Source organism: Rana temporaria, chromosome 4 (genome assembly GCF_905171775.1).
Source record: "Rana temporaria chromosome 4, aRanTem1.1, whole genome shotgun sequence".
Lineage (NCBI taxonomy): Eukaryota > Metazoa > Chordata > Amphibia > Anura > Ranidae > Rana > Rana temporaria.
Window position 1 is genome coordinate 65,125,112 of NC_053492.1, and position 217,832 is coordinate 65,342,943.

A 217,832-nucleotide genomic window follows, 5' to 3' on the forward strand; every position below is an offset into this window, starting at 1 on the left:
CCCGGTCCTTCAGTACCTGGCTCTCAACAGCCATGCCGTTAAAGCCAGTCACTGTAAAGCAGGATGGAAGATCGGACCCTGAGACAGGAGATCTTCTCTCAGGGGTAGACGCCAGGGGGCGTCTGCCACCAGACGTACCAGGTCCGCATACCAAGAGCGACGTGGCCAGTCCGGGGCGATCAGCATTGTCGGAATCCCTTCGGCTTCCACCCTGCGCAGCAGGCGAGGGAGGGGCTTTAGAGGAGGGAAGGCGTAAACCAGGCGATAGTGACCCCAGGGAGCCACCAACGTGTCCGCCCACGGGTCCTTTGACCTGGCCACGAACCGTGGCACCTTCTGATTGAGACAGGACGCCAGAAGGTCCACGTCTGGAGTGCCCCATTTTTGGCACAGACCCTGAAACACCTCCGGGTGGAGAGACCACTCCCCTTGATCCAGAGTTGTGCGACTTAGGAAGTCGGCTTGCCAATTCTGAACTTCCGGAATGTACACGGCCAACAGAGCCGGAACAGACCTTTCGGCCCACCGAAGGATGTGTGCGACCTCTGTCGCTGCAGCTGAGCTCCTTGTGCCGCCCTGATGATTGACGTACGCCACGGCCGTGGCATTGGACTGGATCCTGACCGGTCGGTCTTGCAGCTCCAGGGACCACCTGGCAAAGCACAGCTTGATTGCTCGGAGCTCCAGAACATTGATCGGCAGGCGGGACTCCTCTCGAGTCCAGCGCCCCTGGGCTGACTGGGTGCCCCAAACGCCCCCCCAGCCAAAGAGGCTGGCATCCGTCGTGACCACTGTCCAGCGGCACGGTAGAAAAGATTTTCCGGACCGAGGGAACCGGAGACGTCAGCCACCACATCAGGGAAGACTTGGCCAGATGGCTCAACTGAATCTGGTAATCCAGAGAAGATGGGAGGCTCAACTGAATCTGGTAATCCAGAGAAGATGGGACCTTGTCCCAACATGACAGAATCTCTTTCTGTAGATCCCTGGTGTGGAATTGGGCATACGGAACCGCCTCGAAGGAGGCCATCATCAGACCCAGAACTCTCATGCAGAAGCGAAGGGATGACCACTTTTGGGTCGACAACTGCCTTACCGCAGATTGCAGGGTCTTTAGTCTTTCCGATGGGAGGAACACTCTCGCCTCCACCGAATCCAAGACTAGACCCAGGTGTTCCAGTCGCTGGGACGGAACCAACACTGACTTCTGGGTATTCAGACCGAACGGGAGGGCCACAAATTGAAAGTGGTCCCCTCCGATCGCAAAGCGCAGATACCTTTGGTGTCTTGTGCAAATGGGAACATGCAGGTATGCGTCCATGATGTCCTAGGACGCCATGAAGTCCCCCTGGTGGAGGGCCGCTATGATTGATCCGACTCCATCCTGAAGTTTTGCACCTTGACAAAGCAATTGAGGGCCTTGAGGTCCAGGATAGGGCAAACCCCTTCCTTCTTGGGGTCCACGAACAGATTGGAGTAAAACCCCTGAAACCGTTCCTGCGAGGGAACCGGCACAATCACCCCCCTGTCCAGAAGATCCTGGACAGCCCCGAACAGGGTCAGCCGACGAGCCAGAGGTTGGAGGGAAAAAAATCTGTTTGGGGGACAAGAGAGAAGCTTGTGGAACCAGGTGCGCTTCTGCCCTGCAGCGGGGGCTTTAGCACCTTGCGGATCCTTTCCCGCTGTGCTGGGCGCACGAAAAAACGCTTAGGGGTAGTAAAGGTAGGGCCTTGCTTGCGGCGATGTTCCTTACCCTTCCCAGACTGTGGGAGCAACGTGCTCTTACCACCCGTGGCATCCTTAATGATGTCATCCAGGGATGCCCCAAAAATCCGTTCGCCCTTAAAGGGCATATCCACCAAAGCCTTTTTAGAGGACTGGTCAGCCGACCAGCATTTCAGCCACACAAGGCGGCGCAGAACCACTGCGTAGACGGAAGCCCTGGAAAGCAAAAGGTATCGTATCCATGGCCACCTCGCAGAGAAATTTTAGACCCTGAACCAATTGTTCAGCCAGGTCCGTAGAGGACTCGGGAGCGCCCCGTTCTTCCAGCTCCTGCAGCAGGAGCTTCGCCCTTTCAGTCAGGGTCTGTGCCACCAGGGCCCCGGCCAGAGCCGGCCTCACCGTCGAACCCACCACCGTTAATAGGGAGCGGGCCACGGCCTCCACTCTCCTATCAGCTGGATCCTTAAATGCAGGAGCCCCCTCCACAGGCAACGTGGTGGCCTTACTCAGTCTGGACACGGGAGGGTCCACTGACGGAGGAGAGACCCACTTTTTTAAGAAGTCCTCCTCAAGGGGGTAGCGGGTTGCAAAGTTTTTTGGAACAGTAAAAACTTTTTGCGGTGTATCCCATTCCTTGTACAACATATTGTCCAAATAAGGAACACAAGGAAACACTTTAGCGGTGCGTGGCGGTTTGCGGAACCCAAAAGGGACTGACACAGCTGGTGTCTCCGCCACATCCTCAATTTTTAGAGTCTCACGCACCGCAGAAATAAGAGCTCCAACGAATTCCTTGTCAGCAGCTGACTCTGCAGCAGAGTCATCCTCACTGTCCATGTGGGCAAAGCCCGCATCCTCTGACATTACAGAACCAGAAATAGCATGGTCAGATTCTGTGTCAGAGATCTCCCCAGAAGCAGGCTCAGGGAGGGGGCGCTTTTTACCCCCCATCCGGGGCACTAGCTGCTTTAAACCTGGCAAGAAAGGACTCCAGGACAGCCGACATTGCCTCAACAGATGTGGCAGGGGAAGGGGCGTCAAGGGTTAACTCAGGCATTGCTGGGAAGGGAGTACCTGGTTCAGGCTCCATAGTGCCAGCGCTGTGTAACCCCTACTGCCAAAGCAGGAAAAAACCCCCACTGGTCACCTCCCAGCCGCTAGAACAGAGTATGGGGGCCTCTGGGACTCACCACCCCTCCCGGTGCAGCGCGGTCTGTGAAGGCCAAGGTGTGCTGAGAGCCGTGCAGTGCTGTGTCCGTCTCCTCAGACCGATTTGCGGTCTTTTTTCGCAGCGCCAAAGCCGTTACACGAGGCCAAACGAAAAAGCAAGATGGCCGCCGAATGCTGAGCAGCATAGGACCACAAGAAAATGGCCGCCAAGCGATATAAATCTCCTCACACACAGAGATGTAGGCCTTCCACGTATGATGGTAAATCCTACGCGAGGTAGACTTCCGTGCAGGCAGCACGGTAGAGACCACAGAATCCAATAGGCCTCGGTCCTTCAGCCCCTGGCTCTCAACAGCCACGCCGCTAAAGCCAGCGGCTGTAAAACAGGGTGGAAGATCGGACCCTGTAACAGAAGATCATCTCTCAGGGGAAGACGCTAGGGGGCGTCTGCCACCAGACGCACCAGGTCCGCGTACCAGGAGCGACGCGGCCAATCAGGATCGATAGAATCCCATCGGCTTCCACTCTGCGCAGCAGGCGAGGAAGAAGCTTCCGAGGAGGGAAAGTGTAAATTAGGCGATAGTGACCCCAAGGAGTCACCAACGCGCCTGACGCGTCCGCCCACGGGTCCTTAAACCTGGCCATGAACCGTGGCACCTACCGATAGAGACGGGACGCTAGAAGGTCCACGTCCGGAGTGCCCCACTTTCTGGCACAGACCCTGAAACACCTGCGGGTGGAGAGACCACTCTCCTTGACCTAGTGTAGAGCGACTTAGGAAGTCGGCTTGCCATACTGTACCCCCGGAATGTACACGGCTGATAGAGCCGGAACGGACCTTTCGGCCCACTGAAGGATGTGCACGACCTTCGTCGTTGCAGCTGAACTCCGTGTGCCTCCCTGTTGATCGACGTACGCCACGGCCGCGGCGTTGTCGGGCTGGATCCTGACCGGTCGGCCCTGCAGATCCAGGGACCACCTGGCAAGGCACAGCTTAATTGCTTGGAGCTCCAGAATATTGATCGATAGGCGGGACTCCTCCGGAGTCCAGAGCCCCTGGGCTGACTAGGTGCCACAAACGTCGTCGTCCCCCCCCCCAACCGGAGAGGCTGGCACCCGTTGTGACCACTGTCCAGTGGCACGGCAGAAAACGACTTCCTGGCCCGAAGCACCGGAGACGCCAGCCACCACACCAGGGGAAACATGACCAGTTGAATCAATGAACCTGGAAATCCAGAGATGACGGAAGCTTGTCCCAACGTGACAGCAGTTCCCTCTGTAGCACCCTGGCGTGAAATTGGGCATACGGAACCGCCTCGAAAGAGGCCACCGTCAGACCCAGAACCCTCATGCAGAATCGCAGAGATGACCACTTCTAGGTCAACAACTGCTGCCCAGCAGATAGCAGAGCCTGTATTTTTTCCGTTAGGAGAATAAAAAACTCCCGCCCCGGCGGAATCCAGGACTAGTCCCAGGAATTCCAGTCCCTGAGACGGAATCAACACTGACTTCTGGACAATACAGAAGCCAGCCAAACTCTTGGAGAGTCTGACACGTGATAGACACGGCTCCACTAATTCAACTAATTCAGAGCTCGAAGAAGCTTGTAGGAGAATGTCGTCCAGACATCCACCGATAACAAACCCCCGCTGTCACAGCCGGGCCAGTATTGGGACGAGCACCTCGGTGAAAACCGGTGGTGTCGACACTAAGCCGAGCGGGAGGGCCACAAAATGAAAATGGTCCTCCCTGACCGCACAGCCCAGAAATCTCTGGTGCCTTAAGCATATGGGAACATGCAGGTACGCGTTCATGACATCCAAGGACGCCAGAAAATCCCCATCCTGAAATTTTGCACTTTGACAAAAAACAAAACGAGGGCCTTGAGGCCCAGGATTGGACGGACCCTGTCCTCCTTGGGGACTACAAACAGATTGGAGTAATACCCCTTCCCATCGAGGGAACTGGCACAATCACTCCCCCGACCAGAAGATCCTGGACAGCCCCTGACAGAGTCAACCGGAGGAAGCCAGAGGCTGGAGGGAAAAAAATCCTGTTTGGTAGACAAGAGAGAAACTCTAACTCGTACACCGAGGAAACCACTTCGCAAACCCCACGGTCGGGGAGGAGAGACCTCCACTGAGCCGCGATTTCTCAAAGCCTTGCACATGGCGAGGTCCCTAGCCCTTCCCAAACTGTGGGAACAGCATGCTCTTACCACCCCTGGCATCCTCAATGATGCCATTCAGGGAAGTCCCAAAAGGACCGTTCACCCTTAGAGGCCATCCACCAAGGCCTACTTTGAGGACTAGTCTGCAGACCAGCACATCAGCCACACAAGGCGGCGCAGTACCACCGTATAGGCGGAAGCCCTGGAAAGCAAGAGCGTAACCAGGACCGACTCACAGACAAATTCTAAGACCCCAAACTAATTGTTCAGCCAGGTCCTTGCAGGTCCCGGAAGCATCCTGCTCCTGCAGCAAAAAAACATTGCCTGTGCAGTCAGAGTCCGTGACACCAGAGCTCCGGCAAAAAACATGTCTCACAGCCGAACCCCCTACCGCGAAGATTGAGCGGGGCACAGCCTCCATTCTCCCATCCACGGGGTCCTCAAATGCAGGAGCCCCATTCACATGGTGGCTATCTCACCTGGACACGGGAGGGTCCACGGACGGAGGAGAGACCCACTTTACTAAAAAGGTCCTCCACAAAGGGAAAGAAAAAGAACAGCGTGTCCCATGCAGAAAGAACTGCTAATGTGTAGTGGCGGCTAACCTGAGTAGACACTCCCCCAAATAAGGGGTCTTTACCGTAGCCAAAAATAAGCACAAGAAACAAAAAGTACCTAATGGGAAACCTCAAGATATGGGTATCTTATAGGTAAGGAAGGACTGTACTCATGAATTTAGAAATTTTACAGAATTATTTAATGTTGAAAAAAGTCGCTACAAAACATAAATTACATAGCAGTAAAAATTGCATACGCAAAAGTGTATGCAAGTATATTTGCAGGTGATAGAGCTAAACGAATGAGCAATTATGCACTAGTACGGATACTATGTGCAAATATTAGACATACATGAAAGACAGTGACGAACATACAACATATATAGACAAACAGTCCGACGTGAAAATAATCACAGCTGCTGTAATTTCCAGTCGGAAAAACAGAATAAATAATAGGGATTACAGAAAAATTAAACACCAATAATTACTCCGGAACAAAACAGCAGATGTGATCCCGCGGGGAAGGAAGCAGAGGGCTGAAATCATGGGGAGCAGAGAAAGAACAAAATTGCCGCAATGTGTAAAAAAAAAAAAAAAAAATGTAAAAAAACGGACAAACTAGAAGAGCCCGCCCAACGGGGTGAATTATGCTCTATGATTGTGTTCCGTTGTCCTGTTTAGTGGCATGTGAATGTTCCCCAATGAAGACTTGAAGTGAAACCGCTATAAAAAAGAACATTTTCCAAAACAAAAATCGATGAAAAAATAAATTGATCAATAAGTATCTCTGAGTCTATGTTGTTTCACAAAGCGACCATGGCCATGAATAGTTGCATTTGAACAGTTCTAATGGAGATGGTTTTCTCCACAATTGAATGTAAGTATGGAGCCAAATAAAGGGTTAAACATCAAAGATGTAATTTTAGAACAGTTTTACCATATCCATGGTTAAGGTCTTGGCAACATTAGCATCCAGCAGATATAAGGTAAATTGCACCTGATGTTAAGAAGGTGGTGTCAGCCTTATCCTATTAGGAGATCAGGACCGGACGTATACAAGATTCGAGTGTGTGTAGTCACATACACTCAATGCAGGGATCACTCATGTGTCCTTCCTTTAGATTCCACTAAGACTGGCGTGCTGACATGCTGGCGTGTTGTGCCGTATCGTCGTACCATTCGACGTACTTCCGACCCCAGCTGACAGGGGGTGTGTCAAACGTCCGGATGCTGTGACGTCAACGCGTTTCGCAACAAGGTCATGTAGCTTCGTCTGGACGTTGGAGACGGGGCTGTGCATCACTCCTTTTATACCATTCAGTGCACGCCCACATCTCCGGACTATACAGTCTCCAGTGTGAGTGTTGTTGATTCGATCGTATACTCACAATGTTGTCTAATCAGTCACCTCAAGGCACTTTAGCAAAAAGCCGTGTTTACAGCCCTTGGATTAAAAGCCTATTTGTAACACAGATTTGGAAACTAATTTGATATAAGAAATAAAAAATATGTTAGCATTTTTTTGACTTGATTTCTTGTTTGTGTATCAATTAACCTTCAAAATACACGTAACATAAAGCTGACAAATAAAACTAGACAGACATGGAACAGAGTCAAATGATTTTAGTTGTTGTCCCCAACGAACAAGGGAAGGGGAAATTTGGTGCAATGGCAATGTTATAGGTATTAGAAACATACAGTTGTGTTCAAAATTATTCAACCACCCAATGCTGTAAAGGGTTTTAGGGAATTTAGTGTACATTTGTAATTGTATTCAGAATGAAATCCTACAAGGACTTCTTGAAGAACCATATGCAACTAAAATGACATCAATTGGTTTTGTAATACAGTAGTAAATGTTTATTTTGTGAATTCTTCATTTACACAATTATTCAACCCCTTAAAGACTACCACTCTAAAGAACAGAGGTTCATTGAAGTGTTTTCAATCAGGTATTGAAAACACCTGTGGATGTCAGGGAGCAGCAATAAAGCCCAATAAGCACCAATTAGGCAGCTTTAAAATGACTGTGATACTCAGCTCCTTCTAGACATTTACTGGTGTGGTTACAAACATGATGAAGTCAAGAGAATGGTCCAGGAAGACAAGAGAAGAGGTGATTACTCTTCACAGGAAGGGCAATGGCTATAAGAAGATTGCAAAGATGTTAAACATACCAAGAGACACCATAGGAAGCATCATTCGCAAATTCAAGGCAAAGGGCACTGTTGAAACGCTACCTGGTCGTGGCAGAAAGAAGATGCTGACTTCGACTGCTGTGCGCTACCTGAAGCGTAGAGTGGAGAAAAGTCCCCGTGTGACTGCTGAGGAACTGAGAAAAGATTTGTCAGATGTGGGTACTGAAGTTTCTGCTCAGACAATACGGCGCACACTGCGTAATGAAGGCCTCCATGCCAGAACTCCCAGGCGCACCCCCTTGCTGTCTCCAAAGAATAAGAAGAGTCGACTGCAGTATGCCAAAAGTCATGTGGACAAACCACAGAAGTTTTGGGATTGTGTTCTGTGGACTGATGAAACAAAATTAGAACCCATGGATCAACGCTATGTTTGGAGGAGGAAGAACAAGGCCTATGATGAAAAGAACACCTTGCCTACTGTGAAGCATGGCGGGGGGTCAATCATGCTTTGGGGCTGTTTTGCTTCTGCAGGTACAGGGAAGCTTCAGCGTGTGCAAGGTACCATGAATTCTCTTCAGTACCAGGAGATATTGGATGACAATGTGATGCAGTCCGGTTGCAGATTAAAGGCTGGAACATTTTGGAGTGGCCATCGCAGTCACCAGACTTAAATCCGATTGAGAACCTCTGGTGGGACTTAAAGAAAGCAGTTTCAGTGCGCAAGCCTAAGAATGTGACTGAACTGGAGGCTTTTGCCCATGACGAATGGGCGAAGATACCCGTAGATCGCTGCAAGACACTTGTGTCAAGCTATGCTTCAAGTTTAAAAGCTGTTATAACTGTAAAAGGATGTTGTACTAAGTACTAAGATTGAATGTCACTTGGGGGTTGAATAAAACTGATAATGATGTGAGCACAGAAAAGAAATTTGTGGTTATTTTATTATAAATGTTATGTTATATTTGTCTGACCTACACGTGCCTCTTTGATTTAATTGTAAGCAGGATGACTGAATGATCAAAATCAATGTCAAACTGGCCAAAACAATCAATTTCAGTGGGGGTTGAATAATTTTGAATACAACTGTAAATACCGGTATAGAAGGTAAAAATGACATTGAGCTGAAACTTAAAGGGATATTTACATTTAGGTTATGATAGACTTTATGTTCTTAAGTTTTTTAAAATTATATGGTTGTATCTACATAGATTGTACATATGTTTATTCAAACCGTGTGAATTGGAAAGATGACAGTAAAAGTCATTTTTAAGGAGCAAATGGTGGAGGAGAAGGAAAAAGGTAAAGAGTATGGTAAGCTATGAGCATAAAGAGTTGAAATGATGATAGCGGTAGGATAATGAATGGAAGGACAGGGGCATTTATGGTTAAATCTTTTTATAGAAAAGGTTGCATACTTCCCTTTTTAACCCACCAAAATTTGGATGAGAATGTGGTCAAAAAGGACCATTGAAAATCTGAATTCTTCTCATCCAATTTTTTGGCCTTAGGGACCAATAGATTGATCTCTCCATCGCTGCCACATTTTCTATGTTCGCATCCAAAGCATCCGGTTGGTAACCCTTCTCCATAAACCGTTTCTTCAAAGTTGCAGCCTGCAACTTGAAGTCCTCTGCTTTGGAGCAGTTGCGTCTTAGACGCTGAAATTGGCTCTTGGGGATGGCTTGTAACCAATTGGGATGATGGCCACTATCTATTGGGATAAACCCATTCCTATCAGTGCTCTTAAAGAACATTTTGGTCATCAGAGTACCATTTTCCTTAAAAATCACCAAGTCCAGAAAGTTAACTGACGTAGCACTATATTCATAGGAGAATCTGATGCCCCATTCGTTAAGATTTAGGGTATTCATGAAGTGTGCTAAGGATTTTTCATTGCCTTTCCACAGGAAGAAGGCATCATCAATATACCTTCTCCACATTAGGAGGTGCGGGTCTTTGGCAAACTGGCTTGGAGATTTGGCACAATTGGGGTGTTCAACACTGTGGCTTCATTAACTGCTCGGAGGTCTTGGATCATTCTGTATTTTCTGGTTCTCCTCTTGGGGTCCGTTTCTTCACTGGGAACAAGGGTGTATTGCATTCAGAAGTACAGGGTATCAGAGCTCTATTGGACACAAGAGTCTCAACCTGTTTTGAGATGGCTGTGGATTGAGCTGGCTTCAAGGGGTATTGTGGTTTCCGGGGCATGGAGCTTGACTAAAACTGGTGGCATTTTTAAATGACCAATGTCTTTCGGTCCCGTGGACCATAGGCACGTAGGGATTCTGTCAAGTACGTCTTGTGGCATTGTACTTGGAGGTATTGCTTCATGAAGTATCATCATGTGAGGCAGAGAACACAAAGCAGATGAGTCTTCTGGGGATAAGGGAGTATGTAGCTGCACTCCTCCTTCAGGCGTGAAAATGATTGAGGCCTGTAGTCTGGACAGCACATCAGCTCCGAGCAAATTCATGGGACAGGTAGAAGATACTGTCATAAGGGGTGACAGGTTTGCCCAGTCCCTAGTGAGAGTTGGGGCGTGGTGGTTGCTGATGTCCGCGTTGTCCTTCACGGGGGTCTGTCTTGTCTGGGACATCTTGGGGCTCTACATTCTCTTCATCATGGGCCACCATGAGGGGCGTTGATTTTCTATACCTCTGGCCACCAACAGTAGTTTGGACATCTACATAGAGCGGTATTCGGGGCGAGTCGCCATCAGGCCTTTTCTGGTATCCTCTCTGAACCCTGAGACAAAAACAGTTGATGACGCGCGTGTGTGCGCCCTTTCATGGTGAGAGAAGCCCACATCAACAAAGGCTTGTACGAGTCTGGCATCATACTTCTCCACAGACTTCGTCTTCATCTTGGGTAATATCTTGGATGGTGGTGGTCTGATCCGTCAATTTCTCCTTTTCCCATTCGTGGAGTTGGGCACAGAACTCCACACCTGAGGAACAGGAAGTGGCACTTTTCAGGCAGGCATCATTGAAGGCCGCTTGCATGACCGGCCACAAAAACGTGTCCTGCTTTAATTTGGCATAAACTGATCAAATCTCTCCAAGCAGCTGAATATGTTTCTTGTATTTGCACCATCCTGCAGTAGAAGGGCATGTTTCTCCGGGTCAGGTGGACTTGTCACTAGGGCCGCTGCCTGTGTTGGGGTAAAAGCGACATATCACAGGTGCCCCTTCTGGCAACCGAGACTGGTGTTGGGGCGGGGGCTGACAAGGGGGCATTGTTCTTTACGGTTGGTAGCATACGTTTGATATTCTCTCCGAATTGTGAGTCTGGAGCTGGATTGGGGGTTAAATCAGCCGATGGCCTCGCTGCCTGTTGTTGATCTTCCCACTCTATGCTTCTCCATCATTTAATATATCCAGCTTGTGAAGGTGACACTTCTGTATTGGAGAAGACAGGAGTGTGGTAGGAGCCATACTGGTTTAAAACAGGGAGAACTGGGTATATGCATTGGTTAGGCCTTCTGGGTGTACCAAGATGGCCACCTGCAGGAAGTGCACTGGGCAGGAAATTATGATGTGGGTGCACTAAGATGGCTGCCAGGAGGAAGTGCACTGGGCTGGGCTTGGGTAGTGGGAAGAAACTGGGCGTTAGGTGGAGGGCTGGATTTTCCCTGTCCTTCCCTCCACATTCCAAAAGGGGGGGGGGGGTGGTCAGGTTTGTGATAAGCATATACAAAAAACAATCGCCATCTTTCTTCGCCATATTCTTGCTGTACAAAGCAAACATTCAGAAACTTGCAGTAAACTTTTATCACATAGAATTCCTTTATCTTCAGTCTGGCAGTCTTCCAATTCACAAACTTTCATTGCAACGATCTGTTCTCTTTACAATCTACTTTCTCTAACCTTCTGTCCACTTGCAATCCACTTCCAAATTATTTAACCCTTTCCTTGCTGATTCCTTACATCTCATGCTACACTAGTGATTTCCTATCTCGTCAAGAATGAACATTTATTATACACAGGAATCTATTTACGAGACATTCTAACCGATCCTCCCCGAGACATTCTAACATACTCCCCCCCTCTTTCTGCCGGGAGGAAATGTACGTTTAATCTCAGAACACACAAACACAATGAGAACAAAACATGACTCCTGCTGTCTGTCAAGTCGCAAAAGCATCAACAGCTGAGATTCACCCTCATGGGTTAACCATTAACCCTGAGACACCCGTCTAAAAAAGACATTTGTTGCAAAGCTTACCTGCCCTGTAAAGCGTTAAACGCCTTCTGGGCAACCTACACATCTTCCCGGGGCAAACGACCTTTTACCTCCTGGGTCAGCGTACTTTTTGCAACAACTTTCAACTTGCTGACTTTGCAAATTTAAAGGACAGCAGACACCGAACAATACAAACATTAAACAAATACACAGTCAGTAGAAATCCGATAGCAGGTTCGTTAAAACAGCCCCAGGCGAGATATAAAAATTACCTGCCTCTATGTTGACTTTAGGAAGCCGACACAGGACTAATTGCCAATCTAGACAGAACGAATTTCTGTATAGTGGTAAATACATAATATGTAGATACTCACGACAGAAGGGGGGTGATCAATCCCTGTATTCGTCTGTCACGATCGGCAGCTTAGCCCTTAAATTGCGGTCTTCATTTAGTCAAAAGAACCTGGGGCCCCACGATGGGCGACATCTATGATGGATCTCTTGACCTCAAAGGGGTCGATGTGATTTCTACTGCTGCTCCAGATTACATATTTCAGATCACCATGCATGGCTAGGAATGAGTCACTGACACTCTGTCTCAGTTGAAGCATACCGTTATCTGTGGTTTATTACAGACAAGACAAACCTCTATTACAGTATGATACGTCACTATTATGTTAATGTGAACTAGAAAGCGCATCCAATTGGTCAAGGTACAAGATGGGGTGTCGATCTTAGCCAGGCCTCTGACGTGTCTTCACCTCTGCATTCCTAAAACTATGTGGGAGTGGGGGGGTATCCGCCATGTTTGGTCTTCTCATTTGTTTCTCGATGGAGGGGGTGTTATTAGGAGCTGATTTGACTGAGGAGGATTATAGCAGTGGTATACATGAAAAAGCAATATAGTCTTTATATTAAAGATGCATAGAGAATAGACATTTTCTAATTTATCATTATGCTCATTGCATTCCTTCACAGTAGTACATCCTAAAATGTACAATTTTTTTAATACTGTACGAGTGGAAGGGACTCAGGGAGCGCTTAATATCCGGGGGTTAGGGGTGCAAATAAGTTGGCTTTCCTTGGGTGCTGACAGCCCTCCCTACAATTTTTTTTTACTGTTAGGGGTCCCCACAACTTGGGAAATTTTATCAAGGGGTCACTGCATTAGAAAGGTTGAGAACCACTGGTTTAGCAGAATCTTATCCTGTAGGCGTCAGTAGAACAGAAGATTTAAAAAATGTTCGTGTCCTTCAATAGACGAGAAAGAAGGGAAGAAATCTCTCCACCCATATAGGTCATTCCAACCAACAGAAAAATCTAATTTAGAAAGCTTTTTTATTCTCTTAAAGCAGGGGTCTCCAAACTATGGTCCGCAGGCCACATTTGACCAAGATTTGGTCTGGCCCTCAGTGGCGTATCCTCAATGAGCAACGATTAAGGATTCAGGTCAGCAGAGGCAGTCTATGGTCTCCTCTCTCCCATCTGGGTCCTAAAAGCTGATGTGCTTGCCCAAGCAAGGGATGCACTCTGATGTAAGGGGGGGGACGGGGGACTCCGGAGGTAAGGGGAGGGGGTCTTCAATGGGGACCCAGAGGTAAGGAGGAGCTGTGACAAAAGAGGGGGCTCTGATGATGTAAGGTAAACTCATTTATAAAATAGTTTTTTTTTTGGGCCACAAAGATTGCACTACAAAAAGGTTCCATCAAACATCTTTCCATGGTGTCAAACCTGCGGCAGTGACTACACTGCAGGAATAAAAAAGGGTCACAAACTCAGAGACTAATGTAGAGTTAAGTACATTTAAGCATCTATCATCGTTTCGATTTGAAAGATCACTAGCAAAAAGTGTGCCAATTCATTGCCTAGAACAGTGGTCTCCAAACTGCGGCCCGGGGGCCAGATGTGGCCCTTTGCTTGCTTTTACCTGGCCCTTGGGGCATTATTCCCCCCACAGTCAGCAACCAACAATGGGGTACTATTAATCCTATTGATAGCAATGATGGGGCACTATTACTAGCACTGACACCAATCATAGGGCCCTATTCCTCCCTTTGATACCACGGTTGGGGTACCATTAATACCAATGATGGGAGAGGGAGAGGGAGAGAGAATACACCATGTGTCATTTTGGAGTAAGGTGCATCATTTCCCACATATGGTACAAAGTGGAGCAGTCAGGCAAATTACACTTTAATCGGGTAAAGACGGGCTCACGCCGATATACGTCGGCAGAATGGCAAGGCTGGGCAAAGTGATGTATATTTACGACACTTTGAGTTTCCTGCTGTGCGGTCGCGCGCCCCTGCCGCAAGCTCCGTGACTGTGCCCGCGGACTCGATGTCCGCCGGAGTCCCGCGATCGTGTCACGGAGCTGCAGAACGGGGGGGGGGGGGTGCCATTGTAAACAAGGCATTTCCCTGTTCTGCCTAGTGACATGACAGATCTACTGCTCCCTGTGATCGGGAGCAGTGATCTGTCATGCTGTAGTGAGCCCATCCCCCACAGTTAGAATCACTCCCTAGGACACACTCAACCCCTTGATCGCCCCCTATTGTTTAACCCCCTTCCCTGCCATTTATACAGTAATCAGTGCATTTTTATAGCACTGATAGCTTTATAAATGACAATGGTTGCAAAATAGCATCAAAAGTGTCCGATATAATGCCGCAATAAAAAAAAAAAAAAAAAAAAAAAAAAAAAAGATCGCCGCCATTACCAATAAATTTTTTTTTTTAAAGCCATAAAACTATCACCTATTTTGAAGACACTATAACTTTTGCGCAAACCAATCAAACGCTTATTGTGTTTATCAAAAATATGAAGAATACATACCGGCCTAAACTGATTTGTTTTTTTTATATATACTGACTACAGTATGTGTACAAAAAAAAAAAAAAAAAGAACCTACTTTGGGAAATCAGGATTTTTTTTTTCTTACACCATTATTGCTTACAACGCTGATGATCACTGTTATAAGCAATAGTTTTAGCCGTCGTGAATTGGCTACAGCTAAAAATCACACTGTACAAAGTGCAGGGATTTGCCCAGATGCCATGTGATAGCCGTGGGTCAATCACAGCATTTCAATAGTAAGCAAAACAGTCAATGGAAGCCATTAATAATGTTTTGTTTACATTGTAATCATGTGATTGCTATGACCAATCATAGCGATCACATGATACACCGGCTGGGTACCAAGAACCATGTTTGGTTGACACGGCGGTCACGAGCCCTAAAGGGGGGCACGCCAGTGAGCATCTTCTCAGCGACATACCAGTACGTTGCTGAGCTTGCAGTTGCCGCCTGCCAGCAATAGGCAACGTTAGTGGGCGGTAGGTGGTTAAGCAGAAGTTACTTTATGTAGACCTGTTAGCTCACACAAATGTAGGTATGTAGAAGAAGACGTTAAGTCTAAAACTGAGAGAGATTGGACTTTGTAGGCACCGAAATTTAAGAATATAAATATTTTAATTTAGACAATACAAAACATGGGTATACAAGACAATTGCTCAAAATAATAAGAAAAAAAGAACAAAATAAACAATAAAGTACACAAAAGAGCTCAAATCCTATCACTTTCTAAAGACACCGCTATTAGCCACAGGGCTAGATGTATAGAATACACTATAGGCGCTGGGTGGCGTTGTAACTTCAAAAAGATGGTACAGGATGAGTTCTGGTTAAAAATGGGGTTCAGCTCGACATGTTTCGCGACGTCGTCGCTTCTTCGGGAGCTTCTGGATGTTAAAAAGACAATACAGTGTTGTCATTACATATACAAAAATACAAAAGTGCAATACAGTACTATTACATATGAGGCGTTTATAAAGTACATAAAGGCCTCTGAGTAATTAGAAGTGCATGTATCCATGACTATAATACTCACCGATAAACGGTGCTTTTGTAGATTTGAAGAGTGCTCAACAGTGTCCAAGATGCAAATTATGATCAGACCATTTACCTTATAAGGTGGAGTCTGGCACTATAGGTCATACCCACATTCACCATACAGTACATCATTGGGCAAGTTAGAACTATGCATAATCCTCATCACTGCCGCAGTGCCATCTAGTGGCAGTATTTGAGTTGACCCTTATCCTAGTCTCCAATTCTCTGTTCCAATTCAGGTAATAGACTTTAGCATATTAATATCTCCTCTCTTTTTTTGATCCAACAAAGTCTTGGTGTGTAATTTTAATGTTCATTATTGTGAAGCCTCTTTATATGGCAAACGTTATGCATATACTTTATTTCTCTTTTTCTCTTTTTTCTTCTTTTTTCATTAACCTTTTTTGGACAGAGAGCATATTATATATTACATATTTTTTTGGCTCTTTGCAGTTAGGAGAGGACCTCTGCGGACATTTTGCCATCTGTTGTCCTTACATAGCCTCTACCATTGGGCGTTTTTTGGTCCCCTGAACTGTTCCATTCACGTTTAGGTCTTCATACCTTTTACAAGGTATGTAATACCAGCACAATGCTGATTTTTTTCTTTTCCTTTTTTCTTTTTTACTTTCATTTATTAATCCACATACTACCTGATATGTTTTATTATTAAATACATATAATGTATATGTCAGTCATACCAAATTTACTGGGAAACTAAAGCTATCCACATATAGCGGTCCCTGTTATGCATATTTATTCACAGTATTCTTTTCTTTCTTATATCATATGGTCCCATTTAGTTATGGACTCATTACCTATGTTTACCATTCACTTATAGATACCCCGACTAGTTCTAACTTGCCCAATGATGTATGGTGAATGTGAGTATGACCTATAGTGCCAGACTCCACCTTATAAGGTAAATGGTCTGATCATAATTTGCATCTTGGACACTGTTGAGCACTCTTCAAATCTACAAAAGCACCGTTTATCGGTGAGTATTATAGTCATGGATACATGCACTTCTAATTGCTCAGAGGCCTTTATGTACTTTATAAACGCCTCATATGTAATAGTACTGTATTGCACTTTTGTATTTTTGTATATGTAATGACAACACTGTATTGTCTTTTTAACATCCAGAAGCTCCCGAAGAAGCGACGACGTCGCGAAACATGTCGAGCTGAACCCCATTTTTAACCAGAACTCATCCTGTACCATCTTTTTGAAGTTACAACGCCACCCAGCGCCTATAGTGTATTCTATACATCTAGCCCTGTGGCTAATAGCGGTGTCTTTAGAAAGTGATAGGATTTGAGCTCTTTTGTGTACTTTATTGTTTATTTTGTTCTTTTTTTCTTATTATTTTGAGCAATTGTCTTGTATACCCATGTTTTGTATTGTCTAAATTAAAATATTTATATTCTTAAATTTCGGTGCCTACAATCTCTCTCAGTTTTAGACTTAACGTCTTCTTCTACATACCTATATATTTTAGGATGTGGCACCTTTATACTAATGGGTGTTTGATTACCACCCCAGGGCAATCGTAATTCTAAATACAATTAGCTCACACAAATGACCTCCAACCATCCCCCCCCCCCCCATTGCTACCTCTCACTTGCTACAAAAGACATTTACAGTCATTACTGGGGAAGAGGAGACTAAGGGAATGCTTTTTCCCAACCTGCGGTAGACTGTCTAATTTTTCCCGATTGTACCTCCCAGACCTGGAGACTTTCCTGAAGCTCAAGCACTGAGTTTTTTTTGGGGGGAATGAAAGAAAGTTAGAAAGCAAAATGCAGTCTTCCCAGGGATGGAAAGGGAGCGTACCTGGTAAGGTCCCAGATACAAGAGTTTACGATGATGACATCGGGCTTGGGTCCTGCTTTGAAGTCAGCCAACACTCTATGTATTCCGAATATGCTCGGGTCAAGAAGTAGAACCGCACAAGGTGGTGGCCAGTATAGGACTGACGCACTTCCCGGAAGGTTACTCCATTGTGCATTTCTGAGAGAGACCCTCCTTCCACCAGAGTGTCATTGGCAAAGGTCATCTCCCCCTGAAAAGAAATATAAATTTTTTTTTTTTTTTTTAGCAAACTGGAAACAGATTGTGTCCTGACCAATTACAGCACACAACCCCCGACCCTACACAACTGTTCAATAAAGGGGATTGGACAGACATTACACATGAGGAACTTAAGGGGGCTATGTATAATAAAAAAAGGCCTAGGGGTCACCAGCACCAGGGCTGTGGAGTCGGTAGATAAATGATCCGACACCTCAGTTTTATGTACTTCCGACTCCCCAACTCCTCTGTATTAATATGCGAATGTATTTTATACATTCCTTGAGGGAAAGAAACGCAACCTACCACAGGACTACTGGCTGGGAAGCCAACAGTCTACTGTATTGCACAGTTTAAGCAAAAGACAAACACAATGAAAACAAAGTTTTATTATTTTTTTTTAATCAATCAATCAATCAATCAAGTGGCTTTATAGTAGCAGCAGGCATAAACATCAGGAACAGGATCTTTTTTTTTTAAATCAGAAAAGTTTTTATTTTGAAAAAGAAAAGCAGTAGCAGTACAGAATACCAGGCATGTACAGTACATACAAGTGACCAAAAGGAAACAAGGCCATACAGAGTGCATATTTAGTTGAACACCAAGCCAAGGAGCAAAACATAGTCTTAGTAACAGTACTAAAGCGATTTTTCCATACTACTGGTAAGGAACAGGATCTTTACCAGTTCAAAAATACAAACCACATTATTTGGTTGTTTTAGAACAAAAACAAAGCTCATCTATAATGAACCAAAAACAAAATCTGTAAAACCTAGAAATGGTTTATATTAATCTTGAAATGTAGTTATAGGCTCAGCAAATGCAAATCAATTCAATGTAGAGTTCTAAGGAAGAGAATTGCCTCTGCCAGATCCTCTTTCATAGAGGCTCTTAAGTCAGACTTTATTATTTTTAGGACTCTCTAGTCCTGCAAAAAACATATTTATTTAATCCCTTATCAGTGAGAGGCTAGGTTACACATGGACGCTGCGTTCCCTGTAAAAGCAGAACACAACACTATGGAAAGTATAAGTATTGCAGCTCCTAATTGTGCGTTGCGTGCCATATAGTGAAGCACATGAAAAGCATGCTTCTTCACGGTCACTTAACGTTTCGTTTTGCGGTTACGTGAGGCACTGCATGCATTGGTCTTTATTCTTACAGTAGAGAAGTCATTAATTATAACTGAATTGGGACATTTAAACTTGCTTTTTTTTTTAATTCCAATCTAAATTTAGTAGGAGTCGGAGTCGGTGCATTGTTTGCCGACTCCAGGTACCCAAAATTTCCCCCGACTCCGACTCCTCGACTCCACAGCCCTGACCAGCACACAAATCTTTTATGGACCCTCACCTTACTTCCAACTGCTAGATCAGCACCTCTCAACCTTTTTCCCCCCCCACAGAGGATCCCTTGAAATATCTTTACAGTCTCAGGGAACCCCTGCTAATAATTTACAACTCATGTTACATTAGTGTGATGGTCAGTGGGAAGAACGCTCCTTACACTTGTGGTCATCGGGAAGAATTACCCCCTTACAGCTAGCTAAAAAGATCAATGGTGTCAGTGGGAATTTATCGGAGAGGCAGAAATTGCTCAAGGAACCCCTAGCAAACTCTGGAGGGACCCTGAGGTTCCATGTGCTAGAATAAGCCCTTGTTGCAACTAGATCCAACCTCAGATGCAGGAACCTTAATCTTCAAGTCCTGTGGTCCCAGGTACTCAAACCACAAGTAAATCACACTACAATCTAGCTAATGGTCACTCAGGATAGGCTTCTCCGAAATCCGATGATCCCCAAAATGAAGGGGTCACCTTTTGAAGATTATCCTTTGAAAGTACCTGGTAGCAGGATCACTGGATGGCTTCTTCAGGAGACTTTGATATCAGGCACAATGTATATGATCACGGTTTATTCAGTAAATAGATAAACACGATAGGAACGGATAAAATTGGATCAACTGGCAATTCCACAGAGAGGGATAATGCATGATATAAGGGTGTAGCACCATCTGTCCATCTTAATTAGCCAACAGTGAATATTCAGGGTCAGGGTTTTCCCTTGAAGAATAAGGCTAGGACTCAGGAATTGGAACCTCCCCCAGAGGTCAGTAGGCGGGTTCCCAGAGGTCAAAGGTCACGAGGCATGGCTGACCCACCTCCAAAGTTTACCACCTAACAAGAACAAGGTCGGGGAGAGAACAGGTCGGGGAGAGAACAGGTCCTGACCCTAACCCCTAGTTTCAGGCTACAGCAGATTAAAAAACAGCTGGAAAAAAATAAATAAATTAATAATCCCAGAGGAACCTCACAATTCTATTTGTGTCCAGGATTTTTCCCTGTAAACAACGAGATACACCTCATATGCTCCCTCTCCCCGACGGACCGCCTTAAACGTCCCATTAATCTTGTTCTCGCATATTGAAATATTTTGAATAGAGTGGAGAACCATCAATGGCAGCCCATGTTGAAGTAATTGGGGAAAAGCACCTACAATGTAGGGATGACTGACCACTGAAAGATACAAAAAAAGAAAAAAAAGAAAAAAGAAGGATCTAAAAGCAATAAAGTCTCATAAAGGAGTACTCGTAAGGCCTCGTTCACATGGGGCATGCATAGCCGTATGCCAATGGTGGGTCGTCTTTACTGGAATGGTGCTCCTTTCATCTCCAAGCACGCAGTCTCATTGTTATCGATTGGGACACAGCAACTGTTCTCGATGCAAAACAGCACGGGTGCACAGCATCCTAGATGTGTTCAGGGGGCCAAGCACCCACCCAACGTCACTTTGGGAGCAGCGGCTGGGACCGTGCAGCCGCTACACCCCAACTGACAGCAACGGGACATGTATGGAACACTTGTGCATCCCCATGCAGATAAGACACGGCCCCTCAGGGGCGTACAAGTTATGTACACCCCATGTGAACGAGGCCTTCGAGAAAAAAAAAAAAAAAATGTGATCTCACCTTCTTTCGGAGATCGTCATCTGTTAGCAACGTGTCGTTCTGCAGCAGTCTCACAAGATCTTTGTAGACAGATCTTTGAACTGAAAAAAAAAAACCTTAAAAATAGGACTTTTGTACTCACCGTAAAATCCATTTCTCTGAGTTCATAGACGGACACAGCATCCTTTGACAGTAGGGTTATATCCGCTTCCTTCAGGAGAGTTTAGGCAGAAACAAAGCACTTTAAGTGTTAACACTTTCCTCAGTGCAGCTCCTCCCAGGGGGCGTGGTTCCCCGGGTATAACCCACACCCTGCTCTCGCAGCCTCAGTTTGTAACAAGCAGTACAAACAAAGGAGGGGTGGGTGCTGTGTCCGTCTATGAACTCAGAGAAATGGATTTTACGGTGAGTACAAAAATCCTATTTTCTCTTCCGTTCATAGACTGACACAGCATCCTTTGACAGTAGGGACGTCCCTAAGCAGTGTCAAAAAATTTCGAGGGGTGGGAAAACACAGCAAACCAGGTTACAACCCCAAACAAAACTGGAGTTGCTCAACGGAGAAACTCCAACCATAAACTGCCGCCTGTAACACCTGCGGCCGAAGAAGGCATCAGAAGATGCACTCACATCCACCTTGTAAAACTTCGAAAAAGTGTGGATCGACGACCAGGTCGCTGCCTTACACCCCTGTAACACAGAGGCATGATGCCGGAAGCCCAGGAGGCCCCGATCGCCCTGGTCGAATGCGCCGTAACCCGAAAGGGGGGCGCACGCCCCTTCAGGGCATAGGCCTGAAGCACAATCTGTCGGATCCACCTAGAAATGGTGGCCGACGAGACTGCCAGGCCCTCTTGTAGGACCAGCCACCGACATGAACAGTGAGTCCGACTTCCTGAACGGAATCGTAGCAGATAAGTACACTCGTAGGGCCCAAACACCATCCAGAGGAAGTAAAGTGGCCTCCTCCTGGTATTTCGGCCGAGGACATAAGGATGGAAGAACAATGTCCACATCAATGTGAAAAGCCCAAAACGACCTTAGGGAGAAAAGACGGCTGCGGCCGCAGCACCACCTCATCCTTATGGATGACCAAGTAGGGAGCCTTGCAAGACAAGGCCGCCAGTTCAGACAAACACTCGTCTGATCGAGGTAATTGCTACCAGAGAAAAAAAAAATCACCTTTTGTGACAGTCAACAAAAAAACCTCCCGAATGTCCTCAAAGGGAGCATCCAGAAGAACCGAAAGGACTAAATTCAAGTCCCATGGGGGTAGTGGAGGGCGCACCGGAGGGGCCACATGCCAGACCCCCTGAACAAACGTACGCACCAAGGAGTGCGACGCCAAGGGTCGCTGAAAGTAAACAGCCAGAGCAGAAATCTGACTCCCAACCGTACTTAGGCGAGAGCCTGATCCACTCTCTTCTGTAAAAAACAGCAGAATCCGGGACACCACGTATGTACGAGGGTGCCATTTCATTTCCTCACACACAGAGATGTAGGCCTTCCACGTATGATGCAAATCCTACGCAAGGTAGACTTTCGTGCACGCAGCACGGTAGAGACCACCGAGCCCAACAGGCCTCGGTCCTTCAGCCCCTGGCTCTCAACAGCCACGCCGCTAAAGCTAGTAAAACAGGGTGGAAGATCGGACCCTGTAACAGAAGATCAACTTCCAAGGTGAAAACGCTATGGGGCGTCTGTCGCCAGACGCACCAGGTCTGCGTACCAGGAGCGATGCGGCCAATCTGGAATGATAGAATCCCTTTGGCTTCCACTCTGCGCAGCAGGCGAGTAAGAAGCTTCCGGGGAGGGAAGGTGTAAAATTAGACGATAGTGACCCCAAGGAGCCACCACGCGCCTGACGCGTCCGCCCACGGGTCCCTAGGCCTGGCCACGATCGTGGCACGACGCTAGAAGGTCCACGCCTGGAGTGCCCCACTTTCGGCACAGACACTGAAACCCCTGCGGGTGGAGAGACCACTCTCCTTGGTCTAGCGCAGTCCGACTTAGGAAGCCGGCTGCCAATTACGTACTCCCGGAAAGTACACGGCCGATAGAGCCGGAACGGACCTTTCGGCCCACCGAAGGATGTGCGCGACCCTCGTCGCTGCAACAGAACTCCGTGTGCCTCCCTGGTGATCGACCTACGCCACGGCGTTGTCGGACAGGATCCTGACCGGTCGGCCCTGTAGATCCAGGGACCACCTGGCAAAGCTTGAATGCTCGGAGCTCCAGAACATTGATCGGTAGGCAGGACTCCACCCGAGTCCAGCGCCCCTGGGCTGACTAGGTGCCCCAAATGCCCCTCCCCAACCGGAGAGGCTGGCATCTGTCGTGACCACTATCCAGTGGCACGGCAGAAAACGACTTCTCGGCCCGAAGCACCGGAGACGCCAGCCACCGCACCAGGGGAGATATGACCAGTTGACTCACTTGAATCTGGTAAACCAGAGATGACGGAAGCTTGTCCCAACGTGACAGCAGTTCCCTCTGTAGTACCCTGGTGTGGAATTGGGCATACGGAAACACCTTGAAAGAGGCCACCATCAGACCCAGAATCCTCATGCCGAATCGCAGAGATGACCAACTCTGGGTCGACAACTGCTGCCCTGCAGAAAAACAGAGCGCAATCCAGTACTAATCCCAGGTATTCCATCCCTGAGACTGAACCAACACTGACTTCTGGACAATACAGAAGCCAGCCGCACTCTTGGAGAGTCTGACACGTGATACATGTCCTCTATTTTGAGTCCGAAGAAACTCGAAGAAGCTCGTCCAGATATCCCAAGATAACAAACCCCCGCTGCCCCGGCAGGGTCAGTATCGGGGCGAGCACCTTGGTGAAAAACCAGCGGTGCCGACACTAAGGCCGGGTACTCACGACCAAACATGTATGGTGAAAGCGGTCCGTCGGACCGTTTTCACCATACATGTCTGCCAGAGGGCTTCTGTACGATGGTTGTACACACCATCGTACAGAAGTCCGCGCGTAAACAATACGCGGGGCGTGTCCGCGGTGTCGCCGCGTCGATGACGCGGTGTCGCCGCGACAATGACGCGGCGACGTGGGCGGCCCGCCTTTAAAATGCTTCCACGCATGCGTCGAAGTCATTCGACGCATGCGAGGGACGGCGGGCGCCTGGACATGTACGGTAGGTCTGTACTGACGACCGTACATGTCCGAGCGGGCAGAATTCCAGCGGACTGTTTTAAAACAAGTCCAGGAATATTTGTCTGCTGGGAAAAGGCCCGGCGGGCAAATGTTTGCTGGAATTCGGCCCGCTCGCGCCCACACACGACCAAACATGTCTGCTGAAACTGGCCTGCGGGCCAGTTTCAGCAGACATGTTTGCTCGTGAGTATGGGGCCTGAGCCGAACGAGAGGGCCACAAATTGAAAAAAAAAAAAAAAGGACCTCCCCGACCGCAAAGCACAGAAATCTATGGTGCTATGAGCATGTGGGAACATGTAGGTACGTGTTCATGAAATTAAAGGACGCCAGAAGATCCCCCTGATGGAGTGCCGCCATTACCGAGCGAATCGACACCATCCTAAATTTTTTGCGCTATGACAAAAGAGGGCCCCGAGGTCCAGGATTGGATGGACCCCATCCTTCATGGGGACTACGAACAAATTGGAGTAAAACCCCTGAAAACCGTTCCATCGAGGGAACTGGCACAATCACTCCCCCGACCAGAAGAACCTGGACAGCCCTTAACAGAGCCAACCGGCGAAAGCCAGAGGTTGGAGGGAAAAAAATTCTGTTTGGTAGCCAAGAGAGAAAAATCTATCTATCTTGCACCGCGAGAAAACAACTTCGCAAATCCAACGGTCGGAAAGAAGAGCCCTCCACCAAGCCGGCCCCCCACCCGACACGGGCGGGGGCAGACCTACATGCGGAAGCAGTACTGTCCGCAGGCCCGTCAGGTATGTGGTACCAGGCGTGCCTCAGCCCCGCAGCGGGGGCCTTAGCACCATGCAGATTTTTCCCCCGCCATGCTGGGCGCACAAACCGCACGGGAAAAGGAGGGCCCTCGCTGACGGCGAGGCTCCTTGCCCTCCCCAGACAGTGGAAGCAGCGTGCTCTTACCACCTGTGGCATCCTTAAGGATGTCATCCCGGGAGGCCCAAAAAGCCGCCCACCCTCAAAGGGTAAATCCACCAAGGACCCTTTTGAGGATTGGTCAGTAGACCAGCATGTTAGCCACACGAGGCGGCGCAAACACCACCACACAGGCGGAGGCCCTGGAAAGCAAGGGGAGCATATCCAGGGCAGACTCACAGACGAACTACAGACCCTGAACCAATTGTTCAGCTAGGTCCTTACAGGTCTCGGCAGCATCTTGTGCCCCCAGCTCCTGCAGCAGGAGCTTCGCCCTTTCAGTCAGAGTCTGTGACACTAGAGACCCAGCCAAGACCGGTCTCAGCGGGGTCCCTAAAGGCAGGAGCCCCTTCCACGGACAATGTGGCGGCTTTGCTCCATCTGGACACTGGAGGGTCCAAAGGAGGAGAGACCCATCTTCTTACAAAGGGGTCGCAAAGCATTCAGGGACTGCAAAAAAACATTCTGCGGTGTAACAATAAAATGTCCAAATAAGGAACACATTTGTAGTGCGCTGCGGTTTGCGGAACCCAAAAGGGACCGGTACATCTGGTACCTCCGCCAAAACCTCAAACCGTTTAGTTTCATGAAATGTTGGTATGCAAGGCAGGCACACTACCACTGAGCTATAAGCTCTAACCGCAGAAAATAAGAGCTCCAATAAATTCCTTGTCAGTAGGTGACCCTGAACAGAGTCATCCTCACCGTCCGCATGGGTCAAGCCTGCATCCTCCGACACTACAGAGGCAGGGGCAACAGCCGGGCATCGTTCTGTGTCAGAGGCATCCCCAGAAGCAAGCTCAGGGAGGGGGTGCTTTTCACCCCCCGTCCGGGCACCAGCTGCTTCAACCTGGGTTGAAAAAAACAAAAACAAAACAAAAACCAGGGTAGCCTAACAGATGTGGCAGGGGGAGGGGCATCAAGGGTTAACTCGGACATGTGTGGGGAAGAAGAACCTGCCCAGGCTCCATAGTGCCCCACCGCTGTGTCACCCCACTGCAAAGCAGAAACCACCCACGGTCACCTCCCAGCCGATATACAGAGAATGGGGGCCCCCAGGGAACTCACCACCCGCCCGGTGCTGCGCGACCTGAGAGGAGTCTGAAGCGTGTTGAGAGCCGGTCATGCTGCCGGTCCCCAGAGAGATTCGTGGTCTCCGAGCGCTAAAAACAGTCACACGAAATTTCAAGATGGCCGCCGTATTGCAAAAAAAACACCATAGGACCACAGGAAAATGGCCGCCGAGCCATAGAAAAGCGCGACTAAAGCAAAATGGCGGCCGTTGCGCATTTAAAAAGACAGTGACATAGCAATAACAGCGCAGCACACACACAAAAAGACCCTGTAGTGAACACACACACAGCCCCTGCTACACACAGGTCCAGGTGATAGGAGACCCCAGAGAGGAAAAAAAAAACACCCCTCACAGTGGTCACCCAAAAGGGAAAGGAGGGAGAGGAATAAGGGAGAGAGGAAAGCAGGGCGAACCCTCAGTCGACCTCCCAGGGGAAAATTCCAGCCAGACCACTTACCTGAGCAAGGGGTCACTACTTACCCGTCCTGCGACCACCGGCTGGAGGTATCACAGACAGAACCAACGTCCGCTAAACGGCATGGCTGTCGGCCAGACACACTGTGACAAAGCCATAAAAGACCGGTCATATGTGTGCCCTAGAACCGAAGTTCCCCGGCCGCACCTGGAGCAACGTGGGATTGTCGTGGACGTCCCAAAGCTGAGCTAAGGGCCGGCACACGCTTGATGGCCGAACATAGGGGGAATACAAGAGTCGAGGACCCAGCCTGTCACCCAGTCGGCTGTTGATAGAAGAATCACAGGATTCAAAAATGCAGGAACAAAATTAAAAAAAGTGAAAAAAACTGGACTCTAGAAGTGCCTGACCTCTCCTGTCGTTAGGCAGGAAAAAAACTGAGGCTGAGCAAGCAGGGTGTGGTTTATACCCGGGGGGCCACGCCCCCTGGGAGGAGCTGCACTGAGGAATGTGTTAACACTTAAAGTGCTTTTTTTCTGCCTAAACTCTCCTAAAAGGAAGCGGATATAACCCTACTGTCAAAGGATGCTGTGTCAGTCTATGAACGGAAGAGAAATGGAGGTCGACGACCGCCAGACCTTTTTTAGGACCAGTCACTGGCGGAGCCATAGCAGACAAGTACGCCCGTGGCGCTCGCACCACATCCAAGGAAAGCAACGTGGCCTCCTTCGAGTTCTCCGGCTGAGGACATAAGGATAGTAAAACCAATGTCCTCATTAATGTGAAAAGCTGAAAACAACCTTCGAAAGGAACGATGGCTGCGGCCGCAGCACCACATTATCCTTGTGGGTGACCAAGTAAAAGAGCCTTGCAAGACAAGGCCGTCAGATCCCAAACTCGTCTGACCGAAGGAATGGCTGCAAGGAAGACCACCTTCTGGGACAGATTCAACAGAGGAATCTCCCGAATATCCTCAATCGGAGCCCTTGAAGCACCGAGAGGGCCGAATTCAAGTCCCACGGAGGCAGTGGAGGACGCACAGGAGGGGCCACATGCCTGACCCCCTGTACATACCAGGGAGTGTGTCGCCAACGGCCTCTGAAAATAAACAGCCAAGGCTGAAATCTGACCCATAACCGTACTAAGGCGAGAGCCTGATCCACTCCACGCTGTAAGAACAGCAGAATCCGGGACAGCACGTATGTGCGGGGTGCCATTTCATCTCTGCACACGTAGAGATGTAGGCCTTCCGCGTACGATGGCAAACCCTACATGCAGTAGACTTCCGTGCAAGTAGCATGGTAGAGACCTCCGAGTCCAACGGACCTCGGTCCTTCAGCACCTGGCTCCCAACAGCCATGCCGTTAAAGCCAGCGACTGTAAAGCAGGGTGAGAAAAATTGGACCCTGCGACAGAAGATCTATTCTCAGGGGTAGAAGCCAAGGGACGTCTGCCACCCGCATACCAGGAACGGCGCAGCCAATCTGGAGCGACCAGGATTGTTGGTAACCACTCCGCTTCCACTCTGCGCAACAGGCAAGGGAGAAGCTCCAGAGGAGGGAAGGCGTAGACTAGGCGATAGTGACCCCACGGTGCCACCAATGCGTCCGCCGAAGGGGTCTCTTGACCTGGCCACAAAACGTGACATCTTCCGATTGAGATGGGAAGCCAGAAGGTCCACGCCTGGATTGCCCCATTTTTGGCACAACTCTGAAACTTTTCCGGGTGCAACGACCATTCTCCCTGGTCCAGTGTTTGGCAAATTAGGTAGTCGGCTTGTCAACTCTGCACCCCCAGAATGCACACGGCCGACAGAGCCGGAACGTACCTTATGGCTCACCAGAGAATGTGAGCAAGCTCCGCGTGCCCCCTTGATGGCAGACATATGCCACAGCCGAGGCGTTGTCAGACTGGATCCTGACCGAATGGTCCTGCAGACCCAGAGACCACTTGGAGAGCCGCAGCCTGATAGCCCGGAGCTCCAGGACATTGATTGGCAGACGGGACTCCACCGCCCCTGGACTGACTGGACACTCCAGAACGCCCCCAGCCGGAGAGGCTGGCATCCGTCGTGACCACTGTCCGATAGCACAGCAGGAATAATTTCCTGGTCCGAAGTACCGGAGATGTCAGCCACCACACTAGGGAGAACCTGACCAGGCGACTCACCCAAATCTGGTAATCCAGAGACGATGGGAGCTTGTCCCAACGTGACAGAATCTCTTTGTAACACTCGGGTGTGGAATTGGGCATACGGAAACGCCTCGAAAGAGGCTACCATGGGACCCAGAATTCTCTTGCAAAAGCGAAGCGAGGACCACATCTGGGTCGCTAACCGCTGCACCGCAGATTGCAGTGTCTGGAGATCTTCCGTCGGGAGAAAAACTTGCTTCTGAGGAATCGAGGACCAACCCCAGGTATTCCAGTCGCTGATACGGTACCAACATTGACTTCTGGACATTCAGTAGCCACCTGAATCTTTTGGAGGGGCTGGCAGGTGATGGACCATCCTCTAAGACTGAGCTTAAAGAAGCTCTCAGGAGAAGGTCGTCCAGGTATCCCACAAAAGCGATTCGGCGCTGCCTTAGCAGGGCCAGAATCGGAGCGATCACCATTGTGAAAACTCATGGTGCCGAAGCCAGGCCAAAGGGGAGGGCCACAAACTGAAAATGGTCCTCTTCGACCGCAAAACGCAGAAACCTCTGGTGTTTTGAGCGTATGGGAATATGCAGGTACGCGTCCTGAGTACCCAAGGAGGCCCAAAGTCCCCCTGATGGAGAGCTGCCACTACAGAACGAACAATTCCATCCTGAACCTTTGCACTTTGACAAAGGAGTTAAGGGCCTTAAGGTCCAGGATTGGACGGATCCCTTCCTTTTTTGGGGACTACAAACAGATTGGAGTAAAAACCCCTGAAACCGTTCCCTTAAAGTAACCGGTATAATCACTCCCCTGACCAGCAGATCCTGACCAGCCCCTGACAGGGCCACCCAGCGTACCGGAGGAAGCTGGAAGGAAAAATCTGTTGGTGGACAAGAGAGAAACTATATCTTGTACCCCGAGGAAATTACCTCGCAAACCCAGCGGTCGGAAAGAGGGATCTCCACCGAGCCGTGCATCCGCAAAGTTGGCCCCCCACCCGAGTGTCTGGCGTGGGCAGACCTACATGCAGAAGCAGGCTTGTTGGGCTTGCGGTACCAGGTGCGCTTTTGATCTACAGCAGGCGCCTTAGCACCCTGGAAAACGTTTTCCTGCCGCACCTGGGGGGGGGGGAACGCTTGGGGGGAGGTAAAGGAGGGACCCTGCTTATGACGAGGCTCCTTACCCTTCCCAGATTGTGGGAGCAGAAAATATATTTTTGGGAGTGTGTTTTCACCTTGGGTGGCTAAAGTGTTGGTCTGCGGACCAAACCTCTAAAAGGTCCTTAGGGGACTTACCCTTGAAGGGTGCACGGCTTTTTGGGGGGTCCCTGGATGACATTATAGATGCTACAGGGGGGTAGCATCTATAATGTCATCCAGGGACCCCCCAAAAAGCCGTGCACCCTTCAAGGGTAAGTCCCCTAAGGACCTTTTAGAGGTTTGGTCCGCAGACCAACACTTTAGCCACCCAAGGTGAAAACACACTCCCAAAAATATATTTTCTGAAGTCTGAGGCCCTGGAGAATAAAACAGGGCTTTTGTAATTTATGTCACATTGGCACAGTCGATCAAACGCAATATCATGCACAATTCTTTCATTAAAATATAAGTCTGTGGGTGACGTCACCACCCAGGCTCTGCAGCCATTGTTGTCGATCTCTCCTCCACACAGAAGCCGGCTTCTGGGGAGATCCTGTGACCACACTGGAGCACCTCCTTCCCCCACCAAACTTTGGCCTGCCATTCAGTTTGTTAATAACAGGGTCTCTTTAAATCTAATCTGGTTAATGGACAAAGCACAGGTTTGCTTTAAAGTGATTGTTATTTAAAAATCAAAAACAGATCCTTTTACAAACATGTTATACTTGCCTGCTCTGTGCAACGGTTTTGCACAGAGCAGCCCAAATCCTCCTCTTCTTTAAGCCCACCATTTCATTTAAAGTCCCAACTCCTGTGTCTTTCTTCTGGGGTGCCCCACCCGCTGCTCCTGGCTCTTCTCCCTTCATTGGGTGCCCCCCTTGGAGAGCTGCTCTTCCTGGGAGGGGGGCACCCATGCGAGCGCGCTTCCGAGACCCATTGCTGCGTCCATTGACACAGACAACGGGACTCGGCCCCACTCCCCAGCTATCATGTCATCGGATTTGATTGACAGCAGCGGGAGCCAAAGGCTCCAGCTGCTATCAATCTATCTGGACGACAGAGACGGCAGCTGAAGCCGCTGGGCTCTTGCTCAGCGCTGCAACAGATCGGGCTCATGTAAGTAAAAGAGTGCCTCGGGGGTTGGGGGTTGCTGCAGCAAAAAAAGTTTCACCTTAATGCATAGTAAAGCCTCGTACCCACGAGCGGATTTCCTGAGGGACAAAGCGTAGGACTTTTGTCTGAAGGGCATTGGCCAGGAACTTGTCTTGCATACAAAAACAGCAAGGAATTTTCGGCCAACAAACATAAAACTACGTAGATTTTCAGCTCTTTAGCGCCTCCATTTGGGCAACCTCTGCTAATGTTGTGTTATGGTGAGAATTGCTTCTGAGCATGCGTGTTTGTAAATTGGAGTATTTTCCGACAGACTTGTGTACGATCGATTGGATAATCCGAAAACACATTTGTTGGCAGACAGTTTTAAAGCATGCCATTACACATTTGTCAGCGGAAAATCTGACAATTGTCCTCACACAATTCCCGTTGGATAATCCAATCGCCTGTACAAGGCTTTAGATTTTACAAGGACCTCCCTGCAAGGAAACCTATGAGCAGGTAAGGGGAGAAAGAGCGAGCGAGAGCCGAGAGGGAGAGCGAAAAAAAGAAAGAAAAAAAAAGAGACAAAGAAAGAACACACAGGTGCTTTTGAGTATGGACTTCAATATTTAATATAAAAAAGTGGATAAAAAAAAAACGTATTACTGTATATCGGCACATAGGGGGTCCACTGGATCAATCGTTCATGCCATATTTGTGTTCCGCACCCTCCATGTCTAGATCGAATAGATGTCCTGGCCTGCAGGATACTGTGGGATCCAAACTGAACGTTGGAGCGCAGAGGAGGTTCTATGGAGAGGGCTGGAAAGAAGAAGTGCACAGAGTGGGCTCCTTCCTTAAGCTTGAGAAATGTGCACAATGCACATGCTCCAAAACGCGTCGCGAGCACGCCAGTGACACCATCTCGCCAGGCGCTGCGTTCCTCCAGCCCTCTCAATCGGACCTCTTCTGTGCTCCATCCTTCGATTTGGATCCCCCGCTTGAGCACCACAGCTGTCCAGGACGCCTATTCGATCTGGACATGGAGGGTGCGGAACAAACGCAGCATGAACGATTGACGGCGTGGCTCACTGGACCCCCAATGTGCCGATATATGCACCTTTTATATTAAAATATTGCAGTCCATACTCAGACGTGCCTGCGTTTCTCTCTCTGCATCACGCAAAGCTTGTCGCCCAAAAGAAGCTCCTGCTCCTTTCTGCAGGACAAGCTTTGTGCGATGTGGATTGCAGAGCGATTTATCATGCAACAATCGCAGCAGAACTGCAATGCATTTTTAGGGGCCATTGAAAGAATTGGGATTTTGCTTGTTGAGCTACAAAAAAAACACCCAGGTGTGAACGGGGCCCAAGGCTGGGAGGTCTCTAACTTGTCCCTTATCTGCTCCGTCGCCTGTCACTGCTACCAGTGACAAGTTGTGCAGATAAAAAAGATTCCCCACCGCAGTTGTCAGCTCTGAAGTGATAACCATATCAGTATTCAGTGTGATTGCCGCCTATACCATCATAACACAATCACCCCCCAGTGTTGTGATAAAGATCACTGCATAGCAGCATCCCTTTAAATATGCAAGGCCTGTGTACGTGTCTCAAAGATGAAGCTCTCTGTAATGAATTGCAGGGGCTGGCAAAGGACTGCAGGAGCGGGCAAGTAAAGCATCTGAGAAACCTTTCCTATAAGCTAGGAGAAGTTTGCCGTGGCTGCCTGCCCTCCCCCAACCTGTCACTGGTTGTTAAAGACGCAGACGGCTTCACAGCAACTAGGGTTGTCCCGATACCGATACTAGTATCGGTATCGATTCCGAGTATTTGCGGGAGTACTCGTACTCCCGCAAATACCCCCGATACCGAAATAGAATACTCCCCCCCCCCCGCATCCCCGCTGCCGCCGACTGGTTAATACGCGCGGGGAACATTACAGCTTTCATTTGAATAGCTGTAATGATTCGCGCATAGACACTCCCCCTTGCTCAGGTGAACTGTCCAATCCCGAGCAAGGGGGGAGTGTCTATACGCAGCGGATAGGGATATGGGGGGGAGATATGGCTGCATATGGGGGGGGGACATGGCTGCATATGGGGGGGGGACATGGCTGCATATGTGGGGGGGGACATGGCTGCATTTGTGGGGGGGGACATTTAAAAAAAAAAGTATCGGTATTCGGTATCGGTGAGTACTTGTACTCAGTCCTAAAAAAGTGGTATCGGGACAACCCTAACAGCAACCAGGGACAATGACAGCGAGGATTGGGGGCTGTTTATTTACAAAAAAGTGATTTTAACCACTTCCTTACTGGGCAGTTAAACCCCCTTCCTGCCCAGAGGACTTTTTGCGATTCGGCACTGCGTCGCTTTAACTGACAATTGCGCGGTCGTGCGACGTGGCTCCCAAACAAAATTGACGTCCTTTTTTTCCCACAAATAGAGCTTTCTTTTGGTGGTATTTGATCACCTCTGCGGTTTTTATTTTTTGCACTATAAACAAAAATAGAGCGACAATTTTGAAAAAAAAACTTTTTACTTGTTGCTATAATAAATAGCTCAATTTTTTTTTTTTTTTATCCTCAGTCTAGGCCGATACGTATTCTACATATTTTTAGTAAAAAAATAAAAAAAAAATAAAAAAAAAAATCGCAATAAGCGACTGGTTTACGCAAAAGTTATAGCGCCTACAAAATAAGGGACAGAATTATTTTTTTTATACTAGTAATGGCGGCGATCTGCGATTTTTATTGCGACTGCGACATTATGGCGGACACATCGGACACTTTTGACACTTTTTTGGCACCATTCACATTTATTCTGCAATCAGTGCTATAAATCTGCACTAATTACTGTATAAATGTGACTGGCAGGGAAGGGGTTAACACTAGGGGGTGAGGAAGGGGTTAAATGTATTCCCTATATAGTGTTCTAACTGTGGGGGAAGGGGGGTGACTGGGGGAGGTGACCGATCTGTGTCTCTATGTACAAGAGACACAGATCCGTCTCCTCTCTCCCTGACAGCACCGCTGTCTGCGAGAGCCGGCAATGAGAAATGATCTCATATGTAAACATATGAGATCATCTCTCATTGGCCGCACAGATCGCCTAGGAAACGGCCGCTCCGATTGGCCGTTCACGGCGATCTGTGATTGGCTGTGTCCAAGGGACACGGCCAGCACAGCAGTTCCCCGCTGCGCGCTCGGGAGCGCGCGCGGGGAACGAGCAAAGAGGCGGATGTCAATTGACGTCCCCTCAGAGAAGTAGAACCACCCCGCGGCCGTCAATAGTCGTACGGCCGTCCGGAAGTGGTTAAATGCCCAGTCATATGCAAGGGAAAGAAAAAACGCCCAAAAAAAAAAAAAAAAAAAAAAAAAAGAGAAGACGAGAGAAAGAACAAGGTGTTGCAGAGTATGGGGGGTGTTGCAGAGTATTGCGCAGGGAGGGATGGCTGGATCTGTGACTGCAATTGTCACAGATCCCACAGTGCTGCTGCTGCCACCCGCTCTCCTCTCACACTGTACCGAACGGTACAGAGAGGAGAGGGAGGAACCGGGGTCATCACATGACGCCGGTTTGTTTACAAGTGATCACTCCCGTCATATGACGGAGCGATCACGTGGTAAACGGACCCTATTAGCGGGAATTTACCGCGATCCGCCGGGTCTTCTAGACCCGGCGCTCACGGATGATTCCGGAAGCGTGCCCCAGGGGGTGCGCAAGAGCAGGATTCTGGGAGGACATCCTCTCAAAGTAACTCCACCGCGCTGTAGACGTATTTTTTCTATAGCGCGGTGGGAAAGAGGTTAATCCGAGTGTAAGAAAAAAAAAAAAAACACCACACAAGTCCAGGACAATATACCCTACATAAAACAGGGAGGAAACAGCCAAGTGATTAACCACTTGCCGACCGCGCACCGCCGTTCTACGTCGGCAAGTTGGCTCTGCTGGGCGAGAGCACGTAGTATAACGTCCTCTCTCTCAGCCGCCACTAGGGGCGCGCCGTCGGAGGCGTGCGCGCACCCCCCGCTCGCCCCCGACTCCCGTGCGTGTGCCCGGCGGGCACACGCGATCGCTCGTTACAGAGCGGGGACCGGGAGCTGTGTGTGTAAACACACAGCTCCTGGTCCTGTCAGGGGGGGAAACGCTGATCCTCTGTTCATACAATGTATGAACCGAGGATCAGTGTTTCCCCTAGTGAGGCCACCCCCCCTCCACAGTAAGAACACACAAGGAACATACTTAACCCCTTCCCCGCCCCCTAGTGTTAACCCCTTCACTGCCAGTGGCATTTTTATAGTAATCCAATGCATTTTTATAGCACTGATCGCTATAAAAATGCCAATGGTCCCAAAAATGTGTCAAAAGTGTCTGCCATAATGTCGCAATACCGGAAAAAAAAAAATCGCTGATCGCCGCCATTACTAGTAAAAAAAATATATTAATAAAAATGACATAGAAATACCCCCTATTTTGTAAACGCTATAACTTTTGCGCAAACCAATCAATAAACGCTTATTGCGATTTTTTTTTACGAAAACCAGGTAGAAGAATACCTATCGGCCGATAGAGAGGAGGGGGGCGCGGGTGGCTGATAGAGAGGAGGGGGGGCCGCGGGTGGCTGATAGAGAGGAGGGGGGGCCGCGGGTGGCTGATAGAGAGGAGGGGGGGGGCGCGGGTGGCCGATAGAGAGGAGGGGGGGAGTGGCCGATAGAGGAGGGGGGGGCGCGGGTGGCCGATAGAGAGGGGGGGCGCGGGTGGCCGATAGAGAGGAGGGGGGGCGCGGATGGCCGATAGAGAGGAGGGGGGGGCGCGGGTGGCCGATAGAGAGGAGGGGGGGCGCAGGTGGCCGATAGAGAGGAGGGGGGGAGTGGCCGATAGAGGAGGGGGGGCGCGGGTGGCCGATAGAGAGGGGGGGGGGCGCGGGTGGCCGATAGAGAGGAGGGGGGGAGTGGCCTATAGAGGAGGGGGGCGCGGGTGGCCGATAGAGAGGGGGGGGGGCCGATAGAGAAGAGGGGGGGCGCGGGTGGCCGATAGATAGGAGGGGGGGCGCGGGTGGCCGATAGAGAGGAGGGGGGGCGTGGGTGGCCGATAGAGAGGAGGGGGGGGGCGTGGGTGGCCGATAGAGAGGAGGGGGGGGCGAGTGACCGATAGAGGAGGGGGGGCGCGGGTGGCCGATAGAGAGGAGGGGGGGTAGAGCAGATGAGAGAGACGGTCGTGTACCTCAGGAGACAGTGACACACACAGACAGCGGGAGCATGCAGTGCTGGCGCGATTACCCACAGTCCAGCTCCAGGCGAATCACAAGCCTCATGTATGCCCCGCACATGACCGAGTCCACTCCCCACACAGACACTTAACCTTCCACAGGGCTGCCTGGGCTAGTGGGCTCCTCTCAGTTTCCCGCCCCCGCGCTTTACATTTTATAGGCAGGTAGGCAAGCTGTTGGTGTTGCTTTGCTCATTGGCTGAGCGGAGGGTGATGGCGGTGGTGGGCTGGGCGAGTGGGCGGGCAGAGAGGGGGCGAGGCTCAGATTCGGTTATTCTCGGCGATTTCCGAGTTTTCCAGGCACTCAATTCACTCAGAAACCTACATTTAGACTCCTTTCACACTCGAGGCGTTTTTCAGGTGCTTTAGTGCTAAAATAGCGTCTGTAAAGCGTCTGAAAAACGCCTCATCTGCAGTCCCAGTGTGAAAGCCATATTGGTTTCACACTGGGGCGCTACGCTGGCAAAAAAGTCCTGCAAGCAGCATCTTTGGGGCACTTTAGGAGCGGTGTATACATCGCCCCTAAAGTGCTCCCTGCCCATTGAAATCAATGGGCAGCGGTGCTTTGCGGGCGCTATTGACCCCTTCTTTGGCTGCTAGCGGGGGGTTAAATGTGGCCCACTAGCGGCCGAAAAGCAACGGTAAAGTGCCGCTAAAAATAGCAGCGCTTTACCACTAACGTGGCCGTGCTCTCGGTGTGAATGGGCTCTTAGGGTATCTGCCTACTTTTTATCATCAGTTTTTTAAGTCCTCAACATAAGTTCCTTTAGGCCCCTTTCACATTGAGGCGTTTTTCACGCGGTACAGCGATAAAAATAGCGCTGCTATATCGCATGAAAAAACCTGCCCTGTAGTCTTCAATGTGAAAGCCAGAAGGCTTTCACACTGAAGCAGTGCGCTAGCAGGAGCGCTCCAAAAGTCCTGCTAGCCGCATCTTTACTGCGGTATAGGAGTGGTGTGTTTACCGCTCCTATACCGCGCCTTCCCATTTAAATCAATAGGAAACCGCAGTAATACCGCTCCACGCATTGCGGGCGGTATTAACCCTTTTTCGGCCGCTAGCGGGGGTTAAAACCGCACCGCTAGCGACTGAATACCGCGGGAAAATACGATGGTATAGCAGCGCTAAAAATCGCGCTGCTATACCGTCACCGCGGATCACGCTGCAATGTGAAAGCAGCCTTACACAGAGGCCTTAGGCTACTTTCACACTGGTGATTAGCGCTGGTGCGAATTGTAACCGTTCCTGATGTCACTCTCATCGGCTAGGTGTGGCTCCTGGCCCCCCCATTGACATTTTGCCAGTCCGGCGTCCAGCAGTGATCAGCACAGGTAATCATTGGTCATTCAGAGAGGCACGAATAGCTGTGGCCCCTGGTGAAATGTCATTATAGTGAAGCAGGCCTGCGGCCGCACCTACCCGCTAACAGCGGGAACAGGAATCGCTCCCTGCCGCTTCTATTCACACCGGCCCTAATCGCCAAGGTGAATGTAGCCATCGGCTGTTAGTGCTTTGCCTTCCTTGAACAGTTTACCGTATTTATCGGCGTATACCGCGCACTATTTTGCCCTGAAAATCAGGGCAAAATCGTGGGTGCGCGATATACGCTGATACCCACTTTCCCGCGCCAAGTTTGAATACTGCGCCGACATATACTGAGCGCAGTACACTCGTGTATAGTCGGGCAGTCTCGGCTACACTCGCGCTCACGTCCTGTACGTCCAGGACGTCAGCGCGAGCATTACCGACTATACGCGAGTGTACTGCGCTCGGTATATGCCGGCGCAGTATTCAAACTTGGCGCGGGAAAGCGGGAAACGAGCGAGGAGGACGCCGCAGAAGGACGCCGGACCCGACGAAGAGGACACCCGAAGCCGCAGACGGACGCCGGACCCGACGAGGCCGCCGATGGACGCCGTGCAAGACACCAAACTGTAAGTACAAAAATCTTTTTTTCACAGGAATTTCAGGGCAACTTTAGGGGTGCGCGCTATACGCGGGAGCGCGCTATACCCCAATAAATACGGTAATTGCTAATTTACAGCACATTACTGGAGGTGGACTTAAGAAAAATAGGACAGGGAGGAAAAGAAGCTGGAGTTGGGCTTCAGGCTCGGTTCACGCTGGAGCCGGCTGCGGATCGCACAGGAATACTGTGCTCCCTGTTCTCTGGTTCAGCGACGAATCAGGGATGAATCTTTGCCTGAATTTAGCCCCGAAACAGAGCCAAAGACGCACAGCGTTTCTGTGCCGTGCGCTCCGCACCTGCACTAGAGATATGTGAATCGACTCCATAGAGAGCCAGTCACATTCTCCTGCGGTGCATACTAGTTCATTATGGCTTTTTACTTTACAGGTGTAAATAAAAAAAAAACAGGGGGCCAGATTCATCAAGAGATACGACGGCGGATCTCCTGATCCGCCGTCGTATCTCTGAGATCCGACGGTCGGATCTATGCGACTGATTCATAAGAATCAGTTCCGCATAGATCTCCCTTAGATCCAACTGGTGTAAGTGACTTACACCGTCGGATCTTAGGCTGCAATCTTCCGCCGGCCGCTAGGTGTCGGCTCGGTCTTTTACGCTCCAGATATGCAAATGAGGAGAACCGCCGATTCAGAAACGAACGCCCGCCCGTCGCTTTTTTTTTTACGTCGTTTGCGTTCGGCTTTTTCCGGCGGATAGTTACCCCTGCTATATGAGGGGTAGCTAATGTTAAGTATGGCCGTTGTTCCCGCGCCGAGTTTCAAATTTTTACATCGTTTGCGTAAGTCGTTCGCGAATACGGCTGGAAGTAATTTACGTTCACGTCGAAAGCAATGACGTTTTGCGGCGGATTTTCGAGCATGCGCACTGGGATGTTTTTTACGAACGGCGCATGCGCTGTTCAAAAAGGTAAAAAACGCGGGGTCAAGGCAAATTTTAATACAACACGCCCCCAACATCCCCATTTGAATTACGCGGCCTTACGCCGCAACACATGCGTTACGCCGCCGTAAATAAGGGTGCAAGTTCTTTCTGAATACAGAACTTGCGCCCAAAGTTACAGCGGCGTAACGTATCGGAGATACGTTACGCCAGCAGAAAGATGCGCGCATCTTTCTGAATCTGGCCCGGCGTGTTTACACTGTAAGGAAGAATGTCCCCATGTGCATGAGCCCTGGTATATACTGGGATACAGGCAATGCATTGCTTTTTCAGTATTCTTAGATCTACAGTATATATAAAAGAGATCAGTTTGATGTAACTTCTTGTGTATGTAGCTGGGCACCTGGCAAGACTGGGAGGTGCGGTTGTGGCTACACTTGCTTCCTCCACCCTGCCACTGTCTGGGCTGCTACAAAGCAGGCTGTGTGTTCCCCTCCACTGCTGCTGCACTAAGGACTGAGTGGCTGTGTGTCTAATCCTTCGCCCATTACCCCCCTCCCAGCAGCAGTGGTCGGTGAGCCAGTCAGTGGCAAGGAGAAGATGATGCAGCTGGTACACTGAACATGTAGGTTTGTAGAGGTGCTGCACTGAGGAAGTGGATGGGGCTGAAAACTATAAGAAACAGCACACCCTGCAGCAGGAGGAGAAGAGAGCAGAGTTTTCTCAGGCTTTGAGCTGTGTGGAAGCCAGAGCGGTAACATCTGCCTTTGGTGTGTAAGGACTGGAATGCTGTGGCTGAGCCTGTACAGAGATTGGAGTACTAGGACTGAGCCTGTGAGGACTGGGGCACTGAAACTGTGCTTTGAACATTGAGTTGCAAAGACTGAGCCACCAAGTATTGGGTTCCATAGATCAGAGACAAATGCATATCCAGGACAAAGCTCACTGGTTACCAGGACTCATAAGCAGCTGTGGCTGTACTTACTACACCACTGTTAGCATTTCAGTACAACAGGAGACTGCCCATTTGCCTAACAAATCCCAATGCAGATTTAAAGGGAAAATAAAGTGCACCACTATACAGTTTGGGCCCCACTGTTAGCCAGCTGATGTCTGCAAATGAGGCGCGAAACACTATACAATAGTACAATTGGTACCCCTTTTTGGAGCTATACGTACACCTACACTTACATTCAGGGGGATATAAACACAGGGGTTATTAACAAAAGGCAAATCCACTTTGCACTACAAGTGCAAACTACAAGTGCAAAGTGCACTTGAAATTGCACCGAAAGTGCACTTGGAAGTGAAGTCGCTGTAGATCTGAAATGAGGGAAGCTCTGCTGATTTTATTATCCAATCATGTGCAAGCTAAAATGCTGTTTTTTATTTTCCTTGCATGTCCCCCCTCGGATCTACAGCGACTGAACTTGTAGTTTGCACTTGCAGTGCAAAGTGGATTTGCCTTTCATAAATAACCCCCAATATCTGAATTCAAAAAGACCAAAACCCCACATGGGCATTACATTATCTTCCTAAAGACTTGAATGATCCTTTATGGACTATACAGTATAACACTTGTGTGAATCTCTGAGAGGCTGTCATGGTAGAAGATCCAGAAGTTCGGCCATCAGTGGCAATGTCAGGGGAATCCAGTCCCGACGCGTGCGCATTGGCGCGACGCGCGCGGCGGGAGCGCGTGCGCTGACGGCATTTTGGCGCCAAGAAACACTATTTAAACTGTCCGGCCCCTCATCATCTTGCTGACCAGTCTACAGTGTTTCCTGAAGAACCTGCACCTGCTATCTGTTTGATCCCTGTTCATCTGACCCGGCTTCCTGTGACCTACCTTTGCCTGCAGCCTGCCCTTGACCCCGGCTTGATCTGACCACCGACTTTGCTTAACCCCTGGCTCTGTTGTCTGCCCGCCCGATACACCGACCCGGCTTGGACTTGATTAACCCTTTCGGATCTGTTCCGATTTCCTGATCTGCTGCCTGATCCGGTGTGTGCCAATCACTTGGCTCTTATCCAGCAAGCGCTACATATACTGTTCCTGTGTGCTGTGGTATCCTGCCAGGACCCTGCCAACACCTGTCTACCACCACTTCCGGTCCGCTAACCAGCTTACCACCAGGCGCTTGTGCCCCTCTACACTCTTGACCCTCTGTCTGCTCTACCAGGGGCTCCTGAGTCGGAGGCTTACGAGAGGCCACTCCCTGCACGTTGGGCTCCACAACCAGGTACGTGACAGAGGCCTAGCTCCATAACCCTTCCTTTCCTTCCCCTCCTATTTCTCTTTTCTGCATTCTCCATCTATTTTCCCCCAAAATTCCAGTCATTCTTCTCTCGATTTCTTTCCCCCTTCTGTTTGATCAGTTGGCAGACCTGGAGGAGGTAATAATCCAATAGGATACCCTTGTGCCTGTACCAAACAACACTAGGGGGAGTCTTCACTTTCACTTCTATCTCCTATATCCCCTTTGTTGTTAATATGCGCATTGCCCTCTGAAGCATTCCACAATAGATATTTATTCAGAGGGCATTTGACAGGTGGTAAGGAGAAATTACTGTATGTTGCCTTCTAATTGCCTGTTTTAACTCTTAAAACCACACACATTGTGCTTCAACCACATGCAATATGTTGTGAATGTGGTGAGGGGATTATTTTTTTTGCACTATGACACCTGTCCTCCCGCTTCCGCTGCCTTAACAGATTAAAAAGGGGGGGGGGGACTTTTGGGGTTGTGAAAACTCAGCTTTACATATTTTTACTGCCCTCTAATTGCAGGTGTAAAATCAGCCTAAATGACTCTCACTATCATCAATCCTATTTAATATATTTTATTTCCATTATTACAGCGTATGGATAAGCCCCACGGGAGCTTCCAATTACTGGGATTAAATTGAAACAAACTTTACTTTTTATACATCTTTATTTCAATAAGCAAGTAAATAATTTGTACTAAATATATGTCAATGGCTTATATATTGCAACGTGAGAAGGCTCCTTTCCTTTGTTTTTTCCCTGCTTATATTTGACTTGCTACTTTTAAAATTACTTTCAATAAAGATGGTTGAAACAAGAAAACAGAGCTCCCTCTAGTGGCTATTTTACATATCTCTCTACAATGACAAAACCAGACCAAACCGAGTTTGTAAAATTGTGAGCTCACATCAAAGTCACATTTCAGCTTCAAGACCCACAAAAGCAGCACTCATGTTTCTCTCATGACAAGTTTACTTCAAAGTAAAATTATATATATTTTTTTTCATTGAGTACATATTTTGAAGTATAGAAAAGGGGAGAATTTTTCTATATTACAAATATTGGAAATATTTGCCATTCGCCCCTTTTCTCTGTTACATATTTTGAAGTATACATGAAATGTTTACTTCAGACACACTTAAATATTTGGACATAATTTTTACAGCGACTGAAATTTCACTTTCAGTGCAATTTCAAGTGCACTTTGCACTTGCAGTGCAAAGTGGATACACATTTAGGCCCGGATTCAGATAGATTCGACTATCTATCTGCGGGCGTAACGTATTTCAGATACGTTACGCTGCTGTAACTTTGGGCGCAAGTTCCGTATGCAGAAAGAATTTGCGCTCTTAGTTACGGCGGTGTAACGTATGTGTGGCGGCGTAAGCCCGCCTAATTCAAATGGGGATGTTGTGGGCCTGTTTTATGTAAATGTAAGATAACCCCGCGTTTTTTACGTTTTTTTGTGAACGGCGCATGCGCCGTCCGTGAAATATCCCAGTGTGCATTGCTCCAAAGTATGCCGCAAGGACGTATTGGATTTGACGTGAACGTAAATGACGTCCAGCCCTATTCGCGAACGACTTACGCAAACTACGTAAATTTTTTAAAAACTCAGCGCGGGAACGACGTCCATACTTAACATTAGCTATGCCTCAAATAGCAGGGGTAACTATACACCGAAAAAAGCCTAACGTAAACAACGTAAAAAAATGCGCCGGCGGGACGTACGTTTCTGAATCGGCGTATTTACCTAATTAGCATATTCATAGCGGAACTATACGGAAGCGCCACCTAGCGGCCAGCGTAAATATGCAGCCTAAGATACGACGGTGTAAGACACTTACGCCGGTCGGATCTTAGGGAAATCTATGCGTAACTGATTCTCTGAATCTGGCGCATAGATACGACGGCCCGCACTCAGAGATACGACGGCGTATCTGGAGATACGCCGTCGTATCTCGTTTCTGAATCCGGCCCTTAGTAAATAACCCCCATTGTGCAGTGCAATTTTTGAAAAGGTGCAGGTGTCTCTTTTGGTGCAGCATAGTGTGTTTTTGGCCCCATATACTTCAATGGGTGCCTAGGAAAAATGCATGTACCTACATGTATAATGATATAAAGTGTCCTTCGCGCTACTATGAGCTAATAATGATATAATAGGCGTGGGTGATGAGCGCAATTCAGTGCACTATAAATGAAAAGCTAATATGTGCAAACAAGCCAAAAGAGCAACAATGTAAACAAGTAATACATAAGCAAATAAATATTGAAAGTGAACTGGTTAACCATAAACAGAAGATTGACACCGTAGTGTCAAAACCAAACAAATAATAAACTTGGTGAAAATATTCTCAAATAGAGTCCAAATATAAAAACAGCTAGCAAATGCTGGTGATCTGATGTTGATTTCAGATGTGTCTTCCTAAGCATTGAGCTCACAGAGCGCTTACCTCCCCCCTCTGGAACAATCGCCTGAAAACACCTCCAAACGGCTTGATGGAGACTGCAGCGTCCTATTCAGTGTATTATAGATCCTGGTCTTCAACAAGATGGAGGCTCGCCCACCATACGGTTCAAGTATTAATAGGAAATAAACAAAGAAAAGGAGGCTTCCATCGTGAAGTAAATAAGAACAGAGGGGAATTTAATAAGACTAAAAATGCTTACAAGCATAAGCAATCAAACGCGGGGATAACAATAAAAGTCCGGTCGGACGGGGTTGCAAGTCACTTCCGGTCGCGTCTAGCTACGTTCCTTACGTGTTACGTCACGTCATGTGACTTCTTCAGACGTGACACTACGGTGTCAATCTTCTGTTTATGGTTAACCAGTTCACTTTCAATATTTATTTGCTTATTTATTACTTGTTTACATTGTTGCTCTTTTGGCTTGTTTGCACATATTAGCTTTTATTCATTTATAGTGCACTGAATTGCGCTCATCACCCACACCTATTCAATCCACTACCTTGTTGTTAGCACATACAGATTTGAGCAGCAGTTGGCCCTATTGCACTTTATTTTATTATAGTTTGTTATTCACTATTGGCCAGCGCTTGAGATATTATTTTTATTAATAATGATATAAACCAAACAAAGGTGTAAGTGCAGCAAAACCTAGTAGTGTTTACAATACACAAGTGAAATAATGTTAAAAGAGGGGTTTTGCGCAAAAACTGAACACTAGCAGAAAAAAAGTGACGGTGATAAGTGATGATCAATCAAAAAAATGTATGATCATTGAAGTGAAAAAACGTTATATAAAATGAATTAAATAGTGGTAAGTGTCCCATGCAGCAAATTGCAATAAGCTGCCAAACAAGAACAGAAATAGGGCTGAATGTCCACTGTGAAAGATGTATCTAGATGACAATGAGAAGATGAAGACACGTGACTGTGTCGTAACGCGTAGGGATTGGCCGTGGACAGACATACACCTGGAGTGGCGTAATCAGGCGCCGAGGACGCCGCTGGTTGTTTCTATCATTGCACTTTTATTTATATGTTGATGTAAGCGCAGGTTTTTCTTAAATAAACGTCCCCCTGCTTTTACATATCACACTATTGGAGGCTCTTTGTTCTCTCTCTCTCCCCACTCCCCTGGAACGGAGTTTCTATTAGGGACTGATCGAGGAGGTGCATGTCAGCACCATAGAGGGAAGGCTGTGGACAGCTGGAGAGGCTTGAGAAGCACCAGTGAAGTGTGACAGGTGGGAAGGCTCTTTCGCTGTGAGGAGGTGGATAATGCAAGGAGACCTTTGATGCTTTAGACCCTTGTTTTTGAGGTGAGAGTTCTGGGAGTCCTTTTATGGATGTGATCAAATCTCTCATTGTCATCTAGATACATCTTGCACGGTGGACATTCAGCCCTATTTCTGTTCTTGTTTGGCAGCTTATTGCAATTTGCTACATGGGACACTTACCACTATTTAACCACTTGCTGACCGCCTTACGTATTTTAACGGCGGCACTTTAAAGATGGATATCTCGGTAACGGCAGCAGCTGCTGCCACAACTGAGGTATCCATCTTTAGTGCCGACGGTCCTGTAAACGATAACGGCGGTCTCCGCAGTGTATTCGCCGCGAGATCGCCGTTATCGGTGGCGGGAGAGGGGCCCCCCCCTCCCGCCGCTCTCTCGCGCCCTCCGCCGCTTACTGGAGCCGTCGGTAGCGGCGGAGGCGATCGGGACCGTTCGGCACCTGTGCGGGGATGCGACTGAGGGAAAAATCGCCCCCACCCGTCCCCATATCTCTGCTGGGCGGAAGTGACGTCAAAACGTCAGTCCCGCCCAGCGTCTTAAAGCAACATTTTTTTTTTCTGTCATTTGAAAAAATGACAGTTTAATTTTTTTTTTCTTTTTTTTGCATTTAAGCCTAAATATGAGATCTGAGGTCTTTTTGACCCCAGATCTCATATTTAAGAGGACCTGTCATGCTTTTTTCTATTACAAGGGATGTTTACATTCCTTGTAATAGGAATAAAAGTGATATATTTTTTTTTCTTATTTCAGTGTAAAAAATTATACAAATAAATAAAAATAAATAAGAAAACAAAATTTTTTTTTTTAAAAACGCCCCGTCCCGACGAGCTCGCGCACAGAAGCGAACGCATACGCGAGTAGCGCCCGCATATGAAAACGGTGTTCAAACCACACAAGTGAGGTATCGCCGCGATCGTTGGAGCGAGAGCAATAATTCTAGCCCTAGACCTACTCTGTAGCTCAAAAAATGCAACCTGTAGAATTTTTTAAACGTCGCCTATCGAGATTTTTAAGGGTAAAAGTTTGACGCCATGCCACGAGCGGGCGCAATTTTTAAGCGTGTCATGTTGGGTATCATTTTACTCGGCGTAACATTATCTTTCACAATATATAAAAAAATTGGGCAAAAATTATTGTTGTCTTATTTTTTAATTAAAAAAAATGAATTTTTCACAAAAAAAGTGCGCTTGTAAGACCGCTGCGCAAATACGGTGTGACAAAAAGTATTGCAATGACTGCCATTTTATTCCCTAGGATGTCTGCTAAAAAAAAAAATATAATGTTTGTGGGTTCTGATTAATTTTCTAGCAAAAAAAATGTGATTTTTACATGAAGGAGAGAAGTGCCAAAATAGGCCTGGTGATTAAGTGGTTAATTCATTTTATATAACGTTTTTTCACTTCAATGATCATATATTTTTTTGATTGATCATCACTTATCACCGTCACTTTTTTTCTGCTAGTGTTCAGTTTTTGCGCAAAACCCCTCTTTTAACATTACCTACATGTATAATTCTCCTTTAATGGGGCATGGCAGGGGGTGTCCTATGCCTACAAACCTTTACTAACAGGTGTCCCTGATGACAATCTCAAAACATTGGGAGGTATGCATACAGTATACAGTGTGTCTTCTGGCAGCAGTATGGCTGACCTTCCATCCACTGCTGGAGTGAAATAGTCTCTGGCTGTATACTTCCCTGCCATTCAGGAGAAGCAATGTATTTTTATCAATGAATACAAGGCTTCCATGGAAGCCCTGTGGAAATTGTGACATCATCTGACTGTCTCTCCACCTCAGCCAGAGGAAGCCTTGTATTGATTTATTAATATACAAGGCTTCTCCTGAATGGCTGAGAAGTTTTTACTTTAAAATTAACTAAAAAAGTGAAGATTTACAATGTTTTAGAAATGTTAATTGAGCCCAAGCATTACCCTGAAAAATATTCCATTTGCCTCCCATTTCTCCTGAAGAATAGCAGTTGACTTCCTGACATAAGACTGTACCTAGGCACACATGTTCTGTATCCTGGATAGCTGGTTACCTGCAGTGTAAGGACATCTATAGAACTGCTGCCTCTGACTGGCAGTCTCACCAGATACAGAGTGAGATCTACAAATGCCATTACTGTGTTGCTCGCTGTTATGGAGTGGAAGCTGTATCTTAGGACCTGCATTGCAATGATCTCCCTGCTTCTGGTTCTTTCATTAAAACAGCCTATAAACAAAAAACTATTGTTTTTTCACCACCACTTTTCCTTTATACTGGGCTTTTAAAATGCAGTTATTCAGAGGTTGCTTTAATTATTTTTTAGTCATTTAGTGTAGTTTAACACTTTTAATAATTAAATAATATAATATTTTTTAATATTGGTTGATACATCAGACCAAAGCAATTGAGGAAAGAGTGATAGAGTGATTTGGTTGCAAAATGAAGACAATTTCTTCAAATGGGGGACAGTTAAAGCTATGGCCACAGTCTGTAGCAAGACAAGGCAAGTCAGTAATGGGGAAATGATAAGCCACAGAAGGTACAAAGGTAATATTGGCCATAGCTCCCAACTGTCCCTGATTTCGAGGGACTGTCCCTGATTAGGAACAATGTCCCTTTGTCCCTCTTTCCTCCTCATTTGTCCCTCATTTCGGTCCAATCTATATAGTTGTATATAAAATGCACTATTTATCTTTCAAAAAGTGTTTCCCAGAATCCCAGTGCTAAACCTTTCATCCAATTTCTAAATTGCTGCATTTGAAAATTTCAAAAGCCAATATAAAGGAATTGTAGCAGTAAAAAAAAAGCACTTGTGGGTTAAACTAATCTTCTTTTTTTGTATAATTCTCCTTTAAGGGTGTGTGTCAAGGGTGTGTCCTATGCCTACCTGTACATACTTTTGCTAATGGGTGTCCCTCGTTCCCATGTCAAAAAGTTGGGTCGTATGATATTGGTAGCTAGTCCTTTGTCAATTTTTAGCTCACATTTTTTTTTTTTACAGTACAGGTGTCTTTAAAAGTTATTCTTTGTTGATATATATCACATAGTTTAATAGAAAATGAGATTTAGGGTACATGGCTGATAATTGTATAAAAAGTGTTTAATGGGTCCTTATTGTACTGTAATTTGTAAAATATCAACAGGCCTCATTTACATTTTTATGTCTTGTCCTATTATGGGCTTTCATAAACCAACTCATATGTCTTTCCTCGTTTTCATGTTTACATGAACCCATTTCCTTCTCCATACCATCAACTATATGAAAGTAGTTATTGGCAGAAAATAATAATAATATTATTAAAGGAGTTGTAAAGGAATTTTTTTTTTTTTTGCTGAAATTACTGTTTACAGGGTATAGAGACATAATAGTTAACTGATTCCTTTTAAAAATGATTTAAAATAGATAAAAATCAATCATATAATGTACCTGCAGTTTCAGTTTTGTTTTTGCATGCTGTTTCATGCTTCTGTGATGTACAGAGACACAGAGCCAATACAGGGCAGTGATGGTTTGGAAAACGAAAGTGATTGGTGCTGAGGGGTTTAGACACACAGTAATCACACCTCCTTGATTAGTGACCACAGAGAGAAAGCTCCCAGTACTGTGGTTATCAGGAAACAGACAACCAGGAAGTGTGGAGATCAGAGAAGGATTACAGCAACTTAAGAGCAAAAACGAACAATGAGGACATAAAAACAGCACTGCATTAAGGTAAAGGAAGCTATTAAGATAAAAAAAATATTCCTTTACAAACCCTTTAATGTAAATTATGCATGATTAATTGTTAACATGCAGGCGTAAACAACCATTCCACAAACATAGGGCCTGCACTTTCTGCTTTGCTGGAAGAATTCTAGTTTAGATTGTCCTCTTTGCATGAGAATTATAATAATTTGCCTTCATGTTGATGGTAGTATGTGGCCCTTTTCTTAGTTACCTAGATATCTCCATAATGAATTTATCATTCATGTTGACAGGCACTATTTAACCACTTAAGCCCCGGACCAATATGCTGCCTAAAGACCCAAGGGGTTTTTACAGTTCGGGACTGCGTCGCTTTAACAAACAATTGCGCGGTCGTGCGACGTGGCTCCCAAACAAAATTGGCGTCCTTTTTTCCCCACAAATAGAGCTTTCTTTTGGTGGTATTTGATCACCTCTGCGGTTTTTATTTTTTGCGCTATAAACAAAATTAGAGCGTCAATTTTGAAAAAAATGCAATATTGTTTACTTTTTGCTATAATAAATATCCCCCAAAAACATATATAACATTTTTTTTTCCTCAGTTTAGGCCGATACGTATTCTTCTACCTATTTTTGGTAAAAAAAATCGCAATAATCGTTTATCGTTTGGTTTGCGCAAAATTTATAGCGTTTACAAAATAGGGGATAGTTTTATTGCATTTTTATTTTTTTTACTACTAATGGCGGCGATCAGCGATTTTTTTCGTGACTGCGACATTATGGCGGACACTTCGGACAAATTTGACACATTTTTGGGACCATTGTCATTTTCATAGCAAAAAATGCATTTAAATTGCATTCTTTATTGTGAAAATTACAGTTGCAGTTTGGGAGTTAAACACAGGGGGCGCTGTAACATTTAGGGTTCACTTTGTGTGTGTTTACAACTGTAGGGGGGTGTGGCTGTAGGACTGACATCATCGATCGAGTCTCCCTAATAAAAGGGATCACTCGATCGATGCGCCGCCATAGTGAAGCACGGGGAAGCCGTGTTTACATACGGCTCTCCCCGTTCTTCAGCTCCGGGGAGCGATCGCGACGGGGCGGCTATAAACGAATAGCCGCGCCGTCGTCCCGGATCGCTCCCCGAGGCTTACCGACCGCCGCATGTACGGGGGGGGGTCCCGATCGGACCCCCGACCCACGTCAAGCAGAGGAGGTACGGGTACGTGCATGTGCCTGTCCGTGCCATTCTGCTGACGTATATTTACATGAGGCGGTCCTTAAGTGGTTAACTAGGACAATGCAATATAACTTAGTGAAGGGACACTATGTGCACCTGCATGAGAATAACATATAATCTGGTATCGCTGTGATCATCAGGAGAATTTATTTTGGGTTGTTCTTTGGTGGTAGGTTATGATAATAGCAAAAACATTTTTTTTTACTGTTTTGGGTCAGTTTTTCTTTTGATGATAAAAAAAACAAAAAAACAGGAGCGATCTGATACCATTTACCACCAAATGAAAATATACTTTGTCCTAAAAAAAAAAAAACAAGGTATAATTCCCCTGGATGCACAAAGTAGTTACAATAATATGCACAGTTGTACTGATGCCGCGTACACGATCAGGCTTTTGCCCCGGCCAAATCACATCGGAATTCCGACGGGAATTCCATCGGAGAAATTGAGAACATGTTCTATATCTAAAGTCAGAATTTCCGATGAATATACTCTGATGAGACTACACACGTCCGGAAAATCCGATGGAAAAAGTCCATCAGACTTTTTCCATCGGAATTTAAGATCGTGTGTACGGGGCATTACACATGTCAAAGTTGTGTAAAGGCGTTCGGATTTGTTTTATCCTCCGTCATGAAGGGGTTAAGATGTGTTTGTATGTTTGAGTCCTTTGACGAATCTGTTCTATTTCAAACAAGGACAGTGTGAAATTATGGCTCTGCAATTAGCAGCTCAGCACCGACCTTGCAGGCACACGCAAGCTCTTGGGACTTTTCCACCTCCGGGCAATCTTCTTTACTTGCTGTCAAAGTCACATGAAATGTCTTTAGAAGTCATCCTGCTGAGCCATTTATCTACTTCTCATTACTTTCATCTGAGAGCTCCCTACATCAAGAGCCCATCTTATTGACTGTTCATGGTACATTATATATTAGGGATCTAAAACCTTTGCCATGGGGGCCCATATGAACAGTTTCAGGATTGTGTGGGCCAAATGAGAAACAAAAACACAATTACCCGTGTACATCTGTTATGTATTTATTTAAATGCAAGCAGTGTAAGTACCTAAATGTGACTTGGTATTAGCCTGTTAAAATACAATAGCACTTAGAAAGGGTAAGGCTGGGACAGGACTGGAAGCCAATCAGGTATACTGCATTGATGTGAACAGGTACCATTGAAAACAATGTGATTTCCACTGTCGTGGGATCCTGTGCAACTTAAGTTGCATCTGAAATCGCAATAGTGTGAACCAGACCCTAACATCTGGTTTTCAAGCTCAAAGCTAGGTTTTGGAAATTTGGATAGGAAAGGGCGGTGCAAGAAGAGTGTACGTGGTGTTTTTTTAGGCATGCCTCCTACACAAAAGTCTTTAATGGTGTAGCGCTACCCCCGGTGGAGCCGCTGAGAAATGAAGGGATGGCATGTTACCTCATGGCTCTGGTGAAGTGTCTAGGGTATAACAGCAGTAAAGGAATGTCCGCAAGGAGAATATCTATTTTATATGTGCTCTATATTACCCAACCGGGTAAAAACGGTTAACAGGTGATGGAAAAGGATAGACGAAGGTTGGAAGGAAAACAGCAGATTCAGGCCTTCAGTATGGAAACAGTCCTGCTGAACCTTCTTCTCAACGTCGCCCAGGTATTACCTTGATCCCCGATGGTTCATCTCAATACTGTTGGACCGCCAGCCTCTCATTGGCGCTCCTCAACTGGACTCCCCACTGAACAGCTAAATTCGCTTGTGATCTTCTGGGTTCCCGTCCTGCTTGGATGTCCCAGGCCCACATGGCCCATAAACCAGGAACACTGCGTAGCACCCACGCCCCGGCCAGGTAGGCCATAACGCTAGGGGCGCGGTGATGCGGTCGCCCTAAAGGTGGGCGCCACACTCCAGGAAGAACCACCTAAAATGGCGTCTGTCCCATAAGTACCCTTTCCCAGCATGCCCAGCGAGGCCCAAGCCTCCTGATTGGCCGCTGGGAAAAGCACCCAAGTCCCGACTCCACTGCCGCCACCCGTCGCCCCGGGGTGGAACAACACCCCAGGTTTGACAGAACGAGCCCACAGCACAGCCAGGCTGAAACAGAGACCCTATAAAACAATAGCATTGAGATCAGAGTCACTTACACTCTGATCATCCCTTAAATTTTGAATAGCACCTGTACCTAAAAGTACACAGGCGCTACAATGGGATATAGAATAACTGTCCTAATGAACATCCTCCCTAGATTATAATTTCTCTTCCAAACAATAATCTGGTTACCTCTGTCCTATTTACGCAAGATTAGACGATTATGCAGCTCGTTTTTATGGATTGACCGAACCCCAAGAATTGGATAACTATCCCTATCCTTAGCAAAACACAAAGTGGGAATAGGCCTACCCAATTTTCAAAAATATTATTGGGCATATCATCTTACTCGAATAGTTGATTGGATCTTGCATGGTAGGTCCAAAGCCTGGGCCTTGTTAGAGCAGCACTGTGTGATGTGACTGATAGTGTTCCTACTTTGGATCCAGGCTTGCTTCGTTCCCACAGTATTGAATGCTCACCAATTTATTAGGGCAACGATCCACTGTTTCAGTATGGCATGTAAGGATCTCTCACTTTTTTCTACCCCCCTGACACTAACAACAACTGTTTGGCGGAAGTTTGGCCTAACACGCATTTGTTAGCTTAGGATCTCTTTGCTTAAACTGGATGTAAACCCTCACATATACCAAGTGAAGTGAACAGCCTCAGACGATACACGGGGATGAAACAAATCTCCCTACATAAGTTTTACATATATATCTGCTCTCTTCAGCTTTGTATACTGTTTAGAAAGTGCACAACGTGTTAGGAGGTTTTCTCTTCCCGTTCCACACGCAGTGAAGCCTGGGCATGTTGTTTCCACTCTCTATTTAAGTATGTTTGCTTCTCACAAAGCCTATGAGGGGGTGGCATGTGCAGCTTGGGATGCTTGGGTTGCAGTTTTTTGGGAGTGGAATGGGAACATATAAATGTATTGGTTGTCAAAGGTACCTTGTCTGTCAGAGAGTGCATTTAAACTGAGATCCTGGTGATTTATATAGGACTTTTTCCTATATAAAGTATCTCAATTGACATCCAAAGCCTGCTGGCGATGTCAGCAAGCCAAGGGCTGATCACTGCATATAGAGTGGGTATAGAAAATAATTGCTCTCCTTTAAAATGATTAAATGTTGTTGCTTTGCAGCCTGAAATGAAGACAGACATAGTTTTTGTTTTATCCAGCTATATTTACTCAGTGCAACTTATAACACCCACGTGAAAGAAATAACACCAACATGTCAGGAAAAAAAACCCACAATCACTGAGTTGGAAAAAAGATCACCCCTCCCTATACATTTTCTTGTAATCTCCATCAGGTGTAGCTAATCACCTTCTCAATGGCACACAAAACCATTTGACTTTCAGCCTAGATCAGCTGTGGTCATTTTGATTAGCTCAGCATGAAAAGAGCTTTTCTGGAACATCTGCAACTGAAGCAAACAATCAACTATGGGTGGAAAAGCACTGTCAAAATATCTCCGGGATAAAGTTGTGGACCGGTACATGTCAGGAGATGAATATAAAAAAAAGTCAAAGATTTTTTCAATGCCTAGAAGCACAGTGAAGTATATTATTAAGAGGTGGAACGTATTTAGTACAACACAGACCCTACCTGGTTCAGGATGTCGCTCCAAACTGTATGAAAGAGCCAGGAGGAAACTGGTCAGAGAGGCTACCAAGAAGCCAACAGCAACTCTGAAGCAGTTGCAGGAATTTATGACAAAGTGGTCATTGTGTGCATGTGACAACAATATCACAAATTCTCCACAAATGTGGCTTGTATGAGAGGGTTGCAAGAAAAAAGCCACTCAAGAAAGGCCACATGCAATCATGACGGAGCTTTGCCAAAACACACCTTGATTCTGAGGCCACATGGAAAAAGGTGTTATGGTCAGATGAGTCTAAAATTGAATTATTTGGCCTCAACACCAAACAAGATGTCTGACAAAAATACAATAGAGATCACCATCCAAATAATACCATTCCTACTGTAAAGCATGAATGTGGTAATATCCTGGTATTGGGATGTTTCGCTTCAGCAGGGACTGGGGCACTTGTCAGGATATAAGGAAAAATGTATGGAGCAAAATACCATCACATTCTTAGGCTTCTTTCACACTATGGATTGTATGTCCGTTTTATAATATCCGTATTACACCTATTAACGGACGTTTATTAACGGATTTAATAACGGATACATACGGATAAATATTTTACCATTCTTCCTTTATTGAAAACGGATAATGTTTATCCGTATATATCCGTATACATCCGTTATATCATTCCTTTCTAACGTCCGTTAATAAAAAACATTTCACCCTTTCTTGAAGTCCAGCTCCAGAAGTCGCATGGATATTCAGGGGAACCCCGCCGTCAATTTAAAACAAAAATGACGTGCGGTTCCCGGTAAATATCCATAACCAGACCCTTCAGGTCTGGTATGGATATTCAGGGGAACCCCGCCGTCAATTTAAAACAAAAATGACGTGCGGTTCCCCCTAAATATCCATAACCAGACCCATTATCCGAGCACGTTGACCTGGCCGGCCGCAGAAAAGAGGGGGGGACAGAGTGCGGCCCCCCCTCTCTCCTGAACCGCACCAGGCCACATGCCCTCAACATGGGGAGGATGTCCCCATGTTGATGGGGACAAGGGTCTCATCCCCACAACCCTTGCCCGGTGGTTGTGGGGGTATGCGGGTGGGAGGTTTATCAGAATCTGGAAGACCCCTTTAACAAAGGGGACCCCCAGATCCTGACCCCCCCCCCTGTGTGAAATGGTAATGGGGTACACTGTACTTCTACCATTTCACGAAGGAAGTAAAAAGTATTGTAAAAAAAACACACTGACACAAAAGAATAAAGTCCTTTATTAAAAAAAAAAAAAAAAACTCCAGCGCTGAAAAATCCACTCGTTCCCGGCTTCCTGCGTTGTCCTGATCCTGCGACGGGTGCGGGTGATCTCCCGCGATGAGAAGATCCAGCGTCGGGTGATCTCCGCTCCGGCGATGTGAAGATCCATCCATCCGGCGCGGCAGCATCCCGAACCTCCTCTCACCGCTGGGCACAGCCCAGCGAATGAGCGGCTGAAGCAGTGACATTTCTTATATAGAGGAGGCAGAGCCACCCGTCACGTGACCCTGCCCCCTCTGACGTACCTCTGCTACGTCACTGGGGAAGACCAAGAAGAGGGAAGACCTTCCCTCTTCTTGGTCTTCCCCAGTGACGTAGCAGAGGTACGTCAGAGGGGGCAGGGTCACGTGACGGGTGGCTCTGCCTCCTCTATATAAGAAATGTCACTGCTTCAGCCGCTCATTCGCTGGGCTGTGCCCAGCGGTGAGAGGAGGTCCGGGATGCTGCCGCGCCGGATGGATGGATCTTCACATCGCCGGAGCGGAGATCACCCGACGCTGGATCTTCTCATCGCGGGAGATCACCCGCACCCGTCGCAGGATCAGGACAACGCAGGAAGCCGGGAACGAGTGGATTTTTCAGCGCTGGAGTTTTTTTTTTTTTTTTTAATAAAGGACTTTATTCTTTTGTGTCAGTGTGTTTTTTTTACAATACTTTTTACTTCCTTCGTGAAATGGTAGAGGTACAGTGTACCCCATTACCATTTCACACAGGGGGGGGGGTCAGGATCTGGGGGTCCCCTTTGTTAAAGGGGTCTTCCAGATTCTGATAAACCTCCCACCCGCATACCCCCACAACCACCGGGCAAGGGTTGTGGGGATGAGACCCTTGTCCCCATCAACATGGGGACATCCTCCCCATGTTGAGGGCATGTGGCCTGGTGCGGTTCAGGAGAGAGGGGGGGCCGCACTCTGTCCCCCCCTCTTTTCTGCGGCCGGCCAGGTCAACGTGCTCGGATAATGGGTCTGGTTATGGATATTTAGGGGGAACCGCACGTCATTTTTGTTTTAAATTGACGGCGGGGTTCCCCTGAATATCCATACCAGACCTGAAGGGTCTGGTTATGGATATTTACCGGGAACCGCACGTCATTTTTGTTTTAAATTGACAGCGGGGTTCCCCTGAATATCCATGCTCAGTAAAATTAACGTCCGTTAACATAACGGACATTTACGGAGACATTTACTAACGTCCATGTGCCATAGACTTCAATGTTAAAATATAACGGACGTTAAAGCGGGAGTTCACCCATTTCTAAAATTTTTTTTTTTCTTCCCCTAGATTCCTGCTCGTTCGGTCTAGGGGAATCGGCTATTTGTATTAAAATAGGTGCAGTACTTACCTGTTTTCGAGCTGCATCTTCTTCCGTCGCTTCCGGGTATGGTCTTCGGGAGCGGGCGTTCCTTCTTGATTGACAGTCTTCCGAGAGGCTTCCGACGGTCGCATCCATCGCGTCACTCGTAGCCGAAAGAAGCCGAACGTCGGTGCGGCTCTATACTGCGCCTGCGCACCGACGTTCGGCTTCTTTCAGAAAATCGTGACGCGATGGATGCGACCGTCGGAAGCCTCTCGGAAACCTGTCAATCAAGAAGGAACGCCCATTCCCGAAGCCCATACCCGGAAGCGACGGAGAGGATGCGTCTCGTAAACGGGTAAGTACTGCACATATTTTAAAATAAATTGCCGATTCCCCTAGTAATAACGAGCAGGAATCTAAGGGGGAAAAGTGCCCTCTAAGGGTGAACCCCCGCTTTAATATATCCGTTACTTGCAACGGACAAATAATTTACAAAAAATAGTGCAAGACCCGTCACATATTCCGTTATAACTAACGTCCGTATGTTATAACGGACTATTACGGATCTTTACGGAACATAAAAAAATCCCATAGACTTTAATGATATTTTATAAAGGACGTATAACTTCCGTTTTTTAACATTATCTGACGGATTTTAAAACGGATTATTAAAACGGATTTATTTTGTAGTGTGAAAAGGGCCTTAATAAAATTCTGCTGCCCTCTGCCAGAAAGTTGTCAAAGGGAAGAAGGTTTACCTTCCAACATGGCAATGACCCAAAGAACACAGCAAAAAAGACCATATAGTGGTTCAGGGAGAAAAGGGTGAATGTCCTAGTCAGAGTCCAGACTTAAAGAGGAAGTAAACCCTCCTCTAGAAAAAAAAGAGCCTGCAAGACAAAGGCATAATGAGCTAGTATGCCTAGCATACTAGCTCATTATGTAGTACTTACCTGAGATTGAAGCCCCCACAGCCGCCCTCGTTCGCCTCCTCCGACGCCGCCATCTCTCCCGGTGACTTCCGGGCATCGCTGCTCCGACGCTGTGACTGGCCGGAGCATGATCACCTTCACTAACGGCACGCTCAGTACGCCTGCGTGGCGTGCATGCGCTATAGACTTCGGTGCCCGTTTTTGGGAAAATATCTCCTTAACTGTGTAAGTTAAGGAGATATTTAGGCTTACCTGTAGGTCTAAGATGTCTGTAAGGGTTTACAACCACTTTAAACCCCATTGAAAATCTGTGAAATTACTTGAAGACTGCAGTCCACAAACAGTCACTATCAAATTTAACTGAACTTGAGCAGTTATGCAAAGGGTGGGCAAATATTGCAAAGTCTAGGGCCCGGATTCACAAAGCACTTACGTTGACGTATCTCGAGATACGCCACGTAAGTGTAAATATGCGCCGGACTCTGAAACCAAGATACGCCTGAAAATAGGCTTCATCCGACCGACGTAACTTTCCTACGCCGGCGTATCGTGGGCGCATATTTACGCTGGACGTAGGTGGCGCTCCCATTGATTTCCTATTCAAATATGGAAATGAGGGAGATACGTCGATTCACGAACGTACTTGCGCTCGGCGCATAATATACGCGGTTTGCGTAAGTCGTACGTCCGGCGTAAAGTTATTCCCCATAGATGAGGCGCAACCCATGCAAAGGTATGGACCAGGGAACACAAGCCGTCGTATCTTATGTCGTTTACGTTGTACGTGAATATGACTAGGCGTAGGTTACGTTAACGTCGTAGGCAGTGATCCGTCGTATCTTAGGGAGTAATTCCGACGTGATTCTGAGCATGCGCACTGGGATGCATCCACGGGAAGGCGCATGCACCGTTCGTTATTCGTATCTTTATGGCGCTCGGCCCATCATTTGCATGGGGTCACGCCTCATTTGCATGACTCACACCCACTTCCACTCATGAGGACTTACGCCTAAGAAACCCAGCACAGATTTGGTGGCAAGTGCTTTGTGAATTCGGGGCTTGCCTCTCTGCGCTGCGTAAAGAAGATACGCTACGGCGGCATAAATATGCGCCGATGTATGTGAATCCGGGCCATGATGTGCAAAGTTAGTAGAAACATATTCCAACAGACTAAAGGCTGTAATTAAAGCAAAAGGTGGTTCAACAAAATACTGACACAAGGGGGTGATCCTTTTCCCAACTGAGTGATTGTGTTTTTTTTTTCTGACAAGTTGGTGTTATGTCTTTCACTTGGATGTTACAAGTTGCACTGAGTAAATACAGCTGGATAAAACAAAAACTTTGTCTGACTTTATTTATTTTAATCTTTTTTACTTCAAAAAGTATTCATAACCCTTGAAATTTTTCACATTTTGTCATGTAACAACCAAAAGTGTAAATGTATTTTATTGAGATTTTATGTGATGGACAAACACTAAGTGGCATATCATTTTGAAGTGGAAGTAAAATGATAAATGTTTTTCAATTTTTTTAACAAATAAATATCTGAAAAGTATGGCGTGCATAAAATCTAGTGCAACCAATTGTCTTCAGAAGTCACCTAATTAGTAAATAGAGTCCACCTGTGTGTAATTTAATCTCAGTATAAATACAGCGATTCTGTGAACCCCTTAGAGCAGCGGTGTCCAACCTTTTTAAGCGTGAGGGCCACTTAACCGACTAGGTAACTGGTCGCGGGCCACAATCAGCGGAGCGGGCGGATGGCAGGTCCAGCTGGATCAGATTGGAGGTAGGACACAAGTCGGTTTGCATCTGCCACTCCTTAGGCCTCGTACAGACGGACGGACTGTCTGCTGAAAACGGTCCGCCGGACCGTTTTCAGCAGACATGTCCGCCCGGAGTTTTCTGTCTGATGGTTGTACACACCATCAGACAGAAATCCGCGCGTGCACGATACGCGGGGACGTGGCCGCGCCGTCGCCTGCGACGATGACGCGACGACGTGCGCGGCCCTGGAAGTTCAAAGCTTCCACGCATGCGTCGAATCACTTCGACGCATGCGAGGGATGGCGGCCGATCGGACATGTCCGGTGAGTCTGTACAGACGACCGAACATGTCCGATGGACAGGCTTCCAGCGGACATGTTTCTTAGCATGCTAAGAAACATTTGTCCGCTGGAAAACGATCGGCTGGACAAATGTCCGCTGGAAACCTGTCCGGTCGGTCGTACACACGACCGAACATGTCTGCTGAAACTGGTCTGCGGACCAGTTTCAGCAGACATGTTCGGTCGTGTGTACGGGGCCTCAGAGGTGAATGGAGGGTCCAAATGGGTTGGACTGACCGTTTAAAAGGGGCCCATGGCTGCTTTCACACCAATGAGCTGCGGTTTACCCGCACCGAGGGTGCAATGCAGTGTACCTTCGGATTTTTTGCACTTTGCAATAGACTTCTATTATATTCTGCAGGTTTGGTGCACTTTCAGAAAGCTTACCAAACTCGCAAGTAATAACAGAAGTCTATGGCACAGTGCAGGTAACTCGCAGGTGCACTGCTCTGCATCTGCAGATTAGTTTGGAAGCAGTCCAGTAACCACTGCAGAACAGATATGCCCATATATACTGTGATTTTTAGTAATAAACTGACCTTTAATAACAGTATTCTATTCCATCTCAGAGCAGGAGGTCGCGGGCCACATCAGAGGGCTCCGTGGGCCACTGGTTGGGCACCCCTGCCTTAGAGGTTTGCTAGAGAACCTCTGTAAAAAACAGCATCACAAAGGCCAAAAAAAACACCAAACAGGTCAGGGATAAAGTTGTGGAGAAGTTTAAAGCAGGGTTAGGTTACAAAAAAAATATCCCAAGCTTTGAACATCTCACAGAGCACTAATTATTCCATCATCCAAAAATGGAAAGAGTATGGCACAACTGCAAACGTACCAAGACATGGCCGTCCACCTAAACTGGTAACAATGGTAACTCTTGTGTGGCTGCAGAGATCCACAGCTCAGGTGGGAGAATCTGTCCACAGATTAGTTGTGCACTCCACAAATCTGGCCTTTATGGAAGAGTGAAAAGAAGAAAGCCATTGTTAAAGGAGAAAGTCATAAGAAGTCCTGTTTGCAGTTTACGAGAAGCCATGTGGGGGACACAGCAAATATGTGGAAGAAATTGATGAGGCCAAAATTGAACTTTTTGGCCTAAAAGCAAAATACTATGGGCCAGATTCACAAAAGAGATACGACGGCGTATCTCTGAGATACGATTGTCGTATCTATGCGCCTGATTCATAGAATCAGGTTACGCATAGATAGCCCTAAGATCCGACAGGTGTAAGTGACTTACACCGTCGGATCTTAGTCTGCAATTCTAGGCCGGCCTCTAGGTGGCGAGTCCATTGCGGTCGGCGTAGAATATGCAAATGACTAGTTACGCTGATTCACGAACATCCGCTTTGCCCGTCGCTGTAATTTTACGTTGTTTCCGTAGAGATACGCGGCGTAAAACTAAGCATGCCCTCTAGGTGGTCTAACCAATGTTAAGTATGGCCGTCGTTCCCGCGTCAAATTTTTAAATTTCACGTCGTTTGCGTAAGTCGTCCGTGAATGGCGCTGGACGCCATTTACGTTAACGTCAAAACCAATGATGTCCTTGCGACGTCATTTAGCGCAATGCATGTCGGGAAATTTTAGGGACGGAGCATGCGCAGTACGTTCGGCGCGGGAACGCGCCTAATTTAAATGGTCCCCGCCCCATTTGAATTAGGCGGGCTTGCGCCGGGCGGATTTACGCTACGCCGCCGCAAGTTTACAGGTAAGTGCTTTGTGAATCAAGCACTTACGCTGTAAACTTGCGGCGGTGTAACGTAAATGGGATACGTTACGCAGCCGCAGCGTAATGCATTTGTATGTGAATCTGGCCCTATGTGTGGTGGAAAACTAACACTGCACATCACCCTGAAAACGTAATTCCCACCGTGAAACATGGTGGTGGCAGCATCATGCTATGGTGATGCTTTTCTTCACCATTGACAGGGAAGCTGGTCAGAGTTGATGGGAAGATGGATGGAGCCCATACAAATGCAAGCCACACTTTTCACATATTTATTTGTAAAGATTTTTGAAAACCATTTATCATTCTCCTTCCACTTTACAATTATGTGCCACTTTGTGTTGGTCTATCGCAAAAAAAACAAGACACTGTATAAAGTTAAAGCTAAACGTTATAAAAACGAGGCTCATTGGAGATAACAGAGTAGGTAAGAACCAAGAAATGTCCAAAGAATAAAATATCAGCAGTTACCCACACAATAAGAAATAGGAACAACAATCCTAAAGAAAAGAGCATTTGTATTATATCTATTGCATATTCAAATGAGAGTTCACAGTGGTTGAAATTCAGTACTCCATGTTCCCGCAAAGCATAAATTGCGAAAAAAAAATTAACTGTTGGAGAAAACATAAAACCATGCATTCAAGAGAACAAGTAAAGGGAAGAAGACAAAAGGAAAAAGAAAGAAGGGGAAAGGGAAACCTGGAGGAAAAAAGAACAACTTATGGCAAGCAGGTACACAGTCACTAGATGCTTCATAGATTTCTAAAGGTCAATGTGAACATAGCTGGCCCATGGATTCCAGACCTTTTCAAATCGTTTTGAAGTATTTTTAAGTTTGCTGGTGAGATGTTCATTGAGCATAACACATTCGCTTCCACCTATGCCGGAACATAAAGATTGAGACAGAAGGTTGTTTCCATGAGCAAACTATAGTGAGCTTAGCAGCCAAGAACATAAAAGAGATCAGTTTATGTGATGAATGGTTCATTTAAAAAGGCCAACTGGGGGAGTTGAGGTATCGGGTCCCTGAGACCTTCCTAATTAAGGCAAAAACCCTATTCCAGAAGCCCCGCAATTTAGAGCATTCCCACCAAATTTGATACATGGTGCCATGAGAGTGTCAGCCGTGGAAGCACAATGGACTTGGTGTTGAGTTATTCACTTTACGGTCAACACTAAGGACAAAAGGGCACTCTACGTCTAGAGGAAAAGAGATTTCATCTCCAAATACGGAAAGGTTTCTTCACAGTAAGAGCTGTGAAAATGTGGAATAGACTCGCTCCAGAGGTGGTTCTGGCCAGCTCAGTAGATTGCTTTAAGAAAGGCCTGGATACTTTCCTAAATGTACATAATATAACTGGGTACTAACATTTATAGGTAAAGTTGATCTGGGGAATATCCGATTGCCTCTCAGGGGATCAGGAAGGAATTTTTTCCCCTGCTGCAGCAAATTGGATCATGCTTTGCTGTTTTTTTTTTGCCTTCCTCTGGATCAACTGTGGGTATAGAATTGGGTATATGTGATTGTATGATATTATTATTATTTTATTTTTTATGGTTGAACTGGATGGACTTGTGTCTTTTTTTAACCTGACTATGTAACTATGTAACTCAGAAAGAGCCTTCAAAGACGAGAAGGTCATCTCGTCATATCATTTGGTCATTCCTTTCACATTCGCTTCCACCAAGGAAATATTCAAAACTGAACTAAGTCCCTCCCCGAAGCCAAATCCAAGTCCCAGGCCTGCATATAAGGCAATTTGTCAGCGGTGTCCAGTAAAAGGCGGTAAATGGCCAAAATCCCCCCTTTCTGACCCGCATTCCTGTGTGCACCATTTTTCATAAAAAGTCACCTTGAGATCCGAGAGATCCTCTGGTCCTAAAGACTGTAGGAAATGGGAAATTTGGTAGAAGCGGAAGGTCTTTGAGGGAGACATTTTCAATTTAGATTGACAATGTTGCAAAGTAAAGGGGCCTCTAGGTCGAAAAATGACCAATCCTATAGAGACCTTTATTGAGCCACCATCAGAACACCTCCGTAGCCAAGCCTGCGAAAGGCAGGATTATTGAAAAGGTTGGATAACGGGTAAAAAGGAGATATAAGGTTACGATTGTTCTGCATCTTGTCTTAGCATAGGGGCTAAGATTGCAGGCCTGCGCTTCAAGATTTAGGGCCAAATCCTCAAAAGAGATACGACGGAGTAATTGCTGTTACTCCGTCGTATCCCTGGTCCTAACTATGGAACTGATCCACAGAATCAGTTTCCCATAGTTAGGACGAAGATCCGACATGTGTAATTGAATTACACTGTCGGATCTTAGGATGCAGTACCGCATCCGCCGCTGGGGGCATTTTGCGTCGAAATGCCGCCTCGGGTATGCAAATTAGGACTTACGGAGATCCACAAAGCTTTTCAGCTTCGTTTTTTCTCCGTAAGTTATATTTTGCAAACGCAAAATTAGGGCTGCTTTTACAAGGTGTAAACTGTTTACATCTTGTAAAAACAGACCTTTCTTGCTCGCGACGCGATTTTTTTTAAATTTCAATTTTTTTTTTTGGCGCCGTATCTTTTTTTTTACCCGACGCAACTTTATTGTCCCGTCGCAATCCACAAAGCCCGACGTAACGTAATTTCGCGCTATGCACGTCGGGAAAATGACGTCACGAGCATGCGCAGTACGGCCGGCGCGGGAGCGCGCCTCATTTAAATGGTAATCGCCCCCTGGAGAAGAGGAATGCCTTGCGCAGGCGGAATTTAAGTTACACCACTGCAAATTCCCAGGTAAGTGCTTTGTGGATCGGGCACTAACTTGGGAAATTTGCGGCGGTGTAACTTAAATGGAAAAAGTTAAGTTACGCCGCCTGGCTGAGGATTTGGCCCTTAATATTTAAAGGGGAGTTCCAGCCATTTGTATGTTTATTAAAAGTCAGCAGCAACAAAAAGTGTAGCTGCTGGCTTTTAATAAACAGGCACTTACCTGCTCCAGCGCTCCAGCGACGCGCCGGCCGGGGCTCCGCTCCTCTCCCCCCCTCCCCGCCCGGCGTCTTCATTTTCAGTGTGGGCACCCGGACAGCTTTCGGCTTCACGGCCGGGCACCCACTGCGCATGCGCGAGCGGCACTGCGCATGCACGAGCGGCGCGGCCCGGCGCCGCGTCGTGTAATTGCCCAGGAGATCACCTAGGACCTGTGACGTGTCCTAGGCGATCGCCTACAGCAGCCACTTCCTGAAGGCGATTAAGCTTAGTCGCCTACAGGAAGGAGGAAGTGGGACAGGAAGTCCCACTCGTGCTGAAGCCCCCACTCCCCCCCAAAAAAAATTACATGCCAAATGTGGCATGTAAGGGGGAGAGGAGTGGGTTAAGAGGAAGTTCCAAATTTGGGTGGAACTCCTCTTTAACAAAATCTAAAAGGACCTAGCACACTGCCACTTTCTCCATGGATATATCCATATTGAGCTGCCCGATAGTATATTGCTAAATTTAAATCCCAACCACAACACCATCTGCCTGGAGTTTGCATGTTCTCCCTGTGCCTGCGTGGGTTTCCTCTGGGTTCTCCATTTTCCTCCAACACTCTAAAGACATGCTGGTAGGTTAATCAGATCCTGTCTAAATTGGCCCTAGTATATGTATGAATGTGTGTTAGGGACCTTAGGTTGTAATCTCCTTGAGGGAAGGGACTGATGTGAATGTACAATGTATATTTAAAGCTCTGCGTAAATTGACGGTGCTACATAAGTACCTGAAATAAATAAATAAATGTGGAAAGCCAAGGCCTCCCCCTTCATCTTATGAGTGAAAATAATTGGTTTCGAGGGGCGTGGCTTAGCGATGGCCGGGTGAAGACGTCTTTCTGGTGAGCTCCTGGCTTCCCCCGGCTTGTCCCGGCATACAGCGGACTATCCTGCTCACTAACAACGGCATACTAAATAGCAAGAGACCCAGACCTGGACCACTACCCCGCAGGAATCGACCGATCACCCTGAGGAGCGGCTTTCGGAGATTCCTCTGTGATACTCAGCGATCACCAGCCGGCGCCATTACGGAGGTCCACGTGTGTCTCCACCAGCGCTGCACACTGCTCCCGCACTGACCCCCCTTCCCTCACCTGCGATGGATACTGTCTTGTCCCGGGGGACTCCGGCGGTCCTCCGGTCATCCACACAGGGCTCCTCCCAGCAACCCGGCAGTCTGCCCGACGATCTCCGCTCCATCCTTCAGGCTCTCCCCACTAAGGCCGACATTGAGGAGCTTGTTCGCCGCATAGAGGAGGCTCATGGTCGGGACATGCAGGAGGTAAGAGAGGAGCTGCAAACTATATCCGAGCGGGTGGGGACCGGAGAAACCTCGGTCTCCTCTCTTGAGTGGAGGGTGTCGGCACTGGAGAGCACCCAGGCAGCTCAGGCAACTACAGCCATAGAGAAAAAAAAGAAAAAAGGTAAGTTGCGCTCAGAGTCACAACCTGAAGTGGTGATTTGGTAAATATCAAGTGCAAGTGCATTAAGGTTATAAAAGATACCCAAGTAATATGTGAAACCCTTACGGGGTAATCAAAATAACATTCCAGCATGGATCAAGCACTAGAATAAGAACAAAGCTCTGTTAGTCCATTGGGGATGCCCAATATAAGGAAAAACCAGGAACTCAAGGCCATAAATAGTCCAATGATTGAACAGAGGCAAATGCAGAATATACATATAAGAAAGTATCCAGGGACTGTTCTGCCACCGATTTCTGGTTAAAAGGATCACACCATCCCACCGAGAGGTAAGTAAAGATGTACTCTTACCAGATCCAGGGTTAAAACAGGCATGTCAATCCACTCGGATCATGGAGATGTAAGGCAACCTCGACCACTGCTGACAGGTACGGGTCTCCGCTCGAAATTTCTCCATTACGTTTGTAACTCCACGTCCCGATCAAAGAACCAAGGAAGGAACAAGGCTCAGATAGTGAAGTTCCGTCAAACGTTTATTAAAATAAATAATGTGCAACATATACACATACAAGGTAAAAAACTTTAAAATTGCCGGCATGTAACAATAGCAACGTGCACCATGCTTCCTGGGTCACGTGAACGTAATGACGTTTAGTGCGTGGCTCCGCCCTGACCGGTTTCGTCACATATGACGTTGTCAAAGGGCATATGACGTGCCCTTTGACAACGTCATATGTGACGAAACCGGTCAGGGCGGAGCCACGCACTAAACGTCATTACGTTCACGTGACCCCGGAAGCACAGGTGCACGTTGCTATTGTTACATGCCGGCAATTTTAAAGTTTTTTACCTTGTATGTGTATATGTTGCACATTATTTATTTTAATAAACGTTTGACTGAACTTCACTATTTGAGCCTTGTTCCTTCCTTGGTTCTTTGATCGGGACGTGGAGTTACAAACGTAACAGAGAAATTTCGAGCGGAGACCCGTACCTGTCAGCAGTGGTCGAGGTTGCCTTACATCTCCATGATCCGAGTGGATTGACATGTCTGTTTTAACCCTGGATCTGGTAAGAGTACATCTTTACTTACCTCTCTGTGGGATGGTGTGATCCTTTTAACCAGAAATCGGTGGCAGAACAGTCCCTGGATACTTTCTTATATGTATATTCTGCATTTGCCTCTGTTCAATCATTGGACTATTTATGGCCTTGAGTTCCTGGTTTTTCCTTATATTGGGACTATATTTATGTTTATGACATGAGTGCATCCCCAATGGACTAACAGAGCTTTGTTTTTATTCTAGTGCTTGATCCATGCTGGAATGTTATTTTGATTACCCCGTAAGGGTTTCACATATTACTTGGGTATCTTTTATAACCTTAATGCACTTGCACTTGATATTTACCAAATCACCACTTCAGGTTGTGACTCTGAGTGCAACTTACCTTTTTTCTTTATTTGTATCACGTGTATATCACATGTTTAGTGTTGCTGCTAGATTTATTCATTTACCTATTATTTTTTGTTCACTTATGTATTAATTTATTCACTTGATCATGTTTATTTAATTTCCTTAGCGCAAGGAATTCCCCCCCCCCCCTTGTTAAAACTACAGCCATAGACCTGCAGCTCCACTTAGAGGATATGGAGGACCGCAGCCGCCGCAACAACCTGAAGATCTGGCGGTATCAGCGATTGCCATCTTCGAGGTATTGTTGGGAGAATCGCCCCCTGCCCTGGAGCTTGATTGGGTCCACAGGACTCTTGGCCCCAGACCCTCAGACCAAGACCGCCCCCGAGATGTCCTTTGCCGGCTACACCGGTATACCCATAAGGAGATAATCCTGCGTAAGGCTTGGGAACATTGGGATGTTAACTTTGATGGAGCTACAATAAAGATCTTGCCAGATTTATCCAGAGCTATATTGCAGCGGAGGGCCATGCTGAGACCAGTACTTGATCTGGCCAGGAGGGAGGGTTGCACCTATCACTGGGGCTACCCCCTGGCGGTCACATTCCACAAGACGTCGTCGTCCTTCACTGTACGCACTCCAGCAGACCTACCGACCCTTTTTCGCCTTTCTGGAAACGGACCCGGTGGATGTGCCGAACTGGCTGATCATTCTCCCCCGCCAGCCGAATCGCCCGAGCACCGGGTCACACCGGAGAGGTCAGGTCCCTCGTCGGCAGAGGTCCACCAGGAGAGCGCGAGCGTCATCTTCCATTGAGGGGTCACGTGAGTCTTAAAATACCAGGCGCTGCCCTGCCATACTGTACTGCACTGCACTGCACAGATTTCTGCACTGAGTCCCCTCACTCACTACCTGTTTTGACATTTACTGGAGGTGTTACCCCTCACCGCACCTATTGTTGGTTGCGCCCTTCCCTGCATGAACCACCTCACTCTCCCACCCATCGCCCCCCGTCTCTGTTATGCTCACACGCAAGACATTTGGAGCGTTGCCTGAGTCCTGCAGTGCTCATTACGCAGGACCATAGTGCCCACAGCCATCAGACAGGAGCCCTAATCCCAAGACCACATCTGAACTCTCATCTCTGGGGCCGGGTGGCCTGCGGACTCATTGCTCCCTGAGGCCAATGTCCACTTGCGATATTTGTTTGTTTAACGTGGCCCCTCCCTCCCGTGTCTTTCCCTGGAGGAAGGTTTGATAATGGATGCTCCCTGGCCCCTTGTTCCTGGACTTTTGCCGCTGTGGGGCTGCCTGATGTTTGGGCCTTTGGGGGGCGGGAGGGATACTGTGTTGTTCCTTGATGGGAGGACCTCGCTGGCCCGATGCCGGCCTTTTAGCCCAGGGGGGGGGGGGGGGTGGTACCGTATGCATTAGCCCCAAGGTATATTTAACACGTAGCCCCATGTGGGGGGAGATGAGGGTGTGTCGACCTAGTTTAGAGGTTCAAAGTTTGTTTATTTCATTTTACTCTGTGCAACGTAACTGTTTAAGTGTTTATGGTAGTGCTTGTCTGATTTCAAAATAATATATGCATGCATGCTAATATTTCAGTTTGTTATGTGTTATCCTATTATGTGCTAGAGCCGGGATGGCTGGGGGTGGCCGGTGAGACTCTCGCTGGCTGTTTCTTTCCACTCCCCCACATAGGCCGACACTCGAATACCAGCTTCTGTTCTGGTGAGTGTCCTGGCATGTTGGTGCCCATTCTTTTAGTTAACTACACCTGCGCATTTTTGTAGGTCACTCGACTTTACTGTTTCCCCTTGAGGGGAGTGCCTTAGTGTACAGGCACCTCCTCTTTTTTACCCCTGCCCCACCTCTCACCTGACTTCCCACCTCTCTCTCCCCCCCCCCTCTCTCTCTTGTTCTCCTTCTTCTTTCCCTCCTTCTCCTCCCCCTTTCCCTCTCTTCCCCACAGACAGGGCGATGGAATCCATACAGGTTGTGAACACCCCTGAAAAGAGGCGCATGCTATTGAACGATTTGAAGAAGTCTCACGCGGATGTGGCCTTCATTCAGGAGACTCATTTTAAACATGACAAACTACCTATTTTTAAAGGAAGGCTTTACCCTCTTACTTAGCACTCCACCAACCCCACAGCTAAATCCAAGGGTGTCACTATTTTACTACCCAATAAACTGCCGTGGAAATGTCAGGTGGAACTGATAGATCCCGCGGGACGGTTCGTATACCTGAAGGGCCTTGTGGATACCACATTAATTACTCTAGCGACAATGTATGCCCCGAACGACCAACAGGCCAAATTCATCTCTCACACCTTAGACAAACTGGCAGACTTCACAGAGGACCAGTTGATCCTTGGAGGAGACTTTAACGTCCCCTTGCTCCCACCCTCTGATACCTCATCAGGGAGTTCGGTGATACCCCCGACTCAGAGAAAAAGAATAGCCAACTCTCTGCACAAGGCACAACTGATAGCTGTATGGCGATTGCAACACCCTGGAGAGCGAGACAATACGTTCTACTCCGCGCCTCACAAATTATACTCCAGGATAGATTTATTTTTGATCCCCCATAACCAGCTGCCTGCTGTGTCTGACTCTTCGATTGGCCACATTACCTGGTTGGACCACGCCCCCATTTTCCTGACGTACACTTTAGATGGAGGCATCTCAACTAGACCTAGATTCTGGCGTCTTAACGAGAGCCTTCTTCAGACTCCGGAGGTCCTGACGGACGCCTTGAAAGAGCTGCCCCTGTACTTCTGGGAAAATTACACCCAGGACTGTGACCCTGGATCCCTTTGGGAGGCTCACAAGACTGTAATTAGAGGTGTTCTCATCAAACATTGAGTATGCATCAAGAGGGAACGCAATGCTCAACTCTCCACACTACTGTCCACACTTCACTTAGCGTAATCCCGGCATAAGCACAGCCCCACACCGGACTTGGAGACCGAGTTAGGGACCCTACGCAAACAAATAACTGACCTACTTCACTATAGGGCAAAAGCGGCGGTGCAAATTTGTCGGAAAATAGGTTATGAATCGGGAAAAAAATGTGGCAGGTTATTGGCTAGATCAGTTAGGGAACAAAAATCAGCGGCCTACATTCCCCACATTACCGGCCCAGGCGGGAGAAAGGCCACACTACCGCAACATATATCACGGGAATTCAAAGACTTCTATCACTCACTTTACAACCTACCAAACAGAGACCCGCCACAATCGGAAAATTGACAACTACATATCAACCTCACAAATGCCCTCCCTTCCCATAGAGGCCCTAGAAGCCCTGATCACCCTGGAGGAACTCCAACTCGCCATTGGATCCATGAAACCAAACAAGGCCCCGGGCCCAGACGGTTTTATCGTCCAGTACTACAGATCTCTCCTCCCGATCCTAGGCCCGCAAATGGTGTCATTCTTTAATGCAATAGGTACAGGGACACAATTCCCCAGAGACACCCTAAAGGCTCATATCACACTGATCCATAAGGAGGGCAAAGATGCAGGGTTGTGCGGGAGTTACAGGCCAATCTGTCTTCTAAATACTGATCTAAAGTTATTTATCAAAATTTTAGCCACCCGTTTAGCGCAACATCTCCAATCCCTGTCACATTTGGATCAGGTGGGATTCATCCCTACAAGGGAGGCCAGAGACAACACCATTAAGGTTCTGAACCTCGTCCATCTAGCAAACGCAAGCCGTACCCCATGTGTCTTTGTTAGTACAGATGCCGAAAAGGCGTTTGACAGAGTTAACTGGAACTTTATGTTCTCTGTCCTCCGACACATTGGAGTGGGGGAGCGGATGTTGACCTGGATAGGAGGGATTTACTCCAATTCAACAGCCCAGGTAAAGGTGAACGGACTCTTATCCGACTCTTTTCCTATAATAAATGGCACGAGACAGGGATGCCCGCTCTCCTTTTCACCCTCTCCTTAGAACCATTTCTATGTAAAATCAGACTGAACCCCAACATACAAGGACTCCCGGCTGGTAACTTACAATGTAAAGTCTTTGCATATGCAGATGATCTCCTTTTCTCTCTGACAAACCCAACGATATCTCTACCTAACTTAATGAAAGAATTTAACATATATGGCGCCATCTCGAATCTTAAAATAAACGTTTCTAAGTCGGAGGCTATGGGTGTGGCTGTCCCTCCCCAATGTATTTCAACCATCCAGGCGAGTTTCCCCTTTCAGTGGACAAATACAGCCCTCAAATACTTAGGAACATTAATTCCATCGGACATAGCACGCACGTTTGCTCTTAACTTCCCACCACTGTTGACAAAGACCCGCTCCCTGCTCGACACTTGGCACAAAGGACTAAACTCCTGATTCGTCAGATGCAATCTGATAAAGATGTGCATCCTCCCCAAATTCCTATACCTGTTCCAAGCCCTCCCGATTCAGATCCCTGCTTCTTTCCTTAAACAAGTACAGGGCCTCTTCACACGCTTTATCTGGGCTAAAAAAAAAACTAGATTGAACAGACTCCAAATGTCTCTCCCTAAGCAGAACAGAGGCCTCGCCGTCCCTGACATCAGACGATATTATCAGGCCGCCCATTTGAGCAGAATACTAGACTGGAGACGTAAAAGCACACATAAGCTCTGGACTCAAATAGAACAGTCCCAGACCGCAGTCCCTCTAAAAAGTGCACTGTGGTGTTTCGGCGCTCTACCCCTGAGGCTGAAATCTCACCCATTGATTGGGACTACGTTAAGACATAGCTCCCACGTAGCCATAAAGGCGCTTTTGACGTCAGAGTCTTCACCAGTTTTTCCAATCCTTGGACATCCGGACTTCTCGCCGGGCCTCCACCAGATGGAATATTCAGGTCTTATAGGGACCTGGGCTTGGATCAGGCCTCCAAGTTTGTGATGTCAGGTCGCTAGACGTCCCTAGCTGAATTGACAGACACTTCAGGTGACTACAACCTCCCCTTTTGGAAGGCGGTGCAATTGCACCATTTCCTCCATTCTATCCCTGACCCGCAGGCGTTCTCACGCCCGCTGACGACTTTTGAGGAGTGCTGCTCGGGTATCGGGCCGACATCTCAGACTCTATCACAAATGTACTCTCTCCTAAATTCGCCCCCCACGCAGCCCAGTTACAGTGCTTGGAGCGGTGGGAGTCTGACCTGAACCGGACATTTTCAGTAGCACAGAAACAGCGTATCGTCACCTTGGCTATAAAATCCTCCTCTTGCACCAAAATACAGGAAACCAATTTTAAAATTTTCTCCAGATGGTACCTCACACCCACCAGGTTACACAAATGCTTCCCGACTTCCTAGGACTGCTGTTGGCGGTGAGGGGTGGACGCGGGCTCATTACGACATATTTTTTGGTCCTGCCCAAAGCTGACGAATTTCTGGACAGAAGTTCGCCGTATCACACAAACGTTCACGGAGTATGAGATTCCGGAAGACGCTTCTTTCTTTCTACTCCACCTGTCAACGATACCAATTAAATCCTACAAAAAAATCATTGATGCGCCATCTTTTCAATGCGGCCAAGGCGTGCATACCCCTCCGCTGGAAGCAGCGGTGGCCACCATCTGTTGGGTGCTGGCTGCAGAAAGTAGAGGAAACAAAAAAGATGGAGGACTTGATCCTTACCGCGCAGCACAAACATGAGACCTTCACTGAGATCTGGGGTATTTGGATATCTTTATTTTCTCAGATGAGGGGACATCCCTATTTGGGTCTTAGCATTGATTTGGCCAGGAGTGGTGTTGTCCACTCCCCGCCCTGTCTTCGCCCCCCCCCCCCCTCCCTTCTTGTCTCTTCCTTACTCCTCCCCCCACCCCTTCTTTTTCCTTTCTACTACACTTGTTATTACTTTAATTCTAAAATAAAATTAAACACGGAGAGGTTCTTGCTCATTGATGGTATCCTTACTTGTACATGTTCATGACGTATTGACTTTCTTCCACGTATGACTTTGTACAGAGGTATGTTATGGTGATGGCTGCAATGTCTACAAACACTTCTGTACTTGCTTATCGATGACATGTACATCTATGTTGTAATGCTGGAATTTCTCCACATGTGTTTTCTCAATAAAAAGAAGATGTAGAAATAGAGTCATCTTAATAGAGTGGATTTTACTTAACCAGGATAGACCATGATCTGCCAAAGATCCTCCTTCAGTTTTTTATATAAAGGTGGATAATTCGCTTTATACAGTGTCGTTAACAAGGGTGAGAGGGACTCTAAAATATGGGACATAATCGGTTCCCCAGATAAATGGAAATGCAGCCTGCAGTCGGGATACCAGGAACATGGAGGTTGAGATTCATAGCTACAGATTTGTGAACATTATTTTAAGACCTGAGACACTACCAAACCCATTGAGGAGCTGATGTATGTTAGGTAGGGAGATCAGGGGCAAGGTTATAAATAAGAGTAGATTGTCAGCAAAAAAAGCACATTTGTGAGTCTGAATGCCACAAGTCACCCCCTGGATATCCGGATCAGACCTGATAGCAATGGCCAGAGATTCCATCGCTATAGCAAAAATTAAGGGAAGTGGAAACCATAAAGCTGTGCCCTCGCTACCGGATTGGCATATAACACCCTCAAGGTGGTAAGGAAATGAGATCTGAAAACCGAGGCCCACAGGAGTTAGAAAAGGTATGGCCAAGAAACAGAGTCAAATGCCTTTTGAAGATATATGGATAATAGCATTCCCTCCTGAGGGCATCGTGATTGCAACAAGGAGATAATGTTGATAGCTCATCTAATTTTGTCCAATCCTTACCCTACTTGATCTTTATGCCCATCTGTGGCAATAAAAGAAGCAAGTCTATTGGCCAAAATCTTTTAAGCAATTTAAGATCATTATTGATCAGTAAGAATGGCCTATAATTCTCCACTTCTCCTGGGTCTTTGCCCAGCTTGGGGATTACAGAAATCAAGGTAGTATTCATATCATAGTCTAACTTCTGTCTGACAATCGGAGCATTGAAGAACTGTTCAAGGTGGGGCATAGGAATGCTTTGCCTGTTTCCTCTTTCCTTAATAGTGATGGGAGAATCCGTCAGCTCCTTATGTGAGGTGGTTAGTTTGGGAGGTTTGAGATTGGAGGAAGGATAATAAATGGTCCAAATCCGTATAGGAGATGGCTGGATACACTTTACTACAGAAGCTTTGAAATGCCTTAAAGGCTTTTTGCAGGTCCTTAGAATATATGTCAGAAGAGCATCTTTGGGAAGTGCCATTTGCTGTATCTTTGGGGTGAGTTTGTTAGCAAGCATTGAGCCTATTCTATCCTTATTTCTGATTTTCTCTACACGCATGGTCAAAAGCAAATTAAGAGATAGTCTACTAGCCTCTATGCAAGACCGAACTGGTCTTTATCCAGGCTTTGCTTATAGGCTGCACACAAGGAGTGGAGTTCTTCCTCTAGATGCTTTATGTCAATTCAGTGTTCCCATCTATGAGGACATCTGGATCAGTTTTTCAGGGTGAAACACCGCTTTAAGGACCGCCTCCTGCACATATACGTCGGCAGAATGGCACGGCTGGGCACATGTACGTACAGGTACGTCCTGTACTAGTACCCAGTCGTGGGTGCGCGCCCACGGCGCACTCCCGCGACCCGGTCCGAAGCTCCGTGACCACGGGACCCGTGGACCCGATCGCCGCTGGAGTCCCGCGATCGGTCTCCGGAGCTGAAGAACGGGGAGAGCCGTGTGTAAACTTCACTGTGGTGGCTGCATCGATAGTGTCATCTCTTTTATAGGGGGACACAATCGATGATGTCACTCCTACAGCCATACCCCCCCTACAGTTGTAAACACACTTCAGGAAACACAACTCCCAAACTGCAACTGTCATTTTCACAATAAACAATGCATTTTAAATGCATTTTTTTCTGTGAAAATGACAATGGTCCCAAAAATTTGTTAAAATTCTCCGAAGTGTCCGCCATAATGTCGCAGTCACGAAAAAAATCGCTGATCGCCGCCATTAGTAGTAAAAAAAATAAATAAATTAAAATGCAATAAAACTATCCCCTATTTTGTAAACACTATAAATTTTGCGCAAACCAACCGATAAACGCTTATTGCGATTTTTTTTTACCAAAAATAGGTAGAAGAATACGTATCGGCCTAAACTGAGGAAAACATTTTTTTTTATATATATTTTTGGGGGACATTTATTATAGCAAAAAGTAAAAAATATTGATTTTTTTCTTTTTAAAGTGTATTTTGTGCGTGTACTCGAGAGGAGCCGGACTGCAGGAGTTGGGAGTAGGCAGGCCTCCCCCAGAGGCAATCTGCCACCTTTCTCCATGCCCCGGGTGGCAATGGCGGGTGTGTGAGGGGATCCTCACACACAGCCCGCCCTACCTGCTCCGCTTTGAAGCCCAACGGGGCAGAGGGACTCCCTATAAGGGAGTGAGAGGATCTAGCCCGCTCAACCAGCTACGTTAGTCCTTCGCCTCTCTTTTTTAGAGACCGCGTGGTCAAAGTGCGTGCATGTTAACCCAATTTCGAGTGCTGGTTTTTGTGGGAGGGGGGTGGGCGTACTAAGCGCAGGCTTACCTCGCATAGCACACCCACCGGGAGCCGGGCTGAGACCACCAAACTCAATTTACATGTAGCCGAGACCGGGATCCGAACCCCTAGCTGCAGAGGTGAATGGCTTGCCACCGCAGCTCCACAAAAACAAAAAAAACAAAAAATATTGATTTTTTTTCAAAATTGTCGCTCTATTTTTGTTTATAGCGCAAAAAATAAAAACCGCAGAGGTGATCAAATACCACCAAAAGAAAGCTCTATTTGTGGGAAAAAAGGACGCCAATTTTGTTTGGGAGCCACGTCGCACGACCGCGCAATTGTCAGTTAAAGCGACGCAGTGCCGAATCGCAAAAAGGGGCAAAGTCCTTTAGCTGCATTATGGTCCAGGTCTTAAGTGGTTAAAAGGCACTTGTTCAGTTGCCAATAAAAGGGGTGATCTGCACATGAGGCTTGCCAGAGGGCGACAGATACTATGGCATGATCAAACCAAACCATATCCCGAATGCAGGTTTTACAGATTAAAGAGACAATGGAAGAGCAAGTGAATATATGATCTATCCTGGAGTAAAACCCATTGGGATGTGAATAATGAGTATAATCCCTAATAGTAGGATTTTTCTCCCGCTATACATCGATGAGCCCTAAGGAATGAAAGAGTTTCACAACCCTAAAGCTCGCCCTGGGGGGACTCCGTAATTGATTACCGACCGGTTTGGATTTATCGAGGCTCAGGTCTAATGCTAAATTTGAGCCATTTTGCCGAAGCCCAGGCATGTGCCTTGTCTGTCCTTCATTTCAGGCTGCAAAGCAACAAAATGTGATTATTTTCTATACCCACTGTATAGCCTTGGGAGGAAGTGTATAAGATTATAGCCCAAGTGACTACATTTGACTCAGACTTCACACCTGCCCATTATCACACTTCCTTACCCAATAGACAAAATTCTCATCTATACAAATGGTTATACTGTTACATTGGAAATCTACTCGGGTCCCAACGGTTGCTCAATGGTTCTCCCGCCTAGACAGGTCCTCAACAATAGAGGAATTGGTACATACCTCTGAGGATAGATTGAACAAATACACACCTGCTGGCTTCATTTTAAGATCATTCTATCAGTAACATCTGATAGCGTTAGGAATCCCAAAACTGTTCAAACCCCAGCCCCCCCTTTAAGGGCTTAGTAATCAACCAAGAAACTGTGGACCTGTGGGGGTTTGGAATTTTTGGACATGAGCAAAGACCTGATGGAGAAGACCTTAAAGTGGTTTTAAAGGCTCAAGGTTTGTTACCTTCATGCAGTCTATGCATTAAGCGTGATTTTTTATTTATTTTTTGCCCAGTTTAAAACAAATAATTTTATTTGAAAGCAAAGGCTTTTTTATTATACTACTTTCCTTTTAAAACTGACAACACATTTGTAATGTTTGCCAACTTTTTTCCTATGCATTTGGTTGGAGATCTTTGCACCTAAAATTTTAGCCTCTTTCATCTGCCAATGTAAGGGAGTCTTAACTTTCTTTTCCAATCTCTTCTACTAATAATAAAAAAGTGGAAGTATGGCCTCAATTATGAAATTATAATAAAGATAGTATCGTACCATCATCCGGGTATTGATGAACAAGAAAAAGGGGGAGGGTGGGAATGGGGGAATAGTTGCTGAGGCTAAACCCAGAACAAACCCGCCCAATCTCTTCTACTGAAAAGATCTCAACATTCAAAGCCCCAAGAAATCAAAAAGTTAAGTAGCCAAGTCAATTATCCACCCTTTAGTAAAAACATCAATTTTAGGGTGAGTCTTCTGGTAAGAAACAAATCACACATAGTAGAACAGGTTGTCATTAAATTTTCTGAGAAAAAAAAACACACCACACAAGTTATAAAACACAAGGTTATTCATAAAATTTATTGTTTTGTTTCTTATATATATAGATCTGTATATAGGTACTTAAAGGAGAGGCTTTGTTTTGATCAGCAGCAAGCAATACGTACAGGTTTGAGTTGGTGTGGTACGGCAGGTAACCCTTAGATAATGCCCATTTGCGCATTGGGTCGCGCACAGATTTTTCCAAGCACCTCCTTTCTTATGTGTACTGTAAGGCAGTGGGTTTATTTATATTTTTTCTATTTTTTTTAATACAAGATTATTTGATTTAGTCATATTGTGAGTTATGTCACATCTAAATTAAAATTAAAAAACAAATCTTGCCTCCAGACAGCACAGCAAAGCTTCAGCAAAACATCATTGAAGTGTGTCAGTCTCAAACAATGCATGAGGGCAGCCATTTTGTGAGTGGAACCAAGTCGTCCTGAGAAAGCAGCTTATCAATTCGCTAGGAATTTGTGACATCAAGAAGGCAGGAAGTAATAGCTCAAACCTGATACTACAAAGCAATGGTACTATTAAAATAAGTGGTCTTTAAAATTGAATGTGCCCGAAGAACTGTTAAAATTTCCCCTGAATGATTCTGATTGGTAATTGTATGTAACAATTCTACCTCCAAAATCTTACAAAATGGCTGCTTTCACAGTGTTTAATCAACATGAACACTTTTATCCATCTGGAAGTAAATCTTAAAACATAAAATGTACAACTTATAGAGTGTGTTATAGCCAGAGTAGCAGACTATTTTTTGTGTTGAGTGTTTTTTTTTTATTTGCTTATCTTCCTGAAAAGCAATAAAGATTATTTAAGCTTAAAGACAAAAAACACAGACACAACGTTAGAAAGTGAAATGCCAGTAACAGCAATGAGTACTCCCTAAATAAGGAGCAGATTCATACAATTTTTTTTCCCTTATAGGCTGAAACCAAGATCTGGGAAGATACTTTGATGATTTATAAAAAGGTGGTAGTGATCCTAAGGGCTCTTTAAAGATGCAGTCCATTGAACACCAAAAATAAGTGGTAAAAAAAAAAACTTTGCTAAGCCTTCATGTCCTAAAAATATACCTCAGATATTTCTCCAGAGGGCAGGGAACCAGCAGGAATCTGCCACACCCCACAGAAAACAGATTTCTGCCCAACAGGGCCAAATGGAGAATTTGTGTTTATGTGTAGCTTTAAACCAAATGGTAGCAACAATCTATAAATAGTTTCAAGTGTCCCACCAAAAAACTCATACGTTTTTTGGTGGAACACCCGAAACGCCTCATATGTCATTGCTTCAATTTATTGTCTTAGAGTTAAGGTGGTTCCCCTTTTTCCATCCCACATTTTCATGTTTTTGTCTATGGGATTTTATATTGGGGATTTTTTGTGATAGGGACTGATTTTGCTTGTTGAACAGTTTACCTCGTGAGTTATAGCTTTACACCAAATCTAGTTTTAAAAGTGTCTGTCATTTTGCTCATTATCCAACCCACTGGCAATGCTCGCCAGCTGCTCCTTCCTCTATTGCTGCCAGGTATGGGAATGTGACCTCCACTCACATTGTAGTACTATGGCCTAGTGACCAATCACCAGGCCTTATCATGTGATAAAGGGAGGTGAAATCAACAATTGCTATAATTTGTGGTGAATGTGATTATTAATTGGTTTAGAAGCTGGCATAGAGTGACTCTACCACAGTCTTTTTAAACAAGTTCCTACTTTAAGGTCTAGGCAATGTACAAAAAAGTTGTAACCTTAAATACCAACCAGCAATAGGTTAAATCTGATTGATTGCTGTGGTTTTGCTCCCTACCTTTCCTGATAAACATGTATGTCACTCTTGTACAGTATTGTGCAGTGCACTTTTATTCCAAAAAGGTTACAAAATGTAGGCGACACGGTGCACAGTTCTACATTTCCCTTCCTCAGTTGCTTTAATTCAAAAATAGAGGTGTTGTTTAAACTAAATCCACGTGACTGCAATATCAATATCTAATAATTTAAATTTCATATGGAGGAGGGGCTTTATAAAATAAAATTGCCTTAAAAAGAAAATTGGCAAATGCAGAGTCCCATAACACTAACATCTTTGAATTTAAAAAGCAAAACAAAAAATGTTCCTCTCTCTGACGTGTTTCGCCTCCTATTGGGGTTTCATTGTAGAGTTGTCTCTGCTGTTGCTTGTTTTATAGAGTTGAACCCACAGCTTTGCCCACACCCACTACAGAAGAAGGGTGTTGGGTACTTGAGCAATAATTTGGACATGTGAGTAAACTAAAAAACATAGAAAAAAAATTACCACCTAAATGAGCAACGTGTCATCCTGGTGTTCTAAGACTGCCTCTGTAAGTTGCCAGAAACAGGACTACTTATAAGGCCCAATACACACTGCTTGACAGCGTTGCCTATTTGGCATGCCATTTATAGCATCCTGACCATACGGTGCATCCTCATTCATAGACTTTTTGTTAATGCACTCTCACAGCTTAAGTTGGTGGAAATCATCTCTCCACTTAACTATTTGTGGATGGTGGTGGACACCATTTTCATGCATCTCTCTGGGATTCCAGATTTGTTGAGAGGTTCCTGTGGCAGTATGTTTAATGTAAAATAAACCTACCATGCAATGGGAAGAGTACAGCCCTTCTCATAATGATGGCAGCAGATAGGTTATGTCCCCCAAACATCAACATTTCCTCTAAACAGAGGCATCATTTTTGGATGACTGACCCTTTAAAACTCATATCTAGTGCATTTTATGGTCAGCACACTTTAAAGAGCTGAAGTAAATGAAGGTAACTCCATTTGCCGCAAGCAGTATGTACAAAGTCTAAGTATAAAGCGTTCAGTTCTTATGGCCAGGAACAGGCCAGATTTTGGATACATTCATTGGTGATCACAAGCCCTGTGATTTTGTGCAGAAATGTTAGGCAATTTGACATCTGGTCTGTAAATGGCCAGCAAGGAAAGCCAATGGTCTATCAGAAACCTAGGGTCCTCATGTCTCTTTCAAGTCTTTCAGCTCATTTTTATACTGTTAATGTGTGGAATGTATGTTGGCTGGCAGGAACTACATGATTTTAAGTCTGGGATCTACGAAAATCAATCCCCTAAATGTAGTATTTGGTGCTTTCAGTCTACCAGGCTTATTTATTAAGGCAGTGTAAACCACAACTACTGCATGGCACTGCATTACAACAAATCATACCAATTGCCATTAACTGATATTCAGTTTTGCATTTTGGTACTGTCTTATTGAAACAAGTTTGCTGAGCTTATGTTGTATAAATAATTTGGACCTTCTGTATTTAAGTGCAGCTATCGTCTTTGCCCTACAAAATCAGCTACTTTATGACTTGAATGGAAATTCAAGCTTAGCAGTTCACTGGTGACATTACTAAGCCACAAAATGGCTAATTCCTCTATGAAGGCATGACAGGTACACTTAAACTGCTCAGTATTATTAAGAAAAGAGACGTGACCTACATAGGTTGACTGAGGATCACTTTGAAGCAGTCCTGTTATGATGTCCCTATTGTTGTCAGAGAAGACTGGGTTTTAAGCCACTGCAGTCTTCTCTGGCAGTGCTGAAGGGTTAATGAGAAAACTGGTAACCCCACTGCTGAAGCGGTCCTTCTCAATCATACTGGCTTCTGCAGCAGTGAGGGTAGTGTCAGTTGAAAGGAAGAGGATGATGGGTTTGGAGATCTTTTGTCAGCCTGGCCCGCTACATGTTCATTCAATCTTCAGCAGCTCCACATCGAATATCAGAGTAGCGTTGGCGGGTATGACTCCTGGATGCCCCGTGGCTCCATATGCAACATCAGGTGTGCAGGTCAGTTTTGCTCGCTGGCCCAAGCTCATCTGGAGGCACAAAGGAAATAAAGGTTGTGAACACTGCAATGTTAATGGACTGTATTGTTAATGCTTACACCTAAAGTTTTATCATTACATATGTACAATAGAGACAGCCAAATGTGATCATTCCATATGAGAGTCATGCTTAGTGATTAGCAGTGCTGTACTTTGATTTTGCTTAACTAGATTTGCTATCCCTTTATCAGCTGAAAACATATGCTTTTTGGGGTCAACTCACAAAGAAAATCACAACAGCTACTTTTCCATAAAGGATATATTTTTTTAAAATGTATCCATCCTTCTTAGCACTTTGACACAAACGACCCACACCAGAAATGTTTACAGTCTGCAGCTGTAGTCGTCTCTTTGCTGGCCACATCTTTACAGTCAAACCCCATAGACATCTATGAGAGAGTCAACTGCAGGTCAAAAGAACCTTTTAGTGAACTCTTTTTTTTAAATCTGAATAATCTCAGATATGCCTTAGGCCCCTTTCACATGTTCGGACCTGTTCAGACTCTCCATTGTCCTCTATGGAGCGGGGAATGTAAAAGAAAATTCAGTCCAATCTGATCTACTAAAACTAGACGCATGGGGATCCCTTCCCATCACATTCCCCATCTGTCTAGCGGATCGGATGGTAGTCGGGCGTAAATGGACAGGAGATGTTTACATCCGACTGCCCATAGAGAAGAGCGGGCTGTTTCTGTGTCCGCTCTGCATAAGCAGAGCGGACACAGACCTGTCATCTGCTTGCTCAGTGGGTGTCAGCGGACAGATTCCCTGCTAAGATGAAATGAAAACATTAATATTAGCCAGAAAACAAAACAGACTGTGAAAAATGATTGTGGTCCTTTGCATTGATGGTCAGTATAGAGGTTTTCTTTTACATCGGTGGTCAGTTTAGAGGTTCTCATTTTCACTGGTGGTCAGCGTAGAAGCTCTACCTTACACTGGTGGTCAGCGTAGAGGTATTCCCTTATACTGCTGGTCAACGTAGAAGTTCTCGCTTACAATGCTGGTAAGCATAAAACCTCTACCTCACACTGGTGGTTGACGTAGAGGTTTTCCCTTAAACTGATGGTCAGTGTAGAAGTTCTCCCTTACACTGGTGGCCAGTGACACTTACATTTGTGGTCAAAGTAATGCCTCCTTACTTTTATGGTGGGAAAAATATATTTCTTTACAGACAGCTAAAAAGATCACTGGCATCAGAGGTTACCTACCTGTGAGAACAGAGTCCTCTGGTGCCCCCAATCCCTGCCTCTGCCAAATTAAGTCAGTGTTGAGGCCGGATGCTAATCACTTCTACTTCTCCAGGAACACTCTAGCAACCCCAGGGGGTAGCCTAGGGTCCTGAGAAACTCAACCATTTTGGCTGTTCTAAAATATCTTAATGGCAGGAAGCAAAAACTAACCACTTCCAACAGAGAATAATGGTCAGCCCAAAGACAAGCATTAGAGAACAAGATGGACAACGCACATTTACTAAATTAATTAATTTGTAGCCCCACTTCCCAAAAAGCTTGTCAGAAAAGTGGAAAGTCCTAACTATGCAATGCCACAGTGTCCACAAACACATACAGCTTCTATCAGAGGCATTCCAGGAATGACATACAGTAGAGTCTGTGTCAGCAGCAGCGAGAGACTGGATTATGGGAAAACTGGGATGAAAATAAACACAGAGATGGAGGGGGTTGTAAAATTGTCTGTATTAACATTTAAAAATAGCCCCCTTATTTATAAAGCTGCCACTTTTGGTAGCAGCAAGTGAGTACATGTCTGTAAATATAGATGATAAATTACTTTTATGCTGTACAAGTATGAAAAAATTATCTTAGAGAGATAAAGCGGGCAAGAGATGTGCATTACAACGATCTGATTTACATGACATAGTTGATGTTTTATTTAAGGTATAAGCTGCATACAAATGTTTTTTTTTCCACTTGTTTGGGGACAAGGACACTCACTCTTCATTAATTAGGAGAGGTCCAAAATTTCAAATAATTTTATGAAATTAATTCTTGTAGATTTTACATCTATATAAGTCACCAAAAATGCATCATACTCTTATTTAAAATGTATTTGCAGGAAAAAAGTTTTTTCAGCTTTAGAAAAAATGGGGAAGGGCGAGAAACCTTGTTTCTTGATGAATAAATGATGATGTGTTGGTAAAAAAAGTGGGTGAGATGAATAATGAGAACTTCTCTCGGGTTTCATAGGCTTCTTTTGTTATAGATTTTCCCATACTCCCTGTTCAGGTGATACCATTGCCACCCAGACTGAAATAATGGGAATCTTTTTTAAAATCTATCATCTATAGTGATTTTGTCTCTTGTTGTCGAAACAACAGAGACATCTTATACTTACTTCCCTTGTTGCCTGCACGGCTGATCTCTGCTATAGTCAAGAGAAAGTGCCGGCAACCTGATCCCCCCCCCCCCCCCGCTAGTCTGAGAAGTTTGATCCACTGGCCCAGGTTCATTAGTGTCATGAGGACTGGTGGAAGGAACCACAGAGCACAATAGGGAACCAAGAAATCAACAGTCCTAGAAGCATTGGATTCTTTTCTTGGCACACACACACACCAGGAGAGGTAGGTTGTGAATATCTACTTTGCAGGGGGCTTTTGTTTCCACATAGTTTACCAGCATTTTTTTTTTTAAATGTTATATCACATTTTCAAACCCCTTCAAAGAGCCATTTTGTGTCTTAATTTTTGGGGGCTTGCTCTTATGCATGGTTTAAGAAACAAACCTTGCGCCTTGCAAGAATGAACTTCTGCTTTGACAAATGTCCACATTCAAATACGTTCCTGAAGATGTTTATTAGGATCATCTTCAACCTTGAGCTAATCTGCAACCTAGATGGACTTCTTGTGTATTACAGGTGGTCATGGAGCGTTATGTCAGTGGGGCTTTTGTCTATTGATATATGGAGACTTGAATGTCTATGTATAAACAAATTTGCTATGCGGACGTCTCAATCGTTTAAATAGCTCTAGTAATAAATCGCCGTAATTTGCCTTATACATTTATTTCATATGATCCTTCTAGTGGCCTTAAAGTGGCTCCTCACCCTGTTTTCTATTCTAACGCTCATTTGAATGCTCAAGCACTCCTATTTCATGTTTGGATAGGTAGAGTGAGTGAGTAACTTGTATAGCGCTACAAATGCAAACTAAATCGCCTCAAGGCGCTTTTTGCATCCAGGGTCGTCATGTTTCTTTAGAAGAGGTGGGTCTTAAGTTTCTTCCTGAAGGCCCGATGGTTTTCTTCCATACGGATGTCCGCAGGTAGAGCGTTCCAAAGTCGTGGTCCTTGCACTGTGAATCTTCGTTCTCCTTTAGATTTGTAGCGGGTCTTGGGGATGTGGGGGAGGTTTTAATTAGTTGACCGGAGGGCGCGACTAGGGGTGTAGTGTTTTATTTTCTCGCATGATTGATTCCCAGGGTTTCTTTCCCGTTACCAGTCTGGCTGCTGTGTTCTGGACGAATATGTAGATGCGAAATTTGGTATTTGGGAAGTCCGCGGTAGAGGGAGTTTTTTTTTTGTAGTCGAGTCGGGAATTGATGACTGGTCTCCTTCCTGGATGAGTCTATGCAGCAGGTGGAGAAGGTAGTGTGATCCGCTGACTACTGATCCTATTTGTGCATCCATAGTCATGTCTGAGTCAAAGACATTTATTTTTCTAAGTACCTTTTTTTTAATAGTTCCCCTTTGCTTCCACTTGGGCGAAAGGGGTCATAAGCTTCTCCCATTGACTCCTGAGATAATAGCATCAGCAATCTCAAGAGTCTTTGGCCATCTTTTTTTGTGATATTAAATGATTTTGTAGCAGAAAATGACAAAATGGGTCTTCCTCGCTGTGTGAGTACTATGTAGGTGCAACATTTTGATGTGCATACTGGGTAAGCAGCAGCAAAATATCCAGGAAGTAGTCGGGTGCTGGCTTCAGATGCCCTTATTGTGAATGGCTGACTGCACACTGCAATGATAGGCTGTTTTAGAGAGATCTTAGGCCTTGTACACACGGTCGGACAAAACCGATGAGAATGGTCCGACGGACCGTTTTCATCGGTTCACCGCTGAAGTGGCCTGATGGTCTGATGTGTGTACACACGCCTGCTAAGTTACGGCTGCGTAGCCTAAAGCGGGCGGGCGTAAGGGCGCCTAATTCAAATGTGTGTAAGGGGGCGTGTTTTATGTTAATATGCTTTGACCTTACGTTTTTGACGTATTTTTGCAACTGCGTATGCGCCGGGCGCCTACATTTCCCAGTGTGCATTGCGGCTAAGTACGCCGCACGGGCCTATTGATTTCGACGTGGACGTAAACTACGTAAATCCCTATTCACGGACGACTTACGCAAACAAAGTAAAAATTTCGAATTTCGACGCGGGAACGGCGGCCATACTTAACATTGGCTACGCCACCTAGGGCCTAGTTCTAACTTTAGGCGGCCTATCTCTTACGTAAACGGCGTAAACGTACTGCGTCGGCCGGGCGTACGTTCGTGAATCGGCGTATCTACTAATTTACATATTCTACGCTGACCGCAATGGAAGCGCCACCTAGCGGCCAGCCTCAATATTGCAACCTAAGATAGGACGGCGCAAGCTGTCGTATCTTAGATATGTTTAAGCACATCTCTGTTTGAGAATACACTTAAACATAAGTCGGCGTAGATTCTGAGTTAGGTCGGCTTATCTACTGATAAGCCGGCCTAACTCTTTCTGAATCTACCTACAACTCTCCACTCTCCAACTACAACTCTCAACTCCAATATATGCAACTAATGATTATTTTCATAATCGATTAGTTGGCCGAATATTGTTTCGATTAATTGAATAATAACCTTAAAAAAAGTGTGCTGTTTAAATTAGTTCATATGTAAAGTTTAAAAAAAAGGCAATTTATCTCTTGTTAATAAAAAAAGGGGCAATTTGTTCTTAAATATCTATATGCAGTTGTAAATATAAATAACCAACTATATGGTTAGGGAGCAAAGTGACCCTAATAATTGTCAATAATTGTCAAAGCGTGCACCAAACACCCAGATCTTCACTACGTGAGGCACACTCCCCTATGGGGTTACACTCACCAGAGATTAGTATATTACAAGCCTTAAGGATAACAATGTATAGGCACTCAGAACCATAACATGTTTAATATATATATTTATTTATTAAATAAAAATAAAATCCAGCACTTTCAAATAAAAAGTTACAATCAATACATCAAAGGCACATCTCTTATCTTGATTCCATCATGTAAAGTTGTATTCAATGATAATTTGTCAATGGTATCGAACCTCAGCACGTTTCAACTCATAAAGAGTCCACATCAGGAGGTGGACAATACATCTGGAATATAGATATTAGGGCCGAAACAACTAATCGATTAATCGACAACTAATCGATTATGAAATTAATCGATTACAATTTTCATAATCGATTAATCGGCCAGTATCATAATGGGGTTAAAAAAACTAAAATTAGCCCTTTATAGTACAAAAAAGCAAATTGCTACTGTAAATATTACTTTCACTGTCCCACAGTAAAAAAATGAACCCCTTACAGTAGCGATTATTTGCTCTTTTTGTACTTATTTTTGTTTTTTTAACCCCATTATGTTACTAAACATCTCAGGTTGGGTTCACACCTCTGTTTTTTGGTGCTTTTTGCAGAAACACACTACAGTTTATTTACATGTTTTCCTATGAGACACATTCACATCCATGATTTTTTTTCAGCTGCTGCGTATTTGGGAAGGGCAAGGACTTTCTAACGCAAATGGTGCTATTTTGTTTTTGTTTTTTTGGTTCAATATACTTCAATGGAGAAGCTGCAAAAAAGCATGTAATGTGTTTTTGCGGCAATTTGTGTTTTGTAATCTGCCCAACAACAAATTGGCCCAAAAAAAAAAGTAAAAATGCAATTTTTTTTTAAAGGCTATTATCCGATTAATCGAAACAATAATCGGTCAACTAATCGATTATGAAAATAATCGTTAGTTGCAGCCCTAATAGATATACATAAATTCCAGTAATATACACAAAGACGAAGGCACAGGCCAATGAGAATTCACTTACAAAAACCAATGATGCATGAAAAGAAGCCCCAGATGTATTTTGATATGATGCAAGAGATGCTAAACCCAGCCACAACACCACACAAGAAAGTATAACATTAATCAAAAAGTCAAATTTGGGGGTTGGATAGTAACTCCCAATTTTGATTATATATTACTGTATGTATATTTATATCCCAGATTTATTATTCATCTCCTGATGAAGACTCTTTATGATTTGAAACGTGTTGAGGTTTAATACCATTGACAAATTATCATTGAAGACAATTTTACATGATGGAATCAAGATATGAGATGTGCCTTTGCTGGTTTTAATTTGTATTTAATAAATAAATATATTTTTATATGGTTCTGGGTGCCCATACAAAGTCCAATTCCATATTCTTGTACTCAAGACTTCTCCTATTAACTTAGCGTTCACCTAAATTGAGGTCTATAGTTCTGTGGCTGAATCCATTTGCTAGGCTATACAATATCTTTTTATTTCTATCTACTGTATTGCATGTTCTCGTTTCTAGGGCTGCAACTAACGATTATTCTCATAATCGATTAGTTGGCCGATTATTGTTTAGATTAATCGATTAATAGCCTTAAAAAAAAAAATTTGCATTTTTTATTTTTTTTGGCCCAATTTGTTGTTGGGCAGATTACAAAACGCAAATTGCGGCAAAAACACATTGCATGCTTTTCTGCAGCTTCTCCATTGAAGTATATTGAACCAAAAAAAACGTAATAGCCCCGTTTTGCGTTAAAAAGTCCTTGCCCTTTCCAAATACGCAGCAGCTGAAAAAAAATCATGGATGTGATCGTGTCCCATAGGAAAACATGTAAATGAACTGTAGTGTGTTTCTGCAAAAAGCACCAAAAAACAGAGGTGTGACCCCAGGCCTGAGATGTTTAGTAACATAATGGGGTTAAAAAAACAAAAATAAGTACAAGAAGAGCAAATAATCGCTACTGTAAGGGGTTTATTTTTTTACTGTGGGACAGTGAGGCCCCGTACACACCATAGAATCCATCCGCTGAAAAATCTCAGCGGATCGGTTTCAGCGGATAGATTCTATGGTGTGTACATTCCTGCGGATATTTATCCGCGGGAATTTCACGATTCCAGCAGATAAAAATTTGTAGACATGTCTACAAATCTATCTGCTTGAATCGATCCCAACGGATTGATCCGCTGGTCTGTACAGACTCACCGGATCAATCCGTCCGAAGGGATCCCCCGCATGCGTCGTAATGATTCGACGCATGCGTGGAATTCCTTATATAACAGCGTCGCGCTCGTTGCCGCGTCATCATCGCGGCGACGGCGCGACACGTCATCGCGAGGGGATTTCGGCGCGGATTTCGATCCTATGGTAAGTACACTCCATCGGATCCAAATCCGCTGAAATCCTCGAGAGGATTTATCCGCGGAAACGGTCCGCTGGACCGTATCCGCGGATAAATCCTCTCGTGTGTACTAGGCCTGAAAGTAATATTTACAGTAGCGATTTGCTTTTTTGTATTATAAAGGGCTAATTTTAGTTATTTGAACCCCATTATGTTACTGGCCGATTAATGGATTATGAAAATTGTAATCGATTCATTTGATAATCGATTAGTTGTCGATAATTCGATTAGTTGTTTCGGCCCTACTCGTTTCCCACCTAGTTGCCTATCTGTAAATTATTATTATTTTTTTAATATCTGCCACAGTCTATATTAGGGGTCTCCAAACTGTGGCCCACGAAACACAACCGGCCCCCAGCTAGAGTCAGTGGCATATCCTCAATGTGTATTGACTGAACGTTTAGGTCAGCAGAGGCTGCCTATGGTCTCTGCTTCTGATGTAAGGGGGGGATTGTGATGAGGACCCTCAAGTAAGGCAGTAAAATTTTGCAAAATATTTAATGTGTCCCACATACGGATAAGGATGCAACCTTACAATCAAGCCAATTCTAGTGAAATGCATTAAGGAGGTGTGGTCACAGGATGGGGACACTATGGGGCAGATCCTCAAAGAAATTACGCCGGCGTATCTCTTGATACGCTGCGTAATTTCAAATTTTGCGCGTCGTATCTTTGTTTTGGTATCCACAAAACAAGATACGACGGCATCTGTGTTAGATCCGACAGGCGTACGTCTTCGTACGCTGTCGGGTCTTAGATGCAATTTTCCGGCTTCCGCTAGGTGGCGTTCCCGTCGAAATCCGCGTTGAGTATGCAAATTAGCTATTTCCGACGATCCACGTATGTACGACCGGCCGTCGCATTTTTTTTACGTCGTTTCCGTTCGGCTTTTTCCGGCGTATAGTTAAAGCTGCTATATGGTGGCGTACTCAATGTTAAGTATGGCCGTCGTTCCCGCGTCTAATTTTGAAAGTTTTACGTCGTTTGCGTAAGTCGTCCGTGAATGGGGTCCTTGCGACGTCATTTAGAGCAATGCACGCCGGGAAATTTTAGGGACGGCGCATGCGCAGTTTGTTCGGCGCGGGGATGCGCTTCCTTTAAATGAAACACGCCCCCTACCCGCCGAATTTGAATTACGCCGCGAGAGATACACTACGCCGCCGTAACTTACGGTGCAAATTCGTTGAGGATTTAAACCAACTCAAAGTAAGTTACAGCGGCGTAGTGTATTTGACATCTGCGCCGGGCGCAGCGTATGTATGTGGATCTGCCCCTATGGGTGCAATAAATAAAGCACCTGGAAGAATAGATATTGGTGTACGGCTCTTATTCCTTAATAAAATATAGAAGTTGCTAATGCTCTCCAATATGTTACGCCCCATCAGTGACTCTCTCAGGGTAAGGCGCAGTGCATGCTAACCTGCTGGGAAAGATGTGATCTGCGCTGCTTTTTCATTTATATGTATTTATTTGCATGGCTCTGTATGAGAATGTAAGTAGCACTCCCGCCTAGCAGTAAAAAGGGTCGCTGGTTCGAATCCTGACCACAACACTACCTGCCTGGAGTTTGCATGTTCTCCCTGTACCTTCATGGGTTTTCTTCGGGTACTCCGGTTTCCTCCCACACTCCAAAGACATGCTGATAGGTTAATTGTCTTCTGCCTAAAATTGGCCCTAGTATATGAATGTCAGTTAGGGACCTTAGATTGTAAGCTCCTTGAGGGTAGGGACCGATGTGAATTTACAATGTATATGTAAAGCGCTGCGTAAATTGACAGTGCTATATAAGGGCCAGATTCACATAGAATTACGTTACGCTGCGGCGGCGTAACGTATCCCATTTACGTTACACCGCCGCAGGTTTACAGCGTAAGTGCCTGATTCACAAAGCACTTACCTGTAAACTTGCGGTGGCGTAGCGTAAATCCGCTCGGCGCAAGCCCACCTAATTTAAATGGGGCAGGCACCATTTAAATTAGGCACGTTCCCGCGCTGAGCGTACTGCGCATGCTCCATCCGTAAAATTACCCGATGTGCATTGCGCTAAATGATGTCGCAAGGACGTCATTGGTTTCTACGTTAACGTAAATGGCGTCCAGCGCCATTCACGGACGACTTACGCAAAAGACGTGAAATTTAAAATTTTGACGCGGGAACGTCGGCCATACTTAACATTGGTTACACCACCTAGAGGGCAGCCTTAGTTTTACGCGACGCATCTCTACGGAAACGATGTAAATTTAGAGCGACGGGTAAAGCGGACGTTCGTGAATCGGCGTAACTAGTCATTTGCATATTCTACGCCGACCGCAATGGAATCGCCACCTAGCGGCCGGCCTAGAATTGCAGCCTAAGATCCGACGGTGTAACACAGTTACACCTGTCGGATCTTAGGCCCCATACACACGATAGAATTTATCCGCGAATACGGTCCATCGGACCGTTTCCGCGGATAAATCCTCTCGTGGATTTCGGCGGATTTTCATGCGATGGTGTGTACACACCATCGCATTGAAATCCACGCCGAAATCCTCTTGCGGCGACGTGCGCGCCGCTGTCATATAAGGAATTCCACGCATGCGTCAAATCATTACGACGCATGCGGGGGATCCCTTCGGACGGATGGATTCGGTGAGTCTGTACAGACCAGCGGATCCATCCGTTGGGATGGATTCCAGCAGATGGATATGTTCTGCATGTCAGCAAATATCCGATCTGCTGGAATCCATCCCAGGGGAGATATATCCGCGGAAAAAGATCCGCTGGCGTGTACACACCATAGGATCTATCCGCTGAAACCCATTTGCTGGGATTTATCTGCGGATGGATTCTATGGTGTGTACGGGGCCTTAGGGCTATCTATGCAGGGCCGGCCTTTGCGGTGTGCGGGTTGTGCGGTCGCTCAGGGCGCCATAGCAATATGGGCGCCTGACGACCTGCACAGATTCCGATGGTCACAGTCAGCTTCGGCGGCGCGGTGCGGCGCGGCGCCCCCCCCCCCGCGTGACTGAATACGACCTGGCCCCCTTGTGGCATGCTTGGTGACAGCCGGGAGGCAGCGGCAGACACACAGCAGGCATGGAGGGTGCAAGTCACACCCGAGCGAGCCGTCAGCACACCCGGGACCCGGCAGCAATAATTCCCTTTGCAGCGCCGCGGGTCTGATGAGTCTCAGCTGCCTGTGACTGTCTGTCTCAGTCACAGGCAGCCCAGCACAGTGCAGCCGCCTCCCCCTTTTCCTGTGCTGTGTGTGTGCAGCACATGGCTCAGATGATCTATAGTGTGTGTGTGTGGGGGGTGGGTTCTGCATTGTGGGGGGTCTGTATTGTGTGGGGGAGGAGGGGTTCTGCATTGTGGGGGGGTCTGTATTGTGTGGGGGAGGAGGGGTTCTGCATTGTGGGGGGTCTGTATTGTGTGGGGGAGGAGGGGTTCTGCATTGTGGGGGGTCTGTATTGTGTGGGGGGGGGGGTTTCTGCATTGTGGGGGGTCTGTATTGTGTGTGGTTCTGCATTGTGGGGGGGGGGTCTGTATTGTGTGGGGATCTGTATAGTGTGTGGTTCTGCATTGTGGGGGGGGGGTCTGTATTGTGTGTGGGCGGGGTTTCGGCATTGTGGGGGGGTCTGTATTGTGTGTGGTTCTGCATTGTGGGGGGGGGGTCTGTATTGTGTGGGGGGGGTTTCGGCATTGTGGGGGGGTCTGTATTGTGTGTAGTTCTGCATTGTGGGGGGGTCTGTATTGTGTGTGGTTCTGCATTGTGGGGGGGTCTGTATTGTGTGGGGGGGGTTTCGGCATTGTGGGGGGGTCTGTATTGTGTGTGGTTCTGCATTGTGGTGGGGTCTGTATTGTGGGGGGGGGGGGGGGTTCTGCATTGGGGGGGGGTCTGTATTGTGTGGGGGGGTTCTGCATTGTGGGGGGTCTGTATTGTGTGTGTGGGGGGGGTTTCTGCATTGTGGGGGGGTCTGTATTGTGTGGGGAAGGAGGGGTTCTGCATTGTGGGGGGTCTGTATTGTGTGGGGGGGGTTTCTGCATTGTGGGGGGGTCTGTATTGTGTGGGGGAGGAGGGGTTCTGCATTGTGGGGGGTCTGTATTGTGTGTGGTTCTGCATTGTGGGGGGGTCTGTATTGTGTGTGGGGGGGGGTTCTGCATTGTGGGAGGTCTGTATTGTGTGGGGGGGGTTCTGCATTGTGGGGGGGGTCTGTATTGTGTGTGGTTCTGCATTGTGGGGGGGGGGTCTGTATTGTGTGTGGGGGGGGTTTCGGCATTGTGGGGGGTCTGTATTGTGTGTGGTTCTGCATTGTGGGGGGGGGTCTGTATTGTGTGTGGTTCTGCATTGTGGGGGGGTCTGTATTGTGTGGGGGGGGTTTCGGCATTGTGGGGGGGTCTGTACTGTGTGTGGTTCTGCATTGTGGGGGGGTCTGTATTGTGTGTGGTTCTGCATTGTGGGGGGGTCTGTATTGTGTGGGGGGGGGGGGGGTTCTGCATTGTGGGGGGGGGTCTGTATTGTGTGTGGTTTTGCATTGTGGCGGGGGTCTGTATTGTGTGTGTGTGTGTGGGGGTTCTGCATTGTGGGGGGGTCTGTATTGTGGGGGGGAGGGGTTCTGCATTGTGGGGAGGTCTGTATTGTGTGTGGGGGGGGGGGTTCTGCATTGTGGGGATCTGTATTGTGTGTGGGGGGGTTCTGCATTGTGGGGGGGATCTGTATTGTGTGTGGGGGGGTTCTGCATTGTGGGGGGGTCTGTATTGTGGGGGGGAGGGGTTCTGCATTGTGGGGAGGTCTGTATTGTGTGTGGGGGGTTCTGCATTGTGGGGGGGGTCTGTATTGTGTGTGTGGGGGGGTTCTGCATTGTGGGGGGGGTCTGTATTGTGTGTGGGGGGGGTTCTGCATTGTGGGGGCATCTGTATTGTGTGTGGGGGGGGTTCTGCATTGTTGGGGGGGTCTGTATTGTGGGGGGGTCTGTATTGTGTGTGTGTGGGGGGGGTTCTGCATTGTGGGGGATCTGTATTGTGTGTGGGTGGGTCTGTATTGTAAGGGGGGTTTGCACTGTAGGGGGGGACTGTAGGGAGGCCTGCGTGACATGCAGGGGGTCCAGAACGGTTAGGGGGGTGTCTGTGTAACATATACTGTAGGTGTCTAGAGCTGTGAATTGTAAAGTGATGCAGGGTGTTGTATAATGTAAAGGGGGCCAGAGGTGCAGTTGTGGAGAGGGGTACACAGTAGTGACAGAGATATTGAAGGATGCAGGGGGCACAGTGGGATTTTAAATTTTACCGGGGGGGGGGGGGGGCAGATATAGGATCCGTCCCGGGTGCCAAATGCTCTAGGTACAGCCAGGCCACAGGCGGATTCTGCAGGAATGACAGCGTGGGCAGCTGTCCCTGACTTGTTAGGAGTCGGAGACCACTGTCACTGGCAGTCTGTGGGTTACTCATTAAGATTGCCGTCGCTCGGCAACAGTGCGGCGGCCATCTTTAAAACTGGACAAAGTACTCGCAGGCCACAGGCGTATTCTGCCGGAAAGACGGCGTGGGCGGCTGTCCTTGCCTTGCTATGAGGAGCAGGAATGAGGAGCTCATATGCCATGCGCACTGAAAAGACAAAGGAGCGCAAGAATCCACAGAAGCAGGCAGCGGATGTAAAAACTTTTTTCTGTAAGTAAATTATTTTTTTATAAATGCAGTGTACTGCTTATTGTCTGTTTTTGTATTTTCTTATTTAAATAGGGTGTTTCTTAAAGGAACAGTAAATACAAAAGTTAAAAAATACTTTATTGTAATTATGTTTGATATTTGATAGTAAATTTACAGGTAGTGGTATTATACCATGTGATTTATTTTATATGTGGCGTTATTATACCGTGTGATTTATTTTATATGTGCCGTTATTATAGCATGTGATTTATAGTATAGGCGGTGTTATTATAGCGTGTGATATACAGTATAGATGGCGTTATTATGTGAATAAAAGTTGTATTTTTATCATAGCTTGTAATCAGTTTTTTGGGAATGGAAGGCTTTAAATGGAGCCGGTATTGGAAAAAGGTGTGTACACTGAAAGGGCGTGGTTATGGAGGGGTGTGGTTATGGAGGGGTGTGGTTACTGAGGGGGCGTGGTCACTAGGGGGCGCTGTAAATCTTTCTCGCACAGGGCGCCTAAAGGCCTAAGGCCGGCCCTGTATCTATGCGTAACCTGATTCTATGAATCAGCCGCATAGATACAAAAAACGTATCTCAGAGATACAAAGGCGTATCAGGAGATACGCCGTTGTATCTCTTTTGTGAATCTGGCCCTTAGTACCTAAAAAAATAATAATCTAAAGTAGCTCTGCAGATGGTCATAAACTGCAGGAACCCGATTAGAACACGAGATGGAGCACCAGGGAAGAGACATGCAGACCACGCGTCTCTTATGATTTACCAGCTATGCAGCTGTCACTGCCTGAAAGACACGCATTATAATGTGGAACTGAATAAGCAATGATCGCTGACCCTGTCTAAATGGGCGAATGGCTTTTACACATTTTGCTCCTTGCTAAAAATAACTTTAATTTCTGTTTTCAAAGAGCGGTGAGGGAATTTTTAAATGTCACTGTGAACCAGCTCTGTGCCTCACTGGGGAACCTGATTTAATATTGTGCAAAGAGAACTAGGACATGATTTGATGACTGTATAGCAGTCTGAACACACATATTATGTATACAATAATAAAAACCCTAACAAGTCTGTAAACCTAAAAGATTAAAAATAGATCAGTCAATTATATTGCATTCAATTGCTCACCTTCTTTTTTTTTTTTTAACTCTTTTTATTACAAATAAAATACCTGGCAATGCTGCCAGTTCAATCCTCTTTCTCGCTGCACATGGCATTGCTCTGGCTTCACAGCTCTCCCTTCCAGCAATGTCAGCCTGGCACCTCATATTTCTTCAATTCACATCATTAGGGTTGTCCCGATACCAATACTAGTATCGGTTTTGGGACCGATACCAAGCATTTCCCCAGTACTTGTACTCGGGGAAAATGCTCCGATACTTTACCGATACCTGACTTTCCCTGTATTCTCCTATCTGTTCTGCTCTCTCCCTCCATGCTCCTGTGTCCCCCCTCCGTGCCGCTGCCGTTCTGCTCTCCCCCCTCCATGCCCTGTGTCAATTCTCCATGCCGCTGCACTCCCCCCTCCGTGCCCTGTGTCCTCTATATGGAGATATCAGGGTTATGTTAGAGTCCTAGGCCGCGATTCAGATACATTGGAGTATCTTTAGTGCGGCGTAGCGCATTTGATATGCGCTACGCCGCCGTAAGATAGTGAGGGGAGATCAATATTCACAAAGCTCTTGCCGACAACGTTGCGCCGGCATACCGTAAATAGGCCGGCGTAAGCACGCGTAATTCAAAGTAGGTGGAAGGTGGGCATGATGTATTTAAATGAATCGTGACCCCATGTTAATGAAGCGCTGAACGAACGGCGCATGCTCAGTATCTCGTCAAATTTACTCCCTAACATACGCTGGCTCAATGCCTGTGACGTAAACGTAACCTACCCCCAGCCCCATTTACGTACGACTTACGTAAACGACGTAAAATTTGACGGCTGTTCGGACGTCCATACTTTGCATTGGCTGCGCCTCATATAGCAGGGGTAACGTTACGCCGGACGTAAGCCTTACATAAACGGCGTAGCTAAATCCGACAGGCGCAAGTACGTTTCTGAATCAGCGTATGTAGCTCATTTGCATATTCTACACGTAAATCTACGGAAGCGCCCCTAGCGGCCAGCGTAAATATGCACCCAAGATACGACAGCGTAAGAGACTTACGTCAGTCGTATCTTGGACAAATTCTGGCGTATCTGATTCTTTGAATCAGGCGCATAGATACGACGCCTCACATTCGTACTTACGACGGCATCGTAAGTACTTTCTGAATCTGGCCCCTAATGTCTCCTCTATATTTTGCTTTAAGATATAGAAAGAACAGAAAGCACTTGATCTGTTGCTTATCCAGGCACAACCTGCAGTAATCTCACAGCTGTGAACTAGAAGGTGCTCAGGACAGAGTGCTTCCAGGTTCACTGCACAGAGGAGAGATAGGGGATCAGATCTCTCCTCTGTGCTCCCCACATAGTGGGACTATGGGTTTCATCTATGAGCTTGTTTGAATCCTTTTAATACCTTGACATGTGGTACACCAAAGAATTAAAGTCTATGCAAATCCAAACAATGAACTTATCTTATCTGCTACCTTGTTTGGTCTGCTTAATATACTTAATGTTTTTTTTTTTTTTAATCTGTGCAAAAATTTTTGTTATATCTGTGCAATAAGTGAAAAAATATGTGTTATACGTATTATGCCTCGTACACATAACCATTTTTCTCGGCAGGAAAAAAAAACGATTTTTTCCCGACGGGATTCCTCTCAAGCCTGCCTTGCATACACGCGTTTAGGCCAAATACTGCCCGTCCAAAGCGCAGTGACAAACAACACGTACGACGGGACTATAAAACGGAAGTTCCATTCGAACTAAGCCACCCTTTGGGCTGCTTTTGCTGATCCTCATGTTAGTAAAAGTTTGGTGAGCGACGATTCGCGCATTTCAGTCTTCGTGCTTTTCAGTCCATTACAGGGTGACGAATGTGCTATCTCCATTACGAACGCTAGTTTTTCCAGAACCAGTGCTCCCGTATCATACTTGATTCTGAACATGCACGTTTTTTTCCCCCTCGGAAAAGCATACACACGACCGGTTTTTCCGACGGGAAAAAGTCAGACGGGAATTTCCGAAAAAAGAAAGCTGGTTCTCTTTTTTTCCCCTGCAGTTTTCTCGTCTGGAAAACTGCGATGCAGCATACACACAGCTGGTTTTCCCGGCCAAAAGCTCTCATGGCAGTTTTCCCGACAGGAAAACTGGTCGTGTGTACGAGGCATCAGAAATCTTGTGAGCTGATAATCCCTCCTTGTATACAGGCAGAGAAATTATGAAGATGACGAGGTGAGAGGAGATACGGAGGAGTTATAGAGATGAGGAGCGAGGAAGAGATAAGGAGGGTTATGAAGATGATGAGGGGGGAAGAGATAAGGGGGTTCTGAAGATGAGTAGAGGGGGAAGGGGGAGGAGATAATCCATCAGAAAGGTATTAGGGCAGGGCTGACACCACATGCTTAGAAAGTCATACTTGTGGTGTAATGTCAAGGAGGAAGATAAGAGTATTCCATATTCTGACACATCAGTAGTCATTTCTCTGCACTTCCAGCTTGTTTTTAATGGATAAAACATGGGAAAATGTGTATGTATTCCGGAGATGTATGCAATATGTCTTATTTTAAAATTTTGCCTTGGCATACACTTTTTATTGTGGTTATTCTGTGAATCTGGCAAGTACAAAATCAATAATAAAACTCTTAATACAGTGCAGCCAATTAGAGAAGTCTTATGTCTGAGAGGCCATGGAATCAAATGTGACCACAATTGCTATGCAAATGTTTCCAGTGGTCTTGACTCACTTCCCCTTGGCGGAATGTACTTGCATGCAAATACACATACAGAAGCTTCTATGTGTACACTGTGGTTGGTTGGCTAACTGGTGAACACAAAGGCACAGAAGAGTGCAAGTGTTTTTTCTGACAAACAGGCTTCAGATATGATTTTAGGGCAGTAGAGACAGTGTGGTGTTTCTAAGACTTCATTCACACGAGGCGGATGCCACCACTACGGTGTCCGCCTGCTCCCCCTAGCTCAGCGGGAGATCAGTTTGCAGATCTACGCTGAGCTGGCGGATGACAAGCTCCTCTCTGCTCACTGAGCGGGGAGGGGCTTGTGCAGCGCCGCTTATTCCTATGGAGCGATCTGATGAAAACGGACAGCATGCCTGTTTTCGTCAGATCTCACCCGATCTGATCCACCATGGACGGATATGGATGTATCGCCATACGTCTGATTTTGGCGGATCGGATGTCAGCGGACATGTCTCTGCTGACATGCAACGCTCCATAGGACTGCATGGCAGAAACATGAAAAGCAGGACTAAGAGCAACAAGAAAAACATCTGATCCACATTCCTGTTTGAACCCATGCCTTCAGAATCATGAGCCATAATGATGACTTCTATATAACCTGGCTGTCACAGACCTGGACAATTTAAAATAACAACTTAGTCAAAATAATTCAGTAGTGTCTGTTGCATTTATTAGAAGCCCAAAGTCAAAAGAATCAGTGGACCCATAGATACTTCTGAACTTACATGGAAATCTTGACTTTGTAACCCTAAAAAAAAAAAAAAAAAACTGTTCCTTTAAAGCATGTTATACAGCACAGTGCTTTTGCTGAGTAATTTGCCCCCCTGTAACACCTAAAATAACTGGCTGATCCTGCCCTTCTCTCTGTAAACTGACCACGGTTTATCATGGCTGCTGAGCCCTGACACCGTGGTCAGTTTACGTGCTTCCGTCATCCGCAGCTCTCCTCTCTCCTTTCCCCCTCCCTGCCTGTCAGCCACCCGATCCTCCCCTACTGATGATAAAATGACAGTGTAAAGTCTCTCCAATCCCCTGTTAGATAATGCTATGATCCCCAGTGTGTGTGATTTAAAAAAAAAATCGGCGCTCACGTGACTCCCCAACTCTCTCCTCCTCTCCTGCTCCCGGCTGATATCAGCAGGAGTTCTCGGCCCCTCCCACTGTAGCTGTCAGCCTGGGAGAGGAGAGAGCCGGGTGGTCATGTGAGTGCCAATTGACGCTATGGAAAAAGGTACAAAGCGGCTTTTTTTAAAAAAAAATCACACACACTGGGGAACATAGCATTATCTAACAGAGGTGATTGGAGAGACTTTACAAGTGGCTTTACAACCACTATAAGCGTTATTGTTGCTGCCACATTGGGATAAAATGGTGGGCAGGTGGACTTTAATTCAGGAGTACAGTATAAAAATGTCTCTCTGTTTAATTCTTGTGCATGTACCAGGCATGAGCACAATGCCTATGATTGCAATGTCAGCACAAATTACAGGAAAAATGTACAGAGCCAGAGTGGCTCTGTGTCTTGTGATTGCTGTGATGGCCAATCACAGTGATCACAGATGTGAACAAAAAAAACCTTAAACTCTCCCCTTCTGCCTCTACTGCTGATCCTATGCAACTACTATTGCTCTCAATGACCAATAAGAAAGGGGGACACAGTGGGGGCATATTGATCACCACTGAGCAGCAGAATGTACACAAGGGGCATATTGACAATAAGAGGGGCAAAGTAACTATTTATGATTACCACTATGCAGCAGGGGGATACACAGGGGGCATCCTGACCATAAAGGGGACACACTAGCAACCAATGACCACCACTGAGCAGCAGGGAGATACATAGGGGACATACTGACCATAAGGGGGACATACTAACAACAAATGACCACCACTGAGCAGCAAGGGGGTACACAGCAAAGATATTGACGATAAAGAGGGCACAATGACCACTAATGTTGTAGGGGGGGGGGGGGACACCTCTGACTATCAACAGTAATAGGGCACTTATCACCAACATTTAAGGGGGCATATACCATTAACCACCAGCATTTAACTACTTAACCCCCGGACCATATTGCTGCCCAAAGACCAGAGTACTTTTTGCAATTCGGGACTGCGTCGCTTTAACAGACAATTGCGCGGTCGTGCGACGTGGCTCCCAAACAAAATTGGCGTCCTTTTTTTCCCACAAATAGAGCTTTCTTTTGGTGGTATTTGATCACCTCTGCGTTTTTTATTTTTTGCGCTATAAACAAAAATAGAGCGACAATTTTGAAAAAAATGAATATTTTTTACTTTTTGCTGTAATAAATATCCCCCAAAAATATATAAAAAAACATTTTTTTTCCTCAGTTTAGGCCGATACGTATTCTTCTACATATTTTTCGTAAAAAAAAATCGCAATAAGCGTTTATTGATTGGTTTGCGCAAAAGTTATAGCGTTTACAAAATAGGGGGTATTTTTAATTAATATATTTTTTTACTAGTAATGGCGGCGATCAGCGTTTTTTTTTCCGGTACTGCAACACTATGGCGGACACTTCTGACACATTTTTGGGACCATTCACATTTTTATAGCGATCAGTGCTATAAAAATGCATTGGATTACTATAAAAATGCCACTGGCAGTGAAGGGGTTAACACTAGGGGGCGGGGAAGGGGTTAAGTATGTCCCTTGTGTGTTCTTACTGTGGGGGGGGGGGTGGCCTCACTAGGGGAAACACTGATCCTCTGTTCATACATTGTATGAACAGAAGATCAGCATTTCCCCCCCTGACAGGACCGGGAGCTGTGTGTTTACACACACAGCTCCCGGTCCCCGCTCTGTACCGAGCGATCGCGTGTGCCCGGCGGCGATCGCGCCCGCCAGGCACACGCACGGGAGTCGGGGGCGAGCGGGGGGCGCGCACGCCCCTAGTGGCGGCTGAGAGAGAGGACGTTATACTACGTGCTCTCGCCCAGCCGAGCCGACCTGCCGACGTAGAACGGCGGTGCGCGGTCGGCTAGTGGTTAAAGGGACACTAACCACTGACCACCACCATGAGGCGGCAACTCTGCTTGAGCATTTGTTTTCTTGTGCTCGATAGGCCTAGTATATGGTGGGTTCATTTTACCAAGGGTCACATCTTAGCTTAAAGGAGAAAGAATATATTTATACCTGTGCAATGCCATCATCCCATCCTTTGATCACTTCCTGCCGTCCTAACCTGAACTTGAAAGGCTTGTTCCTATCCCTGGATGAATCAAACTTCTTTCCATTCTGCAGCATGCCTAAAGAATAAAAAAAACACATAAAAATATCATCAATATTGCAGAAAAACCAGGGCACAGAAATAATCCACATACACACATAGATCATCTGCAGAGAAAGGTCATGTTAGATTAGCCTTTCCTAACCTCTTCACCATGGAGGAGATTTGAAATAATTTTCAGTTCCTGGGGAATCTCTGCTAAAAATAATTATACAACCAAATCAAGGTATATACAGTATATTAGTAAGTTTTAGCAAGTATTAAATATGAAATAAAGAAATGCAATGTACTGTACCTAGAGTATTTCACACCCAGGGCAGGTCTTTGCCGAAATTATCCCTTACACTCATATTCAATGGAAAACTGCTGCCCTTACATTGGTGGTCTGTGTAGGGGAGGGAACAATTCAGCATTGCACACAGCTCAAGGAGCATCCTTATGAGGAGCCCTGGTTGAGAAAGGCTCTGTGGAAATATGCATATATTCGAAAGATGTACTAAAAAACATTTTTTTTTTTTTTTTCATTTTGCCTTGATATACTTTTTAGGTGCAGTATTTCTGTAAATGTGGCATTTATATAAAAAGCAAGTACATAATTAATAATAAAATTAAATGAATACAGTACAGCTTATTGATACATCCTTATGTTTGACCATCATTTAATCAAATGTGACTGCTAGTGCTATGTTAAATCATTCTTTGTTCTTTACTCACTTCCCGTTGGCATTATGCACATGCTTTGCCAACAATACATGCAAATGAGGAGCCTTAAGGGTCCACGAAAACCTGGTTGAAAAAAGCTTTGTTGGATCATCTCCAATAAGTGTGAAAAAACTTCGCCATTTGGTAAGATAAGGATCCAGATGGTCCATCTGCAGTATGTCTCCATTGATCTCCAGTTGTGAGAGAAAGATGGAAATATGTTATCCTATGTATTGCTCTAATTAATGCTAATGAAGGGAAATATGCAGAGCAAGAAGCATCAGTCAATATGAAACAATTACAGTAAAGCCTTGGATTGCGAGAATATGTCCGCTGCCGGATTTTGGTCTGATGGTTGTACACACCATCAAACCAAAATCCCCGCGGACAGGATAAGCGGTGATGTGGCCGCGACGATGACGTGGTGACGTGCGCGACCCTGGAAGGTCAATGCTTCCACGCATGCGTCGAATCACTTCGACGCATGCGAAGGCTTTCGGCCGAGCGGACATGTCCGGTGAGTCTGTACAGACGACCGAACATGTCCGACGGACAGGCTTCCAGCGGACATGTTTCTTAGCATGCTAAGAAACATTTGTCCGCTGGAAACCTGTCCGATCCGCCGGAAAATTGTCCGGTCGCACGTACAGACGACCGAACATGTCCGCTGAAACGGGTCTGCGGACCAGTTTCAGCAGACATGTTCGGTCGTGTGTACGGGGGCCTTATACTCAGTTGTGACATGATGCTACTTGTATATCAAGACATTGCTTGTATATCAAGTCAAATTTTATTGAAACATTTAGCTTGTCTTGCAAAACACTCTCAAACCAAGTTACTCTCAATCCAAGGTTTTACTGTAATAATTTGCTAATAATTTGTCTTCTAGGGTTCTTGTTTTCTAGAGAAGGCCTCCTGAAGTTCAGTCAGAGAGGATGCTGGTGGTGGGGGCATGTGTGGATACATTATATTGATGGTCACATCCCATATGGTCAAATTTAAAATGCAGGTATGGGTAAGTAGGATGCCCAGTAGATGAACTTGTGAACACACTGCTCAACAGGTCCTGTTAAGAATATTCTTCTGGAAACAATAAGTAGTGGTGATCCAAAAGCACACGACCACACAGTCAACAGCCAGTCCACTGCAGCGGTGCTGATAGATGTCAGTGAACAGCCAGCAGTGAGCCTTGGACAAAGTACAGAAAGAAGCCTAGGGCCAGATGGAGACGTCTTTCTGAATTGGAACGTGTGAGTGCATATGGATCAACAGTGGTATCAGCCAAACTCCATAGGTGGCCGTAGCCAATAGTACTGGAGACCTACCACAGTTAGAAAACAGCAGTAATAACCATCAAAAGTTTCTACATTTTTAATAACATAGTTCTAAAGGATTAGAAACTATCCAATTTTAGATGATGTGTGTTCCTTTTGAAGGACATCTCCCCACCCTTCTTGCCTTGGTGAAAGACGGTCACTGGGACAGAAGGTTATGGAAAAACCTCTTCAATAAAGACGGCAAGTAAAACATTTTTAGTATATAAGGGTTAAACATTCTGCTGAGTTGACATGTCTTCATCCCAGCTAGGGGACATAGCTTATGTGCAAAGCACCGCTATCACCATGACAATAAGGCAATTCTCTTAGAAAAGAAGTCAGTTGATACCTCATAAGGAAGATGAAGGCTTGCTATTAAAACAACTAGACAGTATACAAAGTGGTCCTATTATTAGCCTACTCACACTAGAATTGCAGGGTTGCTATAGTTCTTAACATCAGCAGGCCACAAGCTACACAATTAACACTTGAGGGATTCTTTTTCTAATTGGCTTATCCCAGCATGGTCCGATCAGAAGAAAAATAATGTTTCTATAACTATTATTCCTATCATTATAAAGCCCTGTACACACGATCGGATATCTGATGGAATCTAGTCCGATGGATTTTTTCGTCGGATATCCGATGAAGCGGACTTTCATTAGTCTTGCCTACACACCATCAGTCAAAAATCCGACCGTGCCAAAGACACTACGACGTGCTGAAAAAAATGAAGTCCGAGCATGCGTCGACTTGATTCAGAGCATGCATGGATATTTGAACGATGGACTTCCACACAGACGATTGTTTTTTTCTATCGGTTTTTAATCCATAGCAAAAATTTAAAACATGTTCTATTTTTTTTTCACCGATGGAAAACAAACCGATGGGGCCCACACACGTTCGGTTTGTCTGATGAAAACAGTCCCAACAAACATGGAGTTGTGCACTAAACCAATATCTGGCGCCACATACTGTAATTGTGTAAATGTTCATGTAAACATAGAAGGGTACCAAAGATGTACACCTTCCTTGCTCCTGTTGTAATTTACATTGAAGTACATCAGCTGAACTTCTAGGCTCAGAGAACCTCTAAGCCACTTGTGAGGGCCCAGGTAGTTCAATGCTGCCATTATTATAAAATAATGTCTAGGGACATTTTGAGGCTAATATTGTGAAGCTCAGTCAGGCACTGAAAAGTGATTAAGACCATTTTCCCATTTCCACCATACTGTATAAACCACGGTTTGACAGATCTTAAATTTGCCGACAAGATCCCTGGGAATTCTGAGTGGCCTGAAAGGAGGATGACGTCATGCTCACCTAGGTAATGCAGAAGGAAGCCAAGAAAGTATATTATCTTCTCCCACAGGTTTTTTATTTATGCTTTCATCTAGTATTTACAGTAATTATGGGGGAGACTGGAAACGTAGAGGAACGGCTTGAAGAACGGTGTAGACAGCAGAGTCATGGCCGTGAGGGGGAGAGAAGGAAAGGAAAAACCAGCAGGGCTGACTTCAACGCCATTTTTCATTTGTTTCCAATGGATGGATCTTCAATGATATGTGTGAATACATGCTTTACTAGGCTCCTATAACGTTGCGTCTAGCTATCCGGTAAGGGTACATCTTTTATATTTCACGGTGCACTTTGGGTGTTTTTTGTCATCCATCACCCTAAGAATCCCAAGGAGTGTTTGAACACTTTATGGACACTTTTTGGACTAATTATCATTATTCAGTTTTTATATTGTTCATCAGACACTAGCGTGGCAATCGTTTGTCTTTTATGTTTTTACACAAATGTTCTGATTGGCAGTTGATATTTTTGATCATTCATCACCATTTTTCACCTGCGCAATTACTTCTATCTCTTTTTTAATAAAAAAGTACACTAATTTATACATTAACTTACAACAACTTTTTTCTGTGTATAGTATTTAAATATTTAGGCCCAGATTCTCAAAGGACTTACGACGGCGTAGCGCCATGTACACCGACGTAAGTCCGAATAAGAGCCGTCATATCTATGCGGCTGATTTTTAGAATCAGTTAGGCATAAATTTGGCTAAGATACGAGCGGCTTAAGTCTCTTACACAGTCGTATCTTAGGTTGCATATTTACGCTGGCCGCTAGGTGGCACTTCCGTAGATTTCCGCATCGAATATGCTAATGAGCTAGATACGCCGATTCACGAACGTATGTGCGCCCGGCGTATCAAGATACGTCGTTTACGTAAGACATACGCCGGTGTAAAGTTACCCCTCATAAAGCAGGGGTAAGTCATGTTAGGTATGGATGTCGGAAACGTCGTAGCAGCGTCGTGTTTTACGTTGTTTGCGTAAGTCGTCCGTGAATGGGGCTGGACGTAAGTTACGTTCACGTCGACTAGGCATTGAGCGGGCGTAATTTAATTTGAAAATTCGACGTGATACTGAGCATGCGCACGCATGCACCGTTCGATAAAAGCCTCATTTACGTGGGGTCACAAAACATTTACATACAACACGCCCCCTACCAGCCTAGTTTTAATTAGGCGGGCTTACACCGTATCAGATACACTACGCCACCGTAACTTAGAGCGGAAGATGTTTCTGAATACGGGACCTGACTGTTGTTAGGGCTGACGCGTTTCGGGGGCGTACCCCTTTCCTCAGAGCTTGGTGGTCTGCAGTGTTCCCTCTCCGTGGGGCTTGTGGCAATTTATATACCCCTACAGTCAATTGAGCATGTGCTAAAGAGCCGGGGCTACCACTCCCACAACGTTGTGGAAGTGGTAGCCCCGGCTCTTTAGCACATGCTCAATTGACTGTAGGGGTATATAAATTGCCACAAGCCCCACGGAGAGGGAACACTGCAGACCACCAAGCTCTGAGGAAAGGGGTACGCCCCCGAAACGCGTCAGCCCTAACAACGGTCATTGATTGAAGTAAATATCGTGTTTTGCCGATGGTGTTGGACTTTTGCTGCATTGTCTTTTAAGGCCTGATTTTACACTCCCTTTGTGAGTACGATGATTTATTTTAATTTTTTTTATTAAAATCTTATCAGTATCACACTAGGTCGGTGCACCCTCCGTTCTCTCTTTTTTCTCTTTCAGTTTTATGAATTCCCACGGTTCTGAGGAGGGCTGCAAGACTATAGAAGATACCTTCTAAATTTTAATTCAAAAGTTTCAATTGAACTTTACCATCCCATATTATCTTCCAAAAATACCGGAGCGCAGGAGAGTTCTTGTTTTTATTGGATATGGGGGGACATGGCTGGATATGGGGGGGGGACATGGCTGGATATGGGGGGACATGGCTGCATATATGGGGGGGACACGGCTGCATCTGTGGGGGGACACGGCTGCATCTGTGGGGGGACACGGCTGCATCTGTGGGGGGACACGGCTGCATCTGTGGGGGGACATGGCTGCATCTGTGGGGTGACATGGCTGCATATGTGGGGGGACATGGCTGCATTTGTGGGGGGACATGGCTGCATTTGGGGACACATTTAAAAAAAAGTATCGGTATTCGGTATCGGCGAGTACTTGAAAAAAAGTTTCGGTACTTGTACTCCTAAAAAAGTGGTATCGGGACAACCCTAGTTCTTATCAATCAAACTTTCCTGTTCATGGCAATGAAAGGGCAGGAGGAGATGAGCGGTACCAACAAGCAACACTGTTCCCAGGGGAACAAAAAAGGATTTGGGCATGTTTTTTTTATTATTTTTTTTATTTGTTTGATTAGCAGTTTTACCCAGAAAGCCAAAAGAGCTTCCCATAGACTTGAGATCACCCAGCTGAAAACATAGCGACGGTCGTTTCATGTCAAGAACGTAAACTACAGCGACTATGATGGAGTGCCTCCAGCTCCAAATTAACTAACATGTTCAGTACACGGTTCTGTTTTTAGAAAAGGTGGATGAATCACGTTTCAGCCGCCGTTAAGGTTTACACTGGAAGACGTTACAATATCCATCACTGCAGCTATGTCAGATTTTCCATCTTCTCTGGCTCCTGTCACCCGCTCACAGCATCTGCTCTTCTTGCTACAAACCTGCAGGTCTGGCAGCCGCTGCTGGGAGGCGAGCCAGACATCTTCCTGAACGGCAGACTCTGAACTTTCCATCAGGAAGTTCATGAACAAGCCAGCTACAGTAAGTGGGGTCCCCACACTCCACAGTAAGGGGTTCTCAACCAGGTCTAAGGGAGTTATTTCTGTATAAGCTACATATTGTATTCAGAAACAAGTTGTGCACATGAACTTTGTTACTATTATTAGCATACAGGATTTACCGTATTTATCGGCGTATACCGCGCACTATTTTGCCCTGAAAATCAGGGCAAAATCGTGGGTGCGCGATATACGCCGATACCCGCTTTTCCGCCACGAGTTTGAATACTGCGCCGGCATATACCGAGCGCAGTACACTCGTGTATCTTCGGGCAGTCTCGGCGCCTCTCGCACTGACGTCCTGAGCGTACAGGACGTCAGCGCGACAGTTGCCGAGCCTGCCCGACGAAACACGATTGTACTGCGCTCGGTATATGTCGGCGCAGTATTCAAACTCGGCGCGGGAAACGAGCGGGAAGGACGCGAGGACGCCGCAGAAGGACGCCGGACCCGCCGAAGAGGACACCCGACCCGCCGAAGAGGACACCCGACCCGCCGAGGACGGACGCCGGACCCGCCGAAGAGGACACCCGAAGCCGCAGAAGGACGCCGGACCCGACAAGGCCGCGGATGGACGCCGCGCAAAACACCAAAACTGTAAGTACAAAAAACAAAAAAACTTTTTTTCCACAGGATTGGGGGCCACTTTAGGGGTGCGTGGTATACGCGGGAGCGCGTTATTCTGCGATAAATACGGTATATACTGTAGAGGCAACAGTTTGCGCAGCGCTTTACAACATGAGAGCAGCCAGTACAGTTAGAATACAATTCAATACAGGAGGAATCTGAGGGCCCTGCTCATTAGAGCTTACGATCTAGAAGGGAGGGTCAAGTGATACAAAAGGTAATAACTTTGGGGAGGATCTGACGAAGAAAATAATAGTACAGTTGTTAGGTGGAGGCAGGATAGGCTTCTCTGAGAAGAAAAGTTTTCAAGTTTCGCCTTAAAGTGAATAAAGTTGGAGATTGTCATACAGATTGGGGTAGGAGATTCCAAAGGATGGAAGAGGCTCAAGAGGAGTCCTGAAAGTGAGCATGGGAGGTGGTGACGAGGAAACTAGAGAGCAGATCTTGAGAGCAACAAAGAGGATGATTTTGTTGGTATTTTGAGACTAAGTTAGTGATGTAGCGGGGGGGGGGGTTGTGGATGGTTTTGTAAGTTATTGTTAGTATTTTGAATTTAATTTGTTGGGTAAGTGGCAGCCAAAGAGGGACTGGCAGAGAGGAGTAGAAGGTGTGTGCGGTTTGTAAGGTGGATGCGTCTGGCAGCAGCATTCATGATGGACGGAAGGGGGGATAATGGGCCATATTCTCGTAGATTTCCGGTGGGCGGCGCGTAAGCCATTTACACTCCGCCGCCCCAACCTACAGGAGCAAGTGCTGTATTCCCCAAACACTTGCTCCGTAGTTTGGGGCGGCGGAGTGTATTTGGCCCGGCATATCGCCGCGTATCTCCAAGGGGGCGGCTTCTATTTAAATTAAGCGCGCCCCCGATTCTAACGAACTGCGCATGCGCCGGGCTTAAAATAGCCAAGTGCGCATGCTACAGTTCTCGGCGTAAAACGTCAATGACGCCGACGTGTGCGTCATTGACGTAAAGTCGTATTCAAGAACGACTTAGTAAAACGACGTACCCGACGGGAAAACACGACGCGGACCCGACGCCATACTTAACATGGCCTACGTGGGACTGGCGTAAGGTTACCCCTCATATAGCAGGGGTAACCTTACGCCTACGCAAACGACGTAAGCGACGGTTACGCGACGCAAATTTGTCCGGGAATCGGCGTATCAGGCTCATTTGCATAAACAAATGAGACCTGAACGTAAACGCCACCTAGCGGTCGGCGGAGTAATTACATTTAAGATCCGACAGTGTAAGTGACTTACACATGTCGGATCTTCAGTGTATCTGTGCGAAAATGAATCACTCGCATAGATACACGGGCCAAAAAAGAGAGATACGATGGAGTATCCTGAGATACTCCATCGTAACTTTACTCAGAATATGGCCCAATGTATTTAAAGGTAAGCCAATGAGAAGGAAGTTGCTGTAGTAGAGGCGAGAGATAACCAGGGAGTGAATCAGGAGCTTTGTGGTTTCATTGGTTAGGAAGGGAGATGTTGTGGGGGTTGTAGCGAAAAGCTTTGAAAGGTGATTGGATGTGGGCCAGAAAAGAGAGTTCAGAGTCCAGGATTACACTTAGCACCCTGGCATGCAGGGATGGGTTGATTGTTGTGCCTTGCTCTCGACAGAGAAGTCAGGGGAAGAGGCACGTCAGGGAACAAATATTATGAGTATTAATTACTACATTCTCAGTGAGGTTTCCATTGCACTCTATGAAATTCTGTTGGAATTTTATAGTGAGCTATGTACTTTACCGGGAAAAGCATTAATTTCACTTAATTCCACCTTTTCATCAGAAAATGTAAAATGAATTCCCAGCTCTTCTTACCCTTCACACGCACATATATCTGTTGTGCTGAGAATCACCAGCTGCCCATGTATGCCAGTGTACCCATCCAGCCCTAGAGGCTGTGTAGCAGCATAAAGGCAGAAATGGTTACCAGTCATTGGTCAGTGCGGTTATGTAATGATTGTCTCTTCTTACTTCTGGGACAGAAGAAAAGACTCTAATTGGTCAGCACTGACCAATAACCACTGGCCACTGTCGGCATTATGCTGCTACACAGACTCCAGGGCTGCTGTGTGCGGAGTTTAACCACTTCCATACAGAGCATTTTCACCCCCTTCCTGCCCAGACCAATTTTTGGTTTTTAGCGCTGTTGCACTTTGAATGACACTTGTGCGGTCATGCAACACTGTACCCAAATGAAATCTTTATGTTTCCCCCCCCCCCACAAATAGAGCTTTCGTTTGGTGGTATTTGATCATCTCTGCGTTTTTTTTTGCGCTATAAACAAAAGAAGAGCGTCAATTTTGAAAAAACACTATTTTTAGGCGTATCTTGGTTTGTGACTCTGGCGCACACATACGCCGGGCGCATATTTGCGCTACGACGGGAAAAGGTGAGTTACGTCGGCGTAAGTGCTTTGTGAATCTGGGTCACTCAGTTTTTCTTTCGTTCAACCAGCAGGCTGAACTAAAAAAACTGACTGATCCATGCATGAACACAACAATGTGTGATGTAGGGATCTCTCCCATTGTGTTATTGTATTCTGACTGTCATTGACAGAGTCATTGACAGTCACTGGCTCTCTGCTCTACTCCTCCAGCATTCACTGGCGTGATGGGCTGGGATCAGCAGGCTCAGGCTCTCAGCAGCTCGCTTAGAGGCTGAGCTAGCCGCCAGTTCAGACATCTAAGTGATTCCCAACATTAACCACTTCCCGCCCGGCCTATGGCCGATTTACGTCCGGGAAGTGGTTCAGAAATCCTGACAGGATGTCCATGGACGTCCTGCAGGATTTCATGCCGCGCGCGCCCGGCGGCGATCGGTGATGCGGGGTGTCAGTTTGACACCCTGCATCTCCGATCTCGGTAAAGAGCCTCAGGCGGAGACTCTTTACCACGTGATCAGCCGTGTCCAATCACGGCTGATCACGATGTAAACAGGAAGAGCCGTTGATGGCTCTTCCTCACTCGTGTCTGCCGATCGGCGGCTCTCCTGACAGGGGGGTTTGTGCTGATTGTTTATCAGTGCAGCCCCCCCTCGGATCGCCACACTGGACCACCAGGGAAGCCCACCCTGGTACAACCAAGGTGGGCCAAACAAAAAAAAAAGCAGTGAAAAAAAAAGTCTTAAAAAAATAAAAAAAGCTTTTTAGAAAAAAAAGATGCCAATCAGTGCCCACAAATGGCCAATGACTGGCAAAATGGGTAGATCAGTGCTGCCCCACAATGTCCATCAGTGCCACCCCAAGTGTCCATCAGTGCCACCCCACAGTGTCCATCAGTGCCACCCCACAGTGCCCATCCATGCCCAGTGCCCACCTATCAGTGCCCATCTGTGCCACCCATAAGTATCCATCAGTGCCACCCATAAGTGCCGCCCATGAGTGCCCATCTGTGCCGCCTATGAGTGCCCAGTGCCGCCCATGAGTGCCCATGAGTGCCGCCTATGTGTGCCCATCAGTGCCGCCTATGTGTGCCCATCAGTGCCACCTATGTGTGCCCATCAGTGCCCCCTATGTGTGCCCATCAGTGCCGCATACCAGTGCCGACAATCAGTGCCACCTCATCTGTGCCCGTCAGTACTACCTCATCAATGTCCATCAGTGCCATCTCATCGGTGCCCATCAGTGCCGCCATATCAGTGCCCGTAATTGAAAGAGAAAACGTACTTATTTATTAACAGAAAAAAATAAAAACTAACATTTTTTTCAAAATTTTCAGTCTTTTGTTAGTTGTTGCGCAAAAAAAAAAAATCGCAGAGGTGATCAAATACCACCAAAAGAAAGCTCTATTTGTGGGGAAAAAAGGACGCCAATTTTGTTTGGGAGCCACGTCGCACGATCGCGCAATTGCCATTCAAAGTGCGACAGTGCTGAAAGCTGAAAATTGGCTTGGGCGGGAAGGTGCGTAAGTGCCTGGTATGGAAGTGGTTAAAGTCTGGATCTTTCCTGAGCCTGGACTGAACGAGTGATGTCAGCCTGTTGCCAAGTCACACTGTTTTATCTCTGGTAGTACTAACACGGACATGTCTATAACCTTAAAATGGGCAGACTCTGCAACCTACTTTCATTCTAACACAACGTACATGATTCAGTGAGTACCAGTTTGCTCCAAATCTTCCAGTTCAGTTAAATCAATTCCTTAGAGAGCTGGGGAGCACAAACATGATACCCGAGACTACAAATGCTGACAGTCATATATAATCTACTTTATCTTTCACCACCACTCTGCATAGCCTCCCTCTGGGATAGGGAAGTACATTAACAACAAATAAGAAGCCTTGTCTATAAAAACACTACAATGATGGATGAGCCAGGCCAATTGTTCTGCCATGTGCAACCGAGTCATCACATCACAGCTACATGACTGATGTGCAACTTGCTGCAAGCTGCCACCAAGCAGCCGACTCCCATCCACAACCTAGTGTCACGTGCTTGCTCCTTCTCCTGTCCTTTGCTGGAAGGGACAAGTGCAATCGAGATCTGGATTACATCCTCTGCTACTATTTACTCAAAGTAAAAGCTTAGTAGATATACAGGGAGGCCCGGAGCAAAAGACAGCAAAGACTAGCAGAGGGCCGGGCATGACAGAGTGTCTAGTGACACAGGAAGGGTTAAGCTTAAGGGGGTTGGAGGTAGGAAGAGCAGGATTGGTGTAGAGAGGGGCGGGGGAGTTAGTATTAGCAAGTTCAGAGGAGGAGCAGGATTGGCTGCTGGTGTCAGGGGAGTTACCCTATAAAAGGGTGGGGCGGGGCCAGGCGGGCACTTGCAGTCAGGAGAGCAACGAGGAAGCAGCTTTTCCTCCTGCTCTCACACAGACAAGATGGCGTCCATCGACCTCGTGCTCGCACGCTTGCGGGCCGAGGCAGCTCATCGGGGCACGGATTGGCTGGAGAGGCGCGCTGCAGAATGGGTCGCGGAGCAGGCGGGCGGATCGGGAGGATCGGGCGGCGGTGAGTTGACCCCACGCGGGCGGAGGTCGCGGCCTCCGGCCCGCTATTCCCCGGGGCCCTCATCCAGGACTGCAAGGGGGGCCCGGAGCCCCCCGGGGGGGCGGTCGGCCCCCCCGCCGAAGCGGGTTACCAGAAGCGGAACGGGGGGGACAGAGCAGGACTCACGCCGCCGACCTCCGTCGGTGGGCGGGGCCACGGGCCGTACTGGCGCCGCTTCCCCAAATGCGGGCGGCGGGGGGGGGGCACCTTCTCCACCTGCGGCAGGAACGGGAGCGGCAAAGGGGAAAAAGAAGGCCTCAGACCCACCTGGCACGGCCGCGGGGCCCTCTACACGTGGGGCCGGCGGTTCCGCGGGTGGGCGGGGCTCGGAGCGGGGGGCATCGGTCAACGCGGAGTCATCGTCGGGTGGTCTGCCTGCTGCAGCAACGCGGGGCAGAGGATCAGAAAAAGGCCGGCCGGAACGGAGGGGGGACTCCGGGGCCTCCAGGTCATCTTCTCCTGGGGGACTGTCGGCCGCACCGATCCCAGTCGGGGAGGACAGGTCAGAAGGTGTGCCATCGGAAGAAGAAGATGGGGAACCAGAGAGGGAGGCAGCGGTGGAAATCCAATCTACGGCAGCGGGGGCGTCTCCCGGCAGGCCTGGTAAGTCCACTACTTTACATGTATCCTCTTTAGCTGACGCATTGTGTGAATTGTTGGGAGTGGGGAGGGGGGGGGGTTCCAGCACCTCCGCCGCCAGTGGTGGTGGCTGCACCGGTGGTGGCGGGCGTTGCGCCTGCCGCCTCTGGGGCTGACGCCCTGTTGACGGAATTGGTGGGAGGCCTCAAGGAGCTTTTGGGCCGGGTGGCTGCTGTACAGGGCCCTTCGCCACAGGTGGCTCCGTGGGCACCTGCGGCTGTGGGCGCGACTGGGGGTGATGCTACGGCCGGAGGGGGGGTTGCGGTTTCGCAGCTTCCCCCGGTGGCCCCAGTGGCAGGACAGGTGGGGACGGGAAAAGACAAGTCAGGGGGGGCCCCGGAGGTGGTGACTCGTTCCGATCTGGTACGTATTGCGGATGCGGCAAGGGGCGAGGTTTATATATGCTACGAGTGTCCTCTGGGGGGTCATTTAAAGCAGGAGGTGAAGGAAAAAATTTATAAGAGCGAATATGTAGAGATATTCTCCCTGTTGCCGTTGGAGAAATTCAACCTCGACAGGGTGAAGCCGGATGATTCTAAAAAGGAGGATGAGGAGAAGAGGCGGTATAGGTTGATTCCGCGCACTTTCGTGAACTGGCTCCAGGCGTTCGCCATTATGGCTAGCGTCGTTGGGGAAAAGAACCCAGAACATTGCTCGGCGTTGTTCGGGTACATGGATTCAATTGGGGAGGCGCATCGGGTGTACGGGGGGTCGGCTTGGCTCAGGTACGATGAGCAGTTTCGGCAACGGCGGGCAGTTAGGCCCTCTCTGCGCTGGGATCAGAAAGATATCAGCCTCTGGATGCGGCTCATGTCGGCGGCTAAGGCCCCGGCGCAGTCTTTTCACGGGGGGGCCGGGGGTACATCCTCCTCAGGACCGTCGGCCGGTAAGAAGTGGGGAGTTTGCTGGCAGTTCAATGAGAACGCCTGCAAATTCGGAGGATCATGTAAATTCAAGCACGAGTGCTCAGGGTGTGGGGGCTCCCACCCCGCGGCCAAGTGTTTCAAAAAAGGAAAGCGTGCCGGTGACGCTGCTCAAAAAAGGGACGACTCCGGTGAAGGGGGAAAGGATGCTACCTTTCCTAAGTAGGTACCCGGACAAGGCAGCGGCAGAACTATTGTCCTCGGGGTTCAGGGACGGTTTCAAGATACCGTGTTCGCTGGTGGTGGTGCCGCCGGTGGCACGAAATTTGAAATCGGCTCTCCTTAATCCGGGGGTGGTGGGGGAAAAGTTGGGCAAGGAAGTGGCACTAGGACGGATGGGCGGGCCGTTTTCGGCCCCGCCCTTGCCGGAGCTGGTGGTGTCTCCGTTGGGGGTGGTGCCTAAGAAGGAACCGAACAAATTCCGTCTTATTCACCACCTGTCATTCCCAAAAGGGGGTTCGGTCAACGACTTTATCGATCCGGAGGCTTGCACGGTGTCCTACACGTCGTTTGACGCGGCGGTACGGTGGGTACGGCGGTACGGACGTGGGGCCTTAATGGCAAAGGCGGACATCGAATCCGCCTTCCGGTTGTTGCCGGTGCATCCTGACTGTTTTAGGCTGCTGGGATGTTGCTGGCAGGGCCAATACTATGTTGACCAGTGCCTACCCATGGGCTGCTCTATTTCCTGCGCACTGTTTGAGACATTCAGTTCCTTTTTGGAATGGGTGGTCAGGGATGTGTCGGGCCTGGACTCGATCATTCACTATCTGGATGACTACCTCTGCGTGGGGCCGCCTTCCTCTGGTGTGTGTGCGACTCTACTGTCAACGTTGCAGCACATTGCGGGACGTTTTGGCGTGCCCTTGGCGGCTGACAAGACGGAAGGCCCCACGACGGAGATTAGTTTTCTGGGTATAGTGATCGATTCGGAAGTAATGGAGTGCCGGCTTCCCAGGGATAAGCTCGAGGCCTTGAAAGCGGAAGTTAGAGAGTTTCAGGGCTTGCGGAAGGTGCAGCTGAGGACTTTACAGTCACTGCTGGGAAAACTTAATTTTGCCTGTAGGATCATTCCCATGGGCAGAATATTTTGCCGGCGGCTGTCGGCGGCTACGGCGGGGGCAAAGGCCCCCAATCATTTCATTCGTCTGTCTAAGGAGCATCGGGAGGACTTGAAGGTATGGTATGAGTTCCTGTCATCCTACAATGGCAGGTCGATGTGGCAGTCCAGTCCGGTGAGTAACTTCGACGTGGAACTGGTAACGGACGCAGCGGGGTCCACGGGCTATGGGGCTTTCTTCAAGGGGCGGTGGAGCGCAGAGCCTTGGCCGAAGTCTTGGGTGGAGGCAGGCTTTCTCCGGAACCTGGTGCTGCTGGAGCTTTTTCCGGTGGTGTTAGCCATTGAGCTTTGGGGGGAGGCCTGCAGCAACCTAAAACTCCGGCTGAACTGTGACAACATGGGAGTGGTTCAGGTAGTGAACCGCATGTCCGCGTCGTCACAACCGGTCATTCGGCTCATGCGGCATTTAGTGTTGAGGTGTTTGCAACTGAACATTTTCATTTATGCCGTGCATATCCCGGGCGTCGAGAACACGCTGGCTGATTCATTGTCTCGTTTTCAGTGGGACAAGTTCAGAGAGCTGGCCCCGGCCGCGGAGGCGGTCGGGGTCCCGTGCCCAGGCTGGATTTGGGAGCTGGCGCTGGATTAGCCGCCTCGTGGATTAAGCGGTCCGTTTGCACGGCCACATGGTCGGCCTACGCCAAGGTATGGAAGGAATGGTTGGAGTTGGGTGCCGAAGCTGGGGTCGTGAGCGGGGGGCCAGAGGAGCGGTTGCAGGTGATTTATTTTGTATCTAGGAACATGGAGCTAGGTGTGTCTGTGTCCTCCATTGAGAAAAAGTTGGCGGGTTTAGCGTTCTTTTTTAAACTTATGGGTGGGGTGGATTGGACCAAGGACTTCTGGGTCAGACAGGCAGTGAAGGGCTACAGGAAAGGTCGTAAGGTGCAGGATGCCAGGAGGCCTGTCTCTTTTGCCAATTTGGTAAGTATCAGGGAGGCCTTGGACGGGGTGTGCACGGGGCAGTATGAATGCCTGTTATTCGCGGCGGCTTTCTCGCTGGCATTTTACGGCGCGTTCCGCATCAGTGAATTGGTTAGCCCTTCTCGCATGAGGGCTGGGGGGCTGATGAGGGAGGATGTGTGGATATCGGAGGATAAGGTGGGTATTCGATTGCGCAGATCAAAAACCGACCAGAGTGGCAGGGGGGTGGACGTGGTTCTTTTTTCCCTGCCGGGGGCCAGAGTATGTCCGGTGGCATCGCTCAAGGCATTTTTGGGGGTCAGGCCGGAAGGGGGCGGGCCGTTGCTTAGGCACGAAGATGGGTCTTTCTTGTCAAAGTTCCAATTTGTGGCGGTTTTTCGTAGTTGCTTACAAGAAATGGGCTTGGACAAGTCCGAGTTTTCGTCTCACTCCTTCCGTATCGGGGCGGCTACCGAAGCTGCCAGGTGCGGGATGAACGAGGCGGCAGTACGGAAGATCGGGAGGTGGGAATCACGGAGGTTCCGGTCATACGTGCGGCCTCAGTTGGTGGTTGGTTGATGGGGAAGGGAGTGATGAAATGGGGGGGGTTTTTTGCTAGGGTTGGTGTCTGTTTGGTGAGCATTGTGGATTGTTATTTCATTTCAGATGGAGGGACTACACGCCTCGTCTGGATTTTCGGACATTCGTACGTTTGCTGGGGGGCAAGAAGGGCTGATGAGAAGCCGGAAGGCAGGCAGCTGGGTATTTCCAGGAAGGAAGCGGTTTTGAGGTGGTTGGGGATACCTGGGATGATGTGGGGTAGGGTGCTACCAGAGGTCGAGAGGTACGCCCGACTGGACAGGCCCCCCGATGTTCTGGTTATACACGCGGGGGGGAATGATTTTGGTGTGCGGAAAATCAGGGCTCTGATTACGGACATCAAAGCGGACTTTGAGCGGCTGCGAGCGGCTTTTCCGGGGACGGTGCTGGTGTGGTCGGAAATTGTCGCCCGCACACAGTGGCGCAAGGCTCGGTCAGTTACAAAGCTCAACAGAGCCAGGACTCGGGTTAACCGGGTGGTGGGTAAATTTTTGGCACGCCTTGGGGGGCTAGTGGTACGCCACCAGGAATTGGAGACTAATGTAGGTATGTATCTGAGGAGGGACGGGGTCCACCTGACTGATGTGGGGATTGCGCTGTGGTCGATGGGGATTCAAGAAGGGATCCAGAGAGCGTTGAGGTTGGGTGGGGGCCCTTAAAGGTGGAGGTGTCATCCTTTCGGGCTGTGGCGGTTAGTTCTGTTGGTCCTTTATGGTGGCAGTAGAAAACGTGTGAAAACGGGGGTGGGGGGCTCATCAATATATGGGCCCCTTAAAGTGTATCCCAGCGAAAGGTTAGTTGGGATACTGTAACGTTTGCACTGCGGGCGGGGGTTGTCTCCGAGCGTACTACACGGACTGGAGGCCTAAAAAGTTTAATGTTTGCTCGCAGTGCATTGTTCATCTGGTATATGGTAAAATGGTGGAGAATGGGTGTGCTGCCAGAAAGGACCAACAGAGTGGGGGTTTACTGTATGTCATTTGACGTTGGATATTTACTGTTTCATTTAAGTTGGAGTTTTATTGCAATTTATGTTTAATAAAATAGGCTGTTGTGGCCAGTTTACTCCAAAGCAAAGGTGTGGTCTCTTTACTATATAGTAAGTGGGGGACAATTAAGGGGTGGAGTACATGGGGTCTCAATGGTCGAAGGTTATTGTGTCATATCTGGACTACACTAGTCAAGGGAGGCCCGGAGCAAAAGACAGCAAAGACTAGCAGAGGGCCGGGCATGACAGAGTGTCTAGTGACACAGGAAGGGTTAAGCTTAAGGGGGTTGGAGGTAGGAAGAGCAGGATTGGTGTAGAGAGGGGCGGGGGAGTTAGTATTAGCAAGTTCAGAGGAGGAGCAGGATTGGCTGCTGGTGTCAGGGGAGTTACCCTATAAAAGGGTGGGGCGGGGCCAGGCGGGCACTTGCAGTCAGGAGAGCAACGAGGAAGCAGCTTTTCCCACCCTCCCTCCCTTATTGCATTACCAGTTGTTGCCGGTGTTTTTTCTTTTACAGGTACGGTGTTGGACGGTCGTCACGACAGCTGGGTTGGCGGTTAGTTCTGTTGGTCCTTTATGGTGGCAGTAGAAAACGTGTGAAAACGGGGGTGGGGGGCTCATCAATATATGGGCCCCTTAAAGTGTATCCCAGCGAAAGGTTAGTTGGGATACTGTAACGTTTGCACTGCGGGCGGGGGTTGTCTCCGAGCGTACTACACGGACTGGAGGCCTAAAAAGTTTAATGTTTGCTCGCAGTGCATTGTTCATCTGGTATATGGTAAAATGGTGGAGAATGGGTGTGCTGCCAGAAAGGACCAACAGAGTGGGGGTTTACTGTATGTCATTTGACGTTGGATATTTACTGTTTCATTTAAGTTGGAGTTTTATTGCAATTTATGTTTAATAAAATAGGCTGTTGTGGCCAGTTTACTCCAAAGCAAAGGTGTGGTCTCTTTACTATATAGTAAGTGGGGGACAATTAAGGGGTGGAGTACATGGGGTCTCAATGGTCGAAGGTTATTGTGTCATATCTGGACTACACTAGTCAAGTAGGGGCCAGATTCTCAAAAGAATTACGCCAGTGTATCTACAGATACACCGGCATAATTCGAAAATCCCGCCGGCGTATCATTGTTTTGTATTCTCAAAACAAGATACGCCGGAATTAGGCTAGGATCCGACTGGTGTAAGTCACTTACACTGTCGGATCCTAAATGCAATACTACGCTGGCCGCTAGGTGGCTTTTATGTAGATTTCAGCGTTGCATATGCAAATGAGCCGAATACGCCGATTCTCGAACATTTTTGCGCCGATTCGCTGTAGTTTACGTTGTTTCCGTAAGCGTAAGGTTACCCCTGCTATATGAGGGGTAACCTTACGTCGGTCTGCCGTATGCCATGTTAAGTATGGCCGTCGGGACAGCGTCGGGTTTTTCCGTCGTTTACGTAACTCGTGGCGAATAAGGCTGTGCGTTAATTACGTTCACGTTGCAACCAATGTATTTGCGGCGTACTACGGAGCATGCGCAATGCGCAGTGGCCTACGTTTAAGGCCGGCACATGCGCAATTCGTTCGGCACAGAGGCGCGCTTAATTTAAATACAAGCCGCCCCCTTTGAATTACGTGGGGATACGCCGGGCCATTTACACCACGCCGCCGCAAATTAAGTAGCAAGTGCTTGGAGAATACGGCACTTGCTCCAGTAAGTTGCGGCGGCGTAGTGTAAATAGCTTACGCTACGTTACGCCGGAATCTACGAGAATCTGGCCCATTGTGTGTATGCAAGAAAAGGATAAATATTATCTGTACCAATAGTCACTAAATGGAAAAAGGTGACACCACAACAGACTTTTCACAATGAAAAATATGTGTTTGAATTTGAGTACAGAGTGGTGGTACAGGTGTGGAGCAATATTATACTTCAAGTATTCAGTGGTGAAGTGACAACCTTAGCCTGGGCTCCCACCAGGCCATGCCCCAACATGTTTCGCTCCGCCCCTTGTTTCCCATGACTAAGCTCAGAGGGGCAGAGTGAAACACATTGGGGGGCGTGGCCTGGTGGGAGCCCAGGCTAAGGTTGTCACCGAATACCTGCGTGGATGTGGGCACTGCGGGATTTTCTCCCCTCTCTCTCTAGCTGCTACAGGAGTCGGACGAGCTCCACTCCCCGCTAGCACTCCTGCAGCAGCGGATACTTCCATCCTTCACTAAATTTCCCAAACCAGCTAAGCCTGAGCGGCGCACAACTCTGTTCAAGTGTCACCGTTGCAAATGTCCCAGTGCCCAGCATCAGTGAGAATAAATATGGCCCCAAGGTTGGTGGTCGGTAGAAGGAGGAATAGTACTGCAGTGGGAGAAATAGTGCCCCATCATTGGTATTAATGGGAGGAATAGTCCCCCATTATTAGTATAAGTGGGAGGAATAATGCCCCATCATTCATATTAGTATGAGAAATAGTGCCCCATCATTGGTATTAATGGGAGGAATAGTCCCCCATTATTAGTATAAGTGGAAGGAATAATGCCCCATCATTCATATTAGTATGAGAAATAGTGCCCCATCATTGGTATCAACGGGAGAAATAGTGCTCCATTGTTGGTGTCAATGGGAGGTATAACGCCCCATAATTGATACTAGTGGGAGGAATAATGACCCTTCATTAGAGTTGGCGAAAGGAATTATTTCCCACTGTTGGTGTCAGTGGGAGGAATAGTGCCTCATATCATTGGGAGGAAAAGCGCCCCAAAGGCCGCAGTTTGGAGACCACTGCTTTAGATTAATGCAGGACCAAATGGCAAATGATCTTTTGTCTGTGGGACTACAGAACAGCCATGCATGTTTATTAAGGAATATTCAAATTAATAGACGTAGACAGCTAGTGTCCAGCCATTTGGAGTCTATAGGTACTCTAGGGGCTAATTTATGAGTGGAGTGCAGATATCGCACAGGCAGCCTTCATTGCAACACAGCAAAAAAAAACAAAAGGTTGTCCAGGAGTCTCACACTAATAAAGTTGTCTGGGTAGGTCAGGCATGTCCAATGTCCGGCCCGGGGGCCAAATACGGCCCCCTGTTGATTTAATGTGGCCCCCCTGGAGATTTGAATATATATATTGTTTGTGGCCCCCAGGGCCACAAAAGATATATACTGTATTTATTGGCGCTGCCTTGGAGGGGACAGGACAAGCGCCGTCAGATTACATGAAGAGAATCTCCTGTTTACTCAGCAGCATCTCTATTGCAAGTCCTGTCTCCTGGGATGCCATTGGACGACTGTTCTGTCTATCATAGGAGGCGGGACTTTGTATTAAAGAGGCCACAGAGTAAACAAGAGATTCTCCTGTTTGTAATCTGTCGGCACCCGTCCTGTCCCCTCCCTCTGCCCTCCGAGGCTGCAGATGGGCATCGATCAGGCTGCATTGGTTGCAATGGTAAGGCTGCATTGGTTGCAATGGTAAGGCTACATTCATGGCAATGGTAAGGCTGCATTCATGGCAATGGTAAGCCCGTGTGTGTTATACACCGATTAAATACGGTATATACAAATAACACCCCCAAGCTCATTGTTAGTCCTGAGCAGCCCTCTGGGATTCGTTGGGGCCACAAAAGAAATATATACAGTATATCCAAATAACATGCCCAAGCTCATCTCTTCACCACACACAGCCACAAAGGCAAGAGAATTCTTGTTGGGCAGTGTATTAGTGCTCAGACGAACACACCGAATTTTAATGGTTCAAAGAATGTCAGGCAAAATAGTCGGCCCTCACGTATGTTCACTTCAGCAAATCTGGCCCTCTTTGAAAAAAGTTTGGACACCCTTGGGGTAGGTTGTCATTGCAACACAGCTTGGTCAAGCCTTTACCTCCATTACTGCTGATAAGACAATTTAAAAGCAGCAGCCCCCTAATAAAGGCATCACTCTGCTCTCTCCTCCTGTCAGTCACAATTTACTTGCTAATGCTGGCCCTGCCCCTCATACTCTGATTCCTGCTGTAGGAGGATGACTGAAAGATAAATTCACTTAGCAACATTTAAAAGCATACCGAATGATTTGGCTTTAAAGTGTTATTTAGTACACGTAAAAGATTACTCCAGGATACTTTTAGTTTTCAGGAGGCTATGTTCACTTGCAGGATATCTATGGAGACCTGCCGTAGCCACTGCATTGTGTGTGCTTCCCCCAAGGACTACACAGGGATACAAAGCCACTCACAGGCGGCACAGAGACTCTACTTAGTCCAACTAATTTTGATGAATCACTGATCCCGTCATTCTGTTTCAACAGATGAACCACTTGAAAAATATGGGTAATAAATGTAAAGAGGAACTCTAATCCCCACTTTTATTCCGCCATCCCCCCTTACCTATTAAGCTTTATTGAATTCAAAATACGTACTCGTTTGTCTAGCGGATCCACCGCTTTGCTGTCCCGATCCGCTGTTCAGCTGTCTGTGCTTGTGTCCCATGCTGCCATCTTGGTCCTCTTCAGCTGGCTGCTTCTTCTGGCTTTAAGACGCCTAGGCCCCAATGAGACACAGGTTCTGATCCCAGACATTCTGTGAATGGGCTCCTGAAATATGTGAATGGGGGTTACCCAAGGGTTTTAGGCCAGAATGGCAGTGGGGGGCGGAGCCCCCCAAAAAAAGCCCAACGGGGGGAGGGGATAGTTTCAAACTTAATTTGCGAAGTAAAAAAAGGGACTGCTGTAATACTTTTATAAATTTTAGATGCTGCTGGCAATTTGCTGGCTAAGATGCTGTCTATTGATCCCTATGGAATTGCTCCCTCTGTAGCTGAGGCAGCCTTCTAGGTTTCAGCTATTGTCCATCCACTGAGGTCCTTTTTCATTTTACCATCCTCTCCTTGCTCGTCGTGGCCCAGTGATCATCCACCCAGCACGCGTGGGCCACTTCAGTGTATTAGCATGGAGTGGCATTGTTTCTATCTTGGGCTGTTTCTGTTTTGACTGCATCCCCACTCGGTGTTGCCTGGTAACCTGGGAGCGGGACTATGCTTTGCCGTTGGCCGGTGTTCTGTCAAATTCGACAAATTGGTGATTGCACACAACAGCGGCAATGAATACAGTCCGGTGCAGGATATTATGAGCAGACATTCTTACTCCACTCTGACACTAGCCAACAAAATGTCCACCTCCGAGGTGGTGATAACTTTGTATTCGTTAGCTGCTGTGCTGTCAAAATAGCTCAATCTTCCTGTTCCACCAGGGCTGTGGAGTCGGTAGATAAATGTTCCGACTCCGACTTCGACTCCTCAATTTTATGTACTTCCGACTCCGACTCCCGACTCCGTCTCCTCTGTATTAATATGCAAATGTATTTTATACATTCCTTGAGGGAAAGAAACGCAACCTACCACAGGACTACTGGCTGGGAAGCCAACAGTCTACTGTATTGCACAGTTTAAGCAAAAGACAAACACAATGAAAACAAAGTTTTATAAAAAAAAAATGTATTAATCAATCAAGTGGCTGGATAGTAGCAGCAGGCATAAACATCAGGAACAGGATTTTTACCAGTTCAAAAATACAAACCACATTATTTGGTTGTTTTAGAACAAAAACAAAGCTTATCTATAATGAACCAAAAACAAAATCTGTAAAACCTAGAAATGGTTTATATTAATCTTGAAATGTAGTTATAGGCTTAGCAAATGCAAATCAATTCAATGTAGAGTTCTAAGGAAGAGAATTGCCTCTGCCAGATCCTCTTTCCTAGAGGCTCTTAAGTCAGACTTTATTATTTTTAGGGCTGAAAATAATCTTAGAGAGGTAGTTGGGCTGCTGCTTTCTCCTTTGTGTGCTTATCTGCTGCTGAAGATAGGGCAGTGGGAGGATCCAGGAAGGGGCATTTATTCTAAAACATGATTTTCCTAGGAGAATCCCATAGTCATGTTTAAAGTTTAAGCTAACAATCGGAGTTTACAAGTTTTTATAGCCTTAGCTAAATGACAGCAGTTTTTCCAATGGTTTACAGCTTCAGTCTTGAACTATTGGCCCTCCATTCCCTTCACTTATACAAGTGTCTCACTCTCTAGTCCTGCAAAAAACATATTTAATCCCTTATCAGTGAGAGGCTAGGTTACACATGGACGCTGCGTTCCCTGTAAAAGCAGAACACAACACTATGGAAAGTATAAGTATTGCAGCTCCTAATTGTGCGTTGCGTGCCATATAGTGAAGCACATGAAAAGCATGCTTCTTCACGGTCACTTAACGTGTTCGTTTTGCGGTTACGTGAGGCACTGCATGCATTGGTCTTTATTCTTACAGTAGAGAAGTCATTAATTATAACTTTTTGTGAATTGGGACATTTAAACTTGCTTTTTTTTTTTTAAATTCCAATCTAAATTTAGTAGGAGTCGGAGTCGGAGTCGGTGCATTGTTTGCAGACTCCGACTCCAGGTACCCCAAATTTCCCCCGACTCCGACTCCTCGACTCCGACTCCACAGCCCTGTGTTCCACACTCTATTCTGTTGTCAGTGTTAGGTCCAACCACCAATTCATCAAAATCCCCAATTACTAAGGGTTTAAATAAACCGGAAGTGATGTGGTTGCAGTTTCCGATGGGTTGGAGAAATTGACAGAACACCGGCCCACATGCGCGCCGGCGGGCATCTGATGCAGGACGCTGCCTTACCCCTCTGCCTGGGCTGCTGATGCAGGACGCTGCCCTACCCCTTTGCCTGGGCTGCGCCATGTGCCGTTTGCCCGGGGACTAGGTGGAACGCACGTCAAACCCGGCAAGATGGAAGTATATGCATTGTAAGGTGCCAGACTGCTCTATTTTGTAAGAGAAACCCTTCTCGCAGAATTTCTTATCCGGTAAAGACTTTCAATGGGTCTTCAGAGGCTTAGGACAACCTGGCAGTTCTCAGAGCTGGAGGTAGGTCGCCCAGGCACACATTTATTATGGGATGGGAAGAGGGCATTTCTGGAATCCCCATACATAGAAATGTATGTATTCTGGTAGTTTAGGCAGGGGGGTTTCTTTTACACAAGAATTACATTCTACCCAAAGTTTACTTACAGTTCCCTAATCTTGGCCAGTTTGTGTACACAAAACCATGGACAATGTGAAGATGTCTGCTGTTAAAGCCGTTATCAAAAATGAATAAAAGTTGATTATGATCATGGCCGTTCCTGCTGCTCAACCCACAACAGTGCTGATGAAGCAGCTCACGGTACAACTTTACAGGGATTTAGTCAAATCAGATTAAGATTTCTGCTGTACAATCCAATAAAACTGGCACAGAATGTATTGATGAAACGCGTGTAATAAGGGCTTAATAAAATTCAAGGGCACTTTAACTAGTCTGTGAAATGGGCTTGATAACCCTAAGGGACTTGTGATGTCAGGATATTGCATTGTGAGTACTGCAGAGCTGTCTGGTCTTTGTAATGGAGGAGATATTCAATCAACGTAAAAATCAGATTAACGTAAAGTGACCCATCACTCAATGCAAAAAGGTAGTGGTACGCTAGAAAGACCATGAAGCCAGCACCTAGAGGAGCCTTCGTACACCTTTACGTGACTTTCAGAGTGTTTTGGGTGTCATTAACAAGGAATGGCAGGGCAAGCGTTATACACCTTTATGTGCAAATTTCATAAATGGCCACAAATTTGCAATTAAGTTCACGTCACGCTCAGTGTGAACAGGGTCTAAAGACAGGTCTACCCCCAATACTCGTCTACTGGCTCCTTATAAATAGACTTGTTGCATAAAACTTGATGGCAAGCTTGTTGCACAGGCACTGGCATCCCAAACAACGACTTTAGGTTTACTACAATTGCAGTTTCTTCATTAGCTCAAAAGTAGGGTTGTCCCGATACCACTTTTTTAGGACTGAGTACAAGTACCGATACTTTTTTTTATGTACTCGCCGATACCGAATACCGATACTTTTTTAAAATGTGTCCCCAAATGCAGCCATGTCCCCCCACATATGCAGCCATGTCCCCCCCATATGCAGCCATGTCCCCCACATATTCCAGCCATGTCCCCCACATATTCCAGCCATGTCCCCCACATATTCCAGCCATGTCCCCCACATAATGCAGCCATGTCCCCCACATAATGCAGCCATGTCCCCCACATAATGCAGCCATGTCCCCCACATATTCCAGCCATGTCCCCCACATATTCCAGCCATGTCCCCCACATATTCCAGCCATGTCCCCCACATAATGCAGCCATGTCCCCCACATATTCCAGCCATGTCCCCCACATATTCCAGCCATGTCCACCACATATTCCAGCCATGTCCCCCACATAATGCAGCCATGTCCCCCACATATTCCAGCCATGTCCCCCACATATTCCAGCCATGTCCCCCACATATTCCAGCCATGTCCCCCACATAATGCAGCCATGTCCCCCACATATTCCAGCCATGTCCCCCACATAATGCAGCCATGTCCCCCACATATTCCAGCCATGTCCCCCACATATTCCAGCCATGTCCCCCACATATTCCAGCCATGTCCCCCACATAATGCAGCCATGTCCCCCACATAATGCAGCCATGTCCCCCACATAATGCAGCCATGTCCCCCACATTATGCAGCCATGTCCCCCACATATTCCAGCCATGTCCCCCACATAATGCAGCCATGTCCCCCACATATTCCAGCCATGTCCCCCACATATTCCAGCCATGTCCCCCACATAATGCAGCCATGTCCCCCACATAATGCAGAAACGATTATTGCTGCAGAGTATCAGGATGGTTTAAACTTACAGTTGCTGCGGTGAGGTTAATGAGCGGCCCGATGGCGTTAATCCCGGGTGCAGAGGGTGCCTGGGTGTTCTAGGGTGCTTGGGGCCTATTTATGCCTGTAACGCTCACAGCGTCAGGCCCGCGCCCTTGGATGACGTCTCTGTGTGGCGCCGATGGACGTACCCGGCGCTGCGTCTGTCACATGATCGCGGCGTCGGCTTGGTATAGCTAGGGAGAGCGAGGGGCGGGTATATTGAAGTGATGGGCGTCACAACAGCATGGTGAACGCCCATCCAATGCAGGCTAGTGATTAACGGCGGCGGCTTTGCGGTGGCGAGGGGGGAACAAGTATTCTATTTGGGTATCGGGGGTATTTGCGGGAGTACGAGTACTCCCGCAAATTCTCGGTATCGGTCCCGATACCGATACTGGTATCGGTATCGGGACAACCCTACTCAAAAGTATTAATAAAATATCACAACACCCTGGCTCAGTGCTGCTTTTAAGAGCCCTCAGTCCAGTCCTCAAGCAGTGTGGTGGCTCCTGGGGGAAGTTATGCAAAAAGCCTTGAATGGTAGATGCCAGGCTGGAGGTGTAGGCATTCCTAGGTAGACTGAATTTTCATGCCAGTGCTTCCATCTTCACCTAGCATTCCTTCCGGGTCACTGGACTGTCTGAATGACGTCACTCTTGCACATGTCCATGGGAGCCATCATCGTGGCACAGTGCTCTGCATTCACATCACACACAACATGCGCAGCTAAAGATAATATGAATCTCCTAAAAGATAATCACCATACCAAGAGGTAACACTTACTAGAAGCTTACCTGAAGCTTACCTGTAGGTAAAAATTTTATATCAGTGTTTACTACCTCTTTACTGTTCTGTTTTAGGTGGAAAACAAAACCAAAGAAAATCCCCAGCTCAACTTACCAACCAGCCTGCAATCAACCAAAATATCCTGTTTAACAGTATGCGTTAAAAACAGGGGTTTAGTTTGCACACATTTGCAAATACATACATACCGGTAAATTGCAGAGCCACTTCACGGCACCCCAGTATTATCTGCAGTCCTAACTCTAAATTTTGAGCGCCTCCATAATAGAAGGACATGCATTATAATGCATAAGCAGAGGGCAGGTGAGCCTAGATGGAGCCAACCCCTCCTTAAAGAGGGGGTTCACCCTATAAATTTTTTTTTTCTAGCATTAAATTAAGCATAGTAGCACGAGCTACAGTATGCCTTTATTTATTTATTTTGCCCCATACTCACTGTGTAATCCTATAGTGAAGATTCCGACTCCCCGCGGGGAATGGGCGTTCCTATCCAGAGGGAAGATGATTGACGGCCGGCTCTGGCGCGTCACGCTTCTCCGGAAATAGCCGAAACAGGACTTGGCTCTTCACTGCGCCTGCGCATAGTCTGTGCGCAGGCGCCGTATAGCGTCGTGAAGAGCCGAGACCTACTCCGGCTATCTTCGGGGAGTGTGACGTGCCATAGCCGGCCGTCAATCATCTTCCCTCTGGATAGGAACGCCCATTCTCCACGTCACGCCCGGGTCCTGGAATGTAAACACAGCCGCAATCGCGGCTGAAAGCATTAGATCGGTGAATTCTTTTTCACGATCTAATGCTTTCCAGCCTGGAGGAGAGATGTGGGGTCTTATTGACCCTGCATCTCTCCATAAAGAGTACCTGTCACAAACCATTCCTATTACAAGGGATATTTACATTCCTTGTAATAGGAATAAAAGTGATAAAAAAAAAAATGACAAAAAAAGTGTAAAAATAAAAGAAATTGAGTAAAATAAAAAATAAAATAATAAAAAAAAATTTTTTAAACGCCCCTATCCCCGGTAGCTCGCGTTTAGAAGCGAACACACACATAAGTCCCGCCCACATATGTAAATGCCGTTCAAACCACACATGTGAGGTATCACCGTGTGCGTTAGAGCGCCAGCAACCATTCTAGCACTAGACCTACTCTGTAACTCTAAATTTGTAACTTGTAAAAAAAAAATAAGCAACGCCTATGGAGATTTTTAAGTACTGACGTTTGGCGCCATTCCATGAGTGTGCGCAATTTTAAAGCGTGACATGTTAGGTATCTATTTACTCGGCGTAACTTCATCTTTCACATTAAACAAAAAAAATGGGCTAACTTTACTGTTTTGTTATTTTTTAATTCACAAAACCGTTTTTTCCCCCAAAAAAAGGCGTTTGAAAAATTATTGCGCAAATACTGTGCGAGATAAAAAGTTGCAATGGCCGGCATTTTATTTCCTAGGGTGTCTGCTAAAAAAACATATATAGTGTTTGGGGGTTCTGAGTAATTTTCTAACAAAAAAATTATGATTTATGCATGTAGGAGACAAGTGCCAAAATAGGCCCGGTATGGAAGTGGTTAAGCTAGTGCATTGTTGGTTCACTTACCTTTTTCTTCGATTTCTCTTCTTAAAGTTTTTTTTTCTTTGTCTGAATTTCTCACTTCCTGTTCCTCCTCAGTAAGCTTGCCCCCTTCATCCGAGCAGTCCTGGCTGGGGGTTAATCAGCCAGAATAGCTTACTGAGTGGGAACAGGAAGTGAGAAATTCTGACAAAGAGAAAAAACATTTAGAAAGAAAATCGAAGGAAAAGGTAAGTGAACCAACAATGCACTAGCTTAAAGGAACCTATTTAGAAAATAAAAAACGAACCTTTACAACCCCTTTAATTATTAAAATACATGTGCTTCTACTATGGAGGCGCTCAAAATGTAGTTAGAACCGCAGATAATACTGGGGTGCCGTGACGTGGTCCTGCAGCTTATACATGTATTTGCAAATGTGTGCAAACGAAACCAATGTTTTTACTGTAAATTGTTAGACAGGATCATTTGGTTGTTTGTAGGCTGGTTGGTGAGTTGAGTTGGAGATTTTTCTTTGGTTTTGTTTGACATGCGTCTCCCTTCCATGTGCTCCTTGTCAGTTATAGGTGGGGACAGTAGCCATTTGTTCGTACTGTTTTCGAAGACACTTAAGAAATGATATGCAGCATTTTCTGAAGTGTATGGGGTAGATTCACAGAGAAGATACGACGGCGTATCTCCGGATACGCCGTCGTATCTGAGTGTGCGGGGTCGTATCTATGCGCCTGATTCATAGAATCAGTTACGCATAGATTTCCCTAAGATCCGACCGGCGTAAGTGTCTTACACCGTCGTATCTTAGGCTGCATATTTACGCTGGCCGCTAGGCGGAGCTTCCGTATATTTACGCAAGGAATATGCAAATGAGCTAGATACGTCGATTCAGAAACGTACGTCCGGCTGGTGCATTTTTTAACGTTGTTTACGTTAGGCTTTTTTCGGCGTATAGTTACCCCTGCTATATGAGGCATATCCTATGTTAAGTATGGCCGTCGTTCCCGCGTCGAGTTTTGAAAATTTTACGTCGTTTGCGTAAGTCGTTCGCGAATAGGGCTGGACGTAATTTACGTTCACGTCGAAAGCAATGACGATTTGCGGCGGAATTTCGAGCATGCGCACTGGGATTTTTTCACGAACGGCGTAAAAAACGTCAAATACGCGGGGTCACAGTTAATATGCATAAAACACGCCCACATCATCCACATTTGAATTAGGCAGGCTTACGCCGACACACATACGTTACGCCGCCGTAACTAAGGGCGCAAGTTGTTTCTGAATACAGAACTTGCGCCCTAAATTACGGCGGTGTAACGTATCTGAGATACGTTACGCCGGGCGGATAGATACACCATTGTATCTGAATCCAGCCCTCTGTATGCAGGCAGGAAGCAGCTGCAAAGAAGTTGAGTTAAAGGGGTTGTAAAGGTACAATATTTTTCCTAAATAGCTTCCTTTTCCTTAGTGCAGTGCTCCTTCACTTACCTCATCATTCCATTTTGCTTTTAAATGTCCTTATTTCTTCTGAGAAATCCTCACTTCCTGTTCTTCTGTCTGTAACTCCACACAGTAATGCAAGGCATTCTCCCTGGTGTGGAGTGTCGTGCTCGCCCCCTCCCTTGGACTACATAGAGTCGGGACACCCACTAACACACAGCTCCTTTCTCTATCTGCAACGTAGAGAGCGTCCTGACTCTCCTGTAGTCCAAGGGAGAGGGCGAGCATGACACTCCACACCAGGAAGAAAGCCTTGCATTACTGTGTGGAGTTACAGACAGAAGAACAGGAAGTGAGGATTTCTCAGAAGAAATAAGGACATTTAAAAGCAAAATGGAAGGATGAGGTAAGTGAAGGAGGACTGCACTAAGGTAAAGGAAAAATTGTACCTTTACAACCCCTTTAAAACAAAGGATAAAAAAGAGGTGAAAGCAGCAAAAGAAAAAGTAAATAATTAATGATAAACTGTACTTTGGCAAACAAAATCTAAGTTAGGCTTTACAACTTCTAGACTGGGGTTCCTCTTCATATCTGCCTATACTTGTTAAAATAAAAATGGCCGCTGATTCATGCGTTTTATTGTGCATGATAGTATGTGCTGGTCCCAGTAGTGAAGACACTTGAGAATTAACACGCTGTCCTGACACTCCTGCAGGATACATCTGCGGCTAATGTCTGCAATGCCCCGTGTCCTGTCTATCCTGCAAGTGGCTGCGGCTGCCAGAGCAGGTGGTGGCGAAAGCCTTCCCTGGAATGTCCTCCTTCCCTTACAGGCTGCCCAGCGATTTTCCAGCTGTTCCATCATCCTTCAGCCTGAGCTGTCACATAAATCACGAGCCTTGCACGTCTTCATACAAAGAATGCCAAGGCAACACATGCCCCTGGGTGGTAGATGTTTGTAAATTTTATAATGTATGGCTAGTAGAAGGAATTCAAAACGAGCCAGAGCACTGACAGGTGTTCCCTGGTTTTAATTAAATCCAACTGCTTCCAGTTCAGAAGCTTCCAGTCCCTTCTTGTGGTACCTGACTGGACTGGTCAACTACGAGAATGGTAAAACTTGTACCTGTCACACGATAAGTGGACTGTATCGTCTTATTAGATGACTCCGTAATGTGCAACCTGCTTAGTACAGAGGGTCAGTCTCAAAAACCACAGAACACTAAGGCTGCTTTCACACTGAGGCGTCGCCCCCTCGGCGGTAAGGCGTCGTGTCCTCAGCGGTAAGGTGTCGCGCCCTCAGCAGTAAAGCGCCGCTAGCGGGGGCACTTTAAACTCCTGCTATCGGGCAAAAAAGGGTTAAAAACACCCACAAAAACTTTGCCGGCGCTTCGGCCGTGCTGCCCATTCATTTAAATGGTTAGGTGCGCTTTAGGTGCGCAGTGTGAAAGTAGCCTAAAGTGCAATTTTAAAGGCAGAGTCAGAGGGCCAGATTCTCGTAGGAGCGCGTAATTATGTGCGGGCGTAACGTATCCTATTTACGTTACACCTCCGCAACTTAGATAGGCAAGTGCAGTATTCTCAAAGCACTTGCTCCGTAAGTTGCGGCGGCGTATCGTAAATAGGCCGGCGTAAGCCCGCCTCATTCAAATGTGGAACAGGGGGGCGTGTTTTATGTAAATGTTTTGTGTAAATGTCATGCGCCGTCCGTGGAATATCCCAGTGTGCATTGCTCCAAAGTACGCCGCAAGGATGTATTGGTTTTGACGTGGACGTAAATTACGTCCAGCCCCATTCACGGACGAGTTACGCAAACGAAGCAAAATTTTCAAATTTCGACGCGGGAACGACGGCCATACTTAACATTGGTACGCCGCACTTACGCCACCATATAGCAGGGGTATTTATACGCCGGGAAAAGCCTAACGTAAACGGCGTAAATGTACTGCGTCGGCCGGGCGTACGTTCGTGAATTTGCGTATCTAGCTGATTTACATATTTGGACGCGTAAATCAGCGTACACGCCCCTAACGGTCAGCAGTTACGATCCAACTGCGTAAGAGACTTACGCCTGTCGGATCTAAGGGAAATCTATGCGTAACTGATTCTAAGAATCAGGCGCATAGATACGACGGCACGACTCAGAGATATGACGGCGTATCTCCTTTGAGAGTCTGGGCCAGAGGCTTTTAGGAGGTGAGGACACCATCAACCACAGATATTTAGTAAGCCAAAGCAGCCACTAGCACAAAATTACTGGGTGAAAATATCAGAAGCACTCAACGGGTACCCTTTGGCCTACAACAGTCTGTCCATAGCTATGAATGGTGACAATGGCCCATGTACTGGGGTCCAGCTAGAACTTTGAAGAATAGGCTGGTGCTGAGTGCAATGGACAGCTAAGATCTTGGTAGTTTTGAAGACAGGTAGACAGGTACGTTTAAGACTTTAAGGGGGCTATTTATAGTAAAAAAAATAAAGTGCATATCCATTCATCCAGTCAATCTGCATGTACGTTCATTCTGAACGAATTTAGCAAAAGTAAATGTTATCTTCTGAACAAATGTTCTTTGATTTAGGCAGAAGTAAAATACTGCATTATGGCCACTAGATGGAGCAGGGGAGCATAGTAAATACATACATTTTGTAACAAGAGATACAATGTAACAGTTCTAGAGAACGCTAGAGGGTATTAGTATGTAAATGTAACCAGTGGTTCCAGAATTAATGTACATGCTGATTAGCTGGCTATGCAACTTTTTTTTATAAATAGACACCCATGTACCCATGTGTATCTATAGTCAAAACTTTTTTTCTTACTCATTTTTTTTTTTTTAATAACAGCAAGTACAGAGCCATTAAGAATAAATAGGGGTTTATTTACTAAAGGCAAATCCACTTTACACTACAAGTGTACTGCAAGTCCACTTGGGAGTTCAGTCGCTGTAGATCTGAGGGGGGACATGCAAGGAAAATAAAAAACAACATTTTTGCTTGCACATGATTGGATGATAAAATCAGCAGAGCTTCCCCTCATTTCAGATCTTCCCCTCAGATTAACAGGGACTGCACTTTCAACTGCACTTACAGTGCAAAGTGGATTTGCCTTTAGTAAATCAACCCCATAATGTATACAAGGGTGGCATCGCAGGCCAAAAAAGTAAAGCAACTACCTACTAGTCGATTCAAAATGTTCATAGACTATTATGAACCAAACTTTGGTACCATGCAATCAAACACAAGGAGCCAGATTCGTATCTAGGTCATTTACATATTCAACGCGTAAATCAATGGAAGCGCCCCTAGCGGCCAGCGTAAATATGCACCCAAGATACGACGGCGTAGGAGACTTACGTTGGTCGGATCAAGCCAAAATTCAGGCGAATCTTGTTACAAGAATAAGGCGCATAGATACGACGGCGCATCCTAGAACCAGAAGATACATCGGCGTAAGTCGTATGTGAATCTGGGCCATTGTGTTTGAGATCTGTGTTTGGATCTCATTAAGAATATATTGTCACCCGCAGCAAATTGCACAGGCAGTGCTATAGGTGCAGGAAATGCACAAGGAGCATGCTTTCCCGCACCACAGTCTGGTGCGAACCAACTTTTAAAGTCAAATAAAGTAATAACACAAAATAAATATCTTGGTTGAAGAAAACACAGCTTGGGGATCCCATGGCGGATAGTCATGTGAATAAATGCAGGGGAGGTCAAGAGATCTGTGATCTTTTCTAAAGACAAACATCTACAGGCCATCCAAATGGTAAAAATAGCAGCAGGGCAACAGCTTTACTTTGAAGTGTTTGTAACCCTAAACAAAACAAAAAAGAGATCCTGTTCCCTTATAGCAGATTAAACAGCACAGTGCTTGTGCTGTTTAATCTGCCCCTTTCTAAAATGTAAAAAACCTGACTAATCCTGACTGTTTCTGTGTCCCCCTCTGTTTACTGACCACGATAATCATGGCTGCTGAGCCCTGATTACGTGCCTCTGTCATCCGCAGCTCTCCTCTATTCCCCTCTCCCCCTGCCTCTCAGCTCAGAGTCTGTGTCTCCCTCCCCCTTCTGCCGCTATCAGTAGAAAATTAAACTTTAACAAATGTCACTGGCAGACCCTCTATTTTATGCAGCCATAATGCCCTTAAAACAAAGCCTCTAAATACACTTTTTTCAGAGATCTTCAGGCCGGTCACGTGATTCCCAGCTGCTCTCCACCTCTGATCCAGAGCTACAGTGGGAGGAGCTGAGCGGCCAGCATGGCGGTCACGTGACCTCCCAGCTGATGTCAGAGGGAGATCTCAGCCCCTCCCGCTGTAGCCCTGGATCGGAGGTGGAGAGTGGCTGGGAGTCACGTGACCGGCCTGAAGATCTCTGAAAAAAGGTATTTAGAGGCTTTACTTTAAAAAAAAATCTTAGAGTGTGTTGCGGCTGCATAAAACAAAGGAGCTGCCAGTCACATTTTGTTTTAGGCCCGGTACACACGGGCAAACATGTACGATGAAACCGGTCCGTCGGACCGTTCTCACCGTACATGTCTGCCCGGGGACTTCTGTACGATGGCTGTACTAACCATCGTACAGAAGTCCGCGCGTAAACAAAACGCGGGGCGTGTCCGCGCCGTCGCCGCGGCGATGATGCGGCGACGTGGGCGGGCCTGCCTTTTAAATGCTTCCACGCATGCGTCAAAGTCATTCGACGCATGCGAGGGACGGCTGGCGCTAGGACATGTACGGTAGGTCTGTACTGACGACCATACATGTCTGAGCGGGCAGGATTCCAGCGGACAGTTTTAAAACAAGTCCAGGAATATTTGCCCGCTGGGAAAAGGCCCGGTGGGCAAATGTTTGCTGGAATTCTGCCCGCTCGCGCCTACACACGACCGAACATGTATGCTGAAACTGGTCCGCGGACCAGTTTCAGCATACATGTTTGGTCGTGTGTACGGGGCCTTAAGGTTACAAACACTTTGATGATACCCTCTCCAGCAGCTCTGAATGAAGTACCACATCGGGTACTGTACTTCCTGGTATTATGTGACTCTTGCCCTTCCTTCTATGTGACAGTGCTGATGCTTGGTGATTGGCTGCTCAGACACTCAGCACTGTCACATTTGGGTAGGAAGAGACACCTTCTTGGAGGTTACACAAGGCCTCTTCACCACATTCCTGCCCCCCAAAAGAAGTGGTGGGGAGGGTAACATTAGCCTATGGGCAGGGGGATGTAAATGGACTTGTTTCCATTTATAACCGTCTAACTCCAAGATCGTCCAGATAATATAAAAAAGGGAAAATGTTTGTTTTTTTCAGACCTAAGCATGATGGATAGGATCTATGTTGGTTTACATCAATTTGCCCAAAGACCTAACATAGGTCTGTTAAGCTCAAGAGGAAAAAACCTCAACCGATCATGAATCCCCCTGATCAGAACAAACGACTTGGACCTGAACCTTCAGGAAGGGGAATGCCCACGTAATGCAGCACATTAATGCATGAGTCCAGGTCATTATAATAGTGTCCTCCAAAGGGCAGTGTCCATGACAGCCAGGGCTCAGAGGAAGCAGTTTGAATGATGCTGGTGCACATCTTCAACTCATAGCAAGTATGCAAGGACACCAAGGTCTTTAACCCATACTGGAGCAAATTATTGCCTATATTCCCCTTAATTTCACATGGTCCTCCTTGTATCCTATGTGATATTTTGGGATCCAGATCACCGGCCAGCCATGTTTGTAAAAGCAAACAGTCTTTATTCTTCCAAAAGGCAAATGAAACAGCTTTTCTTCAGCATAAAAGAAACAAAACAGCCCATAAAACTCTAGTACTCGCCGTCAGCATAAACATGTCCTACAACAGAGTTTAAAGTCCGCTTCACCCTTCCAAAAAAAATGTCACAGGTGCCCAGCAGTCTTACAGTAGACAAACAGGCCATAGCCCTTCCTACAACACCTCATGGACTGCTCCATACAACACCTCCTGGACACCTGCTAGCTGCTTCCTGCCTTTTTCACCCCCCTCTTGCAGGTGGGTTATCCCCTTCAGGTCCAAGGAACCCGTAGTCAAGGTTGGAGGCTCTTTCGCACCCATGACCTCTCGGAGCCTCTGGATTCTGGGTCCCATATCAGGACTTACAGTGGAACTAAAGGCAGGCAAACCTTTCCTCCAACAGTCTTAGTCCCTTGCCAGTATCTTCTTCTGTGTGCTGGTCTTCAGCTGTCTGCATTGGCTTGTACAGTACCCCTGGCACAAAGGGATCACACCAGTGCCTTTAAGCTAAGCTGCACATATTCAACTCAGTTTCATGCCAAAGAACGCTGTAAGCAGACAGGAAGGTGTACTTTATTATTAAGAGACATTGCATGTCTTTTCTGCAATAAAGAGCCTATCTACTCTGAGGCCTCGTACACACGGGCCAGAATCTCGTCAGGAAAAAAACGTTGTGACGCTCGTCACATTCGATGCCGTCGCCGACATCTTGCGTCATCTTGCGTGGAAGCTACCGCGCATGCGTCAAAGTCATTTCGAGCATGCGACAGGTAGGGTTGTCCCGATACCACTTTTTTAGGACTGAGTACAAGTACCGATACTTTTTTTTATGTACTCGCCGATACCGAATACCGATACTTTTTTTAAATGTGTCCCCAAATGCAGCGATGTCCCCCCACAAATGCAGCCATGTCCCCCCCACAAATGCAGCCATGTCCCCCCCACAAATGCAGCCATGTCCCCCCCACAAATGCAGTCATGTCCCCCCCATATGCAGCCATGTCCCCAAACATATGCAGCCATGTCCCCAAACATATGCAGCCATGTCCCCAAACATATGTGCAGCCATGTCCCCCATATATGCAGCCATGTCCCCCCACATATATCCAGCCATGTCCCCCCATATATGCAGCCATGTCCCCCCCATATGCAGCCATGTCCCCAAACATATGCAGCCATGTCCCCAAACATATGCAGCCATGTCCCCCACATATATGCAGCCATGTTCCCCACATATATGCAGCCATGTCCCCCACATATATGCAGCCATGTCCCCCACATATATGCAGCCATGTCCCCCCACATATATCCAGCCATGTCCCCCCACATATATGCAGCCATGTCCCCCCACATATTGCAGCCATGTCCCCCATATATGCAGCCATGTCCCCCCACATATATCCAGCCATGTCCCCAAACATATGCAGCCATGTCCCCCATACCTAATGATGATGCCGCCGCCGCCACCGCGTTAATCACCGTGCGGCGAACATTACAGGCAGCTTTCGTTTGAATAGCTGTTTTCCCTGCCACGCCGTGTAAATGACACTCCCCCTTGCTCGGGATTGGACAGATCCGTCCAAGGGGGAGTGTCTATACACGGCGCGGCGGGCAAAACAGCTATTCAAACTAAAGGTGCCTGTAATGTTCGCCGCACGGTGATTAACGCGGCAGCGGCGGATTTGCGATATACGGTGGCGGGGGGGGGGGGCAAGTATTCTATTTAGGCATCAGGGGTATTTGCGGGAGTACAAGTACTCCCGCAAATACTCGGTATCGGTCCCGATACTGGTATCGGTATCGGGACAACCCTAGCAACAGGTAAGTATACACACTCTCGGGTTTCTCGTCGGTAAACAGGTCGACAAGAATCTCGATGAGAAAATAGAAAGCAGGATCTCTATTTTTCTCGTCGAGATTCTGGCCAGATTTCCAGATGAGAAACCTGAAAGCCTCGTACACACGCTCGGTGTACTCGGCAAGAAAGCTCTGCCGAGCGTGTGTATGAGGCTACAGTCTGGGACAGCAGAATTGTAGTTCTTCTTTAATAATCCTGGGAAAACAGCAAATCAGTTTCCCCTCTCTACTGGATCACCCTGGAACCCGAAAACTGCTTCTTGTTATCCCCGTTGAAGGGACCACAACCCAAACAATAGGGACACATACCTTTCAACCAGGACCCATCCCTGGTGTCCTGTACACCTAATTGCAGGAGTTACATTTTGCAGGTATTATGCTAGGATGGTTTCGAGAATTTACAGTATATTATTGGATGTGTTTAATTACCGTATTTATCGGGGTATTGCGCGCTCCGGCCTATAGCGCGCACCCCTAAAATGGACCCGACATTCCTGTAAAAAAATATTTTTGTACTTACAGTTTTGGTGTCTTGCGCGGCGTCCATCGGCGGCCTCGTCGGGTCCGGGGTCCGTCTGCGGCTTCGGGTGTCCTCTTCGTCGGGTCCGGCGTCCTTTTGCGGCGTCCTCCCCGCTCGATCCCCGCGCCGAGTTTGAATACTGCGCTGGCATATACCGAGCGCAGTACACTTGTGTATAGTCAGGCAGGCTCGGCTACTCTCGCGCTCACGTCCTGTACGTCCAGGACGTGAGCGTGTGAGGAACCGAGCCTGCCCGACTATACACGAGTGTACTGCGCTCGGTATATGCCGGCGCAGTATTCAAACTCGGCGCGGGAAAGCGGGTATCGGCGTATATCGCGCACCCACGATTTTGCCCTGATTTTCAGGGCAAAAAAGTGCGCGGTATACGCCGATAAATATGGTATTTCAGAAATCCTTTGCTGTCTTGGTAGTGCAATGCCAAATCTGGAAAAATGTACCACTTTCATAATCCACACCACACTGCCATTTATTGGCCCTTTTCTATAAATAACCAGATCCCGCTTTCTTATTAAACCAACATGAACAGGAAAAGTAATGAATGTGCCCCATTTTCATGTGTAAGCATTTCTTTTAGAAGCAAACAACAGAAAATATTCCAAACTTGCAAGCATCTGTACCGTTTGGCTTTCAACGTCGCTTTTATGCAGTTGGAGAACAAAAAGCTTTAAACTCCTTTGGACTTTGCTCGGTTGTAAGCTCTCATGCGTTCTTCTTCAATAGGACACAGCAGAGAGAAACATTAGCAGCAAAGGTCTGGCTTTTTCAGCATGGAAATCATGTATCCAACCAGGTATAATTAGCCAGCGTTAGACGTTCTTGTACTCTGGAGGGGGGTCTTTCTACTCTGTTCTCTACCACTCAGCTTGACAATAATTATGTGCGCAGCATAGAGTTGGAGCAGCGGGACCAAACAATGAAATCAAAGGCTTTTGTGCCATTTTCTTACAGCGTGCAACTTCACGGTAACATCTAATTTTGTTTGTTTTTTTTGTCCTTCTCGTTTCTGGTGTAAGAAAAAGGACAAAATGGTTATGCTAATTGGCCTGTACAGAAAAGCGAGAGCGTAATATGCACGCCTTTGCAGAAGAAAAGGTGAATATTTAAGAGCTTTTTATCTCGACATTTCAGAAAACACCCCTGTTAAAGGGCGTGAATGCTTAAAAGGGCAATGTGGCAGGTACTGTCTGTCTGCCAGTGAATTATGAAAGGGGCATTTATGAAAATCTCATTTTGTACAATATAAAATAAATTAATATGCCAGTGCTGGCTGGGACTAAAGTAGTTCTGGTATATTAGGGTCAAACTCCAAGAAAGAGACCCTTGCTCACTAACAAATACTCTTCGGTATTTCTTATGTTTTTTTTATCAATCTTTTTTTTTTTTTTTAAGTGTATTTTGTGTGTGTACTCGAGAGAGGAGCCGGACTGCTGGAGTTGGGAGTAGGCAGGCCTCCCCCAGAGGCAATCTGCACCTTTCTCCATGCCCCGGGTGGCAATGGTGGATGTGTGAGGGGGTCCTCCCACACAGCCCGCCCTACCTGCTCCGCTTTGAAGCCCAACGGGACAGAGGGACTCCCTATAAGGGGGTGAGAGGATCTAGCCTGCTCAACCAGCCCCGTTAGTCCTTCGCCTCTCTTTTTAGAGACCGCGTGGTCAAAGTGCATGCATGTTAACCCAATTTCGAGTGCGTGTAAGTGTGGTGGTTTTTGTGGGAGGGGGGTGGGCGTACTAAGCGCAGGCTTACCTCGCATAGCACACCCACCGGGAGCTGGGCTGAGACCACCAAACTCAATTCACATGTAGCTGAGACCGGGATCCGAACCCCTAGCTGCAGAGGTGAATGGCTTGTCAGCGCAGTGCCAATCGCGTTGAGCCACCGCAGCTCCCATATGGTGTTTCTTATGTTAACAAATAGGAGCAGGATCTCACCAACCTCTTGGATCTAGAGAAGGTGTCTCCAAACTTCCTAAACAAAGGGCCAGTTTACTGTCCTTCAGATGGGAGGAGGGGGAGCAGACTTTGGCCATTGGAAGTAAAAAACAGAGCATCTTTGGCATTAGGGGTAGAATTGTCCACCATCATTGGTGATGGTGAGAGGAATAGTGTCACATTGTTGGTGTCAGGTAGAGAAATGGTGCCCCATCATTGGTGTCAATGGGAGAAATAGTGCCCCGTTGCTGATGTTAGTAACAGGAATTATTCCCCTTAGTTGGTGTCAGTGGGAGGAATAGTGTATTGCAGCAGTGGCAGTAAATTGCCCCAAGGGCTGGATAAAAGCAAGCAAATGGCCGCCTCTGGCCCCCAGGTCAGAGTTTGAAGACCACTGATCTGGAGCACTAGGGCAAGTTCTGATCCACAATAGCAAAATGCTCTTTTAAAACAACCACCCTGAGAATGGCTTATAATGTTCTCTTTATAATAGATATTGGATACCAGCTCGAACGATTCGTGCCATCCAGAATCAAAGTGACAAGAGCTTTAGGGGGTGTGGTCAACGAAGTGACGCATTACATATTTTGTGGTCTTACCTGAAGCTGACCATGTCCCGTACATGTGGCCTCCTTCAATTTGTTTCATATAGTAGTCCCTAAGGACGCAGGAATGGCCCTCCTCCATCATACGATTCCAGGCCTCTTTTCATACCAACATGGCTACATATTTATCCCTTCGCTGCTAACCAAACAATATCCAAAGCCTAGAAGGAGCCCACAATCCATTAAGGATCTGAGAAAATGATGCCGGTTAATGAGCAATTATCTAGTATTCACAATGACTCACAAGCTGAATTCCTTAGAATATGGAACCGTGGCTTACCTATGCTTTTCCATGTTATAAAGAGTGAGGCAGAGAGATCAGAACAGACACCACATCCCAGACAGAAAGGGGAAAGCCTCTTGAAGTTAAAGGTGTTCAATAAAGAATGTGTAATAACAATTACAATTAGATAACATTTTATATTTTATTACAATAAAAACATGATAGAAATGTTCCACCCTCATCAAAATCATTTGTTCTATTCGAGGCATGTTATACACACACTACCACTCAACATGTTTCGCTTTAGACAGCTTCTTCAGGAGATTCAGGTGTGTTGTATTAAATGCTATAGATAACAAGGAAGACAAGAATGAATTTCATGTTATTTATGACAGAATACAATCCATCATATTATTGACATATAATCAATATGCTTTTCAGTCCCTGAACTCTTCTAGTCTGAGTTATCTATAGTTCATTGGGCCCAAAGCCATGGGTGATACATTGTTTTGTCTTTATTCCCTAGCCTCAATTTCTGCCCTTCTCTGGCTTTTACCATTTCCCTTCCCCTACCAGTATGAACCAGAACTTTCCTTTTCCCATCCCTCTCCCTACACCCCCATTTGGAAGGACCCTCTAGCAGCACTTTCTCATAGGTCCTGAGAGTTTACTGATGCAAATGTTTGATCACCCTACCCTGATTGTTTGTTATCAGAAGTTCTAGCCCCCTGCAAGGGTAATTCCTTCCAAAAACCAATAACATTTATTGTAACAGCACTTAGCTTCAAATTAGTCTAAAAGGTGAGAGCTGTCTAAAATCTTAGGCCAGCCATCCACCGTTCGAATCTCGATCGGTTCAGCGGGAACCGGCGGAGATTTGAACCATTAATGGGTAGGCTGAATGTACCAAGTTGGTCGATCGACTGCCCCGCTGCTGGGAGAAGACAATGGCCTGGCAGGAGGGATTCCTCTGTCAGCACTGTATGTGTTGATGGGGGAATCAAACAAATTCACTCCATGTATGGGCCGTCCTTAGACCTGATTCTAAGGGTCCAGTCATACCTATCATTGATGCAGAATAACGCAAACGTTATCACAATGAATAGTGTGCTAAGGGCTCGTGCAAGAATGCTAACTATCTCTAGTATCTTTGTATAAAAAAAGTATATATACTTAATACTTGGTTAACTAATGTATATCATGCCATTAATAATATCTAAAACTAGGGATGCACCGATATATCGGTGGCCGATACATATCGGCCGAAAACAGCTGTTTTGGCGACATGCCGAAACAGCTTTAAAATTGCAGATATGGGCATCGGGTGCCCGTAAAAAAAATGACTGTCACTGCTCCATCCTCTGCACAAGCCAACGAGTCTCACTGCCTCCTGAGTCCTCCTGACTCGATCGGCTATTCAAAAATGGCGCCGGGTGGCGCCATTATGTATCTGCTTATGCGCCGCCCAACTGAGCGGATACGAGCTTTTCTGAGCCTGAAGCCGACCGGGTGCCATTTTTGAATAGTCGATCGAGTCAGGAGGACTCAGGAGGGACACTTTGGCAGTGACACTCGTTGGCTCGTGCAGTGCACTCGCCATAGGCAGAGGATGGAGCAGTGACAGTCCAGTCCAGCAGAGCCCAGCACAGCACAGAGCCCAGCACAGCATAGAGCCCAGCACAGCGCCCAGCCGCACAGTGCCCAGCGATGTCGAGCACAGCACAGCCCCATGTCCAGCACATCCCAGCTTTAAGGTAATAAAGAAGCTGGTGGTGGCAGTAGGTGATGGTGGCAGGAGGTGGTGGGGGCATGAGGTGATGGTGGAAGAAGGTAATGGTGGCACTGTGGCAGGAGGTGGGTGAGGTAATGCTGGCAGGAGGTGGTGGGGCAGGAGGTGATGGTGGCAAGAGCCGATTCTGGCAGGAGGTGGGGGTGGTGGGTGCAGGGGGTGGTGGCGTGAGCAGGAGGTAATGGCGGCAAGAGCTGGCAGGAGGTGATGGTGGCAGGGGGTGGTGGGGGCAGGAGGTGATGGTGGCAGGAGGTGGTGTTTTAACATACAATTATTTAAAAAAAGAAAAGTAATTTTCGGTTTCGGTTTCGGCCTGACATTTTTTTTTATTTCGGTTTCGTTTCGGTTCTGAAATTACCATTTCGGCGCACCTCTATCTAAAACTATAACTTTACTTTCTATTATTTAGAATGATCCTTTATTAGAAGGTGATATGCAGAGTCATTTGATGAAGTCGAAAAGACACAAAGAGCTCCAGTACAGCAGCCATAAAGCTTCTTGTGGGTTACAGCAGGCTGGAGCAGTCATGTGAATAATTTATATCTGAACAATCAAAAGTGTGCATAATTATACTGCAGATAGACTTTAATGGGCATAGCAGAGTTTCATCATCACACACAGAATCAAAGAAGAATTCTAGGTGGTCCCAGAACACTGATTTACTGGCAAGCAGAATATTTTACACTGTGAGATGGCCTCATCTATAGAATAAAGCTGGGCAGTAGAACAAAAGACGGGAGCAGGTAGGGCGAGTCCCTTGTATGCATTTCAATGTTAAATTCTGGAAACCTAGAGGCAGAAAGTGGTTTTAGGTCTACCTGTACCCCTGTACCCCCCATATGTTGCCATATGCTGCTTACTAAAACCCGTCACTGTCTCAGCCTTTCTCACTTCTTTTCCTTGGTAGAGGTGTTAGGACAGTAGTAGCAGGGAATCACAAGCTTAATTGAAATGCATGGGAGAAGCCTGCCTACTTGCTCAGTGCTACAGCTGTAGTGCACCAGGCCAACCAGCTGTCTTTTGTTAGTTGTTGAGGACATTCGCTACATATTTGTAATACTGATGAACAATTCCCAATCCCCACCAGGTTCCATGCTGATTCTCACATACAGAACAGAGGCAAAATCAAAACGTTAGACTATTTTTTAGGCAAGCATCATTCATTCATACAGAATGGAGTGAATTAGGAAAATACTGCATTGATGGCCACTAGGTGGAGCTGATGATCATAGGAAATAACTTATTTATTATGGTTGTCAGCTCCATCTAGTGGCCAAAATGCTGTAAACTATTTTCCCAAATCTTTTTTCATGGATGAATAATGTTTGACCTGGAGATTAAATAGCCTAGTAACCTTCAATTTTGCCCTCATTTGCACATGCAGCTTCACAGGACAGCGAGCTCTGAGAATTTTTATAAATACACCCTTAAGTGTCAGTTTTAGTTTAGTAAAGCTGCTTCATTACGACTGCTCTGCAGATGTAAACCTGCCATGGAAAGCCTACAAGATAACTGATGAAGAAGCAAACAGGTCTTGTCTCCACTGCCAGGACGCAGGGCCGTTTTCTGCCACTGAAGCCCAAAAATTGCCTTCAACAATTGTGAAAATGCAGTTGGTAGACAAAGTATGGAAACAAAAGCATTGGAGCACGTAAAACCCTGCAAAAACAAAAAAACAAGGACCCAGATTCACAGAGAGCAAGGCGCACATTACGCCGCCGTAGAGCAAACACTGTACGCTACGCCAATGCAGCGCAGAGAGGCAAGCATTGCATTCAGCAAGCTAGTGCTCCCAACGCTGCGCCAGCGTGGTGTGGGTTTCGAAGGCGTACGCCGGTGTAGGTGGAAGTGGGCGTGACCCAATGCAAATGAGGCGTGACCCCATGCAAATGATGGTCCGAGCGCCAGACAGGTACGTATCACGAACTGCTCTAGCGCCGTGACGTGGATGCATGCACAGCACACCCCCCTGCGCCTGCTCACAACCACGCCGGCACAACTGCCTAAGCTACGCCGAATCACTGCGTACGCCGTGAACATAACGTACGCCCAGCCAGACACACGTCCAACACACAATACACCGGCTTGTGTTCCCTGGTGCAGACCTGAGCATGTCTGTTACTGGGTTGCACCTCCTTTATGGGGAATAACTTTACGCCGGACGTACAACTTACGCGCATCTTGTGTAACATGCGCCGGGCACACGCACGTTTGTGAATCGCCGTATTTCCCTCATTTGCATGTTTGAATGGATAATCAATGGGAGCGGCACCATGCGCCCAGCCTAAATGTGCGCCCACCCTACGCCGGCGTAAGCAAGTTACGTCGGCGGGGTGTAGCCTGTTTTTAGACGCATGTCTGTTTGTGGGTCTGGCGCACAGATACGACGGCGTACATTTGCACTTACGTTGGTGTAACTTGTTATACGTCGGCGTAAGTGCTTTGTGAATCTGGGCCATAGTGTTGTGTTTAAAAGCGGAAACACAGGTCAACGTTAAAAACTTTGTGACCCAAGGGCGGTCAGAAATGTTCAAAAAACGTTCACAAATGCTTCAAAAGGGGGATGTTTTCAAAACCTTTGCGAGCATTAAATATGGCTACTGGCAGTGAAGGGGTTAACCACAAGGGGGCGCTGAAGGGGTTACATGTGTCCTAGGGAGTGATTCTAACTGTAAGGGGGAAGAGCTACCAGTGACACGTCATCGATCACTGTTCCCGATCACAGGGAACAGTAGATCCCTCATGTGTCACTAGGCAGAACAGGGAAATGCCTTGTTGGCATACTAGCTCATTATGCCTTTCTCTTGCAGGGCTTACTTCCTCTTTAATTGCTGTGTAGTCTTCAGAGAGGACCAAGACCTGGCTCTGCTGTCTAGCAGGGGTCTTGGATCACAAAACTGACTGAACAGGATTACAGAATCTCCTACAGTTATTATTAATATACAGAATTTATATAACGGAAACAGTTTCTGTAGCGACCTAAAAAGGAAAGGGAGATAGTACAGTTACAATACAATTTAAAAAAAAGAGTGTAAAGCCAGCCATACATGGATCAAAATTAAGTCAGTTCAGCAGGGACCCGGACAAATATTGATCTGGGCAGGCTGATTGTACCCAAGTCGATCCATAGATCAACTTGGATACAACCAGCCTGTCAGGTTTCTGGCATGCAATTACTGCCGGCAGCTGTAGGCTCTAGCAGTAATTGTGCTCTGATGTTCTGATGAACAGCTTCTCGTGTCCCCAGGCCTGGGCAGGCAGAACACAATAGCGCTGATGGATGCTTTCCCCAATCAACACTGATGCCTCGTACACACGTACGGGATTTCCGACGGGAAAAGTTTCCATCGGAAATCCCGAGGGGAAAGCCGAGAACCTGCTTGGTTCAGTCTTTCCCCTACACACGACCGGTTTTCCCGACATGAAAACTGCGATGGAGCTTTGGTCGGGAATCCTGGCCGTGTGTATGCTCCATCGCAGTTTTTCACGCTGTGTCTGCCTGCAGGGATGTAGTCCCAAGGGAAGGGGTGAGCACGCTGACTAACACCCAGTCAGAACAGCTTGGATGATGGGGGCAAGCTTACTGAGGAGGAACAGGAAGTGAGAAATAAAGACAAAGAAAAAAAACATTTAGAAGGGAAATCGAAGGAAAAGGTAAGTGAACTCAGTGGAGTGGGTTGTCAGCACCCAGGGCAAGGCAAGTAATTTAGCACTCCCCGAGTCCCTTCAAATACAATAGTAATGACCAACCTGATACTTATACTGACCACTATACTATGTTTCCACTAGACTACACTACACTGACCACTATACTATACTGTCCACTACACTACACTGACCACTATAATATACTGTCCACTACACTACACTGACCACTATACTATACTATCCACTACACTACACTGACCACTATACTATGTTTCCACTAGACTACACTACACTGACCACTATACTATACTGTCCACTACACTACACTGACCACTATAATATACTGTCCACTACACTACACTGACCACTATACTATACTATCCACTACACTACACTGACCACTATACTATGTTTCCACTAGACTACACTACACTGACCACTATACTATACTGTCCACTACACTACACTGACCACTATAATATACTGTCCACTACACTACACTGACCACTATACTATACTATCCACTACACTACACTGACCACTATACTATACTATCCACTACACTACACTGACCACTATACTATACTGTCCACTACACTGACCACTATACTATTTTTCCACTACACTACATTGACCACTATACTGACCACTACACTACACTGAGAACTAAACTACGCTGACCACTTTACTATACTGACCACTACACTACACTGAGAACTAAACTGAGAACTACACTACACTGACCACTACACTGAAAACGACACTGTCCACTACACTGCACGTACCACTATACTGTCCTGCCTAAAGTAACTCTCTCTCTCTGCCTCTCTCTTTGCCTCTGTCTCCCTATTTGCCTCTGTCTCTCTCTTTGCCCCTGTCTCTCTCTCTTTGCCTTTGTCTCTCTCTCTCTCTTTGCCCCTGTCTCTCTCTCTCTCTTTGCCTTTGTCTCTCTCTCTCTCTTTGCCTCTGTCTCTCTCTCTCTTTGCCTCTGTCTCTCTCTCTTTGCCTCTCCCTCTCTCTATCCTTTCCCCTGTCTGTCTCTCTCTCTCTTTGCCTCTGTGTGTGTCTCTCTCTGCCTTTGACTGTCTCTCTCTCTTTGCCTCTGTGTGTGTATCTCTCTCTCTGCCTCTCTCTCTCCTCCTCTCTCTCTCTCTTTGCCTGTCTCTCTCGCTCTCTTTGCCTCTGTCTCTCTCTCTCTCTATTTGCCTCTCTCTCTCTTTGCCTCTGTCTCTCTCTCTTTGCCTCTGCCTCTCTCTTTGCCTCTCTCGCTCTCTCTTTGCCTCTGTCTCTCCCTCTCTTTGCCTCTCTCTCTCTCTTTGCCTCTGCCTCTGTCTCTCTCTCTCTGTTTGTCTCTCTCTCTCTCTGTGTGTCTCTCTCTCTGTGGCTCTCTGTGTGTCTCTCTGCCTTTGTCTCTCTGTGTGTGTCTCTCTGCCTCTGTCTCTCTGTGTGTCTCTCTGCCTCTCTGTGTGTTTTTCTGCCTCTGTCTCTGTGTGTCTCTCTGCCTCTGTCTCTCTGTGTGTCTCTCTGCCTCTGTCTCTCTGCCTCTCTGTGTGTTTTTCTGCCTCTGTCTCTCTGTGTGTCTCTCTGCCTATGTCTCTCTGTGTGTCTCTCTGCCTCTGTCTCTTTGCCTCTGTCTCTTTGCCTCTGTCGTTCTGCCTCTGCCGCTCTGTCTCTCTCCCCAGTCCGTGTTCCTGCTCACCTGCTGCTTGTCCTGCATCATGACATCGGGGTCCAGAGGATAGGAGGAGGCGGCCGCCATGTTTGTTCAGTGTCCGCACACTGGGATTGGGAGTATGAAGGTCCTGTGCAGAGGCGGGAGTTCAGGATCACGGACATGCCAGCCCCACGCCGCACATGACCCCCATGGCCCAATCACAGGGCGCCAGGCATTGAAAGATGGCGGCCGGAGCTTCGGGCTGCCGGGGACACAGGAAATTAAATTTAGGAGGACGCAGCCAGTGCGACACACACTGGCTTGAAATTGCGCCCCCCTAAATATCACGCCCGGGGCCACGGCACCCCCTGCACCCCCCACGCTACGCCACTGAGTGAACCAACAATGCACTAGCTTAAAGGAACCTATAAAAGAAACAAACCTTTACAACCCCTTTAATTTTAGGTTAGGCGGTATTCTAACAGGAAGAAGGCTGTGCTGATAGAAACCTATGTTCTCCTTCTACATGCAGATTTCCATAAACACACAAAATAACTGCAGAGATGTGGGGCTTTTATTTTTCTGTAGCTCATCTGACAAACAACGTTCCTTATGCAGCATCCAAGGTCACTCAGTACACAGCGCACTCCATACACAATGCCGTATTTTACTCCGCATGCATACCTACACCGACCAAAGGAACGGTTTCCCTGAGATAAAAAGGGCTTGCATTCGATTTATCAAACAAATAAGATCACGTTGTAATAGAATTACACTCGTATATCACATAAAAAAGGCTCGGCCAGGAGCTCATTATAAATTTCTACTCCAAATAGGTCTATAGAACTCGATGAAGGAGAACAGATGTAACGCAAATAGGAAACAAAGCAAAACCAGGAAATGTGTTAAGTAGACAGTGATGAAAAACTCTGAATGTATTTATAAAATATAAAACATCAGGGGCTTTTTATGTGATGGCCAATACATTATTATGTTTCACACTATGGGCCAGATTCTCGTAGAATCGGCGTTGGCGTAGTGTAAGCCATTTACACTACGCCACCGCAACTTACTGGAGCAAGTGCCGTATTCTCCAAGCACTTGCTCCGTAATTTGCGGCGGCGTAGTGTAATTCAAAGGGGGCGGCTTGTATTCAAATTAAGCGCGCCCCCCGCGCCGATTGAACTGCGCATGCGCCGGGCTGAAAAATAGCCCAGTGCGCATGCTCCAGCTCACGACGGAAAACGTCAATGACGCCGACGTGAGCGTCATTGACGTAAAGTCGTATTCAAGAACGACTTAGGAAAACGACGTAACCGACAGAAAAAGACGACGCGGACCCGACGCCATACTTAACATGGCATACGGCGGACTGGCGTAAGGTTACATATAGCAGGGGTAACCTTACAGAAAATGACGTAAACGACGAGTACGCGATGCAAATTTGTTCGGGAATCGGCGTATCAGGCTCATTTGCATAGTCAAATGAGACCTGAACGTAAACGCCACATAGCGGTCAGCATTGTATTGCATTTAGGATCCGACGGTGTAAGTGACTTACACCAGTCGAATCCTAGCCTAATTCTGGCGTATCTTGTTTTGCGAATAAAAAACAATGGGCCAGATTCACAAAGAGATACGACGGTGTATCTACAGATACACCATCGTATCTCTGACTTACACTGGTCCTATCTATGCGCCTGATTCATAGAATCAGTTACGCATAGATAGGGCTAAGATCTGACAGTGTTACACTGTCGGATCTTTTTTTCCATTTAAAAATGGCGCCGGGGGCGTTCCCGCTGATTTACGATAAATAATATGTAAATCAGCAAAATACGCAAATTCACGAACGTACGCGGACCCGACGCAGTCTTCTTACGACGTTTCCGTAGCGGCTTCCCCGGCGTATACTTACCCCTTCTTTTATCAGGCGCAGCCAATGTTAAGTATAGCCGGCGCTCCCGCGTCGAATTTGAATTTTTTAACGTCGTTTGCGTAAGTCGTTCTCGAATACAGACGGACGTCGTTTACGTAAGCGTCAAAACCACTGACGTCCTAGCGACGTCAGTGGGAGCAATGCACGCCGGGAAATTTCGCGGACGGCGCATGCGCATTTAAATCGGCGCGGGAACGCGCCTGATTTAAATAGTACACTCCCCTAGCCGCAGAATTTGAATTCCGCCGGGGGATTTAGGATCCGCCGTCGCAAGTTTGGAGGTAAGTGGTTTGTGAATTAGCCACTTGCCTCCTAAACTTGCGGGAGCGGATCTTAATTCACGTAGATCGAGCGGATCTATAGATCCGCTGCGCTACGTGAATCTGGCCCAATGATACGCCGGCGGGAATTTCGAATTACGCTGGTGTATCAGTAGATACACCGGCGTAACTCTTTTGAGAATCTGGCCCTATGCCATTTATTTATTTTGACCTTTTTGTATAATGCATACAGTAAGCAGCGCTTTACAGAATGTAGAGAACCATTAAAGGAAATGTCTTTCAGTTTTTTTCTTTGGATATGTGCGCAAGACACACCAGTGTGATGTAAATAATTCTCTTTACTGTGTGTTAATGCCTAAAAAAAACGATGTCTCTATGTACAAGTGGTAATCCTATGTACAAGTGGTAATTCTATGTGCAAGTGGTAGTTGTGTATGTCTTTGGGGGGGGGGGGGGGGGGTAGCCACAATTGCTCATTACATACACAGGCCCCTTTTTTTCCTGAAGCCCTGCACATTGGTTCTACTGCTCCATGTCTACAAGTCCATGAAATAATTGAAAACGTGGCACTCCCTATGCATCAACGTGTTTTTTGGGCTGTGGAAGATTATAAAACTTCTTCAATTCATCCTATGGCTGTTGTGCAGGGGAGATCAGATTGCATAGACTGCAGAGTCACAGAATAGGGAGATCAGATTACAAAGATTGCAGAGTCACACAGCACAGAGATCAGATTGTTGTGTCCCACAGCAGGGAGATCAGATTGCAAAGATTGCAGAGTCGCACAGCAGAGAGATCAGATTGCATAGACTGCACAGTCACAAAACAGGGAGATCAGATTGCATAGACTGCAGAGTCACATACAGAATTGAGATCAGATTGCATAGACTGCAGAGCCACACAGAAGAGAGATCAGATTTCAGAGTCACGCAGCAGAGAGATCAGATTGCAAAGATTGCAGAGTCACACAGATGGCAGATCAGATTGCAGAGTCACACAGAGAGATCAGATTGCAGAGTCACACAGAGAGATCAGATTGCAGAGTCACACAGCAGAGATGAGATTGCAGAATCACACAGCAGAGATCACATTGCAGAATCACACAGCAGAGATCACATTGCAGAATCACACAGCAGAGATCACATTGCAGAATCACACAGCAGAGATCAGATTGCAGAGTCACACAGCAGAGATCAGATTGCAGAGTCACACAGCAGAGATCACATTGCAGAGTCACACAGCAGGGAGATCACATTGCAGAATCACACAGCAGAGATCACATTGCAGTCACACAGCAGAGATCACATTGCAGAGTCACACAGCAGAGATCACATTGCAGAGTCACACAGCAGAGATCAGATTGCAGAGTCACACAGCAGAGATCAGATTGCAGAATCACACAGCAGAGATCAGATTGCAGAGTCACACAGCAGAGATCACATTGCAGAGTCACACAGCAGGGAGATCACATTGCAGAATCACACAGCAGGGAGATCAGATTGAAGAGTCACACAGCAGAGATGACATTGCAGAGTCACACAGCAGGGAGATCAGATTGCAGAATCACACAGCAGAGATCACATTGCAGTCACACAGCAGAGATCACATTGCAGAGTCACACAGCAGAGATCACATTGCAGAGTCACACAGCAGAGATCAGATTGCAGAGTCACACAGCAGAGATCACAATGCAGAATCACACAGCAGAGATCAGATTGCAAAATCACACAGCAGAGATCAGATTGCAGAGTCACACAGCAGAGATCACATTGCTGGGTCACATAGCAGAGATCACATTGCAGTCACACAGCAGAGATCACATAGCAGAGTCACACAGCAGAGATCACATTGTAGAGTCACACAGCAGAGATCACATTGCAGAATCACACAGAAGAGATCACATTGCAGAATCACACAGCAGGGAGATCAGATTGCAGAATCACACAGCAGAGATCACATTGCAGAGTCACACAGCAGGGAGATCAGATTGCAGAATCACACAGCAGAGATCAGATTGCAGAGTCACACAGCAGAGATCAGATTGCAGAATCACACAGCAGAGATCAGATTGCAGAGTCACACAGCAGAGATCACATTGCAGAGTCACACAGCAGGGAGATCACATTGCAGAATCACACAGCAGGGAGATCAGATTGAAGAGTCACACAGCAGAGATGACATTGCAGAGTCACACAGCAGGGAGATCAGATTGCAGAATCACACAGCAGAGATCACATTGCAGTCACACAGCAGAGATCACATTGCAGAGTCACACAGCAGAGATCACATTGCAGAGTCACACAGCAGAGATCAGATTGCAGAGTCACACAGCAGAGATCACAATGCAGAATCACACAGCAGAGATCAGATTGCAAAATCACACAGCAGAGATCAGATTGCAGAATCACACAGCAGAGATCACATTGCAGAGTCACACAGCAGAGATCACATTGCTGGGTCACATAGCAGAGATCACATTGCAGTCACACAGCAGAGATCACATAGCAGAGTCACACAGCAGAGATCACATTGTAGAGTCACACAGCAGAGATCACATTGCAGAATCACACAGAAGAGATCACATTGCAGAATCACACAGCAGGGAGATCAGATTGCAGAATCACACAGCAGAGATCACATTGCAGAGTCACACAGCAGGGAGATCAGATTGCAGAATCACACAGCAGAGATCAGATTGCAGAGTCACACAGCAGAGATCACATAACAGACAGAAAAAGTCAGATGTAGCCTGCACATAGTCTAAATTTCCAACCAAAAGCTCATATCGAACTTTTCTTGTCGGAATTTCCACAAAATGTGCGCCATTCTTGGCAGCAACCAGCAATGCAGTTGGAGCAAATGACTTCAGCGTCTTGTCACATGATCCCGCGCTGTTCAGACTACCCCACCCCACCCCCCCCCCATGGTGGTCAGACATGATTCGATTTTATTATCTAATTAATATGCGATTTGACCATAAAGACAGAATAGGCATAATTTCCATTTCGATCAATTGAAACACAATTTCAATTGGTCAAGGAGGGAAACTAACAAACATGTCCTATCAATTGACAACTTTGATCCTAATAACCATTGTATTTCAATCGATCAGACGATGAAAACAGAGATGTGATTGGTAGCTTGTAATTGTATCTTCCAACGAACAATCGGAATTGCACACTACTGATTAATCATTCCCCTTGGGAGCAGTGTTGCCAACCGTCCATATTTTTACGGAAAGTCCGTAAAAATGGGCACTTTTTTCCCTGTCTGTAAATGTCCGTAGTTGCTGGAATGTGCCAGTAAAAATAGCCGAGGTCGGTTCGGCTTGGAACTGAGCATGCGCAGTTTTGGAGCTTGCCGAGCATATGCTGTATTGGCGTATTTCACAGAGGCTGTGCCGCGCGGCGACGGCTAGTGATGTATTAGGACATCCCGCCAGGCGCGTGCGCGCCAGGATTCTAAATCTGTAACTGACCAGGAGGTCGGAGGAGCACAGCAATGGAGCAGGAGTCAGGACTCGGAGGCTGAGCAGCACGCGGTGGCGGCAGAATGGAGGAGTCTGCTGCATCCAGGCAATACAAAGTTCACAGGGGAGTCGGGGACGGACAGAGTGACAGAGAGCCCAGCCGACAGTGACATCAGGTGATGGTGGCAGAGGGGGATCCGATGGAGGCAGGGGGTGATGGTGGCACTGCAGAGGGAGAAGATGGAGGCAGGGGGTTAATGGAGGCAGGGGGAGATTGGAGGCAGGGGGTGATGGTGGCTGTGGTGTCAACGCAGAGGGGGATGGAGGCAGGGGGTGATTGGAGGCAGGGGGTGTTGGTGGCACCGCAGAGGGGGATGGTGGCACCACAGAGGGTGGGGGATGGAGACAGGGGTTGTTGGTGGAACCGAAGAGGGGGGAGAAGGCAGGGGGAGATTGGAGGCAGGGGGTGTTGGTGACACCGCAGACAGTGGGGGATAGGGACAGGGGTTGTTGGTGGCACCGCAGAGGGGGATGATGGCACCACAGAGGGTGGGGGATGGAGACAGGGGTTGTTGGTGGAAGCGCAGAGGGGGGAGGAGGCAGGGGGAGATTGGAGGCAGGGGGTGTTGGTGGCACGGTAGAGGGGGATGGAGGCAGGGCGCCTGGGGGAGATTGGAGGTAGGGGTGATTGAAGGCAGGGGGAGATTGTGGCACCGCAGAGGGGGGTGAAGGCAGGGGGTGTTGGTGGCAGAGGGGGATGGAGGCAGGGGGTGACACCGCAGACGGTGGGGGATGGAGACAGGGGTTGTTGGTGGCACGGTAGAGGGGGATGGAGGCAGGGGGCCTGGGGGAGATTGGAGGCAGGGGGTGATTGAAGGCAGGGGGAGATTGAGAGGGGGGTTAAGGCAGGGGGTGTTGGTGGCAGAGGGGGATGGAGGCAGGGGGTGATGTGACTAAATAATTTGCCCTTATTATATCGAAAATAACAAAAATATGTTTTCTTACCTTAATATCTTACCTTAATTTCTACGTTAAATCACATTGCTATTTGCCTAGCGTACTTATTTGTAGCCTAAATACTGAAACTTGCTCCTAAAAATTCGATTTAGTAACTTTTGTGAAATGGCAGTAAAAACGCGGCTGCGCCAGTAAATTTCGGGTGTGGTGCCAGAAAATTTCAATCTGGTAGGTTGGCAACACTGCTTGGGAGAGATCAATGAAAAAGGAAATTGATCATTTATCGAAGTGCGTATGACCACCATAAGAGCCATAGAAGGCGGGGCTCAAAGCCAGGAATACTTGGCCTAGTTTTTGCAGGCTCGGGCACCCATGGGGACTGGTGATCAGGTCAGCCATCTGTATATGATAAACGCCAGGGTGAAAATGAGATGCACGCAGCGGGGAGACAGCCAATGCTAATTTGTCATGTCTGTGTGCGCCTGTAATGCACTCCGGCAAAAAAAAAAAATTGTTTTGAAGTAATATTAGGTAAATTCAAATTCTACGTTGAGATAAAAAGCTGTCACTACACCGATAGAGCTGAAAAGGGTGCTTAGTCATTACAATTCATTTACTAAACAATCGGGGACATGGTTGTGAGACACTACAAACAAAGCTGTTAATTACCAGGATTTTTTTTATTTTTATTTTTTATAGCTAGAGAGATTAGAGGGCTTAATTCTAATATAACAGCATGTGCAAAGACATGTCGAGCGGTGTGTGGGTTACAGCTTTACAGAGAGGGGGAGGGGAGGGGGGACTAGAACAATGGAAAGGGATGCATGCGGCTGTCACTCTACCAAAGGTACCGACGTCACGCAGACCCACATAATTATTAGTCACTGAGCAAGTAGGTGTTGTGCCTTATGGAGGGAGCTAGGCTTTGCCACTGCTACCCAATTTATACACAATTTTCTACGCAAAACCCCTTCACTGCCAGCATCTGAAAATACACTTTGAAACAAATCGCCTTCCTCAATAAATAATGCAAAGCGCGAAGGACTAATTAGGTGCAGTGACCCATAGCAAAATAAACACAATTCATCTTCTACTGGTCTGACTTCTGAAAAAATTTACTCAGGTTGCAATGGGCCACTGTACTAAAATTGGACCTTCAAAAGGAAGTAAACCCTGATGGGTTTTACTTCCTCTTTATTTCCCTGCAAAGGTAAAGCATAATGGGCTACTATACATCACATACTAGCCCATTATGTGTCACTTACCTGAAACCGAAGCCTGCGATGTCCCCGCTGTCCTTACTAGCAGCATCTTCACCCCTCTTCCTTCCGGGCCCGCAAACTCCTGACCGCATCTGCGGTAGTGACGTCATGTGACTAGCCGGAGTCACGTGACGTCACTACGTCAAATGTGCACGGGAGCCACCAGTTACCGCATGACCCCCCTTTAAAAAATGGCACGATCGCCGTTTCAAAAATGCGCCTGCGTCGTAGACATCGGCGCATGGCTCTATTGTAAATATCTTCTAAACCGTGGAGGTTTAGGAGATATTTCCAGCATCTACAGGTAAGCCTTGATATAGGCTTACCTGTAGGTAAAAGTGGTTCTACAGGGTTTACAACCACTTTCACTACCCATGCCTCCTTTCCCTAATATGAATCCTTCCGTCCTCCCTTTTTTAACAAAATGTGACAAAAATTGAAATGGAGACTCTCAAAAATGTATAGAGTTAGGACCGGCAGATAATACTGGGGTGCCGTGAAGTGTCTCCGCAGCTTACACATGTATTTGCAAATGTGTGCAAACTAAGCCCCTGTTTTTACGCATACTGGCCCAGATTCAAGAAGCAATTGCGCCTGTGTAACCATAGTTACACAGCGCAATTGCTTACTTGCCCCAGGGTAACGAATGCTCCTGATTCAGGAACCTTGTTACGCCGACTGCAGCCTAAGATATGCGCGGCATAAGGCTCTTATGCCCGCATATCTTAGGCTGCATTCTTGCGATGGCCGCTAGGTGGCGTTCCCGTTGTGCTCAGCATATAGTATGCAAATTGCATACTAACGCCGATTCACAACGTTACGTGAGCCCTGCGTACGCAGTTTACGTTGTTTCCGTACGGCATTTTTCGCGTAAGGCTGCCCTTGCTATTAGCTATTATGTTACGTATACCCGTCGTTCCCGCGTCGCGAAATTTCAAATTTACGTAGTTTGCGTAAGTGATTCGTGAATGGCGCTGGACGCCATTCACGGTCACTTTGAAGCAAATGACGTCCTTGCGACGTCATTTGCCGCAATGCACGTCGGGAAAGTTTCCCGACGGAGCATGCGCTCTACGATCGGCGCGGGAACGCGCCTAATTTAAATGATTCCCGCCCCCTACGGGATCATTTAAATTGCGCGCGCTTACGCCGGGCATTTTGCCGGCGCGCCCACGCAATTTACGGAGCTACTGCTCCGTGAATCAAGGGCAGCGCAGTAAATTTGCGGGGGCGCAGGGCAAAAACGTTGCCCTGCGCCTCCGTAAAAAAAGCGCAAATCTACCTGAATCCAGCCGACTGTTAATTTGGTTGGTTACAGTCTTGTTGATAAGTTGAGTTGGGAATTTTCTTTGGTTTTGTTTGACATGCATCACCCTTCTATGTGCTCTTTGCTGTAAAGGCCACTGAGGGCAGTGGCCATTTGTTTGTACTGCTGGAATACTGGTAAAGGGAACACACTGGACACCTTTGCTGCCATTGTGCTATATGTTGGGTGTCCAGTGCTCCCTTGTGCCTTTAGGGAAGGGTGGGCTCCCTCCAGACTTACCTGCCCTCTTATCTATCCCAGCCTTTCTCAACCTTTTCAACACACCTTAAAATAGTTCTCCGGTCTCAGGAAACACCTGCTAAAAATTGGAAATCTACAACTCATGATACATTAGTGTGATGGTCACTGGGAAGAATGGTCCTTACACTTGTCGTCATTGGGAAGAATTACCTCCTTACAGATAGCTAAAAAGATCAGTGGTGTCAGTGGGAACTTATCTGAGAGGCAGAAATTGCCCAATGCTAAAGGAACCCCTAGCAACCTCTGGAGGAACCATAGGGTTCCACGGAACCCGGGTTGAGAATCACTGATCTATCCATTAATTTAACTGTGCTTACACTATGGAGGCTCTTAAAAAATGTAAGTTAAGACTGCAGATAATACTGGGGTGCCGTGAAGTGGCTCTACAGCTTAAGCATGTATTTGCAAATGCATGCAAACTAAGAAACCGTTTTTAATGCAAACTGTAAGAAAGGATAAATTGGTTGGTTGCAGGCTGGTCAGTAAGTTGAGCAGGGAATTTTCTTTGGTTTTGTTTTCCACCAAAAACAAAACCTTACAGAGGTAGTAAACTCTGATATAACATTTGTACCTACAGGTAAGATTCTAGTAAGTCTAAGAATTTTCTTTGGTTTTGTTTGAAAAAATTGAAATACCTTATTTTCGGCATGCAGCCCCCTACTACCAGATTTCTCACCATGGTGTCCTGGAAAATTCAAGTCACACATCTCAGGAGGCTTTGGGTCAACAATCGAAAGTGTGCATGAGCCGCTGCCCCCTCCTGATTCTTGCAGCTGGCCCCTGAAAACTTGCCACAGTGTATGCATGTCATCAAGGGGTTGGCTGCAGGAACCAGGAAGAGACGGCTGACTCCCGATGACGTCAGAGAGCAAGAAGACCGGGTGAGAGCAGCGGATCATTACAGGACGCCTCTGGATTCGCTGGGGGTGTGAGTATGCTTACTAAACATAACTCAACACATCAGGTAAAGCCAGATTAGGGTTGTCCCGATACCGATACTCGTACTCCCGCAAATACCCCCGATACCGAAATAGAATACTCCCCCCCCGCCGCATCCCGCCGCTACGCCGCATCCCCGCTTGGTTAATACGGGTGGGGAACATTACAGCATTCATTTGAATAGCTGTAGTCTTTACCGCCCCGCCGCGTATAGACACTCCCCCTTGCTCGGGTTAACTGTCCAATCCCGAGCAAGGGGGAGTGTCTATACGCAGCGCGGCGCGAAAGACTACAGCTATTCAAATGAAAGCTGTAATGTTCCCCGCCCGTATTATCCAAGCGGGGATGCGGCGCGGCAGCGGGCATGCGGCAGCATGTACGGTAAGGGGGACATGGCTGCATATATGGGGGGGAAATGGCTGGATATGGGGAGGACATGGCTGCATATGGGGGGACATGGCTGCATATGGGGGGACATGGCTGCATATGGGGGGACATGGCTGGATATGGGGAGGAAATGGCTGCATATGGGGGGGACATGGCTGGATATGGGGGGGGACATGGCTGCATATGGGGGGACATGGCTGCATATGGGGGGACATGGCTGGATATGGGAAGTACATGGCTGCATATGGGGGGGGGACATGGCTGCATATGGGGGGGACATGGCTGCATATGGGGGGACATGGCTGGATATGGGGGAGACGGTATCGGGACAACCCTACTACAGATGGATTGAATCTCAGCCGATTTATCAGGGATCGGCCAAGATTGGACCCATCTATGGGCAGGCTGATTTTTGGCATGTTGATTTTTTAGCTCCCAGCAAGGACAGCTCCCAGCACCCCAGCGATGCCAAGAGAACACAATAGCTCCATTGGAGCGGTTCCCCCATTAACACTGAGTGTGTTGATAAGGGAATTGTGCATTTCTCTTTCCTGCAACCATGGGGAAAATTGCATAATCTATGGCCTGCCTAGGAGGTGACTGCAAAAAAAACCTCAGGGGTGAGAAGTTCATCTTTGATGCATAACGGGACCCCAACAGCCATATACAGTAGCTACCAACACACCTGCATTACAGCACTCCACAACCTACATACCGTCCTTTGATCGCATAAATTGCACAGGTCTGATTGTTTGTGATTAAATGGCCTGCCGTACCACAGCATGCCTTATCCCATGAAACCACATACATATGGGGCCCTAGGGGTAAGCAGATCTCCCATATGCCTTTAGATCAGTGGTTCTCAACCTTATAGTGCTGTGACCCCTTGATAAGATTTCCCAAGTTGTGGGGACCCCAACAGTAAAATTATTTTGTAGCGTGGGTCGTCGGCACCCAAGGCAAGACAAGTAATTTGTGCCCCTAACCCACGGACGTTTAGCGCTCCCTGAGTCCCTTCCACTCATACAGTATTAAATCCCATTATGCTATATTTTAGGATGTACCCCTCTTTCTCTTTGTTCTCCTTTCTTTTCCCTTTCATCTCTCTATCCTAATTTTTATTTTATTTTTTGCCCATCTCTCTCTCTCTCTCTGACTTTCTTGTTGTTTCATGGCAACTCTAATCACAGGTAGTGTTACTCACTGTGTCTCCATCTTTGTGGTGTCTCGCAGCAGTGACACCTATGCCGAAATCAGGAGATAGGGTCTCCTCCGGCCCCTCCCACTTCATTCTTTACCAGGCAGTCAACTGACCTCTAGTCTCTGCCCCCCAGCCATGCCGTGAACTGAGTAGGTGGCTGTGAAGAGACTGAGTGGGTGGCCGCAGGCTCCAGGGACAGCCCTGCTGGGCGGCTGCAAAAAGGATAGGAGAGCGGTGCGGGCTTCAGGAACAGCCCAGGATTCGGTGACCCCTGGCAAATCGTCATTTGACCCCCGAGGGGGTCCCGACCCCCAGGTTGAGAACCACTGCTTTAGATTAAATAACTGCCTGTTTGCAGACGGCCTTGAAATATCCAAGGCCAGGGCGGACTGTACAATTGGAGAGCCAGGAACATTACGGACAACTGTCTGAAAGGGGTACTTATGGCAGTCCCAAGTTTAGGATCCGTTCCTTAAAATGGATTTACAGAACTGAGGAACTATATCATAAAAACCTATCCTTTTCTGTGCGTAAATGAAATTCTCCACTTCTAATACACATTGTAAATACGTGTATGGCTTATGCGGCATGATGGAACTTGTAGTTTCACAGACACGGCAGTACAGAATGCCTGCCTTTCAAGAGCATGTATTACATGTATACTGTCTGCATGACTTCCTCTCTCCCAGAACAATCCTCTTTATGCAGGTTAAAAACGTCACGCTGCACTGAACACAAGTTTCTGCTCTGTCTGGGTTTCAAGTGCGACGTTATTTAAAGTGAGCCTGTTATTAGAGAAAGACATATGCTATCAAATAACTAATGCCGGGAAAAAACAATTATATATATTGGCAATTAAATTTTTTTGGGGATATTGTAGAAAATAGTAAGAGTTAGTGTCCTATTGGGTCTGTTCAATCTATCTAAGACGGGAGATTGAAGCCCTGTACACACGGGCCAGAATCTCGTCAGGGAAAAAAACGTTGTTTTTCCTGACGAGATACTTGGCAAGAATCTCTTGCCGGCCAAGTGTACAGACACTCCATTCAAAGGAACCGCTGTTCTTTTGAATGGAACGAACGCAGTGAAGTCATCGACTACGACAAGCATGCACTCGTCACATTCGATCCCGTCGCCGCCATCTTGCTACACCCTACCTATGCCTAGGAAGCTACCGCGCATGCGTCTAAGTCATTTCGAGCATGCGCAGGTTTCCACGGCGACAGGTAAGTATACACACTCTCGGGTTTCTCGGCAGGAAAACACTGCCGAGAATCACGACGAGAAAATAGAGAGCAGGTTTTCTATTTTTCTCGTCAAGATTTTGGGCAGTTTTCTTGACGAGAAACCTGAACGCCTCGTACACACGCACGGTTTACTCGGCTGGTTCTTTCTGAGAAAACCGAGCGTGTGTACAATGCTTAACTCTCCTTCCGCTGCAAAAGGTCACTGCCAGCATCAAATGTGATGACACCTGGCTTGGCCTTCTACTTGTCTCCGGGGACTTTATTATGTCATGTCCAACATTTCAGATCAACAGCCAATCCCCCGTGAGAACCATGAGACTGGACCACAAGCCGAACAGGCCCTTGTATCCATTGAAAGAACCCCTCATATTCAGATTAAGGGCTCATTAATTTCCAACATCTCCAAAATACTCCCCTTCTCAGCCAACAACACCACAAAGCTTCTAGTTCACCCCCTTGTTATTTCTCTCCTCAACTACTAGAACTTCGTCCTAATTGGCCTACCTTAACATAGGCTATCCACTCCAGTCCATCACAAATGCTGCTGCCGGTCTCATCAACATTACCAACTATTTAGTGTCTCCAACCCCCCTCTCTGTCAATCCCTCCATTTCACTTCTACTCCCCCAACAAATTCAATTAAAAATACTAACAATAACTTTCAAAGCCATCCACAACTTGGCCCTCAGCTTCATCACTAACCTAGTCTCAAAATACCAACCAAATCGTTCTATTTGCTCCTCCCAAGACCTCCTGTCTACCTGTCTAAATTTTCATCAAGATTCAGATCATTAAGAAGATAAGAACACTGACAACTAGGGTTGTCCCGATACCGATACTAGTATCGGTATCGGGACCGATACCGAGTATTTGCAGGAGTACTTGTACTCCCGCAAATGCCCCCGATGCCTGGCCGAATACTCAGCCCCCCCCCACCCCGCCGCTACGCCGCATCCCCGCCGCTTGGTTAATACGGACGGGGAACATTACAGCTTTCATTTGAATAGCTGTAGTGTTTACTGCCGCGCCGCGTATAGACACTCCCCCTTGCTCGGGTGATCTGTCCAATCCCGAGCAAGGAGGAGTGTCTATACGCGGCGTGGCGGAAAACACTACATCAATTTAAATGAAAGCTGTAATGTTCCCCGCCCGTATTAACTAAGCGGCGGCGCAGCATCTAGGTATGGGGGAGATGGCTGCTTATATGGGGGGGAGATGGCTGCTTATATGGGGGACATGGCTGCATATATGGGGGGGACATGGCTGCATATATGGGGGACATGGCTGCATATATGGGGGACATGGCTGCATATATGGGGGATATGGGGGACATGGCTGCATATATGGGGGACATGGCTGCATATATGGGGGGACATGGCTGCATATATGGGGGACATGGTTGCATATGTGTGGGGACATGGCTGCATATGTGTGGGGACATGGCTGCATATGTGTGGGGGACATGGCTGCATATGTGTGGGGGACATGTCTGCATATGTGTGGGGACATGTCTGCATATGGGGGGGACATGGCTGCATATATGGGGGACATGGCTGCATATATGGGGGACATGGCTGCATATATGGGGGGACATGGCTGCATATATGGGGCACATGGTTGCATATGTGTGGGGACATGGCTGCATATGTGTGGGGACATGGCTACATATGTGTGGGGACATGGCTACATATGTGTGGGGACATGGCTGCATATGTGTGGGGGACATGGCTGCATATGTGTGGGGGACATGGCTGCATATGGGGCTGACATGGCTGCATATGGGGGGGATATGGCTGCATTTGTGGGGGGACATGGCTGCATTTGGGGACACATTTAAAAAAAAGTATCGGTATTCGGTATCGGCGAGTACTTGAAAAAAAGTATCGGTACTTGTACTCGGTCCTAAAAAAGTGGTATCGGGACAACCCTACTGACAACTATAGGGATTTTATTTAGCCGGGGATTAGAAAACCATTTTTATGAATGTTTCTGATTACGAGGGTAAAAAGTGGAACTTCAGGGATTTATTTTAAACATTTGGATACAGTAAGGAAGAATTAGAACCTCTGTTGGGTATTTATTGCTGTTTGCATCCCTATCTGGCAATCAGCATTCTTCCGTCACTGGCTGGGCCAGTGACATTATCAGCTAGCGAGTGAGACTTTGGCCCGCAAGAGACAGACACCATAGAACTGAGCAAGTGTTTCATTTAGTACCCTTGTTACTGGTAAGCTGCTGTACGGAAAGTAACGTGGAACTAAATCCATGCACACATGTGCAATACTGAATTTTACACAGCATACTGTATATAATTATAAATTATTACCTACAATCATCATTTCCTTCATATATTTTGAATATATAACAAAAAATGCTGGAGGTAGCACATGGCCCTCTGTTTCTCCATGTTTGAGAATTCCCTGGTTTACTTTTCTGGGTAGCCTCATCTGCCCACCGCCAACATCACAAAGAATGAGTACTCATTATTACAATCTAGGCAGCCCAATCATGTATTCAGGTCAAGTCTGGTATCGTGGAGGGACACAGCTACCTAGGGCGCAGAGGAGAATCATCCCCAACAATATTGTTAGATGATGAAGTGCTCATGAATGTTCTACCCCACTAGGAGAAAATTCAACAAAGAGGCTGTGATTGTTGGGGGCTGCAGTGTGCAGGCCCCTAAATCTTTCAAGGTAAGCTAACATTTTAACAAAAAGGGCATTTAGTGCCTTTAGTTCAGCAAACAAAGCAACAAATAGAAAATTGTAACAATTCGCTGAGGAGAAACCAGAAATCGTGACAAATCACCATCATCGATATAAGAGCCAAGGTCATGTTCGAAGCCAATGAGAGGCCTTCCTGTATATATTTTAAGAATACGTCTAGAAGTCTAAAATACTTGACTGGATCTTCTCCAACACTCAGGAGCTATAAAAAGCACACTGAAAGATTAAAAACCTAAAAAAAAATATTCATCCACTTGCCAAAATGTTATCTTTTTCTTATGTTCATATTTTTAGCCACTGTTTCGGGGCAGCACCAACTCACAGTTTTCCCTCATCCGTACTCAGCAGCATTAATGTGAAAGTTAAAAACAATTCGACATCGTTTCAACCAGCTCCAAGACAACGTGTCCTTGCTTCACCTGCGACAAATTTACGTTAAATGGTGGAAGTTTTACGAAATTGGCAAAAACAACTTGATTTTTTTTTGTCTAGTGAAAACAAGTTGCAGATGCGAATGATGACAACCCCCCCCAAGCAATTGTTCGATGTATTTTTATTTCCAGACAAACACGTGCTCTCGGGACGGGGCAGATGGGCAGAGTTCTAGTATTTCTGGTGCAGTTGCCTTTTTCCATCGCCAATTATAGCCAGGCAAAAGGAATCCCACCTCTAGTTTCAGTAAGCCAGTATGATTGCTTAATGGGCATGATGTGCGACGGATCGCAGACAGCAGACGTATTAATACAATTCCCGAGGCCCAGACAGATTAACGCGGCATCGGGTTACAGGCAGCTCTTCGTTCATTGACAGCTCCACTCTGCTGTGTGGACAATAATGTCAATTATATATGGCACATTACAGAGCCTGATTAAAGGCCTTGTTGAATGAAGTGCAGCAAGTGAAGAGGATACTGTAAACCGGTGCTTTTAAAACTTTGAGGTGGGCTTTGCCTAATAGGAGGCAGCCTGTGCAAAAAATACACTATTGAAATATGCTACATAATACATATTGTAGGTTTTTACTTGCCTAAGAATCGTAACTTTAGTAAACTCCTCATTTTCAATGCACGCAAAAAATTAAAAACGGATGATCATTCGTCCGATAATCTCATTGTGTGTACCAGACATTAGGCTGGATTAACATCATTTCCTGTACATTTACAATCATTATCATTAATTATACGATTTCATGCACTGCCATTGTCATTAACAGGTACACGCATCAAAAACCAGCGAACGCATTACATAAATCTGAACCTTTTAAAACAATGATTTCCATGTTTTGATGTGTGTTAAAACTAGGGTTGTCCCGATACCGATACCAGTATCGGTATCGGGACCGATACCGAGTATTAGCGGGAGTACTCGTACTCCCGCTAATACCCCCGATACTAAAATAGAATACTTCCCCCCCCCGCCGCCACTGCCACGTTAATGACCGCGGCGGGGAACATTACAGACAGCGTTCGTTTGAACAGCTGTTTTCCCCGCCGCGCATAGATACTCCCCCTTGGACGGATCTGTCCAATCGCGAGCAAGGGGGAGTCACATAGAGACTCCCCCTTGCTCGCGATTGGACAGATCCGTCCAAGGGGGAGTGTCTATGCGCAGCGGGGAAAACAGCTGTTCAAACGAACGCTGTCTGTAATGTTCCCCGCCGCGGTGATAACAGTAGGTACGGGGGACAATGGCTGCTGTACGGGGGACAATGGCTGCTGTATGGGGGACAATGGCTGCTGTACGGGGGACAATGGCTGCTGTACGGGGGACAATGGCTGCTGTAAGGGGGACAATGGCTGCTGTACGGGGGACATGGCTGATGTACTGGGGACATGGCTGCTGTACTGGGGACATGGCTGCTATACTGGGGACATGGCTGCTGTACTGGGGACATGGCTGCTGTACGGGGGACATGGCTGCTATACTGGGGACATGGCTGCTATACTGGGGACATGGCTGCTGTACGGGGGACATTGCTGCTGTACGGGGGACATGGCTGCTATACGGGGGACATGGCTGTTATACGGGGGACATGGCTGCATTTGGGGACACATTTAAAAAAAAGTATCGGTATTCGGTATCGGCGAGTACATAAAAAAAAGTATCGGTACTTGTAATCAGTCCTAAAAAAGTGGTATCGGGACAACCCTAGTTAAAACGCTTGGATCCTTAACCACTTAAGGACCGGACCAATATGCTGCTAAATGACCCAAGGGGTTTTTACAATTCGGCACTGCGTCGCTTTAACAGACAATTGCGCGGTCGTGCGACGTGGCTCCCAAACAAAATTGGCGTCCTTTTTTCCCCACAAATAGAGCTTTCTTTTGGTGGTATTTGATCACCTCTGCGGTTTTTATTTTTTGCGATGTAAACAAAAATAGAGCGACAATTTTGAAAAAAATGCAATATTTTTTACTTTTTGCTATAATAAATATCCCCCAAAAACATATATATAAAAAAAAAAATTTCCTCAGTTTAGGCCGATACGTATTCTTCTACCTATTTTTGGTAAAAAAAAAATCGCAATAAGCGTTTATCGATTGGTTTGCGCAAAATTTATAGCGTTTACAAAATAGGGGATAGTTTTATTATTTATTTATTTTTTACTACTAATGGCGGCGATCAGCGATTTTTTTGTGACTGTGACATTATGGCGGACACTTCGGACAATTTTGACACATTTTTGGGACCATTGTCATTTTCACAGCAAAAAATGCATTTAAATTGCATTGTTTATTGTGAAAATGACAGTTGCAGTTTGGGAGTTAACCACAGGGGGCGCTGAAGGAGTTATGTTTCACCTAGTGTGTGTTTACAACGGTAGGTGGGTGTGGCTGTAGGTCTGACGTCATTGATCGAGTCTCCCTATAAAAGGGATCACTCGATCGATGCAGCCGCCACAGTGAAGCACGGGGAAGCCGTGTTTACATACGGCTCTCCCCGTTCTTCAGCTCCGGGGAGCGATCGCGAGGGGGCGGCTAGAAACTAATAGCCGCGCCCTCATCCAGGATCGCTCTTGAAGCCACGGGAACCGCCGCATGTACGGGGGGGGGGGGTCCCGATCGAACCCCTGACCCACGTCTAGGCAGGGACGTACAGGTACGCCAATGTGCCTGTCCGTGCCATTCTGCCGACATAAATGTACATGCAGCGGTCCGGTGGTTAAAGTGGAGTTCCAGGCTATTTTTAGTTTATTAAAAGTCAGCAGCTACAAAAAGTATAGCTGCTGACTTTTAATAAACAGCCACTCACCTGTCCCAGGAGCAGCCGCACAGAGCCCCGCTCCTCTCCCCCTCCTCTCCGCGGCACCGTCATTGAAACTGTGGGCACCCGGCTGTGACAGCTTGTGGCTGCGCCCTTTGGGGTGGACAGGCGATCCTCTGGGACCTGTTACGTGTCCCAGAGGTTTGCCTAGAGGGAGGGGCCGCCTAGGGGGAGAGGAGGAGTCGCCTATGGGGCCTGAAGACTGAACGAGGAAGTGGGACAGGAAGTCCCTCTCTAAAGTAAGTACCCACTCCCCCCTCCCCCCCCCCCAAAAAAAAAATGACATGCCAAATGTGGCATGTGTGGGGTAAAATTGTGGGTGGAACTCCGCTTTAAACATCCTTTTAAAGGGTTTATTCACCTTTTAAGATTTTTTTTTAAGGTAAGCTAACCCCCCCCTTCCGCTGTACTTACCTTTAGGGGTGAGAGAATTTCACCATCCACACAGCCCAGTGCAACGATCGTGGGGTTGGGATGTCGGGATGGATCAGCAGCAGTTCTGATTGGTCAGTGCCAGCATGTGAACTGAGGACGCTGAGGACTGTTACATGGCAGATTCCCTCCATAAGAAATTTGCTTTTACTTGTAAAGTCAAACCCTACTAGGCAAAACATAAACCAGTGGGGAATCACATGCCATAAGGCTTACACATTGTGTAGGTTTGTGCATTTACTTAACGTTCAGCTTTATACGGTATATACATATATAATTATTATTACTATTTCAGGTACTTATAGGGCGGCGTCAATTTGTGCAGCACTTTACATATTTATTTTACATTTACATCAGTCCCTGCCCTCAAGGAGCTTTTTACAATCTAAGGTATATACATAGACATGCATAATATACGGTCACTAATTCCACTTGTTGGGCCATCATTCCTACCATCCCTAGAAGTCCTAGCACGGTGAGCTGGTCACTGCACATTAGGACTTGAAATCAGAATTCCAAGGATATTCTTCCCCATGTTTGTCGAAAATGATTCCAACATGTACCTAGCTTGTCTTTTTTTACCCAGAGACTAAGATGTACAACCTGCCTCCTCCACCCTCCCACAATACTTAATGCGTCATCCTGCCTACACACTGCCAGCACCAAAACTCAAGTGAATTATATTCTCTAAACAGACAGTTACAGGAAAAGTGTATCTCCAGGCTAAGAGCTATGCACACTGTATAAAGCTGAAATGAATATATACAGTATCTCACAAAAGTGAGTACACCCCTCACATTGTTGTAAATATTTTATTATATCTTTTCATGTGGAAACACTGAAGAAATTACACTTTGCTGCAATGTAAAGTAGTGAGTGTACAGCTTGTATAACAGTGTAAATTTGCTGTCCCCTCAAAATTACTCAACACACAGCCATTAATGTCTAAACCGCTGGCAACAAAGTGAGTACACCCCCAAGTGAAAACGTCCAAATTGGGTCCAATAATCCATTTTCCCACCCCGGTGTCATGTGACTTGTTAGTGTTACAAGGACTCATGTGTGAATGGGGAGCAGGTGTGTTAAATTTGGTGTTATCGCTCTCTCTCATACTGGTCACCTGAAGTTCAACATGGCACCTCATGGCAACGAACTCTCTGAGAATCTGAAAAAAAGAATTGTTGCTCTACATAAAGATGGCCAAGGCTATAAGAAGAGACCCTGAAACTGAGCTGCAACATGGTGGCCAAGACCATACAGTGATTTAACAGGACAGGTTGCACTCAGAACAGCCCTTGCCATGGTCAACCAAAGGAGTTGAGTGCACGTGCTCAGCGTCATATCCAGAGGTTTTCTTTGAGAAATAGACGTATGAGTGCTGCCAGCATTGCTGCAGAGGTTGAAGGGGTGGGGGGTCAGCCTGTCAGTGCTCAGACTATATGCCGCACACTGCATCAAATTGGACTGCATGGCTGTCGTCTTCTTTTGAAGATGATGCACAAGAAAGCCCGCAAACAGTTAGCTGAAGACAAGCAGACTAAGGACATGGATTACTGGAACCATGTCCTGTGGTCTGAGGAGACCAAGATAAACTTATTTGGTTCAGATGGTGTCAAGCGTGTGTGGCGGCAGTCAGGTGAGGAATACAAAGACACGTGTGTCTTGCCTACAGTCAAGCATGATGGTGGGAGTGTCATGGTCTGGGGCTGCATGAGTGCTGCCGACACTGGGGAGCTACAGTTCACTGAGGGAACCATGAATGCTAACATGTACTGTGACATACTGAAGCAGAGCATGATCCCTTCCCTTCGGAGACTGGGTGACAGGGCAGTATTCAAACATGATAACGACCCCAAACACACCTCTAAGACAACCACTGCCTTGCTAAAGAAGCTGAGGGTAAAAATGATGGACTGGCCAAGCATGTCTCCAGACCTAAACCCTATTGAGCATCTGTCGGGCATCCTCAAACAGAAGGTGGAGGAGAGCAAGGTCTCTAACATCCACCATCTCTGTGATGTCACCATGGAGGAGTGGAAGAGGACTACAGTGGCAACCTGTGAAATTCTGGTGAACTCCATGCCCAAGAGGGTTAAGGCAGTGCTGGAAAATAATGGTGGCCACACAAATTATTGACAAAATTTTGACATTTTTACTTAGGGGTGAACTCGCTTTTGTTGCCAGCGGTTTAGACATTAATGGCTGTGTGTTGAGTTATTTGAGGGGATAGTGTCATTTCTTCAGTGTTGTCACATGAAAAGATATGATAAAATATTTCCAAAAATGTGAGATACTGTATGTAAACTATTTATCTGCCAAAGTATTTGTCATTCCCTGTTCAGCTAGATGGTCCACCATCGAAGAATGCAGGAGAAAAGAAACCAAAAAGCATGCAGTAAATTGGCAGCATTCCATGTGACTTTGAATAGCATCTAACAAAGGATCTTTGTCAAAACCGGAGGAACGTTTGACTTCAAAGAAAAAAAAAGGGGGGGGGGGATATTGATTATTATGTGATCCTAAGCCAGCCATTCTCTCAACCAAGGTTCTGTGGGATCCTAGGAGTCCTCCAGAGGTTGTTAGAGGTTCCTTGAGCTATGGCTGATTGACCTCCCATCTGATGGTGTCTGCATAGTTCTGGGCCATAACACTACTTGGCAGAGCCAGCAGCATAACTCTAATAAACTTCTCTTAGCAGTCTGTAGGAGTGGAATCCTAAACCACTGCTGTGAGCGGAGCATTCTTCCCACTGACCCCCAATATATTTTAACAAGGGTCAGGCCCCGTACACACGATCGGAGCTGGATTCTGCCGAGAAACCCGGCCGTGTGTACACTTTCGGCCGAGGAAACCGACGCGGACATGTTCTCTATTTCCTCGTTAGTCAATGGGGAAACTTGGCTCGCCGAGATCCTCGGCGCCTTCACAAGGAACTCGACGAGCAAAACGATGTGTTTTGCTCGTCGAGTTCCTCGGCCGTGTGTACGGGGCCTCACTTGAGATCTACAACCGCAGCTTCCTGGGAGATCAACATCAGACATCCCAGGAGACATCTGCATCTATAGAGTGGCAGGAGTTGGGTGGACCTAGAGACCATATCATAAGGGGACCGGCTGTGAGAACCTAGAGGGAATAGCTGGCTCCCTAATGACGTCAAAGAAAAAGATGGTGCTGTGGGCCATGGGTTACAATGGGAAAACGCCAGACTCATTTGGCAGGTGAGTAGGCTAATTGTGGACAACCCACTAAGACAGGTAAGAGGAGATTTAAAAGGGAAATGAGCAAGGGTTAGTGAAGTTCCTCTTTTAACCCTCCTAGCGGTATTCCTGAGTCTGACTCGGGGTTAGATTTTTATACCAAAAGCGGTAACCCCCGAGTCAGACTCAGGCTCGCCTCGCTGCAGCCACAGACAAAGTTACTTACCTTGTCCCTGGATCCAGCGATGCCACCGCGCTGTGTGAGCGAGCAGGACCTCGCTCGATTCACACAGTGTCCTCCTGTGCCGCCGATCTCCGTTCTCTGCGACGTTACGACGCACGGGAGCGGAGAACGGCACCAAATTCAAAAACGTAAACAAACACATTACATACAGTATACTGTAATCTTATAGATTACAGTACTGTATGTAAAAAATACACACCCCCTTTGTCCCTAGTGGTCTGCCCAGTGCCCTACATGTACTTTTATATAATAAAAACTGTTCTTTCTCCATGCAAACTGTAGATTGTCCATAGCAACCAAAAGTGTCCCTTTATGTCAAAAGTGCTTTTAGATCAGCTAGAAAACAGCGATAATAAATTATAATCACTTGCAGAATTGTGCGATAGCGATTTGCGGGGAAATTCGTCATAAAAAAATAAAAGTAATGACAGCGACAATTCTGCAACTGAGCAAATTTCAGTGATTTTGAGTTGATTACATTATTGAATAATTTTTATTATAATTATATTATTATTTGTTGTAATTATTTATAATTATTTTTTATATTATAATTTATAATTTTGTTTTTAAAAAAATGTCATACCCGGATGCCTATTAGACTCTTGTTTGGTCAGATTTAAGTGAGTTATTCCTAAGAATTACAAGCCTACAGTATAAAACACCAAATTTCCTTGCAAATAATTGTACCGCTTTCAGCACCTTTTTTCTGAAAGAATCATATCGCCAGGGAGGTTAAGGCATTCAGTAGCCCACACAACGTATACAGCATATGAGCAACAATTAAGGGGAAGAGGTAAGGAGAAATTAAGCCACAACATACAAACTTTGAGGTTTTAAAAAATAAAACCCCAGGTAATTATTATGCAAAATTAATATAGTTATGTAATCAGTAAACAAAGTTACATAACTTTTTATTTCAAAGGGGTTTGTAAAGATTAATTTTTTATTTTCTAAATAGGTTCCTTTAAGCTAGTGCATTGTTGGTTCACTTACCTTTTCCTTGGATTTCCCTTCTAAATGTTTTTTTTCTTTGTCTGAATTTCTCACTTCCTGTTCCTGTTCTCACTTCCTGTTCCTCCTCAGTAAGCTTTTCGAGTGGTGGATAGTCAGCCAGAGCAACTTACTGAGGAGGAACAGGAAGTGAGAAATTCAGACAAAGAAAACAAAGAAAAAACACATTTAGGGCTCTTTCACACGGAGCGGACCGGGTCCGCTCCGTGTGTCTCCGTCGGCTCAGCGGGGGTCCCCCCTCAGCTGTCGGCGGATAGGGCGGTGCCCGCACACAGTGCAGGGACCGCCCTGTCTCTGCTCCGCTCTGCCCTATGGGGAACCTGATGCAGACGGACCGTCTGTCTGTCTGCATCAGTTCCGCTCCGCCGAACGGAAGAAAAATAGGGTTTCTTCTGTTCGGAAAAGCGGATCCCGACTGACGCGGACGCTAGCGGATGCTCCATCCGCTAACGGACACGTTCCCATAGGGATTCATTACAAGTCCGTTAACGGACTTGTAATGAGCGGACGAACGGTCCGCTAGTGTGAAAGGACCCTTAGAATGGAAATCGAAGGAAAAGGTAAGTGAACCAACAATGCACTAGCTTAAAGCGGAGCTCCACCCTAAAGTGGAACTCACGCTGATCTGAACCCTCCCCCCCTCCGGTGTCACATTTGACACCTTTCAGGGGGGAGGGGGTTGCAGATACCTGTCTAAAGGCAGGTATTTGCACCCACTTCCGGCCACACAGATTCGGGTTTTCTCCGGGCATGACGTCACCTCCCGTTGTGCTCTGGGAACACTCGGCTCCCAGAGCACAGCGGGAGCCAATCAGCAGCGCAGCTCAACTCGCACATGCGCCGTAGGGAACCGGGTAGTGAAGCTGGAGCGCTTCATTTCCTGGTTCCCTCACTGAGGATGGCGGGGGGAGCAGCAGAGAGACGATCGATCGCTCGTCATCTGCTGCGGACGGCGCTGGACTCCAGGACAGGTAAGTGTCCTAATATTAAAAGTCAGTAGCTGCAGTATTTGTAGCGGCTGGCTTTTAATATTTTTTTTTAGTGGCACATCCGCTTTAAAGGAACCTATTTAGAAAATAAAAAACAAACCTTTACAACCCCTTTAATGTATGACTAAAGGCAAAACTTTTTTTTTGTTTTGGATAGCGTGGAGAATGATTAGAATGTCTGTCTGGTATTTATTGGTGTCTGTGCCCCATTAGGTAGATTCACTCTCTTTATTTGCCCTGTTTACCATTATCATTAAAAGTGAAAGTTAAAGTGGAGTTCCAGCCACAATTTCACTTTTTAAATATAAATACCCCTGTAATACACAAGCTTAATGTATTCTAGTAAAGTTAGTCTGTAAACTAAGGTCCGTTTTGTTAGGTTGTTACAGCATTTAGACACTTTATAAAATATAAATTGACTGGGGCCATCTTAAGTGTGGGCATCATGAAGCCAGACTGTATGACTTCCTGGATTTCAGCCTTGCAGATCTTGCACATGCTCAGTGCTGCACAAGCAGTGTAATAGGTTTCAGATCAGGTTTCAATAGCAACGGGAGTGTCAGAGGAAGTTGACACTTCAGACTCCTGGAAAGTTACACCCACTACATTCCCAGGAGTCTGTGCGGTGTAGGTTAGAAAGCTTAAGCACCTAGGTGCAGGAAGAGGGAAGATTAACTATTCTGCCTAGCAACAACACTTTGAAGGTATCTAAAAAATGTTTTTTATTTTCTTAAAGGACTAATGACATTTTTTTAAAACTACTGATGTAATGTTATATTTATGGGTGGAACTCCACTTTAAAAGTGGGCTGTCATCAGAACAATATACAGGGGGAATTTTCCAACGAAGACATTTGTTCTGGTGACCCTGATGACAACCAGGGATGCCCTCACTTTGGAGGGATTTTCTCTCACTTCCAGTTGTGTCTATGGGACAGGGAGTTAAGAGAAATCTCCCCTCTGATGCTTTTATCAGTGTGGTGCAACTCCTTTACTGTCCAATCAGTAAGCTGGAGGAGGAGAAACAACTTAGTCTACTCAAAGATATGAGACAGTGGTCTGAAGAAATGGGTCGTCTAAAGTTGAACGCTTCTTTTATCTCAAGTTAATTGAAGGTCACACATATTTAAGGTTCAAAGAGAAAAATCTCCTTCCAAGGCTCTCTTAATGACGTATATTTTGGAAAGCAGAAAATTAAGGATGTTGTGAGGTCTTCACATCAAACAGAAATGTATTTTGTTATGCTATAACACCATCAACTTGTTTCATAGCAGCTCAGGGTGCTTCATCAGGTATGGTACATAAAGGCTTCTTTGCAATTTTTTCTGTCCGTTGGATTTTTGGGCATCATCACGCAAATAAATATTGTCTGTTAATTTTCTTCATTACTAAATCTTTCACAAGTCTGATGAGAACTATCTTGCACCTATGGGTATTATTATATTTTTTCATGCCAACCTATAATTATTGAATTTCAGAAAGTGCTTTGCCTAGATGTCCTCCCCCTGTGGCTCACTAATACCTCTGAGGGTGATCCAAGGGTGTGTGTACTTGGGCAATCTGCTGGAGTTGCTGCTATATCACTCTTTGGAATTTCTTGGTGAGATGCCCTCCAATTCATTTATTTTATAATGATGGATATGTTATATACCTGTGTCAACACTTACATGATATGATGTTTTATTGTCATTTGAGTAATGGTTTGTTTTTCTCAATTGCAGCTGTACCACTATGTAGTACTGTAAAGATCCTGAAGAAGCCTGTGTTGGTGAAACATGTTGAGCAATTGTAACTATATATACATTCTGCATGGATATTCCTATTTGGTTTTAGCAATTCAAGAGTATCATATTCTGTTTTTTATGCCTATGTACAATAAAGGATTTGTATTTTATCACACTTATGTGTCTGGGCATCTTTAAAATCCCTCTTTCTCAATATATTCCTATAGGTATATGGGTAGTCTAAAGAAGCATAATTATAGTAACAAGTAGCACGACCATGATATCTGACACAGGGTGGGTGCTGAATTGTGTACATATAGGTAGATTCAGGTAGAGTTAGGCCGACTTATCAGTAGATAAGTCGACCTAAATCAGAATCTACGCCGACCTATGTTTAAGCGTATGCTCAAACAGAGATATGCTTAAACATATCTAAGATAGGACGTCTTGCGCCGTCCTATCTTAGGTTGCAATATTTTGGATGGCCGCTAGGTGGCGCTTCTATTGCGGCTGGCGTAGAATATGTGAATGAGTTTATACGCCGATTCACGAACGTACGCCCGGCCGCCGCAGTCGATTTACGCCGTTTCCGTAAAGCATTAGCAGGCCTTAAGTTATTCCACCTATTAGGTGGAATAACAATGTTAAAGTATGGCCGCCGTTTCCGCCGCGAGATTCGAATTATTTACGTTGTTTGCGTAAGTCGTCCGGGAATCGGGATTTACGTCGTTTACATCCACGTCGAAATCAATAGGCCCGTGCGGCGTACTTAGCCGCAATGCACACTGGGAAATGTAGGCGCCCGGCACATGCGCACTTGAAAAAAAATGTAAAAAACTTGAGGTCAAGCCTCATTGCCATCAAACACGCCCCCCTCCAACACATTTGAATTCGGCGCCCTTATGCCCGCCCGCTTTAGGCTACGCCGCCGTATATTAGCAGGCAAGTATATTGAGAATCATTACTAGCCTAGCTAATTTACGGCGGCGTAGCCTAAACAGGCTAAGCTACGCCGCCGCAAGTTTAAGCACTCGTACCTGAATCTAACTAAAAGAGGATATTTTTACAGTGGATTATTTTATTTTTTTGCCTTTAGTTTAACTTTATTGATCCTGTTTTATTTTTTTTCAAACCTTGCTTTGATGGACATATCAGTTTTATTTATGGGTCCCCTTTTAATATTGAAGAATGGGGTGAACTGCAGAACCTGTAGGCGATAAATGAAGATCGACGGAACCACAATCTTCAATCACCACCATCACAAACTGGTAAAAACAAATTAGTACCAGCAGGAATGACAGCAAGGGATGTAAAGATGGCAGATCTCATTGATGGAACCACTGTGCTGAGTTTTCAGTATGGGGTGGAAATATCCTTTAATACCGCAGCATCTACGCAATAAAGACCCCAGGTGTGGAACAAAGTTTGACGCAAACGTTATGTCATTCTATTAATGTATTGCTCATCCCATTAATGTTTAACATTTCAAATTCCAACCCAACAAGGAGGAAGAAATTTTTTTTTACAAGTTTTACAAAGCAAACTACGCCAGATCAAGTCATGTTTTATTAATTCGCTCTGTGCCGTAGCAGACAGTGACGCAAGCGTGCTTTATATCAAAGGCGGCTAGCGCGGACCCTGGGATGAGCTGGCAGTACAAAGTATTGACTGTAATACGGCAGCGGAGAGATGACAGCCTGGATTGGGTCTTGTACAGTGCTAGGAATACTCTGCCCTAAATGTAGTCCAAGCCGGGTCTATCGACTTATCATTTATTTGTTACACAGAGAGGAGAGATGCCATCTGGAAGTGAACAGATTGAAAGGAAGGTCCCTCCTGTCAGAGAAGAATGGTACATTATGTGCAATATTATGTTACCGCACAACAGGCGGCCGCTATAAGGAATCACACGGAGAGCGCTCAACCAAATCTGAACAGAAACCAAAAAATAGGCTTAAAGTAAAACGGCATGAATTGTGGTACAGAAAGGGACCAATTTTAAATCAATTCTGAAGTCCACTTCTCAATCTCAGCATATTACAATCTAAAGAGGAGCTAAACCCATTTAGCCAGATTCAGAGAGAGTCACGTCGGCGTATCAGTAGATACGCCGACGTAACTCTGAATCTGCGCCGTCGTAAATTTAAGCGTATTCTGGAAACCAGATACGCTTAAATTAGGCTAAGATACGAGCGGCGTAAGTCTCCTAAGCGTCGTATCTTAGGGTGCAATATTTACGCTGGCCGCTAGGTGGCGCTTCCGTTGAGTTCGGTGTAGAATATGCAAATGCCTAGATACGCCGATTCACGAACGTACGTGTGCCCGTCGCAGTAAAGATATGCCGTTTACGTAAGACTAGGCCAACAAATAGCTGGCCTAGTTAATGTTAAGTATGGGCGTTGTTCCCGCGTCAAAATTTGAAATTTTTACGTCGTTTGCGTAAGTCGTCCATGAATGGGGCTGGACGTAATTTACGTTCACGTCGAAACCAATATGTCCTTGCGGCGTACTTTGGAGCAATGCACACTGGGATATGTACACGGACGGCGCATGCGCCGTTCGTAAAAAACATCAATCACGTCGGGTCACCACCTATTTACATAAAACACGCCCCCCTCATTTGAATTAGGCGCGCTTACGCCGGCCCCATTTACGCTACGCCGCCGTAACTTAGGCAAGTGCTTTGTGAATACAGCACTTGCCTCACTTACTTACAGCGGCGTAGCGTAAATACGATACGCTACGCCGCTGGAAAGATGCGCCGGCCAACCTGAATCTGGCTAATTGACTTAATGGTTTAAAAAACAGCTACATTCCTGGCATGTGTTGGGAATGACAACTGTCACATTTGCTTGTGCTATTAACCAAACTGTCAAACCATCACATGGCTGGTGACATAACGGATCACATTATGCACCATGGCAGTTGGAGATCAAACAGAGGCTAAGATGGCAGCTTCCTTGGCTGAAAAGGATAGGAGTGTTTAGTTCTGTTTTAAAGTGTGGCCCAAATCAAAAATGACATATTTGATACAGTCTCTCGCTGAGTCTGTTTTTCCATAGGGGTTATTTACTAAAGGCAAATCCACTTTGCGCTACAAGTGAAAAGTGCACTTGAACTTGCAATTAACCACTTAAGCCCCGGATCTTTAGGCAGCTAAATGCCCAGGCCAGGTTTTGCGATTGGGCACTGCGTCGCTTTAACAGACAATTGCGCGGTCGTGCGACGTGGCTCCCAAACAAAATTGGCGTCCTTTTTTCCCCACAAATAGAGCTTTCTTTTGGTGGTATTTGATCACCTCTGCGGGTTTTATTTTTTGCGCTATAAACAAAAATAGACTTTTTGCTATAATAAATATCCCCCAAAAACATATATAAAAAAAAAAATTTCCCTCAGTTTAGGGCGATACGTATTCTTCTACCTATTTTTGGTAAAAAAAAACGCAATAAGCGTTTATCGATTGGTTTGCGCAAAATTTATAGCGTTTACAAAATAGGGGATAGTTTTATTGCATTTTTATTAATTTTTTTTTTTTTTTACTACTAATGGCGGCGATCAGCGATTTTTTTTTTTTTCGTGACTGCGACAATTTTGGGACCATTGTAATTTTCACAGCAAAAAATGCATTTAAATTGCATTGTTTATTGTGAAAATGACAGTTGCAGTTTGGGAGTTAACCACAGGTGGCGCTGTAGGAGTTAGTGTTCACTTAGTGTGTGTTTACAACTGTAGGGGGGTGTGGCTGTAGGAATGACGTCATCGATCGAGTCTCCCTATATAAGGGATCACTCGATCGATGCAGCGCCATAGTAAAGCACGGGGAAGCCGTGTTTACATACGGCTCTCCCCGTTCTTCAGCTCCGCATGTAGCGGGGGGGGTCCCGATCGGACCCCCGACCCGCGGAAAGGCAAGGACGTACCTGTACGGCCATTTGCCTGTACGTGCCATTCTGTGGACGTACATATACATGCGGCGGTCGGGAAGTGGTTAAAGTGCAGTCGCTGTATATCTGAGGGGGTAGATCTGAAATGAGGGGAAGCTCTGCTGATTTTATTATCCAATCATGTGCGAGTAAAATGCTGTTTTTTATTTTCCTTGCATGTCCCCCTCGGATCTACAGCGACTGCACTTCCAAGTGCACTTTCAGTGCATTTTCAAGTACGCTTTGCACTTGTAGGGCCAGATTCAGAAAGGACTTATGACAGGGTATCTCCAGATATGCCGTTGTAAGTCCGAATGTGAGGTGTCGTATCCATGCGCCTGATTCAAAGAATCAGATATGCCAGAATTTGGCCAAGATACGACTGACGTAAGTCTCTTACGCCGTCGTATCTTGGGTGCATATTTACGCTGGCCGCTAGGGGCGTTTCCGTAGATTTACGCGAAAAATATGCAAATAAGCTAGATACGCTGATTCAGAAACGTACTTGTGCCCGGCGTATTAATATACGCTGTTTACGTAAGACGTAGGACCGGCGTAAGTTTACCCCTCATAAAGCAGGGGTAAGTCATGTTAACGTATGGACGTCGGAAAACCCGTAGAAATTTACGTAGTTTACGTAAGGCGTACGCGAATAGGGCTGTGCGCTAGTTACGTTCACGTCGTAGGCAGTGTTCGACGTATCTTAGACATTCTATCCGACGTGATTTCTGAGCATGCGCACTGGTATACGTCCACGGACGGCACATGCGCCGTTCGTTCGGCCCCTCATTTGCATGGGGTCACGGCTCATTTCAATACAACACGCCCACTGCCTTGATAATTTGAATTAGGCGGGCTTACGCCGGCCCATTTACGCTACGCCGCCGTTACTTAGGGCGCAAGTTCTTTCTGAATACGGTACTCGCCTCTCTAAGTTACAACGACGTAGCGCATATGAGATGCGCTACGCCCGCCCAAAATTACGCCGATCTTTCTGAATCTGCCCCGTAGTTTGCAATTGTAGTGCAAAGTGGATTTTCCTTTCGTAAATAATCCCCATAGTTTATTACTTGGTGATCTGGCCAGTAAAGTTAAAGGAATTGTAAATAAAACATTTTTTTTGCTGAAATGACTGTTTACAGGGTATAGAGACATAATAGTTAACCGATTCCTTTTAAAAATAGATAAAAATCAATCATATAATGTACCTGCAGTTTCTAGTTTTGTTTTTGCATGTTGTTTCCTGCCTCTGCTGTACATAGCCACAGAGCCAATACAGGGCAGTGATGGTTTGGAAAACAAAACTGATTGGTGCTGAGGGGTTTTAGACACACAGGGCCAGATTCTCAAAAGAGTTACGCCGGTGTATCTACAGATACACCGGCATAATTCGAAATTCCCGCCGGCGTATCATTGTTTTGTATTCACAAAACAAGATACGCCGGAATTAGGCTAGGATCCGACTGGTGTAAGTCACTTACACTGTCGGATCCTAAATGCAATACAACGCTGACCGCTAGGTGGCGTTTACGTTCAGGTCTCATTTGACTATGCAAATGAGCCTGATATGCCGATTCCCGAACGAATTTGCGTCGCGTACTCGTAGTTTCCGTAAGCGTAAGGTTACCCCTGCTATATGAGGGGTAACCTTACGCCAGTCCGCCGTATGCCATGTTAAGTATGGCGTCGGGTCCGCGTCGTCTTTTTCCGTCGGTTACGTAGATTTCCTAAGTCGTTCTTGAATACGACTTTACGTCAATGACGCTCACGTCGGCGTCATTGACGTTTTCCGTCGTGAGCTGGAGCATGCGCACTGGGCTATTTTTCAGCCCGGCGCATGCGCAGTTCAATCGGCGCGGGGGCGCGCTTAATTTGAATACAAGCCGCCCCCTTTGAATTACGCGGCCATACGCCGGGCCATTTACACTACGCCGCCGCAAATTACGGAGCAAGTGCTTGGAGAATACGGCACTTGCTCCAGTAAGTTGCGGTGGCGTGGTGTAAATGGCTTACACTACGCCAACGCCGATTCTATGAGAATCTGGCCCACAGTAATCACACCTCCTTGATTAGTGAACAGAGAGAAAGCTCCCAGCACCGTGGTCATCAGGAAACAGACAACCAGGAAGTGTGGAGATCAAAGAAGAATTACAGCAACTTGAGAGCAAAAACGAACAATGAGGACATGAAAACAGCACTGCATTAAGGCAAATGAAGCTATTAAGATTAAAAAAAAAATCCTTTACAAACCCTTTAAGTATACACTAGTAGAAGAGCATATGAACATGTATGCAATACCTCAGGGTTGCATGTTAGCTGCTCATTTTTCATGCTTTTGTAATGTGTCGCAGTGCATTTATTCTAACCTTTTTTTATTTCCCCCGCCTTTATATGCATTCCATTGAGCTTACACGCATTTCCATGTGTGTAAAAAAAAGAAAAAAGTGCTACTGTCCTTTTTTGAAAGTGTTTGAACTGATTGCAGAGGTGTGAGATAGGGTGTTTGGAAAACATTGATTTGAAGGTGTATGCATTCAGGATGGGTTTAAAAAAACGCACCTGAAAGCATCTGGTGTGACAAAGCCCTTAAAAGCCCCAAAGATCGCTCTTTGCTGCCTGCAGAAAGTAACAAGCCCCCTTAGTGCAGAATTCCATTGGGCGGCTCCTCGGGACAGTCCTGCATAGCTGGGAGCCTTCCGCCAGCTCCCATTACACTACAATAATGCTGAGGCAGCCACTTGTCCTTCTGCACAGGAACCCCTGCTATGAACCCGATCTAGTGTATGTAAACCGAGCTGGCACAGCATGCCCTGTAACGTGGCAATGACGACTCACCGGCTACCAATGCAAAAAACAAATGTAAGCTGCTCCTAAATCTCACGCAGACCTGCTTACGCATTATCCAGTTTCAATTTCTTTCTACTACCATATGGTAAAGAAGAACTAGTTCAAACAAGTAAACTGCTAGTACTATCTAAGAAACTTTGCAACAGTCAGAAACTTGATTCACCCTGAAAAGTATGTTTCCCTCACATTTCATGTCTTTGATATGTTCCGGATGTACAATGTACTTGTGTTAAAAAGTAGCCCGTTCCTGCGGCTCAGTCTTCAGGTTCCCCCTCCACTTTGGAGGAGGACAAGCTGTCATATATTATGGAAACTGCGCTTCCAACCTTGGATGACGACACCATCAAAGACCCGAAAACACTTATTACAGAAGATTAAAGCAGGAGTTCACCCGAATTTTTTTTTTTAAGATTAGATTGATGCTCATTTTGTCAAGGGGAATCGGGTAGTTTTTTTTTAAATCGAAGCAGTACTTACCGTTTTAGAGAGCGATTTTCTCCGCCTCTTCCGGGGATGGTCTTCGGGACTGGGCGTTCCTATTTGATTGACAGGCTTCCGACAGGCTTCCGACGTTCGCATACATCGCGTCACGAGTAGCCGAAAGAAGCCGAACGTCGGTGCGGCTCTATACGGCGCCTGTGTTCGGCTACTTTTGGAAAATCGTGACGCGATGTATGCGACCGTCGGAAGACTGTCAATCAAATAGGAACGCCCAGTCCCCCAGCCCATACCCGGAAGCGGCGGAGAAGATCGCTCTCTAAAACGGTAAGTACTGCTTCGATTTAAAAAAAACTACCCGATTCCCCTTGAAATGAGCATCAATCTAATCTTAAAAATTAACTTTTCGGGTGAACCTCCACTTAAAGTTGCAAGAGCCATTGCTGGAACTCCAACTGGCAAGAGCCCAGGCCCTTACGGCTTTACTCCTTTACTTTTTGCTACCCTTCTCACTCCCTTCTTAACTAAAGTGTTCAACTCCATGTCAGAGGGTTCAGTGTTCCGTCCACAAACACTCAAAGTTCATATTTCCCTTAGGGCAAAACCAAAGACCCAACTTTATGTGCGAATTATAGGCCAATATCCCTGATTGAAGTTGATTTGAAAGCCTTCGCCAAAATACTGGCCAATAGATTGCAGCCATTGTTGCCTCGTTTAATTCATTTGGATCAGGTCGTATTTGTGAGTGGGCGTGAAGCTAGGCATAACACTCCGAAAACTCTTCTTCTTACTGACTACACCATCACACACTGAGTTCCCTAGGCAGACGTTCCGTCTCCACATACAGCTTGACACCTATTCACACCTCTGAGCATCAATAGGCTTTAGACAGTGTTATCACACAATTAAAGGCCTTTCAAGAGCCAGCTTTATTTAACATGTTAACAGTATTTAGCATACATAATTAGAGGTCTGCGAGCAGACCTGGATTAACACCTTTACAGACTTACACAATGGTTAATGGAATATCTTCCAGGCCCTGACTCAATTAGCATGTCACTAGTCAGGGCTAATCATAGAATGAGTCACTATTAACTGGTTGGGTCACAATTAACCAACATCTTGCAGTGTTTTAAAATCCTGCAATATATGAACTATTATTAATGTCCCATCTCATGTAATACTTGAATTATGATTCACTTGCCACCCCATGCCCAAAGGGCACAGGGTGGACTCAGACCCAAGAGTTATCAGTGACGCTGACACAGGAGTATCCCCCATCCTCACAAAGTGTCTGGGTGTCACGGGTCATCCTGTTACACCCAGCTTTCTCTATCTCTAATGGTACACGACAGAGGTTGTCCCCTGTCCCCCCTTCTTTATGGCCTTACTATCGAGCATTTGGCTATTGCCTTACGTAATCCTTCTATTTAAGGTATAACAGTTAGTATACTCATACTAAACTCGCCCGATTTGCTGATGACCTGCTCCTATTCATGACACACCCACAATTGTCTCTACCCTCAGTGCTGCTGGAGTTCCAGAAATTCCAGGTAGTCACTAATTTCAAAGTAAATTACAGTAAATCTGAAATCCTTATTATTTCCTTACCAAAGTCGGACCTGCAGCTACTTTCGACCACCTTTTCTTTTAAAACTGGCTCCACTTCCATTCGGTATCTAGGAATCCAAATACCTGTGGACAAATTCCAGCTTTTTTCCAGGAACTTTACTCCTTTACTCTTTCGAACCCAAGCTGACCTATCTTTCTATGCATCCAAACGGCACTTATGGCTGGGTAGGGTGAATGCCCTGAAAATGGATGTTCTCCCTCGGTTTCTGTACTTATTCCAAACGATCCCTATATACATACCTACCTCGTATTTCTGGAAATGACACCAGATGTTTTCTAAATTCATCTGGAATGCAGCCAGCCCCAGAATACGATACAAAACATTATCCCTTCTGAAAGCTCAAGGAGGAGCTGAAACTCCGGATGCTTTGGTATATCATAAGGAAGCGGTCATCACTCGCATTCTTAATTGGTTTCACCATTCATCAACCAAGCTCTGGGTTCAACTGGAAAGCCATATGAGTCCAACTGAACTCTGCGCCCTCCCTCGGCAACTGGTCTTTGCAAAGTGCACAGTCTATTTTGCTTTTAGTAAATCAGTGTATTTCTGTCTGTGCATATTGCACCGGACAGTGCCTATGCTCCGTTTAAGCTTCTGTGCCTCCTCCACCCCCATTGTCACCAGGGGTATCTACTAGGGTTGTCCCGATACCACTTTTTTAGGACCGAGTACAAGTACCGATACTTTTTTTCATGTACTCGCCGATACCGAATACCGATACTTTTTTTTAATGTGACCGTTTTCAAATTTAAGAATGTCTCTTACATTGGTGGTCAGGGTACTGGGCACAGGGTATGGGGCACATCAGAGTACTGGGCACAGGGTATGGGGCACATCAGAGTACTGGGCACAGCGGGGTACTGGGCACATCAGGGCACTGGGAACAGCGGGGTACTTGGGCACAGGATATGGGGCACATCAGAGTATTGGGCACAGGGTATGGGGCACATCAGAGTACTGGGCACATCAGGGCACTGGGAACAGCGGAGTACTTGGGCACATCGTACTGGGCACAGCAGGGTACTGGGCACATCGGGGTACTGGGCACATCAGGGTACTGGGCACATCAGGGTACTGGGCACATCAGGGAAATGGGAACAGCGGGGTACTTGGGCACAGGGTATGGTGCACATCAAGGTACTGGGCACATCAGGGTACTGGGCACATCAGGGCACTGGGAACAGTGGGGTACTTGGGCACAGGGTATGGTGCACATCAAGGTACTGGGCACATCAGGGTACTGGGCACATCAGGGCACAGAGGGGTACTAGGCACAGCAGGGTACTTGGGCACAGCGGGGCACAGTGGGGTACTGGGCACAGTGGGGTACTGGGCACATCAGGGTACTTGGGCACATTGTACTGGGCACAGTGAGGGAACTGGGCACAGCGGGGCACTGGACACATCAGGGCATCAGGGCACTGGGCATGGGGCACATCAGGTTACTGGGCACATCTGGGCATGGCATGCACAGCAGGGCACTGTTTCGCTTTCGTTTCCTTTAAATGCAGAGTAGCGCAGGAAGCGGCTCACATCTGTACTAAGTGGCTGTAATTAGTTCCTACTGTTCTCCATGTTGCGCTATTCCCCGGTGGCCCCTCCTCTCCTCTCGTCCATCTCAGATGACGTCACAAGCGTACAACGAGAGAAGAGAGGAGGGAAGTGGCCACTGGGAACAGCGCGACATGATAGAGAACAGTAAGAACTAATTACAGCCACTTATTACCCGCCTGAGGACTGCTCCCCGCACCCCGCCCACTCTCCGCCCCCTCGCCTTCCCACCGCTCTCTTGCAATAGAGAAGTATCGGGTCAGGCATCGGCAGCATTTGCGCGAGTACCATTTCTCGCACAAATGCTCGGTATCGGCCCCGATACCGATACTAGTATCGGGACAACCCTAGTATCTACCCACACCTGTTTAGAATTGACATTAGTATACATTTCAGAGTATATAGTATGTTCAGAAACATTTTCTCTTGCATTATTTTACAAGGTAAAGGTTCACATATACTTATTTCTTAGTGTGATAGAATGATTCAATTTAAAGTAGTGCACATAGCTTACTATACTCCTTCCAGGCTACATAAGATGAATGTATCTCATTACCCTGAGTGTTAGAGATGCGGCCAATCCCGGGGTGACTTCACCCATATGTTCTGGACCTGTCCCCCCTATTGTTGAGTACTGGATGAACACACTATCCATTATTAATGTGTTTGCTCAGACCCCAATCCCACTAGCTAAAGAAGTCTGCCTACTGGGCCTGGTAGGTAACCTCATCCTTACTAGGGTGGGAGAGACCTTAGTCAGTCTCCTTCTCTTCTATGCTAAAAAGGCTATTGCCTTGCATTGGATGAAGCCCCCCCCCTCCCCTATTTCCTTTTATAAACAACTCATAAACAATACAATAGCCTTCCGCCATACAAGGATACTTATGCCAACTGTGGTTACCCAGGAAAATATGAAAAAGTGTGGTCCAAGTGGCTAGCAGATCCTTCCTCCGTCTCCTGTTGCTATGATACAGCGTATGGTACTCATATCCACTAGACGTCCATCTTTAACTGAGTCCCTAGTATCTTATTTTTTTTTTCTCTTTGTGTGTTTTCTATATTGCTTAATGACGTATGAGTAGTACTTGCCCTCCTCCTCTTAATATGCTACTCTAATGCTGTATAATTCTACCTGGAAGTTGCACCAACTTCATCTAGATGTTACATTCATGTGAAATTTATAATTACGCCACTCATGATTAACCCTTGCGTGGGTAAAACAACACTGATTTATTGTTTTTTAGTTGTATGTTTGTACTGTTGTACTTCAAAATACAATAAAAAGATGAAAAAAAAAAAGTTTGCATATACATCAGGCAGAGATAATAAAAGACACAAGTAAATGTATAAATGCTTTGTGTTCATAACATTACAAGTGTTTAATAAGTGGAAGTACTTGAATTTGACTTAATTACAGCCTCTTATTCCAAGGCCAAGAGAGGTATAGTAAGAAACGGCAGAAAAACAAGTCAGTCGCATGTAAATAAGCTGGAAAGATACAAGCTGACAGGTGGAGTGAGCAGAGGGATGAGCTTATCATTTTCCTGTTCCTCTTTGTCTATCCACTTAGCAGGGTGGTACATTGGAAAGACGAGAACAAAACAACATCTGACTAAGGCCTCGTACACACAACCGAGTTTCTCGGCAAAAACCAGCAAGAAACTTGCTGGGAGATATTTTTTGGACGAGGAAACCGGTCGTGTGTACATTTTCGTTGAGGAAACTGTCGAGAAACTCAAAGAGCCAAAAATAAAGCATGTTCTCTATTTCCTTGACGGGAATGGAGAAAATTGGCTTGTCGAGTTTCTCGACGGCTTCACAAGGAACTCGACGAGCAAAACGATGTGTTTCGCCCATCGAGTTTCTCGGTCGTGTGTACGAGGCCTAAGTTTACTATCCAGTTTTACTGAACATGATGCAAAGGTAGAAATCCAACTTGTGTCGGGGGCTTAAAACTCCCCCTTCATCAGGGAGCAAAATGTTTAGGCGTCAATGTGCCTGAATGTTAAACTGATGAAGGGGGAGTTTTGAGCCCCCTTCAGTTTTGAGCCCCCCAAAACTTGCTGGATTTCGACCTTTGCATCATTTCCAATAAAACCCTCTACTTATTCAAATTGTGTAATGTTCTCCTCTTTCCAATAATGTACAGACTTCTCCAGGGACCCTTTATGATAGGATAGATAGGATTTGATGGATAGTTGCCTCCAAAAAAGGTTCGGATTTTGGACCACTTATTCTCGTGTACTCTGCACATCTACAATTAATTGGGTGGTGCCAGGAGTATATTTCTTAACTGTAAGGGCCCTTTCACACCATGGCAGGCAGGTAACAAGTGTATTACTGTGTGGTTTACTGCAGTGTCAACGTACATTAGTTGCATTGGTGCGATGCAGTGCCATTCCCTCAGAAGGGCACCCCAACAAACTTGGCGGCAATGTGTTATAGTTTGGTGGGCTGCCAAACTATAGTGCAAGCGTTTCTGGGCAGTGCAGTATAATGCACATTAGGCTAGGTTCAGATCTTTGCACATTGGGAAACATAAAACATGCTGACCTTTAGCAGACACATGGCAGTGCCATTAATGGCATCCCACAGCGTTGCAAAACAGGCAACGTGTAGGTTCAGTGTGGCACCTTTCTGTAAAAGAGTAAGGGACTTCTTTTCCACATTTCTCATGTGTAGGTCAGCCCAATGAAATTAATGGGCTGTCCTACACGCAACATGTAAGAACATGCAAAAAGCTCATGGAAACGGGCACCCGCACTTGGTCGCCTGTGTGGGTCATGGTGTAAACCACCGGTGCCCAACCTTTTGAAGAGCGAGGGACACTTAGGCAACTTGGTAACCAGTCGCGGGCCACAATGAGCAGAGCAGGCGGATGACAGGTCATGGCTATTCTATAGGCCCTCCGATCCGCTCAGATGGAAGGGGACAAATTCTGCGGATTGGAGGTAGGCGGGCGTAAGCGGACAAAAGTCTGTCTACATCTGCCGCTCTATAGAGGTGAATTGAGGATCCGATTGGGTCGGGCCGATTGTGTGATAGGGGCCTAAGACTGCTTTCACAATGATGTGCTGCGGTCTGCCCACACCGCGGGTGCAGCGTACTGCACATGTGTCTATCCTGCTGGTTAGCTGAACTTTGCCATAGACTCCGCCCATGGCAAAAGCTAGCGCTGTACAGGAAGCATTGGCTTATGGGGCTCTGCTCTGCAGCCGCTTTCTTCCTCTACCACAAGCTTCATTCACAACACTAATGCTGTGGTATGGATGGTTGGCAACCTGTGATCTGGGTTTGTCAACTCCCCATTCCATAGCAGGAGATCGCGGGCCACATCAGAGGGCTCCGCGGGCCACATGTGGCCCCCGGGCCACTGGTTGGCCACCCCTGGTGTAAACCGATGAGTCCTAACAGAGAAAGTGGTGTCATTATTCTGGGTTTGCTGTGTGATGGTACTGTGTAAAAGAATATAAATGCAAACCCATTGGCAAGCAAAATAACTTTCTTGTATATACTGTATTTTATCTGTGTAATTAGATGCTTTTCTTAAAAGTAACTTTAATATCAGTCCGGTGTAATCCAGAAAAATCACCAAAAGTGGGTGGCAGGGTCTGCTTCCGAAACCTGTTCAACTTTCTGTCTCTTTGATGCATTTAAACTTTTAGGGCCATTCCTGTGTGATTCCCACGCATTCCTGGGTGGTGCATTTTTGACAGCAAAAGGCACTTGGCCAAGCAAAAAAACGCACTGCACCAAACCACATGATAGTGTGGTACCACTGCCACCTTGGAACGGCATACAAAGTGTTGTTGAGGTGGTACTGGGTTCCAGCCAGTGTTGCCCATGCCAACCCAACTTCTAGTGATCGCTGTGGGTGTGGCCATCGTGGAGAAGTTTTGCATACCTGGTGGACCTGCTTGCAACTGGTAGGCTTCTGGTCTCGAGTGTTTGGTTTGCTGTATTCCCTGTTCCATAAGAATATCCAAAAGAAGGCGAAATTTGCTTTGCTGCATTGCCCTATCCCGGGCTTATTTGTTTATCAACAAAAATTGGCATCCTACTTGTTAATAGCAGCTAAAAAGTCGATCGCCCAGGTCTGGAAGAAATCTACAGTCCCTTTCCAGGGAGTGAGAGACCGTTTGATGGCCATGATGCTTAATGAACAAATGTTCAGCATTCTTAGGCTACTTTCACACTGGGGCAGTTTGCAGGAACTTTAACGCTAGAAATAGCCTCTGCAAAGCACCTGAAAACCGCCTCATATTTATTGCAGTGTGTCTTTTACCCTGGAGCGGGACGTTACAAAAAGTCCTGTAAGCAGCATCTTTGGGGCGGGTTGGGAGCGATGTATTTAGCGTTCCCAAAATGCCCTGCCCATTGCAATGAATGGGCAGCGCTTTCAAAGCTCCTTAAAAGCGTTTTGAAAGCCCTGCAAAATGGCCGAAAAGCGATGCAAAAGCACCGCTAAAGCTCCACAAAAACAAGTGGCGCTTTAGCGCTAACGGCCAGCGCTTCCAGTGTGAGATTAGCCTTAAAGACACACACGCTAAGTTCCTTAAAATTTGGGAACCATGGTTGACGTATGCCTTCCCTAATCTCCCTCTGACATGGGGGTAAGCTCTAACTGGTGTCTTGAGTGATCCTGGGTCTCTATTCTTCGTTTCTCCCCCTTATTCTACCCCTAACTTTCTACTTTGTCTTTCTTTTCTGTTCCTCTCTCTTGATAGGCCTTAGCCCTCTTTTGTTGTCTATTGATACCCAGGACTACTTTAAAATGGCATACTTGCCCTGGCCACTTTTGCAAACTATGGGGTTAACGCCAAAATGCATATATGTTCCATTCAGGTTTACTGTGATTGTTTGGAAAGGAGGACTACCCCCCATTCGTTTATGCTGTATGTTTGTTTTATGTTCGTTATGTTGCCAGCCATAACCCCTGCGTGGGGCCGGTACCATGCGATCTGGTGCCTGCAAACTCACTGCATTTGCGATTTACATTTGGGGTACCATTAACAATACATCACCCGCATTCAGATCGCATGGGACGCGCCTTTCCTGCACCAAGTTCTAGTGTGAACCATACCTCAAGGCAGGCTTACATTGACTAGTGGGTATGTTGGAGAACCCCTCGCCTGCATTACAAGCAGATTAGTAAATTGAGGCCGAGAAGAGGCAACTCTCAGGCCGTGTACACACGGCCGAGAAACTCGACGGGCAAAACACATCGTTTTGCTCGTCAAGTTCCTTGTTCGGCTGTCAGAAAACTTGTCGCGCCAAATGTTCCCATTGCCCAACGAGGAAATAGAGAACATGCTCTCTTTTTGGCTCGGCGAAAAAGTGTACACAGGACCGGTTTTCTCGGCAGAATACGTCTCCCATCGAGTTTCTTGCTGAATTCTGCCGAGAAAACCGGTCGTGTGTACGGGGCCTGAGTGTTCGTCTGTACAGGTTTGAACTGCCAACCTTCTTGGTGTGGTCATTTGCAGTCAATGCACATTACTGCTCCAAAACACAACTGTTCATATCCTTTACAATACAACGCTGAAGAATATCAGGGGGGATCATATGGAATTGTTGTTAGGCCTCCACAACAAAAAGGTCGGTGCTTGCACCAAATTCATGTACCATCAGAAACAGGTCCATCAATCTGTCGGAGGCCAGCACTGATGTCCGAGCTTCCATACTGGACAGTGTGTTCCCTCCCCAGTTTAATGCTCCCGTCAAACTGGCAGGCGCGTGGCCGAGAAGTTGTGTAGTGGGGTGGGCAGAACCTACCCACCACCATGTAAAGAAACATTAAAAAAGTAAGACAAATCCAATTGTGTTAAATGATAGCCAGAAAACCTTAAAGTATATTGATTTTTTCTTACCTGTATAGTGAACCACACATGTCTGGCCCTTCTTGGGAAAAGTCCTGCCTGTTATGAAAAATAAAAACATAATGTGAGGTTCTAGTGAAAACAAAACAATAACACATAATAGATTCATCGCAAGCATACAAAAATATGGTCTATGTAGTATTACTCACAATCTTCGGTACCCAAAGCGTTTCAGGTTCAAGCCTTTCATCAGGGGTATTAGATAGGAGAATGTATGTTCAATTGTTTGTCGGGTGATGTATTGGGGGGGGGGGGGGGGTTATCGTAGTATAGGCCTGCACAAGGCACTTCTTGGTCCTTAGATAAACAGTCATAAAAATATATGGCCTTCACCCTCTCCCTGTGTTGTCCTGTTGTGGAGCTTGTCTGTCAAGACGCCATTCTTCCTGGCAACCACCTACCACTTTCTGACATAGTAGAAGCATCTTTATCTATATATCCATTTTGGATCCAACTGTTCTATGATCCCCATTCACTCAACTAACACTGTACGGTTATTATTTATTTGCTTACTAAATATTTTAATTTTACACATATGGGGCCAGATTCACAAAGAGATACGATGGTGTATCTCCTGATATGCCGTCGTATCTCTGAGTTCTGCCGGTCGTATCTATGCGACTGATTCAGAGAATCAGTTACGCATAGATATTCCTAAGATCCGACAGTTGTAACTGGGCCAGATTCACAAAGAGATACGACGGTGTATCTGTGTTACACCGTCGGATCTTACGCTGCAATTCCAGACCGGCCGCAGACCGGCCGCTAGGTGGCGTTTCGGGGTTTTTACGCAACGAATATGCAAATGAGGAGTTACGCCAATTCAGATACGAACGACCGCCCGGCGCTTAATTTTTACGTTTTCGTAAGTCGTTATCGAATACGGATGGACGTAATTTACGTTCACGACGAAAGCAATGACGTCCTTGAGACGTCATTTGGAGCAATGCATGCTGGGAAAATTTGCGGACAGCGAATGCGCTGTTGGATCTGCGCGGGGATGCGCCTGATTTAAATAGAACACTCCCCCTAGCCGCAGAATTTGAATTCCGCCGGGGGATTTACGATACGCCGCCGCAAGTTTTGAGGTAAGTGCTTTCTGAATTAAGCACTCGCCTCAAATACTTGCGTCGGCAGATCGTAAATCAGATAGATCCGCTAACCTATCTGAATCTGGCCCATGAAGTGTAGCTAATGGTTTTATAGGGGTTGGGCAAGCTTCGACTTGTGTCTTATGTACAGCTATTTTCATTTCTCCACATGTACCCTCATTCACTGTCAGACAAAACATAGAAAGTATGAAAAATACGAGGGCTTTTTGATGAACATCTAAAGTTTTATGGGATATATTTATATCAATTTCTCCAAACATTCACTATCATTTAAAACACAATGGATGATTCACCTGCAGAGAATATTTCAGGAATGGCAGACTGACTGCTTTATAAATACACCCCTATTTTTTATTTATTTTTTCAAATTAAGGAAGGATAACTTATTTTTCCAGAATGGTTCAGTGTTAGTAGTTTGCAAAACTTTAAATGAGCTTGGTTCGTAAAGGAAACCTACCATGGTTTATGATCAATTTAACAAGTTTATAAAATATGAGACTTGTACGATATCAGAAATCCCTTGCGACGTGGTCCATGTATCATGTTTATCACCCAATCACTCATCCTAGACAGCTTTATGCTTATAAATTAATTACAGGTCTTCTTAACTGGGCAAAAAGTAAATATGGATCTAGAGGTTAAATATTTGATTCAGTGTGCCCAAGTTGCCAATGATTTTTTTTTATTTAACCAGATGCAAATTGATCACTCTCCTGACATAAAAAAAAAATAGGTTGTTTCACCAAACAGGTTCCACCTAAAGCATAGTGGTCATCAACCACTACCATAGGCTAAGTTAAACAGAAAATTAATTGGTTTCTCCTCAATGAGAAAATGGCGGCATTCTCCAAAGACTCTGAAATTGCCCGAGAGCTTAGTAAATAAGCAGAAGCTCTGCTGACTTCCATCATCCAATCATGTGCAAGCAAAAATTCTGTTTTTTACATTTTGCTTGCACGTGTTAAGCCCTGTACACACGATCGGTCCATCCGATGAAAACGGTCTGATGGACCGTTTTCATCGGTTAACCGATGAAGCTGACTGATGGTCAGTCGTGCCTACACACCATCGGTTAAAAAAAACAATCGTGTCAGAACGCGGTGACGTAAAACACAACGACGTGCTGAAAAAAACGAAGTTCAATGCTTCCAAGCATGCGTCGACTTGATTCTGAGCATGCATGGATTTTTAACTGATGGACGTGCCTACAAACGATCGTTTTTTTTATATCGGTTAGGAATCCATAGGTTAAATTTAAAACAAGTTGGCTTTTTCTTAACCGATGGATAAATAACCAATGGCGCCCACACACGATCGGTTTGGACCGATGAAAACGGTCCATCAGACTGTTCTCATCGGTCTAACCGATCGTGTGTACGCGGCCTTAGGGTACTCTTTGCAACATGAAAACCTTACCGCAACATGAAGCCTTACCGCAACATGAAGCTTTACCACATCATGAAGCCTTACCGCATTTACTAAGCTCTGGAGAGGGCAACTTTTTGCCTTTAGTAAATCAACCCCTCTGTCTCTGAGTTCAAGTGAATTTAGATGCCCCGGATCGAGCATTATCTCCTACCTGATTTGATCTTATAACATTGAAACTTTGAGCCAACCCCAACCCTAATCCTCTGCCCCCCTTTTTTTTGTTTCTAACTTTCCTCCCTAAAATCCTCTACAATACCCAACCCTCTCCAACTCCTTCACTCTGATCCATCACTGTGCCTACCAGATGAGGAGCAATCTCTTCCTCCCTCTCCTTTTTGGTCTCCCAGAAACTATTCAACTTAGAGAAATTAATAGCAGGAACTTGGTAGACATATCCATGTATGATCGAAGATCATCCATAATTGTATAGGGGCATACTTTAACCACTTTGAACTAATACTTGATCAAGTGGCTGGAACAATGTACCATTATGTCTTTCCACCTTATCTTATTGTATAATTCAAATGTCCACCAGTGCTCCCAATGTTAGCCCCCAGCTGCTGAACAAAACACTAACACCCCCTTAGCGTATTCCTGAGGCACTGGAATTTGCACTTTTAATATCTTATTGTATGTTGAAAAACTCATTAAAAACACATTGAAACTAAATTTATTGAAAAGCCGATCTGAAGGCATCTATTGCCATATTGCTGAGCAGAGTGGTGGGGCACTAAGGGAAAGGTTAGTACATGATGGTGGGAGCAAGTCTACACAAAGTCAGGCCTCGTACGCACGAACGAGGAACTCGACAGACGAAACACATCGTTTTGCTCGTCGAGTTCCTTGTTAGGCTGTCGAGGAACTCGACAAGCCAATTTTCTCCATTCCCGTTAAGGAAATAGAGAACACGCTCTCTTTTTGGCTCGTCGAGTTTCTCGACAGTTTCATCGACGAAAATGTACACACGACCGGTTTCCTCGGCAAAAAAATATCTCCCAGCAAGTTTCTTGCTGTTTTTTGCCGAGAAACTAGGTCGTGTGTACGAGGCCTCATAGATAACTGCCCACAGACACAAGATGACATAGGCTGAAGACTGCCATCTAAGATCAAGGCTTCATCTCTATGGGCCCAACCAGATGGCCTTCAGCTGAATGTTCGTGGAGATTTGGGTATTCACTGAACCAGATGGCCTTTGGCTGAATGTTCTTGGAGATTCGGGTAAACACTTAAACAAGGTAGATGATAGTCAACCCCACCCCAAAAAAACGGTGACAGTATCTGCCAGCACTGTTAACCTCCTTTCTTTTCAACAGAATACGTACAACAAGCCTAAATCATATCTTTAGTACTGAGTATTAATCCATTAAGGGGGTAATCCACAAAGAAGCGGCGCAACGTAACTTTTCGGATTTAAGTTACACCGCCGCAAAATTTCCACGTTAGGTGCCGATCCACAAAGCACTTACCTCGAAATTTGCGGCGCTGTAACTTAAATCCGGCCGGCGCAAGGAGTTCCTATTCAAATGGGACTCGCCCCATTTAAATAAGGCGCGCTCCCGTGCCGGACGTACTGCGCATGCTCCGTTGGGTAACTTACCCGACGTGCATTGCGCTAACTGACGTCGCTTCGACGTCATTTGCTTAGACGTTAATGTAAATGGCTTCCAGCGCCATTCACGGACGTCTTACGCAAACGACGTAGAATTTAAAATTCGACGCGGGAACGACGGCCATACTTAACATGGCTTAAGACAACTAGGGCTCAGCCCTAGTTTTACGTGGCGGAACTCGACGTAAACGACGTAGATTTAGAGCGACGGGCCCGTCGGAGCGTTCGTGGATCGCCGTAACTGTTCATTTGCATATTCTAGGCCGGCCGCAATGGCCTCACCACCTAGCGGCCGGCCTAGAATTGCATCCTTAAGATCCGGCAGTGTAATTCAATTACACATGTCGGATCTTCTGCCTATCTATGGTAAACTGATTCTGTGGATCAGTTCCATAGCTAGGACCAGGGATAGGACGGAGTAACAGCAGTTACTCCGTCGTATCTCTTTTGAGGATTTGGCCCTAAGTGTTTTGTTTTATTCCTATTTTCAGTCTGCCGATCATTTCATTCCACCAGATACCGAGACGCCCCCCTTATTCCGCCCACGTGAGCTGATGCAGCATCTGGTTTTAGTAACGTCTCTTAGGTTAACCTCATAACTGCTGGAGAGAGGGTTTAAACATAGTAACATCCTACGCCTGACCTTTTAATAAGGACCCTCCCCGTCTCATGGCCCAGGTTCAGTTACACAGTGTGAATGTCACCAATACACAGTGCATAAACTCTGTACAACACAAGCACAAGCTCCTAACAGGAGCCAAGAGTAACAGTCTGCTGAGGGAATGCCATCTATTAAAAGTACCTTAGCCTTAAAAAATTCTAATTCTGCCAACAATGAAATGCTCTTGTATTCGAAATTTTTCTGCAGAAAACACTGTTTCTACAATGGCACAAAAATCTCTTATGGCATTTTCACACATTGAAGATGCATTGAGGGTCATTTACGAAAGGCAAATCCACTTTGCACTACAAGTGCTAACTACAAGTGCAAAATGCACTTGAAATTGCACTGAAATTGCACTTGGAAGTGCAGTCGCTGTAAATCTGAGCGGTAGATCTGAAATGAGGGGAAGCTCTGCTGATTTTATTATCCAATTATGTGCAAGCTAAAATGCTGTTTTTTATTTTCCTTGCATGTCCCCCTCAGATCTACAGTGACTGCAATGCATTTGTAGTGAAAAGTGGATTTTCCATCCGTAAATAACCCCCTTTGTGTTGGTTTATCACATAAAATCCTAATAAAATACATTTATGTTTTCGGTTATAACATGTCAAAATGTGGAAAATTTCAAAGGGTATGAATACTTTTTCAAGGCACTGTATGTAATACTTATATAGGATACAGAGATTATACATCTATTGTTTTACAAGAACTTCCCCTGGAGTACAAATGCATACCATTCCTAGAAATCACGAGCGTACATAAAACAGGTACAAACCTCCCATCTGTCTGTATATAAACACAAGACGCAGTGACCAACAGTAAACAGTATCCCACTCATTTGACTGTTTTACCATAGTACAAACCTAAACATATGCTCCGACAAACAACTCGAAACAGAAACGCAATATGCAAAAAACAAGCTGGAAATCAAGACTCGTAACATGGCACATGCAGGGTTTTCAGCAATTAGGCAAGCAATCTTATAACCTGCCTATATTTTACAAAACAAACTGGTCTCACAGAGAATGTAAAGTGGAAGGCTTAAATACCATTTAAAGAACAAGTCTCACTGGTAGAATACTTTACAGAAGCCTCACCAACAAGATAATTTGTTCCTCCTGTCACCCAGGGGACAAGGTGGGGATGGCACTTTGTTCCCTTCAGAACCATGCTGTCATTAGGAAACAAATGCACTATTTCTAACTGTTAGCTCCACCCCAGACTGAAGCCCAATGTATGGGTGTTTCTAGGGGGGAGCTAACAGCACAATAGATTAGGCCTCTTTCTTTTCCATATTTATAGGCTAGCACAGCCTTAGGCACTTCTGTCTCTTCCTTCTTTCGATTCATAAGCCAACACAAAATATTTGGCGCTGCCCCATCTTCCTTCTCCTCATTCATGAGCCTGCACTACACTGGGCTCCATCACATCTTCCTCATCCAAATTCATTAGCCAGCACGGCACTAGGATGCAATGCCTCTTCCTTCTCCCCATTCACGAGACAATGCAACATTAGCTCTATTCCATTTTCCTTCTCCCATTTATAAGCCAGCAGAACACCAGACATCGCTGCCTTTTGCTTATCCCCATTCACAAGCTAGAACAGCACTAGGTCAGCTTTAGAAGAGAAGTATGGGGTTGGGTTGTTTTTTTCTGAATCATTCCTACCTAGGTGCATGTCTAATACTAAGAACTGAACAATCAAACACCGCCAATTGCTTGGTTCTCAGGGCTCACTGAGCAGAGACCTGGTGACTATTAGTCACCAGCTCTCTGTTTTGCCCCCCCCCCTGCACTCACTGGAGCTCTGTGGTGTGAAGGGGGCAGCGGCTTGCTGAGAGGCTGAGCTGGGTCCCGGTCCAGGCATGTACGCGGATCCCAAATTCATTGTCGCGATTGTGCCTGAGCCTGAACCGGCTGTGTGACCTCCACTGCCTGGAGACCAGGCCTGCGGCGCATTACGTCAGCAGCTTGGCTCCCTCCTTCTCCCACAGCCGGGCCAGTAGGAGAGCGCATCGGTGCCTCGTGCATGCGCAGAAGGGACCCGGTGTAAAGCCGTAATGCTTAATTTCTGGGTCCCCTTAAGGGTAATGGCAGTGGCAGCACCCGACAGCTGACTGAAACATCAGCTGCAGTGCCGCCATCACTGGACTCCAGGAAAGGTAAGTGTCCTATTATTAAAAGTCTGCAGCTGCAGTGTGTAGCTGCTGGCCTTTAATTTTTTGGGGGTGGGCAGACCTCCGCTTTAAGGAGATTCACTATTTGTCCTGTTTACCATTATCAATGAAAGTGAAATTATAATAAAATCCCAAATTTTGGGTTGTCCCCAGAAAAGTAATAAAGGGGAAATTTTCCAATAGGGACACTAGTTCTGGTGACCTGGGGGTCCCCAAGGAATTTCCGTAATTTGCCGGGATTTGGGTGAAGGGAATTCTTCGAAATGGGATAAGGGGGTTATAACCCTTCTTTGCCCAATCCAAATTTAGAAATTAAGTTAGCCTATAGTTCTACTTTAACATTTTAGTTTACCGCATCACCAGGCTGCCCACTTAACAGATTTGTTTGCTGTCCAACGAGCAGCCTGGAGGCGGTGGAGATGTGTCATCAATGCAAATCACCATCATCTCATTGCTGATTACCTGTCCAATGAGCAGCAAACTATATATGTATATACAGTATATGACATTTGTTTAAAATATATTGGTAGAACCAATGCTGTATCCTGGCCGCGCTACACTGTTAGGCAAATTAGTTTAGCGCCCCCATAAATCGGCCGCACTGCTTTCAGTATGTGGGCGGTTGGCATTCTGCAACTGTGGGGGGGGGGGGGGGGTTGGCGTTGCTTCAAATTTTTTACCATCCCTGTCCCATTGCAGAGAGCAGAGATTTCCCTTCACTTCCTGTCCCATAGCCAAACAGAAAATGAGAGGAAATCTATGCAAATTAAGGAAATCCATAGCCCCCCTCCCCCCCAGGCTCTCAGAACTAGTGTCCCCACTTGAAAATTTCAGGGTGGGTCTTAAACCGCAAGAGGTGTGGCCTTGACAGGAAGGGGTGGGTCATATTTAAATTAGGGGGTGCACGAGTTTAGTCAGGCCTAGAGCAGCACAAAACCCAAATACATCCCTGGGTAGAACCCTTATGTAATTTGAAAAATAGGCACTGCATGACAGGAAGACTGGCCATACACATGGGTGACTTTCTACCAATTCCAGCCAGACTTGGATCTCAAAAACAGATCATAGGAATTCACTGACATCCCTGTTATTTATAATGAGTTGTCAGAGGGAAGCTGCCATGAGGATTGCTTTTTTGCAGCAGAAAGCTATTTGAAATTAAAAGACAACAGCCCTGTGTGTGTGGTATACGGCAATGCAATCTGCAATGGCGACAAGCAGCATCTGGCAACCAGAGCCAAAATGTGTGGTGGAGTATTCCTGGGTGGCTGTAGGAGTTATGGGGACAGGGACACAGACAAACACAATAATAAAAAATAAAGAATAATAATAAAAAATAATTTAAAAAAATAAATAATAATAAAATATATATATATATATATATATATATATATATATATATATATATAAAATAGTAATAGGAAAAAAATATATAAATATATATATATATATATATATATATATATATATATATAAATGTATAAATAAATAAATATATATAGAGAGAGAGCGAGAGAGAGATCCACCCACCCACATATCTCTCTATCTATATCTCTCTATACATACACACATTAGTGCTGCTCTTTGCTCGTGACTTATTAAATAAGCCTGACGGTACACGCATCGTGACAATTTCTCTACTGACACACAGCAAAAATAATAATGATGCTGTATTATTATTATACAATCATACATTATTATTATTATGCTGTATTAAGACAATGTACAATACTCTGCAAGGGTACATATATTTTTTGTGCATCTTTGTGTGCAAAATATACACAAGTGACAGGACAGCAACGGTGTAATATCCACCGAGATTATACGAGGTGCTGTGCTTGGTGTAAAGAACGCTAAGCAATACATGCATAGTATATAGAGAACGTGTACTGGTACTTTATGGGACACGTTCTCTATAACGATGTCAATATGGTCAGAAACGTCTTTTCATGCAAACAAGTGTATAATTGGCATGGTTAATACATTCCTGTACTTAGAATCAAATGCAGATGAAAGAATACAATAATTGCATGTGTCTGTTTAAAAGCTTTCATTGGGCAGGAAATCTATGTAACCAGGTTTCATTCTATGTAACTAATACAGATAAATGTCTGCAGTATACATTGTAACATATTAGTAGGGGAAGCACAATAACAGGGAATACCATACAGAACATACACATGATATCCATATATAATAGTGTGCATATAAGAGCATATAGAGAATATATAGGGGTTGTATAGGACCATATAGTATATAGGGATTGTATAGGACCATATAATACATAGCGGTTGTATGAAGAAATATACTATACAGTGTATAGAGCCATATACTATATAGGGGTTGTACAGAACCATATACTATATAGGGTTTGTATGGAGCCTTATACTATACAGAAATTGTACAGAACTATACACTATATAGGGGTTGTATTGAGCCATATAATATACAGGAATTGTAGAGAATTATATACTATATAGGTGTTGTACAGAACCATATACTATATAGGGGTTGTACAGAACCATATAAAATACAGGAATTGTAGAGAATTATATACTATATAGGTGTTGTACAGAACCATATACTATATAGGGGTTGTATTGAGCCATACAATATACAGGAATTGTATAGAGCTGTATACTATATAGTAGGGTTGTCCCGATACCGATACTAGTATCGGGACCGATTCCGAGTATTTGCGGGAGTACTCGTACTCCCGCAAATACCCCCAGTACCGAAATAGAATACTCCCCCCCCCGCATCCCGCCGCTACGCCGCATCCCCGCTATGGTTAATACGGGCGCGGAACATTATAGCATTCATTTGAATAGCTGTAGTCTTTCCCGCCGCGCCGCGTATAGACACTCCCCCTTGCTCGGGTGAACTGTCCAATCTCGAGCAAGGGGGAGTGTCTATACGCAGCGTGGCGCGAAAGACTACAGCTATTCAAAGCTGTAATGTTCCCCGCCCGTATTAACCAAGCGGGGATGCGGCGCGGCAGCGGGGATGCGGCAGCATGTATGGTAAGGGGGACATGGCTGCATATATGGGGGGGACATGGCTGGATATGTGGAGGACATGGCTGCATATGGGGGGGACATGGCTGGATATGGGGGGGGGACATGGCTGCATATGGGGGGGGACATGGCTGGATATGGGGGGACATGGCTGCATATGGGGGGACATGGCTGGATATGGGGAGGACATGGCTGCATATGGGGGGGACATGGCTGGATATGGGGGGGGACATGGCTGGATATGGGGGGGGACATGGCTGCATATGGGGGGACATGGCTGGATATGGGGGAGACATGGCTGCATATGGGGGGGACATGGCTGCATATGGGGGGACATGGCTGGATATGGGGGGACATGGCTGCATATGGGGGGACATGGCTCCATATGGGGGGGACATGGCTGGATATGGGGGGACATGGTTGGATATGGGGGGGGACATGGCTGGATATGGGGGGGGACATGGCTGGATATGGGGGGGACATGGCTGCATATATGGGGGGACATGGCTGCATATATGGGGGGACATGGCTGCATTTGTGGGGGGACATGGCTGCATTTGGGGACACATTTAAAAAAAAGTATCGGTATTCGGTATCGGCGAGTACTTGAAAAAAAGTATCGGTACTTGTACTCAGTCCTAAAAAAGTGGTATCGGGACAACCCTACTATATAGGTGTTGTATTGAGCCATACAATATACAGGAATTGTATAGAACTATATACTATATAGGGGTTGTATTGAGCCATATAATTACAGGAATTGTAGAGAACCATCTACTATATAGGGGTTGCATTTAGCCATATACTATGTAGGGCTTTTATAGGACCATACACTATATAGAGGTTGTATACTATATATTATATGCAGGCGCTGTATAGGATCATATACTATATAGGGGTTGTATGGAGTCATATACTATACAGGAGTTGTATAGAGCCATATACTATATAGGTGTTGTACAGAACCATATACTATATAGGGGTTGTATGGAGCCTTATACTATACAGGAATTGTATAGAACCATGTACTATATAGGGTTTGTAGGGAGCCATATAATATACAGGAAGTTTATAGAACTATATACTATATAGGGGTTGTATAAAAGCATATATTATGCAGGGGCTTTATAGAACCATATACTATTTAGAGGTTGTATAGAACTATATATTATGCAGGGGTTGCATAGGATCATATACTATATAGGGGTTGTATGGAGCCATATACTATACAGGAATTGTATAGTTCTAACTGTATATATATGTATATGTATGTGTATAGTTCTAATTGTATAATTCTAACTTCAGCTTGTTCAATTAGGCTTTGACAATAAAAACCGGAAGCAGATTGGTTTCTATGCACAGCTTTGCCAGATTTTGCACGTTCCAGTTTTAGTAAATACCCCCCATTGCATACAGCATAAATAATGGATGAGAAAAGCCATGTCAGTATCAGTACTGATCTATCATGTTGAAGGCATGTGGAGCAATGTCAGTTATATACTGTGCAATGCTGATACCTTTGCAATGCTAGTAATACCCACTGCTGGAGGTATCATGTCTGTGCAATGGCAATAATAATCACTAATGTTCTGTAATGCAATGACTGCACAACCAAGAACTAATCAATAATGCAATGATCAATATGTGCACAATGCCAGGGATGCCTAGCCCTGGTCTATAATGTGATGCTGAAGTCTGAGCAACAAAGATGATCGGCAGTGATATATAATGCAATGATCATGTGTGTACAACGCCAATTCATCCCAGTCTGTAATGATATGCAATGCTCTTTATGTTCAATAGTAATCTATAACACCACGTTAAGGAATGCACAATGGCATTAATGCTGTGTAGTAACCTATAATAAAAGAGTAATGTTTCTGCAATGGATCTGCAATGGATCAAATTCTCAGTGATGATTAGCAATGCATGCTATGGTTATACAATGGCAGTAATGCTCAGCATAGACCGATAATACAATGCTAACTGTCAGTACTGGTTAATGCAATGCTAGGGTCAGTAACAATCAGGACCGGTCTATAATGCAATGATAAGGGCTGTGCAAGGACAGTTAACACTCAGGACCTGTCTTGTAATGCAGTGCTACAATCAGTAACATTCCAGGCTGGTCTATCATGCAATGCTAAAATCAAAGCAACTGCTAGAACACTAAGAAGAGGTCTATAAAGCAATGCTAGAAATACTGGGGTAGATTCAGGTACTGCTGCGCACTTCTTACGGAGGCGCAGCGTTACGTTTTTATGCTACGCCTCCGTAAATTACTTGCGCTACGCTAGATTCAGGAAGCAGTAGCTCCGTAATTTGCGGAGGCGCTCCGTAAAAATGGCCGGTAAGCGCGCGTAATTTAAATGATCCTGTAGGGCGTGGATCATTTAAATTAGGCGCATTCCCGCGCCGAACGTAGTGCGCATGCTTTGTCGGGAAACTTTCCCGACGTGCATTGCGGTAAATGACGTTGCAAGGACGTCATTTGCTTCAACGTGAACGTAAATGGCGTCCAGCGCCATTCACGATTCACTTACGCAAACGACGTAATTTTTAAAAATCGCGACGCGGGAACGACGGGTATACGTAGCATTTGCTGCCCCTGCTAATAGCATGGGCAGCCTTACGTAGAAACCGACGAACACAAACGACGTAAAATGCGTACGCCGGGCGCGCGTACGGTTGTGAATCGGCGTGAGTATGCAATTTGCATACTCTACACTGACCACTACGGGAACGCCACCTAGCGGCCATCGTAAGAATGCAGCCTACGATACGACGGCATAAGAGCCTTATGCCAGTCATATCTTAGGCTGCAGTCGGCGTAACAAGCTTTCTGAATACAGAAAAGTCGTTACGCCGGCGCAACTAAGCAATTGCACTGTGTATCTATGGATACGCAGACGCAATTGCTTACTGAATCTACCCCACTGTGCAATGACAATAAATACTCACAACTGGTCTATAATACAAGCTATGATCATTGCACTGACAGTAATGAACCATACTATGGTCTATACTTTAATGCTGAGATCTGTGCAATGGCAGATCTGTGCAATGGCAGTGATGGTCAGTACTGGTCTATAATGGAATCCTAATGATCCAGCAATGGCAGTGATGGTCAGTACTGGTCTATAATGGAATCCTAATGATCCAGCAATGGCAGTGATGGTCAGTACTGGTCTATAATGGAATCCTAATGATCCAGCAATGGCAGTGATGGTCAGTACTGGTTTATAATGGAATCCTAATGATCCAGCAATGGCAGTGATGGCCAGTACTGGTTTTTAATGGAATCCTAATGATCCAGCAATGGCAGTGATGGTCAGTACTGGTCTATAATGGAATCCTAATGATCCAGCAATGGCAGTGATGGTCAGTACTGGTCTATAATGGAATCCTAATGATCCAGCAATGGCAGTGATGGTCAGTACTGGTCTATAATGGAATCCTAATGATCCAGCAATAGCAGTGATGGTCAGTGCTGGTCTATAATGGAATCCTAATGATCCAGCAATGGCAGTGATGGTCAGTACTGGTTTATAATGGAATCCTAATGATCCAGCAATGGCAGTGATGGCCAGTACTGGTTTTTAATGGAATCCTAATGATCCAGCAATGGCAGTGATGGTCAGTACTGGTCTATAATGGAATCCTAATGATCCAGCAATGGCAGTGATGGTCAGTACTGGTTTATAATGGAATCCTAATGATCCAGCAATGGCAGTGATGGCCAGTACTGGTTTTTAATGGAATCCTAATGATCCAGCAATGGCAGTAACTGTTAGGAACATATTTTAAAGCAGTGAAACTGACATTTCACATTCAATACAAGTGCATCTTCATGGTGCATTGGCAGTAATGTTTGGTACTGGACTATAAGGAACCCTTGGCTCAGAGAACCCATGTTAATAATTACTAAGGTCCGGATTCAGATACATTTTCGTATCTTTCGGCGAGCGTAGCATATCTCAGATACACTACGCCGCCGTAACTTAGGGCACAAGTTCCGTATTCAGAAAGAACTTGCGCCCTAAGTTACGGCAGTGTAGTGTAAATGTGTCGGCGTAAGCCCGCCTAATTCAAATGTCTATGATGTGGCGTGTTTTATGTAAATTACTTGTGACCCCACGTAATTGACATTTCTCACGAACTGCGCATAAGCCGTCCGTGAACGTTTCCAAGTGCGCATGCTCCAAATTACGCCGCAAACTGTCAATGCTTTCGACGTGAACGTAACTTACGTACAGCCCTATTCGCGAATGACTTACGCAAACGACGTATTCGACGGACAATTCGCCGCTGGCCCGACGTCCATACTTAACATAGGATACGCCTCATATAGCAGGGGTAACTTTACGCCGGAAAGAGCCTTACGTAAACGACGTAAAAAAATTAGCCGGGCGGACGTACGTTTCTGAATCGGCGTATCTACCTAATTTGCATATTCCTCACGTAAATCGACGGAAGCGCCACCTAGCGGCCAGCGTAAATATGCAACTAAAATACGACGGCGTAAGAGACTTACGCCAGTCGGATCTTAGCTAAATTCTGGCGTATCTTGTTTTCTGAAAACAGAAAATAGATACGCCGGAGCATCCTAGAAGTTACGCGGCGTATCAATAGATACGCCAGCGTAACTTCTTTCTGAATCTGGCCCTATATCTACAGCTCAAGGCACATTAGCATGATGGTCATTGGGAAGAATGTTTGTTTTATCTGTTGTCATTGGAAATAATCCCCCTTACATATAGATAAAAAGGTAATTGGTGTTAGTGGGAAGTGTGAACCCCTAGCAACCTCTGGAGGAGCCTTGTTTGAAAAACACTGGTCTGTACTATAGCGGTAACATTGGTTCTTCAAGCAATGGTTAGGTCTATGGCAAAGTAAGTGATGTTTGGTTATCATCTATAATGGAAATTAAGACTAATAATGATCAAAACTGGTCAAAAGTGCAATGCTAAAACATTGTGCAATGGCAGTAATGTTCTGGACAGTTTGTAATACAATTCTAAGGACTGTGCAATAGCAGAAATGCTGAGTACTGGTCTATAGTGCAATGCTAAGGACTGTGCAATAGCAGAAATTCTGAGTACTGGTCTATAGTGCAATGCTAAGGACTGTGCAATAACAGTAATGCTGAGTATAGTGCAATGCTAAGGACTGTGCATTAACAGAAAGGCTGAGTACTGGTCTATAGTGCAATTCTAAGGACTGTGCATTAACAATAATGCTGAGTACTGGTCTATAGTGCAATGCTAAGGACATAGGCGTGCGCACAGGGTGTGCCAGGGCACACCCTAATCACCCTCTGCAGCACAAATTCCCCCTACTGCCCTAGCTCCTCCCCTTCCCCCATCACAGCGCTTCCAGCTTCCCTCCTCTCCTCTCCTGCTGGCTGTTGCTGTGGGGATGTTCAAGAATGAGTGGGGGAAGAGGCCGGTAAATATGTAATTTACTGGCTCCTTCCGTTTCTGAATGAAGATTGTGAGTGAAAGGTAGTGTGTGTTTGAGCTTTGGGGTGCACACCCTAATGCAATAGGCTGCGCACACCTATGGCTAAGGACTCTGCAATGCCAGTAATGTCCAGGACTGTCTATAATGCAATGCTAAGGACAGTGCAATGGCAGAAATGCTGAGTACTGGTCGGTAGTGCAACGCTAAGGACTGTGCAATAGTAGAAATGCTGAGTACTGGTCTATAATGCAATGCTAAGGACTGTGCAATAGTAGAAATGCTGAGTACTGATCTATAGTGCAATGCTAAGGACTGTGCAATAGTAGAAATGCTGAGTACTGATATATAGTGCAATGCTAAGGACCGTGCAATGGCAGAAATGCTGAGTACTGGTCTATAATGCAATGCTAAGGACCGTGCAATGGCAGAAATGCTGAGTACTGATCTATAGTGCAATGCTAAGGACCGTGTAATGGCAGAAATGCTGAGTACTGGTCTATAATGCAATGTTAAGGACTGTGCAATGGCAGTATTGCTGAGTACTGATCTATAGTGCAATGCTAAGGACCGTGCAATGGCAGAAATGCCGAGTACTGGTCTATAGTGCAATGCTAAGGACTTTGCAATAGTAGAAATGCTGAGCACTGGTCTATAGTGCAATGCTAAGGACTGTGCAATGACAGTATTGCTGCATACTGGTCTATAGTGAGTCCTACTGCAATGGTGCTCAGGACCATCTATAATATAAGGATCAGGACTGTGCAAACATATTTGGTATTGGTCTGTAGTGTAATGTTATAGTCTGTGAAGCCTCAGCAACACTCTGGATTGCCCGTAATACAATGCTTATGTCTGTGGAATGTCAGTAATGTATATCTAAAGTAAAGTCTATGCAAAGGCAAGAATGTGGAGTACCGCTTTACAATGCAATGCTAAGGACTGTGCAATATTAATTTGTTCTCACTTATATTTCAATGGCAATAATGCTCAGCATTGGTTTATAGAATGGAATGGAATGCCAGGCTGTGTGGTGAATGCAGTATTCATTACTAACAGCAAGTGGATTCAAACATGCTTGGGACTGTTATAGATGATTTATTTATGACTTATGAATTTGCTAAAAAGAAAAAAAAAAACTCTGTGGGAAATTGAGCTTTTAAGGAGTAGTGGTCTATAATACACTGGTGATGTCCAAACAATGACAGTAATGCTAAGTACTGGTCCGCAGTGCACTGGTGGTATCCATACAATGGCAGTAATGATGAGTACAGATATATATTGCACCGGTGGTATCCATACAATGGCAGTAATGATAAGTACAGATATATATTGCACTGGTGGTATCTATACAATGGCAGTAATGATGAGTACAGATATATATTGCACTGGTGGTATCTATACAATGGCAGTAATGATGAGTACAGATATATATTGCACTGGTGGTATCCATACAATGGCAGTAATGATGAGTACAGATATATATTGCACTGGTGGTATCCATACAATGGCAGTAATGATGAGTACAGATATATATTGCACTGGTGGTATCTATACAATGAAAGTAATGATGAGTACAGATATATATTGCACTGGTGGTATCTATACAATGGCAGTAATGATGAGTACAGATATATATTGCACTGGTGGTATCCATACAATGGCAGTAATGATGAGTACAGATATATATTGCACTGGTGGTATCCATACAATGGCAGTAATGATGAGTACAGATATATATTGCACTGGTGGTATCCATACAATGGCAGTAATAATGAGTACAGATATATATTGCACTGGTGGTATACATACAATGATAGTAATGATGAGTACAGATATATATTGCACTGGTGGTATCCATACAATGGCAGTAATGATGAGTACAGATATATATTGCACTGGTGGTATCTATACAATGATAGTAATGATGAGTACAGATATATATTGCACTGGTGGTATCCATACAATGATAGTAATGATGAGTACAGATATATATTGCACTGGTGGTATACATACAATGATAGTAATGATGAGTACAGATATATATTGCACTGGTGGTATCCATACAATGATAGTAATGATGAGTACAGATATATATTGCACTGGTGGTATCCATACAATGGCAGTAATGATGAGTACAGATATATATTGCACTGGTGGTATCCATACAATGGCAGTAATGATGAGTACAGATATATATTGCACTGGTGGTATCCATACAATGATAGTAATGATGAGTACAGATATATATTGCACTGGTGGTATCCATACAATGGCAGTAATGATGAGTACAGATATATATTGCACTGGTGGTATCCATATAATGATAGTAATGATAAGTAATGGTCTATAATGGACTGGTGATGTCCATATAATGATAGTAATGATAAGTATTGGTCTAAAATACACTGGTGATGCCTATAAAATGAAAGTATTGATAAGTACTGATCTATAATACACTGGTGGTGTCCATGCAATGGTAGTAATAAAAAATACTGCTCTATAATAAGCTGATAATATCCATATAGTGGCGGTTATGATAGATAATGGCTTATAATTTATATAATCACATTAACAGGTCCTGGGCTATATTACCATGGAGCTATAAATACAATGGTAGTAATGACAAGTACTTGTTTATAATACTCTAAAATATATATGGCACTTCTTATCATTACATTCATTGTACGGCCATCACAATCTATTATAGACCACTACTCATCATTACTGTTACAGTATACAGTATCTCGCGCCTCTCTCTCCTCACTAGTACTTACTGTTATATATATATATTGCATTGGTAATATATATACAATGATAGTGACAATAACTACTGGTCTATAATTCTCTGGGGATGTACATATAATGGCAATCATGATCAGTAATGGTCCATAATGTAATGGTATTGTATATACAATGGTAATGGTAGTAATGATCAGTAGTGGTCTGGTGTTGTGTGTGTGTGTGTGTGTGTATATATAGTCATATATAAAATATATATATATATATATATATACACACAATGTAAGTAATGATGAGTACTGGTCTATCATACACTGATGCTATCTATGCAATGTTAGTAGTGATCTATAATATTATGATATATGTATACATTGATAGTACTAATCTACAATACTATGATGATATATCCATACATAATGTTAGTATTGGTCAGTACTGGTCTAATATATATATATATATATATATATATATACAGAAGGATGAGTACTGATGTATAATACTCTCTGATGATTTATGGGGGGTATATAGATGGGTGTCGGTGTGTAGGTCACTCCTGTCCAGGTTGGTTGGTAGTACCCGGTAGGTGATCGGTGCAGTACATACCGTCGCCGGGGGTGATGGTCTCGATCTCCACTCCCATAGCTGTGTCTTGCTCTCCGCTCCTCTTCTCCGCTATATGTCTGGCAGGCTCAGTGCCCGGCTGCCCGACGCTCCGGAGGACAAGGCTCACCAATGGCGGAGGGGCAGTCTGCTCGGCAGCCAATCAGGACGGAGGGTGAGCAGGAAAGGAGGCTATGTGTGTGTGTGTGCCTGGGGTGGGGGGGAGATGGCAGAGGCTGGGTCTGAATTGAGGGGGAGGAGGGGGTGGATCTGCATGGAGGGGGGTGTCAGTGCTGGATCTATAGGGAGAAGGGAGTTGTATCTGCATGGAGGGGGGAGATGGCAGAGGTTGGGTGTGCATGGAGGGGGTGGCAGAGGTTTGATCTGCATGGATGGGGTGGCAAGGCATAGATGTGCATGGAGGGGGTGACAGAGGATGGATCTGCATGGAGGGGGTGGCAGAGGTTTGATCTGCATGGATGGAGTGGCAGGGGTTAGATGTGCAGGGGGGGGGGTGACAGAAGCTGGATCTGCATGGAGGGGGGAGATGACAGGGTTTAGATGTGCATGGAGGGGGTGGCAGAGGTTTGATCTGCATGGAGGGGGGAGATGACAGGGTTTAGATGTGCATGGGGGGGGGGGGGGGTGACAGAGGCTGGATCTGCATGGAGGGGGTGACAGAGGCTGGATCTGCATGGAGGGGGGAGATGACAGGGTTTAGATGTGCATGGAGAGGGTGACAGAGGTTTGATCTGCATGGAGGGGGGAGATGGCAGAGGTTGGGTGTGCATGGATGGGGTGGCAAGGCATAGATGTGCATGGAGGGGCTGGATCTGCATGGAGGGGGGAGATGACAGGGTTTAGATCTGCATGGAGGGGGTGGCAAAGGTTTGATCTGCATGGATGGAGTAGCAGGGGTTAGATGTGCAGGGGGGGGGGGGTGACAGAGGCTGGATCTGCATGGAGGGGGGGTGACAGAGGCTGGATCTGCATGGAGGGGGTGACAGAGGCTGGATCTGCATGGAGGGGGGAGATGACAGGGTTTAGATGTGCATGGAGGGGGTGGCAGAGGTTTGATCTGCATGGATGGAGTGGCAGGGGTTAGATGTGCATGGGGGGGGGGGGGTGACAGAGGCTGGATCTGCATGGAGGGGGTGACAGAGGCTGGATCTGCATGGAGGGGGTGACAGAGGCTGGATCTGCATGGAGGGGGTGACAGAGGCTGGATCTGCATGGAGGGGGGAGATGACAGGGTTTAGATGTGCATGGAGGGGGTGACAGAGGTTTGATCTGCATGGATGGGGTGGCAAGGCATAGATGTGCATGGAGGGGGTGACAGAGGCTGGATCTGCATGGAGGGGGGAGATGACAGGGTTTAGATGTGCATGGAGGGGGTGGCAGAGGTTTGATCTGCATGGATGGAGTGGCAGGGGTTAGATGTGCATGGAGGGGGTGACAGAGGCTGGATCTGCATGGAGGGGGTGACAGAGGCTGGATCTGCATGGAGGGGGGAGATGACAGGGTTTAGATGTGCATGGAGGGGGTGACAGAGGTTTGATCTGCATGGATGGGGTGGCAAGGCATAGATGTGCATGGAGGGGGTGACAGAGGCTGGATCTGCATGGAGGGGGGAGATGACAGGGTTTAGATGTGCATGGAGGGGGTGGCAGAGGTTTGATCTGCATGGATGGAGTGGCAGGGGTTAGATGTGCATGGGGGGGGGGGGTGACAGAGGCTGGATCTGCATGGAGGGGGTGACAGAGGCTGGATCTGCATGGGGGGGTGACAGAGGCTGGATCTGCATGGAGGGGGTGACAGAGGCTGGATCTGCATGGAGGGGGTGACAGAGGCTGGATCTGCATGGAGGGGGGAGATGACAGGGTTTAGATGTGCATGGAGGGGGTGGCAGAGGTTTGATCTGCATGGATGGAGTGGCAGGAGTTAGATGTGCATGGAGGGGGTGGCAGAGGGGGCAGAGGCTGGATCTGCATGGAGGGGGCTGCATGCAGAGAATACTGAATGAGAGGAAATCACTCAGAGCTATTTATGTGAAGCAGCACACAAGTGTGACACCACCAGCTCCTGGACATAGAAAGGTGACTATGAATACCCAGACATCCACCCTTAGGATCAGAAGTATGGGGACACCTCAGTGTGGACACCAATGATCTGTGCTGACAGTTATCACACTCAGAGTGTACAATGTATGTGAGTGTTGTGTCTGATGATAGGAATGTTGTACAATGTATGTGAGTGTTGTGTCCAGTACAAGTGTCTGATGATAGGAATGTTGTACAATGTATGTGAGTGTTGTGTCCAGTACAGGTGTCTGATGATAGGAATGTTGTACAATGTATGTGAGTGTTGTGTCCAGTACACGTGTCTGATGATAGGAATGGCGTACAATGTATGTGAGTGTTGTATCCAGTACAGGTGTCTGATGATAGGAATGGTGTACAATGTATGTGAGTGTTGTATCCAGTACAAGTGTCTGATGATAGGAATGGTGTACAATGTATGTGAGTGTTGTATCCAGTACAGGTGTCTGATGATAGGAATGGTGTACAATGTATGTGAGTGTTGTATCCAGTACAGGTGTCTGATGATAGGAATGTTGTACAATGTATGTGAGTGTTGTATCCAGTACAGGTGTCTGATGATACAAATGATCCCTCCCCTGGAATCCCCAGCCCCGCCCATGTCTGCAGTAACAAATGATGTCATGACTTCCTCTTTGGATAGTTTTCATCTTTTACCCTTAGCCCAGTGTTTCTCAAACTTCTTTGTCTTGCGGCGCACCAAAAAGATCTTAAAATTTTTGCGGCACACCTGAAAAGATTTAACTATTTTTATGGTGAAGAACTATTTTTACATCTATATTTAGTTTTACTTTTGCTTGCTTTCATGCTTTTCATTTAACAGTTTCTCTTTCAGAGCTCCAGACTTGATTATTCTCCATCGCTAAACAATGAACAATCTTTATTTATAAAAATCAAAGTTGAAATGGAACGGTCTCTATTATCATAATTAGGGTTGTCCCGATACCACTTTTTTAGGACTGAGTACAAGTACCGATACTTTTTTTCAAGTACTCGCCGATACTTTTTTTCAAGTACTCGCCGATACCGAATACGGATACTTTTTTTTAAATGTGTCCCCAAATGTAGCCATGTCCCCCCACAGATGCAGCCATGTCCCCCCCATATCCAGCCATGTCCCCCCCATATCTAGCCATGTCCCCCCATATATGCAGCCATGCCCCCCCATATATGCAGCCATGCCCCCCCCATATGCAGCGATGTCCCCCCATATGCAGCCATGTCCCCCCATATGCAGCCATGTCCCCCCATATGCAGCCATGTCCCCCCCATATGCAGCCATGTCCCCCCCATAGCATGTCCCCCCCATATCCAGCCATGTCCCCCCATATGCAGCCATGTCCCCCCATATGCAGCCATGTCCCCCCCATATGCAGCCATGTCCCCCCATATGCAGCCATGTCCCCCCCATATCCAGCCATGTCCCCCCATATGCAGCCATGTCCCCCCCATATCCAGCCATGTCCCCCCCATATCCAGCCATGTCCCCCTTACCTACATGCTGCCGCGCCGCCGCTTGGTTAATACGGGCGGGGAACATTACAGCTTTCATTTGAATAGCTGTAGTGTTTCGCGCCGCGCTGCGTATAGTTCACCCGAGCAAGGGGGAGTGTCTATACGCGGCGGGAAACACTACAGCTATTCAAATGAAAGCTGTAATGTTCCCCGCCCGTATTAACTAAGCGGCGGCAGCAGCGGGGATGCGGCGCAGCGGCGGGATGTGGGGGGGGGCGAGTATTCGGCCAGGCATCGGGGGCATTTGCGGGAGTACAAATACTCGGAATCGGTCCCGATACCGATACTAGTATCGGTATCGGGACAACCCTAATCATAATATAATTAGAGCGATCGCGTTCTCCCGAGATCTCACGTTACGAAAGGAAGCAATGACTGACAGACTGACAGAGATTGCGTTTTTACTTTTTGTGTTTTTTTTTAGTTTTGTGTGTATTTTTGTGTTTTTTGTATTGTACCTTTTGCAACATTGATTTACCATAGAATTTTTCAGAATGTTCAAGGTTTCAAAACGCTTGCCATTTTAAATATTTTTCAAAACTCCCACGGCACACCTGCAAATGCTGCGGCACACAGTTTGAGAATCACTGCCTTAACCCTTTTGCTGCAACATTCTTTTTTTTTCTGCACATTTTAAAACTGAAGATCACTTAAAGTGATTGTAAACCATTAAATATACATATGAAGTGACTGGCCTCAGGTGATGCACAGAGATGGAACAAATACATAAGTTGTACCTGTCTATCTGTAGTCCTCTCTTCTCTACAGCCAGGCCCGGATTTCCCACAAGGCCAGAAAGGGCAGGCCAGGCGGGGCGGTAGGGCGCGGAGGGGCGGCAGCGGCATGGAGTCCCCTGACGCCCGGAACATACAATTAAGGGCAGCAAGTTGCTTTCTAGCAGGACTAAATGTAGTGTGGGGGAATCCGCTCGCTCGTTAACAAGTGATTGCAGCAATGTCGCCAAAATCACTTGTAAAATGTGTGCTACAGTCCGTCCGTCCCCTCCCCCCCCCCCCCCACATACCTCTCTCTGCTGGCTCTGTCTTCAGGACTCCGTCCTCCCGTCCTCCCCCTGGCCGCCGAACCTGTATCCTGTCCCTGCCGCCGATGTACACAGTAAGAGGGGTGAGCTGTGCTCTCATAATCTCAGCTGTGACAGGAGTTCTAGCACAGTGCTAGGACTCCTGTTTTGGAGGTGACAGGGTCAATAAAGAGAACCTGTCACCTTCAATTACTATCACACAGGGAATTGTTTTCTCCTGTGTGATAGCAATAAAGTTAACCACTTCCAGACCTTAGGTGTTTTTCAGATTCGGTGTTTGCAAGACTAAAACATTTTTTTCTGCTAGAAAATTACTTAAAACCCCCAAACATTATATATTTTTTTTTTCTAATACCCTAGAGAATAAAATAGTGGTCATTCCAATACTTTTTGTCACACCGTATTTGCGCAGCGGTCTTACAAGCGCACTTTTTTTGGAAAAAATTCACTTTTTTGAATTAAAAAATAAGACAACAATAAATTTGGCCCAATTGTTTTATATATTTTGAAAGATAATGTTACGCCGAGTAAAATGATGCCCAACATGTCACGCTTAAAAATTGCGCCCGCTCGTGGCATGGCGTCAAACTTTTACCCTTAAAAATCTTGATAGGCGACGTTTAAAAAATTCTACAGGTTGCATTTTTTGAGTTACAGAGTAGGCCTAAGGCTAAAATTATTGCTCTCGCTCTAACGATCGCGGCGATACCTCACTTGTGTGGTTTGAATACCGTTTTCATATGTCGGCGCTACTCGCGTATGCGTTCGCTTCTACGCGCGAGCTCGTCGGGACGGGGCGCTTTAAAAAAAATTTTTTTTGCTTTTCGCATTTATTTTTATTTATTTTAGAATTTTTAACACTGAAAAAAAAAAAAAAAAATGATCACTTTTATTCCTATTACAAGGAATGTAAACATCCCTTGTAATAGAAAAAAGCATGACAGGTCCTCTTAAATATCAGATCTGGGGTCAAAAAGACCTCAGATCTCATATTTGGGCTTAAATGCAAAAAATAGAAAAAAAATAAAAAATGTCATTTTTTCAAATGACCAAAAAAAAAATTTGTCTCTTTAAGAGGCTGGGCGGGACTGACGTTTTGACGTCACTTCCGCCCAGCCGAGCTATGGGGACGGGCGAAGGAGATTTTTCCTTCAGTCTCGTCCCCGCTCACCAGCCGACAGCATCCGATCGCCTCCGCCGCTACCGACGGCTCCGGTAAGTGGCGGAGGGTGCGGGAGAGCGGCGGGAGGGGGGGGGGCCCCTCTCCCGCCACCGATAACGGCGATCTTGCGGTGAATCCGCCGCGGAGACCGCCATTATCGGATTCCAGACCGCGCACACTAAAGATGGATACCTCGGTTGTGACAGCAGCTGCTGCCGTTACCGAGATATCCGTCTTTAAAAATAGGACGTACATTGTCGTGCGCAGGTCTGGAAGTGGTTAAGTGAATTTTTTTTTTATAAAAAAAATAAAAAATAAAATAAGAAATAATAATTAAATTAATAAATAAATAAAAATGATTAAAAATTTAAGAATAAGAAAAATAATATTAAAAATAATAAGAAAATTATACAAAAAAAAAAGTAAACGACAAGCTACAAATAAATAAAAAGTAAAAAAAAACAAACAAAAAATATATTAACTAACCATGCCGCCCCTGCCATCCAGTTGCCATTCTCCGTTGATTTGGGGGGTGATTCGGTTGACAGGGAGAGGGTGCATTGCGAAACCTGGCCTTCAGGCGGCAGGGAGAGCAAATCCGGCCCTTCAAAGTGCTACATTTTAAAGCTTGTCTGAGAGTTTAGAAAAAGGGGGAGAAGAAATGAAGTTACACTCTGCAGAGCTCAGTGAGAAGAGCTCTTAGAGCTGATTGGAGAGAAGGAACATCACCCCCCCCCCCCCCAATTAACACAGCACAGAGGAACAGAGCTGAGGCTGTCAATCAGCTGGCGATCCCTCCCCTGTTACTATTTTTCTCTTGGTGTCAGGAACATTTGTCAGAAGTGATTCATGCTGACCGCAGAGGAAGGAAGCAGCAGACAGAAATGTCACTTATGCCTTGTACACACTCAGCTGGATTAACTCTTCATGGCAAGACTGGGCACAGATGACATGAAATCCTATACTGTACAAGGTGCAAGCCTTAATTAAAAAAAAAATGAATTCAGGTTTACATCCACTTTAATATCTGGTAATTAACCAATATTTTTCTGTACATGCAGTGTGTTCAAAGGGATGGAAAATGGGTAAATGTGCTTGCAATCCAGAGATGTACTAAATATGTTTTTTATTTAACCTTCACATAGTTACATAGTTCAACCAACA

At 46.2% G+C, this 217,832-nt stretch overlaps 1 protein-coding gene across 1 annotated transcript; it reads right to left on the minus strand.

The window, feature by feature from the left end:
• Positions 1–77,267: 77,267 nt before the first annotated feature.
• On the minus strand, positions 77,268–211,032 carry FKBP1B (FKBP prolyl isomerase 1B). Its single transcript, XM_040348509.1, has 4 exons — positions 210,854–211,032; positions 192,033–192,080; positions 101,272–101,384; positions 77,268–81,123 (listed from the first exon to the last, which is right to left on the minus strand). Exons 1-4 carry the CDS (start codon positions 210,888–210,890, stop codon positions 80,995–80,997), a joined length of 327 nt encoding a protein of 108 aa, XP_040204443.1. The 5' UTR covers positions 210,891–211,032; the 3' UTR covers positions 77,268–80,994.
• Positions 211,033–217,832: the final 6,800 nt, after the last annotated feature.

Coding starts and splice junctions, on each gene's coding strand:
- FKBP1B (XM_040348509.1), bottom strand. CDS start 210,890: ATGGGAGTGGAGATCGAGACCATCACCCCCGGCGACG. Junction 101,385..192,032: donor ATGTGTGGTTCACTATACAG/GTAAGAAAAAAT, acceptor TTTATTCTTTAG/GCATGCTGCAGAATGGAAAG. Junction 81,124..101,271: donor GGGATGATGGCATTGCACAG/GTATAAATATAT, acceptor TTGTGCCTCCAG/ATGAGCTTGGGCCAGCGAGC.